We start from the raw sequence: 241785 nt of genomic DNA on the forward strand, positions 1-241785 counted from the left end.
TTTTTTTTCCTTTAAGTGAGGACAGCTGCAGAGTGTAAAAGAGCTCATTCCTCGCAGTCTGAACCCATCGGGCAGTAAAACCGCCGCATCTGGCTAATCATCAGAGTGAGAATGGATCTTCAGTGTGTGAATCAGACTGAGGCCCTATGGAGAAGGGCCATTGTAGACGCACACTGCACCACTTCTCGTGATAAATGAGCAATTGTCTCATTCACCATTAAAGACAGTAAATGACGCAGTGGGGAGCTCTCCATCCACTGTTCAAAATGAGGACACTGAGGAACAAACTACTGACCGCTGGACACAAGCAGACGACACAGACAGTGGCCCATTATGAGTCCCTCTCTGCAAGAAATGGGGGACACATAAAAGGAAATAGAGCGCCTGCTGGTAACGTTGGGCAGCTAAACAAGCTGTAAACACAATATTGTCATAGCATAACCTTAGCATAGCATAAAGTTGAAATGTCAATTCTCTGTGGGTTTTCGGAGCCGATCCCAGCTGACATTGGGCGAAGGCAGGTACAACCTGGACAGGTCGCCGGACTATCGCAGGGCTGACACCCAGAGACAGACAACCATTCACACTTAATTTAGAGTCATGTACAAATACAAAACAGTTTTTAAAAAAAAACACCAGGAGTTAAACGAACAAAACTAACACATCATCAAATTCCTACATGTCTTCATGACTATTTACGTAACCTAAAACATCACACTGAATAATCATCGGATGTTAAATGTGCTGCTCTGAGTGCTGCACTGGTGGCCTGCTCTCAACATTACCAAACCTACACTGCCCTCATGTGGCACCTGTGGACCTCCTCACTGTCAGGTGTGATAGTTGGAGCTGATTTGTTTGAACAGACACCAATTTGTTCTCTGTTATTTGTAGGAGTTTTTATACGGCTTCAATATTATTACGGCTGCAGTTTAACTTTTTCACTGGCTTTGAATTTGTGGTTGTTTAAGTTGGCCTTGGTTTTTAAAAAACAGTGCTAGTTGATGATTTATCACTAAGTCCTGCGCAATTCCCAACCTGAGAAGGTTATACAAGTGAGTTGCTCTAGGAAGGTGCGTTTTGAGTTATTGCAGGCTTACAATTACTTAATAAAGGAGAGACAAAATTCAAATAAATAGGGAAATAAGTCAAACTTAACAAGCATGACACCTGTTGTCACATACCGGGCTTCAAAAGTCTAGAAGAAGTGGCCGAAATGGTCATACAAAACTGTTACAAAACTTCACCAGCTGTTACCTGTAAAGCAGGACTGCAGGCTTGTTATACTTCATGACAGCACAGACGGGTGGTGTATTCCTTACAGCATCCAATGAGCCATGTTTGCCTTCTCTCCGCCAGTCGTCCAGGCTTCTCCTGATGAAGGAAATAAATAGATGCTTAGCTTTCAGTTAAAAGGATTTCACGTAAATTGAATACAGAATGAATGTAATTTAGTTTGCATCAATTGTGTTCTTTACTGTTTAAAAGCTCTTGTTGAAAAGCTGAAGTTCCACTGACTTTGGATGCTTTTAACAACTATTCCTTAAATATGTATTAAAACTCTTTAATTTCCCTTCAAACTGACATGTGTTCATTAAACGGATACAAATAAAGATAAAGAAAACATGTCTCACTATGGGAAGGTATATTTTGTATACAAGCAGCCCAAGAAAACTAGGTTACCCTGAGAAAAAACATGAGAAACACATTCAAGAGTATGATGCACACTGCTGTCTGCTTAGTGGGAGACAAACCTCTGCAACCACCTTGACCATAGTGGACTATTTGTCACACTTGTGGACACACTGGTAATTTCAGTCCAGAGGTAGTTTCCAGAACCTTCTGAAGTATATGCAGACATGTGCACAACTGCACACATGTAGTGGCCCAAGCAGCTTTCTCTTATTAGCTATACAGTATATATAATTATATATAATTTTATATATATATATAAACATAAACATGCTATTACTGTCATTGTGACTGTACGTTAGCATGCTGGCGTTGTCATTTAGCTCAAAGCACTGTAGAGATTTAGTAGTCTGTAGAGCAGTCTTGTGTTTTTATTTGCCTTGTTCATCGAAATGTACCCAGTTAACGTACGAGTTGAGTAAGGTTAAATATCCAGTTTTAAACAACCGTTAACGTTACTCAGAAGAAATCAATGTAGCAACAAGCTAACGTAAATGTACGTTAGTGTTACACACTGAGCCGGGGGATAATTATGACATAACTTAAAATACAATTCAGTGGACAAGATTAAAAGCGGTGTAATGTTAGCTTAGTGCAACGTTAGCTTGGTGCTCGAGAAGGTCGAGGCTAACGTTAGCATGGCTGCAAGCTACTCTACTTCTGATTGGCTACTTCCTGCTAAATGCTAACGTTAGCCTAGCTATGATGTGCGGTCTTTTTAATTGCAATTTCCACTTTCTCCGAGCTAGCTGCTAGCTCCTCTATCTTTAGCATATCTGCTAATGCCATAGATGCAAAGGTTTGAATCTCCGGGTGAGGCCCTCACGCGCTTCCCGTACAAAGAAGAAGCTCTAACACTGTGGGCAGCAGCAACATTTAAATAAAAAAAGTTAAAGCTGAAACTCAGCAGTGCATATCCCGGGGCCAACTTCAACCCAGCGCTGGACAACCATAACCAGATGTTCCGTTGTGAACAACCGTCCCGTGACATACCGATGCAGAGGGTGGTGTGGTGTCACGTGGACCGCCGTTGCAAACGCGGAGAGCAGAGAGGTTTTATAGACAGGAGCTGCACACAGACACTTTATCACAGCTCCACAGCAGCACACACACAGGTCGTTCACCTGAAGAGCAAGAGGATGGACGCTGCATACAAGATCGTGAATGGAGACCAGGAGCCAGAGGCAGAGCCAGAGGAACCAAACACAGGGGTAAATCTGATTTACCACCCGTTATGATACCTGCTATATAACATTTAACGTCCTTTGCATTTGTCTGGGGCACCACTTTATGTCCAAAAACCCATCAGCTTATTTGTTCTCTTCTTCTGTGATGAAATGGTCATTTTAAGATTTAAAAAAAGAGGTATTATATTGAACCTTCCACCTGCTAATTCAAATCAGCAACAACAGTGATAGAGCGAGTCATAGCTGGAATGTTCCCGGTACAGCAGACAAAGGAGGGAGAGTTGAAGTGAACAGAGGGCAAATACAAGCAAAACAAAAAGCAGCTGTTACTGAAAAAATGAAAACTATGTGATGACAAGGTCTTGCAAAAAAAAATCAAAATGATCGATGTATAAAGGTATTTGGGAACCTGGATTAAAAAAAAAAAATATATATATATATATATATATATATATATATATATATATATATATATATATATATATATATCCTGTCTGTTATGTTACAAAAGCTAGAGCTTTAGTCGCTCAACAAGAAAAATAATATGCAACTATTTAAAAGTTTTTTAAATAGTGTCAAAAATGTCAAACTCGTTCCAGCTTATCTAATATGATAATAATAATAATATTCTTTCTCATGTCAAATATAAATATGAATTTAGTAATGTGTAGATTAATCAAATGTAAAAATAATCGTTAGTTGCAGCACCAATATATGGCCTCTGTTTTAAAGATGCAGTCAAGACTATCTTTAACTAACTGTTAAATGTAACACTTCATTTAAAATGTACCATTTTGGTTCCTGAATAATCTGAAGTAAAGACTGCGTGCTGAAGCTCCATATGAAATGTTAGATTTAATAATTAACTATCTGGACTGTGCATGAATTTCTACATCTGAGATATTGTGATCCGCTGTGTGCTCTCGTTTGTTTAAAATCCTCTCATGTGTGGAGCATATGGTCAATCTCATGCAGTGGTGTAGAGTAGTTATGATGGGCCCTAGTGCACCCTATGAAACGCACACACACGCCACGTACACCAGTGCAACCACACTGCCTGCACTGCTTACATCTACGCCCCGCATCCCATGTGTCAAGACACCTTGACTGCAGACTTGTCACGACCTTCCACTTTCATGCACTTCCTCCTACACACGGGTGTGCTTAAACATATCGGCGCAGAATGAGGTCACAACGCAGATGAATCAGCAAAATAGTGACAAGAATATCTCTGAAAATCTGGGATTTACACATCCTCCTGATTTATAAAGTGCTGTGGTGTTGTGAATTTGTTATTAAGGTCAATTAGACAATCAAGCCCATTCAGCTGCCAGATTTAGATAGATCATAAGATCGAGATAAAACATACTCCAATGAGTCCTCCTCTTTCATTGACTGCTGCAGTTAAAGTTGTTTTGGCTGCTCCCCCCGTGATTCTGCTTGTGTAAAGAAAAGTGCCTAAAGCACATTCAAAAAACCTGTAAACCCCACATCAACGCCATGTGTCCTGCTGTGTCTTTCTCAGCAAAGGAGAAGGGGATCCATGTACCTGGAGGAGGAGACCAACAAGAAGTCCGAAGTGATCACCTGCATTTTCTCCCTGAAGGAGGAGGTCGGAGCTTTAGCCAGGGGCCTGCGACTCTTTGAGGTAAACGCCACCTCTCGACTGTTGACCCTCACGCTTCCCCAGCGCCGATATACAATAAAAGATCCATCCTTTCTCTCAGATCATGACATAAGTTACAAGCACCGAAGGGAACCTGGTCTGCATGGCCAGAGGTCTGAACTGCATTTGTTCAGGAGGCAAATTTGCATTCTGCAGTTTAACACCAACCGGAGCATGCAGGAATGTTGATTTACTACTGGGACCATACTTTGGGTGAAACGAACCCCTCCATGGTGTGGTTAAAAACAAGTCGCTGAGATGGACTTCTAATCATCTCTTTGTTTTAAAGGGCCAGTGTGTAGCGTTTAGGGGGATCTATTGGCATAAATGCAATATAATAAGTATAAGTCTGTCGCCATCTTCACAGTGACGACACCTTTATCTAACTTTATGCCTTAATATAATTTAAACAAATGAGTTTTATGGAAATTCAACCTCAGTCGTCATGAACGGGGACATTAGACATTCATATTTCAGCTGTAGAGTTGGGTATTTTTACATGGGGGTCTATGGGGATTGACCAACTTAAGCCGACTGCAGTTTTGGCACTTCTGCCAAAAAGTTCAGCTTCGGTGGTTTCCGATACAGCTTCCCAAGTGCAATTCCCAAATGTCAAACTACTCCTTTGTACCAATGACGGTCTGATCAGATGGACACGATGAGCTGATGACGAAGGTTCTTCAGGTCTTTTATCTTCATAAAGTTATTGATCAACATGAACAAAACATGCTGCGTGAACAGTTCGGTTCTTTCAAAATTGAGCCACTGATATATTACTTAATCTAGTTGACCAGTTCATGCAGTTACAACATTGAACAGTTTTGTGGGCAGAAGGAAGTAGCTTTTACATGTTATCTGTAGCTGCTGGTGTAGCTGAACCTTTAAAGAAGGGAACGAAACAAGCTGCGCTTATCTCACAGTTTGTGTATCAGTCGTGTGCAAACATGACGGGCAGCTCTTTGTTCCACTAACCAACCTCCTCCAGGCTTTCTCTATGCAACAGTCAAACATTGAACTGCTCAGAAATCTATGAACCAATCGTCTACTTGTAGTTGGCAGTGAAAGTGCATTCACTTATGGAGTCCACTTCGTCCAATTCTGAAAGATTTGTCATTTTTATTTACCACTGAATACTTCTACAGTTGAACACATTTTACTTCCCAACAATTATTAGCTACCTTTTAAATTTCGCTTTAACATACAAAATATATGACAACGGTATAAACCGACAGATTGTTACAGATTAAAGTTGGGACAGCTCCCTCCAGAGCAACATGGGACATTATACACCTGTTTTCAGGCTTGTGATGAACACACAGAACTTTATGTGTAAAATCATCAGTAATAATGCAATATAATAGTATCAACAACATAAAAAATAAGTATTTCCCAAAATATTTATGGTCTGATCCGGGATGATGAAATTTGATTTAGTTCATTCATAATCACAAAGTTACTAATTAACAGTAAACAAAACAAAAACATGTATTTGCGTGTGTGTACGTGACTGTGTGAGGCTCGAAGTAAACACAGACGGGCGGCGTCTTCGTTGTTTACTCTTCAACGCGGACGTCATTTCAAGGTTTTAGTTTACTCTGCTTGCAAACAAAACATTCAGCAGGAAAACAGTTCACATACGTGCTGATATCCCTCGACCCCGGGAGTATTTGTCATACGTCAAACACAAACGTAATCAGGGAGAAAATACGTTTTTGGTCAAATTTAATTGAGAATGCATTTTAGTTTTGGGGGAACGTCATTTTTAGGAGACAGTCGGTGCAGTGAGGTTCTGGCTGTCTGGGTCTACAAAACACGTTTGTTGTTCATCTACAGCTTGTTGCATGATTTCATGCATTGATATTATCAATAAGACATAATCTCTAAGCATTTACAATGTAGACTTGACTGGCACATCTTTTAAATCAAGTAAGTAGTCAGGTGTCCTAGGGGGTTGTGTGTGTGTGTGTGTGTGTGTGAGGGGATGGGGGCGGAAAGCTTCAGGGGCCTATAGATCATCACTTAATATGGTACCTGGAAAATCAGGAGGGAGCATGGAAATTTTTTTCAAGGCAAGCGTGGGAACCCTGCTCGAGAAAAATCTGTTTTATTTTGGAGAAAAACATTATTGGGGATATTCTTTTTCTTGTGGGGGTGGAGATTTGGTTTGATTGTTTAATATCAAGTATCTGCCAAATGCTGCTCTCCAAATGCAGCAGTAAACACATCAGGATCCTTTCTGGACCTATGAGCTCCCACTTTCCCGATCCTCCCCCTGCTCCACCCCCCTCCTCCCCCAGATCTCTTCTTCTTTCCAAACTTTTTCCAGGCCAACACATGTTGATTCCCCTAAAATGTTGAAGAGCACACGCTGCACGTCTTCCTTGCTTTGCTCTGACAAATTGAAAGCAACTGCCCTGTGCGAGCATTCAGCCGAGCAGCGGTGGCATCTCATCATGTGTTCGTTTCATTCTATCAACGTGTGAATGTTTAATCTGCATATTTCTGTGGCTACATGAAAACTGTCACACTGTTTATCCGCCTGGGACTCAAGCGCATGTGACACGGCAACGTGGCTTTGATGTGGCGAGCCGGAGCCTCGGGTCGGCCTTGAACTCAGCGAGGCTGACAGGAGGGTAAATGTCACCGGCGGAGGGACGGCCCGGAGGGGTACAGCAATCTGACGACCGCTGCATCGTGCTGGGTTTAGGATTTAGGGTGGACGATGTTAAACTGGACCAGCCCACCGACAGCACTGAAGTATTTCCCCTTTATGCACAGAAACAGCAATAGCGTAGGGCAGGGACAAATGAAACATATAAATGAAACAGACTTGACTTCAGAAATGTTTTTGAATCTAAGTGTTGTAATCCCAAAGCTTCACTCTTCTGTTCATTGCTGCTAAATGCAATGCATGAACAAATGGGCACATCTTCCAAATATTTAGATGCAGCCACGTTTGCACAATCCATATCTTATTTTTTTCAAAATCTGATTATTTGTCAGACTAGATGTCTTCTTTTATATCTATAATAGATTTAAAAGGGAAATCAATCATGTATAATAAGAGTTACTTGTACTCGCATCGGTTTTTCGAGATGAAGTATTCATAGTATATTCAGTTTATGCCATACAAACGGTTTTATATGTCATATTATTTCATAGGGATGATTGCGGTAATTATTGAATTGATAATTTGAATTGTTTTTCTTATCTGATGTGCTTAGAAGTGAATCTACAGTGAATCTGCTGACAGCGAACAGATAATCAAAACAGAGAGCTGGACTTAGTCTTTGGTCATTCCAGGGGGACGCAGGACCACATGCTCTTTAAAATAAGCAGTTGAGAGTAGAATAGGATCCAGATGGGATCTGCTGCGCCCGCCCTCCTCTTTACTTGGCCTATAGTCGACAGAGAACAACATACTCCCTCTCCCTCCCCAAACTTACATGAACCAAAATCCAACTTTGATGGTAATTACCACTTAGAGATAGTTACGCTCTCCGGCACGAGCTAGAGCCTCATTTTGGGCATGAAGAACTTTCATTCAAAAGACTTTGGAAACATCTCAATGGTTTTGTGTTCATGCTGCAGAGTGAGAAAAATCAAATATTGTTTATTCCACTAAACCACCACAACATGTGCTGAATGACTTCGCTGTGCAAGTCTAGTCTGTGTGGCTCTCTGTCAGTTTGCAGAGAGAGTTGATCTGAGGTCATGGTGAACGCCACGTCTGATCAATAGCTATCAATTTAATACCAACACACCGCCATCTAGTGGTGGAATAAAGGCAGTGCTGCTGCACCACAACTTTATCTTACATGCATTTTATAATTTTCCACTTTGTTTTCATGATGCAACTTTTGTCTTCAACAAATTGAAATGTACATTAAATGTAAAATAAACTAACAGGATCTTCAAAACAAAAACAAATCAGGTCTCACCTCTTTCTTCTCCTGCAAACCTCAGGAGAAGGGCATCAACCTGACGCACATCGAGTCCCGTCCGTCGCGGATGAACAAAGAACATTTCGAGTTCTTCATCAGCGTGGACGCCAGCTGCTCCCAGGCCCTGGACGAGGTCATCGACAGCCTGCGTACACAAATCAGCGGCCCCGTGTACGAGCTGTCCCGCAACAAACAGAAGGACACAGGTGAGTGAGTTCCTGCAACTGGAGAGAGCGGATGAGCACGCATCCTCAACATGATCGTGTGTGTTTTAACAACGTGCTCCACAAGTTGTGAGAGGAGAGCTTACGAATGAGTTCATCCACACTTCACGATAACAATAACATCTTCTCAATAAACAACTATTTTAGTCTAAATTGTTCTTTAACTCAAAGGAGTGTTTACTTTTGTGTGTCACATCTTATTAGATCCACAGAAGGGGCCATCAGTTTATTGAATTTTGCTAACATCCTGTGTTTTGTTGTCTTTTAATCATGCATTGTTGACTAAATTCTCCATATTACATAATGTTTTAGCATGCTAACATTTGCTTAGCACTAAACAAGAAGCACAGCTGAGGCTGTTTTTAGTTTAGCATGTTTTTGGTTTATGATTGATATTAGAAAACCTCATGGTGGTGCTAGAGAAAATATCAGGGCACTACCAAAGTCATTACGGTTCATCCCCTGGGGATCATGAATGTCTTTATTCGATTTTGTGCTCATCCATAGATGTAGAGATATTTTGCTACACAGGTGACTCTTTTGATCTTGAGTTGGTGCTTGACTTCCAAACCAAACCTCATGACGATCCATCCAATCGTTAGTGAGGCATTTTACTGAAAAACCAAAATGTCAATCTCATGGAGATAATTCAGGGAATGACTAAAGTGAGTAGGATTCATCCTTTGTGGACCATGAATAGATATCAGTCTGGGCCGATGTGGCCATCCCTGAGCCACACAGCTAGCGTGGCTAAAACAAATCTAATTCCACGGAGATCAAAACAACGGTCCATTTATCTGGTGTTGTTGTGCTGTTGGGTGGTGCCTCATGACCCTCCAGTCAGACGGGGTAATGGAGAGCCAGCGTCGCCGATGAGACTGATGGCCCATCGCCCACATCTAGACCTTCTTTATTAGTTGTTTCCAGAATGACATTAGTTTAGCTACTGAGGACCAACAGGCTCAGCAGGAACAAAGGGCTCTGTGTCCTGGTCCCGGACTAACACGGGGCAGCCAGAGACAGACGGGGCCACCACGGATCCTCCTTTGACCTCGGTGAAGACACTGTGGTCTGCTGGTCAGGGTCAAGTGGACGAGGGGATATTTATGGCCTGTTTTGGAGACTGCCTGTTTATAGAGGAGCCTAGCAGGGACATTGTCTTCTTGGGGCCTCAGGCTGGACCACACTGCACAAATGCAGATTAATGATTGGGCCCCCAGTGTCTTTGAGTGTCATAAATCCATATGAAGAAGCAGATGACCCTTGATTACTGTTCTGCTGAGTGTCAAAATGCCATGGCACTGAAAAAAAATGCTCTTTACTCATTCACATCAGTCAAGAATCACACGATTCTCAGGCTGCAACAAACAATCCAAGATGACGTCTTCAAATGTCTCGTTTTGTCCCTCCAACAGTCTCAAAGCCAAAAGCTCAGTTTAAAATCATATAAAACAAGAGATTACTTCTCATTGGGATTACACATTTGAATGATTCAGCATAAAAATTAAAATATACTGCGTCAAAATATCCAGAATATTAAAATGTTCTCCGCCTTGCGCAGTTTGTGGCATTAAATCTGAATTGATTTGACGTGTTGAATACAAACACAAACTATCAATGTTTAATAACTAATTATTCTCCAGTGCCGTGGTTCCCTAATGACATCCAGGACTTGGACCGCTTTGCCAACCAGATCCTCAGTTATGGCTCCGAGCTGGATTCTGATCACCCGGTACGGACTGACTCATCCATCACTGTCTGTGTGCCGCATCCTGCCTCCGCATGTGTGTGTGTGTGTGAATACGTGTCCACTCCCACCCACGCGTCTTATGAAAGACGGGGCTGTGGAGATGACAGGCTGCACTCTGCCGTCTATTCTAATGGAAACTACCTCGACACACAAATTGATGTCATTGCTTTAATTGAGCCCCTATAATTATAGATAATTGCTCCCTTTTGCCACCGCCATTAAAGCAAAATGTATTCATCATAAGCTGAAAAACCCTCTACAAAGGCTTGATTTGAATATGTATTTGCATGCTCTTATTAGAGACGGAGGGCATAATGCTGTCAAAGGCCACAGGGTTTAGCCTTAGCAGAGGATTTCCACTCTTTGATTTAGCTGTGAGTGGCCAGGCTGCGATCATGAGATCTAACATGGCTTTCCTTTGTGTGTGTGTGTGTGTGTGTGTGTGTGTGTGTGTGTGTGTGTGTGTGTAGGGCTTCACAGATTCAGTGTACAGAACCCGCAGGAAGGAGTTTGCTGACATCGCCTTCAACTACAGACAGTAACTACTCCTTTATTTTGAAAGTCCACCTCTTATTTTGTGTGTGTTTTGAAAAAGGGCCTTGGTGTTTGTGTGTATAATTGAAATGTGTTACACACAGGCACTACAAAGAGCTCCAAACCCCAGTGATATACCCACTGAGGTGGCTCGCATTTACATCCGTAATACTGTGATCATAATGAAGCGCTGCTGTGCTCACGTAGTCGATCGTCATGGGGATATTTGGGGAAACCTACAAATAAATAAAACTTACAAAACAGTATCTTTAGAAATGAATTCAGCTCATAGTGCAGTGATGAAGCAGGAGGATGTATTGACTGATAAAGGACAGAAACACTGATCATGTAACTTCCTTTGTAGTCGTAGGAGGGTCCTTACGAATGACGGCACTTTCAACTAAATGTCGTACAATTCAGCAAAAACAGAGAATACATTCATCATAAAAGATAATAAGTGAATATTTACGTGGATCTGTTCGTTTGCTTGCATACTGTCCTTATGCAACAAGTCTATCTGCAGTTAAACTGTAGACGTACCCTTTATTACTGCTTTACTGCAATGTTTGTTCCTAAATTGGACAAAACTCGACAAGAAACGGCACAAAGTGCATAAATGAACCTCACGTCTTCGTCCCAGTGGCCAAATGGTCCCTCGAGTGGAGTACACGGAGGAGGAAAAGGTCACATGGGGGACGGTGTTCAAGGAGCTGAAGACTCTGTACCCGACTCACGCCTGCCACGAACACAACCGGGTCTTCCCCCTGCTGGAGAAATACTGCGGCTACAGGCAGGACAACATCCCACAGATGGAGGACGTGTCCCGCTTCCTGCAGTGTAAGTCCTTCATTTCATCTTGGAAAGCCCGGGGTGTTTGGATGTGGGAGGCAGGACCTGTTCAAACGCCCTCCTTCCTGTCCCTCCCTCACTAACTGCTCTTATTCAACACACCCAAAGGCTCACCTCTCTCATGTCTCCGGCTCTGTCCTGCAGCGTGCACAGGCTTCCGGCTTCGCCCGGTGGCCGGCCTGCTCTCGTCCCGGGACTTCCTGGCCGGACTCGCCTTCCGCGTCTTTCATTCCACGCAGTACATTCGCCACAGCTCCAAGCCCACATACACACCTGAGCCGTGAGTGTTCCAAACGCTATTCATAAAAAGGAGGAAAGAAATACATGTTTTATGTGATTTTAAGGCGTGATTTTGGTTTCTAATGCAGGGATATCTGCCACGAGCTCCTGGGACACGTTCCTCTGTTCGCCAACTCCAGTTTCGCCCAATTCTCACAGGTAACCAAGTGTCCTGTCAGAGAAGAAATGATGAAAAGATACACCATAGGATCAATGCAGTTTTATTTGAACACACAAATCTCTGGAACATTTGTGATTCTGTAACTTTTTATCTTCAAATCTTTCTCTATTTTATTCTGTGCAGGAAATCGGTCTTGCCTCCCTCGGTGCCCCTGACGAGTTCATTGAGAAACTTGCTACTGTGAGTACTGTGTACATGAGCCCAACATATACATCGTCTATTGTATAATAATATACATGAACTGAACAAGAAACTAATTCTGGTAGGCTTCAGAACAGGTACTCCTGCACTTCTTCATGTCAATGAAACATTGCTCAAGGGAAACTATTTATCGTATTTCTACGTTTGTTCAACAGGGATAAGCAATGCAACAGATTGTGACTCTGTCAATCTTCTCTGAGTTCTGTGGGTTTGTGGAAAGACGTCGTCCTTCTTTGGTGAATTCCTGTCTGAGTTTGGAGTACAGATGATGTGTTTTTTGATGAATCGTGTGTCTTCAGGTCTACTGGTTCACCGTGGAGTTTGGCCTGTGTAAGCAGGGCTCGGAGATCAAAGCTTACGGAGCTGGCTTGCTTTCATCGTTTGGCGAGCTGCAGGTAAGAGAGGGGGAGGGGAGGGGAGGGTGCACGTGTTTGAGTCACATCACTTTTAGCAAACATGGAGGCAGCAGCACGACAAACACATGCACACCCAACCTTGTTGCAGTGGGTAAGTGGTCCACTCAGATTGCGGTTCTGTGTGTCACTACTCCCCCAGTGGGTAAAGTGATGCAGTGGGTAAATGGGGGGGGGGGGGGGGGGGGGGGGACGATCTAGGCCACCAGTGTCATAAGCTGCTGTCAGCAGAGGATGTGCACTCTGCCAAGTCACATCAACGGACAAAGCAGAGCCCGAATCATGCTGCACTTCCTGTTTACTGGAGTAGTGATGGGAGCAGACACACATATTGACAAACTGAAATACATACGGTAAAAAAACACAAAATAACATATTTTGTGACACTGTTTTCTTTCAGTACTGCCTGTCAGACGAGCCCAGAGTCCTGCCCTTTGACCCCGCCAAGACCAGCCTCCAGAAATACCCGATCACAGAGTACCAGCCCGTTTACTTTGTGGCTGACAGCTTTGAGGACGCCAAAGAGCAAGTCAGGTAAGTAAATGGGTTTTTTTCTGTCCATTTGATTTGAAGCGTTCCTGCATATATACAGTAGGATTAGGTTCCACATAAAAAACATTTACTTCTGCCTGCCTACAGGAAATTTGCAGCCACCATCCCCAGGCCTTTCACGGTGCGCTACAATCCCTACACTCAGAGCATCGAGGTGCTGGACAACACTCAGCAGCTCAGGAACCTGGCTGACTGCATCAACAGTATGTGGCATCTCTGCACCATTCTATCTTCTGCCCGCCGTTGTTGTGCACACTACAATATCTTCTCTCTTTTAATGTCATCATTTAAAGCAGGCTCCAAACCTTTTGTTGGGGGTTTGTGACTAAATTAAATGAAGCAATGTGCGATTGTGATCCTTCACCTTCAGTTCAAGATGTCACAGTATTACAGACAAGAGCAACATCAACTTCTGTAACAATAAATAAGCCAGTCTGAAGATGCAAGTCAATCTCTTTTTAGTTTTAGGTTCGTTTTGTTTTCCTCTAAATGTTTTCTCTTATTTCAGGTGAAGTGGGGAAACTGTGCGAAGCCCTGCAGAAGCTGGATGAAGTCCTCGTGTAATCTCAGCCCGAGCTCCCCGAGAGTCTCCTCATGCATTCAATGAAACCGTTTCTTATTGGTCCGCTTGGAGTTGTGCTCTGCAAACTTGCAAGTTAGCTTTCCTTGTCTAAAAACAAATAAATAACGGCAATATACTGTAATCCAATACGTGTTTTAGTTAAGTGACCAAAGTGGAGCCTGTTACTTCCGTGGGATAATAATGGGTTTGTAACAGCTCAAAAATGTTACCGTCAATTTGATCTCAGTGTAAGTTTTATTAAGAGGCATGCTTTTCAAAATAAGAGGGTTTTGTCGACTTTGATGAATTTAAAACCCATTATGTCAACATCTAATTTAATGTCTAATATGATGTAAAAACAGCTGAAATCATGAGTTTTTTGATGCATTTCAAACCAGCATACTGACAGAAACTGGCTTTCATTTTCTTTGGCTAAATGTAATGTTTTGTATATGCATGAAATGTTTTGTGTGGGAAATTATGTGTGGGACAACATATAATTATAGAAGCAAGGAGCCAGGACGCTGCACATTTTTAAACAATACTACACTAACTCAACATTAAAAGTGTCAAATAACAAACAAGACAGTCAGCGGCTGCTGCGCAACAGATAATGAATGACAATACAGTGACAAAAACTGTTATGTTATATTCATATCAGCATTCAGTTATAGTTGTTGCTAAATATTAAATTGTTTGTTATTGACCATTTGTTAAATGCTTATTATCTTCTTATGGGGTTTAAAGTGTAACTGGAATTATATTAATGTTTTTTGCAGTTAAAATATTTTGAGTTATTGATTTTTCAATGAAGAACAGAGTATAAAGTCTCTGATGTGCAACATAAAGCACTTTTAACCTCCAGAGATCCGGATAAACTGTATTTGACCTATAATAAGACATGGATGTGAGCTATGGGGACCTCTTCTGTTTGAATGCATCCGATTCATAACATGTAGGGGTGTTTTTGTTGTTATCTTTAGAGTGGGATATTCTCCCCTCCTAAAGAGATATGCCCCATAAAGAGATGCAATATATCATGACGCAAAACAGGCCTTAACAAAAACAGGCAAACGCACGCGCCGCTCTTGCGCAACTCATCTGCATAGAGCCCTCAGATGACGGGCTATTTAAACGCGGAGGTGTCGATGGCACACATCCAGTTGGCTCCGGTCCCACCGAGAAGCCTCCAGCGGAGCCATGAAGACGGAGAGCGGGGCGCAGACGGCGCCGTTCGGCGGGAGGAAGCAGAGCCTGATCGAGGACGCTCGCCGGGAGCGCGGCAGCGGCTCCGCGGGCTCCCCGGGGCCCCCGGGGCCCTCCAGGTACGGAGACGGCTTCGTGTTCGAGGAGAAGGACGGCCGGGTCACGCTGAACGTCCTGTTCGCCCTCAGCAACGAGAAAAACGCGGGCTTCTTCAAAACTGGGAAAATATTCGAGGTATATTAAAGTCAGATATTGTACTTGTGTACTGATGCCGTCATGTTATATGTATAGAAAGGGAGAGAAAGTAGAAAGTAGCATTAAGTACCTCGAAATTGTGCTTAAGGCCTTGACTAAATGTTTTTTTCCCAAAATGCATCACTTGAGCTTAAACTTCCAACAATCCAAGCTAATAAACATCTGACTGACTGGTGATATTATAAAGACATAAGACATTACTCGGCCGACTATTATTAAATGAAAGCAGAGTTGAAGTTGTAGCTCCTGCTTTTCTTCATAAGAATGACAAAAACTAAGCTACGAGGCCATTTTTGGGAGGCGAAAGCTTCTCCTCTGTGTCAAAGCATCGATAAGAAGGAACAACGTCGGTCTCCCTGTGTGTGTCACAGACGTTTGAGGCTAAACTTCTCCACATCGAAAGCCGGCCGGGGAGGAAGTCAAAGAACAGCACGACTGACCTGGAGTTCTTCATGAAGTGTGAAGTCCACAGCTCCGACCGGGACGTCTTCATCAACGCTCTGAAGAGAGTGGTGGACGACGTGCGCTCCATTCCAGAGGAAAAAGGTGCCCGACTTCATCATGACTCTCTTTTTTATCAGAGCTATATGTTGTGAGGTGCGTTGATGTTAGGACATCATATGAAATGTTGAATTAAATCAGTTGTTGCTCCTTTTAGGTTGTTGTCATATGACAATAAGGCCAATTACAAAAGCACTCATTAACTATTTCCCTCTCATCACAGTTCCCTGGTTTCCCCGACAGATAAAAGACCTCGACAGGTGCAACATGTTAATAACCAAGTTTGATCCAGACCTGGACCAGGATCACCCAGTGAGTGTGTTTACATACCTGCTGCACAATGTCACGGTTTGAAATAATATATGTGAAACCAAAAAGCTATTTACGGTGATTTAATGTCTTTCTTTTGCCGGCAGGGATACAGCGATCCAGAATACAGAAAGAGACGGGCTTTCATCTCGGAGCTGGCCTTCAGATACAAACAGTGAGTCGGGTATTGATCCATCATCATGAAACGCAGAGGGTCATTGAGACATTCTCTCTTAAGTTCATTGTCTTTGTCACAGCGGCGACCCGCTGCCCACGGTGGAGTACACAGCAGAAGAAATGTCCACATGGTGAGAAAGAAGTGCTCATGTCCTGCACGGTAGAAATGCAGAATGCATGCCGGAGGATGGTTAAAGTACAATGATGTGTGGTTGTGTTCAAAGGAGGGAGGTTTACCAGCAGCTGAGGAGCATCTATCCCGGTCTGGCCTGCAGACAGTTCCTGGACGGGCTGCAGCAGCTGGAGAAAGAGTCCGGCTACGGAGAGGACCGCATCCCTCAGCTCAGAGAGGTTTCTGCCTTCCTGAAAGGTGACACAGATCGGAACATTTAGAATGATGAGAGCTTAAAGTCTTCAAAATATAATAGCCATGAATTAAATCAATGAATGAATGCATCTGCTTTAGTCTCTCTACTCTAAAAAGGTTACAGAGATAAGAAACACTTAAAGTTAAGAAGCAGTGAAAGGAGGTGTTTTATCATAAAAGACGACAGAAATCATAAATTATAGGCGTCTGACATTCTAACAAAACAACACAGAAACTAAAACATAATCCAAAGAAGCATCGGCCTCGCTTAATGGAGACAGAGACGCAATTAAGAGTTTAAAAACTCCACAAAACACATTTAAGAGGCCATGAAAGAGGGAGGAAGTAAAAACAAGAAGTTTCAAATGAACAGGATAGAAAACACAATAGAAAACACAACTGATTTCATTCAATTTAAAGGAATACCTGCAAGCATATGAACTGTTATGTAGGTTACATATAAATGTAATCCAATATGAGTAAAAAGATCACACAAACTTTAATATCTGTTGTATAAACAGGAAACTAAATGCACAAAGTCACAATCATGAATGTCATTCTGTGCTGCATAGAAGACAAAGACACATGCCACGATACATACAAATCATTCAATAAGTAGTTATTAGAATGTGTGGTTGAGATATTTCATTTCATTTGACTTTCTGCTGGTTTCAGAGAGAACTGGTTTCCAGCTGCGTCCGGTAGCCGGCCTGCTGTCAGCCAGAGACTTCCTCAACAGTTTGGCCTTCAGGGTGTTCCAGTGCACGCAGTACATCCGGCACTCCTCGGCGCCCATGCACTCCCCCGAGCCGTGAGTCATCCTTTTCATGGGCCCTGAATTATTCATTCGTCTGATTTGTTTCTTTCATTGACTCGCTTCCGTCTGCTCCGACAGGGACTGCTGCCACGAACTACTCGGCCATATTCCCATGCTGGCAGACAAGGAATTCGCACAGTTCTCACAGGTAACTGCACCGTCGGCTCGTTGACATCACCAGAGTGTAATCGAGTTTTACTACCTTTCATTCTAATTCATTTGAACTGTTTCAGGAGATTGGACTTGCCTCGCTTGGCGCTTCAGATGAAGACATTGAGAAACTGTCAACGGTAGGTTGTTGTTGAGATTTGAACTTTTTGTAATTTTAACATATTCAGATGGACTGTTGTTTTGGCAGCGCTTCATCGTGAGAACAGGAGAATGACACAAGCTCAAGTATTTCTTATTATTTTGCACTTTAAACTGGCAACATTCTGACTTGTCTTTGTTTTTAAACACTATAGCTCTTTTTATTTCTACGGATATATCGAACACATGTTTAATCGTATATTTCTATTACAGTTGTATGATTATTGACTCTTTCATGATTACTTTTATGTGAGAACCTTCTGGGCAATAAACCTGTTGTCTGATTAAATCAGAAGCTTCTAATATCGGAGGAAACGCAGGCTCTCCTCATTTTGTGCAATGGCTCTTCACTGCCATCTAGTGGCTTAAATACATGACTAGCCACGCTCTCTTTCAGATAATGTCTTCACCTTCCTTCATGGTCACCTGTTCTCTCTTTAGTTGTATTGGTTCACGGTGGAGTTCGGCCTGTGCAAGCAGAACGGAGCGGTGAAAGCGTACGGCGCCGGACTGCTGTCGTCTTACGGAGAGCTCGTTGTGAGTTTGTTCTCCGACGTTCACGCACATATTTTGCTGCATATTCAGTTGTTTTTTTCTTGCCAGTCTCTGACCTTTGACCCGTCTTCTCCAGTACGCGCTGTCTAACGAGCCGGAGTACAAGCCGTTCAACCCCGAGGAGACGGCGACGCAGCCGTACCAGGACCAGACCTACCAGCCCGTTTACTTTGTTTCTGAGAGCTTCGAGGATGCAAAGACCAAGCTGAGGTATCCGCCTGTTACTTTACTGCTGTCTTTACTTTATTGTTAACCAACAGTGTTTTATGAGAGTCTTGCAACTTAGATGATATAATTACGCAGTTTCCCAATGGAATGAATAAATGGCTTGATCTATAGATGGCTGCAAATGAAGGTGAAATCTGAAGTCAGGGTATGGAGTTTTCTTGAGAATAAAGTTTCTGTTTACATTCAGTAAAACACATTGTGTGTGTATACCTTTAAATTGTGTTTTTTCTTGATATTTGACACACATCTGTATCACTGTTAATTCTCCTTCCACAGGAGATACTCTGCAACCATCAAGCGTCCCTTTGCGGTTCGCTACGACCCCTTTACCTGCAGCGTGGAGGTTCTGGATCAGCCCGGCAAGATCCAGAACAGTCTGAGCCAGATGAGAGAAGACCTGAAGACCCTTCACAGCGCCTTGGAGAAGTTCAGCTCATCTTCAGACCCGGGAACAGACTTCCTGCAGAGAGAGGAAAGTCCTGCAGGAAAAGAGGAGGAGGGACACTTGGCCTGTAAACATTGCATATGAGATCTACTATGATGAAGAACACAAAGAGAATCAGGACGTAGTCAGGTCTGTGTGGTTCCACATTGTGTGTATCATGCAAAAATAAATAAACGTCTATTTTCATGAAGAAGTCTTGAAAACGTTTTACATTACAGAGAGACAGAAAAGTAAAGTATTTCGGATCCTTTACTTCAGTAAAAGTCCCGTCTTCAAAACCTTACTTCAGTACAATTATGTATCATCAGCAATATTTACTTTAAATATGAAAAGTATTGATAGTGCAGTAAATCTTTCCCCGTCAGGGTTTTACTATTATATCTGATGTTTCTGCTGCATTCATGTTGCATTTTATCTCCTTTATATCCTGTTAATCTGTAAAAAGTACAATATGTACCTCTAAGATGTAGTACAGTAAAAAGTACACTATTTAACAATGTAGTTTTTATATATAAAGTAGTTCGTCTATATTTCAGTGCTGAGAGTAAAAGTACTTTACATTCCACCATTGAAGACAGTAAAGACAGCAGGAGGAACAAAAGAGAAAGAAAGAGATAAAGAGAGAGAGAACCACTACAATACAGAGCTTGTCGGACATTTTCTCGCTTTTTAATTCCAAACCGACTATTTCCATTTGGAAAATTCTTGGAACCCATTTATCTCCATGTGTTATTAAGCAAAGGGAAGGAGCTAATTATGAATGATTTAAGTATCATGTTCCCTGCGCTGGTCAAGGCCAGAGCCAGCACTGCGGCCCAGAACATTGGTCTGGGTCCAGGTCACCGGGACCTCACAGTCAACCACAGCACGGTCCGCGGGGCTGCACTGCTGACAGATGCTCTTCTCTCTTTATTTCTCTTGCGCTGCGCAGCTGCATAATTTGGCCTTCGGGGCTTTTTGACGGACGTCCAGCGTTTTGATCTCCACACGGGCGACAATGCATATCAGAGCTGCGCACGTCAAGGAGACAAATCGTCTCCATGTGCAGGACTCGTAAAGCATCGCCGGCATCATCACGGCGGCTGGCAAAACCCTCCCATCGGCCAGCTTGTGTTGGGAAGCTTCCCCTTCCCATGATTCCACTGTACAGTAAATCAAACCCGAGCAAACCCTGTGTTTGTGGAGAAAAGAAAATAGTGTGTAAAGAAAGAGAGAGGGGGATATTAAAGAAAATGGAGGGAAAGAGAGGTCTACAGGGACACACACACAGTCACACACTCTCATTCTACGTCCAGCACCCTCAAAATCCACAAATCCCCCATCGACACCACCGCCAGGAGGAGAATCTGCTGAGGTTGCTGAGGAAACAGGCTGACCTGTAAGGGATCCAGCGTGATTACTGCGCCTCCAACACTCGCCGCAAATCCCCAACGCTGTGTCATCCCGACTCCAACCATAAGTGTTTCTTGTTATTGATGTCGGGGCCATCCCATCGCTACGCTGGCTACGATGCCTCCTCCGCACTGGAAGCAGGGTCACGAGGGTCACGTTGTCCTCAGAAAGAGGGATCCTCCAGGAGTATGGGAGTGAATCATGTTAGTTGTAGGCACAAATGAGTAAGATTTTCCTAGAAAAGAATCTAACTGACAAAAATAATTCCTCTTAATCACACTTATGACTCACTGTGTGTGGTGGTGTCTGTATCGACAGAGACCCTTCCTTTCTTCTCATTTGACTGTGTTTACTCTGCCTCCATTAAAACACAGAAACCAGGTGCCGGATTGTAAGCACGCACCCAAGAGGAAGCTACGAAACTGGAGCACACAGGGCCGAAAAAGGAAAAATAAAGATTGCAAATGTAGTGAAGCCAAACAGCAAGCGACCGAAGCTCACTGCGAAACAAGAGTGAATCTGAGGTTGTCTTTCACCTGCTGGGGAGCACCCTGCTCATTGTGCCCTTTAGGCCCGATAAAGGTCTCATAGCTTTGTTCATAGTCAACTTATAGATCAGTTATAACCATTAAAGGGCCGCCCCTCTGCGTCTGCTACCGACTCACGGGGCAGCCTCTCGTGAGACGCTTTCATGTTACTACAAAGTAAACTAATCTACGTCATCGCTGGACGACCAACGACCAAAAGAGGGTCAATCCAACACGGGACCTTTAACCAAGAGACCAATGTTGAGTTGTTTTGAAGTTACTTTAGTGATGTTAGCGACATGTTTTCTGAACTTAAGTTTCCATTTTACTTAGTTTAAGTACTTCTTTTAAGCCCGACCATGACGTTTTTCCAACACCTAACAAAGTTATTTTGTTGACTAATTTGAAGTTGTTACTGTGGCCGCGCGCTGGGCTGCACGTGTGTTAGAATGTGGCGCTAAGGGGTTTGACAAAGTATGTGACGAGTGTTGCATTAAAGGGACATTTTGCCAAGGATAAGAAATAATGGAGGTTTATGTCCCACAGGAGAAATAACTAAATATGTAAATATGTGCGTTTCTCCACGTTGTACAAAGCGAGGCCAGCCGTTTGCCCCTTGTTCCCCGTATTTATGCTAAGCTAGGCTAAACAGGCCCTGACTCCAGCTCTGCACTGACTGCACAGACATAAAATTAATATATTCATCTCTCTGGGAAGCATATATCCTAAAATATTGATTTACTCCTTTGAAAAGAACACTTTCTGGGTTGCCAGGTCATGAAAACATCTGGTTGGCTGTTTCCTATTATTTTTAATGTCTTTCCCTGACAGTTGCTTTAAATTTCGAGTTAGCTTTTAGGTTCATTACGGTAACTCATTCAGTGACCCGAAATTAAATGCTGGTGTTTCTCACTTTCTAATTAACCATGAAGTGTGCGGTTATAAATCTTACTCAGACTACTCAGGAGTTGTGATGGAGCACTTTTCTGCTCATCACGATCAACGCAACGTCTTTGTTTCCCTTCATATCATGCTCATTATTTTTGCTCTCTTTTGTTGAGCCCAGGGCTTAAAGATGGCAGGGCGAGAGGGGGAGATTAGGGGAAAGGTGCTGAGGATTGTGGGGGGTTCGAGAGATCATATGTTGTAGAAAATCTCACAGGCAAGAATTGGATTTCGATGCGATTCTGCTCATCGGCCATCAGATGGTGTCCTCGAGTCACAGGGATCTGAGAAGCCACTGAGACTCATGACTCATGTTTCAGAGGAGAGCGGCTCCAGTGCCCTCTGATGGAGCTCGCATCCGTCGCTGACTTCTCCCGCGTTACACGCAGCTGCTCCGGCACCACTTGCGCCTCACGCACAGCAAACGTAGAGCGCGGAGACCACATTGGACTTGTTGAAACAAGAGCGCAGAGCACGAGAGCAGTAGCATGTTATGCTTTGCGGATAACGCGACCCGTCCAAGAAATATAGAAGGTTGACGAACCGCGGCCTCGAACTTGCTACGCTCTGTCGTGCAGAGGCGATGCTGTACAATCCAAACCTGGTGTTTCAGCTGAGAGAGAGAGAGAGAGCGAGAGAGAGAGAATATATATATATATATTTATTAGACACCCGGTTATGAACGGGCACACCTGTGGAAACAAGTGATCAGCTCACCTAGAATGATTCATGATCAAGTTAATTAAATGAGTGCCCTTTGCTGCTCAGCGAGCGTCTGAAAACAGAGACGTCGGGTTCTCACACAAGACGTTCCTGTGCGAGTACAATGAGTACCTTGTTTTACAGGAGGGCATTACAAGCTCCTGCCAAATGAGCCGTTGTCTGCATTGATAATTACTCACCAAGGTAAGGTGATGCACATCTCCTCCTCCTCCTCCATCCTCCTCCTCCTCCATCCTCATTAACCGCTCACATTCCATGCCATGGAGCTGACCTGAAATCGCTCCCTTACTTCTCAAAGCTCTTCCTATGATCTACGCTTACAACCCCGGCCTCCCCTTCAGGGTCTGTCTAACAGCTGGAGCGCGGCCAGGCCTCCTAGTTTTACCTCATCCCGACCTTCCTGTGGCTGTTCGGCGCTCCACAGTAGGTGGAACGGCCCGTACAAAAGAACATTTTATTGATCTGATTCAGTCGATCATTGATGGTAAAGAAAAGTGAGAAACAGCCAAGAGAGAGAGAACACCTGTAGTACGATGATCACGTTGAGTGGAGAGCTGGCGCTGGAGCCTCGGTGCATTCCTTTGAAGTAGTGTTCTTGGCAGGACTTAACAGAACGCTGACGTAACGTACTCTTAAGAGAAAAGAAGAACGAGCTCCTTCGCAGAAACCCGACCAGCCCGCCGTTTATCTGTAGCAGACCTGAAATGGTGGACAGATTTGAAAAAGAACAAAACTCAAGTGTGCAGCCAATATCCATCAAACGCCATAAAAGCCTCAGCAGATACTCAGAAAAATATTTATTTTATTAGACATTTATGAGAATAGAAACACTTCGTTCGACTGCGTCCACCATGGAAAGCGCTGTACAGACATCTACATTTCAGTCATCCAAAAGCAAAGCTTCCTGTCGCCGCCCATCACGCAGAGCGGGAGCGTCCGGTGCCAACTGAGACCCGATCCCACCGCGGCCGACCCGATCATCACCGGCTGTAACGACATCAGGGTGGGACGTGAGACTGGAGCCGCGGAGAACATTGAAGAAAACGGTGAAAAGCATCCCCGCTCACCTGTGGGTGGCCAAGATGGTGGATGAGTAGCTGACTGGAGATCTTTCCCGGACATCCAGTGGTGGCAAAGAGGTTTTCATTGGCTCGAGACCACCTGAAGGGAGGGGCAACATATAAATGTCATCGCACAATTAAACTACGTAAAAAAAAAAAAAAGGTGCAGTTTACATCCATGCCTGTCCAAAATGTAATCACTTCATTCTATATATTTATTTATAAGACATCTGTGTGAAATTTCAGTTATTAGCATATGAATTCTTGCGTGTGGCCAAAACATCATAGAGCATATGAGAAGTAGAAGAAGAAGCCTCGAGTTCGGCAATTTCATCGTCGCCATCTTTGCTTTTTGCCACCAGAAGTGAGAAGGACAACCGAACACTGAATAAGACAACTTTAGGCGAACAAGAACGTCATAATTAACTTTCATTAATTGAAAAAGTTAAAGCTGTGAAACAAAAACACGGACTGGACGACGCCGCGGTAGCAACCTGTCAATCACCGTGTAGCCCCGCCCTAAAGCATACCCTGCTTTATGGTCTATTTGACTCTAAATGGATCATAATTTACTCAAGGAACATCATGCTGTGTTGAAGAAGACTTGAAACTAGAGATTGAGACATAAACTCATGTTTACTGAGGTAATAAATCATGAGAGGAGTAGTCATTTCAGTGTTTTTTGGGCCATCCTGAGGTTGCCGCCTGCCAGAAATGTCTTTTGTGAGGTCCCAGTCACCAGCTGCGCAGAGGCATAGGAATGAGAAATATTTCTTACTTGAATAACCGGGCTTTATCTATGTGGGCTGGTCTTTTTTCCTGTGGGTAACTGCAAACAAACAAGAAGAAGGTTTAAAGCACATCCCATTCTAATGACCCAATACATCGTGCATCAATATTCGATGACCCCCCAGTTACCTGGAGCGAGTTATGTCCCAGATGAGCCAGTCGTTTCCCGCCACGGCGCCGACTTTGATCGTGTTCGCGAGGCACCAGTCGGCCGACATGAGCGGCGACTGACCGCAGTCCAGGGACAGAATGGCCTGCTGGGTCACCAGGTCGTAGAAGCGTATCGTTCCCTTCTTCTCTGCCACCATTAACTGGAGGGGACAGACGGGTCATTTGAAACAATATTTATAGTTCTGGGTGCGCCTCCAGGATCCATGCCAGGGAAAGTTGTACTCCATTATAGAGTCAGTATGCTTCAAGCCGAGAGCGAGAGCCGGATGGTTGAACAGCATCTGAAGCACGCTTCACCGTCTCAACTGGCCGACAATTTCTGTAACTTTTCCAGGTGTGCAGAGGTGAAAGAAGGCGGGGCTTGAACTTCGACAACACCATGACTGACTTTAAGACAGAATGACAGAATGACTGTTTAAAAAAGTGTGCCCCATTATCACGTCTCGACGTTCTCTACATGGAAGCAGGCGTTTGCCTTCAGACGCGGTTTGACTCGTTGACTATTTTGATTAATTTAGCAAGACATGCTAATTGTTGCTAAATGAAGCAAAACAAGTGACAAAAACAAGACATTACCGTGCTGTTAGTCGCAGCCCTAAACCTGAGAATCCCAGCATGCATCTGAAACAAAGCCCTCCTACCTTAAAGGCTTCCTCTGGGTGCCAGCACACACTGATGCCAGGAGAGCGAAGTCTGAGAGTAGAGCTTTGATTTCCCTCCAGGTCCCACACCCTGTAGAGATGAATGAAGACCAGCATTCAAATATGATTGACCAGCGCGTGCTTTTTCGTGTTTTTGCACAAACATCATATTTGCTAACTTTTACAAGTGTAGCTATTTTTTTAAACTGAAAGCGAGAATTCTTTGCAAAAACTCCAACAGTTCTCATGTTATTGTGAAGGAACTTTTAATCAGTCCTCATTAGTGATAATACGGTTTGATTGGATTTGATGTGTGAACCGCTCTTGGCCTCAAATCCAAAACAGAATCCACTACCTCCAAATTAACAACAAAGACGGGGCTTTAGAGCACTTCTAAAAAAAGCCTCGGCGTTTGAGCCACCCTGAGAGACTTACATAACACCTGAAGAGAGTTCACCTTCCCAAGATTCCCTTCTTTGTGGTGCTGGATCCACAACAAAGTGACACAGTTCATTGTCGAGGTGGCCTGAATGTTAACAGCCTCACAAACCAAAATATTCTTCTGTTTTTCTTTCTCCGTTGCTCTTTTGACCGAATTCAAGCTCAACTTTTCAACACAAGCCGCATTACTTTGAGGCTTTTATGGTGCACAACGTGGGCAAAGATGAACGTCACGTTTGCTCCTAAATGATCCAACTTCTGCGTGTTGTGCCAAAGGGATGTGCAGGGTTCTTTGTGCGTTTCCAGGGAAAGGGGCTCTTTTCTCAGATCTGGGGGGGGGATCACCCTCGCCTGAGTCGGCGTTACGCTCCACTCACATTACAGCAAATGTTTCGCTGTGGGCGGCCCGCTGCCATTCATTTTCTGCGGAGTACAGAGAGGACAGCGGGACGCAAGTGAGTTGAAGGAGAGCAGCGGAGGGAAGTCCAACAGCATCCTGCTTTGTGCAAATGAAAGAGCAAAAGGCCAACAAAGATTCAAAGCTCGTGTGAGGATTACCACCAATCGTCATTTAAGTAAAAGCTCATTCTAAAGCTTAATAAGACCCGTGATGGCAAAAGCAGCTGAGAGAGACCATGGCTGTAATGAAGCACTTGGATGGAGAGAATGCGGGTCCTGAGACCTGGATCTATGGTTAACCACATGAGACCGATCCCCGTACGAGAAGAAAAGGTGGGGATGGGGGGGTGCAAGTGTTTCTGGAAATATAAAGCAAACGCTTGTGAAGCATGGGAAGGCGCTGACTGATGAGGTCATGCAGAAGACATCATCTAATAAAACCCAAACAGTACCTCCAAAGACCATCTAAATGTCAAGTGTGTTGTTGGATAGATCGATGTCCTCGCGGTGCGGTGAAGAGGAGGATACGCCCCGTCTCAGATGAAGACCTCAGTAAACACTCAACTTTTCCTGCCTGATCTCCCCTGCAGCAGGACGGAGCCTCGGCGAAACTCTGGGCTTCTTTCCTTTGCCCATGTGCAGACGTAGCCATGAGTGAGGTTGAGGTGGGGGGGGGGGGAACCAGACCACACCAGGAAAACAACGACTAAACCCTATTCTTTCAGACCACTAGCCAAGCAGAGCTCAATTGCACGCTACACCACCAACGGCCAAACTGTGGTCAACCTCTCTGCCCTTCAAACGGAGAGCACCGGCTCCCCAAAACAACACAACCTCCGCCAAACGAGGTGAAAGACATGAGACGCGAAAACACGCGTGACCGCCTCTGATAAAACACTGTGTAATTGCATAACACTACATCGAGCAATAACACTCGGCTTCCATGTACAACAGAGTTGAAAAGGACATCCGAAGTCCTGTATTGTGTTATCTAAGTGAGAAAACAGTGCGCCGGAGCGTAACGCTTTGTCAATGTTTCCCATAAGTGGAGGAAACGGGAAATGCCGTTAGAGCTGCGTGATCTGATTTATTGTCGAGAGCAGAGTAAATAATCGGGGGTGACTCTCTGGAGGGGGAGAACTGGAAGAGTCAGACGGTATAATCCCATCACGGGGCGTCACAGGGTCGCTCTGCTCGAGGTGCACCGTGTTAGCTCAACATTTGATTTGGACAATCTAACATTATCTGCTTTTTTAAAAGTTGTTACAGCCAGTTTAGCAGCTGCTGTCCGCAGGGCTCGCCCTCAGTGCTGGACCAGAAATATTAAACCGGATGAAGAATATTCTTGAAATGCATAGAAATCTAATCATAGAAGCTGATCATAATGGACAGCGGCTGGAATAGATAATACGTGCTAAAATACCGTAAGAGTTGAAACATATCTGAGAGAAATGGCTGAAACATCCAGCTTCTCTCACACCAACCTAAACATTGACAACTTCATTTTGTGAGAAAGAATCTACTTTTCATAACCAACAGTGTAAAACAGCATGCAGTGTATAATCTAGTGACGGGGGACTGGAGTTCATCTGATGTGGCTGCAGGGTTTCGTCAGGTCGGAGGCGAGGCTGAGATATCAAGCTGTCGTAATATGTCTCCATTACACAACATAAAATAAACCTCCAGATTATCCCTGAGAACAGGACAACATGCTTTAAACCATATACATCATGCAGCAGCAGCAGCAGCAGGTGTGCTCGGTCCCGAGTTCATCCGCGAACTCGGTCAACCCCAAATCCCCTCAGGACCCTGCAGAGTGCCCCTGTCACCTCTAGGTGGCACATTTCCCCACAGACTCGGCTCCGTCCACACCGATACCGAGAGCCGTTTAGACTCCGTGAACCAAGCGCAAACTCCCCCGAGGGAGTGGAGTCCAGATCCCCGCCTAGACGCTGCAGCGTCAGGTTGCACGTTGGCAACGGCCGACTTCCCACAACTGCAGGGGACCGTGATGACAAAGCAAAGCAAACTTATAGTAGAGGCTCTGCTGCCAAACCCAACAGAGCGATGGAGAGGTCATGAGCATATATACATGCAGGCAAACACTCCCTCCCCGTCTGTCTGCAGGACCAGTTTCCTCCTCTCATATCGGAGCTCAGTTTGTGTGGGCTGACTGGAAGGTCCTCTCCCGTTAACTTGATCCATCCCTTGTTCCGCCCCGCTCTTCCTCCCGCGTCCCATATTTTCTCAACACGACAGAATTTAAATCTTTCAGCAGATGGAGCGCACTCACTGTTTTCTCTGGCCGGTCAGCGGAGGCAGGGGTAAGAGGAGAGTGGACGGGAGAGGAGGAGACTCAGGCGGCCTACTGTGGCGGCACAATCGTCAAGCCGGCGGCACCGATGTGGCCGCCTGGCTGTGGATGCAAGCCTCGTTTATGATTATGCATCATGTGCAAAGTCAGGAGGATTTTGGAATTAATTGTGCATTTTGTTTGGTTCACTAAGAATTGTTTTTGTTTTAAGCGACAGCCCAAAGAGATTAATTGTAAACTGAATATTTTGGACAGTTGATCAGACAGAAGAAGTAATTTGAAGAAGTCACCATTTCCCCACTATTTTCTAACATCTTTCTCTAACAACGATTAAATGGCAATGGAAATAGCCAAGTCTTCACTTTCAGTGCAACTTTTGGTTCAAGTCTAAAAGTATTTAAAAAGACTTACTGTACAAAAACAATATAACAGGGCCCAGAACTGCAAAACAGCTCTGCATGTTGCAGGAGAACTAGCCTGCTGATGAAGGGGGGGGGGGGGGGGGGGGGGGACCCTGGCTGCTGACACACATTTTCCCTTCTCTAGCATTAATTGAAAAGGAAAGTTTGGGGACTTTGTTATAGGTCCCCCTTAGAGAGGAAAATCTTTCTGCAGCTAATTGGATTTCCATATTTAACCAATTAGCTAGAAAAGCTACAAAGCAGCTCTGTGCATACGCACGGTCACACCGGAACATGTTGTGCTTAGCATCAAGTTTCACTGTGGAAACACAGTCAGGACTTTCTGCACCATTGGGAGAGAACAGAACTGAAAATCAGAAGCTGGGAACACGAACACACACACACACACACACACATATGGAAACAAAACGGTTTGGACCTGCAAGTGTGGTCATCACTGACGGAAGCAATTTGTTTCCCCGCCGTGGGCTCGAACACCAATTGGTTAATGTAGCTGGTGTGGCCCTCCATCACCTAGGAAACATCATAGAAGAACTAAATGTAAACAAAAGGAGCAGACACATGATCAATACTCAACGGTTCAGTGAGCATTTTCTTTACTACACTGGCTGCAGCTCTGCTTTCTGCGTGTGCGCCTACATTTCCTACATCGCTTAGCACCATATGTCAGTGCTAAGAGAACGTTTGATGCCAACTGACAAGCCCAATTCTGGCCAATGTGCTCCAGATGTTGCACTACCTTGACTTCATGCCTATCCTGGAGATCAGAAGTCAGCAGGCGCAGCTTTCTGTCAGCTGCAGCGGTGCAGAATCTGCAAAACGAGAGAGGAAGCGAAAGGGAGGGTATAAAAATAAACGAAAAGGGAGAACATCAAAACAGAGTCGGACTGTGCAGAAGCAGTGGCAGACGGCGTCTCTTCCTGCATTGCTCGCCTGCAGCCGCCTGGACTGACACCTCTGGATCAGAGCATGTGTGTGTGTGTGTGGTAGAAACGCTGCCAGGGAGATTCTAATTGCAAGCTAAGATAAACACGGAGCAAAACAGGATCCCTCACGCCATTTGCGCAGGTCTCTGTTGAAGAGCTTGTGCGAAACCGGGCAGAGGACTTTCCCCTCTAATCAGTCGCAGTATACACCAGCGCCTGCAATTATTCACACAATTACACTAACTCACTTATGACAAGAAAAACACACACATATCAGCAGAATAAACAGACGGCGGTTCACACATTTTCAGTCGCAGGCACAGATGGATTTGGCACGATGTCACTACAAACACCCTTAACGTGCTTTGGGGTATGACTGCTCCAGGAGATTAGATTATATTAGGATTGGCCTTCTAACCCTGCAAATTAGTGCTATTCTTTGGAGGAAAGCATGGAACTTTTTTTTGCTTTTTTTACTTTAAATGTCAAAGCCATTTTCTTTATTGATCTCCAACAATCTACAGTTAAAGTCGCTGTTACAAAGGGAAACAGCAGTGAATCTGAGCACCGGTTCATTTCAGCTGTACTGTGATTATTGTTTTAGCACGAGACACAAATGAGTTTATTCTTTCCTAGATGATGTCACCGCAGAGGACACCTGAACCCAGAGACCTGGATGTGAGGAGAGGAGCCATCTTTAAGTGTGGGACGTCTTCAGATGACTTCTCAATACTTCCACATCGTTTCCCCCCAAAACATCTCAAATTGAAGGTTACGTTGTGCGATGGGCTTCATGTTTCTTTCTTTTACAATAGTTTAGTTTTCAGCTACCCACATTGCAATATCAAATCGGAATCTTTCAGAATTATGGGAAATATGGTTATTCTGGAGAATATTGCTGCAGCCAGCAGCTAGTTAGCTTAGCATAAAGACTGGACACAGCTAGCCTGGCTTACCACAAGAGCTCTTCTTCACTCCTTGTTAGCTTGATTTATATATTGTACGCTGAGCAAATCTGCTCTGAGAGGGAATATTATGTGACCAAAATGTAATTATTAATAAAATAAGGCTGTTTCTTGTCAGATGGGGCAAACTGTTTGTCTTTGCGATCAGCCACGTGTTTTGTTCTTTAACGAGCAGTAAATGTGTATATTTAGAGCACAAATGGTGGGCGTAATCTGATTTATTGGATTGCTTCGAATGATATATAACAGTGCAGATCTGTAGATAGCAAATAAATGCTGAAGTTTTTGTCAATAAGTGCATCTTTCTGACTGTAAAGACTGAAAAATCTGCGTATTTGGTGGAAGTTAGTTGTTATGTGGTCTTCGTAGGAGTCATTCTTCACATCACAAGCCGCTGTGGTGGCAGCCCCCCCTCCCCCCTCTCTTCCCCTTGTCTCACTCTCACTCTCTGGGCCCCTGCTTGAGGCAAGTCCGTGAGAACGCTGTACTTTTCCTGGAAGGCACGGCTACGTGCAGATCGAAGGGAGGGATGGAACCCGAGTGGGCAGTCATCAGCGCAATAACATGTGCGCACGTCACAGCGCTGGCTCGAGGGCCCTGTGGAGTAAACCGCAGAAGGCCAGGAATTATCACTGCTTTTCCTTTTCAATTACAGAAAGCCTAAACCCCTCTGGGGGGATCGTGGGACCTCACCCATCCGACGTTCCAATTAGGAGGGAACTCTTGCTTTCTAACAATCTACAGTTCGGCTACTTCCCTCCTGTCCGAGGCCACCTGAAATAACTTTGCTCACATCCTGGCAGCGAGAGGTGGTGATGACTACTTTCACACAAGCGTGACCGCTGCTGTGCTCTCTCTACAACTGCCTCTTGTTCTGGTCAATAGACGAGTGTTTGTGACTATTCATACGGCTGTGTTTAAAGACACAGATGTCAGGGTGACACTTACACACCGAGAGACACTAGAGCCGCAGATATCCCACCATAAACATATGTTATATTAAAAGCAGCCATATGTGATAATAGCATCATTGCTTAAACGGATTAATGACTCAGCAAATGTGTCAGAACCACTTCACATCGTATATGGACGGCTTAGCTGGTGGAGGGCCGTGGCCATCGGATGTAGGGTTGGTGGTTTGATCCCAGACTCCTGTTTTTCCACATGTCAAAGTGTTCTTGAGTCAGACACTGAGCCCTCAAAATGATGCATGTGCACAGAAGGACAATGGAAGTTGCATTGGATAAAAGTAACCAGTCAGAGTGTCTGTAACCGCCGTATGTGTGCAGGGCAGCAGCAGCAGAAAATTAGGTTTTCTAAAGGGACTCTGGTGTTAGGAAACACTACCACTTCTGTCCACAGGGACCGCCAAACTCACCACAAAATGAAATGATCTACACGACAAACATCTTAACTTGCTTTCCTCGTTGTACACTAAATGACTGTGGTCATTCACCATTCACTAAACTGTGTTTACGATCAGTTAGGAGCGACCTTTGGTAGTATGTATTGTCCATCAAGTAGTGACGTGTTTTGTATCGTGTAACATACTGGAGTAATTTGCATATTGTACAGTGAATCCATTTAATGTGCATACAATGCAATTTTGATGCTGATACAATTTATGCAAGAAGGAATTCCAAAATCTACTCAAGACTAGTCTGACTCACCAGATGTAGTCTGTGTGGGTTTAAATCTGGCAATGGCCACGAACATCTCGGAGCAAGACGATTGTAATTGGTTGAAAGATATATAAGCCAGAGCGGTCTTTCCAGAATGATAATGTGTGGCGGCAGAGTTCTCTGGAGATAGGTCTGGCTATATGGGAAAGCAAGACAGACAGACACTGCCACCATACTGTTCTGCACCATGCAACGTGCTGGAAAGTTTGGAAACAAAGAAGCAGTACCTGATAGTGGGTATCCTGTCCAGCCGCGACTCTGGGCTCCAGGCGAGAGCGTCAACACGCAATTCGTGATGGAAAGCTCGAAGTACATTGAATTCAACTCCCTCGATCTCCATATCCTCCTCCTGTGGGAGCAAGTTTATATTCAGAAAAGAGCTGTGGACTATAGTTAGTGCACCAGGTTGTGTGAGGCTGCAACTCTAACCTGGAATAGGCAGGTGCCCACCACCACATACTGGTTTCCACCATAGGCCAGGAGAGAGACAGGGGTACCAGAGCTGAAGGGACTAAACTCGACCACATGCACGTAGTCCTCACATGGCACCGTGTAACTGGGACTGCGGCTAGAGTCCTCCTGCATGCTGGGTGTCCTGGTAGAGCTGGCTTCAGATCAGAGATTCAACTGTAATACCTCAGAACAAGAGAGGACAGAGAATCATTAACCTTAAGTTAGAAGATCACCGTTGTTGATACTAAACAACATTTGGCATTACATTGAGCTAACGTAGGCTGGTATGACTAAATCAGCTAAAGTCAGGGGTTATAATGATATTACCACAATACACATAACTGTCATGTGTCTCCGGGAAAAGAGCTAAACGTGACTGCTATCTGCATGTGCACCGCTAGCTAGCAAACAAAGATTTATATTGCCCGTTTTAACACTTTAACGCTCCCACCAAGAGCTTAATACTTACCCGGGGTTATGAGAGTGTATTCCGAGTCAAAACGCAGCACAGACTAATATACTTTACCACTTTATTTTCAAGAATTTCCTTGAATCAAATGGTGCGCGCGTTTGAGATGTTTTCAATCTGTTTCCGGGTACGTCATGGACTGTACCATTGAGTACAAATGTCAAGGGGGATTTCGCGCAACGTAAAGGAAAACATCTAAACCACCTCGCCAATATATTTGCATATTGTTGAGCTATAAAGAATTATTTATGCAAAATACCTCTTCACAGACTTCTGCCACGAAACTATAAAAGATGAATGCAGTCGAGAAATATTTTTTTAGTCAACCTCTCCCGTTGTTGTGTACTGAAAGCTGATTGGCCGAAGGCAATAAACGTCATCGTCAGTTTAAAAATTCAAAACAATTGCTTTATTCTCGTGGACGTGTGTTCGCCGGCGACTACTACAACATTAGAGGTTTGCACCTTTGAATTAACATTGCCTGTGATTTGATGTAGCCATAAACATATTATACTCTTAGTTATATTCACGCATCTTGTGGGCGCTGACAAAGATTTGGGAATAAACAGTAAGTTAAGTTTCCTTTAAGCCACCGGCACCGAGGTCAACGAATCTGAAGCTTTTCCTTTCAATGAAAATGGAAGGCTGTTCCATATAATCTGTTAATAAATGACTTTTTATGTTTAAAAAAAGTTGAATTTAAATGTTTTTTTTCATCTGTGTTTTTTTCAACATTATTTTTGTTTATTAACCAGATTTTCCTTTACTGTTGTTTAGGGGGGAATGGAGGCTTTCGGAGATCGTCTAAAAGTGATGGTTAAACTCTTCAGGCGAGAGTGCCACAGGGTTTTACCGTCTGAGAGGACCGCCATTCATGGAGCTGATGGCATGCTAATGTTGCTGCAGCTGGCCATGGCAGAAGTCAGCAAGCAGGTAACAGCTTTTATTCAAACTTTATTCATCCCTTCTGAACAATTTGTGTATGCGAACGCTCAGGAAACAGTCAAATATTACACATAATGTCAAAAAGTACATTTATCTGTACACAAAGCAAACCGACCACTTGTACTGTGGCCTCTGATGAATCCCTTTTTTGGGGAATTCTTCAGTATTGAGCTTTGTGAGTGATCTCTGCGCTCTGCTATTCATTTGAGAGCTGAGTCTAACATCACCTTGCCAGGGAATGTAAACCAACAAATAAAATAAAAAGTAAAAAATACTTTCGATGGAAGAGTAATAAAACAATGGGATTGTTCTCTGGCTTCCCGCTGTAAGTTATCCAGCGACCCCAAAAACAAAGCGAAACAAACACATTTTACATCATCTTCATCATCATCGTGGCATAATTCAATTGAACCATCAGGCTGACTGTCATCACGTCTATAACTGATGCCATTAACACAGATTTCCGGCCGAGAGCGCTCATGGCCCGTTGTCGGAGAAGGTCTTTTCTGCTTTTGAACTGATTGGTTCCAGGCCGTCGGTAATTATGGCTGCTGCTTTCACTGTTTTCTCTCTTCCTGTGGCAGCACGCTGGAGAGTTCAAAGTGGCTCTGAGTGATGTCCTGATGGCCTGGAAACACTTACTGCTAGACAAACTTCACCTGCCACCCCCCGACTTTGCACGCTTGGAGAACTATGATCTCATCCTGGAGGCATACGAATCCTCCCTGAAACGCTCCAACACCGTGGACCTGGTTGATATCCTCTCCATGTACGACCAGCTGAGGCTAGCGGACTCGGACCCAGGGGAACCCGTGAGCCCGGTGAGCAGGAGCCGGTTGAAATCAGACTGATGATCTAATAAGGCCAATCAATGCGTCGCTCTAATTACTTGTTTCATTCTTTTGCAAAGATCCAGCTCTTTGAGTTTTTATCAGGAAACATGGAGGTGTCAGAGTTGCCAGACTCTTCAGTCCCATCAACACCGTCTAGTAAAAGCAGACCCTGCAGCTCACAGGTAGGTCCAGTCCTGCTTTCACACACTTAATAAAAAGGTGCAACTTATTCCATAAACCACCATGAGAAACCCCTCTTTCCACTTTGCCCTCTACCCTCATCTAAAGTTTTCTTTCAGGAAAATAAAATGCTTTTTCTCCTGCTGGCAATAATCCACGCATTTACTTTCCCAGTCTTCAGCGTACTTAATTTCTCTCTGGGATCCATCCTGCTCTTATTGACGGGAACTCTATATCATATCTCTTCGATTTAAGAGCGCAATGTGAATTAAATTACCAGGCAGATGTTTAAAACAACACAGTGTGGGGCTGGACAAGTGCTTCTGTTGCAGAGTCTCTTTCCTCCACTCTTCTCTGTCACTTGTGAATTTATGAGTTTATTTTAGTGGAGGCTTGCTGCTGCATTACCAGCGAGAGTGATGTCATTTTTGGAGGTTAATATGCGTTGTCAGCTGCTGTTTTTAGGGGTTTCACTCCAGCAGTAAAGCTACTGTCTGTTTTTGGCAGTTTATAAACACAACCTGGACTTGCCAAAAGCTTTACTAAAGGAATAGTTTGACTTTTAGGGAAATGCATAGATTCACTTTCTGGTGACTTGGATGAGAAATCCTATTCCACTCTCATGTCTGTCAGTAGCTTAGTTTAGCTTGGATTATATTCCCTTTTGGGCGGAGTAAGGCTAGTTTTTTGAGCCGGTGTCCAGTCTTTGTGCTAAGCTAAGCTAACCACGTACAGCTTCATATTTAGCTGATATGGGCATGGTATCAAATTCCTCACCTAACACTCCGAAATAATGCAAATAAGCATTTTCTGATGTTACATGTAATAATGTTTAATCTGTTCGTTATCTTCAGGTGAAAATGGCAGTGAGAAGGGTTTTCTGCTCCTATCTGAATCTGCTGGTGAACGCCAAGAACGACATGGCCCTGGCGCTGACCCTTGATGTCCCCAGTCGCGCTCTTGGACGACAGGCATTTACCGACGTAAAGCATGCTGCACATAACAACAACACCTCTCTTTTCTTGGTAAGAAACATCCACACTCAGCATGTGCTCGGGCTTTACCGATGACGTATTCACACGTTGCCTCACGAGAAAAACCAAACCGATGACGGCAAAATTGGAGTGATCCTCTCTGGCACAACATTTGGGTGTCTTTCATGCTTTTGCAGGCTGTGACATCTTTTGTGAGGGCCATCCAGCTCGGAGGGAAGGGCTACGCTCCAACTGAGTCCCACCCACTGAGGAAACATGTCAAAGGCCTGTCTGACTTTGTCCAGTTTCTAGACAACCTGGAAGAAATACTGGGAGAGATCCCTGACCCAAGGTACACAATGCAGCCTAATCCAGGCTTCCCCTCGCTCCCTGTCTTACTGGTTCTCTTGAGGTCATGCCTCCTCTCTTGTGACAGAATCGGCTGTAAACGTAGTCCATTTAGGACTGAACTACAAATTCTTGCTCTATTCTTGATTTGCTTGCGGCCCTGGTGGTCCTACGGTACTTTGAAAGACCGGAACAGGTTATACGCTTAGCTTAGCACAAAGTCCGGAACCTGGGTGGAAACAGTTAGGTAAAAAAATTCTGCCTTCCAGCTCCTCCAAAGCTCACTAATTTACACGTTATATTGTTTGTTTAAAAGCATTGCTGCAAAATGCTGGCTTTACTTTGCCGTCGTCTAATAATCAGACACACAGATTCAATTTCCAGATAAATCACCCTGAGCTGATTGTGGGAACACGGAGGTTCCAAGAAGAGTTGCGAGTGCGTCGGTATCTGGCAGCGACTGAGGTCAAACACACTAAAACTCGTGATTCATGACTGTGTTGGGTTTTCTTTCAATTGCTTCACTTCTTCCTGCAGTTCAAGTTCATGTTAAATTACTTATTTTTTTCTCTCCGGTGTGGTCAATTAAATTCTCATGAATTGAATATAATCTTCTCAGCTCTGTGGGGGGGGGGGGTGCTGCTGCTGAGAGTAATAGCATGTGCACTGGAATCACACCTGTGATCGTTAAATCCACCTGTCCCCCCTCGCCATTATTTCCTTCAAATCCCTGTAATGGCCTCTCATCTACGCTTCTCGTGATAACAATTTTGGATTGCTAAAGCATGTTCATCTTTGCCACATCAAAGCCCATCTTTGTTAAATAACGTGTTCCCTGTTTCCTTCTTTGATGAATTATCATCAACCCTCGAGCTCCACAGATCATTCCCCAATCACCGGCTCAGATTGTTTTGGATGTCAAAGCATTTGGCACCACAACAGAAGCGGTTATCAGACAGGATTTAGCCGGTCAATCATGTGGAGGGTGGAGCTCTTTTTCTTTTCTTTTTTAAGTGAATCTGTTGAAGGCACCCTTTGTAGCCGTCCCAGTAGCGACATTCGCTCCTCTCGCCAGAGCCATAACAACACATTGCGATGTTTGTGCAGCAGTGGATTCGACTCCCGCTGCTCTGCGGAGGGTTTTCAGTTCATGCGGGGCTGATGAGAGCGCTCCATGTCTGACGAGACACTGATGAACTCGGCCAACATGTGTCTTTCAACAGGCAGTGCCGTTGCGCTCTCAGCGGAGGACTGTATTTCCGCACACAAACACCTTCTATGGAGAGTTCAGGGCCCCTTGTTCAACGAACATCTGTTTTCCCAAATGATTCTGTTCCTGAGCCCCGGGTCAGGGCTGGACCACCTCCTCTTCCCACCTTACTGCGATCTCCTCGAGCACGCTTTAGTGCAGCTCAAACTTACAGAAGTGATATGTTGCTATGATTGTTGGACATGCAGCGCAGAGCACGGAGCGAAAAATCCCCGAAAACGATAAAAAAAAAGAGGAAAATCCTGGAGTTTTGTCTGCTGACAGTCGGTGAGCGGCGTGCCGGTGCCCGGGGCGACTCGAACGGGGATTTGGAGAACGTTCTCTGCTTCACAACTGTTAACATTGGCAAAGCTGCGTTACAGTGAAATAAAGCTCAACTGGATGCTAACACCGAAACAGTTACTCTGAGCCCTTAAAGTCGGTGTCCAATTCATTGAAAGTGAAGCTGCAGTATATCTCTTGAAGACATTCAGACTGAGGCCTGGCTTTTCTGCGCTTTGCATGTTATAAGAGAGTTATTCATGTTGGCAAATATTGGCTGAACTCTTGAACTATTAATTCCAACCAGATGAAAACCTGGACGTGTGTTCTGCAGAAGAGTCTGTAGCTGGTTACCTACGTCACGGTCATTGAGACTGTCGTGTTGTTTGATTCTCAGTGTGTGCGGCGCCCGGCTGGTGAGCGCCATCAGGGCGGCGCTGGTGAAGGGACGCAGCAGTGGAGATGCGGTGTACGCTGCAGCCGAGGAGACGACAAGGGAGCTGCAGGAGAGGATCTGCCAGCTACACCAGATCCAGAAACAGACTGCGAATGGAAGCGGGACTGGGATAAGCCCCGCCAGGGTAATGCATAACCTCCGCTCTCCAGCCAGGCGGCTGCACTCTTGGCTTCCATACGTTCATGAGAAAACCCACTTCATCTTTCTGACAGTGCCCTGATTGTTGTTGTTGTTGCGTTGCTCTGCAGCCAAAGGCGTACGCAGTCAATCACTGCACTGCGTTCGGAGGTCGGGACACTGTGAAGGTGCTGATGGCTCTGCTGGATGAGGAGGCGCTGACTCCGCCGTGTCGGAACAAGGCAGCCCTGCTGTCTGAGGACCAGCCCGTCCTCAGTGGAGCGCAGGGGACATGCGTCCTCAGCCTGTTCAGGTTGGCACTGTGCAAACTGTGATTTTTCATATTTCTATTAGGGAGCATACACCGTGTTCTTAAGTTGTCATTGGTTTGTGGGCTGCCATCACAGTAGCTCCGCCCTAAAGCATCCCCTGCTTTATGGTCTGTGTGACTCTAAATGGACCATAATGTACTAAATGAACATCATGCTGTACTGAAGAAGACTTGAAACTAGAGATTGAGACATGAACTCATGTTTACAATGTTTACTGAGGTAATAAATCAAGAGAGAAGTAGAGTCATTTTCTCATAGACTTCTATACAATCTGACTTGTTTTAGCCAGTAGCTCAGTCAGTCCACCACTTTGGTAAGTTAATATTTCACTATGAAAAAAGTCAGACTTTTGAATTAGATTTGACTATTTTCACTACTGCGGGATTGAGTCAGAGTGGGAAAGCCCCTAAAACAGCAGTCAGACCAACATGAGACTCTCCACTAAAACCATATGGAGGAAAATCCTCCCACATCACACTGGAACAATTTCTCCGGTCAAACATCTGAAATAAAAATAATAATCTTTAAAAAGAAATGGCCACTGGCTGTGTTCGGGGGAACCTACATTATGTCGGGGGTGCATGACATCGAATGGCTGATATCCAATTTGTTGCAAAAGCCGAACATCAGCTCAGTCTGAGTGAAACCATCTTTATTCATGTCGAGAATATGATCACGTAAAGCTGCAATAAAGGGAGAACAGCAGAGGGTGCGACCGTTTAACCTTCTTGCTTTTCTCATTTATAAACCTCTCGTCTTTGCCTCTGGTTGTGGCTCGGCCCTCAGATCCCCTGAAGTGTCCACAGGATGTTCTCCAGAACCTCTAAAGAAGCGAGTCCAGAGCCGACTCGACCTGCTCAAACCCAAGGTAACGTGGGCCCCTTCACCCAAGAGCCCCAAAACCAAACCATCAGTTACTTCAAATTGAATCAGATGTACAAACATTGAAAATAATGTCTTTACATCCTGTAATTTCTCCCTGGTATTATATTATTTATTTGCTTAGCTGAAGCTCACATCTTAACTGACTTCCACCGTTCCCGTTTGCACAGCTGTGTTTTAGCTTTTAGTGTTGGTTTGAGGGCACCGTTCAAATCCATGGCATGAAACGACTTATTCGTGTGGGATTCAAACCATGAACCAGTCCTGATGATGAGTTATCCTATTGTCGGGGCTCGGGTCAATTTGCTCGCAGTGGCGCAATATAACGCACTGTGTCTCGGATATCAATATCTCTTCCTTCCTGGCTGTGAGCTCAACTGCTCTCTTTGTTCCTTTATGTGTTTCTGGGGTAAGTGTGACAAAAAGGTTTTGAGTGTACCGACTTTACTGTTTGTGTGCTTTTTGTTGTTGAAGTTGAATCTGTATTGAGTGAAGAGGATTATTTAATCAGACTCTTGATTTACATACACTCAGCGGTGGAAAGTAACTTAGCACATTTACTTAAGTGCCATTTGTTGTTGCTACTACTTGATACAGTCCAGGTAATTAGGGAACATTGTCGACGTTACAAAGTTTGTCCACCAGAGAGCACAGATGCATCTTGGCCACAAATGTTTTAAAAGGGAAACTTGTTTGCATAAAGTTGTATAAAGCCTTTTGTGGCTGCAGCAGGAGCTGCAAGAAGGCCGATAAATTGCCTCAAGTGATGTCACTCGAGTCGACGTCTGAAGACTAAAAGTTGACGGAAAAACTTCTGTTGGCGTAGAGCTAAAAATCTGTGAGTTTACCAAAACTCTGCAGCTACGCTGCTCCTCTCACAGCGCGACTAGCGCAAGACACCGCAATCTCCGCCCAATCTGTCAGTGGTTGGGTTGCATTGTGGGTAATGTAGGCACCGGGGTTTGACGAGGAAGAATTAAGCGCGGAATAAAAAAAAGGCGACGTCTTTGTTTCTGTTGCATCGATATTTTTATTTTATTTTTTTGACTGCACAGGAGTGCAACACTAAATCAGTTAAATTACTTTTTAAAAGATTGATATCATTAACGAACTACCAAATATCAACATAAGTATCGACCTCAGAAAACTAGTATTGACCGACGTACTAATCCATCTGTTTTATTCATCCAGTTCTATAATATTACTCTGAAAGCGGTCGTTCTGCACCAGGAGGATTCGCTTAATATCATCCATTGTGCTGATGATACTTTTACACATTTTGAAAGCAGAACTTTTCGTTGAGTGTTTTCACAGTGTGACACTGCAAACCTTGAAGAGGACTTCTTCCACCACTTGCAACCACACAATTGCAGAGTCACCCAAAAAGCACTGACAGACCAGCTTCAGATTGTAAAGGCAGGACTGCTCTTTTAAACACGAAGCAGCTCCGCTGTGTGAACTCCTTTTGAACATGTATGCTAAACACATTTTGTGAAATGGCCCCTTTATTTGATTGCGCTAGCAGATGTCATTTTAGCTCCCCACAATCTGGCTGCCTTCCTGTTTGAGTGCGCTGTAATGGTCCCTGGGCAGCTCACCGCTTCCTGAACTCGGCGAGCGGAAGCTTTCTGCATCAATTTCACTTTGAAGATGCCATATCAGTCGCGTAATTCGACTGGCAAGGGAAACGTGAAAGGTTATTGTTTCCTGTTGTCTGCCGAATGACTTTATGACGTCAACTGGCACACACACAGATGGACTGATTTGGGACGTTTCCAAGTCTTTGTCTCGGTGCCACAAACGCAGACATAACTCTGAAACGATTTTGTCTCTTCTGTGACGTCGGTAATGACGTTTGTGAAAAGATGCATCGACTTCATTTATTGTCTCTGGGGGTGATCATATAAATGGGGGCAGCTGCTCTCACTTCTATTTACCTGTGCGTGGAGACACAAAGCTGCAGGATTTGCTTGCACCTGTTTTTGGAAGTACTGTCAGGAATGTCTGGGTCAGGTGTCTCCGGGTCGGGCGGCGTGCAGAGGGTATTTCCGGACAGCCGTCTTCGGAGGAATGAGGGCTGTCTGACCCCGCGGTGCCATGTTGCGCTCCCACGTGTTGTAATTGGATTAGATGTTACCCGTCAGTCATAGTTTGGCCGTGTTCACTCTTCCGTCCCCTCCCGTTGTTTCACGGGCGGTTCAGATATGTTTTATTAGCATGCAACCAGGGCAGCATACATTTTCAGCTCCATTGTTGAAGTGTGCCTAGTTCTTCGGGTTGCTGTTGTTTTAGATGCTCTTTTAAGAAGTTATTTTGAAAAGCACAAAGGCTTTGATCCCTTTGTGCTTTACGGACCCACCCAGCTTTGCTCGCTGTATTTCTTTCCTCCCTACCTAGGCCCTCTGGCCTGAAGGGCGAAATCCTTGGATTGTGATAATCCCAAGCAGGCGTAGATCAAACAGATGTTGGAAAGCTGTGGATCTGTGTGCCCCGGGGGCCAGGATCGTAGTCTTCAGTCTCATTCACTTTGTTATATCTAGGCTCTCTAATGAGGTGCTGCTCTACTGTCTCAGCCTTGTAATTGTGATTGAAGAAAACTGTTGCTCTTGTTTAAAGTTGGACTAATGATTTGTCAACCTCCATCGATGATAAGGCGGCCTAAATAATGCTTTGCGAATTAAAGCAGAGAAGATTGATTTGAAACGCGACTAATAATGCCTCCCTCTTTCTCGTTTGATTTTAGGCGTGAAAAATAAACGTCTTGTGACATTTTGTGGTCCCTCCTCTCGTCTTGAGAGCACTTGAAATTCCAAAGAGAGACGATGTAAAACCCAGAAAGTGTGTTTTCGATGTGTTGATCCGACTATTTCAGTCTCGATATTACTACCTGGACTTTTGGTGTCGAGCGATACTGAAAACCGGTTCCCATACTAGTGTTGAGTTAATACGCTGTAGGCCTCACTGTGTGAGGGAGATGTGTAAGGCAACATCAGGCCTGACTTAAACGTTGCTTTACCAACAAAATGCAACAAATAGATTGAAATGCATTTATGTTATTATTATTGAAATAATAAATCCTGTCCCAGCAACTTGGTAAATAAATCTTTCAAAATTAACAGGATGAAAAATTGAAGTCTAAATCTTTTAAAAGTAGCAGCAAATTGGTCAAAACTTAAACAGGAATTCTCCAAAATATAATATATATGAACTGAATTTAATAGATCGACCCCATAGTCACCAATTCCCCGATCCAGCTATTTCAATGCATCCTTACCAGGAATCTTGGCCACTTGGTCTTTAGTCAGTGATACTGAAACTGTTTTTTAGTGAAATGTCTTGGAAACTCAAGCATTCTTATATTCATGGTTCCTTGAGGATGAATCATTTGGCCCCTATCTTTTCATGAGGTTGACGTTTGTAATTATTTTCAGTGAATCTTTCCATGGCTACAAACAAAGCCCTGGGCCAGCTGCCTGGAGTCATTGATACTGATCATCAACCGTGTCACGATGTAATATCCGCTGGATTAAAGTCGTTGTTTTCTCCTGTTCATTCCAGGCCAAAGACAGAGGAATTCGATCCCAGTTTGCGTGCACGTACAAAGATGAAGAAATGCCACTCAACCGTGTGCTGGAGTTCCCCAGCAGCAGCCAGGTCCCTACCTGTGTGCATCCAGCACCCAAACACCAAACCATCCCAGCTGTGGAGGAGACGACCACAGGTACACATTCAACCCTCGGTTTTTTGTGCTTTTCTGCATGTAGCGAAAAGCTCAAAATGTCAACAAGCGGTGCAGCGTTCTCTCTTTGCTGGGTTGGATTTCTTGTTTCCTCTGACGCCACACAGCTGGATTGAGGCCCAGGCACACCTTCTCAGCTCCAGCCTTGAACCCTTCGCGGCCCCTGCCCTGGGACTGGAACTTACCATCTGCCATTAAACCAATCCCCATTCTATAAAACCTGCTCACACCCACATCTGTAGTAAAAACCCCAAACACTCACTCACACAGTCTTTTTGCCCATTTCCCCTTCTGTCTTTTGTTCCGTGGGAATTCAGGCTCGGCTCCATCGGGTTACATGACAAATGTTAAATTTCAGCTTCATAGAATAAACACAGCCTGCTTCGAACAGCAGCTGACGTCAGCAATTTCGTCACACCATTTTTCCCTTTTCCCCTCCCCCTTACCAGGTGGTCACAGTTGCTTTTGCTTTGTTTCAGTCTTTCCAGCCAAGTCTACCTCTGAATGCCCGAATAAGGAGCAGAGTGGCGTGCAGCGGGGGGCTGCTCTCGGGCCAAGAAGTGGAAATGTCCAAAACGGAGATGCGGGCTCCGGCAATAGAAAGAGAACTGTCACTCAGGCGCAGCGAAAGGGCAACAAGAGGAAGCAGGTGGATTCTGACCAACACGGAGGCTCGGAGAACGAGCCTCCGGAGAAGAAGCGGCTCACTTGTGTCTCGGTCAAAATGCCTGGCAAGAATGTCGGCAAGGCCTCGAGTAAGAAGAAGCTGATAGCTGGACAGGGGAAGCTAACCAGCTTCTTCAGAGTCTAATGGTCGTTTGCACCAGTCATTTCCTTTAATCAACACCTTTTGGGATACGCTGTACGCTACATATGAAGCTAAAAGCTTCTTGGATTAGCTTATTCTCACATCAAGCACAGCTAAACAGCTAGCCTGGCTCTGCTTAACAATATATAAAAAGTGAATTAGTACAACTTTAAAAGGTGTTTAAGAGCAGATTTGTTTTAAACTTTGGACAGAGCCAGGGAAACAGTTGCTATGCTAAACTAAGCTATCTGGCTAGCAGTAGCATTTAGCATACATTCATTTTTATTGCATAGATTAAACGTGAATACATCTGATAACCGATCATTGGGACATTCGATCAGCACACTTATTCTATCAAGACAAGTCCGACTTGAAATGTATTGAATCGCTAGCTGTATAGTTTATCTATTGTAAATATGATGCCCTTTTCAATTTGAATAAACTTTTATTTTGTTTTACATGTTTGTGATCTCTCATTTTCAACAAGGAAATGCATTTCAGTGTAACACACACATTATGGGCCTTTTTACAATTTGTAAATAATGATGACGTACGTCGGCAGTTTGGCAACTGAAGTACGGCAGACTGCAATTGCTTGTCAAGCTTTGCAGGGGCATTAACCAGCAAAGACGGCTAATGCAACCTAAACAAATGGACTTTCCAGGTCTGTATGCTATTAGTAAGTGGGTACAATGCTTTAGCTAGTGGCCTAATATATAGTGGCCAGACATATACATGTATTTAGGGTAGAAACCTAGCGTGTAATGTTACACCAGTGAGCAATTAAGGGCACACAAGTCACTAGATGCTTACAACTATACATACAGAATGTAAAATACTGTGACATAGACTCAGGATCTAAACTGGGCGCCAACAACCCAACATGTAACTACCGGACATTTTGAAGCTGCTAACGGTTTTAATTGAATGTTTAAAGCGTGCTAATCGTCTGGGTGGCTGGGGCGAAACGACACTTCCGTTAACACGCGCACACATTTCTTGATGTCTGCTGTAAAAGGGTCCGTAAGGAAGAATTCTTTTGCAGCACATTCGGGGCTGGATGGCAGGGAAACATCTACACCTGCCAGCAGGGTCGGTACACTCTTCCTATCATGCACCGCAACACTAGGAGGAAAGAGAGTGAAGAATACATGCATTCATGAATATCAAGTAGTTTCATATCACAATACACTTTATTGGTTGGGTATGTTTATTTATATTAGAGAGGATACTCAACATTTTTTGGGGTTTGCATACTTACTGTCGATGTCGGTGTTTCTGCGTTCAATTCTGAAACTGTGCTCAGCCGGAGTGTAGCTCAAGCGTCGGTCTGTGAGCAGAGGAAGGCTCCGGCTGGCAGCCCGGTTCAGCCCACGGATACTGTGTCCTCTCAGCCCCACGTCCTGCAACACAGTATTGATCGGTGATTCCATGTGACACCATGAGACCACACAACTTTCCATACGGCACGAACTGAACTCTGGATCGTCCGCTTTCAAACATCTTTTCACTTGCAGCACAGGTGTTGGATCCGTCTTTACCAGCTGATCCAAGCCACAGGAACCCCAAATGGAAGAAATGTGTTTCCCCGCTTTTACGATCTCACAGTGGCCCGTTTTTCTTCCACCTTCGGTTCACCCAGATGGCTTTGTTCTCTCCAACATGGCCGCCTGTTTCCCATTACCGCAGAGATAACCACCATGTTCATGACACACAGGAGACGCAACCGCCAGATAAACTCAACGCATCGCAGCCAAATGTTTGAGTGAGCACAGATACATCATCATTCTTCCCACTGTGGTTCCAATAAATCTTTATGGGCTTGTGATCATATGACCTTTCAGCTAATAGTATTTCCCGGTTTTCCAGCGCTGCTGTGAAAGTTTTCAGATGTGTATCAAATATTGACTTAGCAGTCGACACAAGGACGGTGACCAATTGAAAAGGGTCAAACGTTCAGCCGCAGGATGGAGATAATGTGCTCTTTGTTGTTGTTGAACGATGGTTAACTGCGGTTGTTTATGGGAAGAGATCTCATACAATGAATAGTTATGGTGCATGACTGTTATTGGCAGAGTTCAACGACTGCAAACTGAGAATCACCGATATAGTACATTTATTTGGGATAACGTAACTAAGAGTAGTCCAAACAGCTGGTAACTTTAGATTGGATCAATATGTTGTTGAGCTCACTACTTTAAAGGGTTGCTTCCCCCAAATAACAAAAGAAAAAAAGTGCCCTGGGTGATACACACCACTAATCAGCAAATGATTTATTCATAAAGATATTTAAACAAACTTTGAAAACAACAATTGCAACGTGACACTTACTGAGACGATGATGATTTTCGGGCTCCCGTCTTCATCCCCCATGTCGTTGTCCAGCACGAGGTTTCGTCTATACGCGAGGGGGACCACAGCGGGCTCAGTCATGGGCTCACCCCCCAGGAAGAAGCCATCTTGCTCCGGTACGCCGTCTTCTACTTTAGATGCAGGCATGGCGACGGTGACCGAGTGGCTGCTCAGAGAAGAGAAGAGCACCAGAGTATACAGGACAGAGTACACGATCATGACGTCTGTAATAGCTCGGCCGTCTTTGACTGATCTTCTCTCACCTAGCGAGTGTTGTGACGGTGTTTTCACCCGTCTTATATATTCAGTGAGAGGAGCATTTTGAACCTAGAACTGTTCAATGTAAGAAAGCGTCATGTCTCCTGCATGGCTGCCCACAGCAGGTCAAAAGGGCGGGAATTAATTGTGACTCTTTTGCTTCAAAATCCACACGCTGAAATGAACCCAGCAGGCGAGCGGACAGAGACCGGCTGCGTCGCATGAAAGACGGCCGTAACAAAAGGTCAGCATGAACTGGTGACACTAATACGACCCACAACATCATGAGTCATGATGGGAAATCCACTTATTCGTTGTCATGCTGAGAAGAGTAAACACGCGAACACGCTTGTGATGGTGAACGTGTAACATTACACCCGCTTAACATCGGCATGTTAGCGTGCTGGCGTTAGCGTTGAGCTTAAAGCACTGCTGTGGCAGCCCGTCACCAGGTGTAGATGTACGTTTTTTCAAACCAGACACGTTGAATGACGACATAATGTCGTCCTGTTGCCTTAACCCAACCAATCGTTACACAACGTTGACAACGTGGCATTGTGTGTTTCTGCAAACGTGATCGGAGGCTGATATAAAACACATTCATGAAATGTATTTTTTGTAAAAGAAATGTTGACATTCAAACAATGCTGTATCGAAGAATAGACTTCACTGTGAAGTCCCCCATTGGTTTGTGGACTACCGTTTTGGAGTCTTGTGTTTGGCATTTTGCCTGTCGCCATCGTGAATTTTGCCCGTTGCCGTTTTGGCTTTTTGCAACCAGAATTTATACAAGAGGGTGGAGCGAAGTACAACCTCACGCTGACTAAGACATTTTTCAGTGACCAAAGAGGTTATAATGTGCTGTCATGACCTGAAGAAAGTGTTAAAGTTGTAAGATAAAAACACGGACAACTTCCAGAACGGACAACGCAGAGTAAGCGACATGTCAATCACAAAGTATTGCTGTATTGAAGAAGACTTGAAACTACAGATTGAGACCATAAACTCAAGTTTACAATGTTTACTGAGGTAATAAATAAGTGAGAAGTAGACTCATATTCTCATAGACTTCTATACAACCAGAGGAGTCGCCCCCTGATGGCCAGAAGAAATAATGCAAGTTAAGGGCACTTCTGCATTGGCTTCACTTTTCAGAAAACGGAGGATGCCATCAGAACGAGTCCTGTGGTTGGCAGAAACCAAACACTACAATGTCACCATTTATTCTTCCAATTGATATCAGACATGATGTGTTTATTGTTGAGCTTTGAGATGCTAAGAAAGCAAATAAACCTTTTTTTCGCCCCAAATGTCTTACTATTCATTTGAAGGAGAATTTGATCTGCCACAGCTCTGTGATCAAGCCTTGATCGTCAAGAACCCACACCATCATCAGCTGAGGATAAAAGGCGGAGGCAAGCATAAACCAAAGGGCCTTCATGTTGACATAGCTCTTCTCGGCTCAAAAGGCTTTATTAACATCACAGAAGCCGTGGCGCAGGAGATGGAGAGCCGGGACATGAATAATAGCTATTGAACTCAGCTGAAGTGATTTAACTTGGAGCGGTCAGCCTTGATTTTGTAAGTATTATTGTTGGAGGGCGAGGACTTCTACTGAAGGACTGAACTTGTCCACAGGGGCACAGCCGTTCCAGCAGAAGCACAACTGAACTTGTGAGCTTCATGCTCTGTTGTCGTAACCTTTCTTGCTCTCGCTGTCTTTCTGATGATCTCTCCTTCCCCTTTTTTTCCATATTTCTGTCTGCATTAATGCGCTCACATGGACAGTAGACAACCTGCAAACCGATGCCACCTGATCCGAAGCTTCAATGAACTCTGAGCTGTGGTGACGGTCTTTTTCTGGTAACTGTGATTTCTTTCCTCCTGATCTGAATTTCTAAGAAATCATTACCATAATTCTCTAATAAAGAACATTAGCAAAAAAAAGCCAACAGTCAAATAATCTTATGAGGACCAGATGTGATTCTGTGGGTATCCATGAACATTATTTACGAAATCTTTACGTTTCCACAACACAGCTCGTCATATCTTCAACCGATGCCAGTACAGTTTATTCCATACCGACGGTGCTGTCGCTGATTTCTGTTTGGTTTTGCTTTGTTGTATGCGTTCGTAATTGCATCCAGATTTGGTTTCGGCCTCACGCATGGTTTGAATTTTGAAGCTGAGGGAGCTGCGGAGTACTTTTTTTCATCACCTGTCAGCTGCAGTATTTCAATCACACCGCTCACAGCTTTGTGCATGAAGAGGCCTCAGAAGTCTGCGCCCTATGACATCAGAAGCATTGTTTTATAATCCCCCGGGGGCCAACACATTATTACAATCATGTATTATCACTCTGCCTTTCATCACGACACTCGTCTTCTAATGGAAGGAAATAAAAGTGTCGCAGCAGAGGGAGGGATGGGCTCGATGCTTGCATGATATCTGCATGTTTGTGCTGCAGTCTTGAGGGCGGCATGCTGCATAAATGCGGGTGCAAACCCACCACATTTCAGGCAGTTTTTTTTGTTTTTTTGTTGTTGTTGCCCAGAGAACAGACCATAGTTTCCTGGAACAATGCAGCTGATGAGAGTCTCTCCAAGGAAAATAAGGCTCTGACATCATGGGTTCTTAAAGCACACAGCTGAGCCAACACTCTCTCCCGCTATAATCAAGCCTCAGTGAATTTCCACTGTCGACTGAAACTGAGAAAGAGGGAGAATCTCCTCCAATGGTTTGGGCTTTTTTTTTCGAACACATGCTTTAATCCGACTGCTAACATTCCCGTTGTAGTTAAGCTCGCGGTGCACTTGTTGGGCTCCTGTGTCTCTATTTCCGTTTGCATCTGGCCTTGGCTTATGGCAAAAATAAGATGTGACACAAAGCTATTTGTGTATTTTTCATGATCAACTCATCGCTAACCAAGATGCTGGCCTTCGGATACGAGAATATTTGGGATTAGTGACAACGAATGCTGAGTTGACAACAGAAGGAGCAGAAGTTAAAGCCAGATAAGTGAAATCCTGTGCGTCCTACTGGAAAAAATAAATGAATGGCTGAAGACTGATGAAGCCTTACAGCCACTTTTCCTGTACAACCAGTAGAATAAGTAAAAATTGGTGAGTGTAGTTAAAAAAAAAGAAGAAAAAAAAGACCACGAGGTCATTCAAAAGACAATTGTGTGCTTAAAATGAGGAGTTGAAGAGTGTGGAGAGATTGTGTTTCAGGGCTCGGTCCAAAGCCTGTGTCCTCAGATGCCCTGGGTTGTGAGTGCACGCAGATCAATGGGAAAGGGATTGTGTTCTTTCCAGAAACATCCTCTTGAGGTTGTTCAAACATCTTTGTGTTGCACTCCATATAATCCAAAGTTAGCACATGAAAGAGGATAAACAGAGCATTTTTAAGACATCCTGGCTTTTGTGTGTTTTAGAATAATAACAGCATGATATTGTACGTCTGTATTCACTTTGATAATTGGCTTATTTGTGATGGCTTGGTTACCTGCCACTGCCCAGGCATCTCTGCGCACAATTTCTCTCGGATTTATTTGAACTCTAAATCTTGCAAGCTTGCAGCCGGCAATTGGACCACAATCGATTGTGTATTAGTCATAGAGACGGATGAAATAACATCCAGGATGGCCGCGATGACCGGGACCTCGCCGACCTCCCTGCTGCTCACGTTTCAATCTCTGGCGTTTGCTGCACGTCGGCCAGAGAAACAATATATATCCTGGTTTGATTGTTGTACCACATACATCCGTTTAAAAAAAAAAAAAGTGCTGACAGTGAGTGAGTTGGAGCTCAAGCAGTCATCCTCCAAAGAGCTGAACATGCATCTCTGGCCTCGGGGAGCACCACGCCCCAGCTATGTTTGCTTTGGCAGACCCCGCCACCTCTTAGGAAGTATCACTTTGTCATCCTGCACCATGCACAACGTTGCAGCTCCAGTTACGGCTTTATCTGGAGTCAAAATGTCTTAAGAGAGACTAACCTCTGCTTTGCAGGTGTCTGCGGTTTGTGTTCCTCATAAAAGCGGTTCACCAGTGCGATGTTTCATATTAGAGGGAGTTTTGTCTTTACAGGATGATGTTTCCCCAGAGGTTTTATGAGTGTTTGAATTTCAGAGAGTATTCAACCCTTTAACATTTTGTTATGTTGCAGCCTTATTGCTGGAATCCTTTGCAAATGTATTCAAAGGAATACATTTAAATAACCGACAGTATTCAGGCCCTTAACTCAGTAGAAGCACTTTCGACAGCTTTTTTGCAAACTGTTTGCAAACTTCAACTGCACTTTCTCTACAGAGAAGCGTCTGTCTGGCCTCTCTGCCATAAAGACCCAATCGGTAGAGTGTTGCATTGACGGTTGTCCTTCTGGAAGTTTCTAGAATCTCCACACAAGCTCAGCCAGAGTGGGTTCTTTGTCACCGCTCTTACTGATCGCCCTTCTCCCCCAATTGCTCAGTTTAACTTTTCTTCCGTTTAGGAATTATTGAGAACCTTCAATGCAGCAGAGTATTTGTTTTTCCCCAGAGCTCTGCCTCAACACAATCCTTTCTCCAGGCTCCGCCGGCCGGCTCTGAGGCCTTTATAAACAGCTGTGAGCCTTTCCAAATCACGTCCAATTAGTTGAATTCACCACAGGTGTCGTCCAATCAAGGTGTAGCAACATAGCAAAGATGATCAAGCGCACCTGAGTTCAAGTGTCATAGCAAAGTGTCTGAATGTGATGTTTCTGTTTTTTATTTTTAATAAATGAGCGAAATATATATGTTGTATGTGCATGCTGCATGACAAAAAAAACAACTCTCCAGACATTTATGTGATGTTGACAAGTGGTTTATTCAGCAGGAATGGTGAACAATTTGTCAGTATTTTTTTTCTACAGAAGGCAATCAAGCACCACAAATAACAGCGCTGTAATCAAACAGTTTCTTGCAGTGAGCTTCAGGGGAAAGTCTTTGGTTTGTACTGTAAATCTGAAAATCTGGGAGGACCAGAGTTGTTCCACAGCCAGCTTCTTTTTCATTTCAGCCGCCAGGTCGACTGATTATACAATTTGTAGACACCAAAGTATCGTCATACAAAAACATTTTTATTGAATGAAAATAGGTTTTAATTCGATAGGGTGGTAACAAATGTTTTGTTTAAAATAAATTTAACTCCTGGCTCATTCTTAAAGTGAGACTATGTAACGTTCTGAGGAAATAACACGTTCTTGCTCGAACAAATGAAAAGTGAAATTCATTAGCAACCAAACGCACCCTTGCTGTGACCAGTAGCTTCCGCAGGCTGTTGTTAGCAAACATTTATGCGGCATTTCCACAACTTAACTCGACTCACTCTTTTTGGGTTTTCCATTGGCAAAGGATGTCGATTGTACCTGGTGCGTTCTTAGTACCATTCGTCAAGGTTCCAAGCTAGTTGAGCCAAAACTAGAATTCATTAAAATAGCCAAGCTACCGTCAAAAGCAACTGCAATCTTTTTTTAATCACTGGAAACAGTCTTTTTTTTTTTTAAATGGCCGCTCGTAAACTATACCGTTTATTTCAGATGCGTCCAAATAGGCGGGGGTGGAGACAATAAAAAAAAAACTGGGATTATCGACAATCCTGTTTTTGACTTCAAAGGTCGAAATCAAAACCTCATTCCGATCGATTTATGACGTATAATCTAAATTGTGACGCCCCTACCGATAACACAAGAACTCTACACAGCTGGACACTATAGCCAACATAGACCGCTGGCCGAAAGCCTTCAAAAAAATGCACGTAAAAACCCTCACATCCTTTGAGTACAGGTTACATATTATTGTTTTTTTTACAATTCTCACAGATTTGTTTTTGTTTTTGTCTGAAAAGAGATGATGCACTAAATAGGATATGGAAACACCTTTGCCGAATAAGTTCTGACGTAGCAAATATTTAGCGGCAAATTCTGTAGTCGGGTTTACCCGCTGCACACCACTTGAGGGAGACGTGCCTTAATTCGCGTTTTATTTTGCGACGGTTCAAAAGTTCACTTGATAATTGAATAGAAACACAGCTGTTGGTAAAAAATGATGTTGTCCCAGTTCAGAGAATCTTGGCAAATTAAGGCAAATTCAATGTTGTATTTTCTTGTAATTACCACTCGTAGCCACAGTTGCCGCTGTTCAGCAATAGTTACGTAGTCTCGCATTTAGTGTTTTTAATCATCAATACCTTGGCTTCCAGCGAGTGCATGCACACACACATCTCAGGACAGACGAAAGCAAACCATGACTTTTAACAATCTCAATACAATTGGAATAATCACAGTTCACAGTACTTTTGTCAAGTTATTTGGCAAAAGGGATCTATATTGAGAAAATTATTCAAAAACAGTAGAAAAAATAGCGGTTTTGCCTTCTTGGGAACACAACTTGGTGTTATCTTCTTTTTTGTTTTTTATTAATCTCCATGCATTCACAGATTTCACACAGATACATTTACTCGCTTACGCTACTACCTTATTGAAACAGCTTACAAATAAAAACACGATTAAAATGGTGGCCACAAGGCTGTGCAAAAGGGAAGACCTCCAATTAAGCCCTGCCATCTGTCTGTCTCAGCCGTCTGTTGCAAGTAACAAACTACAAAATAGCACCATTATACAGTGGATAGGATTCTTAATACAGTTTTGTTATATGAAACCATCATGTACAATGAATGATAGTAATGCATAGGTTAACATAAATGGGAGTACTGTTTGATTATACACAGGCAGAGGCAAAGATGAGATGTCTTGGGTGGTTTGTGCGATAGAAAGACTGTAAATCTGCATGGAGGCTTGAATAAACAGCCGTGATCGTCAGTCCTCATGCAAGGACTTCTCAGAACTGTCTTTTTATGAATCGTGGTTGTGTGCGCTTCACCTTTGCTCACAGTTACATAGCTGTCATTTGTACTGTGGGTGCTTTGTATGTGTGTTTGTGTTCTGTTATATGTGTCCCGTATCTCCAGGAAGACTTGTCATTTTGGTTTGCAATATTTACCAAATCTGTCTAATCTGCATGTTTCCATGATGCCACGTGATGCAGTCCAAGCGACAACTGCAGTAGCAAAGTTCACAGCTTCCCTAAACTAACAAAAATACAACAATCGATGAATCAAATGTTAAACTTCCCATCTACGTGGCAACTCTTAGAGCCTCTCCCTTTGCTTCAAACTTTGGGAACATATTGTAAATTCTTTAAGAGAACAAGAAACATATTTGACTCTTTGCTGAGCGCTTGTTAACGTGTCGTGACTAGACTTTCACGACTTCGCTTAACCTTGAACACAGGCCTCCACTCAGACTCAAATGTTGGTCACCGGTTACTGGATTGTTGACAAACCGCTTTGCGACCTATTTGTTGCTGTTTGACTAATTCCACTGGTTTATGCCAAATGGACTTTGACTCTACCGGAATACCCATTTCTGACAACTAAACATGCACCATGAACTGAGGGGCCGAAAAAAAACTGAATTCAATTTAGCTTCTGGTTTATAAGTTTCTCTTGTTTTTGTACTTCCCACCTTCCTGAAAATCCCCTCTAATGGTGTTTGATCTGTTGTTGTGGAAGTGTTTCGATCGTGGACTCAATCCCCAGGCTCTCAATACTTCCTGAGGTTTAAGAGTGGTTTGGATTGGACTCAAACCTTTATGGGACTCCACTTCGGGAGTTAATGAAACTTAGGGATTTGACTTAAGCTCAAGGTAAAATAACTAAAACAATGTTTAAATCTGATAATGAACGGCCTGGTCCTTTAAAGCAAACCTTTATATTACAAATATCCTGGGTAATGCATGGTGCATAAAGACAAACTGGGGTGGTAACTGTGATCGGGGACCGGTGACAGAGTCTCCTGTCTTACCAAAGGAGTGAATGAATCCACTGTCTCAGAGTAAAAAGATTTACCCCCTGCAAAGTTCAGGGGACAGGACACTCATTCTCAACCACAGCCTGCCGCTCTCTGATTGGCTGGAGCCCAGATGCGTTTCCCACCTTTCCTGGGGCCAGGGGATGCTGCAGCTCACACATGGAGGTATAATAAGGTCTTGTTTGTGTCTCAGCAGCTAAACTAGTCTGTTACATCGCATTTACAAAGAATTCCTCCCGATATGGAATGGTGCAGTGTATAAAATAATCACAAGATCCCTCATCAAACCCTTAAACACCACTTAGCGCTCAGGTTTCAATCATTTTGAAGAGCTTTTAGAATATTTGCTAGCATCCTCTTTGTTTTGTTTTACAGTGAACCATTCCACAGGGGTACCAGGTAAGGCCACTCCCTTCTCTCTTCCCAAGTGGCTGGGCATTTGTCCATTCGCTCCTTCCCTACATTCGGTAATTTCTGCCCCCCGTGTTGCCTCGACTTGAGTTTTTCTGATGCACGTCCTGCAATAAAAGAAAAGCACATTTTAGCCATGTAGCGGAGACACAGATAGACATTTTGCAAGCTTTGGTAAATATTTTGGGGGAAAGAATTGCGTTGTTTGGATGGTGAAAGTGAAACTTGGTCACCGAGGTAATTGCTTCTGGAATTACAATTCCTGTTTGCCTAGTTTGAGTATCAAATATTTTTCAGCAGCTACGCTTTCGACATGCAATGAAAGTTAGCTGCAACGCTGTCTCTCAAATGTCAGTCACTGCGAAGCTAACCGTCCACCCGCAGGCTCAAAGCATTAGATACTGTTTCCTCAAAAACTGGTATGTCCAAAAATATCTTCTTTGGAGAAAAATGGAAATATATAAAACACACAGATTCCTAGTTCAGTTTTTACATAAAGAGAAACATGTGAGGAGGATTCCTATCAGTTAAAGGAGTTGAGTGGTGGAGAAGCCACTGCACACGGAGATAGAACGTGATACGCTCGCTTCATCTCCGGACCTTGCAAGTGTCTGTTATGGTGAGACGCCAGAATCTCAGCACATAATGTACAGCAGCAGAGTGGAGATTCTGCCTGGGGAGCGGGAGTGCCACTGGGTCGACCACAAAAACCACTTAGTTCCTTCTCTTGCTAATGGTTTTCTTTTTTGAGAGAAGGGTAAAAAGCACACGGTCGAATCTTAAAAGGATCACACTCTCCTGCAGGTCGGCAACTCGAGGATGGAACAGAGTCTCCATTTAGACCTCACGCTTTCTTTCGTTGGCCGAGATTTTAAGATCTCGGAACAAATTCAAATGAATCCCTCTCATTTCAAAATAACTACTCTTCTTTTGAAACTCTTGAGAATGTCAGAGTGGAGATTGAATGGTTTATAGAGGTTTAAATGACTAGACGAATCAAAAGTGAAGGAGTAAAGTGTCCAGTGGCATGCATACCTTGAAGGATGAATGACTATGTCCAGGTAAAGGTCTCTGTGGGAAGAAAATGAAGCCACTTAAGTTGGATGGATTCATTTGTCTTGTTATACAGTGATATACTGCTTGCAAACCCTATTATAGACTGGAAAGAGGGTTAAACTGCTAGCCTTGGTCTATCAGAAAGTGCCCAGCGTTTTTTCGTTTTATTAATTCGTGAGCTTTGGCTAGTAGTGGGCTGTTGAAACAATGTCATGGCACCAATCAGGCGGACTCTGTCCGCAACAAAACCAAACATAAAGCTCACAAATAAACACATTCTATCTTGTTTGTTTAATCCATATAAAACTGTATGTAAAAATGAAAAGTTAAAGTTAAATGTAGCTTAACGGGGGGTTATGTGACTATTTCTTGGCTGGGCACCTGTGGTCAAAGCTAGTCTACCTGATTGGTGCCATGACATTGTTTCAACAGCCCATTACTCCAAAACCCCAACCTTTGGACGGAAAGCCCATTGGTCCAACAGCTGGTTATCCTGAACGCAAACGCCCTGAAAATACAAACTCTTACAAGCACATGGCGAATTATTATGACATCAAGGGATCTTCCCTGAAACTAGCAACTGAGACCATAAACTCATGGTTAGAATGTTTACTGAGGTAGTAAATCAAGTGAGAAGTAGAGCAATTTTTTCATAGACTTCTATACAATCAGACTTGTTTTTGCAACCGGAGGAGTCGCCTCCTGCTGGTCAGTAGAGAGAATGCAAGTTCAAGACACTTCTGCATTGGTTTCGCTTGGCCGAACCGGAGGTTGCCACCTGGTTGCAACCTACTCTGGTTGGCGTACCCTAAACCGAACTAATCCCACTCCTCATACCTAAACCTCACCAGCCCAAGAGGCAACAAATCGGGAAGTCTCAATGATGTAATTCTGCTTAATAATTAGCCATGTGCTTCTGTTTGCTGCAGAGAGTTTGATTGTTTGGATCAATGGGCCTTCTGAACATTGAGCGTTTGTCCTCGGGATAAGGGGCTTTCGGTCCAATGGGACGCTTTTTGGACTGTTGGGGTTTTGGAACAATGGACGGTTTGAAAAATGGGCAATCCCCCAACTGATCCCCAACTGAATCTTCATGCTAAGCTAACATCTAACCCTTGGCAAGAAAACAAACGTCAACAATTTCTCAGGATAGTTTGTGTGCATGCTCTGACAAAAGCTACCAAAATATCAATCCTTTTCTCGTTACTCTTACATATTTCCTGATGAGTAAATCTTTTTTTTTTGAGAGTGTATCTGTTTGGTGCTGTGCTCACCTTCTTGTTTTTTGTCTTGTCTGGCTGCTGTGCTGTCCTACGCTCTGTGCTCTTGTCCGCTTTGTGCCCTGCGGTACTAACCTTAGGTGCCCTTGGCATGTCTGTGTGGCGCTGTGCACGCACAGAGCGAGCAGCCTTGCTAGTCTTGGGAGGTGCACAGTACATCTCCAGGCGGCGCAGCTCACAGCTTTGGAAGCAGCACTCGTCCACAATGCCGCGTGACCGCCGTGCATTGGGGCCATAGCCTGGTTTACCTGTTTTGGAGGAACAGCAAGAGGAGGGGTTAGTTTTGGCAACACGTCTGGAACAAAGTTCCTTTTCTCCGGATCTGCAGGAAAATGCCATTTCAGTGTCATAATGTTCGGAAGATCTGTGACTCGTCATAAGTGGGTCAAATATAAACTTAGTTGACAACGGAGTGAAAGTATCGTCTGTCTTCAAAGAATCTGTCTTCACATTCACTTCTCTCATTGGAGTTAACAGACTCAAGACTCAAGACTCAAGACAAAACCCACGTGAACTCTATTCAGCCAAGAGGCAATAAAATGTATGCAAATCAGATTTTTGATCAGACATTCTTTTCTACATTTGCTTTTAATCTGTTAGCAGTGCTAATCTGTTAGCAGTGATAACAGCCATGGTTATGGGTCTGATTCCAAAGATATACCAACAGCCTTAATGACATGGAGTACCTCGGTGTATACTTTACGATGTATCACATTGCACACTGTGGACCCTTTTTGGCAGCTGCTTCCATGTATAAAAGGGGGCCGCAGTCACCCAAACGCTGAGAATATCACACTCAGGTATCTTTTACACGGAGGCCCGTCCAGCGAGGCCAAACCACAAGCCCTCTGGGCCTCGATCAACCGGCAGGAGTTGAGGCTGCACCGATGTTAGCTCTGCCCCACTGTTCATTCACATTTTGTATTTGGCAGAAGCCGCGAGAACATAGACGCTCAAGACGGCGGCACGATTGCACCCAAGAAACGACCGTGACTACGACGCCAGTAGAGGTGAGGTGGAGATGTTGTAGTCTATGCTATCACTGAAAAAATGGGCAAAAGATGAGTTCAAGGTGTGAACACCCCAAGACCCACCCTCTTTTGGTGGCCTTTAGAAAAACGCACTCTTCATTAACAATTCCCTGCTCACCTTGAGCAATATAGCGTTGATGGGCTTTTCCCTGTTACCAAATAAAATAATAATAATTTAACATGGCATTTACAAGGAGGAAATGCCTTTCCCTCTCTGAGTTAATAGCTCTTGGCTCAGAAGCCTGCCAGTGCTGACAAAGTGCATTAACTTCTGCTCTCTGTCTGCCTTGTCCTGACAATGCTGTTCACAGAGAGCAGTTTTCATTCAGAAACAGCATCTTTCTCCTCTGACACCAAGCTAGAGTGGAAGATAATGGAGGTGTGAATGAGAGGGCGGAACAGGGGGGAGGCTTTCATGTTGCACATCAGGTAAGGATGATGCCTAAAATACACCGTGCACCTGCATTATTCAGGCAGCAGAAGAACAACATTCACCCAGATCTCAAACTGCCGAAAGGGGATGTGTTAAATAAAATGGGTAGATGAGAACAATCTTTTGGCATTTGCATATTTATTAATTCCAGCTGCACCTTTCATGGCCAGGTATTACACCTACTAATTATTTATTTTCAGTCATCTGAACAAACAAGCTTTTTCTTCCCTGCGGTGAGTATCATCAGTGGGCCCAGCCTTGGCTGCTGTACTACCACCTGATACCAAAGTAATGTAGAAAGAGAGAAATATGACGTTCGGCCCTGGCCGGCGATTATATAATGGCTGCTGAAAGCCAAAAGAGCCTGGCCTGTTTTTTTCAATCCCTCCCAATAAAGCCTTTACAAATTAACATCCGCTATTATTCTGAAAATAGCTTGCAACCCTGCTGCACAAACAGCTGGAAGGGAGAGAAAAATCAGCTGGTACCGGTTGTAACATGTAGGATAATCAGCTCGGGCAGGTTTGGGAAAAAACATGCATATAATAATCAGGTCTAAAAGCTTTGGAAGGTTTTAAATGCTTCGGTTCCATGGATAGCTGCTGTAATCTCTCATAAAGAGTTGTTTTCTGTGACTGTTGTTTAACAAATAAGGGTAAATAACTTTTTCTGCCAGTGCTTCCCGCCTCGCGGCCGCCTGGATGCTGCTAGGCCATGAGCGGCCTCTCTCACATTTTATACTACGTTCTTGTTCAGACGATTCATATTCACGCGGAATGCATTTACATTGCAGTCAGTTGAGACTACATGGCGTACAAATGACATGCAAAACGTAAGACCGCCTTGACGGTCTCATACCATGCAAAAGGACTTACACATTGTCTTGTCATTCATGCGCCAATTGACGAGAGCGGGCTGTTCGTTGCGGAGGACGTCAAAACGTCCATAGAAACCTGTCCAAGCTCTTTTGTAGCATATTCATTATCGCCACTCTTTATCTGCATGTCAGTATGTTTCAAACACTCATAGTTTCTCGGATACATAGTAAATGCACTGCTTCTTTTACTGTACAAAGTTACAAAGCACCACCACGAGTGGCATATTTAAGTGACAAAGACAAATCAAGAGTCCAACAAGGTTGCAGTTTCTATGTAGCTCTCCGTTGCCTTTCCGATAAATGCATATCTGCAGTGAATCCAAGCTGACTACAGCCGCCGTCCGAGCAGGAACTCCTCAGAACCATCTATCAAGTGCTTGATACTCCACCGAATATTCCTTTGGAGTGCAGTGCTAGCACCCTTCTTCACAGAAAACTAGTCTTCAACCTGTCAAATGAAGTGTCGACTAAGTGTTTCATCTGAGGCCACCGCGCTGCTCCACGTAGCATCTTCTGGTTTGGCGTTTGACAGCCTAGGCACACATAGCGTTCATTCCTCCAAGGAGCGGCAATGATGGCTGGATTCCCCCATTCCAGAGTGACACAGAAAGCATCTGAGTTTTACAGCTTGGTCATGGTCAATAAAAAGCAGTGGATTCTTGGAGCCTGCGCGCCGCTCTTACCGCAAAGTGTCAAGCAGTTTACGGCTGGGCAGGGACTGTAAGAGCTGCTAAAGTACTGGAAACTACCTCTTTATCACTGGTACCACAAAGAGTTTATGGCAGGAGTGAGGTGTTCCTCACTTTACGGCGCCACTGGAACACAATGAACTAGATTTAAGTGTCACACCATCAATGTCGAAACAAGAGTGATTGCAAAGGGTTTACACATGCCATGGTGTTCTTTAACTAAATGAATAAAGGAATGGAGCGGCGTTTTTATCTATTTTTCTTGGTGTTCGAAACATATAGTTTTGGGGTTTTATTGCCAGGTGAGTACCAAAAAATCCTTGCTGTGTACCTAATAAAGATCTGAGGTTAATAAAGTGCGAAACACCCCAGGGTGCCTGGATTCTTTGGTGGCCAATAGGTATCAATCATAAGATATGTTAGCCTGTGGTTAGACAGTGCTGCCTGCTGTCATCGTGTCTGTTTTTGCTGAATTATTGGTAATAGAGCGAGTACAAGTGATGAATAGTACGCAGGATTCTTTGGTTCCTTTAGAACTGGAATAACAAATGAAAGAAAATGTATGAGACTGCCTATGATGAAGAAGAAAGAACGCCAGAAAGGTCCATGATATCAACTGTAACCCTTGAAGATCTCTGCGCTAATGCACTCTTTGTGGGGGTCCTATGGATTAAACTGATGAAGGGTTTCAAAAGGTAAAGTACCGGTTGGTGTCCTCAAAATCCCTCGTGTCTCAGATTCAGCTGATGTGCAGATCGCCTGCCTGTCCTTTTCATGAGATGCCTCTTTGTTCCGCCGAGCAGCAATTTACAGAAGGGTCAGAGAGTTTTTTTAGTTCAGGTCTCAATGGGAAAACGACACCTTTTCTCAGCGATGAAGAGGACACAGGAGGGCTTTCTTCAGATCTCAGTGCCTTCCGCTGTGTGTTCAGGTCCAGTGTAAAACTAGGGAGGGAGGGGTGGGGGTGTCCTGATCATCCTGTAATCCACATAATCCCCTGCTGCTGAGGGACAATGCCAAGCTATGTGTGTGTTTGAGTGTGTGCATGTGTGCGTGCATGCCTGTGACGTGGTGTTTGGACATTCTACCTCCCTGCAGCTCCCGCGGCTTTGAATAAAATTGACAGGGACAAACACTGACGAGGAAGTCTCATCAATGGCGGCTAAAAGCAATTTTCCCTTTTCCTTTCCACCTCACATGCCATCAGCACAAGCACAAGCTCCTGGGCCAGAAATGACGGATTGTTCCATCTTGTCGTAATTCAGGAGAGTTTGCACATCATTCATTTCACAGAAATCAACAGTAATATTATACGCTCTCACTCTAGAATAAATGTGAATATTTCAGCAAGAACTGATCAAATATGAAGTGACTTAGGACTGGGAGCCACTTAGCACTCACACTTTGGCCAAAAAACTCCCATAACAGATCTGATTCATGGAATGAACATCGCAGTGAAATCACCCTACGGTGCTGCCTGCTAAAGCGCTACAAAGACAACTGAGGATTTCTAGGTCAGGCTAATAATTGGAAAAACTGACTACAGTGGTATTTCTTTCTGTTTCATAGAGTGCAGTTTGTTTCATTGCCAAAAAAAGATAAATTTCCACCAACTAGTATTTAGCATTTCTGTCAGGGTTGGAAACCTTCGGTCTTAAAATGCAAGTGCGCTACTTTACTGATGACATATGTAAGGTGGATTGGCAAAAGCACCGTAAGCACAGAAAGCCCACTGCCGTTGCAACACTTTTCTCCGGACACATTATCAATGAGAGGGCTGCCAAGTTCAACATTGCCAGACTGAAGGGGAAGAGTTCAGGGAAAGGAGCACGCCTCCTTTGGCCAAGCTATCTAGGCCACCGGGTCACATGGACGACAGAAACCAAATGAATTCTCCAGATATCGTCACGCAAACAGCCGCCGGTGACTGTGGCGACTGAAGGAGAGGAGACGGAAAAGGAATATGAGAGAGCGAAGGGAAACAGAAGGAAGACGGGGAGCAAGATATTTTCCAAGGCGCTGCACCCTGCTGCTCAAACCTCATCTTCTTTTCAGGAAAAAAAGGGATGGAGTGTTGGTGAAATACACCTCTTTTTCAACACAGGAAAATGTGGCATTGATCGATGGACGCTGTGCAGTTCAGTGACTGCACAGCGTAAGGTAATGCAGGAAAGACAAACATGTTCCACAGTACCACAAAAAGGTCTGTTCCTGTTTAAGAAGTCTGTCCTGCAGGAGGATTCATGAGTTACATTGGCCTCCATTCAACACTTTCTCATGAGATGAATATGGACAGTAGTGCCTCACTTCAATAGCCTGTGAGAAACATTTACAAAGCTGTAGTAAAACTCTGCTATGAGCAGCCAACTCTTTGTCACATTCTCACATCGTCCGATCTCTGGACACCCTCAAACCGTGTCAACATCTTGAACATTTTCATTGGCTTTCAGTTACGGCTGCAGACTGCTTGGGAACATTATACAAACTTTTAAACTGACGTACTAATCATAAACTAATTGCAATCACCACCTAAGAAGAGAATGTCTTGTTGGTGTTAAAGATTTGATCCGTGCATCACATGCTAAATGCGATGCATGATTTACTCAAAAGCTGTTGTGATCACGTAGTCCACGATCTTCCGCCGTCTCTCAGCCTAAATGAAGAGAACATGGTCATTTATGCAAGCGAAGTGCTGCACCAGAGGGAATCCAGAGACCAAAAAGTCTTAACTGGCAGAAAACTGGCAATGTAGCGGGCTGTCACGACCACTTCACAGCATGTGGGTGCTGCCAGCAGCATCTGGATGAACAAGACCCGCAGCTTTGCAGCAGCTTGGTGGCTCTCCAACAAACTCTCTGGCAAAACGCCGTACAAAGGGCCCGATGCAGAGAATGATGTTGACTGGTGCTGGAAAAGCTGCATGAAGGGGTGGAAGAATTTTGCAGTGGGGTGGTGGGGAGCAGCAGCAAGGTGCATGGTCACACGACCTCCAGACACAACATCGATATTGGATGATTCTGCAAAACACTTTGGATGACGCTCAATGACATTTTGGAATGGTTCATGCAAACCGTTTTACAGTATTTCTACAACGTCTGTGCATGAAAACCACAATAACGTAGGACATAGTTATGGTTAGGAAAGACTTGATGGCCAGGGAGAAGGTTCGGTGTTGGGGTTGGAGTGTGACTGGACACAAACTGGTAACATCGTTCCAATTCTCACACCCTTACTTTCCGTCACATGCCTGCAATTAATGTTCCTTTCCTTAAACATACCATACGTTGTCATGCAAAGAAATTTTTTTTTTAAACATAGACATTACATTTTTAAAAACTGTGTTTTGTTCGCTGTCTCGTAAAAGGATGCTGCCATGAGCAGGTGTTAAAGGCTGATGTTCAAATTCCCCCGAAATCTTTGCAGTGGCTTTTTCTTTCTTCAAACACCAGCAAACATTTTCTGTTTGAAACGCCAAGAAAGGTGGTGACGGCGCAAAGTGAACAGACGGTACAGAGGATGAATCCTAACGACTTGTTCTCTCTCTTCCATAAAGGCTACATGGGCCACTACTACATTATTCCACTGCTGTACTGAGGCTGGGATTCAAAGATAAAGTCCCCCTCCGGCCCCTATAATCCTCCATCCGTCACCGAGTTCTCAAGAAGGTGTATCTACAAACCACTCCAGGTTCAGGTTGAGACAAAAGCAATCAATTACTGGGAAAGAGAACACTATAGATCCTGCTGATTTCCCACAGAAATCTTATATCTTCTTTTCTTTTTGAAATTGGCAGCTGACAAAGTCCGCCACATGTGGAAAAGCTTTCATAACATTGGGACCAAAACCAAACCAATAATAATGGATTCTATGTCAAAACGGCACAGGAGTCACCGGGACAATCAATTCATCTAGAAATCTTCAATGGGGTTATAAACCTCAGGTCGGTTGTGTCGGAGCCGGCTATACTGTACAGTCACACTGCTCGTCTCTGACAGAAGGATCAGGATACATGTCCGGAGAACCACTGGCAGCCAATGGAGCATTGCACCTAACGTCTGTAGCTCCATATATCCTGTGCTGTTCTGGGCTGGTTTGTACCCTTAATGGAAAAATCTGAGCTTTAAATCCTGGATTGTTTGTGGAGGGTTTTCTTTGGGTCACTTTCCCTTCTCTGGTGGAAAAAAATTAAAAACCTTCACTGCAACATTTAGTTTCTGCCCCTCCTCTTTCGCAGAGATAGTGAGCCAATTTCCACTTAAAGCCCTTTGCCACCAGCAGAATAGTTCATTATCAGTATTCCATATTTCATTTAGGTTTGCTTGTTCAAAATCTGGGCTGCTGTCCGTCAATGAGAGTGGAGCATTAAAACAAATGTGCAGGGATGAATGTGAACTTAAAGAGAAGATGTAAGAGGAATGAATGGAAGAAGAAAGGGAACATTGATGCAGGAGAAAGTCAAGACGAGATGTCAAACAGACTGCTTTTTTATTGATGAGCTCGCTGGAGGTGGAGAGCTCTGGGACAGATACAGCCAACCTTTATGAATTAATAAAAAGGTGCACTTACTGAAATAAAAGCCTCTCTCTCCACACACAAACTGCAGCGTGTCGACCAGCTCCGCCCCGCACAGGGTCTCTGGACCCGCCCCTGTTGCCGTCGGAGTCAGGGTGAGGACGCACAGCAGTAGTGAGAGGGTGTGGCTACAGGAGATACAGCACATCGCACTCTGGAGCACAGGGAGGGAGAGGGAGAGGGAGGGAGGGAGGGAGGGAGAGAGAGAGAGGGAGAGGGAGAGAGAGAGAGGGAGAGGGAGAGGGAGAGAGAGAGAGAGAGAGAGTTTTTTTCATTTAATTCAAGCAAGGGAAGTCACACGTTTAAAGCCACTGCTCCCATATTAAACTGCTGGCCACTGAGCACATCTGCTGTGACAGTTGGTGGCTCAGTGCCTTGCTCAATGACACATCAGTGGTGGCAACACCAAACATTTTCCCACATAAACATTGAACCCATAACTTCCAGGCTTTCGCTCTGCTAAAAAAACGGGAAATTAAAGTAGAAATAAAAGTGGCCACAGATGGTAACTTTACAGGAGTTTGGAGATGTGGAGGAAAATGTATTAAATCCAAACTTCCACTGTGTGCCAGAGTCAAAGAGTCAAACAGGAGGCTGACCAGCTCTGATGCTCCGGAGCGCCGGTGCGCAACCGAGAAGAGCGCCACCAAAGTGAAAACACACGTTTCTCCTTATCATCTCTCAGCCGCTGCATGTCCTCACCAGTTCAGGACAATCCATATTAATCAATTCAAATAAAAAAATGTATATATAGTTAATCACCACTCGGTAATGATGCTTAATAAGCATTTCCCCCTCGTGCCAAAAAAGCAGCTATCAGCGCATTATTACGCACAGAACTAAACCAAAAGTGCTTAAAATTAAAAAACAAAAAGCAGAATAAGAGAATCAAAAAGCGCCAGGGATCTCTTTCCGATCCAAACTGAGAGTTGGAAAACGGCTCCCCCGCAAAAACCCAGCCGAGGAAGCTGAGTGTGCCAAATCTACATAATAAAAAGAATAAACACAGGACGCCATCCATCTACATCACAACCCCAACCGCGCATGGAGTATTTCATGTTAAGGCTCCCCTCTCTCTTAGCCCCGCAGCCTCAGGTTAGACATTTAGCACTTCATAATGCACACTCAGCAGTCATGACATTGAAAGTTGCAGAGCTGCATTCGGACTTTCTGGAGAAAAAGAGCGCAGGACGCACAGAAGCGCTGGGAATGAGAACCCATTCATCCGCGCAGAGAAACTCATGCACGATGTCAAGAAAAAAAAGTCAATTTAAGCCGTAGGTGGACAATCTCTTGTTATCTGTGGAAAAAAGCAAGTCATTAAAACACGCAGGACAGTTGCTCTCTAACTGCATAAAAAAAGGATAAAATCTGAATAAATCCACATTTGTCATGCATTTAAAATCAGTAAAACATTCAAACTGAAACAAGTGGTGTTGCAGTTTAATGAGGATGCTCTGTGCAAATGGTGAGCAAGTGAAGGTGATAATATATAGTGTCAAAGGAAAGCAGGTAAGTTACCTTGAAGACATCACATAAATGCCACTGAAAGGAAAGAGCGCTAGACATCCCCACGGGTCCCCGCAAGACAAAGCCCGGCGAAAAGGAACTTGTTTGAAGTCATTAAAAAACGGGGAGAAAGAGATGCGGGCAATGTCACATCTCAATATTCCGACTTTGTTCCATTGCGCAGGCTCGTTTTGGAGAAGTGAGATTTAGCGAACAGGAGACGGATTTAGAGAGAAAATCCTTCACATTTATCTACATTACACAGACATTTTCAACAGGAAACAGCTGGGGCAGCATTTGCCTCCTACTCGTCCTAAGTTATTCATTAAGGATTTTGGGCACATATTCAAATAACGTCATTTCTCTTTCTTTTTTTTTTTTTCTCAGAACGGGATTGAATTTTGATCTCTCTTAAGACGTGGTTCGTCGTTCAGATCAAGACAGAAAAAGCGGTGCTGCCCCACCAGCAGCAGCTCGCACTCACACAGCACACTATTGACTGCGCTGAGAGCTCGGGAAGGAGAAGTTAAAGGCGAGCTGGAGGTTTTGATGTAGCTGCTGGTTGTTGTGCGTAATTTGGCACCGCGTAATTCAACAGCCCTTCTATCCAAAGTCTGATTCGATTAAAGCTGAAATGTATCATTGAAAACAGTTTCCCACTCAGTCACCACTGTGCTACTGACTTGAATACCCAATAAAAACGAAATAAAAAAGCTAAATACATGTGAACTGAAGTGATCTTCTTTGAGCAAATACAAACCAGAGATAAGCAGAAAAAGCTTAATCGGAAGTCCTGCTCACTTTAGATTTTGATTTACTGCTTTTTCGCACTTTGTCTGTGATTTCATTTCAGAAGTCATTGCTCTGCTGTCCGTCTTGAAATTGAGTAAATGAATGGAGCTTTGTCTGTAAATGAGAACACATGATGCTTTCATGATCTGAGTGACTGATGTGAAAAAAACTGTGGGAAAAAAAGTGTGAATTTATGACGAAGAAGACATTGATTGCAGATATCAGATTTTTAACCCCCTCTTTGGAGCAAACAAAGACCGGATGCTTTACTGAGGGACTGGCTAGCACTTGGTGGCACCCATTGTGCAGAGCCACCTGTCAAAGTCAGGGCCCCAGCGTTCCCACTGTGCCACAGAAAAGCACTAATGCCATCCCTGCTGGCATTTCAACACTGATCCAAGCACTAAACATGGGATCCGTGCTGCGACCCAATCATGCAGGACACCAGCGTGTATCCCAGCATGCTCGGCCAGTGCGTGCAAGTGCATCACGAGCAAGGTCGGATCCAAAAGGGGGCCAAGGCCGAAAACACGCAACAGTTAAGGTGGTTGGAGTAAAGTGGGTCAAAACATGAGCACGATGTCCCCACCTTACACGGACCGCACTAAATCATCAAATCCAGTGCCACATGCCATGTCGCTATCTCCTAAGCTAGCTGTCATATTGGGCATCGCTGCGATGAGGATTGTTTTACACCGGAGATCAAACGATTCGTCAGTTTAGTTCAGTCAGGCTAATCACCAACTATTCTGGTAGATTGTGCAAGATTCAAGTTAGATGAAGGGAAAGATGGACTTTGTGTGAGCTGCTCACAGTCGTGTGCAACCCGCGATGAGGAGTCGAAGGTCGGCGATGGTTCATTTTTAAAAGTATTTCTTCAGTGAACGAAGAGCAATGAACGGTGCGGAAGGCTTTTTAAATAGAAAAGATGTTTTGCTCTTCCACTGACTGGTTTCAGCAAGAGTTTGATTGACAAATTGTTCACCCAATCACCGTCCTTTTTGTCAAACAAACACAGGACTTTCATTTGTTTTGGCAACCGGGTTGATCTGTTTACATTGCAGCCAAACAAACAAACGTTGTTTTAATAAAGAAGTCAGTCAATAACAATCGTGATCTGATCTCATGCTGCGCACCGCACTAGTAGTTTTCCACACAGCAGTAGAGGAGTGCAGCTTATCTCCTGCACAAATGAAAACGAATCGATTGATGAATTAATGCAGATAATGATCGCTGTCACATCTTTGATCAGTGACGTCGGTCTGCACTGAATGCAATGAATACATTCCCTTCTTCAGTGGCTGCTTCAGAATAAAAGACATGTTTCACCATAATGTGACGCAGCAGCAGATTAATCGATAATGAAAATGCAGCTCCACTTTACACTACAAACTGACTAAATCAATCATTTATTTTTTAAGCAAAAATGCCAAATGAATTGAATTCGTCATATATGATGTAAACCTGAATATCTTTGGGTTTTTGGGGTTTTTGGTCATTGTAAATTGAGCAAATAATTCACAGATGAATCGAGAGTAACTGTAGTTGCAGCCTTGCTTTACACCATCACATTTATACAAAACGCGGCGCACCAAATAACAAATCAGCAGTCAACATCTCAGCTCCTCGTCAATCTGTGAGCAGACTTATCTTCCTCTCAGTGCTGCTGGAGACCAGCGTCTCCATTTGCCTCCCCTGGCGGATTGCGTCACCGCTGAGAGCTGCTGATACAACGTGGAATACGATGATGGTGATGCTCCTCTGATTAGAGGGGCAAAGCTGCTTTGAGACCAGAGGGTGACCTTGTTAGCATCAGATCAGGGACGTATAGCCGGGCACTGATGCCCATAAGCCTCTCTGTCAGTAGCTCATCTTGGATGTGAAATGATCTCATCTTTCACTGACTCTTGACTGAAAGAAGAAGAAAAAAACAACACAATCTAGCATGTAAAAGCTTCATCACAGACTGTCCTGTTATCACTGTGGTTTGGCAGTATTGATGATGGGCTGCACATCTGCTGATGCAGTAGTAGGAGGAAGAGGAAGAAGAAGAAAAAGGGGGGTGGGGGGGCTGACCTTCCCTTGTTTGCCGTCTCTAATACCCAGTGCTCTGTACTGTCTTGGTGCCAGGTTTCTCTGCCTCCCTCCCTCCGTCTCTCTTTTCTCTTCGGTTGCAAGCCTTTTGAACCCCCCAACCCCCCCCCCCCCCCTGCAGCCTTGTCTAAGGAGACGTCCGCCCCTTTGAACTCATTGACCAGGGAAAGACTTGTTTTTACTCCGTTCTGGTGAAGGAAGGAGAAAGTGTTCACTGCAAAAAATGTGCCTCTTGATGAAGAGTGCGTTTCAAAAACCACACGCTTTCTCCTGAAAAAGTGTTTAAAAATGATGCCACCAGGATAGTGAAACAAACTTACAATGCTTTGCCCACTTTGTAAAGGTTGCTTTCTTGAATCTATGAATTGTATTAATAGCTGAGGGATCTGCCTTGTTAAGTTGAAAAGAAAAGAAAATGTATGCAACAGATTTGGCAACAAGCTGAGTTATTTCCCCCCGTTTGGAGGAATCTTTATACGTTAACGAAAAGCAATAGCCTTTGCAAAAAACAGAGACTTTTTACAGTGTCAACAGCATCCCGTCTGGTTCCTCCTGCCAAGCAAATGTCAGAGTCAGAGGGAGACACAGATACAGACAGCGGTGCAGAATGCAAATGAATGCGAGTCGTTGAAAGTGAGATGACGGAGGAAGAATTAGAGTGGATGAAAAACGAGATAAACATGGCGTGAACACGTCGAGGGAGGACGGAGGGCTGCGTGTGGGGGACTGGTACTCGAGATGGGAGGGAACGTGTGAGGCTGGGATGGGTCTGGGCACACACACGAGTTCACTTGAGGACACACTGCAAGCGCATGCACGTACACCCGCTTGATTAGTACAGCAATCCTCTATTCTCTATCCTCTATTAGTCTGCAGGGGGTTTTCCAGCTCAATGGGTTCTGTGTTATATTTCCTTTTTATCAATTGGCTAAAACAAAAGGAAAAAGCTTTGCAAAAGCAATGAAAGTATCTATTCCGAGTGATTGTCAGGGTATTTCCTCTGTGTGTGATACTTTACCAGGCTTGGTGGTTGAACACGGTGTAGCGCAGCCACTGCTGTACAATTCAAGTCAGATAATCAAAGCCCGCGGCTCTGCCATTCGCTGTTCATATGGAAGAAATAAAGGTGCGTCATGGAGCAAAAGCAAGAGATGGGGCGCTTGTTATTGATACGCTATGTTTCCGTAGTAACTCACAGGGGTCACAGTGTTTTGGCAAAGAAAAAAGCCAGGAAATTCCGTGGTGCCTGTTGGTGATCAAAAACTATTTTCAAAAATATCTCCGGGACAGTTTAATTGCTTGTGATCGCTGAACATGCTGGAATTGGCAGGATTTTCAATAAATCACATCAGTTTCTCAGGAAACCAAACGTGGAGGCTGCACTGGTTGTTCTTCACTGAACGTTTCTGTGATTGTGTCTTGTTCTGCGTAGCTGGAGGTCGACAAAATATGAATTTTAGTCTCCAGTAGCTGATTCATTGAAGTCTAGACAATGCCAATCAGTTGAAGCTGCATCGACCGATACCTTTGTACAAACAATGGATCAAATGACTGTAGTGCAACATAAAAGAAGTTGATTATCGTGACAAAACCACAGAGAATTATCGCTCAACAGGCAGCTGTTTTTAGCAAAGAAAACTCAGATAAACCGAGTGTACCTGCTCAGCACCAAGCAGCAAAGTTAGCGACTAGCTGGAGTAGTGGAGCATTTAACCGCTAAAGAGACAGATATTTCCCTCTGGAGATGGTGGAGCCCAAAAACAGAGCAAAAATGAGACAGAATATTACATTCTCCTGGTCCACCCAAACTTCATATGAATGATATCGTTCCTCCGTAACGGTTGGATGTGAGAACAAAGTTCACGGACCAACTTATAAGGTGTCAAAACAACAACGTATCCTCATACAGCGGTTCATATGATATCTTACGGAAAATGATTCCTCATTTTTTAAAGAAAGTCCAGCAAAACATGTAAATTTCTGCTTGTAACGAGCATACATGGTAACGTGCATACATGGTAAAGCGCATACATGGTAACGCGCATACATGGTGACGCGCATACATGGTGACGCGCATACATGGTAACGCGCATAGATGGTAAAGCGCATACATGGTAACGCGCATACATGGTGACGCTCATACATGGTGACGCGCAGACATGGTAACGCGCAGACATGGTAACGCGCAGACATGGTAACGCGCAGACATGGTAACGCGCATACATGGTAACGCGCATACATGGTAACGCGCATACATGGTAACGCGCAGACATGGTAACGCGCATACATGGTAACGCGCAGACATGGTAACGCGCAGACATGGTAACGCGCAGACATGGTAACGCGCATACATGGTAACGCGCATACATGGTAACGCGCATACATGGTAACGCGCAGACATGGTAACGCGCATACATGGTAACGCGCAGACATGGTAACGCGCATACATGGTAACGTGCAGACATGGTAAGGCGCATACATGGTAACGCGCATACATGGTAACGCGCATACATGGTAACGCGCATACATGGTAACGCGCATACATGGTAACGTGCAGACATGGTAACGTGCAGACATGGTAACGCGCAGACATGGTAACGCGCAGACATGGTAACGCGCAGACATGGTAACGCGCATACATGGTAACGCGCATACATGGTAACGTGCAGACATGGTAACGTGCATACATGGTAACGTGCAGACATGGTAAGGCGCATACATGGTAACGCGCATACATGGTAACGCGCATACATGGTAACGCGCAGACATGGTAACGCGCAGACATGGTAACGCGCATACATGGTAACGCGCATACATGGTAACGCGCAGACACTGTAACGCGCATACACGGTAACGCGCATACACGGTAACGCGCATACACGGTAACGCGCCGACACGGTAACGCGCATACACGGTAACGCGCAGACACGGTAACGCGCATACACGGTAACGCGCATACACGGCAACGCGCATACACGGTAACGCGCATACACGGTAACGTGCATACAGTCTTTTCAAAAAAATACTTTTGTTCACAGGAAACATCTTAGGTTCAGGTAACAAAACTACTTACTAAGGTTTAGGAAAAGGTCGTGGTTTGGGTCAAAGTTACTACGTAAGTGTCGTTACTGAAGTACACACTTCACTTCAAAACAACACTTTGGGACACGAACACCATGTGTCCACCACTAAAAACGATCCTAATTGACTTGTCATTGTGTTCGTGCCGCCGACACGTAACTCTAAGGTCATGACGATTTCAGGTATTTCTGAGTCCAGGCTGAATTAAATGACAGTGTTGTGTTTTCAGCTTGTTCCACTGCACCCAAGTCACCAAAAGGTAGGGGAGGTTGTTTTTTTTGGCCAAAGGGGGGCAGAAGAACTAAGCAAAAATAAAGTTTTTTCACTTTATATAGTTGTTACTGCTAATGTAATACCAATAAATGCCTATTTATTTATGTAGCAGACTTAATTTGGAGTCATATTTTGCTTTTTTTTGGCTCCTCGTTGACTCGAGGTAGCCTAAACTAAGTTGATCTGAGATGTTGTGACCCCTTCAAACAAACCGACGTATACGTGCGACCCCTCGTTACAAGTTATGGTCTTTGACTTTTTTGCTTCTCTGATTGTTTCACTTGAAGGACCGAAGGGGTAAAAGTATCCAAAACAAAAACAAAAAAAGAGAGAAAAATGAATTTTGTCCGACAGAAATATAGTTTTCCTTCTTATATATTTGATATCGAGACCAAATAAACTGCAGGTGCAACGTAAAGCACACAATGCAAAGACAAAGTAGTGTTTTCTAAAAGTGACTTCTTGGTGGAGTGTCTGCATTATTTGGTCTACCCCTCGTACTCGTGACACCGCGGTGATTTTCGAGACCTGTTGGTGCGTGCAAGCATTCTGTCTACAAAATCCAGGAATGTTCCACTGAGTCACGAACAACACCACCAAACAAATACTTGAACAATAGCCTTAATATATGGTTTCAGTAAACACGACTAATCCTGGAGAGAGAAACTGCAGACGAGTCAAATATTACAGAAAAAAGAAGCATATTCAGGACTTTTCAGTGTGAGGGATACTGCGGTGGGCTGTTTGGTTCCATCCAGCTTTACTCACAATGTGCTGCCTCATACAAGTAGAGCTGGAGGAGTGCCTGAGTGAGATACGTTGACGCATGCAGGGAAGCATACTGTTCGTGCCGTTTACTGACCCCCTGACCAGGAGTGGTTCTGGGGGGGTCAAGAGGCCACTGCTCCCTGGCTCTCTCCGGGTGGCTGGGGAGTCGGGAGCGGTGCTCCTCTCTGCCCCACCACCTGGCAGCGGGGAGGCTATGTCTAGGAAAGAGACCTCTGCCAGGCCTCAATTACTGGGGGAATAATCCCGGACACACTGAAGCAATTACAGCCCCATATAAATCAATATGCTTTGGGTTAAAAAGTGATCTGCTCCCAACACTCTGGAGAGGCTCTGACTCAGTCGGCCTTTGATTTTTTTCTTTTTGGGAGCAGTTTCTCTGGAATCGGGCCGCGATGCCGCCTCTAGCTGCTGCCGCTGTGGTCGTGAGCCGTCGCTCGTGCCGTCAGGTGGCACGGACAGCGAGGACGAGGCGAGGATAAATATTGACTCGCAGTCGCTGCGCTTGCGTAAACAGTCATTGGGAAATATATGTTGCGTAAAAGCTGCGTAAACAAACAAGCTCTTCCCTTGCACATCGCAAAACAGATGTCTCTGTGCATGCTGAGCATGAGGTATGGATGCTGATGTGAAAAGGTAAACACTGTTATGTTTGTATAAGGGAGCTTGCAGGGTCCAGAGCCTCCAACACAAGCTGTGGCAAATATTGTGAGTGAAGCACAGCTGAGCTCTGATGCTCATCATCACTACTAGACTGCCATCTTCTGGAGGAAGAAGACCACTGACTCAACACCCCCTGCTGTGTGAGGCTGCGGTGTTGTAGCCCTGAAATGCACTTTAAAGCCTCCCACTCAAACATGTTGATCTTTGTGTGTTGGAGGTTGGAGGTGTGTGGGCAGAGTTTGACACTCGAGCGTCTGATTCTAAACCATCTGCTGAAGAGCAAAAGGTTGAGCTCAAGAGTTTAACAGGTGCAAGTAGGAGATGAGTTCGTGACATCACAACTAGTCCGGGGAGCCAATCGTAGTAGAGTGTGAAACTTACACAGGTGTGACGTGGAGACGTGAAACCCACGGCCGCGTCAGTCGATCAGCACGCGCTCGTTGACCATCAGAAGACTCGTTCCTTTTTGTCCTGAAGTGAACTTTGTGAGATGGCAACGATGGTCACTCCCCATCACCCACAATGCACTGCAGTTATGCATTTGGTGGAAAACAGATTCATGGGTAGGTGACAGTAATTAGGTTAAACTGCGGTTGCTTGCTCAAGCTTCCACTGAAGGAGATTAATAAATAGTTGTGATCATCTTGAAACAGATCACTAATCATTCATATTAATTACCGAGAGCCCACGTAGTGCATTTATCCACAGAAGTTTTTTATTTTTTATATTTGTAAAAAGCAGTTTAGCTCTACAACTGGTACTCTGATAGTTTGGGTTGAAAGTGTACACGCGCAGGTGCGTTGCATTTAAATGCCCCGCCCACCTGAGGAGGAAGTGGAACAACCAATGAAATGCAGCCCTCCAGTTCACTCGCGCGCGCGCACACACACACACACACACACACACGAAATAAACTTCACGTGAACATTATTTGCATATTTTATGTTTATATTAATGGACTGTAATGTTCAGCGAGGTATTTGATCCATTTGAAAATGTCATTTTCATGTCACGTTTTAATCAGTATGTTACGTTGCACATTGAGCTTAATATTTATTTAGCTGAATTTAAAGTACGTCTCTTTACTCACTGTAATCTTGGATTTGTTTATTCTGAAATAACGACAAAATATGACTTATGTATTTTTTACGAGGGCTAAAACAAGCCAACAAGTCTTTTAGTAGTAATAGAATAACCAAAGAGCTGAAATGTCAGAAAACAGTTTTCGAAATGATTCTGTTTGATCAGTCCAAAACTCTGAAGATGATCAATGTGCACTCATATGTTGAAGGCTGGACCGAGCTCATCTTCAAATTAAACAAATCATTGGTCAAGCATTTGTTTAATTGTCACTCAACTATCATCGATTCATTGATAAACCTCTTCATCACCGTTTCATAAATGAACACGACGGCAGCAAGAATACATTCAAGGTACGTTTATTTCAAAAAGCAGAAACAAATCAGCGGCTTTCAACAAACAACAAACTGCTTTAAAGAACACGAGAAGTAACGAGGAGGGAAAAGAAGAACAGACACAAACTGGTCAAAATCAGATAAAAAAAAGAAAATGAATGAATGAAAACCTGCATGAATAAAAAAAAAGGAGGATTTCTATTGAAACTCTATCCTCACTTCGCCGGTGAACGACGGCTCTACTTTGACGTCGTGACAGAGCGAGTGTTCCCAGAGAGACTTCTTGTGGAGGAACGTCAGCCCGCACTCCTCACACACGTAGCTCTTGGTCTTGCCGGCGTGGGTCCGCTTGTGTTTCTTCATGTGATAAGACAACCGGAAGCCTTTGTCGCACACGTCGCATTTAAACGGCTTCTCGCCCGTGTGGATGCGCATGTGCGACTTCAGGTACCCCGACTGAATGAAGGCCTTGCCGCACTCCTCGCACTTGTACGGCCGCTCCCCGGTGTGGTAGCGGTTGTGGAGCCGCAGCTCGTTGGCGGTCAGGAAGGTCTTGCCGCACACCGTGCACTGGTGAGGCCTCTCGCCCGTGTGGATGAGCTCGTGCCTCTTCAGCGACGTCTCCTTCATGAACTGCTTCCCGCAGCTGCCGCAGGGGTACCGCACGCCGATGTGGATTTGCTCGACGTGGTTGGTCAGCTGCAGCTTGGTGCGGTAGGCCATGTCGCACTGCGCGCAGGCCCAGGGCCTCTCCTCCGAGTGGGTCCCCATGTGCACCGTGAGCTCCGAGGCCGAGCGGTAGCACTTCCCGCACTGCCAGCACAGGAAGGGCTTCTCCCCGGTGTGCTTCCTCTGGTGCACCGTCAGACAGTTGGAGGAGCGGAACTTCTCGGGGCACATGCTGCATACGTAGGGGAACTCGCCCTTGTGGATCCTCTGGTGGATGGCGAGGTAGGAGAGCTGCATGAAGGTTTTGTCGCACTGCGCGCAGGGATACGGCCCGGTGAACTCGTGCTGCTTCTCGTAGTGCTCCCTCAAGCGCCTCAGCAGAGTGAAAGCCTTGTCGCACATGGTGCACTGCATCGGCCGGTGCATGAGCTTGTGCCTCTCGAAGGCGGGCTCGTTGGCGAGGATCTTGCCGCACTCTTTGCAGTAGAGCGGATCGTGGATCCTCTGGTGCACCTTGAGCATCGTCATGCTCTTGAACTCCTTCCCGCAGTCGGCGCATCTCATGATTTCACTCACTTCCACTTTGCAGACGTTTTCCTGGTGCTCCTTCAGAGCGGACGGGTACTCAAAGTGCTTGCCGCAGTTGGAGCACCACACGGGGATCTTCAGCAGGTCGGCGCCGGTCACTTCGCTCTGGCCGGGCCCGGCTCTCTGCTCCTTCTTCCACGAGAAGCGGGTGATTTTCTTATGACAAATGGCATAAATCTGGTGTCTTTTCAGGCCGTGCATGTGTTTGAAGCGCTTCTTGCAGTGGATGCAGTGATACGGCCGGTCCTCCGTGTGACACTGCACGTGCCTGTTCAGTGTTTTGACGCTGTCGAACGCCCGAGAACAGACGGGGCAAACTTTGGGAGCTTTTCTCTTGACTCTGTGCGCGGGCGCCGACGGGGGTTCCTCGGAAGCGTCGGCGGGAGCATCCAGATTTTTACCTTTTCTATCGAGGTTGCCCGTATCGGCCTCGGCCAGAATCTCTTCCACCGTCTTGCTCTGCTCCTCTCTGATGCCCTCGTGGCCGTGAATGATCTGGTGCTTCTTCAACGTGTCCTTGTACTTGAAGCCCTTCTCGCAAGCGATGCATATGAAAGGCCGCTCCTCCGTGTGAGACCGGAGGTGCTTCGCGATGTCCGCAGTGCAGGGCAGGATCCTGCCGCAGATGGGACAGACTTTGCCCTCCGTCGAGCCCTCAGGCGGCGGCTGTGGATTGGAGCGCTGCGTCTCTCTCTTCCTCGGCCTCTTCAGCTCTCTGCTCTTACAAATCTCCAGCTGGTGTCTCTTTAAAACGTAAGGATTCTTAAATTTCTTCTCACAGAAGCAGCAGTTGTACGGCCGGTCCTCCGAGTGGGACCTCATGTGTCGCTCCATGTCCACCCGGCGGCCGAAATACTTCCCGCACAGCGCGCAGTTTTTGTTTTCCGACATCTCAGAAGTGCCGGCGTCTCCCGCGTCCTCCTCCTTGGCGCTGTGACCGAGCTCGTCCTTTTCGTGAACGCGCATGTTGTGCCGGTTCATGTCGTAATGGTCCCGGAATCGTTTGTCACAGTTGGCGCACTTGTACTTGAACTCCCTGTTAGCAGAGTGAGTTTCCTGGTGCCGCCTCATGGCTGCAGCCCGCAGGAAGATCTTATTGCACACAGGACATGTTTTGTCGTTGGAGTATTTCTTTCTTTGCCTCTTAGCCGCCGCTGAGTCTTTGTCTTTCAAAGCATTCCTCTTCACCTGCAGCCTCTTGCTTTGCTTCAGTGGCTGAAAAGCTGCCGGCTTCAGGGCGTTACCGATGTCCTCGCTAGCTTCCTCCTCGTTTAGTTCATTTTCCTCTTCTTCTTCTTCTTCTTCATCATCATCGGGGTCGACCAGACCCGACGGCTGTTCGATCTGGATGTAGTCCAGCAGAGTCACGGTTTCGCCCTCCACCTGGAGGGTCATGCAGCCCTGAATCTGGTCTGACGGAGGCTGCAGCTGCATCTGGTCTGCATCGATCACAACCTTCTCCAGCTGAGGGAGGGACAGCGACGACAGGATGCAGTTCCCGAAGGAGGAAGGAATGGTCGGAGTTTCATCTGTGGGGAAAATAAGGACGCCATTAGCTTGATGCTTCAGCTATAAACTACAAGGACATCAGAGAAGTAAACACATAATTCCTTTAATTAAACCGAAAGCACTAAGCCGTCAAAACAACAAAGGACTGAACTGAATGAAGGTTTTTAATACTATGCATGCGACCCACCAGATAGATCCAAATGTCCGAGTGTGGTGTGGTACAGCAGCACCGTTCTCAGGTGCTGAGGGTCGGGAACAGAGTGCACACACTCCTCCAGGGCGGACGGGACCGCACTGAGCATGGAGGCCGTCTAGTGAAGAAATACAATGTTGAATAAGCGATTAGCAGGTCCCGGTACCTATTGACGCACAGATAACCATCACTGGATTACTTTAAAAATGTTGTTTTCCAGGCAGGTTCTGGAGTTATAAGGAGCGTATTTGTCTGTGATTTCTGAGCAGATGTATGTTCCAGTACCTGCTGAATGTCGGGTACAGGAAGAAGCTTCTCCAGTCTGGAGAGAAAATCCAGCATCAGCACCTGGAGAGCGTCGTCGTATGCAGGCCCAAAATCTGTAGGAAAAACATCCTGGAAGAAATAGTCGCAGTTTAATGCTCAAGTACTCCACAACGAGTGAACATTAAAATGTGCTGCAGCCGAGACCGCTTCAGCGATATGATGAAATCCATCTTATAAATTCAAAGAGCCGAATCCCAAACCTGGAAGAACTTCTCCTTCTCGTCGGCGTCTTTCAACAGCAACTCGATTTGATCCACGAAGTTGGATTCTGGAAACTCGACTTCTGCAAAACACGGCTGGAACAAAAGACGGAGTTTGAGCAGGAGGAATTACAAATTGATGGTAAAACACGACGACGCCGCTGTTCTACACGTGGCAGTTAAAGAGGCTAACCTGCGCTGCCCAGGTGGAGACGAGGGCCCTGATCCGCTCCAGGTGCATCTCCATGGTTTCCGTGTCTCGGATCTGCTCGGCCTGACACAATTCAAGAACCACCTGCAACAAACGGTTCCACCTCAGGGTGAATAGGACGGGACGGCATGTTAAGCACCAACAGCAGGCTCACAGGATTCAGCACCGGGAAACTCTACAATAACTCGTCACGTTGACGTGTGGTGCCTCGCAGGTCTGTTTTTACGGTGTGTCAGGCGATAATTTAGCTTTTATTGTCGAGACGATGTCGTTACCAGCTGAGTCAAACGAGAGCGCTAGAATGAACAGTAATAAATCATGTTTATACTTTGTTTTGACACGGAAGAAAACAAACCGCTGCTGTTTGACATGAACTTTTAAAACCTTCGTACCCGCGCTCTGAGGCCCAGGAGGAGTTGAGCTTTCTGATCTGCGTTCAGGAGTTCGGGTACAATCTCTGACACCGTGGTGACGAACTCCTCCACCATCCCGTAGTCCTGCACGCTGCCCCGCTGGACCACCTGCCACATGGCTGCAGACACCAGGCGCAGAGGAGGGATGAAGAGGCGGAGAGACGGCAGCAGAAGAAGGGAATCTGGAAAACATTTGTCAGAACCGCAATTTGAATTATCACGTTATTCAGCTTTTCATGAAAAATCTAATATAGCTCCTCACTGCAATCACTCTCATGTGTCAACTTAGGTTTGGGATATCGTGACGGGTATTTTTCACCATTTGCTGACATTATATTGACTCATGAAGCAAATTAGCAGGTTGATCCATGATGAAGATACTTGGAAGCTTCAGCCTTAGTGTCCAGCAAGTACAGTAGCCACAGCTCATTATATAGGGCAGCTTAATTATTCTTGGCCTAAAACCACAATAACCAACCAGTGGTAACATTACTATGACCCCGGGTTTAATTATTGAGTGGTAATTCAAATAAACACATTTATCTAGGAATGTCAACCATTTAATTTCAATATAAGTTGAAAGAATGACTTTAAACATGTCCAAACAGACTATTCTTGACATTACAGTGAAGCTCTGGGGGTCTCTTGTAGCACCTCCTCTAAACTAGCCTTGGTTGCCTTCACGGACTGGCAACAGTGTCGGAATTACGACTATCCACACATGATCGCCACAACAAAGTCGTAAATATATAACTATGTTATATAAGTTGCTTAAATGGTTCGGGAAGTATTCTATTAAAGAAAAGTGCAATTACATTTATATTTAATGGTTTCTATTGGAACACTGGTTCGACTTTCAGACGTTTACGTTCGCTGAGCTAACGTGAAGCTCCTTCCGACAACTACCGCACACATCAGCTCGTAGCACAAAGCCACCGCCATCTCAAGAGCGGGGTACGCCATGTTCTAAATCGGGCGCACACAATCCAAAAGTACAGCCGATAACTCGCGATAGGTGGCACGCGTTCGTATAATCATTGGCTTACCGTTTTCGGCGCGATACGGGCTCTCCATTTCTATGCCGGCAAATATTCAACAAGACGAGCAAATGAACTCGGGGTTGTTGTGAGTCGACGTCCGTCCGACCCTGCGGTGCAAATTGGCGGAGAAGAAGGGCGGCTCGATATTCGGCTCGGAGTGCGCATGCGTAGTCGCGAACACACGTCCCCACTGGTTTCATTCAGCAGCCGCGGTTTGTTAGGGATCAATCGATATCTGCTAATACATTCATTGTGTTAACTTTAGTCACGAAAGCGACACCGTGGACTAAGTTGACCAACTTTGCGGTTGCCTGCAGAGGAAACAGGGTCATCTTCTTCTTCGCCTGAGAAATGTCAGGCTTACGTGAAGATGCTTTGGTCGTTGCTGCCCCCTAGAGGCCATTTGAGGAAATTAACCCAAACATGTTCTTTAAAACAAGCATCTTCTGTGGCAAAATACAGCAAATTCTTCCTATTTCAGAGGCGTTCAACAAGTACGTTATTATAGATTCAGAATAAGTATGTATTCAGTTATTTTCCGATAAAGTTATGGCAATGAGGATTAAATCATTTTCATTTTCGGGAGGGAAAATGAGCCCAATGTCCATGGAACTGGTGATTATTGTTGGCTGTGATTGACCACAAATAGAGTAGATGAAGATATTATATATAACAGTTATTTGCAATAAAAACAATCAACAAAAATTCAGAATTGTGGTGCTGAAACAAGTTAATTTTACTTTGTCGTTTTTGCTTATATGCTTACTTTTATTAGTTGCCCATGTTCGTGCTGGGAAAACTGCCTCCAAAAGCTACCATGGCATGTACTCATCAGGAAAGGGCAGACTAGATGTACTTAAGCAACACGATGTGTGGCCTGTTACAGTCTCCATTTACACCCAGGCTACGAGTACAACTGCCTCCATTCATATCAATAAATAACTTCTTGCATGGCGGTGGTTGAATTCCTTCGTTGGTGCAGTAAATTCCTATGGAGACAGAAAAAATAAAAAGAGGAATCGCAGCCAAATTGTCCTCCTGACTTTTTAAGACCTTGTATTTCTTCATCGGCCTGACGGCAGACAGGCCGCTGGCTCTGTGAGGGAGCTGTCACCACTTTTAGTGCCTTGAGTCATTTGCTCGGTAGAAGTAAAAAGGATCGATAAAACACGCTGCTGCTGGGCTGTGGCCACATTTGTCACGTTTTCATCCAGAGGATGCTGCAGAGTCCTTGTAGAGGAATAGTTATCCCAAACTGTTTGCTTCCATCTGTTATTGTTATTGTCCCTAACCTTGCTCTGCATGTTTGGCTCAGTTTCTTTGGAAGTTTTATAACAAAATAGCAACAAAAGAAACAGACCTTCACACTCTTTTAAACTCTGGTCTTTTATTCACTGTCAACAGAAACTGTAGCACGAGTGTAACATTCCTCTTTGTTGTTATACTCCACCACATCCCTGCTTCTCACACCATGTATAATTTATATTTCATATATATATATATATTTTGTACAATATACATGTTCTCATCAAAGGAAAAATAATAGCAAAAGTTCCCCCCCACCCCCCTATCTACTGAATATCCCATGCATGTTTCCACTGCGGCTCGGAGAAATGCTGTTTATTACCAGGAACAAACACAAGCAAATAAATGCTCAGACAAATTAAGGGGAGAGTGTTGTTCGACAAAGCTGGTGTACAAAGCACATTCTCAACAACATTAAACAAGAAGAGCCATGCGGACCGACTTTTACTCACTTTGACCGACTCCAGAATCAGAAGCTCGTCTTCTGCTAATTACAGAACATTAAGATGAATAAAAAGAACGCGGAGATAAAGTCTTTTGGTTTTCCTCTTGTTCTGAAGTCATCTTCAGCTGCTGTTTGATCACAATAAGACTTGAGCTCTCTGTTGAAATAATGTGTGTGTGAGCACGGGAAGTGCTTGACATCATTATGAACCTGTTCACCTCTGTGGAGACAAAACGGTTTGCATCTTTAAGTTACATTTCACCTTAAAAAAGCAGGTTTCATTAGAAATGTGGGCATGTATGATGATGATTCAATAAAAAGCTCAACCAGAGTTAATCTAAATCAATGATCAGCTTTGTTAAAGCCATCAGACCGGCAGCCTATAAGTTAGACATGTTGTGTTAAAATGAGTGAAACTATTAAAATAAAATACGTGGGATGTCACAAAAATGAGTAAATTTAAGCTTTTTCTCAGTCACTCATTTGTTGTTATGCTTTCAATTCACATTTACACTGCAGCTCCACACCGGTGGCATGTTCCTCATCGACACTCAGAGTAATACAGTCGCATGGAAATATTGCTTGATTTCAAAACTTTAAAGCATCCGTTTTACATAATCTTTTTCACTTTTGTAAAATAAAAGAGCTGTGGAATGTAAAATAAAATATATACATGCATGTAGGTAAGAAAATAAAGTCGTAGGATAATATCTATGTTTCATTTTCTGTAACTATTTACAGAACTTAAAACCAACTCTTGTATGCCTGTATGTTTCCGTTCAAATGTTGTTTTATGGCCCAAAACAAAATGTTGAAGTAATTGTGAGTGTGCTACAATATTTTGAAGAAATATCTGAAGGTACAGTCGGGTTCATGTAGAAACAACATCACAAAGTACGAGGACACTTCAGAGACACTGGAAACAGAGGGAAGCGTTTTTGTTTTTGGTTTGTTGCTGGACTGCAGATATTGCACATTATGGAAATATTAAACCGGTGTTGCATTGTTACATTCATAAAATGAACTGTAGGCTCGAGGATTTCCTCCCGTATCGAGTCAAACTGCTGCGGCTTCACATTTGGTCCTTTTAGACTTCACAAGTGTCATCTAATGCACACCCGGGGGCGACAGGCGTCCACAATGATGCCATCATGTGGAACTAAAGGTTCGAAAAATCAGACCCGGTTTATTAGAGACGCGGCCTTTTGGTCACGGATGTGAAACAACAGATGTTTCTACTAAAGCTGCAGGCTGAGAGAACCAATGAAAACCAAATCTCAAAACACCCGGAACCATTCCCACGTTAATTATTGATGTACACACCAGAATGTGACAAACAATATCTGTTAAATATGAAGAATACAAAGGAAACCTGGTTGTGAGACTTGTACTGGTCAGATCTGCCTCATGTATTCAGACATATATTGATATGTTTGTTATTTAATCAATAATTGGTGTGATAATTGTCAGAGGTGTTTGAGATTTGGTCGCTCTTCCTTGGGCTTTCGTATAAAGACGTGTTGCTGCACATTGTGAACTTGGCGACTGATCAAAGGATGACGAGCACACGAAGAGAACAAAACGCTGAATTCATCCAAAGCTTCCAGCAGCTGCAGTTACGCGAGTTAGTTCATTGAAATAAACAATTCGTGGCGCTAATTTTACAGTCGGGTGCCATTTCACCATCACAGAAGACAACAAGATGACGTCATTTGGAGTTTGAAGTGCCAGTCAAACCAACGTATACATGGCCGCCATTTTTTTTGTCTCTTTCTTTATTTAAGTCACAAACAGTTTTTCAAATGTACTCAAGTTTTTATGCTCAAATTGAAAATGTGCATAAAAAGAGTTCGGGACTTTGTGAGTCACGTAACGTTGTTGCGTCTCTAATAAACCGGCAGCGTGTGAGAATTCAACCTTTCTTTCACAGAATTGACGTGATTGATAAATTCAGCTGAGGCAAGGCCTTTAAGCTGCTTCTTGTTATCTACCCTGATCACTTGGAATGTATCAGAAGGAGCTCAATGATTGACGGGAACATCCTTTGATTGCACGTGGACTGGAACAATCAACACCCTGCTCAGCCCCAACGACCTGCACAGAAAGCACACCTAAAGCCAAAGCGCAGGGTTCAAAGGAACGGATCAAACATGCAACTTGTGCATCAACAGACACAAACGGCGGGAACAAACTGTTGGAGCACATTCAATGAGACTGGTGCCATCAGCCAAGCGAGTGGGAGAATACTGTACATCAGTTTACAAAAAAAAAAACAAGAACGACCAGCACGATGGCTTTAGGGAGGTATTTACACTTTGCTTTAAACGTCTTTAAAGAGAATCAGAATCCATCTCCAAATCCCGCTCAGTCACTTTTGCGGCGGATAGAAAGTTAGTAAGCAGCGGTTTCCCTTAACTTCCCCCTTTGCGAAAGTGGTCCGTGAAGTAAGCTCTCCATAAAAAGCAATATCACGGCAGCTCAGTTGTGGAGGTGTCATGCAAAAAAATCAAAAAAAAAGAAACGTCGCCGGCGTTTCATGGAGTTGTCGTCGTTCATTTCCCCGGTTGGACATCCATGGTTGAAGCGTACGTCAGCATAGATCTCACCACGAGTCTTTACTTCAGTCAGCGCTGCGGCGTCGGCCTCGGTGGAAGTGCCTGTGATCGGCTTGGCCTCTGCACACGCAGGAGATATAACACAGTGAAACGTGTCCAACGTAGAAGTGACAGGATGAAACGGAGATAAGTCCACCTAGAGTCTGTCTGCTGGCATTGCTACTGGTCACTTGTTATTGGTTGTATAGTACCATTATATTTTGGCATGTGACAAACTTTATACTGCAATGGCATCCACTGCCGTAAAGTTTGTAAACCTAAAGTCTCACATCGGAGATGATGAGAAAGCTAATTGTATTGAGTTCTACTCTACCTTAAAGGTGTACAGAATGTATTCCATGCATGTGTCCTATATGAAATACAATACCTTTTATGATCACGATTAGGTCTGAGTGATACTGCGGAGTCTGTTTCGTGTTTTTTCGACTGTAGGGGTGTGAAGAGGTCAGTGGGAGCCATTAGGACAACACGCCGGAAAGTTCTCTCTCTCTGATTTTGTCACGTGTGCCAACTTCAACAGAATCAAAGGGAATCCCTGACATCAAAACATCCGACAGCCCCTCTTCAGCAGTGGAGCCGAGACAGGTGGACGGGGGGGGGGGGGGGGGGGCTGTGCCTGGAGATCGGAGGGCTTTCGTGGGAGGACGGCGTCACACCACGGAGCCCTTAGAGGTGGAGAGGTGGATGGAGTGGATGCGCGTGGCCAGGGTTTTCTCCAGGTCCAGGAGGATGTCGGTGCAGATGCCGGGGCTGGACCCGGGGCTCTCGGCGGGAGGAGGTTCGTACAGCAGCTTCTTGAAGCCGTCGAGTTCGATCAGCAGCACCATGTTCTTCAGGATGTAGCCCTCGATGAAAGCTGTGAGCTCCGCCGCGCCGAGGAACTACATTGAGACAAGACGACGGAGAGACAAAAGCAGTTTTTGAGTGTTCATATGATGGCAGAAATATTATTCCTGGTCAATTCATCCGGTGTTGCTTTTAGTTTCGTTCGCAGCAGTCTGTCCTTTTCCCTCCTTTTCACCTTGTTTGCGTCTCACCTTGGCGTGCTTGTAGAGGTCCACGCAGGTTTCTGTGGTGATGTTCTTGGAGCAGATGATCTCACAGTGTCTCTGAAGGGCCTCTAGTTGGAAGAATTTGGCTGCAGACAGGAGCTGCGGGGAACAGAACAGCCACACAGAATGGAGGCACAGGACTCGGGGATTAGAAACGCTCACACTTTCGCTGTCGCTCGGCAGGCTTCGGTTGAGTCGCTCTTACCTCCATGACTTCAGTGTTGCGTATGTGCAAAGCCTCGGTGCCTCCGAAGTACAGATACTGCATGACCAACTGAAACACAGAACAGCATCGATTCCATTGTTCATTCATCTGGACACATCTGGACACATCTGGACACATCTGTCCGTCCTGGTCAGACATGCAATAGATGACGGTGCAAAACAATGATTTTGGATGAAAATGAAATTCTTACATGGAAAATATTGTACTTGACATGGCTTATCTCGATGCAGGTGTTCTCTGCTGCTGGTCGGTTCTGGAGAAGTGACTTGAACCTGGATGGACCAATGGAAATCACCGCATTTATTACAGCTGTGCGAGGCAAAAAGAAAATGCATCAATAAACGGCCAAATAGCTCCTTTACCTGGGTGAAGCTGTAAACAGCAGAACTTTGTGTGCATAAAACGGTTTCACCTCCACCAGGAAAGTAACGTCGGACATGTCCTTGTTGTTGAGGAAGTGGGGGTCTGAAGGAGACAATAAAAAGAGCCAGAAGATGCCTCATTACCAGTCTCCTACACTTCAGATGCACAACAGCAAACAACAAAAGACCACGCTGAGGTGGTCGTTACTTTGAGGGTGATTCGGATTGTCAAAATACAACAAGTCTCATTTCATTAGTATTCTAAAAGCCCGGCGGTTGGATTTATAGCCGGTGCTTTGAGCTGTTTCTTTAAGTGTATCCTTGAAGATCCTGATCAATCAATCAATCAATCAATCAATCAATCAATCAATCAATCAATCAGCTTTTTAAAGCATTCGTTGTCTCCGTCCAGAAAGTAAGAAGTAAACATGTTGTTGGTCAAACACTTGGTGGTGCTGCAGCTCAGTCGCTAAATGTTCCGGTGCCGCGATGAATCAGTCTGATCTGGTGTTTCATTGCAGACATGCTTCCAAAACACATCATGACGAATGTTCAAAGTGACTTTATGAAAGCGTAGCGTCTCCCGAAAACATTGCGTAACTAATCGCTGCCACAAAATATTTGGGACTTTTGGAAACAATAACCATGACATTTAAACACCGTCAAAGGCCTTGTTTTAGGAAAGTGAATTGAATGCTTTTAAAGACTTGTCATGACCTGCGGATACTCTGAGCTTGTGCCAAAAGCAACTAATACTTCATATCTTAGGAAGTCTGAGATCCAACGACTGCTTCTCTTGTGCAAATGTTAAGACGTTGAAACTAAACAGGTAATAACTCTGTGATCTGTTCTGTAATAAAGCAATAATCTCTGACATTTTGATCAGTGTCTATTTCTCTTTTTGCCATTACAAACTATAATAAACTCATATGAACAAAGCCCTCTACAGAGACGTCCTAAACTAAAAATCGGATGAAAAACCTCGTCTAGTCTTGTGATCTCTGACCTCAACAAAGTTGGAGACACATTCCCCCCAAAAACAAGTCTCAAGTCTCTCGTCTTGCCGCTTTAGCTGAAGCCCTGCTGCCGGTGCCTCGTCACTCAGCCTCATTTAATGCAGAAAGCAGAAGAAAGCGTCGAGCGGCGGCCCCTGTTTTTAACCGGCTCGCTTACCTAAGCGCGAGGTCTGCTTCTTCTTGATCTCTGTCAGCTTGGGGATGGGGAAGGGCCCGTAGCACTGGGTGAAAATGACTGACAGCTGCTGGCTTATCACCTCGTTCTGCAAACAGACACCAACACAAGTCAGGACAGAAACTTGAAACAGATCACAGAGTTTTCTGAGCTAAAATCGTATGCAAATGCATGTTAATATAGTGTGGAGCGCAACGAAATATATGCAAAATATGAGCGTTAATGTGCCCCTAGCACACCAGCTAGTATTTACTTTGTCTGATGTTTCTCTAACAGGCACTTTGTTTACATGCACATGAAAAGACCTTGCTGGTTCGGAGGATCTGGAACATGAGCGGCAGGCCGTGCGTGATCAGCTCCTCCGTGTACTCCTCCTCCTGGATGCAGCTGAAGTCTTTGAGCAGGCCCTGGATCAGCGGCCGGCGGTGCTGCATGAAGCAGGTGCGCAGGGACTCGAGCCAGGTGTGCAGCGTCCAGGGAACGCCTGGGAACAGCACCACACACCCACAGTGAGTACACACAAAGCTGAGTGGGAGCGACAGAACCGACCATGTTTCCATCACTTTGTGGCGTTTGTGTCGAGTTGACGCGCGATTGAATACAATTGAAGAATGTCCTGTTAAAAACAAATGGCTGTAATGTTCTGCAACAATAGGATGAGCGGCGGATGACGTGTGTGTGAGATTAACGTGAATAATGACATGACAGTGGAGGCTTTGTGTATCAGCAGCTCTGCTGAGATGAGTACTTGATTAATGGAGTCGAAAGTTCATCAATTTCTGTGAGAGATTAATCTTTCATCAAGCAAAAGTTGCTGATTCCAGCTTTTCAAATTTGAGTATTTGCTGCTTTTTTATGCTTCATAGCGGCATACATTTGTTATTTTTGAGTTTTGGGTTCTTGGTCGGACAACACAAGCTATTTAAAGATGTCCCCTCGGGCTCTGGGAGCTTGTGATGGGCATTTCTCTCTATTTTCTCTGATTGAAAGTTCATTCTTGATCTTGGAAACCGGAGTTCACAAAACAATCTCATCACAAATACCATCTAGAGGCTGCAGCCAGAAGCCGGTCAGCACGCAGCCCGGCAGCAGGGGGACACAGTCGAGCTTCGACCGTACTTCAGTGGAGACACGGACGCTGATATATTCATTACAGACATTCATACATTCACACGTTCTACACACGAGCAGGAAGACGAGTTGTCTGTTTCTTGTATTTGGCTGATGAAAATAGAAAATAGAAAAAAGAAGAGTGTCATGCAGTGTCGCACTGGTCTGGTCTTGGTCTCCATCCCTAAAAGTCCTGGTCTTGTCATGGTCTAGATACACTCTGGTCTTGTCATGGTCTAGATACACTCTGGTCTTGGTCATGACTTGGTCTCGGTTTCGGTAGTCTTAACTACAACTACTAAATGGCACTTGTGGTGAGATAGTTTTGTCAGTCAATTAATCCCAATAGAATCCTGATCAAATGCTACATTCGCCCAAATAAAGGTTCACAATGTTGAGGTGAAAGCTGATGATCTTGTACAGAGTGACCACTGCACCCGGCACGTTATCGGCATGTTTCATGGTTGGATGAGTGGCGGTGATTGCGGAGAGTGTGTACAGGACAGCACAGGACAGGCACACAGCATGAGCACATCTCCAGGACAGCTGGAAGCACCAGAGAGCGATGCACGTGTGCCAGTGAAGCATGTATTAGTAAATCTGACCTAAGCTGCGGATGTCTATGGTGATGTCCACATGGCCGTGCTCTGCACTATGGTACATGGCCTCTCTCAGGGCCCTCAGTTTGGCCTTTCCTGTTCGCAGCGTCCCTCCGCCGTTGGCCTGCGGCGCCAAACTCTTCTCCCCGGGATCCGTACTCTCGGCCAGGATCTCCTCCAGGGACAGCACGTCCCCCTTTTCCTGCTCCGACTGGGACATGAGCTTCCGAAACACGTTCCTGGAGTGGAAGAGGTAGGGAACAAAACCCAAACAGAGATTAAAGGAACGCAGAGTGGGATAAGACACAGTGACAGATTGTTTCATGGTCAGGGAAAGCTGCGGGGAGAGGATGAGAAAACTGCAAAACACCGAGCATGGCCTGAGGTCACAGACTGGAAAACGCTTCTAATTTAAGCTCACACGTCCTGTGTTAACTCCACATGAAGCCCATCCAGCTCTCGAGCTCTGACGGCACTCAAAATATCCTCATGGACTCATCATCAAGCACAATCGCTCCGTAGAGTCAAAACACATGAAGCTGAAGCTGATTACCTTCAGCAGACGGTGGAAAAAATAACATTTGTTCGAGTCGGCAGATTCAGCTACAAGATCATTCGTGAGGTCTCACAGTCACATTTCAGCTCATCACAAAAGGTGCGCAGATCAGTTCCTTTACACCCTGTTGTGAAAGCTACTTCTTTAAGGACCTGGCTTTTTGCACGTGGGGTATTCATTCATGGGGAACCAGGCAAGGGTTTCCCAAAAACAGTCGGCACATAGTTGGAAGCGCAGCATTGTTTCAAACAGCAGTGCTTAAAGGTGCACGATCCAAGATTGGGAGCATTCAGATTTCCTCTCGCTGCACGACTCGCTGCAGCATCATCATCTATAATTGATTGTCTTAATGATGCTGCATTGTGTTGTTGGCTTTCCACTCCACTTCCTGACAGCTCCCTCTGCTCCGGCTGTTGACGGGCTTTAGCTTACTCAGCTGCGGGGAAATGATGTCAAACTGGAGCCATAAGTGCCGCTGAATCGACTGCAGCAGCTTATCGTCGCCTGCTGTCTGACGGGGAGATACCTGCCTCTCGCATGCTGCAGGATTCCGTGAGAGGCAGGTAGACCAGGGCCCAGTGTGTCAACGGATCAATACTGTGGCAATGGATATATCTCTGCTGACTGGCACCTGTGTGTCCCTGTGTGTGTGTGTGTGTGTGCTTGCCTGTATTACCTGTGGCCGTGTGCTGCTGCCAGGCTGAATGAGTTCATGTCTCCCAGCGGGGCAGAGGAGATGCCGTTGCGACACATGGTCCCGATCATGGGGTCGGCCCCTCTCTCCAGCAGCAAACTCACCAGCTCAAAGTTACCTGACCAGGTGACACGCGAAGCACATGTTTAGAGGGCGAATGCACTGAACTACAGCTTACATCTCATGCTTTGCAACCATCTATATTGACGAGTGGTGGAATGTCACGAATTAATGAAAGTATTGTACTTAAAGAGCCATTTTAAAAGTTAAACAGTTACAAGTTCTTTGCAGGAACTTTAAGTACTCCCATGTTACTTTATACTTCTACTCAACCACGTCAGAGTGAAATATATATCTACTATATATACTATATATATATATATTCATCTGATAGCTACTTTGCTAATTAAGAATTCACCAGCGGTGAAATGTAACTAAATACATTGACTAGTATTGTACAATTTTTACTTGAATATTTACATTTGATGCTGCTTCATACATTTATTTGTCATTAATAGTTACTTTTTTAAATAAAGAAATAAATGATATGTGTCCCATATAGCCTACATTATAATGAGGGACTACTTTATGTTTAAGTGCATACACTACAAGGTGCGTATTGATCTGTATGTGTTGTAAAGTTGTGATTCAACAAGTAAAGAACGATACAAACTTAGCTTGTTGTTGTGTAAAAAAGGTAACGGAGTATTTCTACAGCGTGGATTCTTATATAAGTAACGGATCTGAATACCAGCACTAATGTTAAAGTGCACAACAACAAAACACAAAGCATCAAAATACCTTTTCACATTCACCGACAGCACAATAACAGTACAATAAAACACTCAGGAGCCTGAACCTGCATACACTTATTCTCTCATTGCTATTCAGGAACTACATTTGCTGTGGGATTGTAGTCTTTATTTAATCTGCATGATTTATTGTGGATGTTAATAGCATTCATTATCCGTGGCTGTGTGTTTTAAATCACTCGGCGACGCGGCTGCCGACACCTTCCTCGAGTTCACTCTTGGTAACGTGAAGATTCGCTGCTGCATGTTACGCGATGTTACTGCGGTTAATTAAAAAGAAGCAGCGTGGATATTTCCACAGTTAACACGAAGTCAATCATTCGGCAAATATGTGATGTATTCAAACAGTTGATACCGCTCTCATGTCTGTAAGTTAAGACATGTGCCTGGAAGTAGCAGCCAGTTAGCTTAGCTTAGCATAACGACTGAAAATAGGTCAAGACATTTAGCCCGGCTCTGTCCAAAGATATCAAACTATGCCTGCCAGCCCCTCTAAAGCTCATTAATACACATCTTCTATCCTTAAACAATACAAAAAATGAGGTAAAATCAACAATTTGCAGTATTACAAGGCTTTATTAAGTGTGAGACTAGAGTTTCCACTGGCTGCATTAAGCACTACATTGTTTAAAAAGTGTTTTATGTTTCCCCCGCTTCCAGTCTTTATGCTAAGCTAAGCTAACCAGCTGCTGGCTTTTAGCTTCATTTTTAAAATGTATTTAACCATTATTAAATATTTATTGAAGATCTATTTTTCAAGAGCGTCCTGGCCAACACAGCCAGCATGACATCTAGCAACGTTGCAGCCCCGGCTTTGGGGACAGGTCGGAGGAGTAAGTCCAGGGAGTGAAGACAACAACGTCCCATACAGAGGTCGATGGAAGCGCTCCCAGGATGACCTTATAAGGATATGGCCGTCTACCCGAGCACACAAAGAGTGGCATGAATCTTCTCTTCGAACTCTCGGGGGAAAAAAGCAAATGTTCCTCCCCAAATGTCAAACTATTCCTTGAAATGCACATTCAGTTCTGCTTTGACAGATGAGTCCAGTCAGTTTAAAGTCTGTTTTGACTGAATAAAAGGACATGCTGCAGGTTCTTTTATATGTGGCTGCACGACTACACGGCAACAACACAATCATGAGCAGCATTTAAAATATAGTGCATTCTCCGATCTCAGAGAGCAATTAAAAGTGATGAATTAATTCGATTAAAAGCAGAGTGCTTTCTGGTGAGCTTAAAATGAAGCTCGTCATGACTAATGTCCTTTATAGGAGTGAAATATGAACATCTGGACTCACATATCTGCTGCTTGTGTGTGTGATTACCTGCAGCAGAGGCCAGCTGAAGCGGGGTCTCCGTGTAGTTCTCCGCCCCATCCTGCAGGGCGCCCTCCACGTTCGCTCTGTTATCCAGCAGCAACTGTGGCGGAGATGGAGGGAGGTGGAAAAGGGAGGGAGGGAGGGGGAAAACAAACCGGGGGGGGGGGGAGTAGGGAGGAAGTAAACAGGCGAGGGGGAGACGGTGTGTTACACTCAGGTTTGGCAACAGGGGAAGCCTCAACTGTTGGAAACCTGAACCCCCTCAGTGAGAGATCCTCGCTCACACACTTCCTCATTATCTTCTAGTTGTTGCTGACGACTTGCCTGAGCTGGGAAATGTCTTCTTTTTCTATACCCCCCCCCCCCCCCCATCCCCATCCCCCATCCCAAAAAAAACCCTCTGATTGCGGCAGTGCAGATGAATAATTTAGAAAAATCCTGAGGGTGACGCTGTTCATCAGGCTTTCAGCCGGTGTCAGCTCATACAATAACTACCGCAACAGAATTCATTATATATTAGATGATGAACAAAACACTGAAATGTGGCATCCCTGCAGCAGTGTATCAGGCTGGCTGAGCTCTGTGTAGTTCGCCTCCCTGCTGCTGTCGGACAAATCCTTAAGTTGTGGAGGAAACCAGGAGGCTAGATCACTCATCTACACATCTCTTATGTATTATTAAAAACAGAGTTCTCCTTGACCAACTCCTCTCCAAATAATTACTGCACATATAAGATTAAGGAGGAGCAATTAAAACGACATATGGCATTATTATCATCATTATATCCTCATTTTGGTGCAAAGGTCAGGGGGCAAGGGCCACAGGTTAATGGTTACAGGTCAGAAACGTCACTACCTGCACGACAGGCACGTGTCCGTGTAACACGGCGAAAGTGAGTGGCGTCCCATGGCGCGTTTCAGGGTAAACTGAGGGGTGCTTGTTTACTGTGCTTGGCACCTGGGAAGTCATAGGTGAAGGTTCAGGGAGAGAGATATACAGCCATTAACATTCACAGCTCAGGGCGGGGAGATGAAGGTGGGGGGGGGGTGGGGGAGAAGCAGTATGCAGGAGGAGAAGTGTAAGCAAAGGGAGGGCGGGATGGCAGAAGGAGATTTTCCTCTTTGAGTTTCACAGAAAATGCTGAGCAGCTTGACTTCTATTCGTGGTGTTCAATCCTCAGCCTTTGGAGCGCGTGTCCGCCCGGGCACGGCGCTCTGCGCTACCTGCCTCGCTCCAACTCTTCGGCGGCGTTTCACTTCAAAGCGGAGTGAAACCGGAGAGAACGTACACCGCATTGGCAAAGACCACAAACGCAGTCGAGGCGGTTGCTAATGACTCGCCGGCGTCAGAGTGAAATGATGATGTCGTTCCGGGATCTCTAATAAAGTGGCTGCATCACAGAGGAAATTACAGAAATGATTCCTAAATGTCGCCTGGAGGAGGACCGTCTTTACGACAGACGTTTAATGTAATGTCACGTTTCAGTTGAGCGCTGATGCTTAACAACAGTGGGACTGTTGGTGTTCACACTCATGAATTATTAACTAGTTCATAATATAAGGCAGTTCAGCAACATCGTTTTACTTAACGGCTCACCCAAATTACAATCAAGAAGTTGTCTGTTCTCATGTACTTGCCCTGCAGGTAGTTTTATACGTTGAGCTTTTGAGATTTCAGTGGAGGTGATTGGAAATTCCTTTAAAGTAGCGTTTCATATCCCACAGACTTCACTCAGGCCAGTTTACACCAGAACTATTTTACAAAGTACGTACTGTTGAATGCAGTGTGCATTCAACTGGGACATACTACCTCGTAGGGCTGCCCCCTCTCAGTCGAATCGTCAGTGAATCAGTCGTTTTGGCCTTAGTTGACAAACATTAGTTATTCTTTTATGTGTTTTTCATGCGAAATGACTTATTGACCAGAAACTTCAGAACAAATCTCAGAAAAGCCAGAAACAGCCTTCTGCACAATGCGACCAGATGCAGTCCATTCTCTTCTTTTAAAGAGTTCAAAGTAGAACGTTGTCCACTTCTTATGACAGCTTGTAGAGACACTGTGACACTGGCACATAAAAGGATCCGCGTGAACAGACTCCATTAGAAAAACATGGGAAAATAGGTTTCTTTGTAATTTGGGTGAACTGATTAAAACACGTCACAGTGGACTCATCGATGATTTACACATTCAGAGTCAACGCAGTGAACACAGACACTCGACCGATGGAGCAATCACAACAACCACAACGGGGTCACGATGGTGGAGGAGAGTCCGTGAAACATTTCTACTCTTGACTACGATTAAAGCAGCTACTAACACACACACACACACACACACACACACACACACACACACACACACACACACACACACACACACACACACACACACACACACACACACACAGGACACACAGCGGAGACAAAATGAGATTTACAATATTAAAGTTCCACCGTTTGCTTTCATTGTTCTCAGTTAAACACAAGTGCAATGAAGTTCGTGCTTGGTGTACAGTCTATGGTAGCAGATTACACTAAGTGCACACACTTGTGCAACAGTGATGCGGTTTAAAGCAACTTGCTGCTGGAAGTCTACAATAACTCTCATGTCATGTAAAATGTCATGAAGTAACCGTCTGCGCTGAGGGAGCATCGGTGGATTATTATTCTATGTCACTGTTACTGTGCACATGATCGTCCTTTGTTGCTCATCAGTGCACTTCATGTAATAAGCTGCCAGGAGAACAGAGAGCATGCCGACAGACAGGTGAGACGATGAGGACAGGGGGGGGGGGGGGGGAGCAACACAAAGTGGGTTCATCGTTTCCACACAACAAATGTAAATGAACATTTTGGACAAAAGAACAACGACAAAAGTGTGGATTTAACGTGACATTTTGTCGGTGTCTGGTGAACACTGACCTCGCTGTTGATGTCGGCTCCGGCGTCGAGCAGCATCTGAACCATGGCCTCGTCACCGCGCACGCAGGCGTACATGAGAGGGGTCATTCCCTGTGGGAGGGAGGGAGGCAGGAGGTTACAGGGTTCCTACAATGCACTTTAGTACAGAGGAAAGGTGACGAGCTCTATGTCTCATTCAGCCATTCACAATCATTCAGCCTTTATTCAGCAGCTCTTTGGATTGTAACAGTTGCGTCGCGCCTCTAAATTGTGATTACGAATCCACTCTGACCATTTTATGCTGCAATACTTTAAACTACTCCAATTGATGTACTTGCACTTTTAACTTTTACTGTTAACACTGCATATATTTGGATTTACGTGCTACCTTACCGATTAACATCCACAAATACTATGAAATGTGTGAAGTATGAAGCATTTTTATCGGCAGCGACATGTCAATCACCTTGTAGCCCCGCCCTAAAGCATCCCCTGCTTTATGGTCTGTGTGACTCTAAATGGACCATAATGTACGAAATGAACATCATGCTGTATTGAAGAAGACTTGAAACTAGAGATTGAGACCATGAACTCATGTTTACAATGTTTACTGAGGTAATAAATCAAGAGAGAAGTAGAGTCATTTTCTCATAGACTTCTATACAACCAGAGGAGTCGCCCCCTGGTGGCCACCAGAGAGAATGCAGCTTTAACACATGAAGCTTTGGCTTCGCTTATCAGACCCGAAGATTGATAATTATGTCACACCTGGCAACACTGGCAGGTGTAGAAAATAGATGTTTTCTAGCGAGGAAGGATGTTTGCTTTTTGTATTTTCATGACCAAAAGACTTAATTGGAGTGCTCTGTTTTTAAGGATTGAACACCTAATTAATGAAGTGTACTCGCCTGTTGGAGTTGAGCATGTTGATTCATTATCGTGCCGAACAAACAGCCAAGATTCATTTCTCTTCTTCACTGCACCATGGAAAATGGATTTCAGTGCGATCAGCCAAGCCCTCAAGAGACCGTCAGCAGGTCTATAAGGAGCTCACCAACAGCTGTGCTCTTTAGCTCTATAGGATATTTATATGAAAAGCAGGCGGCGCGTTTATCACCCCGGACGAGCTTCCGTAACAGCTTGTTATTTAGGTGAGGAGTGAGGTGGAAAAGTGTCAGTCAACATCATTTGTTGTGCTCCTAAGTACCTGTAAATACGGAAAAGTATGAATGTGGTATGAATCAACCTGCCGGGAGCTGTGGATGAAATGAACTTTTTCTAAAATATAGGTTTATGCTAGAAACAAAAGTTTGCTTTGTACAAATCCTGAATATCGAGTATCTGAGCGGAGACTTGCCAGGCACAACTTTGTGACCAAGAAAAAAAACAGACTGCACTATTAGCTTCCACTTAGCAGAGCGAGGAATAACCAATATTTCCATTGACTGGAGAAGGTAGAAAATCCCGAATGACATGAACACTTGGATGCAGAAAGATATCGACCTAAACACCAGGAAAAGTGTTGCACTATCAAATGCACCATTAAGTCATTCCTTTCTTCTTCTGTATTTGGATAAATGCACAGCTACTACCAGCCTTTTAATTTAACAAAAAGATCAGTTTTCAGATCTGTATTTTGATTCATACTGCAAGTTGTATTTACTTTAGAGTAATCGTCAGTCTTTGTTCATGCGACAAATATTACAGTGAATACTCAGAGTGTGTCCATATCTGTGCATATTCACATTCTGTATTTGTACTCTTCTAAACATCCTTATACGCAGACACAAAGACAACATGTTCTTGTAAATCATGAGAATCAAGCACATTGCATGACTCATAGGAACAGCTTGTGCCCAGTATGAGAGAACTGGGACGGACTGCCAGGTTACACTTGTTAGGAATGAATTGTGTTCAACTATTTCTGTGTAGGTGTGTGACGTCAATGCTGCGTATACAGGTAGGAGCGCGATGTCATTATGAAGGTACCGTCACCTGTTCGCTCATGCTGTTGATGCCGTCGGGCCCCAGCAGGTTCACGGCCTGCTTGACGAGGTCCGTCCGTCCGCAGTTGAGCATCCTGAAGCCCAGGTCCTGCAGGAACTTGGCCTCTGTGGAGGCGGCGTCCAGCTTCCTGGTGGCACAGAAACAATCCTCCGCTCTGCAGGTGGACACAGCAGATCCATTACTGTGATTAAGTGGGAGCTTATCTGAGAAATGGATTTTGTGATCAGCGGATAAACATCTCTAAACAGAAGCAGAGCCACTCTGCTGTTCACAACGTTAACCCTTTCATTTATAATATTTACTGCGACTTTACGAGTTTATTACAAGCATTGGGGCTGTTTCAATTCAAAGTCTTTTCACTTTGCATTTGTCAACATGTCATTTTTCTCTGCTTGCGCCTAGTTCTCTAATTTCTTCCTTTCCTAAAGCAGCTTTCCTCCAGGTGAGGCTTTTGCTGCGACTCATTATTACTCTCTCATGTCTCCCGTAAAGCCTCTTAATCCAATCTGTGAGCCGCTGTCACGGCTGACGTTTCCACGAGGTGGCAGAGGAGCCGATTGATGATGTTTTGTCAAATGTTACGCGACAATTACAGCCGACATTACTTTGTCAGCTATATTTGCTTGTATCCTCCGGGACCGAGTTCGTGCTGACACACACTGTGCATGGCTACGTGATGGGTGTGTTTGTGAAGGAGGGAAGATAAAAGGGGAGAAACAGGGGAGAAACAGGGGAGACTACAGTGAGACAGAAACTAGAAAAGAGAAGATTCATCCCCAAGTCTTGAAGCTAGCAGACTAGTTGCTGCTGTCCATTAAAAGAGGGACAAACACACTTCATTAAGTCACTTTGAAGTTAGTTGTGCAGCTGTGTGGTCACAAACCAAAGCAGTGGATCTGATGGTGGTGCGAGATGAAAAGAGATTTGACTAAAAAACACAAATGTAGCTTTTATATCTCAAGGGGAATATCCTGTAAAATAAAGGTAACCACACTAAAAACGAAATCAAATGTCATGGCGACATGCCCTTCTATCGTCATGATCAAAGGACGGACTGATCTCAAATAGTGCCAGGAAGTGGCAATTTACTGATGACATACGACACACACACACACACACGCACACGCACACACGCACGCACGCACGCACGCACACACACACACACACACACAGTTTTATTATTGTTAATTTTTTTTTGTTTGCTTGTTTGTTTTGCTTTTTTTGTTGTTATTCCCTTTTACTTTAGACATTTAATTACATGTTGGTTTACATTACATATGTTGTAATGTAATGTTTAATGATGGGGACTGGAGGAAGAGTAGTTGCAAGCTTGGTAGTGGCTAATAGGGATCCAAAATAAAATAAAATAAAATGTAATACAATTAAATAATAAATTGAAAAAATGAGTTCCAGGTCAACAGAGGGCTTTATGGGGCTATAGGTACACACTATTATTGGACTATATTAAAGGGGGAATTTGTACAAAGCTGGACCTTTGAATGCCTTGAGAGATTTCTGAGTTACTGGTTTTAAGGGCAAAAGTTTATGATGATTAAAACTTCCAGAAGCAAGAAGGACTCACTCCTTCTTCACTCACTGAGGTTTATGTGAAACCAGTGAGATGATTTCCCTCAAGAGCAGCTTTCCTGCTGCAGTGAAACTCTGTCACAAGCATCTCATCCTTACTTTATTTGTCGAGGTTCACAGTCCACCCCGGGGAGCAGCAGCCTGGCGGCCTGCCTCACGTCGTCGCTGTCCACAGAGAAGCTTCGTCGATGCTCAGTGTGAGCCACCGCCACCCGGATCCACTCCATCAGCGGAGGCAGTACCAGGAACGGCCTGCAGGGGGCAAAAGTTTGTTTTGCTCACATGAAATGTGCATCATCTCACTCTGGACTCCTCACATAAGGATGATTGGTCAGGAGTCAGGACCCTTTAGCGTCACTTGTTAACACGCTGGGTATCAGTTTTCCACATGCAAGGTACTCCGATAAACACGCGGTTAACATTCAAACAAAACGACTTGTTGAAGTAAAGGTCGTTTTTTGGAATAAAATAAGTATGTTTGTCACATTCGTATTTTATCTATGTTACGTACATCGAGTAAGTTAACCTCCCTAAACGCTGGTATTACCTTCTTTAATCAAAATCAGTAATGAGTCCTTCCTGGCTGACATGTTCATGTTTCATAATTTATTTCCAGGACTAGTGTGTGTGTGTGTGTGTGTGTGTGTGGATATATTCTCCAATCACACAACGTCTAACACACACACATGCTTATGTTGTTCTGTCTGTTATTTATCTTTTCCCCCCACAATGCAACAGCAGCACAATTCAGGTCAGTCATTCATCAGACATTTGACCTCTTTACGTCACTTCACAGGCAGAATGAGCTGCTGTGTTTTACAGAAAAGAGAAATGTATGAAATTTTACATGCACAACTTTCTAACTTCTTCTTTTCTAAGAAAAAAAACACATGAAAGAAATAATTGAAGGGAAATACAGTTATTTGTTTCTTAATAGATTGATATGGCTGTGCGTCAAATGTAGTGTTATGAGGCGATTTTACATTATTTTATCCAGAAATTGTAAATAATTGTTTGCTAACGCCTTACTTGTTGCTGAGCTTGTCAAACTTTCTATTCTCGCACGCCACATTATGCTAATGCTAAAACTTTTCTTGTCTGTAACCGTACATTTTTTCGGCTGAAATAACAATTTGCTGTTGAGAACTAGCAACGAAGCTAACTCAGCTAACATGGGTTGATTAAAAACAGATAGCAGCGCGGTATCTCCAGAGCAACAGGACAGTTATTGAGCTGCCACAATCAAAACTGGGACATATTACGCTTGGGCAACGCTAATCGCACAATTTGACAAGCTTTCATGTTTTTATAAGAGAATAAATAACTCTGGGAGAAAAGGTGCAAGGTGACTGTTTCATCATTTCTCTTTGTAAGTGAAGTGCTTCAGTACGTTGTCGGTGTTCTCGGACATCCATTCAGTCACACTGACTTCATACCACAAAGGGAGGAGCACTCAGACAACGCAGAGAAAAACTAACTAGAAAGAAAACCCAGACAGTGAAAGTGGTCATCATTCTGCTGTCCTATTCATATGTCTTAACACAGATAACACCCGTCAGAAATCATTTCTTCATGTCCAAGAGGACTTGGTTCCCTGAGCTAAAGCGAATGCATTCTTCATTCAGCCTTGTATGCAGGAGCACGGGACTGAACACATTTATTCAAATACTCCTCGTACAATAACATAAAACACGTCTTATCAAATATATTTGATTTTCTTCATGATTTCACGTTAGCTGAAATTATTAATGCGGAATTTTTGTAACATTGTGAAAACTCAATGAACAACTGCAGGATGAGATTTAGGGGGAACATAAAATCATAAATGACCAATTTGTGTGCATGTATGTATATATAGTTATCTATCAAATACTTATTACAAAATCTATTCATCATCTTCTGTTTTCTTGTTAAAATTTATCACAAAACGGAAATGATGAACATGTTGTTTTCATGAACTTGATGGAGTTCATAGACCATAATTATTGCTACATTGAGTCCGTCCACTGGCAGTGTGCCTTCAGTACATCCTCCTCTATTATAATCATCGTCCTCATAAAGACTGCCCTTTCTCTACTCTGTAAAAGGGGACGAATGACAAAAAGAGCAGCCTTGGTATATCTGGCTTATACAGTCTTTTTGCGGTCCCTGGCACTTAAAGCACGTCATTGTTAGACAGGAAAATCCCTTTCACTCGCTTCAGCAGATACTAAGCACGATTATTTCCCCCATTTGTACTTAACCATCATGAATATGGCCTTTTTATGAACTATTAAAGTTACCTTTCGCAACAAATGTACTTATTATACAATAAATATGAATTATAGTAGCGCTATAGGAATAATTCTGTTTGGACGACTGTTTGGAGTTTCCTTTCAGGCTTTTAAAACCATCAAACAGTCTCAGATGTACATTAGAAAACCTTAAAACCTTAAATCAATTGGGTTAATTTCACATTATAGTCAGTTCAATTATATTATGAATCCATCAGTGAAGGCCCCAGTGGCGCTTTCTTCCCTCATGACCCCTCTGGCAACCGTAATCTCTCCAAAAATGATTCAAACCAGCACGTAGCCGAGTCAGCGAAACCATTTGGGACTGTTGTGTTTACCGTGTATGCAGCTGCTTCCTCCTTCTGTAGTCATTTAGCTGTAAGCACATGTTTAATAAAGGCAGCAGCGTTTCGATATTGACACACTCTGTTTGACTCGTCTTTTTTTTTTTGTGCCAGGAATTTGAACTCTGGCGAAGGTTTTTTTTAAAAAAAGAAAGAAAAGAAAAGGGAGCTGCTGTTCAGCATGTTGGCTGACTAATGTGACAAATCCGACCTCCTCCCTTTCCTCAGAGCTTGTGCTCCCCCGTAAGACATATCTACCGCTCTGGGTTTGCAGGAGAGGGAGGCCCAGTCTGGAATGAAAACAGCGAGGGTAATGTCGTCCATCGATTCAGACGGCAGGCCTGCAGCGACACCCAACACCCAGAGGTGTAAAAATGACACCTTGGAAGCAAACGTCTGGGCCAAAATACTGAATATATCATAATCCACTGCAGCTCTGTTGCTACTTTAAATTCCTCAAGGTTTTTCATCTTTCTTATTAACTCGGAGAAATTGGAGCGACAAACTAATTTTCTTCTTCTGATGTAACTCCAGGTAAAGTCATTTCAGTCATTTACTCCCCCTTCTATAATCGAAAGCGTCACAACACAGACACTAAAAGATTACTTCGTGTCATTTCATCATATTCTCCCGTCGTCTCTGTGTTATTCGGGCCCTTCCTGCTCGTCTTCAACCTTTCAGCAGAATGCTAAATAGAGGATCTTTCTCTCGGGGGATCCGAGAGCCTGCTGACATGTCACTCCGCCTGACATTCCTGATGCTCGTCACAATGGAGTTTTATCTCCTCAGAGTGGAGGAAAGACGTCGGGAAAAATCTGTCTCTCCGAGTGAAGTCCCTCTGGTTCCCATCAATGTGATTGACGCCCGGGGAAGTGTCAGCGCTGCCCAGACCACGGCAGCGTCTTACGGGATCGCTTGTGGGGGCGAAACACTTGTGCAAGAAAGTAGGATTGTCTGCAGCAACCTTTCAGACCAGTTGACATTATTCCAGCTCTGGAATGTGAGACAAACTGACAAGAGGCAATATGGCTGAAAGGATATATGTCCCCACCTATGAAGACGGAGAGCTTTTAAAGTGTGTGATGTGTGCCAGAGTAGTGGTGATGGACGTTTTGGGAGATTGGATTGTAGCTTACACACAGATTTCTCAGAGATAAAAATAAAATCATCTCGCTGCTTGATTTACAGCTCGACGAGCGGAGGCCAAGCACCACATATCGTACTGCGCAAGGTAGCTAATTGACACAATGTAATAACGAAGGCGGGATTATTTTTTTTTTGGCTCTTTGGGACACTTAAGTGTTCGCCGAGACTTGTGCCATGTGGACTTCTGCAAGAGCAGCCAAGAAAGGTTTTACATTTGCCCAGATTGAGCCAAAGTGGTTCAGTTGTTGTCAAGAGTTTAGGTGATCCTTCACGCGACCGTGTCACAGTTACCAGGTGTTTGTTTTTAGGCGGTCACAGTTACTGGTGAATCTGGTAAATCTATGCCAATGAAAAAGGAACCTCGGAGTCAATAACAGTCGCCAGACGAGCTGTAAAAGCCGCTGACTTCTCTCATTAGCAACCTGGATATAAATCAAAGGGCGTTCCAAAGAAACATCGTTGCTACGTGTCTGTCAAGCGCTGAAGTAAAACATCATCACTCATGTTCTAAAGTTGGGTATCATAGAACATTTAACGTTTGGCTGTTTGAAGGTAACTTTCTGGGGATATAAACTTCGACGTCATTGACTTTGAGTAACAATAAAGCGTCTGAACGCACCAGTATAGTATCGTCTCCGCGTGGGTGCAACTTCTCATTTTTGGGGAGGAGGCGTGGAACCCTCCATTCAGGCGTTGTGTCCTTTGGAGGAGCCAACAACTGCATTGTGACACCGCTCTCGTCTCCACCTCTATTGCACAATACAATTATGAAACTTGTGACTCAAACTGGTACAATTCTATATCTGTTTCTGTATTTGGACTGAAGTAAAAGTGTGTTAGCGGCATCATGTACCGGGTTGTATTCGACTCACCTCTCGGTCTGTAAGATGACTTTGGAGGGCTCCACGTTGGGGTTCTCCCACTCCATCTGCGGGCAGTGCATGAAGTAACACAGGGTGTAGAGGGCCTCGGGCTCCCAGTGCACTGTGCTGTTGGTGGTCTTCTGGTGGACTGGAGTCCCGTTGCTGGGGTTCTTGATGTGCAGGGGCTGGAGGTGGTGCATGGCCCGGGATACAAGATCACCTGGAGAATATTTTTACACATGAGCACGGTGCATGGACTTTTCCAACATGCAATAAAGAAAAGATGTCAGAAATAGAAATGCATTAAAGATAAGAACAATACCACTGTGTAGTATGCTGAGGGAAGATCCACTCATAAGGAAGTCCTACGCTTTACTCCCGGAGCACAGATCCATTTCTTTCACCACTGCTTTGTCATGGGAGTACTCGCTGCACGCACTGCTTCATTCACACACCCTCTGATTCACCGTACATTTAGTCATAGACATATGCCCACACAGTCCTCGCCGAGTGGGAAATTGCTGGCTTGAAATTAAATCTTACGCACATCGTGCCTCTCTCAGTAAATCGGTGAAGTGAGAGTCTGTCCTCATTCTACCTTCAGCTCTTACGTTTCTCTGTTCTTCTCCCAGTTTTCTGCCATGATCACCGAGAGCAGGGCTCTCAAACTCATCTTCACTCCGGGCCACATCAGCATCACGGTCGCCCGCAAAGGGCCGGTTGTAAATGTCACTACTCGTAACATATTGTTAAATAACTCTCTGCATTCACAGTTTAAAGCAGTCTTCAATGTACTCACAATACATTTCATGTTAAATGTACAGTAAGCCAAAGAGCTGCTTCTATGACTGTGTTTAAGTATCTCATAATTTTGACTTTCTATCTCATAATTTTGACTTTCAATCTCATAATTTTGACTTTCAATCTCATAATTTTGACTTTCTAGCATAGTTATGACTTTCTATCTCATAATTTCGACTATGGGGATATTTTTATTATCAAGTCTAACTTTAAAAAAAAAAAAAAAGAAAAAAAAAATTAACCGGATTCGCGGGCCACATAGAATGACGTAGCGGGCCGATTCGGCCCGCGGGCCGGGAGTTTGAGACCCCTGACCGAGAGAGTCGTGGGGAAAACTTTGTGCAAAATGAGGTGAACTTCACGATTCGCATTGTAGGAACAAGAGTATTTTCACATACTACGTTTTCAACCAAGGGGTAAAAATGCAATGTCATCTTAAGAAACAAAAACAAGTGTGTGTATAATGGTGAAGCCGTACTTAATCATGACTTATTCAGGATTGAGAACATCACGTAAATTTTTACTGGTACATTTACTGGCACATTTCCTGGTATCTTCTTTGATGAATGTGGTCCATTGTTTTTAATATCAACCCGTTTCCTGCCGTGCCTGTAGGCAGCAGGGAGCGAATGAAAGTCAGAGGAAATTTTACGATTCTAATAGATTTGAACACTGGAGGAGGTATGAACTTCAAGGTCTGAGACTCCAAGGAGGCAGATACTCAGCGCTGCCATTTAGAGAGTCATGATTCTCTGATGTAGGATTGTATCGATGAGGTCATTAGCGATGCATTTAAGAATAACGATATTGCTCTGAGGGAGGAAAATACTGCAGTGTGAGCATGCAGGGTCGATTTCTCAGACAGAACTAATAACCCCCTTTGATCTAATTATTTACTCTGCTTATCGGAACGCTGCTGGGTTGAGGCTTACAGGAAAACACGGCCGGAAAACACCACCACAGCCTGAATATGGTGAGTTGACGCGTTCTCTTTCTGGATACACGATGAGTATATGTGAATAAAACGACATGTGTGAAAGTCTGAAGCTCTGAGCTGCAGCACAACGCACACATCCGCGCTTCTGATTCTGTTTGTTCCAAAGATAGTCTGAGCAAAGTTGGCCTCGTCTTGAAACCTTATCGCTTCGACAGAACGACACGGTGAGTGTGCGCCCCGAGGTTCTCCATCTGTCAGACCGGAGGCCCCTGACAGGGTTCACAGGCAGTCAGACGTAAACAGAGCACGATGCGCACGGCACAGTTTGCTGTCCGGCTCCGGGGGAGCCTTACAGACGGTTATCTGGAAAGAATTAAATACATCAATAAATCACAGGAAACAAGGGAAATCACGCCTCGTTTCTTCAGGATGAAGTGATTAAAGCTGTGTGGCGAGAAAAAGGCTCCCATCTCCAGGTGTGACACATTAGACAAACACGATTAGGTAAGGTCACCCGGTGCGTTGAGTCAGAGGCAGCTCCTGAAGGTGCTCAGTGCAAACCAATGACATCACGTGCACGGCTCTTTTCAATCCTCAGTATGCACGTCCTCGATTCCTTTCCTCCTGAGATGCGAGGGGAGGAGGCGAGGAAGCGACACGAGGAGAGAGGAGTAGACGCAGCATCTGTGCTTCAACGTCAATTAAATATGACGTGTGTTACGCTGCTGTATTTTATGATCATGTGATCGTGAGAATTGATGAATTGCTTTTGTCTTTTAGCAAACAAAAAAGCCAAACACTGCTTCTTCACGGCGAGAGATTTAATTGATTGATTGAATTTACTGCAAAAAAAAGCAATTGCAGATTTCATCTTTGGCTCCGGGAACATGTCATCATGGGAATTTCCAGTATTTTGGAGCAACACACAAAAGAAAATCAATACATTATCATTAAATGCAACAATCCTCGCTTGCACCTCTCTGCTTGACTGCAGCTTGCAGACTGTTTGCTTGTTTGGTAGCGTTTACTGTAGCATGAAGCATCAATCCGGCAGATTCATTCAGCACAGAAAACCTTTCCACTCCAGGTACTCAGGAAGTCCCCGTGCTACTCAGGGTGAGTTTACCCAGGGTGCTTCTGGCCTGAATATGAAGAGGAAGTGAGGCATTAATACAGATTAAGATAAAGCAAAGAGGACAGAAGTATGCATTCACGTTACAAACGTTTTCTTCCAGCCAAGCTCCTCTCCTCTTGGAAGGACTCATTAAAGAGCAGAACTTTCTTCCCTATTCTCTGAGAGGAAAGTGGTGAAACGGCACAGAGCGACAAAAAAGCCGCAGCTTTAACGAAACGTCAACATTGTAAATTCTGTCACGCAGCAGCTACACACCCTGTAATTACCTCTTCTTTCTCCGTTTCCTCACGTAATTTAAGGGTTGAATGTTTTCATGGAGATTATGGTTTTCATGTCACATAAAGAAAGTAACTCTTTTCACCTCTGACTCTGATCTTTGAGAGGACTAAGAGCCTCAGCGAGGCTGTACTCACTGTGCTAACATGCACTCACGTCCTCATATGATAACATGCAGGTGAGATTATCCCCATGTTCACCCGCTCAGTGAAGCGTGGTAGCATGCTAACAATTAGCACTAAACACAAAGTGCATCTGAGGCTAATGTCAAAGTTATTATGAATCATTCAGAAGACAACGTGAATATATCTCAGCATCAAAAATGTTCACCTCACTTCTATATTTTAACACCTCAACTGAAGCTTTAAACGTCAGTTTTAATGTCTGTTTTGTCTTCTCAATGCCAGAATACGGAGGACAAGATTCCCTTTATGACATACTTCATTTCACAGTGTGTTCTTTTTCACAGGTACAATGAAGCACAGTGTAATAATGTTCTCATAACGAGAAGCCACAGGAAATGTGGTTTGAGGTATTAAAACTTGAACAGTGAACTTACTTTGATGCACAGTAATTAAACTGTAATAACTTCTTCTTGCAGTATATGAGCATAAAACCCCAAAGAACGAAGGCTTTGTAAAGTCATTAAATGTTTGATGGTATTTTTGCTATATGAGGGACTCAATAAAGCCAATATTGACAAAAAACACTGTATTTCAGGGATATATGTTTCATTTTCTCACCTTATATTTCAAATGTACTTTTCTGTAAATTTCATATTTGGGGTAATAATGTTGCATTATGTATTAGCGCCTCATTCATTTGTGGCTGTTTTTTAAAATTCTTTGTGTTTTGTATATTTGCAAGAATTAGATGGTTTTTTTTTTTTTTTTGCAAACTTGTTTCCTGATCAATTTGGTGCCATATTTGGGAGGAAGCAGTGAAAAGTTCTGGGTGCAAATTCAGGATAAGAACTACCGACGTACATGTATGACCGAATTGAACAGATGTGATTGTGACGTGTTTTCAGAGCATACTGCCCCCAACAGTCAGAAAGCAAGCTTGTAATTCAGGCAGGTAAAGTCAGGTGAGCCCGGTTATCACACGTGACCCGATATTATCACGGCGAGACAACTGTTGCGTTCCCTAATGGACGACTGAGAATGAAGATTCCTTTCGCTGTCCTCTGACACGCTGTCATGGCCTACAGCTCCCCGGGGACCGAACCGAGGACATTTAATCATCACTTAGTAATGCGACCGACGCGGAGCTCTGCCTTTGGGGCACATTCGCAATTCCGTGGCAACTATTAATCACAGTCAATTACAGGACATGTCATCGTCAACACAGGACTAGCAGATACTTTTTACCAGCGCTGCTCGAGGGGAAATTAATCACCAGCAGACCTATTTAACATTGGACATGTGGAGGGAGGTCAGTGATAACTTACGCGGTAACAATACAGAACAGGAGCTCCTTATTAGATTGTACATATATGCTCTCAGCTTGGTGGTTTTATGATCCTATAGGTCACACTTTCATAGTAACCTGGCCCGGATGCAATCAGAGGCTGAGTGACCATGTGGAGTTCTGGGAGCCGCCAAACAGGAATGAAACAAAATGGGTAAAATATATCCTAATGTGCTTTTTCTGGTAAACAGGCTCCATGGAGGGAAGAGAGGGAGGGTTGGTCATGAGCAAACGACTGATCCATCTTCTACTTGATATCTGTCTATCTATCTGATATTGCAGCAGGGCACCATCTGCAAAGGTGGGGCTGCAACCAAACAAAGTGCTGTGCAACAAATGCTCCAGCATGATTCATTCAGTCGGCAGCACCAGACGTCAGCGCAGCACGACTGATGTTCCAGCCATTGTGCAGCCTCGAACCGCTGCTGAAAACATCATACAATACTCACACGGCGTGCTCACACGAGGGACCAAACAACACAGTAACTGTAGCAACAGCAAAGATTGAGTTAAATACAGGAGCTTTTAGAGAATTCAATGGAGCTAAAAGGCTTTAAATCCTGTTACTATTTGACTCGACCCTGTTTTCGGCAGCAGCAGGTGACTGTTTTAACAAACTTAACGTTGGTTAACGTTGTAAAAAGGTTGCGTTAAAGGTTGTAGCACACCGTTAACGCGGTATGACGGTCACGGTAAAGCTAAAGCAACAAATCTACTTGGTTAGGGTGAGAAAAAACATCATGGTTGGGCTTAAAATATGTGCTCCTGTAACGCAACTTAAACTAACGTCATGTGACGCAGAGAAGTGAAGTTTGACGCCCTCGGAGTGAGATCAGAACATTTAGCAGCTAAACGACATTATATTTTTCTTGGAAGTTGGTGGAGATCAGAGCAGAGTGAATATTTTATTTCTTCAGGTGGCCAGAAAAGTGACCTCAAATATCAGCTCAAGTTGCTCCATGTCTGCTGGATGTGTAGATAGGCAGCTGTTTGCTCGCATTTCATCCATAACCACTTCATAAGGTGATAACTACTTCAAGATTCAAGGATTTATTTGTCACATATTCCTAAATATGTGCAGGTTAGCATACTTCAGAGGATGTGATAAAAGGAAAGTGTGCAGTGTAATTATATGAAGTTAGAATAGAGACGTTGAAGTTCAGGTGTCTTTCAGATACTGTAACTTTATTGAGAGACTAATTGAAACTTAGTTAATGTGCAGTTTCTAACCAGCCACTACACCACGAAATAGTGCATCTCTGGAGGCAGACGCTTAAAAGGGAACACTTGAAGGCAGCAGCAGCATGATACCATCTGTTCCACCCCGGGATCCTTCAGCAGAACAGTGGGGTATCAGAATAAGTCATTCAAATGTTTAGCTTTATAATTACAAATAAAAAAAGATTCATTTCAGATCTCTATTTTCATGTAAGTATCCGGGTCAGCCAGGCTCAAAGTCCTTCTTTTACCCCCCGTCCTCCGAGGAAGATATTCTGACTAAATATGGACTGAAGGTCCCATGATGCAAGATGCTGCAAATGTTGAGAAATCCCTGTTTAGGAAAGTCTCTGCTCGGCTTCTGTATGGAATCCGATTGATCTGGTGCTGCAGAAACCATCACGATTCCGTCTTTATGGCCATTACGCCGTCCAACAGAAAGTCTGCTGCAGCCGTCCACTCCTGGACTGAAGAACCGAGCACAGGGAAGGCCCAGCGCACGGAAACACAAGCTGCGATGGCTCATTTGTAAAATTAGCTTTTTTGTAAAATAGCTTTTTATTTTACAATAAATAATGCTACTATGCATAATGATTAACCAATAAACCATAATCACAGAAGTGTCCTATTACAGTCAATAAATGATGAGTCTGGCTGTGTATGAAGCCAGAGAATGATGCCCTTCTCAATGAGAAGTTCAGTTCAAATACCAACAGCTATTCGGCGCTTTAGTGACGAACCCTTTCATCAAACAGCTGCCCTGTCTTTCCTTTAAGGAACCAGTGAGGTGAGAACTAATTCACCGCCTTATTACCCCAAAACTTCCATTAGCCTTCTGGGCTCTCTCCAAAAAACACTCAATTAGTGGGTCTGCATTATCTCACAGCAGCACCGCGATGAGGACTAAAGTCCTTCATCTCATTGCAGCAGGACTTGAGTGAACAGTGGAAGTTAAACTAGTCCCGCCGTCACTAATAGAGCTGAGAGAGGCAAGCTCGAGTGTCAGGCATGTCAGGCTGATGGGTAATAATGATTTATTGATGAAGAACATCTGCCTGCGCGTGCTGTACCTCTCCGGAGAGGTGCAGCACACTCCAACGCTCGGGCGCACAAATCAGCTTCATTGGAAATGCCGTGTTCAATAGACTTTGATTAGAATACAACACTTGGGCTGCGCCGACAACATGGCAACGGCACGATCGAATAACAACACGAGGGACGTACACAGAGGCCGCTGACCTTATGCATGAACAGGAAACAGAGTATTCAGAGCTTATTCAGCAATAACAGCACGTCAGCGGTTATTAGCATCAGTCCTCTCAAGAACTCGACAAGAAGCGGCGTCTAACGCTTTCGAGTTGGTCCTGTGTTTGCTGTTGTATAATCTGTTCAGTGACGGGACGCTGCGGTTTTTCGGGGCTGTAAAAGGAAGCACGCGGTTGTTTGTGCGCGATGGGTCATTCTTTAAGTGAGTCCTTGGCTCTCCTTCGCTTCCTCTCTTACGCTGCTGCCGGCCAAGTCGCCATGTGATGCATTCTCAGTTGGCAGGTAAACCGCTGAGATCTTCATCCCTCGTCCGTCCTTGTTCTTCCGTTGTGGGATCCCAACAGAGAATAAAGAATAGAAACATGTCGCCTGCTTTAACCGAGAGCCTTTCGACCTTTAAACCAGCAGCACCATGCTGCTGAAGACACAAGAATGCAAACTGAGAACGTGTGTGAGTGCTTTAGCCCACAAAATGTGGCCTTCATCTTTCTTTTTGAAAAATGACTCGACGTTCCCCTCAAACCGCTCTTTAATCACTATTCCAATCTTTGCAGCGCCGAGCTGCGGTGAGTGAGTGGGATCCCTGTGGCAGGTATCGAGGGACATTAAACCATTACGCAATAATGAATCCAGCCTCACGTAATTACTGCAGCATGCAGCAACAGCCTACACCATTTTTCCAGTGTCCTTTGTGCGAGATAAAGAGACGAGTGTGTCTGGAGGATTGTGAGGACGGCTGTTTGTGTCCGCATACCCCCCCCCCCCCCCCCCCCCCCGTCCTCCTAAACAGGTGCTGGGAGACAGATAAGGGACCGAATGAGCCGGCCTCGTTTTAACAGCCAAGTCAACAATTCCTTTTTTTTTTGTTATTCCGTAAACTACCGTGTCTCCTATGACAGACAGACACGAGGAGGTAAATGGTGCTGCAGACCTCCGAGAGGATCGAGGAAAATGAAATGAAGAGGACTAAATGACAGCGGGGACCTTTCCCAGCGGCACATTGACATACTGTCCTGCCTTGACACGTCCATTAGAGAGAGATACTGGAAAGGACTTGAGGGTGACATTACCATCAGGAGCTGCAGTGGTCAAATGGGTAGAATGAAAAAAGAGAACCGCAACCTCGAACTGCAACTTGACTCCTGAAAGCAGCTTAATGAGCTTTTTAACTCAGAGAACGAGTCGGGCCGACTCATTTTTCACCTTCTTTTTTTCTTCTTCTCTGAGAAGTGGGTCAGATGTGAGATTAGGAGAGATGATGCATGGCGAAGCAGGAGACGTATTTTAACTCTAATATGATGAAAAATGAGGATGGCACGGACGGCCTCAAGATGAAATGTAACACCTCCTAGTGAATCTCAGTCAGTGTGTGTGTGTGTGAGAAGCGAACCCATTATCTCACATCCACTTAAGTGAGCGTGGGTTAATGGAGCAGCGACGGGAGGAAGTCCTTCTGTTGAAATGTAGGGTGCTACAAAAGAAGAAGAGAAAGCATGCTTTCAGATAATAATCTATCGTGAGAACATTGCTTGTCTATGGATAGAAATGTCAAGCAGGCGGTGACCATCCAAAGGTCTCCAGTAAGCAATCGCTTCCTGGAAGAAGATAAATAACATCTCATCTCGGTGCGATTCTCTGTAGCCTGTAAACCGGCGCACAACTCCTGCAGCTCTGCGGCGGGAGAGGGATCCCTCTCTCTGTGAAATCCACTCAGCCCTGAAGAAGAAGCACTTTTCCTCACTCCGCACAGGCACAGTACAATACACGGTGACTCATTTCTCAAGCTGGCCATTGCCAGCTGGGGGGAAAAAATACAGAGCGAGTGATGCCTGCATGCTTAAAGCTCACATAAAAAAGGTGCAAATTAGCCAAACCGGTGGTTTGCTCAACTGTGGTTACTGTGGTAACAGCGAGTGCAGTTTAATGCTGCAGCAAACAGCGGCAAAACATCCAACAGCTGGCTTCCATCACTCGCTCCAATATTTAACGCAGAGTCGCCGTCAGAAAGCACCGAAATTGAAACAATTGTCTTGTTTTGTTGACGCAGTTTAAATAATCGATCGCTGTCGTGACAAACCCGTTGCGTTTCCCGTCATTGCTCTACAATAAAAGCCAATGTTGCAAAATGTTGGATTGGCTTTGGCAGCATCTTAATCCAGCTGTGATACAGCTGCAGGGGAGTAAACAGTCAGGCTGTTATAATACACTTTCATTTGTATACAACCCACGTAATTGCGAGGCAGCCATGGTGCAGTAAAGTCCACGTGGGGAGGAGGTCAGGTGGACTTTCACCCAGGAGACTGCTGTTCGTGTCCGGTGTGAAATCAGAAGTCAATGCTGACTTATTTGTAACGCCACTTCCATACTTAAGAAAGTATCTTTTGCTTTACCTGAACAAGTAGTTTTGTTGCTGAATTAAACATTGCAGGTGCTCGCGCAGGCGCCGTGATCGCTCGTATTGCTGGACATCCGCAAAAAAAACATACAAAAAAAGGCCAAAACGGTTTGGTAAGATATACGAAGCGTTACGAGGGGATATGTTTTTGTTGTCAGAAAAAGGCTGAAATTAATGAGATAAGATTTTAAAGAAACTGGATTAAACGCGGCATCGTTCGTTTGAAGGCCATGTGAAACCAGGCCAGGAATGGCAGACTCCACCACGAGAAAATGCTGACCATAAACAGAATAAAATATGGGGTTTGGTTTCATAAACATCATAAGGTTTATAACTTTGACGAAGTCCATACTTTGAATATTTCCCCTGCGGTGGAGGCACACCCAGCTTGGGGAATGGAGGGCCCCTTTGTTGGAGGCCTGCACTGTATTACATTTCGCCGTTTATTTGCCCGGCGGCTGCTCGCTGACCCGCGGGTTCGGCCGCTGTGCTGACAGATGAACGGCCTTCCTCTGGCACACCTGGTCACAATATGTCAGCTCAGCACCTATAGATCCTATACGCCACACACACACACACAATGCGGCACATGGCGGAATACAGGGAAAGAACGTTATCCGTCATGGCAACGTGTCATGACAGATGAGGAAAGGTGCAAACACCCAAGGCGATCTGCCATCGGCGATCTGCTCTCCTCGCTCGGACAAAGACGTGAAATACGGTGAGCAGTGAGATAACGGCGACCTCAGAAATAAAAGACGTATTTATCCACCTCTAGAGAATGAAATGATGCAGATAGTGATGAATGTTGCTCTTTCACAGCCTCTTCTATCAACCATCAATGACCGAACAACTCGGGTGTGAAATTGCCCCTGAACGCCGGCTCCGCGTGGCCGCTCAACTTTCAAGTGATCTTGTTTATTGCTCAGATATTGAGCTAATAGATTAAAGATTGATTTCAATTTAAAATGTTAAAATGTGTTGATGCCGAGCAGCTTTTAAACGCTCTATGTGGGAACACCTGCTCCCTGTACGCCACTGGTTCCAGGTCTCTGCTGTGATATCAGAGGGCGTTCTTGCAGCATTTTTTACATCAACATCGCTGGCACGTTATCTGTTATTATGACTATTAGTGTAATTACTGTAAATACACCGGGCTGCCGCTGAGATGACTTAAGTACACGGAGGAAAACTGCATATCGATGGCCGAAGAGCAAAACCTCCTATCTGAAAAATGCCTGGATCATTTTGCAGATAGGATCTTTGCAATCTTTCCATCATTTGGTGCAAGTTGGAAGAGGTTCTACAAAATGATGCTCTAAATTAAGTTTCAATAAAGCGCGGGATTATTTTAAAACAGACTGAATATGAACAGCCTTCCTTGTTCTCATCATCCAAAATGAAATCCGCAATCAGAAAATTCTGCAGATTGGAGGTTTTGTGCTTTGGCCCTCGATATGTTCCTGTATTTATGCAGTTACCAGATTTCTGGACACCTGGTATCACTGGACTCTGCTGCATGGGATTTAAACACAAAGCGGCTCTGGGCTCGCTGGCAGCACGAAGGAGCTACTTGCAGGAACATCTCAGTGCATCGCGCTGCATCTTCCTTCCAAGTTGTTCTCACAAACAGTGCGAAAGCAAAGACTTGAATGCTTTTAACGTGGAGCGGCAGCAGCATTCCTGTTCCGCGTGCATTAGTTACTAAACACTGACCGAATCATTTCTAAACACACTTACAGTCTCAGTTTGATTTACTTAAATCGCTCTGAGCAACTTCCTCTTTGTGCACAGCGCCAATATCAAGACGAGAGAAGAGATAAAACTGTTGATGTGCTCTTTTAATTAAATTATCATTTATTACGACGCACTTACAGCATTAAGCTTGACGAGCAGCACTGAGTGCTTGCTTTCTTTGCCGCGGGTTTCGCCAATCATCGGTGGAGGTTGTACGCAGCCTCGGACATTTTTGGCAACTTTTTACTGGAAAAATGTTTTCAACTGGAGCACCTGGTTAAGCTGAAAAGAAATACACAAACAAGAAAAGCTGGAGCAGAATGCAAACGTCATCGATGCCCTACAGGCCCGTGCTACTGCACTTTGTCTTCTCAAAAGAGTGAAATCACCCCGGTGCATTAGCAGATTGAGTTCTTTTTTTAAACTACTTCATACTTTTTTCTTTCACAAAGAAATGATTACACTCCCCTTCTGCTTTTTGCAGCGACATGTTCATTATATTTTCTTTTAGACCCCAATATTTCTTTTTTAAATGTATTAATAGATGTGTAGGAGGAGGACACATTTCTACATAAAATCTGGCTGAGATGTAATAACCACTGGAATTTATGAATTTATGAATCTATGAAGCCCTTGTTGGAGCGTTGACATCTTATATTTTATTTTTGCTGCTTCTACCGGTGCACACTGGTGCACACTTCTACCGCACCAGTGGTTACTTCCTGTTTACTTAAAACCTTCTGTATGTGTCCTCTGCCTGGTCGTGACTGCTTTAGTTCAGCCGGTAACTTGTTGATTGACTTGTTATTCTGTTCTAATAATCACTTGTTCTTGTATTTCTGTCGTTCCACTCTAACTGTTAACAGGAAGTTGCTGTGAGAGGCAACGTGCCCTGCAAATGTCATGAAAAGACAAACAATATGTCCATCCCTCAATACTTTGGAACTACTTTGTCTGTTGCAGTCAATCCCACTGGTTCCTACTTAAGTTAGAGAAAAGAGTATATCATTTCCAGATGGCCACTGGTGTTTTCAGGACAACATAGTACTTTGATTGGGGACTTCTTTAAGCTACGGATGAATGCACATTTGTTGCTGTAGTGAGTATTTGAAGCAGCAGAACTGCGTATGTGTGATTGGTGTAAAATATAGAGAAGCAGATTACACACCAGCTGCACTGCAGATGAGAGAGAAGCTGCTCTTGTCGCACCTGTTTCTGATAAATAAGATGCACGAGTTCCAGCAGATCTGCTCCTTTAAGTTTGTTGCAAAAGCAGATGGTGGAACATGTAGAAAGTGGCACTCTTAATGCAATCAGCATGCACTTGATGAAGCAGATTCACACTCGTGGCTCGTGCTCTGCAGATCAATCTGTCCACATAACGCAACACGAGGTGGAAATCATGCCACAGAATGCAATGAAATCCACAAAATCAGTGATTCTCAACTGGTGGGTCGCGACCCAAAAGTGGGTCGCGGGCCTTTGCCTGACAAAAAAAATAAAAAAAATTTTTTTTTAAATTGTCATTTTATTTTGAAGGGCATTCTTTATGCAGCGGAATTATTCCAGCATTTACGGCACTTGTCGTGTGGGTTGTGAAAGTCAAATCATAGGACGATCTCCAAAAGAGAGAAACGTCCAGAGAGACCAGAGTCATCGGACTCTGACTGGACAGACTCATAGCGGTGAATTCTTCAAACACTAATTTCTCTTTTTGGAAGATGACAAAAATATAATATTGTGGATTTTTCACTTCACCCTGAATGAACTGAGTTTAAAGCTGCAGGGCAATTCAGTGAAAATATTTTTTCTAAATTGAATTTCATTACGTAATTCATGTTTTAATCCAGCTGTTATTTTACTTGAAATGAGAAGAACATGTATTCATGTATTTCTATGTATTTATAATCCATCCAGTTCAATTTGAAAAATGTGTGTGCTTTCTTTATTTGATTTGACAGTTGTTTACTACACAGAGACGTTACTACTAGATGTCTTGAACATAGATATGTATAATGATGTAAATGGTATACATATATATATACTATATATATTAAAATGATTATATATATATATATATAATTTGGGTCGTGGGTCCCGGCTTGTCATTAAGGGGTGATGGTGGGTCCCGCAGCCAGACCAGTTGAGAACCACTGCACTAAATGACTACAAGCAGCTGGCATCAACTGTATCACGAGCCACATGTCAACCTCTGGCAGCTTCGACTGGCCGACCCTGGAGGTAAGGAGGCCCAGCAGAGGCAGCGCGGCGGTGGGAGTCAAACGCACGGTGCATTAGACAGGAATCAAACAGCAGCATGTGCTGCTTTTTGGTCCGACTGGTGACAAGAAAAGACTGCAAATTGTTGCTTTAAGCGATGACGCGTAGAGAAGTGCTGGTGCGTAATGCGCCACGGGGACGAAAGAAACATCCATCCGGTACAAATGTGCACAGACACGAACTCGGTGGCGCAGATGTCTGCAGGGGACAGGGTGATCTAATGTGTGACTGTGGAGAGGGGCGAGGCAGCGGCGTGTCAGAGTTAAAGGTGGAGGAGCCCTTCCCTTTCAAGTTGAGGTTAAAAGCCTCTGAGGAGGCCACCTTGGATTTAAAGGTCCCCGGGTGTGACTCACAAACAGGTGTTAGAACAGCTGCAACAGAGCGGTTCCTGGCTGCGGAGCGTCAGAGGGTGAGGCAGGGGGAGAGGGGTGAGGGGACAGTGGAGAGGCGGTAGGTTTGGCCCTCAGATATCTTTTCAACGCTAGAATGGGGAAACCTGAAAAGCGTTGGTTTCTCTAAAACGTACATTTTGCATTGTGTAAACTGCTGGTAAAAGTGTACTCACTCAGCTCTGCGATGCTGCCCACCCGGGTAGCGAGCAGCGACTGCTCCAGCGTGCGGAGCTCGGCCTGACCCTCGCTCCCCCTCCCCGAGCGCTGCTGGTCCCGGTGCAGGTTCAAACTCTCCGGCAGGCTCAGTACACCTGCAAGACGGGGGGGGGGGGGGAAATATGTATTCAGTGAAAAGTGCCAAAAGTTTTTATCTGCAGCACATTTTTTTTTGCTGATGTCAGATTACTCAACAACTCAGGGGGAATGAAAACTGTGAAAAAAAGAGTCTACAACACACAAATCAGCACTTTCAGTTAAATATTCAAAACAGAGTTGTTAAGCGCTGATTCATTTAGTCTCCGGTGATGCGTTGCAGCTCTTCTGCACAAAGGTTTCTTTTTACCTTGAAAATGATACGACTCAAAGTGGATACTTATAGAAGAGTCGCTTGTCGTCTTTGATATAAATTGTCCCTGCAGTGATTTGTTGAGTCTTGGGAGTTTTGGTAAATTGTTGTTTTTTTCCCCCTTGTGATCACAGGTGTGCTCTGTGCAAGGTGCAGATAATGTTGGCTGGAGAGGATTAATCCATTTTGGTGGTGTTGCTGCAGCCAGGCTTTGTTTGACAGATGGGATATTGAGTTTTTTGCTGCAGGAGAATGGAAAGCAACACCCTGCCGAGTGCTAATCCTAATGACGCGGCTCAGGGGGACACGCCGTTTCTCAACAAACAGTAATTACAACATGGAAGCGCTCAGTCAATTTGTGTGTGTGTGTGTGTGTGCGATGCCAGAGCAGAAGACAAAAGAGCCACGCAGGCGGACACAAGTGCAGCATCGGGAGTCTGGACTTCTCCCCTCCAGCTCCAGATTCCTCCCGTCGTGTCCTCTTCCCACAGAGTCCAGCCCAAGAATTCCAGTGCAGTCAGAGTCCCGCTCCCTCTTCCTCCCACAGCCTTTCCGGGGAGGTCAGCTTTCTGATGATGATGATGATCACAACAGCTTTTTCTATGACTGCTTAACCTCTGACAGGTGTTGGTGGAGCAGCTGGTATATTAGGGTGCGTCTCTAATGACAGCCCATGAAACAAAAAAAGGATGTTTTTGGTCTGCAATGTTGAAGCGTTTCTATCTTTAAAAGAGAAGAACGATTCCTTTGTAAGCCCGTTGTTCTAAACCAAAGGGTCCTGAGATCATGTCCCGGGGGACCGCCAGATGTTTTTTGAGAAAAAAAACATATTTTCGACAGAGGGACGGTTTTAACATTGGGTGATATCATTTGCCTCAGGATAGATTTGTGAGAGTCAAAGTACACATGAGTCAGTGCTAGCTGCAACTAACCCAAGCTGATAGTCTGGAGCTACTTCTCACTGAAATATAGTAATTCTGTGCTTTTGAAATAGTTATATGTAACCAAGACTTCACCCACTTTAGCCGAGTTAATTCATCTCGACTATAAATGTCTTTTGACCTGCAAATCATGAGCATTAAAGTTAGGAAACAATGATATGAAGAAAGACATGACCCAATGAGCTCATGAAGCTAACTTGGGACTAATCCAAGTCAGAAATCAAGAACGACACATCGGAGTTTCCCTGCTGCAAACGTCGATCGGGAAGGTAAAGATTCTGAAAGAAGACTTCAGAGTGGCTGACGGCAAACAGAAACGCAGGGATTCCTCCGTCCTCGGGCCGCTCTCCGTCTCCTGTAACAGAGCGAAGCGGAGAAATCTCCTCGAATCACCAAAACCATATTGCTGTTCACGGATACCTCTGCTGGAGATTTAGCACTGTGTGTGTGTGTGTGTGTGTGTGTGTTTGAGGGGAAAACAAGTTTGAATAATTCACAGTGCCTTCCGTAATCAAGGCCTCCCATCTTGTCCGTCACCCCAACATTCCCCCCCCCCCACTGCCCTAACTATTCTTTTAATATAATTCAGCGAGCCCTTTGCTGAATTATTCATCCCATCAGATCAAGACATGTAAACAACTCCGCAGCTCTCTCTTCCCCCACCTCCCACTCCCTCTACATGTTATCGCTCACCAACACTTGGCTTCTCTGGATGAAAAGAAAGAAATAGAAAGTATGAATATTTGATCCGAGGTGCTGTTTGTGTAACAAACATCAGAGGTGAGAAAGAAGCCAGTCTGGCTCCTTGGAGACTTGGAAAAGAGAGGAAGAGGCGGGGATGGAGGGAAGAGGGGATGCTGACACAAACGCCTGATTAGAAAATGACAAGCAGCATGAGACTCCGAGGCGTTACAGGCGTGTTTTTATAAGCTCATATTTCTGAGTCACTTCCACCATCTTCATGTGACCTCCGAGGCAATTGGAAGAGCTCGGCGCATACTTGAGAAACACTAATCCCAGATAAACAGATGTGACCTGCATTCTCTATTCACGGGGCTCCCTTCATCTGTGCTGCTGTCGGGCAGATGAAGACGGAGACTGGGTCACCGGGACAAGACCACTTTACCGAACTCCCCCGAGGCATCGCCGCAGAAATACTGCTGATCGTCATAAATAATGCAGAGGACATCGAGCCGTGCAGGTATGTGCACACAACAGCTGTCTGCGTGGGAGCAGATCATCGGAGAGAAAGAAGAATGAGGAAGAGGAGAAGAAGAGGGACAGACTAAAAAAGCAAAACAAAAAAACAGAACAGAAGGCCCAGAACAAAGGAAGGAATATAAATCTCACAGCGTGAAACAAAGACGCTACGCTTTGATATTATCCAGCTTCAAAGCCGCTGCCGCGTTCATGAAGCGGCTTCTCTACCAGGTTGTTTGATGTTTACATGAGCCCGATGAGCTGGAACGTCTTTGAGGAAGAGGAGGCAACACAAATATGGTTCTTTTCATTTCTGTGCTGTTGTTTTACAGATATTAAGGATGTACGTACTTCAACAGCACAGACAGCGCAGGGTTCAGCTCAGCTCTCGCTTCCGGGTGCGTTTGTAATGGAGTCTCTCTTAGATGTAGCGCACACAGTCGGTTTGCTGGTTGCCAATGTGCACAAATGGACATCAACTATGGTGAATCTTGGCCTGCAGGTTTGACCGGTGCAAAAGCTCAAAGATATTGTGCCATCACGCTGTTAAAGACGTCGTTGGACGTTTGGAAGAGCATTCCTTTCTGAGAGAGCACTCTTCTGTTTGTGCGCTAAATATGAAGCTACTGCGGTTAGCTTAGCTGGGCATTAAGTCCCACTGTTTTCAGGCTTTATGCTAAGCTAAGCTAACTGTCTCCTGGCTGAAGCGTAATGATATGAGTGGTGTCGATCCGCTTGCAAGAAAGCGAATAAGCCGACTTCGCAAAAATGTCAGACTTTTCTTCTATCAGCTCTTAAACAGCCGATAGAACCTTGAACATAAGTGAAAGATATAAACAGAACACTGCTGCTGATATTGTTGCCCTTTCCGAAAGGGAAACTGCTGACAGCTCAAAACAATGCGAGATGCTCTGTGAGTTCAGTGGACCGAACTGGCTGCAATCCCTTCCAACAAATCATTCCTCAGTGTTTACTGAACCCTGATGGAGCTGGATGTGAGCTATTTGTTGCCTGAAACAAGAGGTTGAACAAATAAAAAATAGCCTCGTCACTGGTTCACCGGTTCAGAGGTGATGCATCATGCCTCCCTACATCTCTGCTCCTGACTTTACTGAAGTGTTTTATTCATTTATGAAGATTGTTTTTGGGCTTTTTGCCATTGTTGGATAGTGCAGCCGAAGAGAGACAGAAAAGGGAGAGAGAGAGAGAGAGAGAGTGAGAGAGAGAGAGAGAGAGGGGGGGGGGATGGGATGCTGCAAAGGGCCACAAGTTGGATTTGAGGTCACACAGATACTGGGATTGAAAAAATACGATAAGAGTCTGATTTTCTTTACCCGACATCTTAGATCATAATTGAATCGTGAGGCTAGCGTAGACTTACACCTCTGCTATGGAATAAAATGTGATACAAGCAGTGTGTGCATGTGTGTAATTAATAGCTCGTTGTTCAGACTTTCCTGCCGTCTGCGTGAGAAAAGAGCCATTTCAAAAAAGGTCTTTTGAGAAGAGAAACGGGAGGCGGGATTGTCTGGACTGTTGGATATTGAGCCCGGGGGCATAATGGGATTCGTGACAGACAGACAATCCTTTCTGAATGGCTTCACCACTCAAGAGCAAAGAAAGCTCAATTCCTTAATGCCCGACCTTTGAACATCTCCTCCTCGAGAAAAATCGCTTTAAAAAAGAAAATGACTGCCCAATAAGAACCAAAGCGTTACGATGACTAGGGTGACGTTTTGATTGGCTGTAAGCAAGCCACGAGCATCTCATCTGCTCTAAAAGGTCAATTAGGTCACTTTGAACCGTCGGCGCCGACGCGTGCCGGCGCTGCAGCACCAAACCCCCACATGGCTCGGCTCCCTTGTTCTCTGCAGGAATGCCCGATTGATTTTTTTTTCTGTTGTGAGAAAGCGGCGCTCTCTCTCTCCGCTCAGTCGGTGGGAAAACTCTGCCGGAATACTAACAGGTAGTTGCCGTGGCAACAGGCGACGGCTGCCTAACAGCGCGGCGATTGCCCGAGCTGGGAAGAGAGAGCAGCAGTTTCTTTTTCTGTCTTTTATTTATTTTTCACTGTAAGGAAAAAGCACATGAGCTTCATCCACACGGATGAGCCACCCAACACAAAGCATCTCATCATAGGGGGATGATGCAGTTGGGTAATTGCTGCATCTAGTGCACCAGAGACACATTCATTCTCTCATCAATAATGCATGAATGTACTTGGGACTCAGACCACATTAGCGGTGAAATGGCCAAAATGATTTAACGGCCGAACCCCAACTGGCTAACTGCAAAATGTCAGCCGCAGAGATCCACGAGCCAGCTGTTTGCAGGAGCCCACAGCAGCGAGAGAAAGAGTGGACACCGAGACAACAGTGGATTCAATGGAGTCCCGTCGTGCCTTCACGTGAGGGAAATGAAGGCAAGTCAATTCGTCAAGTTACATCGTCTCCCCATAAACCTTCTCTTGTGTAATTTGTGTCGTGACAACTGGAAAATATTTATAGAAGAATTAAATGTCTCATAATCATGCACACTAAATAAAATAAATAACTCTTAGAAGCATAACTTGTGTGGACAAGGTGATAAATTGTGCACACAAGATAAAATCTTATCAGCACAAGATAAAAAAAAATGTAATCCTCCCCTGCTGCAGGGGCTTCGTAAATCCGGAGCCTGAAATAATTCAATTGGTAAAATAAAATAATAAAGAAAGACACATTTCTGACTGTCTAGCATGAGAGTCAGGCCAGTTATCAGCGTGCAACGAAGGTGAAGATTGCTTGGTGCAATGACACCAAGCACTCTTGATACTAAAATAATCCATAAAACAGGTCGATAGCAGGTAAATAAGAAGCCTCCCGTGACCGTCAATGTTCTGTCAGGTCAGATAAAGGACCTTTATGTTGACGTACCCAAAGCTGTTCTTTGTTATTCATTGTTTCAGTCGTTTGGCTTGCAAGTGATGTCTCATCATGTCACTGAGAAGCACTTACTACGACATAATAGCTCAGTTTGGTGTGGATGGCGTATTCTGACATTGCCCTGATAAACGTTTTTGTTACCGGCTTTCAGCGCCTGTTCACGCTGCAGACAGACGACACGCAAGTTGTCAGGGAGAGCACTACAATTATCTTCCTCACAGAGTGTGAGAGCGGCTCTTCATGGAGGTTCCTACATGCTTGCACCTCACAGGGTGCCGTGAAGGTCCTTCAGTCACCATGAAGCAGAGCTCACTGGAGATCAACGATGAACAGGAATCGGCTGCCTCTGCTGTGCCCCATTCTCTCTCAGACACCAGAGTTATTTTACTCTCAATAATTCCATTCAGATGTCAGGGAAACGTTATGCAAGCAACACAGTGAAGTAGAGCCCTTTCAGTCAGTGTGAACGCTGGACTCGCCAACAAAAAAGCTATATTTTCGCTGCCTCAATCCCCCAAAAAACACAACTTCAAGGAGACGGGATGTGTTGAAACACTTGAAACGCCGTTCAAACGTTATCCCAAACGGTTAGCTAAACTACCGCCAGTCGTATAATTGAGCCTTGATTAGGCCTGTCATGATAACTGCTTTTGTTGGATATATTGTTCCAGAAATAATTACTTCTATTCTGTGCGAAATGTGAACTAAACAAATCTACCCGTGAGCTGGGATCAGTGGTGGAAGAAGTACTGAGATCTACCAAAGCCGTGGTATTTAATGGGAGAAATCCATGTGTTCTGCATCATAATTCACACACAAAAGAAGCGACATGAAGGCGGTGCGTCTGTTGTTGTTGCTTAATCTAGCCGCAGTCATCAGCATCACAAGGAGCCTAATCCCTCATCATTTGGGCACCTTTATCACGCCAAGTCAGATGGATTGCAGGTGGCGAGCCAGATGCTTGACTATATTTACAACCACCTAGAGCCCCATCTTGGCACGAATTAAATCAACACAAAGACAGCATTTGTGCCTCGAACCACACCGCTGTCTTGTCAGTCAGTCTGCATTGCATTGTGCGGCTATTATATGTTCAAAATGAGTGGTCTGAATTCCCCCAGAAGAAAAGAAAAACAGAGAAGAAAAACAGCGGGTGTCAAGGAGTAAGTGGTCTGAAAACGATAACGCAAACTTCTGTTGTTCACTGAAACTAAAAATACATTAAAAAAAATCATTGTTGTCGTCTGTGATCTGAGAGCAGGTTTACCCGACCATATTGCATTTTCATAAAACTTGAATACCACACAGTTAATTCTCCTTAATGGTATGAATAAAAGCCTTCAACTGAATATTCCGGTCCAATTTAAAGTCGTGCATCAGCTACAAAGTATGCAGAAGTCAGACATCAGCTACAAGACGTCCTTTCACTTTGATGAAGAAAAGATTTCACTCCATACCTGAAACGTTGTCCCCGTCTCTGACAGCTGCTTCCTCAGGTCATTTTGAACCATAACAATTGCCATTGATTAAATATAGCAGTTCTACAGGTTGTTATAAGTCGACTTGCAGAATAAAACCTCCTTAATCAGCATTACTCTTTAATAAACATAACAAACGTCAAATGAACCGCGACTAAAAACAGCTGACGCAGCTTCGGTGTTGCTTACAAATGATGCAGGAGGGACATCATACATACATCAGCTTGAAAAGAAAAACAGCTGGCATGAACGCCAATATTTAGGTGAAAACTTCAAAGCACCTCAGTGTCACTTATCATGCTGGATGTAAGAGTTGCAATGTGCATGAAGCCAAAACCGTCTTTGCAGCGTCACTCGGCCACCAGTCGCTCTGCAGACAGACCGTACCAGCGGCAGCTACACTTTGTTACCATTTGTATTCAATGTCAAGCTTGCACCGTTACCCAGAGGAAGAACAAAACAACATCTGCAAGGATGAAAAGGAAACACGGCGCTCCCTTCAAAACTACTTTAATTTACGGTCGCCTACAGTCCAGGCTGCAGTTTTCAAGGCCCCGAAAGCCCAAATTCTCAATTAGCAGTGAAGGAAGAGGTGCTTCTGAACAAGAGCAACAGGAGCGTTTCACATGAAAGGTTTGTGTGTGATCTTCTCACTGGTTTAAAGTGGCTGTGGCTCAACCAATTAGGATGAAGCAGCATTACCGGTATATTAAAATGTCGTGACAGCTGTGGGGTTTCTCTTCTTAAATAATACCTGGCTGGACTCATCTCACATGAAGCAACGCTGCTGAGAAGATTAACGGTGCATTTTTACACTGTACCCATCCAATATGGGTTTAATTACCTTGTATGACGAGGTGAGGCATCCGTGTTTGTTTTAGGATTTCACACACTTTTGTATTAACAAACACACCGCGCCGTGTTCCAGCTGTGTTTCGGCTCAAATGTTGACACAAAGGCTGAACTATAGTCAGAAGTACAGTCCGTACATTACCATCGCAGACGTCCGCCCACTCATTTACGCCTGATTAGAGCTCCTCTCATTGTGTCATTTCCAACCTGACCAGAGGTCTAATCAAGCAGAGGATTGATAGCACCTGTGTGTGGAGCAGCAGGTCTCTCATTAGTTCCTTTTAGATGTACAAATCATCACTTCAGCTCAACTGTTGAAGCAGTTTCTGTCTGAGAATGTTGCTGTAAGAAGGAATCTTTACAGCAGTGAATAAAAAAAGATGTTTCCTTTTTCGAAAATCATATTTACAGGTTTAACTGCCGCTGAGAAGAACGTACTACTCTCCTGGTTCTCCTCTGAGCCTCCATCCATGAAATGATGGTTGGATCACTTTATAGATATCGCTCTCGTAGAAGGATCGTAAGCTAATTCATGAATAAATATCACATGAAAGATATCATGCGATTCATAGAATGCAGGAAGACCTACACACACATAGCTTCAAGATTTTTATTTTTTATTTTAGCTTCGTTAATGTTCATCGAATGTAATTCCAATTTACCCTCAGGCTAAAAGCCCACCGTATAATCTGACTCCACATTAATTACATTTTGTATTGACTGATTTCATTATTTAATGACTTTTTTTGCATGGCAATGGAGATATGTGTATATTTCTGGGTTGAATACAGTTTGAATGTGCTAGAATCGGAAACGGCTTTCACGTAACAATTTTCAATGATGTTCAATGTTCCTTTATTATGCATTTTAAATTTGATGTCAATATTTATGGGCTTTTTGCAGGGAGGGCAATTCAAGCCCTCGACGCCACATTAAACACATTTAAAATATAGGGACGAGTAAAAGTTCAAAATACAATTTCTTACATTATTAACTTACATTATGTGGCACACTTCATGAACAGAGCTGCTGCTAAATGGGATCCACAATCCATTTATTTTTGTCTTCATACCCAGAAGAAATGCTGGATTATGAAACCAGCTCCAGGTTATAAAGGTTGTATACAACCTTTATAACCTGGAGCTGGTTATCATCTGTCAACCTCTCAACCGTCTGTGTGAGAGATGATAAGGTTCATCAATAGAAATGATTTCTATTGATGAACCTTATCATCTCTCACACAGACGGTCATTAACAAAAAACTTCCAAAAAGGTTTGGAAGTGGCCGAGGTTACACAGCCGTGACTGGCTGCAGCTCGGCGGAGCTCTGATCCCACAATGAAAGAACGAGAGCGCCACAGACGCGATCAAGAGAGTGTGAAAGAACAATGGGGACGAACTACAATCAACCTGAAGGATGCAGGGAGAATGTCCAACAAAGAAAATTGGAAAGTAAAAGTGATGTGCACGAAAAAACGAGGAATAGCTTTCCTAAGATATCATACGAACCGTTTGAAGAGGATACGTTGGTTTACTGCAGCCTGACATCAGCTGATCATCATATTTTATGTATATATTGATACAAAATAGCAATAAAGACAAGTGAAAGCTGAGGGGAGGCAAACATACAGCGCAAAGCACGGCTTAAACAAAGAAACATTATTCTTCAGCGTACCTCAGTTGGTTTATGTGTTTTTGTGAAGGAAGCACCATCTCATGGTGACACTCTGCAATTGAATTCATGGGCGTGCTTACAGCTGAATCTAAACAAGGCCTGTCAGCAGCAGAATGGGGGGGGGGGGGGGCGGCTGTGAGGGGGAGTCTGACAGGCGTTCATGAAAGCAGGTATACGATGGTGCACCTGTGGGGAGATGCTGCTCTTATCAACAAGCGCTCCCAGGTGAATGAAAGGGCGTAGAGTCACAAACAGTCATCATCGAAAATGTCAAAAACCTCTAAGGAAGCCTGGCTGCTTCTTAGAAGTGAAGGTGCAAAGTGAAATGTGTGTGTGTGTGTGTGTGTGTGAGGATGCATCTTCTCATGTGTGTGTAACACAGGGAGGCTGTGCGTCAGCCAGGCTGTTGCTCTCCTCCCAGATCCTGCTGCGTCAGCATTATTAACAGTCGACCGTCTGTCCTCTCCGCTGAGGGGGTTAACCCGACCTGCGGGCCACAATGTCCTGACGTCCCCGTGTTCGGCCCAGATGGTCACCATGTGTCCATCGCACCGCGTATACAGCGAGCCGGCAACACCGGAGAGCAGACAGGGCGCAGGAATGCTCACTTTGTTTACCCAGCGTGCCCCTCTGGTGTTTGTTATGGACATCTTATATTATGTGCAAATATCATATCTGTCGGGCTCATTACTCCCTGTAAAAAAGGAGTCGATTTTTCTCTTTCATTACACCCACAAAACTGTCAACCCCTTGAAAAAGCCAGGATAACACAGCTCTCTCCACTTTGAACGGATGAGTAACCAAATAGCTTGTTGGAGTAAATGCTGATTTCATCTTCTGCTTTTAGTGGGCGGTTTCCACCGGAGGGGAACTACTTTTTCTGCCAATGTTGGCATCATCAGGAGAGTAAAATAATCACTGTGTTGACGTCAGACTTATATTTTATGACCAATCGTTGCTATTAGTTATTACATTCACAAACAAACTTAGCCGCTGAGATATTGGCATGAAGAATATGAACACAAGTATAAAGACACCAGATGTCATTGTTGATAACAAATGCCCGGTTTATCCGCATTAACCAAACCACTTCTTTCAAAGAGAAACCAAAGTAGAGCACAATCGCGCCGTCTGTTCGAGTTGACCTTTGCATGGAGGATCTGCTGTTGTGCACAGCTACTGTACAAGCAGACAACATTTAAGGAAGTCACTCTGACAAATCTACTGAACATTACAAAGTATACTCTGGACAATAATTCAGATGTTTATCTTTGGTTCTTCTTCCAAAATAAGTCTGATGAAATTTGCTGTTTGTTTACATCGTGTCAGATAATAGGACGAACTAATTAAAACGTTATCTGATATAAATAATTGCCAACACTGCAAAACAACTACTGCTGTCAAAGATTTGTTTATAACTCTATTATTCAATCAATAGAAAAACAATCCTGAGCCATTTTAATCATTTATTAATCTTTAAGTCAGTTATCACGCAATAACTTCTCTTCCCTGTTTTTGCAAACTGAATATTTTGGTCTTTGTTTGTTTATTTGACAGAACAAACTCTTTGGAGATGTCCCCCTTGGGATTCTGGGAAGTTGTGATGGAGCATTTTCGCCTATTTGCTGACATTTGAGAGACGAAACAAAAAGGTCTTTTCCTGCGATCATCAAGCCGATTATTTATCTGCGATTGTCCTACTGTGACATTTTAAAATGTCTTATGTAAAAGAGCTGCTCATTGAAAAGCACACATTTACACTGATTCATGTTCACACACATCAGATCTACGGCTATTTCTACCCTCCAGTCAAGGCTAGCAAAGTTCAACGAGTCACTGTGGACGTAAGAGAGACGGGACAATTACTTTAATTGAGACAGGACTGTTTGAACTGAGCTGCACAGAAGCATCGTTAGGGGGGTGCCAGACGGAGGTGACGGAGCGTGCCTGGGTGCAGGAATATGAGCCGCATTCATCGCAATTACTGTCTCAGACACTCTGATTCAAACAGAAGAGACACCGACACCCGAGGAAGAGTCACAGCTGACAGGAGGTCCAATCATGTCTGACACACACACACGCACGCACACACACACGCACACACACACACGCACACACACACACACACACAGACACACACACACTCAGTGTTTTGTGAAAGAAACATCTATTACAATGAATGAAATATGCACGACATACAGTAAACTATTGTACCGCCAGATTACAAATGTTTTCTATGACTCATCTTGAAGACAATCAGCCTGCTTCATTTAATTAATCATCAATGAATCATCATCATCATCATCATCATCATCATCATCACAATCAAAATAAAAGCAAGCACATTAACATCTCATGTGCATTTTTGCATCTAAATGCAAAGAAATGAAACGATTCAATGAATGAAATAAACCATCAAATTGAATATTTTTGTGGAAAAGCTACATTTGCTCTTAGTAATACAGTGGAAACCACTTTTAATGATCACAGTTACAGCGATCAAGTAGTCTGCTTACAGTGTTCATTTTGGGTCTTTTAATACATAACATGTGAAAAAAACACATTTTAAAACGACGTTAATTCTATTGACTTTGCCTCGCGGTGAGAGAGACACCAATACTGATACCGGATGAGAGCCAGACACTGACTCCAACAGCTGGATCAGGTATCGTGACCATTATGTTCATAAATAACATTTATTTGTATCTATGTATAGATTTGTACAATTTTATTTTACAAAATTGGGAAAGCATTGTTCAACTCTAGCCTGATCTCTCGTAAAAAATACTAAATAAATCATCAGAACTATACAGCAGCACCTCCACAGCCATTACACGGTTTTGGCTGATGTGTGTTCGGGGACACAGGTGTGGTGGTATTATGAGGAACACAATGAGATTGCTAAACGTTTTAGACAGTCGCCGCGCTCCTGTTTTCCCCGGTTCAATTATGTTCAATTATTCTAGAGCCTGCAGATGCTGCACCGGTTGTGTGTTGTACTGCTGCTTTGGATCAGAACATGTGCAACAAGTCACCACTGTATTTCTTGGACTACAAACCCACTTTATTCTGTGTTTGATGTGCATGAATTACAGAAATCCTGAATAGAGTTGTAGTGCTCATTGTTGTAGTTGATCTCGCTGATATTTCGCATTTCAAACAAACTATGATCCATAATGGCAGATAACCAATTTAGCTCCTTCATTCAAGTCTGTTTCCTCCATAAACCTTTATATGAAACTAATTTCCTTTGCCAAATACATTTCAGGGGAAATATCATTGCTGTTTGGATAATTTTCCTTCTTATGCTGTTTGAGAAGTCGTATGGAGGAGGTTAAGCGAAAAAAGAACATGTTCCTGCACTTAGGTGCAGGAACATGTTCTTTTTTCTTCTGTCCCCAATGGGCTCATTGAACACTTTTATATTCGGTATTTAACTCTCAATATTAAGATATTTACTGCATGTTATAAGCTTTTATCCACTTGCTTGTTTTCTGTGTGTCAAGCACGTTTTCTTCGTCGGAGTATACATGTCTCATCTCACACGTCTCATCTCGCTTTTTGAGTCAACAGTTAAATATTTCAATATTCAAACGAGAACCACAACCTTCTTTTTAACCGAGTGCTTTAGTGAGTTAAACCTGACCCGACTCACTAGTCCACAAAAACAAAAATAAAAAGTCTCGAGTCGACAGGCTAACATCTCGTGGGATGAAGGTTTCAACCCCAGTTGTCTCCGGTGTCAAAGTCCTGCTTCGGAGTAATTACTGTCCACCTTCCACGTCCTTTTTCACTGAACTTAATCAAGAGCTTCGTAAATATATCCACAAAAGTGGTAACAAGGCTTTAGTTCAGGTGCAGATGAAGGAAAAATGAATTTAAGGTGCAGTAAACCGGATTCTAAACACGGTTCTGACAGTGGGCTCGTTATTTTCAGGGCAAGATCGGTTAGACTCCTGATGTTTCCCACAGCAAGTATAAAACTTTTATAAAGTGCCTTGAGGGGGTTATCTCCACAGCAGCAGCATGCTCATTTATTGATGTATTTATTGATATGAAGCCACAGATTCTTACTTTAAATTCGACTTTTTCTGCAAGTTAAAGTAAAAAGAAAGAAGTTGAACTTGTTGAAGCAGAGCAGTAAGTGAGTGGATCTGTTTATCCAAAGAACCCTCTTCACCCCCTTTCAGAGTGAGAAGCAGACACACGGATCAACCGGCTGCCACAGGAAGGAGTGTGTCTGGTCCATCCCCTCACAACCTCTCCTTGGAGGCGAATTAGCTGAGCATGCTCTCACCGTAGGAGGGAGGGCCTTCAGGAAGGTTTGGGAGTTTAGCGACCCCCCCCCCCCCCCCCCCCCCTTGTGTGTATCACATGTCAGATGAGCATAGAAAGCAGAGAGGAAGATGATTTGGCCGAGAATATTTTGCTTTGAAATCCGACTGTCCCGGCTCCCCGTTACTCCTCTGACAGTTGCCCTTGCGTGACTATGCAGCGCTGCGGTCTGTTAGAAAGGAGATAAGTCCTCGCTGGGTGGCAGAAGACGGGGAGATGAGGAGCTTAGCGTCTGGCTCTGAGCCTTGAAGCCGGGGATCGGCTCCTCGTGAACATGACGGGAGGAGTAGAGTTACATGGTCACAGCCAGTCTGCTCTCATCTGAAGGCTAATAAGACTCCTGGATGCCTGGTTCTCAGTAGAGGTGTTGTCAGAGAGACTATCAGGTTGCTATTGTAAGATAACAACTTGCTTATGATTACAAAAAAAGCTGCTAAGTCTAGTTTCGAGACTCACTGACAAAGTGTCTGCATGAAATCTGGATTATTTATCAACTTTAAAGCTGCACACGTCACTTTTTTTGTATTGACAAAAGATCAAATGTCTATGTTTGTAGTCACAGATCCACAGAGAATGAACCTGCTGGTTTAGCGTCTTTCAGCTTGTGTTTTGGGGTTTTCAGGCCCGCAAACTCGCCTCTCAGCCCCAACAGGCAATCGATATCTGCTGTAAAAAAACAATGTGCGGGCTATTCGCTGGAGGAGTTTTCGGTGAACCTGCATGATTCCGTCTGAATGCTTGGAATCCGACCCGGTAGCACCGACGACAAGCATCAACAATTCAATAAATCAATGCATTCTCATGCTTACTGGTCACAGCACTGCTTTGTCTCAAGGGGTGCCAAGCTGAAAGGGTTGGGGATCACTGCTCGGACACCTTCACCACGATGCCCTTTTGTTATCTGCAGTCCGCATGGCTGCATCATGACTCCGCAGTCAGATTTCGGCTCGAGGACCCCGAAGAGCAACAAGCAGCCAGCTCGCCTTGCGAGGCGCTCCGCTGACAGCAGATGGTGACGGCTGGTGCTGACTCGTGGAGAGGCCAGGGGCCACCCAAGAACCTGGGTCGGAGCACCAGCGGGTGTCACATCGGGGCACCGTCTCCGTCTGCCACTTACTGTCACCGCTGTGCCGCCCAGGGCGATTGTGGGTGACATGGCACGCTGTCAGCTGCGCCTTTTACGGCCCACAGAAAAGCTGACGCGTCACCTCCGACCTCCGCTGTCACCTTTTAATGCCGCCGTCAGGTAAGAAGGAGCCTTTGCTGCCTCTGAAGCTCTGAAGGGAGGGTGGGGAAGCTGAAGCTTCTCTCTGTGTCCTGCTGCTATCAGCTCGGATTATCTCGCTGGCATCATTGCAAAATGAGACAATTACTGTGCAGGAGCGTCAGATTATCGTGAGTGCACAGTAGCAGGTGCGTCGGCCGTCAACCGAGGAATCTCTAAATTGACAAAAGAGAAAACAATCACACAAAAAAAAAACGGGCACCGTGACTTAACGTGTCTTCATCTGTCGAGAGACTGTTTCCTACGATGGAGCATTGCTGCATGAGCAAAGACAGATGGACAAAACAGGTGCTAATGTGATTTCAGTGTAATATATTCATTTATTTCGTAATGTACCATCTAGACTGAATGGTTTTCATGGGGCTTTGAACCGATCGATGCATCGCGCCATCAAGCCTCGGTTGTATTCCCAAACAGACGTGTACACACACAGCTGCGGACACCGAGGATGCAACTTAGTTCTGATCATTGACAGGCAGATAAATGGAAGAAGTGACACGGTACCAAAGGTTTAAAACTCCAAAATGAAGTGTTTTTGTTGCAAAGATTTTTTTTCCTTTTCAAAAATACACCAAACCAATCAGCCCGAAATGACTTTCTGCTCTACTTCAAATGCCACGAATTTGCCTAATTTACCCAAATCTATTTCTGCTATAATCACTGCTTCAAAATCTCAAACAGCACTCTGCAGTGAAACCTGGACTCAACACTGTTTCTCACCTCCCATAAAAACTGTCAAACTTTAAAAAAGGAATCAAATCAGCTCTCTTGAGGCCACACAAATCCAAAGTTGTGTTTGTTGGTGCAACTTTGAGGCAGAACTCGAGCTTTGAAGCTGCACAAACATGTCATGAAGTGTCTATTTTTCACTTTCAGGACCGCCAGCTGTGATTGTCAGGTGGGTTTACTGTAAATCTTCACAAGCTGTTGGGGTTTGGAGGACGGTCTCGGATCGAACTGACCCGCCCGCTCACATTTCCTGCCGTGGCTTCGGCTCCAGACGGCCAACAGGAAGAGGAAGAGCCAACGTGACAAACACTGCCTGGTTTATACATGAACTCCAGTATGAATTAAACATGAAGACAATTGCAGGAACTCGGGAGCACACACCTTCTGAAAACACAAACACCGATGGAGCACACACGCTGAGCCGCTGAAAAGCAACTGTGCAGCAAAAGTAAAAAAGTGAGCTTGTCAACGCGCCGACGTGTGACGCAGCCCCACTGAGGGGCAACCCGAATATAAATAAAAGAGCTTCGGCAGGCTTTTTCGAGACGGTGAGACACGATGTACAGTACATCGATGATGCAGGAGGCGAATCTGCCGAGTAAAGACAGCTGTGCATGGAATCTCAGTTATTTCAGCGTGTGGGGGCAGCGTGGCTGCTTATTAAAATTCATAACTCTGACCTGTAGTTGTGACGCCCCCCCCTTTAAGCTAATCAGTAAATGCTACAACGTTGTGGTGGTATGAGTCATGCCCCTTACGTTTTGATTAAAAACGAACAAACAAACAGATGGATGGTCCCACCCTGACAGCATAACTGTGGGAAAACAACACACAGCTCGCACTGTAACAGCCGAGGTAAATATAAAGGTGAGCACTACGCCTACTCTGCAATCATCGTATGGTACATAATCCCCAGAGGAAACAAAAAAGATATTATTTATTCAAACAAACATTGATTTGTGCAGTTAGAAGCCCCTATCTGCATATTAAATAACATCACTGTAATGCTTCTTAATCTTATGGATTTACATCAGTCATCAAAGGGCTTAAAGAAGTTGAAAATATAAAAAGGTAAAAGTGAATTTCGTCGTGCCGGATCATAAGCCAGCAATCTTAGCGACCCAGTTCTGTGCAGAAACTCCCTCAGTGCACTTCTTTTTCCCGCCCGTGTCCCGCACCGTATGGCAGGCAGCCCGACAAGACCAGTAGATTTCTAGAACAACAGCAGGGAGCGGATACTCCTTCCTCACAAAAACTAAATATATATGTGTGTATTCTTGACCCGGCCGCGACCAAAAAAGCCCCCTCGTCGAGCGTCTCAGAGTACGAGAGTGACGCAATAGGAGGATCTCAAAAGTCACAGTCTTCCCGGCAGCATCCTCTGCAAACCCACCTCCGCCGACCGGCAGGGCTGTTGCCTAGTTACCTGGCTCTGCAGAAGTGCAGTGAAGCATCGTGGGCCAACGTGGGGGACCACGTCACTACCCACGTCCACTGTGTTACCAAGAGGGAGAGAAGAAGTGTGTCAAGTTGTGCTCCTTCTGACAGCAGATAGAAATGAAACGGGGAACATGCTGATGGACAAACTCAAGGTTTTATGAGTCATGATCAGCATCTTCATTTCATGTTTATTAGTCTGATACAATCCCGCAATAATGTTCAGGTGTTGATTCACCTTTATGATCACTTCAGAGGATGGTTTGCTGCGGAAGTGTTCGTTATAGAGAGAGGGGTTTCTGGTATTTATAATATAAACACCTGTCAGTATAATGCAATATATAACTCCTTTGTATACAGCCAACTTAAAGTTTTTTATGCACAAATTGCTGGCACAAAATCTGCTTAAAGCAGGTGGCTGTATTTTGTAGGCTGATCAAACATCTGAGAGTTTTTAAAAACCCTTTATTGGGGCATATCTGTCCATTTCACGATCCACAGATATGCTCGTCAGGAGTGGAGACCAAAAACAGAAGTAAAAGTAAAGCGACTAACGGACCTACATTCACCAGTTAAATATGTAATGACATATTTGGCAATATAATGCGTTTTCAACACATGCAGTGATGTAGATATACGAGCCACAGCAACAGTGTATTTACGCAACAGCGGGGTGCAGAAAGGCAGCTGATAACGTCTAACTGACACATGTGGTTAACCGAATGACCCAAAGTCATTCAGGAGCTCAGCGGGGGAACCGCTCAGGCAACCAGTCACACCAACGCCGCGGTGAATGGAATTGCTTTTAATAACAACACCGGCAAACGATACGAGCCACATTTTCATTAGATCTAATATGACACGTCTAGAGGGAGATTTCAATCCCACAGCACGGTTATTGTGCTCTGCCGTTATTATCGGGCCCGTTGTATTGTGCTCCCTGCTGTCGGAGGCTCACTCGTGTTTAAACTTGAAACCCTCGCTGTGATAACTTTCACAGGCGAATGCATCTCCCACTGTCTCTATTGGTTTTATCAACATGAAATAGGTTTGAATTGCTCTGAACATGGTTCCAAACGTGACTTGCAGCCAGCCAATGTGTCCAAAGATTGATTTCATGGTTCCTGTGAAATAAAGCAGGAGGATCGTAACGCCTCCTGTAGAATAGCCGGGTTGATTAGCATGTACATGGAGAGGGAGACGTTATAAAAACATGTCTCGTCTCCACTAGATACGGTCATCTCAGGTATGAGTGTGTCTGCTCGGCAACACATTCCCCATTAATTATCCGGCTTGCCACAGACTGTCAAGATTTGAAAATAATGACCATACTCGATCACTAAATTTGAAGGCAATGAGTGCTATTAATATTTATTTTTTAGCATAAGCAAGTACAGCATGAGCAGCCGATGTAACACCTGTTAGTGACACTTTTTAAGTGGTTTTGTTTCTCAGGAAAGTCGTGACGAAAAAGAGATCAAACTAACAAAATACAACTATTTCACCGGATTTATTCTGTCGACAAATATTACAAAACGATGCAGGGCGAGGTTGTGATGTTTGCAGTGCAATCTAATTAGTTTGACAGCAATTATCTGTGTAAAAGCAACAGTTTGATATTTTCGAAATATGTCATGTCTCCATTCTAAATATGAGGCCCGAGCTAGCAGCCAGTTAGCTTAGCACAAACACTGAAAGCAGAAGGAAACAGCTTGCCTGCCTCCAATCAAAGGCAACAAAAAATTGTATTTCTTTGGTCGCCGCAGGATGAAAAGAGTTTAGCAAGCATGAACATTGATGACCTATTTAATTCACTATAATTCCACAAGAAGTAGAGCTCTAATAAATGAGCCTGGCAGAGCTTTGTGCTCGAGTCCGTACTGTGGCGTACAATACTCTGTCTGTCTTTAATGCAGCAACTTGAGAGACCCAGCCTGCTGTTACCTTTCATGCTATAGGTGTACGGCGATGAGGCTGCACATGAATGATTTGAAAGTAAATCAGGGCAGCTTAGGCGGCTGACAGGAACAATTGGAGATAATCTCCCTTTCACTGGAGCCACCCTTCATTTCCAAGGCCTTTGCTTTCCCTTTGACTCGAGAAGGACGCTGCAGACCTTTGTTGTCATTTACTGAGTGTTTCTGTTCGCCTTCAAATCTGTGCCTCATCCAGGACAACATCTGAAATTTCTCTATTTTCTGTCGGCAGAGTCATGACTAAGAGCAGCGGTTCCCCACATGTTGGACCAGAGCCAGGAATTGTAAAAAAAACTCCCACATCAAAGCGATCAGTTACCTTTTTAATCGCAACCTCAATCTTTACTTTATAATCCTTCAGGCTGCTTTATTATATTGTTATCTCTTCATGACACCTTCAGCCTCCACGGACTTTCATCATCACACAGCTGATTGTACAGCGAGCGGAGACGACTTCAAAGCTCTGTGCGGGGTTAAGATGTTGCACGGGTGCCGCTGTAAACTCGAGCCTCCTGAAGTAACAAGCTGAGGGAGTAATTGAACATTGATGAGGCTCTATCACCGTCCCTCGGAGCCCTTTCAAAAGAAAGTATTTAAGTCACAAAAGAATAAAAAGCCTCTTATACTTATAAGTATAAGTAAATATATTTTTTCAAAGCCTGCCAGTTTGTTTTCCAAGACATTTCTGGAGCAACGTAGATTTCCCCTGCTGTGAGCAGCTCTTCCATTTCCTTTGTGTGTTGCATTGTGGGAGCAATACGGACAATCGATCATATGCTGTGGCTCAAGTAAGTATACTTGAAGTATACTTAATTTTGTCCCTTTTCCAGAACACTACGAACTCAAAACCTGCTTCGAATTAGTATTGTTGATGAGAATTCTTTGGTTATTTGCACAACAACTGTGTATTAACATATAACAATTTGAACAAACTTAACTATAGATTTCTCAAACTGCTTTATGCTAAACACAAGGAACTTTCCAGCCCACAAAACCCGCCACCTTATTGTAAGAGGAGCCCTGTGATGGCTCTCCTTATAGCTTCTTAACAGATGGAACAGAGAGCAGGGGATGCACTGTGCTCCGAGCAGACTGTAGCTGCAAGGCTGGTGAAGCTAATGAACTGGATTCAAACACAACATTAAGAATATTGAGCAGTGCTACTGAAGACGTTATCGTGAGTCTATCTGCTAAATAAATCTGAAATACTGGGAGCAAGAAAGCAGCTTGAAGCTGTGGGCGTTGGGACAACATCCACTGCCCACTGAGGGAATCACTGCTACCAATTAAAAGTCAGACGCAATCAGGCTCGACGCTTGAAGACAACAGAGGAAAGCTTTTGTATCGTCAGCTGCTTTACCTCTTCAATCATTAAGTGAAACCTCCGATCTGTCCCTGAAATCACACTGTACACAGATCAACGCACTCAAGGACTGGGCATCCTTACATGCACACTCGCTGTGTTTTTCTTCAAGTGCACTGGGGGAGTCTTATGTAAGACTGATAGAGCTGGAGGACCAGCCGTCCATATTCAGCCGCTCTCCTCTCAGGGCGCGCCCATTCTTTCCTCCCCTCCGAGCACTTTGGTGGCTGAATACGAATAGCACAAGTCAAACTTCCAGACGCAGGAGGGGCTGCTCTGGAGTCTCATGGCTGACCTCATCCACAGGGTGAGTGTTCGATATACACAGATGATCCGTAAATACACAGCATGGCAGCCGAGGATGTGGCTTCAGGAGAGGGGAAAGGAGGTCAGCAGAAATCTGCAGCGACCTCAGGAATGTTAATTTTTTTTCCACACTGATCTAATTTGGATGAAAACCAACTCAATCATCGGATCACTTTACCCAGTATGGACGAGTAGGAGGAAAAAACACTATTGTGTCATCAATGTTCACATAAATGCCAAAGATGTTCCAAATGAGCAAATGTGCAATATCTTAGGTCACATCAAACACACATTTTCTATTTGAAGAATATATTGTGTTCTTCTTTATATATGTGTATGCACTGTCAGGATTGCTACGTAATTTCGTGCAATGACAATAAAGGAATTCTATTCCAGTTCCCCCAATGTCAAATCAAATGTCGTTGGGTTTTGGACAGTTTGTTGTGGTAATTCAGTGACAAAATTATTTAATTCCAGCTTCTCAAAAGTGAGAATTTGCTGCTTTTCTCTGTTTTATATCATTATGAATTCAATATCTTTGGGCTTTGGACTGTTGGTCAAACTTTTTTTTTTTTTCACTACTTTCTGACATTTTATAGACCCAAGAATTCATCAAAGATCATCATCAGCAGGTTGGTAAATAATGACAATAATTGTTACTATGCAAGGGTGGCTAAATACAATTCACTAGCTTAGGCCCCCGCCTCCGCCGGAGCGAGCCTTCGTCGGTTGTTTGGAGTGTTGAGGACCGGTGCCAGGGATCTGCATAGGAAAAGCAGGCTAGGGGAGGGGGACGGAGGAGAGGGAACCTGGCAACCCGGTGCCAGGAATCTGCATAGGAAAAGCAGGCTAGGGGAGGGGGACAGAGGAGAGGGAACCTGGCAACCCGGTACCAGGAATCTGCATAGGAAAAGCAGGCTAGGGGAGGGGGACAGAGGAGAGGGAACCTGGCAACCCGGTACCAGGAATCTGCATAGGAAAAGCAGGCTAGGGGAGGCGGACAGAGGAGAGGGAACCTGGCAACCCGGTGCCAGGAATCTGCATAGGATAAGCAGGCTAGGGGAGGGGGACGGAGGAGAGGGAACCTGGCAACCCGGTGCCAGGAATCTGCATAGGATAAGCAGGCTAGGGGAGGGGGACGGAGGAAAGAAGACCTGGCAACCCGGTGCCTAGGTACGGCAGAAGAAAGGTGGTGTAAGAGAACAGTAAAGAGACAGCTTAGAGGGGGGGGACAGCTTAGAAAGGGGGACGGAGGAAAGAAGACCTGGCAACCCGGTGCCTAGGTACGGCAGAAGAAAGGTGGTGTAAGAGAACAGTAAAGAGACAGCTTAGAGGGGGGGGACAGCTTAGAAAGGGGGACGGAGGAAGGAAGACCTGGCAACCCGGTGCCTAGGTACGGGCAGAAGAAAGGTGGTGTAAGAGAACAGTGAAGGGACCACAGCTGGCACTAATAGAACAAATCCCTCAAATAATCCTGGTCATTTTGGTGACGAAAAACAAGGTGGTCTGGGTTTTTAGAGGGGCCATTAATCAGTCTGGAGGAAGAAGAAGCAGAAGCAGAAGAAGCTTGCAGTGTTCTATTCTCTACAGTATTTACAGGTGTTTTTATGTAAACCCATCCGTGAAGGTGAACCACAGTGTGTTGTTTAAATCTGTCCACATCAGAAATATGAAACAAGTGGAGAGCAGATACGGATCTTTCCCTCCAGGGAGGGAAGAATGGAGATGACAGAAAGGCATTGGCAGGCTTTGTTGTGCCGTTTGGGTGAGGTGTTTTATTCTCTAAATGCTTTGCTGATCCAATTTGTTGACATGCTGGTTCATGGCGCCGTAAGCCCTAATGATCAAAAGGCCCTCGAGGAATGCTGCATGTTCGTGTTCGTTCCCACAGAAACGGAAGATAACCTTTTGTTCCTTCGTTGTGACTCAAACTGTCTCTGTATATTTACCTCGCAGGTACGAATAATTAAAACAGCAACACCACCTGGATTCTGCTTTATTGATGCAAACGGTAATTCTTTCATAATTCTGCCCGTTGTGGCCTTCTGTTGTTGTGACTGACTTCCAGATATCATTGTTGAAAGATGGAACAACAAAGCAACAGTGGCACCTGGGATAACTCACTGCAGCAGTGTGAGGAAATCATAACATCAATAAATCACATATCAATGATTGTCTTGGTCAAACCTTTATTATTCTAAGATTATCAAAGTATTATTCCCAATGTATTATTATTAATAAAATATCGTACCCACTAACCATCTCATTTCCAGCAAATTATCAAAACCACTTAATTTGGAGGTAAAACTTAATCGCAATATGTGTGTGTGTGTGTGTGTGTGTGTGTGTGTGTGTGTGTGTGTGTGTGTGTGTGTGTGCGTAACAGCAAGTACGGTAGGTCTAAGTTGATCCAGGAAGTCGGTCTGTAAACTGTGATGGATGTTTACAAAATAATTTCACCTTTCACCTTTAGTCTCTCTTTTAGCTTTTGTCTGACAAACGTTTCCTGCTCCTCGCTGTTCTGTCCTTGATCAACTTGATTGCTGCATTGCCAGAACGACAAAACATCAAAACTTTGATATTTCTATCGTTAGGAATAAGCGCCAACACATTTTTGGGCGTTTTTGGTTTAATGTTAGAAAGTAGTGAAAAACGGACATCCCTGTTTCCTGGAAAAGAAGTGATGTCATCAAATTGCTTGTTTTTCCAAAATTCAAAGATATCAAATTTGCCAACACATTGACGAAGAGAGGCAAAATAAAAGGGGAAAAAATGCCCTTAAAAGCTCATCAACAAATAGAGCTGTGAGGAGCATCGTTCATCTGCATCTGTTGATGAAATATGACAGTCAGAGAAAGTGGAAGTGAGCAAACAGAGACCTTCAAGGTTCCCCTCTGATGAAAGATGGATTAATCAAGGCTAAAGTCAAAATCAATCCAGATTAGCATACGTGATTAAATCGTCCGGAGTAATTAAATGCCATCTCTCCTCGTTCAGAGGAAGACGGGGAGCAAAGTGAGAAAAATAAAAGCTTTGGCAATAAAAGCTTTCCACTTTGCCAGTGGAAAGCTTTTAATGTGAAACAGCAGCAGCAGGAAACGCTTGGTTTGCATCAGCAGTAACTGAACACAACTCCAATAGTAAACAGTAAAATGAGGTTGATCTCTGAAAGAACTACATTATTTGAGGTAGAAGTTACAAAAGTACTGAACACAGAGAGACTTATAAAACCAGATATTTCTCTTCGGCACAGCCACACATGAGTTTGGTCGCCGGACACGCAGCTAAGTGGAGGAGATCGTCACAGGTTGTCTGTAGTGGAAGCGTATTTCATCACGCTTTGGTTTGGCATGGTGCAGCTAAAAGCATGGGAGAAAAACCTTCAAGTCAACACTGAGACCAGAAAAGAAAGTCAGCACAGCCAAAACAGTCAATCAACTTTCTTTCCAAAAATAAGACGGAGTTTCCAAACATCTGCACGGCTCTACGTGCTAAACCCCCATAAACATCCCCATAACATAAATGGGGATGCCAAACATCCCCATAATATAAATGGGGATGCCAAACATCCCCATAACATAAATGGGGATGCCAAACATCCCCATAATATAAATGGGGATGCCAAACATCCCCATAATATAAATGGGGATGCCAAACATCCCCATAATATAAATGGGGATGCCAAACATCCCCATAACATAAATGGGGATGCCAAACATCCCCATAACATAAATGGGGATGCCAAACATCCCCATAATATAAATGGGGATGCCAAACATCCCCATAATATAAATGGGGATGCCAAACATCCCCATAATATAAATGGGCTGGACTCCAGCTGGAGCGACCAGTCGCCCCTCCCTCTGCTGCCTCACGGGGAGCTCAGCTTTGCCAAAAAAGTGTCTGATCACAGACTGGATGTCTTCCTTAGAAAGTGCTTGTTATCTCCCACCTCTGATCTGAGCGCCTTCCTGTCCAAACAGATAAGAGCGGCTCAAAATGGCGACTTCGTATCAGCACACCGGCTGCTCAGACACTGATGCAGTGACAAGCGCCTCTGTACATTTAGTGCACGGACCACGCATGGCAGACATGTGGCAAACATGATCATATCGGTGAAGGCAGTGAGGTCGAATGCAGCTCAATAACTTGGAAATTGCTTCCCATAATCCTGCAATGGATAGTTAATGGATAATTAAAGTTTTATTTTTAAGAACCTGCACCTGGGAATTGCTAAACTTTTCATCTCAAAATTGAGTACGGCCCCTCAATGCCAAATCTAAATGAGTCCGTGCAAAGTATTTGGCAGGTACTGATGCGTGTTATTACATTACAGGACAAGGACAACCTGGAATCGTGTATCAACTCATTCGCTAATTAAAAGAAATATTTCGTTTTTGGCTCTCGTTCAAGCAAAGACAAACGAGTGCTGTGTTGTTATGGTTAAAGAGATTCATTTTTGATGATATACATGATTGATTTCAGGTTCTTCCTCAATATTAGTGTCCTTCAAGTCACTTTAAGTGCTTTTTTTTTTTTTTGCAGCTTGATTCATAAGCAGTGGGCCACGCTGAGTTACAGCTTCCACTTTTACAGTAAAAGCACTGGGATGAGTGATATATATATGAGTTATATAATGCTGAGCGAGCTGCCAGGTGAATTAGAGGACGGCACTTGACGGGGAAAAGTTTATAGAACAGAGGAGCTCCGACAGAAAACCCCCAATGTCACCCAGAGAGAGAGAGAGAGAGAGAGAGAGAGAGAGAGAGAGAGAGAGAGAGAGAGAGAGAGAGAGAGAGAGAGAGAGAGAGAGAGACTGGCTCGCTGAAGCGTCCTCATCAGTAGATCTGGAGTGCTGCCATGGCCGGGCTGGGTCCCAACTCGAGAGGGAGCTTCCTTTAATCAGAGGCATGCTTCCTTCCTCACATCGTCCTCTCAAGCACTCAAGAGTGGATTGTTGTGTGCACGGGAAAAGGAAACGAGGTCGGCTTGGCTGTGGCAGAAGAAGCTCCGTGGGACTCGCATGGATTGGTCTGACACCGATGGAGACGTTTGTTCGGCTGTAATACTCGATATCGACGGCTGCTTGGCGAACAGAGGACGGGAAGAGAGAGGCCGCCGGTCCGCTACAGAGGAGTTCACTAACTCACTTGATGAGCAAAAGGATCAACGACAAAATAATCTCTGGCAGACATTTCTGTCTTTTAGATTTAATGAAACCATCAAAAGGTGATAAGCTTCATCAAAGGCCCTATTTTAATTTTGTGATATCACAATATCATAGTGTTACGTGATCTGGGGGGTGACCCCTCACGATTTTTAATTATTTTATTTGATAATAAAAATAAAATAATAATAAAAAATAAAATAAATTTTTTATTTTTTATTTTTTTTATTTGAGTTATTACAACTATATTCCTTATCAAAATGTTTTCAATTTATCAGGAAACAATTAGTAATAAACAAATAGGAGGCCTTTGTTTGAAACGAACAAAAGTTGAGCAGAAGGAAATCCGTTCAGTTATTGCTGCACGAACCGAAGCAGTTTCTGCCGGCGATAAGTCTCACATGTTCAAAGTTCAAAGTTCAAAGTTCACTTTATTGTCAAAGTTTCCACATGTGTTATGCATACAGAAATTTCGAAATGCCGTTTCTCGCAGTCCCACAGTGTAATATAGACATGAACATATAACATATAATAGAATAAAATAGAATAAAGTTAAGAACATAAGGGCCTAGATAAAGGATTAAACAAGTAGCAGCAGAGAATAAAAAGTGACTGGTGCTGATAAAAAGTGACTGGTGCTGATAAAAAGTGACTGGTGCTGATAAAAAGTGACTGGTGCTGGATGAGGGAAGGGGTGTGAGGGGGAGTAGATGTCCTGGTATGTTCCATTTGAGGCAGAGGGGAAAGGTGGGTGAGGGGGAGGGTAGAGAGGTCAGGGGAGAGATGGCAGGGGGGGAGAGAGGGGGAGCGAGAGGAGAGAGGGAGGGAGAGAGTTCAGCATCCTGACCGCCTGGTGGAAGAAGCTGTTCCTCAGCCGGGTAGAGCTCGAACGGAGACTGCGGAACCTTCTCCCTGAAGGCAGGAGGCTGAAGAGGCTGTTGGAGGGGTGGGTGGGGTCACCCGCAATGCCGAGTGCTTTGCGGGTGAGGCGGGTGTTGTAAATGTCCTGTAGTGTAGGGAGTGAGACTCCGATGATCCTCTGGGCAGAGTTCACAATGCGCTGCAGGCTCTTGCGGTTGGAGGCGGTGCAGCTTCCGAACCACAGCGTGATGCAGCTGCTGAGGATGCTCTCAGTGGCGCCTCGGTAGAATGAGAGCATGATGGGGGGGGGGGCTCCTGCTCGCTTGAGCTTCCTGATGAAGTACAGGCGTTGCTGGGCCTTCTTTGCCAGTGCAGTGGTGTTGCTGTTCCAGGTGAGGTCATCTGTGATTGTCACACCCAGGAATTTGGTGCTGCTCACCTGTTCCACAGCAGCACCATTGATGGTCAGAGGGAGGGGGGGTTGGGAGTGGGTTCTCCTCCTGAAGTCAACAACAATCTCCTTTGTTTTCCCCACATTGAGGAAGAGATTGTTATTTTGGCACCAACGGACCAGCTGGTTCACTTCCTTCCTGTAGTTAGTCTCATCGTTGTGGCTGATGAGACCTACCACGGTAGTGTCGTCAGCGAACTTCACGATGTGGTTGGAGCTGTAGTTGGGTTTACAGTCATGGGTCAGCAGGGTGAAGAGAAGGGGGCTGAGCACACAACCTTGGGGGGCCCCCGTACTCAGTGTTAGTGTGTTCGAAGTGTTGTTGTTGACCCGAACAGCTTGTGGTCTCTCTGTGAGGAAGTCCAACAACCAGTTGCAGAGAGAGGGGCTGAGGCCCAGGTCTGTAAGTTTACACACAAGCTGCTGGGGGATGATTGTATTGAATGCTGAGCTGAAATCTATGAACAGCATTCTGACGTAGGAGTTCTTAGTGTCCAGGTGTGTGAGGGCTGGGTGTAGAGCGGAGGAGATTGCATCCTCTGTGGACCGTTTAGTTCGGTAAGCAAACTGAAACGGGTCCAGGGAGGGAGGAAGGGTGGATTTGATCTGCTTCATGACCAGCCTTTCGAAACACTTCATGATGGTAGAAGTCAATGCGACGGGGCGGTAGTCGTTGAAGCAGGCTGGAGATGACTTCTTCGGCACAGGAATGATGGTGGTTTCCTTGAAGCACGTGGGAACAACAGCCTGGCTCAGGGAGGTGTTAAAGATGTCGGTGAGGACATCCGTGAGCTCCTCTGCGCAGTCCCTCAGCACACGACCAGGAATGTTGTCAGGTCCCGCAGCCTTGCGGGTATTTATCCTCAGCAGTGTGCTCCTCACACTGGCTGGGGACAGGCACAGAGCCTGGTCGTCGGTGGGGGGGGTGGTTTTCTGCGCAGGTGTGTTGTTCTGTGCTTCGAAGCGTGCAAAGAAGCCATTGAGGTTGTTAAGCAGGGAGGTGTGACTGTCACAGGTCTGTGGCGGTAGTTTGTAGTCCGTTATGGTCCTAATGCCCTGCCACAGGCTCCGTGAGTCCCTGCTGTCTTTGAAATGTCCTGTGATTTTCCTGGTGTACAGTCGTTTAGCTTTCCTGATGCCACGGCACAGGTCAGCCCTGGCTGCTCCCAGCCCAGCTGGGTCTCCAGCTCTGAAGGCGGTGTCGCGAGCCTTGAGCAGTGTGCGGACCTCCCCTGTCAGCCATGGCTTCTGGTTGGCTCGGATGGTGATGGCTCTGGTGGTAGTTACATCATCAATGCACTTGGTGATGTAACCTGTGACTGTCTCTGTGTATTCTTGAATGTTAATGTGATGGTTGTAGGTGGCTGCCTGCTTGAACGATGCTGCCATTGATCCACCATCATTCATCCACACACTTATATCCTGACTCGCTACAAAGAGAGCCTAAAAATGGCATTCCAATATAAAGAAACTGCATCGTGAATTACGCTTTGAGCCAAGCGTCGTGGATTACGTTAGCGTCAGGAGAACACGCGTTACGCTCGAAACGTAACCGAGTCTGCAGTTTAGCTTTACAGGAACGTAACACTGCTTCCTAGATCATGAACTTAAATCATGAGGAGGATAATCGTTCAATATGAACTGAAATTGTTTGGATGCTGGGCTGCATTTCAGGTGTCCTGATAAAAAAATCCAGTTCTGAAGTACTTTATTTATATTAAGCCACATGCAAATCTACAGTAGGTAGTAGCTGCTCCAGTCCAGTCATCTCTCACTGCAGTTCTGTTAGATATATGCCAGTCCTCTTAGATGTTGCATAAGTTGACCAAAGGGCCAAACAACCGAAAAGTTGGAGTTGACCTTGCAGTCGATTTTTCACACCGAGTCATACTTTCATCTTTTTGTCGTCTCCTCATCAGTACATCTGGGATCCAGATGATGAGCAGTCCATGTACGAAAACCGCCCTCAGCAGATTCACAAAATCGAGTCATTCATTGAGCAAATTCAGCAAAAAATGGCAAAAAGTTGCCAGTGTCAGCTTCTCAGGCGGGAGGATTTGCTGCTTTTATCTTATTTATATTGTTATAAATACAACATCTTTGCGTTTTGCACTGTTGGTCGGACAAAACAAGACGTTTGGAAAATAAAATGCTGAAAGAATACAAGCAGATATCTGTGTTTCTGTGTTTACGCGTCTGTTTGCATGTATTTTCACTCAGAGCCATTGTGCTCAGCGCACGAAGCGAGACGCCACTGCAATTTTAGACAATGAAAATAATTGTTACTTGAAGACTCAAAACGAATGAAATACACTTATTGGTCTGCTTACTAATCACGTGGTGCCATTTGCTTTCAGCTCTCTCTGGATGGCACACGGAGATACAACAGAAAGACCGAGGAGGATATTTAATAGACCGTTGAATTCTGCTAATTACGAGCTCTGTTTCCACCAGCGTGCTTTTGTATAATAATCCGATTAGGGGGGGGGGGGCTTTTCTCATCCCGCGATGCAACTACATCCACACACACACAGTGACCAGTAGAGCTCCCAATTCAGCCAAACAATCACTTGTGTGGGCTGTGATTCTTTTGACATTTCAAGGCTTAGTTTTAAGTTTCTCCTGACGTAAACAGGAAATCAAAAGGCTTTTGCAGCAAAAAGCGTCCACAATGCAGAGGAGACCGTTTGTGGCCATTTGTCCTGCATTTAGGGAGTACAGGGAACATTTAAAATGTATTTTGCTATTATTTTAGCCGTCTCATAAGCAGTAATACTCAGAAGCAGTGACAAGTGGACAACTGATTTCTTCCTTCTCAGAAGACTCAGTGACCGTCTCGCCTTCCCTCCCCCCCCCCCCCCCTCCCTCCTGAGCGGTGCGTCAGCAGTCAGAACTCACCCCCGAGCAGCAGCAGCAGGATTAGACAGCGGTGTTGCCATGCAGGGCTGGAGCGGTCGCTCCTGTTACAGTAATAGCTGCTGTGAGATTAAGGGAGGTAGACAGGGCAGAGACAGCTCATAACGGCCCAGGCTGATGTAAGGCGTGCAGGCGGGAGGGGAGCGGAGGGAGCTGGGGACCCAGCCAAGACACAGGGATCCCCCCATGAAGCTGGACCATGAGTCTGGCTGACAGGAGCCACTGATGCCAGGCCAGGATCAGACAGAGCATGCTTCCACCTCTGCCACTGCTCCGTTGGGGGATGGTATGTACCGAGGTGATGCTTCCTGGAGGAAAAACTCCATCGTATCAAGTCATTTCTGTCTATAACGAGGTCCTTAAAAATATAAAAATCTTCTTACAAAAGGTGAACGGACCTCATGTGCTGCAAACCACTGAAAAACTCTGCACTTTCCAAACAACGCGCCTTCAAACAATCCATAAGTCAGGTAAAAGGTGACGAGAAGCATTCTGATTCTATGATTGCCTTTTCTAAAAGGCCATCGTTCACTGTCACTGTCCTTCTCCTCTCGTCTGCAGATCAATACGAGAGCTTAACAGAGCACATTTCAAAAAGATCCAGAGAAATTCAAATGTCTTTGCAAAGCCTCAATTCTCCCGGCTACATCGCCGCAGCTTCCCTTCTCTAAATCCACGAGTCAAGCTGCTACGACTGACTGATCGCTACAATATGAGACCTCGTGAGACCTCGTGAGACCTCGTGAGTCACGGCGGATTCAATTGATCCCCTTCATGAGAGTCGATCCCGACTCGGTGGAGCCCACGGGGGCAGCCGCTCCCGATTAAAGCCTCTGCTGGACGGCTGTCTGATTTACGGCCACAGGAACACAGAAACATATCGGCGACGTCCAGCACACGACACACACAGAGAGGGGAGCAAAAGGAGATGAGCTGCTCTCCTTCTTCATGAACTTGTTCTCCTCTTTTTTCTCTTTCTCGATGTGTACGAGTATGTGTCTCTCTGCATGTGTGCTGTCGGCTGTGAAGTGCAAGCGACAAATTCTAATTCAGCCCCTGCAGCAGGGCTTTAGTCCAATCGATCAGCTGCCTTATCTGTTGGATCACTGGTCTGAAGAGTAAAAACAAAAGAAAAGAAAAGGCAAAAGCCGCCCTGGCAACAGAGGATAATTAAGCGATTGGACAAGCAAAGAGATAAAAGAAGTGGTTTATGTCATCGGGAGGAGGAAGGAGGGGACTTGTGAGGGCACAAAAGAAGTCTGGATATCACTGTGGATGATGCATTCGGTGCACTTATGAATGAAAAATCTGCAGGATACGTCTGTCCATCAGTGGGGCACATCTAAGAGGAATGAATGCACGATCTGGCACTTTACATTTGTTCAGTCATCTGTTGCCATGGGGCCAAAAGCATCTGTTGAGCACTTCTTTTTAAGTAATTCAGTCTCATTTCTGGCTTTAAAATGACATCTCTTCCTACAGATATGATATGATCTCTATATATATATATATATCGATCATATATATACATATATATCTAGATATGATATCAATGCTTTGTTTCTCACACTGCTGCATTTGTTGAGGGAACAAAAGGTCAGGTCAGGAACGCAAACATCAGAGCTGTAGATGTTACGCTCAAATGAGCCTTAAAGTCGCAAAAATGACGACTTCAGATTTGATTTGGACAGATTTGGCTGCTGTGAGACTTGACTTGCAGCGACTCCCGAAAGGCTTCGCTTGACCTGAAAACTGGAGCAGAAACATTCAAGTCTCAAGTTTTGACCGGATGAAGTCCCAGAACAAGACGGCGACGGGCAGATCTCGCAGAGCCACTGTAGACGGACACGGTTAACACAGATTTGAGAGCAAAATAATAAAAGACTGCGACATTATAATCGTCAGGCTTTAAACTACTGGAAGACAACAAAACAAGACTTTCAGGCTGTAAAGTTGCTCTTTACAAACAACATTTAGGACCACAGGCTCTTTGGCGATGTGGGAGTGTGTGGGAGGTTGAAGTCTAAGTTAAAACTCATACTTGCATCTCGTTGTTCTTGCTGTGAAAATGAAGGAAAGAGACACACATTGACATAAGGCCAATAAAACGTGAACAATAATGAGAGAATACCCCCGTGGCAGTGTCTCTGTGAGAAGGTACTCAGACACACCGGGGCTTTGAGCAAAATGCTGACAAACCTTCTCAACACTTGCTAATTGACACTAAACACCAACTACAGCCAAGGAGGACGGAAACAAGAGCCAGCAGTGGACAAATACAACTGTTAACCAGCTGGTGGCGCGAGAGGAAAAGTCAGATGAATGAACGTCGGTAGGATTCATCCTCTGGAAACCACGAATGCCTGTACAGGAATGTGAGCCAATCCTGTGGATGTGGAGATATCTTGGGTTGACACACCTCTTTATCCATTTCCCTGACAGTTAAGAATAAGAGCATGTAGACAGTAGATTGTCTCAGCTCGGCCCGCCTCCCCCCGCTGATGTGAGGGAGGCTGACATTTGTATTTAAGAATTGTAACTTACGAAACTTAAATCAAACCCTGTATTTTGAGCACCATTCATGGCTTATTTTAAGGATTCACCAGCTGCGATGGCGCATGGCTGGTATTGTTTCTTCACCTTGTGAGTGTGTGTATGATTCATGCTGGTAAGATCTGGTCCTGGTCCGCGCAAAAGTGCCCTAAACCTGCATTATGTCGAACGGCCATCGGGGGGGCGACTCCTCTGGTTGCAAAAAGAAGTCCGATTGAAAAATGACCTTCTGTCACACTTCCGTTTATTTCCTCAGTAAACATTGTAAACATGAGATTGTGGTCTTTGTCTGAAATGCTACAGTTTACAACTTGAAATCACATGAAGTCATTTAAATTTGTACCAGTTTCACTCATAACGGGCACCTGAATCAAACGACGAGGAGTGAACGTCTGAAAAACATACGATCTCTGCATTACCACTAGAAAGGATTGGATTAAATGATGCATGACAAACCTTATTAATACACTCCACAAAGCTCAGAGGGACCTGCAACAGCCTCTAGAAGACTTCTTAAACCCATTTTCATCAACTTTTTATTCATCTCTTGCATCTCTCAGTAGAGGTTGCTTTCATAACTTTGACCGCTGACCCTAAAACAGGCAGCCGTCCAACGACATCCAACCGATGAAGTCTGCTTGCGCTACAGCCAAAAGCCCCGTGGAAGCTTGGCATTGGGGGGGGGGGGGGTTTGTGGGTGAACCCCGGCTGGCCGCCGGCGAGGAACATGACAGCGAACACGTACGACGGCTTACGCATCTTCGCCGACGCAGCGCTGAATTATTCATCGAGCAAGCTTCAGAGATGCTTCTAAAATGCTCTGCGGAATTTTTTTTTGGCTCCCAATGTTGCGCCCGGACATGTAATGCAACTTTTATTCATTGTGCAAAGCATTCTGGTCTTTGGAGCTGCATTGCGAGAGAGAAACGCAGGTCACTCTTGAGATCAAAATAAGGTCAACAGGATAACAACACGATAAAGGCAGATCTGCAGCAATTAAAACAGGATGTCCAGGAGGATTTATTGGATATTTCCTGTCGAAAACAACACGGATTACATCTTCATTGTGTCATTTGAAGCAGTTTCTCCGCTGTGTGCTCTGGCAATCATTTATTCAGGGGGGCTCTTTAAAAGCAACAGCAGCCAACATCTATCAAGTGAAATCATTTTCCGGCTCAATGAAACCGAGGGGCTCGTTGAATCTCTGGACTCGAGCTCTGCCTCCGACTGACTGACCTGAGTCAGGCACACTGCATTAGCTTAATCATACCCCTCATAATGACAAATGCAGACGTCAGAGGGCCGCCGCCGCATGAATACTATAGCAGGATTTTTACCGCAGAGGATATAGCCAGAAGGGAGGAAGTGAGCAGAAGAAAGAGGCAAGGATGCCCGCTGCACCAATAAAACCAAGATCTACAGTCGCTGTTCGATTTGAATGTGATTAGGCTGGAAGGAAATAATGAGCGGTGGAAAGTGGGAGTGAGCTGAACAAAACCCAATCCTCTAATGTCGTTTCACATCGGCGGGGAAACGCTAACCCTACTTCTGTTCCTCTGGGGTGGAATAACACGTCACTTTTACTGTAATACACTGAGCGGTGAAACCGTTTCTCCAGCCGGCCGACGGTCACCGGTAAATGCCATTACACCTGGGATACAGGTGTAACGCTCAACGCCTCATGCACCATGCAAGAGCAAGCCAAAGCCGTTCGTCATTTGGACTGGAGCTTTTCTTTGCATCGAACAAATGTCAGACTGTATTTCTTCGGAACTGAAACGTCTTCAGTTTCTTTTGCGTTATGGATTTTTGCAAACGCAATTATTTCTTTAGCTTTCATCAGCCGTCCATATAAGCTAGAATTGATTTCTTAAGGCGTCTCCGGCGGTGGGTTGGAGGCGTCCGGTGTGCAATCATTGGTTTATTTATGGCGGCACAAGCGATGGTGTCGTTACAGGAAGTAGACGTGCGATTTATCGCCTCCTCGTGCTGAAGTATGGAGAGCAGACTTTTTCTCCCTCTCCTTATATTTTTACAATTGTACACCGAGCTGCATACTTACCTGGAACAGCTTGATAGGAATACAAAATACTGGGTGCTACATATGAAAAAGTCCCTGAGCAAGACACTGTACCCCTAACTGCTCCCCGGGCGCCTGTCACTGGCAGCCCACTGCTCCCTATATATACAGGGATGGGTCAAATGCAGAGAATAATTTCCCCACTGTGGGACAAATAAAGGAATCTTTCTTTCTTCTTTAATCTTGGAGGTTTGTAGCTGAATGTTACAGGAAATTCCACGTAACCGCAACGTCCACAGGTTTGATTCCAGCCGTGCTTTTACACTTTCGTCTGTCCAAGAAGTGCCAAAGAAGTAGAAGGTATATTCATCAAAATCTGGAGAAATAGCTGTTAGTAGGGCGGGGCGATATGGCCAAAATCTTCGATCTCAATATAAATAATTTCATATTGCATGTTTTCTGGTAATTCAATGAATAAATACTCTGTATGAAATAACCACACGGTAAAGCTTATTTTTGTATTCTCCTGTGTGAATTAAATACTTGACAAATTAAAAGTATTTTCTCATTTAATTCAGAGCTTTTGTCACGATCAGGCTTTGCTTTGTGTGTCTTTGTTTAGCTTCACCCTCCTCACTCCCTCAGCACCAGTCCAACTCCCTTCACCTGTCCCTGATCAGTAATCAGCACAACTCTCCTCACCTGTTCAAGTTACCTGATGAACCCCCGTCTCTCAGTCACTCACTACCTGGTCATTGATTGTGTTCTACCCGCCCGTTTGTCTTGTCCTGCTCTCGGTTTCCCACGTCTGCCTGCCCTGCCTCGTCTCTTGTCTCGTCCCTGGATTCCCTGCGTGTTCATGTTCTGATTTAAGTGTTTCTTAAATTCCCTCTACTTCTGGTCTGCGTTTGAGTCCACCATCATGCCTCGTGACAACTTCAGTGCAACATGAGCACGAAATGATAGAGAAAAAATAAATCAATGCCTCCCTCTACACACCAACTAAGTAATCATATTAAAATAAGTTTTATTTGGCAACACTGGGTAATTCCCATAAGTAGAGTTCTTATCAATTTTAACTTTTTCAGACATCTTTTTTTGTTGAGTCACAAGCTGAACAAGTTTCTTCATCCTTTAAAAAGCCAAAGAACACGAGTCAGACTGAAATATTAAAGTCAAAGGAAGACGAACGTGACGGCAAACATTTTACAGCATGAAGAGGAACTTCAAGGTTTCCTTTTCATCAGTGAGAGGAGCAATCGTTGGCAGAGTGGTAATTACACCGTGATAGAGAGCCTGCTGCGATGATGAATAGCCCTGCTGCATTCATCATGCTAATTCCAGGCTGCTCATGCTTAGACGCCTGTTGCCCAACAGCCGGAGCCAGCAACCAAGATCTACGTTCTGGCCCATCTGCCGGTGACAGGTAAACTGAGAAATTCACCATCCAGACGTATTTTTTTACCGACCGTTAAACTGCATCACGACACCACTCACAGAGACGGAAACATCCCCGTGAATCGTTCACGATGTGGTGTAAAAGGAAAATCGCAGCTATTGCCGGTTTGACTTTGAGATTTGTGAGTGTTTTTTCACTGGGTCATATAAGGGCCATATTATTGTTCCAACATCATCTCAGCTGGTCAGAGCACATAACAAACACAGTGTTTTCAGCTTGGCAGCAAAAGAAAATCCCAAATAAATCACCACCCAACCAGCCGGTGACCCCGTTTTATTTCCTCGCCAAAGCCAATTTCTGCCTCCATTTGGCGCTCGGTGGGCAATAATTTGGAACGGCAGCCAGAGCACAGTGTTGCTGCCGGATCAAAGCTTCAAATCCCTCCTGGAGGACATATTAAAGCAAATGCATGAAACACTCAGTAACAGCAGCATCCAAAACAGCTAAAAATCCTGACTGTGGACAAGAAATTGGCCGAGCAGGAGAAGGAACGTTTGAAACAGATTCGACGACATCGTAATCAACATACAGTCCTGAAATACGCTGCAGTTTCCTGTCAATAACTGTGCAATTTCTAACTAATTATAAGGAAGAAAGTGACAAAATTCTGAGAAACGTTTTTAGAATTTTGTTGTGTTGAGTTTGAGAGCAATTTGCAAAGGAATTCTCTTTTAAGAACTTCTCCATTTCAACCCAAAGTTGATATTCATTTATTACTACTTTTGATTAAGAATATATATGCTGGCTTGTATCCCTGTTTGTAGTCAAATTTCCCATTTAGACTAACAGGGTAACAACTAAAATATGCACTTGATGGCCATAATCAATGTAGCCGACATGGAATTAAAAATAAAGCGCTGTTCTTGTATTAGCTTAGCTTACATGCTTGGTAAAGCAGGAAAAATGTGCATTTTTCATCCTCAACTTTACAGGAGAAAATGTTTTTGCGATGAGGACGAACTAATGCCTTTGGACAATCTCTGAAGATGAGTTTGGCCGGAGTTGCTGGAATATAAACTTCCACAAATCCAGTGAAACGTGGGACACAGCAGCTGACGTTAACGTAAAATCCGTCACGTAACCTGCAGCCCCAGTGTGTGTGAAGGAGGTCATGCTGGGTTATCTTATTTTGGGCTTATAAAAGTGTCACCAAACAATGCCACCGACAAACGTGTCTTTTCCCTCCTTAACGGTGAAGCTGGTCGGCCCGCACTACAACACAGAAGTACTAATGCAGGAGGAGAACGCTTTGCATCAAAGCACTGATGGTTCGAGTCTGAACCAAAATGTGAAACGCCAGCTGTTTCCAATTAACTTCAACCTGCATGCTCTCTTGAAATGTATAATAATGTATAATAATAATAATGAAGTGCAGATATAGAGAGTAAGGTCTGAAAAGGATCCCAGCTGCTTTCTTTAAGCGATTTAAAGCAGGAACTAAAGTGTGCGGCGCTTCACTGAAGCATGAATTTGAGATAACAAAAAATTGAAAACCAGCAGCAGAGAAGCAGCCTGGTAATGAGATATCACACTTTCTAAACTGTTAAAAGAACAACGCATAATCAAAGGAATAATCAGCTACAGCCCAGTGAAGAGATGCCACACACACACAACTGTTAAGAGGAGACGATATAAAATACGATGCAAAATACTTATGCTGCCAACTTCAGAGCAATGAGAGAAAGCCGGCACATCCACTGGCTGTAATACAGTTGGAAAATGGACAGATTCCAATTTCACAACTTGTTAGGCTGCGCTTAATTGTTTTGATGCTTGGGAAGCCGCCTGAACCATTACACACTGCGAGTGAAGTGTGAGAGCACACTCAACCCGACGATAGAGCAACACAAAAGAGGCTTACCTGCAGTGGACAGCGGGGAGATGAGGTCCAGACACATGGAAGGAGAGAGAGAGAGAGAGAGAGAGAGAGAGAGAGAGAGAGAGAGAGAGAGAGAGAGAGAGAGAGAGAGAGAGAGAGAGAGAGAGAGAGAGAGAGAGAGAGAGAGAGAGAGAGAGAGAGAGAGAGAGAGAGAGAGAGAGAGAGAGAGAGAGAGATTTACACTCTTAACTCCAGCTGAGAATACACACTCACACGGCTGTGATTGTGGATCTTTCCGGTAATCGATAAGAGTAATTAAGCGCGTAGCTCAGGTGTGAACATATATTTTACCGGTGCATCACTTCACAGCATTCAGCTAAATTTGCTGAGCGATTGTTCCGAGTCGATGGCACATAAACGGCCTGGAGGTAATTATCTCTCCAATGATATCATAAGCATTAGGGGCTGATGGATGCCTCGCTTTTCTATTTAAGGCCCCTTCAGGAAGCTATTACTGTTCGTAATCGGGGGACAAAGAAATGCCCGAACCATATCAGTGAATTATTCCACTTTTTCTAATATCAGTGGTAATGATTTTTAAAGACGGCCACGCGTAGAGGAGATTCCAATGACACGCTTTCCTTCTTTTCTAACACTCTTTTTTTAACGGTTACTTTTTCAATTTATTTAATTATTTATTATATTTTTTGCTGAGAAAAAGTATCAGTAGACGTACAGCAACAAATGTAATATATAAAGAACAGTATACAGCAGAGGATGTTTTCGTGCGTGTGGCTGAAATGGATTCATGGATGTCCAAGGCAACGCAGGGCAATCATCCCTCCATCAACTCTCATAAGTAAAGCGCCACCCACTGAAATAAAAGCCCGGCTGTCAATCAAAGGGTGCGATGATGAGGGGGAGGAGAGGAGGAATGTGCTACAGAGACGGACACGCCGCCTGAGGTCCATTAACGAGCTTCTCCGTACGGTTATTATTCTGAGGATTCCTAATGATGTGACATCTAAGCTTCTAGAACGATAAACAGAGCGTCTATACTGACATCAAACCTGTTCATCGAGACACATTTTAGGAGCTGCAGTGTTGTCAAATGTTTGACCGCCAGATAAACGTATACCTCGGACAAATCAGGCTCCAATCTTAATGGGCAAAGTGACAGAAAAGGGTAAGTTGAGCACTAAGCGTAGGAATGGGGGGGAACCAGCAGAGACGTGTCAGATCGTCAGGCCAAGAGTTTGGTGGAGCAGCAGTGTGGATGTGAACAGACGTCAACCTGGATGTCAGACGGTCTCAGTAAAGCACGTAGAAAATCCCTTCCTGCAATGTTCCTGAGCCCACTTATCTCCCAGAGACAAAAATGACATACAGATAATACAGAGGAAGCACCTTAATTAACCGGCACACGGGAAAAGATTTGCTCGTAGAACGTGTGGTCAAGGAGGTCGAATGAACCGAGGCGCCGTCATGGACTGAGCTCAAACAGAGGTAGAATGTTGCGTCCGTCCGGAGAACTTTTCCCGTCTCAATTGAGTCAATGAGGCGTAAAAATATTCTGCTCTTTCTTCCGTATAATAGAAACTGAACCGGAGAGAAGGAGGAAGGACGAAATGATGGATATTTGAGCTGCTCGGATACTTTCAGAGAGAAAACCTTTGAATATCCGGCAGAGAACATTTCAGCGACGCTTCAGCAAATCCAAAAGTAAGATTTGAGTGAAGGAGGAAAGTTTGCCGAATCATGTGAGACTTCAAGCATCAAGGTGTGCTGAGTCGGTGAAACTGGACAGACTTTTTTTTTAACCGACACACGATATAATAAAATGATAACAACCAGCAAATATAATTTAATTCTAAATGAAGTAAGGACTATTATTCAGACCATTGATATCCTTGAATTGTTGGCCTTCACTCTTAGTATTTGTCTGCAACAATTCAAAGTTAAATGAGCGTCTTTCCAGGTTTGAATTGAACTCTTCTTCTCATTATTTGCTACAAAACTACAGTTCGATGGATGAAAACAATTAGACTCAGTTCGTGTCTTTGAAAATGGCTTCAAATGTGGTTTAAGTGAGAAATGCTTGGTAATGTTTTAACTTGATATTTGTAAATAATAAATCATTTTGTACAGATGTGCATGGCCCTTTCGTGTTGAATTGTAATCACTTTGGTGATCTCTTAACTTTTCATCCAGCCGCGTCGTTTATGGCCACCTGCCAAACTACTGACAATCCCATCAGCCTCAGCTGTAGTGTGTTTAATCCCAACACGCTACATGCTAAACACCAGCATGCAGTTAGCATCCTGACATTAGCATTCAGCTCAGAGCATCACTGTGTCAAAGCGGCTAGCATGACTGACGACCAAATCTTCAGCCAAATCGTTTTGCTTCCCTGTGGCTAAGGGACGCTTTGGTGGAGCGACACAATTAATAAAAACAACACTTGATCTCTTCTCACATAGTCTGATTTAAAAACATCCACAGAACTTATAAATAAAAAAAACACATTCTTGAAAACAACAGTTTATGAAGCACTCGCCCCTCCCCGAGTGCGTTTTGTCAAAAGACCGATGGATACGTTCGGTGGTTATTTTCGACATCGCACCCTGGTGAGGGCAGCTCAGCCGGCTGCTGACGTCACACCAACGCACCACGGGTTTCTTGCTTTCGGATGCTTATCATGTAACTGCAACGTCCAGAGCAGGGATCTAGCCAGGGAGCTTTCTCTGCCTCCGAATACGCCCCTCCTCTCTCTCTGCTGTGACTGGTTCATTAAAAAGGCACAAAAATAATCACAACATGACTGTAATTGGTGATAAACCGCCACTGTGAAACCAAACAGAAAGCAGAATTTGTCATCCGCTTGATTAAAAGCCGGGGCTCCTGAGAGTCTGCTGCCCTGCGGAGAGCGATAAGCGCCACTATGTCTGCCAGATACAGTACATGAAGGTCCTGTGTCTGTGTAGCCCCCGTGGCTTCATGCGGCTCTTTGTTTTCTTAAGACCAAACGAATGACGGCCTGACCTTACCGAACCCTACAAGCTGACAACATGAGTTCTACTCGCCGCTGATGAGTGAATTTGGCAGATTTCTCCCACAATTGTACAAATACCTTCAGACAGCCTCCGCTCTTCTAGTCGGGCACTGGAGCAGGAACGGTAACGCAGCCAACAGCCCTCTCTTTGAATCAGGGCGTTGATACGACGGGGGTTTCATCCCCGGGGAGCGCAGCGTTCACACTACATTAGATTTATGCTGATCAGCAGCAGTGGGACGAAGAGGTGGTGTTTACTCTGCATTTCTCTCTGCTGCACTGTAACTTTCAACATTCTCTCTGATGCGAGTGCCACAAACTACAAAACACTTTGGACTGTGAGCTGGCCCTGATGGTCTACTGGCAGTACACAAGCTTTACATATACATAATACTACTACTACTGCTCATATATCTGAATGTTGGATGTCATTATGCAATGTTTGTTTGTGCTGATTGGTGCGGTGATGTATTACTGCTGGCTGTGGAACAAATTGCCCCGAGAGGATAATTAATAATAACAAATTATTATAATCGTCACATTCATTACACACATGAAATTTGACCTCTGCATTTATCCCAGCCAAAGTATTTAAGACCTACTCACAGCACGGAGAAATACAAGTTATGAAATGTAACTCAACTTATTTCATAATCATCTGAACTACTTTTTAAAAAGAAAGAGCCCTATCTATGGAAACTCTTGTCGTTATGTCGTATTGATCTTTCAAAGTAGACCGTTTCTGGAGCGAGATGCTGGTGTTACTCCTGTGAGCACCACAAATTGAAATCCCCCCCCCCCCCTCCCTCCATGATATTGGGGAGGCTGCAGGAATCTCAAAGATAGATATTCCAATCTGCACATCTGCAGTAGACGCCACGAGAGACGTGGTTGTAAACCTTTTTGACTTTCGACCCCTTCAGAGCTGAAATAATATGTTTTATTGTCATAAATTACCTGCAAGGTAAACTATGTGTAGTAGTATTAAAAACGATGAAATTAGCAACACATGTGCTTTGAAAGTATGGCTGTTATTGCTGGCAAATATCAACAACAACGGGAGGGCTTGATTACCAGCGTGTCTGTCATTACTTCACCCAGACATGCCGTTATCTGTCTCTCGACTCTGCGTTAGAATTTACCCGCAGCGTTGCGGTGGTTAAACCAACTTGCACCAGTTTATCCACCTTGTTGGCTGAATTTCTCACTACATTCCAAAATAAGTCAGAGAGTTATCTCTCTGAGCGTTTGATGCATTACAACCAATCCCATCCGCTCTCCTCTGGACTTGTAAACAACCGCCTCCCTTCACTTGAAACCCGTCCAAGAGAAGAAATATTGACCTTCCTTGAAAGTAAAGCACGGAACATTCGCTGCTGGTAAAATCCGACAGGGTGAGACTGAAAGGAGATAAAAGATGTGGAGCGAGACAGAGGTTGAGAAGATGGAGAGAGCACAGAGAGCCAGGAAACATGAAGCTGACGGCATGAAACAGCTGCTCAAGAATCTCTCTGACCTCCACCTCTAAAAACCTCTTTTACGGTGAAAATAAATCTAAAAAAGAGAATAACTAATAGCTTGTTCGTCTCCAAAGCAGACTTCTTTCCTCCGCCTTTTAACTTCTTCCGAAAAATAAAGGTCACTTTGCAGCCAAACCTCCCAAAAGGCCACGCAAAGTTGAAGCAAGGAAGTGCAAACAATGCGTCGACCCGGCACCACCCGCCTTCTCAACATCCTCTCCCCTCCGGGGGTCTGCATGCTCAGCCAGCCGTCCTAATAAGTGAGAACTGGCCAAAGAGCCGTCCCCGGTGGGCGTCTTGCGCTGTCCGCTCCTGCATTATGCGGAGATGTGAGATTCTTTGTCCTTGTGCCGTTTGTGGCAGTAAGTGCTGTCTCGCTTCATTACAATGCAGCCGTATATGTATCTGAGCCACCATCTCGCCACGATAGATTCATGGTGTGTGAAGGGCTGATGAACGCAATGAGCCAGAATAAGAATTTCAATAAGAAAAAAAACGAAAGGTAAATGATGGATTTTTTTAAAATTGTATTCATGACCATGTCTGACCTTTTACGATTGTGGATATTCAGCTGAGCTCATACAGAGTTACAGTTATACCACATTGTGTGTATCCTTGGCGCAAATGTTTTTGAATGCATTTTTAAGCCATTTAAGAAAATAAAATTCAACCCTGCATTGCAAGCAGTCTCCTATTCGTCACTGCCTTTTGCTGGTGAATAGCTTTGTGTTTTAGTACGTCACTGTCACCAGCTGCCAGGAGGTGAAACAGTCTGAAACCATTTCATATGAGCTACAGAGAGACATAGAAAGATACAACATGCAAACCAAATTTTAGATCCACTCTTAAAAAACCTCCACAGGAACTACGGTGGCCTTCAGGGAACATAAGAATATGTTGAAGGCGCTCTCTCTCTTTTGTGTGCAGGTTCTCCTGAGAGTAAATCTCACTGGTTTCACATCAACTGTACTTTATTCGGTTCACCTACAGCTAAAAGTAATACAGTCGAAAACAACAACCCATACCTGCGCCACGGTTATAATGCAGTATGTGGTGCTGTTGAAGTGCGTCGCATTAAGGGAGAGACGCCGCTGTTATTCATCCTCATTGATATAAGAGAGGTGGACAGTGGACCGAACATTCTAATATTAGATTATTTGTTGAGTTGTTTATTGCGGTCTGTTCGCATTGAGCCAAAATGGGGAGTTAGTTGCAAGCAAAAGCATGCTGGATTATTGGAAGGTGTGTTTTATTCGTGGCCGGAGGTTTTTAAAGCATTTCTCTCTGGTATGTGGAGGGCTGGCTAAAGCTCCAGCTTTTATTATTGTGACGAGAGGAAATCAATTCTGAGCTACACCGTGTTTGGAAATAAGCCCAGCCAAAGTTCCTATGTTCAAGTGTAATTGCATGATGTAATGGTGAAGGAGTAGGGCTGCATGTGTGTGTGTGTAGACTTGTGCTTCTATATTTGGGAGGACCTTTTTTTTTCGATGTAGACAGAGAGAATATATTTTTGGAAAGAGGACATTTTGGCCGTTGCTCACTTCCCCCAAAGGAATAGTTCAACATTTTGCTTTCTTGTCGAGCGTTAGATGAGATCAACACCACTCTTATAACCGTACAGCTCGTCTGTAAGGTTAATATGAAGCTACAGCCAGTAGCCGCTTAGCTTATGTAAGTGGGAGTTGATGCTGCAGGCATCTCTCCTGGCACCGATCACCATATCCGTGATCAAGCGTCTAAAGCCTTGCTGTCAATTTAAGAAAAATGGAATTGGCCAAGAAAATTGGAATCGGTGCATCTCTAATTATATCCATAGCGAGTTAGCTGTTTCCGTTGTTTTCCAGCCTTTATGCTAAGCTACGCTAACCGAACGCTGGCTGTAGCATATTTAAAATGCAGACATCTTCTCATCTAACTCTCAGCAAGTACGCGAATCGGTGCATTTTCCCCAAATGTCCGGTTTATGGGAAGGATAAGGGTTAGTGTTTCATCTATCGGTGTTGGATAAAGTTAAGAAGGTCAGTTTTACAACGACGGTCCTCACAAGAGTAGGAGTACAGAAATGTGTGTGAACAGTGAAACACACATGGGGATATTATGAGGTTCTGCTGAGTTTAAATCCCCAATTTGACCACAGGGATTAAACCTGTTCCAGTGAGTCTATTCCCTAAAGCAGTGACAGATGACGACTGAGGAGAGCATAGAGTTTGATTTAGTGCAGCAATAATAGAAACCAAGCATTCAGACATATTGCTAAATGCTTCTTTGCAATCAGTTTTAACTGCAGCGTCCGTCTGTTCAGAACAATTTTAGAAGAATAATTATTCAGTAATATTGTCATATTTTTTTCCTATCTCCAACTGCTGCTGGGAAAGTTTTTATCTGCAAAGTTCCGGGCTCAACAAGCGTCCTTTTGAGAAGCAGTAATTCGGCTGAGATGAAAACGACGCCAGCAGCAGAGGAAGAAGACGCTCTGCCAGCTCTGCCACCTCGTTGCGGTGCCTGAGTGTGGAAGACTCTGGCGAGGGGGGAACGAGACTTTGTGATGTAATCCGTGACCCGGGTCATCTCCAAACCCGGAGCAGAGCCGTAATGGCCTCCTCCACAGGCACTGGCTGTGCCTCAAATTAAGGAGCCATAACCGGCCCGTACATTTAAAGCGAGGCGGCTGGGACGGGAATGAAAAGGGGACGGAGAGACACAGAGTATCGAGAGTTTCATGGAGTCATTAATGTGTTTTCTGTGGTCATTTTGCGAAGCCAAGACACTGGAGCGCGCTCCATAAACCACAATCTCATTAAAACTCTTCTTTACAATTTAGAAGAAAAAAAAGAAAAAGCAATGAACTCCGGACTATGAACATCTATCATACCAGCCGATTCATGATGCTTCCCTCAGTCCCCCTCTCTAAATTAAATGAATAGCAGTTTCATATCCTCACAACCCCGACCAACTATACTACACTCCCACACTCTGTAATGAAGCTGATGTTCACATAACTGCCCCGAATCTCTGCACTGGTTTTTACAAATAAGAAATACATTCAAATACATTTTAATTGCAATACTGATTCATAGTTCCCGCCCTTATTATTCATAATTAGTATAACGTCTTAAAACCTTCTTTAACTTTGAGGAAAGCTTTTAGTAAAAGTCTACAAATGACTGTAACTATATAGCCACAAGTCAATAGAGATGCTAGCAGATGATAATAGACTTGTAGAACGAATACAACTCTGAAACCACTGATTCTGTATTTCACAGGGTTTTTATGAGGTTACCAGTTGGTGCACGTGTGCTTGTGTGTGTGTGTGTGTGTGTGTGTAGCATATATTTTACATTTCTGTATGTAATAATGATTGTTATGAATAAAATAAATAAACAATTGAATGTAACATTACTTACTCACTTCAAACTACAACCAATCACACATTAGTTAGATTTTTCCACCATGCTGACATTGATTTGCCCAAAGACCCTGAACAAACATGATGTCCAGTGGACAAACAATAAACCTCTGCAGGAGATCCCCCCCCCCCCCCCCCAGGTCCCACACTTGGTCAGTGTGATTTTAGCTTATCAATTACACACACACACACACACACACACACAGTGTTTTGAGATACCGTTTACAGTAACTTGGCAGTCGGCGCACGAGGGGTTAAAGTGACTGCATGTGATCCGATGGTGAACTGAGAGCATGTGACACACAGAATGGAGCTGCTCATGTGTAAAACTGATACTAGCACAAGAGGAAATGTCCCCGCAGGGCTCAGTGTTTATGTGCCGCTCGATGTCGATAGTTTGCTTGGTCAGCTAAGTTTGTTTGTGTGTGTGTGTGTGTGGGCGTGTGTGTGTGTGTGTGTGTGTGAGGGTTGATCAGTGACTTCCTGATGAGGTTTGTATCCATCCTGCAGATTTAAGGTCGTGGCCCATTGACCTTTGAAGAGCTCGATTCAATTGGCTTTGATGTGTTGTTTGAGTTTTAGATGTCAAAAACTGCAAAGTGACCACATCATGACCTACCAATCCTGCCGATCCAATTTTAAATATGTATCAGACCTAAGACAACTTAAATGTATTTTTTGAGCTATGAACTAAGTGATGTAACTGTTCTGTGATGAAACACATCAATGCTGGTGTTAATATTGATATTTCTATCAATATTGGCATTTCATGGTTGAAAAAATGACTTTTGTGTAGCATTACAAGCGCAACAACATCCCTCGATCCACTACTTAGCTGACTTATTCTTCTAAACGCTGAAGTAATTGATGTCGTTGTCTTTAAGCAGAAGATATTATGCTCAAGCGTTTGTCTAAAACCATGAATAACAACACTTTGATTTAGAAGAACAACTTGAGACAGAAAGAGACGGGGTGGGACGATGTCCAACAAATATATTTGTTCTCGCATCTCTTGCTGTTTGAGTGCCAAAGGGTCGAGGGATTCGACAGTGCTCACTGAAGCGCTGGTTTACTTCAACACGCCATAATCACATTTAAAACCTCGACTGAATTAAAAAGCCATCAGATGCTGCAAACTCTGCTGCCAACATGGAAGTGCCAGGAAATGTCTGATCTGTTGAAAATCTGTGACGGAGCGTCAAAAACTCTTGTGTTCACGACGAGCGCCGTGTTGATTCAGCTTCCGAACAAGAAACTCAACACTTCTACCAACAGTCCGTAAAATGTGTCGTCCGCTGATAATCGCTGTGTCGGCTTTTGTTGTTCACAGAAAGAATCTTGAGTGTAAAAAAAAGATCAACAACGCTATTGTTAGCGGGTTGCCGGGTTAACCGCAGAGATGTGCTGAAATTGACCTTTCTCTTTCAACTTAATTGCTTCGCTTCTCCGTCACACCGGGGTCCTTTGTGGGGGTAATCGTTTCATTACAGCAGAATCCATTCTGCACATCGGCGGGCTGGTTCAGCGCGGCGCTTTGCCCTCACATGTCGCTCCGTGTGTCAGTCCAGCGACCTGCTTTTAAAATGAATTCCTCCACTTCCTCCTCTCTCTATAATTTCCTTTCTTCTAAGTGCCTTCCTCAATATTATCAACAAAACAAATGTATTTTTCTCTTTCCTTGCAAGTAGCCATATTATGAAAATGGGTTTTCTTGAGGTTGTGTTGCGATGGAGCCAAGTTTTGAGGTCTGATTTAAACCCGGATTTGAACCCCTCAATGCAACACTTGGAGGACATGCAAACGCCACATAAACTTACAGCTAATTGGTGGCGTACCAACATCACCTCTAGTGCATCTTTTAAACAATGTAACGTGTGATGCCATCGCACAAATACAGAATAATCAAGCGGAAGTAGAAGTGTGGGAGATATTTACGAAACGATTTAGCTCCTGCACAGCCGGCACACATCGAAAGGCCTCTTAAAAAACGAGTGCGGATGACTCAATTGGGCCGGGATTCAGTTTGGCGAGTCCTGTACAACGAGATGTGAGACAGACGGTGTCCTCTCGGGCCGAAGAGCACAATGACAGCCAGTCGATAAAAGACCAGCGGGGAGATTACAGTAGGGTACTGCGCAGGGCACCGAGGTCCATCACCATAACAAATGTCCACCACTTGCTCATCATTCTCCCTTACACATTGAGAGCCCCCTTTGCTCCTCGGTATACTTCCCTCCACACATTCATACTCTAGTACAGATAAAAAGCCGCTCTCGCGTGTTCCCAGAATCGCCGTGTGCCCGGGATGGATGGAGTCCACGTGGCGATACGGGCCGTGATTATTCATTTGTGTCAGAGATTTAGTGGCTGGAGATAAGATGGGGCCCCCCCTCGGCAACAATGGAGGGCCTCAGGGGGAGCAGATAATCGAGCCACTGACCCCTGTAGTGCGCTGGACTCAACCACCCGCCCGGCTTCCTCTCTGCTTTCTTTCACCGGGCTTATCTGCTGGGAGTAGCGCGGCGCTGTGTGCCTATCTTACTGTACCAGCCGACATCCGTCCCCACGGTACAGAAGCATCTGTACAGCTTAAGAGTTTGTGTGGAGGAAGCAAGCAAGCAAGGATGGAGGGGGGAAGGAAGGATGGAGGAGATAATCTGGCTCATGTTTAAGGCCCGTGGATGTGGAAATGAGAGGGAATTCAGATTTCCTTTCCAAATTCTGGTTTTCTGAGGCTGTTGAGTAAGAAGAAAAATATCTTCATGTCCCAAAAGGACGAAAAATGTTTTTTTCACGTGCACTGTGTATGTATACTGTACAATGTTCATTTCTATGAACTTGGCTTATACTTTAGTCAGTCAGAAATTGATACCGGCTCAGTGTTTCACAAATGGGGGGAAAGTGTTGCTCAGAGTTTAGCTTCTGATAACTGCAGCCAGCAGGTCTTGTGTAAAATGCAAAGACACCCTAACCCTAACCCAAAGTAGGGTTAGCGCTCAGTTGTTCTGCTCCACATATCTGGAACAAAGTCCCAGAAAGCTGCAGGTCTGCTGAGACCCTCAGCTCATTTAAATCAAGATTGAAGACCTTTCTGTTTGCTGCTGCCTTTAATTGAACCACATTCAATTCATATATTCATCAATTTCCTGCATTTCTGCATTTTACGACTGCATTTTATTTCTTGCACTGTTTTTTAATGTTTTAATGAATGTTCTTAATTGTTTTTAAATCTCCTTTTCTTTTGCCTTATGTTTTGATGCTTTTAATGGTTTTATGTGAAGCACTTTGAATTACCTTGCTGTTGAAATGTGCGATACAAATAAACTTGCCTTGCCTTGATGTGGCCCGGAGTGAAAATGAGTTTGAGACCCCTGCCTTAGACTCACCTGCTGAGCGATGTCTGATTTTAGTAAACATGAATATAAATCGAACCCACCTGGAGGCAGCGAGTCAGCGAAGCTTCTAAAGGAACCCAGCTGAGCGGCCTAATCACATGCTAGAGGAACTATTCCCAGCCAAGAAAAACAAGAGTCTTATAAATTACCTCACATGCACTTGTTGTGGCTGAAAGTGATCAACTTTTGCACCAACCTGCCATAGTGTCGATGCTCTCTGCTGCAAATCTCACAGATGACATGTCCAGCATACAGACAGCCTCATTAGGCTCTGATTGATGTCGGTGCAAGCTACCGCTAAAGCTAAAGGCTTCGTGTGGTGACGAGAACAGGGGAATGTGAAAGTGAACGTTGAGAAAAAGGAGCAAAACGTACAGTAGAAAAAAAGGGTATGAGCACATTTAACACACACACACACACACAAAGGGCATCATGCAGTACGCAGCATGCATAGCAGTGCCACCGTTGTGTTTGATAGAGGGTAGACGCTGCTGGGAGCAGGGTTATCTGCATGCAGCATACAAAATATCATCTGCACCGCTTTAGGCACCTTGAGGGGCATCCGTTGGTGGAGCTGCATGCCAGTTAGAGGTACTAATCTGCATGGGTGACCCTGCTGCCGTGGTATTTTTTTTATTTTCATAATTTATGCAAACCATGCACTCTGTGTATTTTAAGCTAATCTGCTTGCGTTTGCATTCCACCTGCATGATCATTTTTCACTTCCCAAAAAATAATGTAACCTAAGTATGTCATCCGTGTTATTCCCTAAAACCACACTGTGATTTTGTTCAACAAACGCAAATGTCAAGATCGGCTCGGAGTGACCCGGCTGAGGGCTGCGCTCGCCATTCACAGTAAAGATCACGCGCATGCTTAATCAGGTGTGATTATCACCGAACAATGAGGCAACATCATCCCAAGACCGGGCCCCGTGTTCCGGTCAATTAGAGAATTAGAAGTGTCAGATGGGATCAGCCATAAAAAATACAACACTTAGTGGTTGTCTGCCTAAAGCACCAGAAGCTCCAGAGACAGCGATCAGAGATGCGATCGTTGAACATCTCTGACAGCCAACTTAAAACAGTCCTTGAAAAAGATAAGTAGGAGCCGAAGCAGCTCCACAAACTATTCCTGGTGCATTCCCTGAAGGAGAGCAGTCTCCTCTCTCCATAATTCAAGACCGAACTTCTTTTTTTTTCTTTTTAAAGTGACACACAGGGATACACGTACGGGTGAAATCACACATGGTTAATGTGTGTTAACTTACATCAAAGATCCTCTATGATGTGGTCATGTGAGCGGCATGAACGACGTAGAAATCAAGCTTTTAGGACTCAATAATTGACGAAAAGTGACAAGATAGACATTTGCAGTGAATTAACAATTGAAGCTATCAGCTGTTCCATTGATAACAACGTGACTTCAGCAGAGAGTCTTATTTCTGAGAGGTAGAGCTTCACAGGGTCCGTCTGCCAACATGTTCTCTTTGTCAGATCATATATTCTTGACTCGATATGTGACATGAGCTGATGTACCGCTCCCTGCTGCTGAAACTTTGGATGGCTTCATTCATCAGCGTCTATTAAGCGATTTGAATTGGATGCACCGATACTTTTCATCAGCCCCGACATGTTTTCTTTGCCGTCGCCGACGCCCGTCGGCCGTGCGTTTCGGATGAGATGGGCGCGCTGCGGCCCTGTCGTCCTGACTGCAGTGTGACACACTTGTTTGGGCTACTTAGGGGTGGGCTGTAAACGCAACGCTGGTGGTGAGCAACAAGCAATATGGAGCCACATCAGCCTCCATTTGAGTGTCTTTCTCAGCACTTGTACATGCAGCGTGAAGCGTCGTCAGGCAGTAAGTCATCAACTACAAACATCTTTACATGTTGAAGTCCCGTTGGTCGGTTTTCATCTGCTTTGGAAAAACGTCCAGTGCCTCCTGCTGTTAACTGAAACCAACTCTGATCCACTGCACTGCTCCTCCACAACCCCGCTGCTGTCCTGCTGCCAAAATGCAGTTTGTTCAACCGTCTGGAAAGTAGACACACTACACTCCCTTGTCCTCCTCTCTTACACTTACCCCTATACAGAGAGCTCCACTGGGTCTCGGTGAAACATAATTTAGGAGACGACCGACTGGACTGTATCGGGGACTGTATCTGAGGCCGAGTTTCCAATTGGCTGGTGTGTCCCGGCCCTGAAGTGCACCTTGTGGGCTCATCGCTGGGAGATCAGCAGCCAAAGGAAATAAACAAGGCAGTAAACACAGTATAACTGCTGAGAGGGGGAGGCCACAGGGGAGAGCTCACTTTTCACTCTCTGCCTCATCAAAATATGTCCAACTCCCCACAAAATCACACCGATCACTTCACTGGAGGGTTGAAAGGGAAGGGTGACACACAGGGCTAGTTAGAGTGCTGTAGATGTCAGCTAAATCAGTTCTCCTATATCAGTCCCGTAACTTATCCACCAGAGACAATGCACTAATTGTTGTAAATATTTGTGAGCTGCAGCTTCTCAAAGGATTTTCTGGTTTTCTTTTGCGTGGTGCAAAATTAGCATTTTTTAAGGCGTTGCCTCGGGCTCTTGGAACGTGGACATTTTCCACTTTTTGAGGCTCAGAGATGCCTACAATCAATATTTTTATATTCAAGGTGGATCATGCCGCTTGGGCCTTCGTCGCTCTTCCTCCTCCTCCTCCTCCTCGTCTTCCTCTTCTCACTTCTCTTCTGTCTGCCTGTATTAGTTCCCCCTTCAGTCAGTGCAGTTATTGCACACCCCCATTTCGTACTGATCTCGTCACCTCTCCACTTGCCTTTCTCCTGCACAGTAATGATCAGCATGATGTAGGCCGATGCGTCTGCAGTGTGTTTACGCGTGAATGCATGAATGCAACGAGTCTCTCGTTGGGTTTCCCCAGACTGCAGGGAAGCGGGAGTTTCATCAAAAGAGCTTTTGTCCGACAGCATGGGACTCCCTGACTGTTTTAACAGCTCTTGCCATTTCATCATGGAAACTGTTAGAAGACTCTCCTGGTGGATTTTGACAGTTAAATTAAAGTGTGGAGGCACGGTCCTGCTGTGAGCGGAGGGGAAAAGTGTCCACCAAACCTTTATTTATGTGATGGCGGAGGTCTTAAAGAGAATAAGCCTCGGATAAGACTTCTGCATTTGAAATTCAGTAGAAGTTCAGTGTTTTATTGGAAGACTATGGAAATATGGAAGTTAGATTTGAAAGGATTGTGTGAAAGTTTGTGTTGAATGCTTTTTGCTTTACTTCCCAAACTTAACAATGAAAGTAATGGCTTTCCTCCCCAGCTTCCTGGCTTGCACAATATATTTTGAAAGTAACCAAAAGTTGCTGAGGTCAGGTAAATAATGGTGTTCAGTGAAGGAGGATTAGGAAAGTAAAAATCTGTGAAATTGTTTAGTTTAGTAGACAGAGTTAGGGGCTAGCTGGTGAACTCAGTTTAGCAGATGAAGAACCAGATGTTCTTCTCGGGAGATGGTGAAGGACAAACTAAAAGAGAATGAAAATGTGATATTCGTCGGCTCCAGATGCCGATGTTGCTCCGTGTCCACTGGATGTGCTTAAATCAACTGTTTACTGACAAGCTTGCACACTAACAAGCTTGTTTATGCAGCCAGATGGCCATACATATTGTTATGCAAGTTGAAGTACAGTGCTGAAGAACTTTGAGAAAACATCAGTTGGCCAATTGTTCAGGAAATCGCTTTAAATATTTCTTTGAGCTTCTCCAGTCAGAGTGTTTTCTCCAGCTCATATCATCTAAAACTGTAATGCCTTTCATGGGTGACCTTCTGCTATTTCTTCGAATTCTAATCTTCTCTTTCACATCCGCTACTCAAACCAAGCTCCTGCGTTGTTGTCATCATATCTGACCAGGATCTTTCCTCGGATGCTGCTCTCTAAATATCACTGCATCTCTGCCAATCCGGTCTCTCAAAGCCACTCCTGCTTCAACCACCACTTCCACAATGACCAGTGAGGTCAAACTGAGAGGTTCCATCAGTCACCTGCCGGCTTTCCTCCGACACCAACATCAGCTTCTAGACTCCTCCTATTGAACACAATTTTAAGTGAAAAACAGTTGCAGTCGTACACTAAATATGAAGCTTCCTGCGCTGTTAACAGAACTGTTGGCGAGTGTACTTTTAGCTTCACATTGCCTTGACAGCGCCGGCTCCCTGGAGGCTCCTCCACAAAACCGCCGCCTCACAAGGCGACCAAGGAAGTTAATTTGGCACGGGCTGCTCCCAGGCATGAGCTGGCCTACTTTAAAGCCCAGTCTGCGTAACCAACAGGCTGAACTAGTCTGGCCTTTCTTCACCTCCCGTCCCGCTGGCCACCATATTTTCTGAAGAGGGTTGGGAGGATCCACTGAGCATGTCCTCGCCGTCTGCTGGTCCATTTACACTCGGGTGAGGTCATGACCCCATCTGTGGCTGAATCACAGGCCTCCCGAACACATGCATGGGCACAGCAGGCGACAGTGGTCATTTGGGGCACTTGGATTGATGTAGCCTGTCCATGGCCCAAATAGGCATTGAGGGGAAACATGCATCAGTGCCTTAAATTACCGACTGCAAGCAGACTTTCGGTTGTAAAACAGACACACAGTATAGTTACTTCCCCTCAAAATCATGCGGTAAAATATGATTTGCAGGAGGGTAAGAAATGACACAAAGTTCTATTTGTAATTTGCGTCTTGTGTTGGTACTGTTTTTGTCGTTTGAGCTGAGATCATCCCCTTCCAATCCAAAACAATCAGACAAATCATGCCCATCTCATGCAGCTGTTTGCTAGCTGTGCAGCAGTGAGAGAGGAAGCATCCCTCTCCAGCTCTCTTTCAATAGTTTCTGTCATTGCATCTCGCCCCGCTCTATGCTGGCTGGCTATTTGAGACTTGACCGCATGTGTATTTGTCCTAAACTGTCCAGTAAGACCGTTGGCAGCAAATGCTTTGGCAGATTTGTAACGTGGCATCCTTTGATGCACATCAATCTAATTACCAATATGACGCAAGGTCGTGGTAGCCGGGATGTACCAATCCGCTAAATGCGCCCGGAGGAGTTGACCGACATGCATCAATGCTGGGAAATAGGACTGTCTTTTTTTGTTTACTTTAAAAACATACTATTGCTCATTTTAGACAAAATAAGGCAATGCTCCTGCATGGATGCTTATGTTAAGACATTTCACACATCTTATTTTGTTGAATAAACACTAAAAAAGTGAAATATTGTTCACAGTAATGTGTCAAAAAACAAGTGTTTTGGTGTTGGTACTGAAACTCCAGACTTTTTCATGATTATTTATATTCCATTCATGACCGACACAAACTTTGGGCATAATGCAACTAGATTATTACGTACAGACAAATAAGAGAATAAAAGAATAGTCTTAGCAAGCCAAGGTTGCTAATATAAACCTTCAGCAAGTGGCGTCTCACCCAGGACACGATGCAATGCTGGGAAACGAAGCAGCCGCAGCTATAGCAACTGCAGCCGGCTTGTTCAGCTCCGACATGTGGGTTTGATGAGGGTGACTGAGTGGGTGTACGACAGCAAAGTCGGTGCAACTCAAAAAAATGAGATTGTTTCCTAAAACCTCCTGTGTGGGCACGTGGCTCCATCAGAAAATGCTGAAATGTGTTTTTCAGGGTCCAGCTGCTACTGTATGTTATGTCTGCAGCTGTAAATCGTCTCTGAAAAACATTTGGTTGGCAAAAGGTGAACTTAAAAAAAAGAGATGATTAGTGTAAATAAGACGAAGCTTCTTGATTTTGCTTTTTTTTGTTCCCTCTAGTCGCTCTCATTAGCGGCGTGTTCGGCTGCAGCAGGCAGCTGTTTTCTGAAGAAGAAATACTCTGAAACACGAGTACTTTATCTGCCCCGGCACGAAGCAGCAGGCAGACAAAGTTAGTGACGAGCTGGTGAACAAAGGTGAGGATTTAGCAGCTAAAGAGACAGATGCTTCTCTTATAGAGACCAAAAACAGAGCTGAAGGAGACTGAATATTGGACTTACAATCACCACGCAACTCCAAATAAATGCTTCTGTTGCTTTGTGTCCAATAAATAAGTAAATAGGCAACACATACTGTCCAGCAACACGTACTGTAAATCAAAGCAGTATTTCTTTGACAGCACACCCGACAATCTCAGAATTTCAGATCTTCTGTTGGTAAAATCACGAGGACTATTTGTAAGAAGTGCTTCACGATCAAAACTATCGCTTGACCGGATCACTGGAGAGTTTTATCCCGAAAGGCGGGGAATAAAACACCACCGTGTGTTTCGTCTGTGGGAGGAAACTACAGCACCGAGAGAGAGAAAAAAACCCACATGAACATAAGCAGGCATGCAAACCCATCAGTGGTAAAAAAAGATGCTCTGGCCTTTCATTTGACTGACTCACTCGCACACCAATCAGCTTGTTGTACATGCATGAACATGGATTCGCATAATTAGGAGGGCAGTGATTCAATATATAGTGTAGATATAAATATAAGTGTCATAAGGGGACCATCAATTTAATAGCAAGCTATCCAATAGTTCATGAATTCAGTCGGGGCCGACATTGCCATGCCAAGAATCCCTTCCTCTGATAAAGATGGGACAGTGAACCTTCAATGTAATAAATGTTTGCACAAGCCTAAAAATAATTTAGATTGAAAAAGATCTGCAGCCTCTTAGGAGAAGTATGATCCCTGTACAACCACAACTTTTAAACATTTTGAAAAGAAAAGAAAGCAGCAGTGGTGATGAAGCCCTGAGTCAATGTTTAAAAATCAATATCAGGAGCAAAAACAAAACCTGGATTTGTTTACCCCCGCGTTGATGTCTCACAATTCTGTTGCATATTAAAGTTTGCAGTGAGCATATAAACCCAATAATGCCCTGACAGTTACACTGAAAAGTTTATTTTCTGATCAGGATCAGCATATTAAGTTGCACAACCCTCACTGACCTGAGTGCCTGCAGCAGTGGTTCAGTGGTGTTCAGAAGGAAAGTGCAGCGCTCTGTCTCAGTAAACAAACTGCTCCACCCCCACAGTCCACATGACGGGCTGCACCAGTGACGATACCGCGAGGTCAGGGGTCACGGTGGACGTGAATCATGAGATGTTGTGTCATCCTGGCAGCTGTGATTGGGTGCGTGTGTTGATGTTTGACATGAGAATTCGATAAAGTCATTCCGCAACCGCACACAATAACACCACACGGTGTGCACATCCTAAAAAATCAGGTGACACAACATTTGTCAAGTCTGTTCTACTCTGTTGACGAAAACTGTATCTGTAAAATGTCCCAAAAAAATGCTCATGTGACATCTTTAAACACATTCAAAAATATTCAAAAATATTCAGAAAAGCTGCCAATCCCCAAAAGCTAAAACCATCAAATGTTTGATATGTTTGCCTGAGAACACTTACGCACAAACAAAAGTTAAATGCCGAAATGAATCCAACGCGATATTTCAAACAGTCACGCCGACACAGACAACTCTTTTCTGTTTCTGATCGGCCTTCGGCAGGAAAACCTTCGAATGCGCAGAGTGTGAACAATCTGACATGTGTCAGAAGCGTGTTTTTTAATGAATCCCGTTCTGCAGATTTCTCCACAGACAAAGAGAAAAAGAAAACTCCAGCAGAACATTTCAGACTTCAAAGTTCTGATTTCTGAGCGGCGGATTGAGAGTCTTTGTCCTTTTTCTAAAACGTGTTTATTCCCCCTAAAGCACTGGCTGTGTGAACGCACATCAGGCTGTTTGTGTATCCGTGCGTGTACTTCAGTGATTAACGGTGTCAGCCGCAAAATGTCTGACGGAGCAGTATCTGCATGGCACAGATGAACACACGCAATAACAGCAGCAAAGAGCGGCTGGCAATGAAGGCAGAACTTGGTCTTCCAGCACATCTGACTTGTTGTCGTGTTTCGCACACACACACAAAATGATGGCCAACGTAAAAAAGTTGTATAAGTTGAGCGGTGATGTGAAAGGACACGGGAGGAACAACATATTAACATCAAAGCCGTACAATATCATCAGCGAGCAGCGTTTTCCTCCATCTATCTCACAGTAAACTCCCCTCTGCATATGATTTACTCTGTCGGGTCACATGTCTCCTAGATAGCTCGCTATAAGCACTGGGATCATTGAGGGCTGGTCAGCTCGCTGTCTGATCTCCCCAGTGATGAAACTAAGAGAGACAGATCTTTATCTGTTCTGCAGGAAGAGGGGAGAATGCAAACAGACAGTTTTATGGCTCATTTACTCATATTTATTCAATATTTTTTCACATTTTTATTTATATTTTGAAATTGGTTTGTCTTTATTTTCATGATTTTTTTTGTTTTATCGATGGGAAATTATTTCTCTATTTAATTTAATTCATTCATTTATTTAATTTAATTAAATTTTTATATGACACAATTTTCTTCTTTTTATTTTAATCATTTGTATTTAATATGTATTTATTATATTTTATTTATAATATGTGTTACTATGTAACCTGTTATGATTATTATTCATGAATTACTGATTTGTATATATTTTTTATTAAATATTTTGTAATATTTCTTTACATCATTTTTTGAACCATTTTTCTCACTTCATTTTTTAAGATTTCTTTTGAATAGGATTTAGAAAAATACATGATTTAATTAACATTTATTGGTATTTTTGATTCAGCTACATAATAAAATAAACATTCCAAACATTCTGAATGAACATATATTAAAATATTAAAAAGCTAAATATAGAATAAAATGAAATCTAAACAATGTGAATGATGAGTGATATAAATAATAAAAGATGCAATACTAGTTTAGATATATTACCTCTGTTGGACAAATTAAAATGTAGAGGCTGACTGGAAAAGGGGGGACGGTGGGGGGGCTAAACGAAAGGTCAACAAAGGTCTCGTTGCTGGAATCAAAGCCGTTTCTCATCACATACTACAGCATTATAGGCTGACTGCGTACTTCCCAAGGATTTTCCCAAACGTGGGCTTCAAGATTATCAAATAAATAAAATCCTGACATTCAATCCATCAGCCAGCAGAGGAAGTCTCTGTTATCTGCCACATCTCTCTCCTTTGTAACACTGGCTAACCTCTGAGACGAGCTTTCTAAACACATAAATACATCAACACCTTGTAGCGCGAGAACTTACAGCAGGGCACTCGATCAACCCCGCCCTCCCCTCCCATGACGACGCAGGGACAATTTCACAGCCCTCTACTTCCAGCAGAGAGGGGAAGAGAAGAAAGTAAAGGGCCGCTGTCATGGTGCCAAATTCAAACAAAAATAGAATACTAAAGGAAATGATCTGGAGTCACCTTGACATGTGAGAATCAGCCAGTTACTGATGTAAATAGCTGACAGTGGGAGTTAAACAGGTTATTAAATAACATTTCCAGTTTCTGCTCCGTTGATCAAACCGGAAATTCTGAAAAATATCCATCCCAGTTTCTCAAAGAGCAAGGTGATGTCTCTAAACGTCTTGTTTAGTCAGACCAAAAATAACAAGATATTCAGTTTAATATGAAGTAAAACAGAACATCTTCATATTTGAGAGGCTGACAACAGCATTTTCTGCCAGTTTTGCATGAAATATGACAATAAAACAGCAATGAATGGAAGCCAACTGATGCAACAATAGACTGAGACGGTATTCACAGCAGCATGAGACCACTTTTATCATACATTCAGACCCCAAGCTAAACATTAAGCACACTGATGCATTTTGAGCCTAATTTCATTCACAATAATCACAACACAGTTGATGGAGATAAACAGAAGCAGACAAGATGGAGAAGCTTCAACTCAATATCAGGAATTACTTTTGCTGAAACCATTCGTGGATTAATTGATCAGTCAACAGAAAAATACCAAATATCGTGTGCTGAACATGTCTCAAATTCAGTGTGAACTCAATATCTTTATGTTTTAGGCTGCTAGTCAGACAAAACACACACTTTGAAGACATGTCTCGCTATTTCCTGATGCTTTATAGACTAAAGAAAAACATCCCTGGTGTTTTTCTAGTTCAGTGTGCATTTTATGCAAACTCGTATTGACTCAGTCTGAATCATACATTTAAACCAAAGCTTTCACAGAGCACACATGCAGGTCAGGGACAGAGACGCTACCGCCCCCCTGATGATACATTCACTGGCGAACACAAGCCAGAACACCGAGCAGTATTTCCGATGACGGTACCAGGCAGCCTCTGGGACATTCTGATGGATTGTGGGTATACTGTTGAGAGTGAGTGTCTGCTGCCGTGAAGCCTGAGGATTATCTACTTTAAAATGAGCGGAAGCAGAGCGGCATCATGCTGCTGCCTTGTGTAGGTGTGATTTGGCATAGGTGAATGAGTCCTTGGGTGAGTAACCTTGGCATTGCATGAATGCATGAATACCTACATCTCTGCACCGAATGACGGCCGCACTCAGATATTAAAGCTGTTTTTACAGCATTGAGGAGAGCTTTTTTTTATCCCATTGACATGAACATGTTATGAAATGACGATGATGTTCTGAGACTGCTTTGTGAGGAAAACAGGAAAGGTAAGTTACACAAGCTTTTTTTCAGCGGCAGCAACAGGTGACTGACACTGACAATGCAGCATTGTTCACCTGCAGCCATGCCTCTGGTATATTCTGTCTTTGTGAGGAGAGTGAGGACTATCACCTGTCTGATACTGGAGACACAATGTCTGGATATCATCCATTCATGAGTTAGCTGGTGTAGGTTTAGATTTGTGGTCCAGCATCGGATGTGCACCACTGCGACACCAGACAGATGTATCTACAGTCGGACCGTGTCCATTTCCTCTTTTCAAAATAAACCTCCATCTTCACAGGAAACTACTCAGTTGGGTTTTGGCAACAAAACTACTTGAATAGATCGTGAAATCCTCGTTCATGATTACGTGGATTATTTCATGTGATATCACATTGTTTTTTTCCGTACAGGTACAGAATGCTGGATAACGTGCATGCGTGAAGCACAGAGGTTTGCCACTGTAGTCACCAAACACTCCCACAGGAGCAGCAACACAAACACGTGAGCGTCCAGACACCTGCGCGTGTGTCACCGGCAGTGAATCAGGGCTTTGATAAGAGAGGAGCTGTGATGCAACCTGTCTGCAGCCTCAATGTGCCTCCACTTGTCACGTCGGCCAAAAGGCCACGAGATGACACAAAGCAGGTGCAACCGATGAGGCGTCGCAGCCGAGAAAATACACAGGGGAAACCTCGGCGGGGTTCTCATTACGCAACACTGTGTTCAGGTACACACATGTTGTAAGAGACACGATGGAAACGGAGAAACAAGTTTCGCAACAAGCTGAAGAGGAAACGATCAGTGGGAAAATACTTCTGTCACACACACACAGAGATTAATGTTCTATCCACTCAAATTGTTCATTTTTCATTTCAACTCCACGAAACAAAAACGCTCTCTTGAACTCCTTGGAGCTCAGTGGGGGTGGAGAGGCACTTGTTGTTTGAGATTTGTCTCAGAGAATCCTGCTGCCTATTGATTTCATAATCATCTCTCTCCCTCATAAGTTCCCCCTGCTTTCTTAACACGCAACCGATTTGGACCCGATTAATAAACTGAACACAAACACCAAAATGATCCATTTATCACCTTCAGTGCTTGAGCTCAATATGTCGAGGGTCAGAAGCGCAATTTAAAACGCTGACATTAGCGTTTTCCTCATTATATGCCCTGTAGATTCTTATGTATTTTCTTAAATGTCATTGCCTCGGGGCAGCTAAAGCAGCCAGGTGTATTTTTGGGGCCATTTCATGCTAGTAACCATGAGCAGCATAGTGATTAGCTGTATACTACAGTCACTTTCTCAAAAAACAGAGAAACATGGAAATCCAAACCAATCTCCCACACAAACATGCTCAATTTAGCTCGATTTTACTGTACCTGCTGTCATTTTCTCACTTTAAAATACAAATACAGCTTCCCTCATTAAGAAATAAAACAGGACAAGAGATCAGGCTGAGATGGCATCAGATGTCTCATATCCTATCAAGTACAGGTTTGAGGAGAAAAGTCATCAAGAGAAGCTGGTGAGCAGCAACCATGCACTGATTGCACCGCGCCGAGCAGAACTTCTCCTTGTAGCTTTCTTTTCCACGTCTATCTTGCAGCCGTTATGAAATGCTGCATGTCAGTGGGAGGAAGCCATGCTGCCTACACAATGGCAGCGAATTAAATTGCTGCATCTTCTACATGAGTCAAGCTGTGAACAACTCAGAATGTCCAGAAACGCTGTAGTGGGGGACCGTGTCGCTGTCGCCGTTTCTCAATGAGCAGTCGTCAAGAAACAGCTTATGTAACTGTGGGCTTTAAGACAACACACACACACACACACAAAATGGAGTTCCTTTTGTGATTGCGGGCAATGGGAGTTGGCGTTTGCACTTGTCATGTGTCAGGATTAGTGACGCTGACAAACAAAGCAGAACAGAGGAGGGAGGATGTGTTCAAGTCCAAGATTAGTCGAAGTGTGGGTCTTCATCACGACAGGGTCTTCCCCCGACACGGCATTACCCAGAATGCTAAGAAGCCCCGTCTTTTGGCCTATTTTGTGTCACTGTGGCACCAGATGGCTCTCCCCAGAGCAAGGAGCGCAATTTCCCATCACCACCTGGGAACAGCCAGAAACCGATCCCGCACTCATTCCTCATTAATTAAATGCTGAGACGGCACGCGGTGGTAGAGCTGCCTGTCCTGAGCTGAGAGATTTGTCTGAAATTACTTTCACAACAGCAATCACAGTATAGGTTTTTGTTGCGAGGTGTTTTAATTAAGCAACACACTTTGTCAGAACAATAACACATTATAAATCACTTTCTCCAAATTAATTTCTACAGAGAGTCGAAAGATAATAATATTCAGCCCAGCCCACGATTAGTTAAGGAATCGATCAGTCCATCGACAGAACAATAATGGTAATTAACGCAATTTTTCATGCAGAAATGGCACAAAATGCTGTTTTCAGCCTCTCGAATAGCTTTTTTGCTTTTCTCTGTTTTATATCATATTAAACTGAATATATTTAGGTTTTGGACGGACAAAACAACATATTTAAAGCCTTGGGCTGGGAAACTAGGATGGACATATTCCACCATTTTCAAACTTTTACAGACCAAACTATGAATCGAGAAAAATTCGGCAGACTAATGGTTAATGTAAGTAATCGTTGGTTGCAGCCCCACTGGTGTCCAGATTTGAATTTCCATGTGGAAGCCTGTAGACCAGTTTGCCCCTGTGTGGACCTGGAGACCTGATTCCACAGTGGGTGATCTTGCTGTCGGTAAATGAATCATAAAGTTGTTTCACTCAGCAGTACTGCCTATCAACAGTGTAACATCCCATTTATTCAAACAGCTGGAATCCCTGCTTTCAGTCTGCAAGCTTGACGAGGAGACTTGCTGTGTTCAGAAGCTCTTCTTGGTACATAACTTACAAGAATTACACGAGCATTACACAATTCAATGCAGGCTGACAAATGATGGGTTTTTAGTAAGCCCGTGGATAAAACTGTACGCCGGGGATCCACCACCACAGGCGTCCAGCTGAAAGACTTTTTGTCAAATCACCAAACTGGTAGAAATGCTAACGATCAGCTGTTAATCTCTTTATGATCCTTTAAAACCAAACTTATTGAGCTCCTCAACAAGGAAACAAAAAAGGTTGCTGCCCTGTGGTTTGAAAGTGCAGTTCATCTCTGGATTGGATCCTGTCTGAATACAGACAAGTATTAAAAGAAATGAGAAAAACCTTTCTTGTTGGTTCTTGCAAAGCCTTTAATCACTCCTGCTCGAACACGAGGGACACACTAGTGGAAGCCAAGTAATCATGTTATAGTTTGTAGTAATCTGTGCTTACCGAGGCTGCCGGGAGACGTTAGCTATAACTGTCAGCGTTCACATTGAACACAGATGTGACCCACGACGTTCAGCCGGACAGGAAGGCGTCAACGCAAAGCCACAAACCGGCTCCGGTTAACTGAAGACACTCTGAGCCACCGCGAGAGAAAACAGACAAGATTTTGTACACGGGGTAAAGGAGAGAGACACTAAAGAACTTCTACATCAAGTTCTGACACCACATTTATTCGTGGTGTCATGCCCTGACTTCCCACTGATCATGGCATATTTATTCCTAAATACAGTTTCTCTCTGTCACATTTAAATTCCTTGCCTGAAATGTTCGGGGGAGGAATGCTCGCCGTATCACCATCTCGGCTTTTTTTTTTTTTTAAAAGCTATAAAGTTCTTCAGTCATGAAAGCAACGAACAAAGTCAATCTCTGCCATGGGAAACGCCCACGAGAGGCCTGAAGCTGAGACGCTGTCTCCACAAATATACATTAACAAAAGGGCTTTAAAAATGTAAAATTATGCACCACGGTATTATTATAGATGTTATGTCCTCACCAGAAAAGAATGTACACACAGGAACTGTCAGATTTCGGTTTGACTTAAAGGGGAAGTGTGAGGGTTGACGGGTAAGCGGGAAAATAGTCTGGACAGAAGTCAGTGGAGAGATAAGCATCTGTCACTTTCATTCATTCTGAAGTGCAGTCTGCAGAGAGGACGGTGTCGACAACCGCATAGTGAACGCGACGGAGCACACAAATAAACAGGAAAGAAATTCTCTTCTTTCTGATTCCAATGTATTTTTCTTCACACATGAATAATGTAAACTCCAGGAATCTCCAATAGCAGCGTTAAATAATAGCAGGGGGAGGATAATAAGCACGAGGGGGAGTTCTGATTGAGGCCTGCTGCTTTTTTTTTTTAAAGGGAGTGTTTGGTGGTTGAAGTGATATGTCTGCATCTTAAATTCATATTTGTTCTCCAACAATTAATTTGATGAAGCATTAAACTCCAGAGGCCAATCAGTCGGTCGCCAGTTTTATTTTCCCTCTGACCAACTCTTTTGATGAGCGCCCACATAAAGCTGCTGTTCTGCTATTTCTTTCTTATTCCTAGAGCTAGAAATTCCCCTCTGTCGAGAGCATGGGACACCGCATGAGCGACTCAAACTGTTTGAAGTGACACCGTTTCAAAAAAGCAATCATGAAAAGTCCCAGAAAGACAAAAAAAACATCTCTGACTCAGTGTCAGAGGATGTGACTTCTTTTTTTTTTTTCAGACCAACATCCTCATTCGCTGTCTAAGAATGACATCCGTATTACAGAAAACAAAACATTTCACAACTATTCAATGGACTCCTATAATAAGTCTCAAAACCGGTCAATGGATTTCGTCACAGAACTGTTTTCTCAGAAGTTGCTGACTGTAAATTCCAGAATTCCAGCAACTGCTTAAGTCCAGTTAGGTTGTATTGTGCAAACAAATATCATACTAATACGTACTATACTTGGTGAGTGTACATTGTGATACCGGGGTTGAAATTTGGGTGAACTGAACCTTTGAGGCATTTTGTGAAGCCGTTCATATTATCCTCGCGCATTAACACGACTCTTTACAGAACAAAAAACTAAGATGCAATTCCCTTTTCAGGAAATACAGCCCAAAAAAAGTACAAATTAAAACAAAAGTAGCATCACAATCTTCTCGAGTCCCTGAAGGATATAACTGTTGAATTATGTTTGCTGACAGATTACATCAAATAACACAGTGTGCCCTGACAGACGCTGTCACACGTTGTGTCGAGATCAAAGACACCGAGTGAATCTCCAGACTTTCAAGACGTTCGGCATCTAATCTCACCGAGGCGTCACTCGGCTGTTGTGTATTTGCTCAACTCGGGGACCGTACAATTAGGTCATCTCGACTTTGCAGCATTTCTCTCCGTTGATTTTCCTCCTCGCCCGCCGATGTGTGTGTGTGTGTGTGTGCAGGATGAACCTCATCAAACACGGCTAACTCCCAACACCCGTCGGCCACCTGTTGTACAGACTTCTCCCGTTTGCTGCCGCCTTTAATTTAACCACATTCAATTAATATATTCATCAATTTCCTGCATTTCTGCATTTTACTACTGTATTTTATTTCTTACACTGTTCTTAATTGCTGTTAAATCTCCTTTTCTTTTGCCTTATGTTTTGATGCTTTCAATGGTTTTAAAAGGACTGCACAATATATCGCCATTTCCTCCGGGACCGAGTTTGTGCAACGCGTACACTATAGAACGCAGATCGGCAGAGATCTCTTCCAGACGTGGTTTGTGTGCGAGTAATTGCAGAATTGCGGCAGTGTATGGTTGATTGCGTGCAGCGTAATGTCTCAGGGAGACATCGATTATTGTTTCAATGTATGTTTTAAATCTCCTTTACTTTTGCCTTCATGCTTTTAATGGTTTCATGTGAAGCACTTTGAATTACCTTGTTGTTGAAATGTGCTGTACAAATAAACTTGCCTTGCCTTTGCACGGGGCCGAGGGATCGACAGATGGAGCTGGTTACACGCAGGAGCGCCGAAAGGGTAACGACACGAGAGCGATGATGATACTGCACATCCTGGAACTTCTCTCTCACAGATCGCTACCAGAGAACCAGCACGCTCAGACAAGAGGAATACACCCAATGCACTGTTGTCTTATTACAGCTATGATTCAGTTATGATTCAACAGTCACAATATTGATAACACACACAGTAGCAGATAGACACAGAAGCGTGCTTAAGCTCCAGTTTGACTGTGCAACAAAGATGTTAGCCTGAAGAACATATAACCTAAACTAAAGTGTATATTATCTATGTTATTAATAACCGCTATGTGTTTTAAGCAATATGTCTCCATGGCTAACATACAGTATTTGCATTGTACAGTCCAAGTGGAGCCCACACACGACATTTAAAGTCTGAGTTTTGGAAAAAGCTGGTGCTAAAGCTAGCGCTGTCTTTAATGTGATGCTAGTACCTGTGAGGCACAAACTGGAGCTAATGTATGCCTGTGCCTTGTTGACAAATCATTATCAGATTTCATCCACCAGTATCAGTTGGGATGTGATTTATAACTTATTGGTGAAATAAACAGCCAAAAGCTGCGTTGCATTCAGAAGCATGCAGTCTTGTAGGAATCTGTGTTTCATGCTGTCTTCCTGATCAACCACACAGGCCTCCATTGTTGCGGGTGCAAGTTTCTTTGTCGCACTGTTCAGGAAGGAACCGTGGAAAAGGGGGATCCACGCTGCAATGACATGGAAGTAATAAAACCACAACATTTAGGTCCCATTGGCCCGGAGCAGAGTTATAGGTGTTTGTGGAAATCACAGAGAAGCATATGAAATAAATGTGAATATTTACGAAAGCCAAGAACATGGAGGGGAAAACTGGCAATGGATGCAGCTCGTAAGACACACCTTGGCCCCCGAAAAACAACTTCACATAACTTCACAATCATTGATCACAGCTGAAAATGAAGCGTGGCGGAGGGGTGTGGGTGCAGCCATTGGTCTTATGAAATTATCGTGACATCAAAATCCATCACAACCAGCTTGCCTGCCCGGGTGCTCGCGTCCCCACCAGAGCAACGGCAATCTGTCAGCTCATCTGCGAGTCCACCCCGAGGAGGGGAAGGACAGACGGAAAAATAATAACACAATTGACAACAAAAGGCTTTGCCAGGATCATGCGGTTATGAGTTGAGCTTATTAAAAAACCACAGCGGAAAATAAATATGCAAACACCGAGCCCGCCCTGTAGCAGGGAACACAATCAAATATGGTGTGAAAGACGGAGAGTCAAGGAGGGAGAGCAGACACCCCGCTGCTAATTTAATAGACTGACTATACAGCAGGCTATGCAATTCCATTATGTCGTGTCATCTGTCCCGCGGAGCTCGGATCGGTTCTTTGGGGGAAGGTCCCGGAAAATGACAGACACTATCAGATACAACCAAGTCATCAGGGATCCCAAATTGAAACCCGGCAGGTTTGGAAGCTGATGACCACGCTGTCTGTCTCTGACGTCAGTCGGTTTGACACGACGGACAAGAGGGACTCAAACATGGTGAACAAGTCGAATCCACCTGCAGCCTTTTCACACACAATATTCAGGGATAAGTCATGGACAACTGATTTACGTTTTGTTGCTTTTGTAAGGTTTAAGTGCAACACGTGTCAGTGGAGCATCATGGCTTTCGGCAATTAGTGCATTTTACAACTTTGAAGACCCAATTAACTAATAAGTGTGCGTACTAGGAGGTTGACTTACCTCAAATAAAATGACCCAGTGAATTGCACATGGCTCTTTCCCAATGTGAGTCTATGTTAAAAGTCCTTTTGGGGCTGTTTGGCATCACATGACCGATCAGGAAGTTGTGATTCCACCGTTTTGTCGTGATGTTAAATTTGCCTCAAAGCCCTGCGCTCTTCCTGTGGGCTTCGTTCAAACTCATATGAGCCAAATGGACATTTTCCTAACATTGTGTTCTTGTCAATAGCGACATCTTTTTCTCCGAATCAAAGGCCGAAGTAACAAGGCATTGTTAGAGGCTGAGACCAAAACCCCTTATTAAGGAAGTCAGGGCGGATTGTTGGATTGATGAAACGTGAATATGACGTTGGAAAACCGCCGTCAGCGTCTCCCATTTGTTTCTTTTACGGGCCTAAACCTAACTAGACCTAAACCACAGACTAGAGGTCGACCGACAGACAATCATAGTTGTAAAGGCCCAAAACTACACCGAAAAATAGGAGAACGCACAGACACACGAGTGACAAATACTGCTTCTTTCAATGTTTCACAATAAATGGTGCACTTTTTTGAATCCTCACATTTTTTCCTGACTGTCATGCTGTGTTGCGCGGGAGCAAATTGTAGCCTCCTCTGCACCATCAGGAAATGATGCGTTCCACATAGAAGTGGGGGTGGGGGTTTGCATGATGCTCGGCTCTGCAGCCTGTCTGCAGAGATACCTGTTTCTCCACTGCAATTTCAAGACAAAGCAGCAGTCGTGTGCAGAATCTTCTCCCCAATGCGGATTCGATGGTGAGAAGAAACGTCTCACATCCGGTTTATACCAATCAGCAATTAGTTGGCAAATCAAGAAAATGAATCATCACATGTTTTTATAATCAGTTAATCATTTCAGGTGTTTCCCAAGAAGATAAATTACAAACATGTTCTGGTTTTTGCAGCTCAAATCTGCTGTTTGTAATATTATTGTAGATTGAATTGAACTGTTTTGAACTGTTGGTCACCTTGGCCTCCGGGAAACTGTGATCAGCATTTTCTTTCCCTGTTCTCTGACATTTAAAGTCCATTTCATGAAAGTAATTGTCAGTAATTAATTTTCTATGTTAGTCCTGTCCTTTCTTTAGGGCTGAAACATGCATCATTTCAGCCGTGACACTTTCAGATCAAGGCATTTTTTTTAACAATGTCTAATTCTTACTGCCATTCTCGTGTATTAAGGATTATTGTCCTGCTGGTTGAACGTGAGACATAAATGCTCTGTATTATAGAAAAGATCTTATAGAAAAAGCCTGCATCCATGACAAGAACGCATGAGAGCCAATGCTTCTGGAACAATCTGAGCAACAGCTCATCCACAGGTTTCCCCCAACAGCCTCTTGGTTTATCACCTCGATTCATTTGTCGCACCAGTGCTGAGAAAGAAAAACACAATCACGCTGAAAACACTTCGCAAGGGAGCTGCAGTATGATTCTTTCGGTCAATATTGCACGGCCCCTGTTTTTGGCTGGAGAATAACATTTCAAGTCCCTTCTGCTTTTGTAGTTCCAGCCAGCTCATTCAGGGCTGTGGATGAGAGGGCCAGCCCACACTGACAGCTTACACCTTCTGGAGTGAGACAGTAATAGCATTTACCAACCAGGCCAGGAAGCACACACAACATCAACACAAAGCCTGTTTCTGCAAAATAAACATGAAAAAAAAATGACGACTCGCATGTCTTACACACACACGAAGCAAAAACAACCATTAACATCAACGTTCGTGACTCTATTGAGAGTCTGGGAGCACATACAGCTTGTTTGATCCTTCTCGACCATAAATACCCATTCTGACTGCAGTTGCTTTGATAACCAAGATAGGCAGTTCGTGTTTCAGAGGTGGGCCTTGAGGTCTCAGCTGAGGGTGATGAATATTCAAGGACCTGTCAAGTCCTTTTGTTTGGGAATACCATTACACCCGTTGGATAAGCAGTGGTTATTACCCAGCATAATGACACACTTTGTACACATATTACTTTTCCAACTGGGCTACACTGAGCAGATTATCACTTTGTTCACTGCGAAAAGTATTTTCTCAAACAAATCAATCATAAATAATCATATTTCTCTTCAAAGAAATGAATACAACTTGTTTGTTGTTTGTTTTTTCAAAGGAAATTCCGCTTTCCTCAGTCAAGAAAGACTCATCTCTCCCACTGAAGACACAGCCACTGGTTTCTAGACATTTCTTGGAACACCTGGACAATTTAAATCATATTTAAATCAATTTGAATCATATGGTGGATTTTTACAGTGAGTGTTGACTGGAGACACACAGCCGAGCACCAAAGGTGACAAAAGCCTGTCAAATGAATCATATTTCAGCAGATCACCTCTAATTGGCATGTTTTCTTTCTGTTAAACTTGTCTTACCACTTGAATTCTTCCCACAGATGAGGTGCTGGTAGGGCTGCAGCAGACCCCAGATCTCCGAGTCGCTGTTGATGGCTTGCTCCAGTGACTCCAGCGTGAACTTGGGGATCCCGTTGTCCCTCTCCACCAGCGCGCTGCGCAGGACGCGGCTGAACACCTCTCTGAACAGACTCTCCATGCACGCGGTGAGGTATATGGCAGCGTGTTCGTGGATCCTGAGGGCCACCCGGCTATCCACCATCCACCTGAAGAACTTCCCCACGGAGAACACCAGCCCGCAGCGCGCCGACTTGCCCCGGCTGAACTTGTCCCCGGTGCTCATGTTGTACAGGGACAGGGCGCTGAGAGCCGCCGCGATGCAGTTGACGGAGATGGTCCACGAGAGCACCACCTTGATTGCACTCTGGATCTCGTGCTTGGTGCACCTGGCGTAGCGCAGGCTGAGCCGCTGCGCCTCCCGGGCCACCCTCACCAACGCGCGGCTGATGAGCGCCGACAGCCGCGCCAGGACCTCCGGTGGAGGGTCGCCCACCATCAGATCCTCGTCTTTCCTCAGTGCGCCCTCCACCTCGCCGAGGCTCCATGGCACGTCCTCCAGCTCGGTCAGCTTGGCGCACTGACCCGAGCACTCCAGTATCTCCGTGTCCTCCGCCAGGACGGTGTTGACTGTGTCCAAACTGTTCTGTCGGCTGTGCATGGATTCCGTCAGATGCCAGCAGTTGGCCCCATGCGCGATGGACTGATTCGTGTCGGAGCAGCACAGCGACACGCTGGACGACCTGACCGAGTCCGCGGCTCCACCATAACCAGAATCAAGCGTTAAATCCTCCAGCGTCCTCACGACTGTCTTACCCTTGCCTGCCATAACTGCACCGCATACTGTTGGGTATGCTTGGTCTCTCAATTAAATGCCACAAACTCGTTTATACCTGTTTATTCTTGTCTGTCTCTCTCAGCCGCTGTCCGAGGGTTTCATTTGTATTTCCCAGCGACAGAAGGCAGCCTCTACTTTCCTCCTCCTCTAAGTGACTGGGTGTCTTCGATGTCCAGAACTTAACGCGCGTAACCTGAGAGCGCACAAACCCTCCGCGCTCACTGCAACAAGCACAGCGCAGGCAGGACTCCGAAGGAGAGGTGGAGCCTGGAGCCCCGCGGGCTGAAAGGAGCCAATCCGCGTCTCCATCAGCTTTGACCGACGCCGACAACGGACAACCCCTACCTGCTGCGGCCGCCTTCGAGCACAGCAGCAGAGGCTACCTGGTGGAACGGAACTGCACGACCTCAGATGACACGCGCAATTTTCTGCGGTGCCAACCAATCTGGCATTTTGTGATCGAGGATAAAGGAGGTGGACTCCCGCTGAGGACACATATGGGGGAGACATTCACGATGGTGTGGAGAAATGTGCACCAATGACATATAACAACAGCAGAGGGACAGCATAAGCACACTGACATGAACAGTGCGTTTTTTTGTTAGTGTAAGTCATTCTTCAGAGGTCAAAGGTCATGCAGTTGTTTACTCTCCTACATCCTGATTCTAATCTGATGGGATAACTTCAAGGTACTTGCCTGCAAAAGCAGCTCGCTGTGCTATTTATTTCCTCAATTAAAGAAGAAATTTAATTAAAATTATGACATTATAATGAAATCGACACATTTTGACCACATGGTCAGGGGCCTCTAATGGAAATTCACTCTTGTTCCATTCTGCTCTGCTAATAGTCCCGTTTGACTTCTTTGGAATCTGGATAAAACACAACATTCCTGAATAAAAAATAAAAATAAGCGTATTTTCTTGAATCACATGAAGACGTGACACGTAGTCGTGCTGCAGTGAAAAGCAGCGTCTTTAGCATTCTGCCCACCACTAGTGAGGATCTTTACTAAATAAGTGGGTGGGTCTGCAGCAAAAGTCGTTTTCTTGAGGAACTCCACAGACTTTAATGCCAGATCATAAATACTTTACTGTTCAACACACTGGTCGACATCCAGTGATAACACAGACCTGCAGTCCCGCTGCGTCGAGGCTCAGCATCCCTCAATCGTGACGTTTGAGAGATTTATTCTCCACAAAATAATTATTTATTTTTTTCATTGTTTGCCCTGCCGTGAAAACAATGAGTGGGTGATTTGAATTCAGAGGACATGGAGGAGCAGTTGGTGGATCGATGATTCATCCGTTCTGCTGGGGCTTCTCCTTTATACGTCTGAGCTGGACCCAACCATCTGTCCACACTGCCTGTCGTGCCAGAGGCCCTTTTCATATTTTCTTAGCATGACACTGCAGAAGCCATACCAGAACTGATAAGAAAAGAAAAACTAAATTCTGGAGTTGTGAGAAATTATGTGACGCCCACTCTCGCAGAGTGATTGACAGGAAAAGTGTAAAAACAATCCAAGAGTCTTGTTTTCGAGCAATTATTGACCCTCCACGTGGGAACACATCAGGCCTGAATGCTATAAGACATTTTTGGATACGATTTCTATTGACTGAATATTGAATTATTTACCTGTCAACATAAGGGATATTCTGATTGTTGCAGGACCTCCATAGATAATATGATCATTTCAACTTCTTGATTAAGTGACAACAATGCATTTCGCATAAAGAACCCTTCCTATAAATATAAAGAGTTTCTGAAGATGTCGCCATCAGCACATCCCGTCTCCCGGTCTGTGACATCAGCTCCTCTCCTGCAGTCTGCCATGAGCTCTTGATGCAATGCAGCACATCTTGCTGACTAACTCAGGTGAGAGCGGTGGAGGTGGGCAGCTGTCAGCTGCTTCTTTAACATGCGCTGTGGTCCTCACGAATCAAGCCTCGGTTGCCTGGTAACAGCAAAACGATGAGATGATGATTTTCCTGCCAGGATGATAGATTGTTAGCATTTTGCTGGCAGAATGAGTGCATCGTGTAAACATGCTTCCCTCAGTCTTGCTGCACAGTCACGTTTTTTATTGGTTCATTTATTCATCAATGTTTTTTTTCCCATGTGTTTGAATGCGTATAACTCTATATATTATAGAGCATTTTGCTTGTTTTAAAATGTTATGCGCGCTGTGTATTTTGTTCTTAAGTGACTGTACATTTGGCACTTCAGAATTATGACTTATATTGAATTTTGTACAGTTTGTTGCACTTTTTTCAACATGTTTATTGCCATAATACCGTCATTCTGTGGAAATATTGGCCCATAATGTGTAAAAGACTAAGAAACAAAAGTGCAGCATCCACCATCACAACTTCGTATTATCATTTACATTAAGTTATCACGTGACATAGGAGGGCGTTAATGGCACGAGGTGATACTGCCGCTCAGTGGCCAAAAGATGGTACTACTTCCACAATCCCAAAACTGCATTTTATGTCTCGCACAATTACAAAATATTTTATGTAAGAGAATAATATGACGCATTTCCTAGACACTGAAAACATGAAATATAAAGAAAATTAAATAGTTTGGTACAGATATCGACTACAACTTCTTATAAAAATGATCAGAATATAAATGTAACCTATTAACACTGAAGTATGATATGATAGGCAGGTAAAGTATAGGTAATATTACTCTTATAACATATTGGCTCCAACAACAAGTTCATTTAAAAAGCACCTTTTAAGGCCATTCAAAGTGTTTTACATAAGACATTTATTAAAACATGAAATAAAAAGACAAATAATGATTCATGAATAGTTCCGAATGTAAATTTACAGTGCTGCGATGACACACACAGACACACGCGCACACAGACGCGTGACCGCCCCCGGCCACCTCCCAGCGCATGCCCGACTTCATGTGCTGATCCGGGTTCTTTTATGGTAAACAAGCCAGTCGACTCTGGAGGCTGGAGGATTCCACAGCGTTCTGTTGGTACTTTTAAACTCTTATATCAAATATATGTATTTTAAATGTGCACATCTTTCACAGCTATTTATTTTAAAAAAATAATGAAGTTATTGTACTTGTCGTGCACCAAAAAAAAAAAAGTCAGAGCAGTCCACACTTCCAGCTAAACTCCCATTAGAGTTCAGATGTGTTTTCCAGTTTGCCATGTTTACCGTAAGAGGTCACAAGTATATTGAATAGTTTTTCCACAGGGAAAGCACGCTGCAGAAACGTGACAACCATGAGAAAACGCACGCAGCGCGCTGGACAAATCACGGAGCTCATAGCCCGTGCGCGTCCTCGTGTGTGGGCGGAGTCAGAGGGTTTTGTAGGTGCGGTGATGAGCTTGAGCAGCGATTCGTGGACGTTGAGGACAGCTGCACCGTTATTGCGTCTCAAAAACATCGGGCCGACAGTTACGAAGACGGACAAGGATTTATAACAGCTGCGTGCTCGTGCAGGTTTAGGACTCATCCAGTTGCGTAATGGTCATCAACACGATCCACTGGTTCAGGAAGGGCTTGCGGCTCCACGACAACCCGTCGCTCGAGGAATCTCTGCTGGGAGCGGATACGGTCCGCTGCGTCTACATCCTCGACCCCTGGTTCGCTGGATCCTCCAACGTCGGGATCAACAGGTGGCGGTGAGAAAACCCCCCAAAAAACAACTGAGCATCCAACCACGTGCAGACACATGGAGACCTTTTCAAACTTAAAGGTGATGAAAATAATAATCATAAACAAAATTGTCCCCTTTGTATTTTATGTGTTTGTAGCTGACAAGGCAAGGCAAGTTTATTTGCATAGCACATTTCAACAACAAGGTAATTCAAAGTGCTTCACATAAAACCATTGAAAGCATCAAAACATAAGGCAAAAGAAAAGGAGATTTCAAAACAATTAAAGAAACAGTGTAAGAAATAAAATCCAGTAGTAAAATGCAGAAATGCAGGAAATTGATTAATATATGAATTGAATGTGGTTCAATTAAAGGCAGCAGCAAACAGAAAGGTCTTCAATCTTGATTTAAATGAGCTGAGGGTCTCAGCAGACCTGCAGCTTTCTGGGACTTGTTCCAGATATGTGGAGCAGAAAAACTGAACGCTGCTTCTCCATGTTTAGTTCTGACTCTGGGAACAGGAAGTAGACCGGTCCCAGACGACCTGAGGGGTCGGGATGGTTCGTAAGGTAGCAGCAGATCAGAGATGTATTTTGGTCCCAAACCATTCAATGCTTTGTAAACCAACAGCAGGATTTTAAAGTCAATTCTTTGTAGGACAGGAAGCCAGTGCAAAGACCTCAGAACTGGAGTGATGTGATCCACCCTCCTGGTCTTAGTGAGGACTCGAGCTGCAGCGTTCTGAATCAGCTGCAGCTTTCTGACGGCCTTTTTACAGAGACCTGTAAACACACCGTTACAGTAGTCCAGTCTGCTGAAGATAAATGCGTGGACAAGTTTTTCCAAATCCTGTTGAGACATAAGTCCTCTAATCCTTGATATATTCTTCAGGTGATAGTAGGCTGATTTTGTAATTGTCTTGATATGGCTGTTCAGGTTGAGGTCTGAATCCATAACTACACCTAGATTTCTGGCTTGGTTTGTGGGTTTTAACATCAGTGACTGAAGCTGAGCGGTGATTTTCAATTGTTCGTCCTTGGTACCAAAAACAATTACTTCTGTTTTATCTTTGTTTAATTGAAGAAAATTCTGGCACATCCAGTTGTTGGTTTGTTCAATGCAGTTACCCAGCCCTTGTATGGGATTATAGTCCCCTGGTGACATAGTTATGTAGATTTGTGCAGTTACAGGAGATATGTGCACAGTTGTAGGGGATAGATGGAGAGACCATCCATTGACAATTATAAATACAAGGATATATACTGTATGCATGTGATTCATGCACATCTGGATGCTTTGATGTAATTTAACAATAACATTTTAAATCCCTGCCCCAGATGCATGTTATGTGACATCGGCATAAACCTTTTTTATTTATTTTTTTTGCTATTATGATAAGTCTGCACTGAGTTGACCTTTCTGTGTTACACTGAAAGTCTTCCTCCTCTGCTACAAACGGTGGCCATCATTTGTACCCAGCTCTGTCTGTGACCCAGATGTTTATTCATTGGGCACATGTGTGCTGCAGGACGGCCTCCTGTGTGGCAGAGCTGCAGTGTTTTGTAGACGTGCAGCTGCAGAATGAAAGAGCTGCTGAGGTTCGTGGTACAGCCGGGCGTCTCGCTGGATATGGTTCCCCCTCCGTCCTGCTGTGTTTGCATTTTTGCTCCCGCGCCGTCACTGGAAGAGTTCGGCCCGGGCAGCACCGAAGGCTGTTGTGGAGCCTCCACGGTTATGCAACAGAAGCCTTTGGGAGACGCAGAGCTCACACGCAGACCGCTCAATATTCCCCGATTCATTCCCTTTATGGTTCTTTTTAAACCATAAACCCTTCGTCTCTAAAAGCATTCGGAGTGCACAAGCAAGTATCTAATCATGCGATGCACTTGTATCTACACTTACACCCTTTTGTGTGATTCGACAATATGAAAGAAAGAGATTCATGATGTCATTCTGATGACATTTAGTGTCCTTAAATACTTCATTGATGTCTGAAATGGCTGGATTGATGTGCTTGTGAACCCCAAATCTATAATGTATGGTTATAAAATCTTCTTCTTAGTTTGCATTTTTCAGAAGTGATGAGTTTCTGCATTTTGATGAGACGTGACTCTCAGCTGACGTGTGTCCTCTCTGTCCTCTCTCAGGAGTGTGTGAGACGAACCGAGTACACAGAAGACACTAAGTGGACGTTGAGGTGTTTTTGGTGACAGCGCCACATGCTGCATGGACACAACTCCAAGAGGAGCCTCATTAAACACACACACACACACACACACACACACGCCTCAGTCACAGGACTGCATGTGGACTTCACCGCCCGGCTGACGTCACTGGAGCGGCGTTTACACTCTGCTCATCTTTGGGTGAATATTTATGGGACAAAGAAGAAGAAAAAAGTCCTCGTGTATATAATGAATTTGCTAATTTCACATCCGTGTACATATTTGAATATTGTATGTCTTCTCTCTCTTTGTGTAGCCATAGACCCATTGATATATGTTTGATATGAGAAATCATTGTGGAAGGCTCGTTTTTTTTTGTGGACAATTTTCATAAAAATGAAAACATTTGTCGACTGGCCATTAAAATAATGAGATGAAATCTTACATCTGTTCCAACACAGCTGCCTCTCATTTATTCTACTTCCGTACCACTTGAGAGAACTGCTTCCCTTGCGTCTTCTTCTCAATGTGCTTGTTTCATTAAAACTGGGTTTAAATATACAAAATTCTTTCAGTCGTATTCTTTTAAGATGTTTCGTTTCATCGTAATACACTTCAACTTTGGAGAAGACGTCCAATAAAAAAGAAAGCTCTGGTTTGATTCTAAAAAACAAAGCATTTAAATGTAAGTTATGATTATGAATCAGTAGTGAAGAAAAGCAGCTATTTCATACAAATACATGTAGAAGTGCATTTATTGCTTATCAAACACAGTGATTCTCCATAATTCAAGTACTGTATTGCTGGGAGTCCCTCTTTCAACCTGTGAACGTTCACTCCTCAGCACATCTGAGGGGAGCGACCGGGTTTTATTTCTAATCATGTCTTATACTGTTGGCCTGCGTTTGTCACGCACCAGACACCGAGTCAAATTCCTTGTGTGTGCGAACATACTTGGCAAAAAAAACGTTTTCTGATTAAGGACGTCAACCTCTGGAAGAAGTTATTTGATCACGAACCATGTTGGATTTAGTTTCCCTTCATCGTTTGTTCATTGTGGACTGTGTTAAACAGCAGCTATTTACAGCCTTTGTTGTCTTTCTTCGCTGATGGACACAGTTGTCCCTCGCCACCAGCAACTAAGATTATACTGGGACCGCCTGCTGTTGTGCGCAGGCATGTTTTGGGTTCAGTCCACTCTGGGATGAGTCAGGGCACATGCTCATCAGCAGATCAATTTGTTTTTCTCAAGGCCACAATTAGCCTATCCTCACTCCAGAGGACTTATATTAAGACTGAAACTGAAGCCCCTGGAGATAACGTGTCATCTTCCGCAGCAGAACGACGTTTATTCCAAGGAGGGCCAATGCAACAGTTTCATTTGAATTCTCAGACGCAGCGGAGCACCTGTCTCCTCCCCCGTCAGTCCTCTCATCCTCTGCGTTCGTCCCTTTCCACTTCACAACTCAAGACTTGGGAACATAAATTCTTGACGCCGGCGTTGCAGCTTGGGAGCAATTAGAATGTAATCCAACGCCGTGCTCAGAGCAGACTCTGATAGCAAGAATGTTTTAATGACATTCCAACGTGGAGACACGGCCGCAGCAGTGACGCTCATCTTTTCTGTCCTTTGTTCTTACTGGTGATCCTCTGCGATGCTGGAGCTTTTTAAAGTGCTTTTCTTTACAGAAATAATAACTGTTGGGATACAAATGCCAATATTTAAAATGCACTGACTGACTGCTAAAACAATACATTTACAAATATATCGGCATATAAAACAGACAAACATTTCAGAGGGATGTCCTCTTTATACAGTTATTTCTTTAAACCCCCAAAATAAAATGTTAGTTTGAGAATAGGACATTCAAGGTGGAGGCTGATTTTGGAGAATGTGACAGCTGTAACTTCCCCTCATTTAATGAGTTGCATTGTGGGACTGGAGAGCACAAGTGTGTGCATCTGTTGTGTATCTGAAATAGTCTCTCATCTTGTCCTTACAAAGGAATGAGGAGGCACTGCAGGGTCAGAGAGGAGAAAATAGACGACTCCATCTGTCTCAAAATCCGCTCTGCTGCTGACCCCCCACTCTGGAGACGTTGGTGGTCACATGGTAAAAAAGGCAAACCCCTTAAAACCCCCCAAGCAGCAGGTCCAGAGACCCCAGTCATCTCTTCCGAGCGAGACACCAGCTGGTCTCCGTGTTCATCCTGCTGTCTGTCCCCTAAAAAGCCTCCATCATGTCAGGCACCGAGGAAACAGTGGAGGAGTGCGAGCAGGAGGAAGAAGAAGTTGAAGAAGAGGAGCAGGAGACAGAAAAGCAGGCCGAGGAGAATGAGCACGAGGACTCCAAGTGGCGGCCCAAGACGACCTATGTGCCAAATATCGCTCCTCCGAAGCTCCCTGATGGCGAGAAGGTGGATTTTGACGACCTGCACCGCAAGCGACTGGAAAAGGATTTCAACGACCTGCAGACGCTGATCGAGTCGCATTTCTCCACGCGCCAGAAAGAGGAGGAAGAGCTGCTCGCGCTGCGCAGCCGCATGGAGCACCGGCGCTCCGACAGAGCGGAGCAGCAACGCGTGCGCGCCGAGCTGGATCGCGAGCGCCAAACGCGTCTGACCGAGGAGAGGACGAGGCGCGAGGACGAGGCGGCCAAGCTGCGCGCCGACGAGGAGGCGAAGAAGAAGATGATATTCACCAACAAGTCATTCGGCGGCTACCTGCAGAAGGTGGACCAGAAGAAGGGCAAGAAGCTGACCGCGCGGGAGGAGAAGAAGAAGGCGCTGACAGACCGCCGGAAGCCGCTCAACATCGACCACCTGAGCCAGGAGAAGCTGGCGGACAAGGCGCAGGACCTGTGGCAGTGGCTCCACCAGCTGCACGCGGAGAAGTTTGAGCTGGCCGAGAAGCTCAAGAGGCAGAAGTACGAGATCTACCTGCTGCGAAACCGAGTCAGCGACCACCAGAGGGGCTCCAAAGCGCCCAAGACCACCCGCGGGGCCAAGGGCAAGTCCGGCTCCTGGAAGTGAGGGGTCCCTCAACCAGCAACGGGACTGCCAAGTTGTTCCTGGACTGTGTCATGTGCCAGGGATTGTGTGTGGATTTGATGGGGGACTGAAGTCCATGAAGTTAATCAAGCTATAACATCTTGACATATCTGATTGTTCAACTTAATGTTGCTGGTATTCACTTTATTAATTAAACCTGATGTGTGGTGGTGTTGATTTCACTCAGCGCTTTGTGGTTGTTTTATCTTCGTAAACCAACACTTGTCCCACTTGTACAGTTGTTACATTTGTTTTGGTTTATCTGTCCACAGATGTTTTCCCCACGTGTGTTCTAAAAAGTGCGCTCAAGAGTTTAAAAGTCTTCAAAACACGATTTAATCTCTTTGACAGTATTTTCATGATTGTGAAATAATCTCTTCGAACTCAAACTCTCTTGGGAAATGCAGTTTCCTCTGCTGTTACATTTATAGCCAATAAACCTCTTCAGATGTCATTGTTTTTGAAAAAAGAGTGTCTCAAGTTCTCTCAAGGCAGAAACGTTAACTTGTGTGTGTTGTTGGTACTTAACTGATAGGGGATGTCTCTCTGCTTGTGTTAAGATCGAACAGGTGTTGCACAGCTGACTTTGTAAGGAGACTCATTTAGAAGGCCTGCAGTATTTCTAGCAAAAAAAACCCAACTGTTGACCGACAGGTCGCGACCCAAAGAGTCTGCAGAGTGGACGAAGCTTTGCAAAGTGGAATCCAACTGCAATCAGCAAGACCCGGGTCTTCATTTTTCTCTCTTGTCCTTTTGCAATGAAAGACACAGACAAACCTCACATATTTTGAACAGAATAATTATCAGATAATTCTAATCACTGATCTCTAACGCAACATCAGTCGGAGAGTTCATGTTAAATTGGCGTGTAAAGGGTTAATTTAACACTCTTCTGCACAAACTATTCTCTCGCTGGCAAAAGTACAGATCAAATCAAACTTCCATATCTGCTTTTATTCACTTTCTGTTTTCATGAATTAAATAAGGACTCTGCAGCAAATTACATGCCATTTGATTTATATGTTTCCAGCATCCTCGCATCCCCCATCAAAAATTCTTTATATTATTTTTTTATTTATAAAGTGTTTCATGTATCTAAAGCTATTCTGCACTTAATTTCTGTCCGAATTTTTGGCTTCAAAATGATCTTAATCTTTGAAAAACATTTAAAGTTCATTACAATTTGAATAAATGCATGCACCGATGTTATAAAAGCCCAATTTATATGTTGAATTTGATAATTTAATTCAATTTCCTTTGTAGTTCTAAAATAGCATCCTGCTCAAATGAAAGTGAACGTGTGCAGCACTGAGATGTTATTTCCACTAGGTGGCACCAGAGCGCCAGTTTATAGCAAACACTTTCAACACACACTTGTGGAAAAAAAAGTGCATTATATAACTGAATGTGTACGCATGCAAAACATATTTACACAATAAATGAAAATAAATGAACTCAGGAAGCTAGATTTCTGTACATTTTGTCGTTATATTTGATTTTGCACTAATTGGAAAGCCCTTAATTCCAGAAAGTCAGACTTTAATGTAACTGCAGCCAAAGATTAGTGTATTTGTCCATCACAATCAGCCATTTGAATACGTTCAGACTGACTTGTTCAACGCAACAGACTCACTTTACCGACAGTGAGTCAGTGAACTGCAGTGACACTCATGTGTGTGATTGTCACTCAGACTTGGACGAGATGCCCAAGCGCTGTTTTGCTCTTATGGCCGTGAAAAGCCATTAAAAGGCTTCCAGGCACGGCAGTACGCCAACAGGTTACCATAGAGACTGGGGGAAACGCCATCAGGTCTCCATACCCCCCCCCCCCCCACCACCCCCCTTTCCTCCAGCCGCATCACGCCCACTGTAATGATGTTGTTGTGAACAAAACGCCCGACTTGACAGCGTCCTGACATACCGGCGCATCAATCGACCACGCGTGTTGCGCCGGGAACAAGATGTTCCCAAAACTCTCAAGTTGATTTGGAAACAAGCTGCTGCTGGATGTTGATTCAAGTTCTCTACACCTACTGCTGCTCTGTTGAGATCAATCCCATTTGGGATTGAAATGCAGTAATTGATGCACATGTTGAGTTGGAACCGTGTGCGTGTTTGCGCCTTTAGAGCAGCTGCTGCAGACTCACAGAGGGGGGGGGGGGGGGGGCTTCGTTCCCAGCAGAGACTAGAGGACTATGTAAGCCCTGTATGATTGACAGTTTCCAGGGCCAAACTCATGTGGCTCTGTTATCCAAAGGCTGTTTGTATTTGAATTAGAGTCATGCAGGTCTTTTGCAAAACATGTGCGTCGAAAAGGAAATGGCATGACATTACACTAGAATGCATTACGACTTGTTCAGGGCTCGAAACTCAAAGATCAGGACCTGATTTGTGACTTGCCTCTTGACCTGGGTCTTGACCTGGGACTTGATTGTCTTGACTTTAGACTTGACTTGAGACTTGACTTGGGACTTGTCTGTCTCAACTTGAGAATTTCAGTCTCAACTTGGGACTTGTCAGTTTTGATTTAGGAATAATCAGTTTTCCCCTAGGACTAGACTTGGGACTTGACTTAAGACTCGTCAGTCTTGACTTGGGACTTGGCTCTGAATTTGTGTGCAAAGACTTGAGACTTGCACACAATAGCTTGGTCCTCTGGTGGCACCTATAAAGAAAACACACTGAGCACTTTCAAAGCACAATATTAGTTATTATATACATTTCCATTCATCTCAGTACAGTTCAACAATCACCTTGCAGAGACTTGAAAGATGTAAAGAAGTTGTGAAACATTTGTCAATGAGAGCATCTCTGACTGCACCAAGAAAACTTGTTTCTGCATCACGTTTCACCCATGCAACCTCAACTGCAATGGATTAATTACATGTTTCATGCATTTAAAAAAAACAAACATACCCGACATGACGACACACTCGCAGATCATCAACAACCAGTTGTGAAACCCCATAATCCACAACTTCACGGCACTTGTGCTTTCTTTAGATCTGGCAAGTGGACTTGTTTGTTCTTTGTTCAGCGGTTCACATGAATCAAAGGTGGCTGGAAGAGGATGATGTAACTCACAAGTCTTCACAGTGTGCAGCAGTGACCTCCAAGTCTTTCCTGATCAGGAGTCCTCCACATCCACAACCGAGGCCACATACAGCATCGGCTATGGCCCCCGTCGATGATTTCCCTCCCATCCACCAAAAGAAGTAAACAAATCAAAATCATGTTCGTCGGCTGGAGTATGATAATCAGATTTGGTAATCTTAGAGTTCTGTGTGAGATATGTTTAAAAGCAGTCATTTGTGCAGAGCATGTCTGAAGCCAGGAAGACAACTCGTGTCTTTTTGTCTTGAGTCACGTGGTACTTTTACAGTACAGCGTCTTGTGATTATCACCTGTGTTATCCGGACTTCTGACCACATCCACATGGACTGCAGTGTGATGTCATCTTTGCGATATCTTGTCTGTTTATGTTAACTGATGGAATCGTGAACACCTTTACGATCCGTTTGTGATAAACTGAACAGCCACATTATTTTTCACTGTCATTAATCATTCACGTTTATATGCGGGACAATTTTTAGTCTCTTGGTTTATTTGAGCTCACTGCCACATTTGTCCCATTAATACAATAATAACAATCAGATTTGACAATTTTACCAATTTGCGCTGAGTGTCAGAACATTTAAGAGACATTTGGGCAGGACATTTGTAACAGCTGGAGCTCTCTCCTATTGGTTCCACCCCACCTTGCAATCACGCCAATGGAGATCAGGTGACATTTGTTTACTTCCGGGTTTAGCCGACCCTTCACAGGAGCCGGTCACATGGTGACTAAACCTGTCTCTGCGTAAACCTTTTTACAGTTAATAAATAATGATACATATAAAGGTGTGCGCACGCATTTTGGCAACGGAAGTTCCATATTAAGCTATGCAAGGGCTTTAACCACCAAAGATTGTGAATGCAACCTCAAAAAAACGGACTTTTCAGATCTGTGTGCTGTTATTGAGTGAGTACAATACATTATAGCACGTGACCCAATATTAATGGCATTATTATACATGCATGTATTTGGTGCAGAAACCGAGCGTTGTAACATTACACCAGGGAGAAAGTGTGTGCATACAAGTCACTAGATTATTACAACTGTTTGCAAGTGACTTTATGAAGCCGTAATATGTTTTGTATATATTTTGTATATTAGTATTTCCTGCCCACAAGTGGCCAAACCACCCAGTAAATCCTGTTTATTGTGTTTATTTAAATTCCTTCAACAATTTAGAATAAAATGTTTTCTGAGTTGAACCTGCTGAAAAGCATTTATCTCTGTTCTGTGTCCGACACGGATCATTTATTTGTATTACAGAAGAAACGAGCAAGGTTGCTCATGAAGGAAGGAAGGAAGCTGGCATCCGACTCCTCGTAAGTTCCTTTTTATTTATTTCCCATCTGTGGTTTAATTAGTTGATTCTCACCCAGCGGATGGTTCATAAATAAATGAACACGTTTACAGCTCTAACCAGACAATAAACAGCTGATCGAGTGGAATGCCTGCATGTAAATGCAGCCATTGGAGGCTGAAAGACAATAAGTCTTGATTCCACCATGATGTCTGAATTTCCAAAATGTCCTCGTGCCCCAGTGTGTGTTCAACTCCAGTATCCAACATAATGGCTGTCATGAGCCTGTGTGATGTCGTCACTCATGGATCCTTTTAATTATTTACGGTTTTCTTTAACGAGAAGTAAATTACATTATGTCTGTTGGTAAGTACCATGAGAGATAAAAACACATTTCCTCTCTGCCTTTGAGATACAACAAACTCCTTTGTGCTTCATGTTTTGTCCACGTTGATCAAATTCTAAACATTTCTGTTTTTTATCTTGTTTAAGTGCAAATAATCGTCTTTCACATCCAGTGACGGCAACGAGAAAGATCTGTTTTATGATACGATGAGATGAGTAAAAACGACAACAGCTTGTCACACTATCAGTTGGGCAGTGGGTTGTTTTGAAATACTTGTCAATATTTGTATATTACACAAAGACAATATAGTAGATACCAGATAGAGTAGACAATAGAGTCTGTTTTTCTGGGGCAAACTGCAAATGAAGCCGTACAGTTCAGTGAAGAGAGGTGGGAAGTAAGTACATTTACTCAAGTACTGAAATACAACTTTGAAGTACATTATTTGACTCTTTATTTCTCTCGATTTTCTTGACAGCTGTGCTTTGCAGATTACGATCTTACGTGAAAAACACATGATGAGATTTATGAAATACAACCGTTATTAAAGATGAAACTCGGGCTCAAACTAATCGTATTTCCGTGATCCATTCGTTTATTGATTATTCTTTGGATTGACCGGCAATCAATTTCTGGCAAACAGACTTCGATGTGTTGTACTATAAACACACACATGCACACAGGATACCAGTGAGGGAACCAGCTCAGGGAAATGCTCCTCCTCCAGCTCTCTGGGAGCCTTTAGCTCGCCCCGGAGACAGCCATGTTTGTTTCCAACCTCCTGCAAATTGAGGTGGGAGTTGGTGGCAGCCTGAGGTATGAAGGAGCTTTGGCATAGCCGACAGGGCATCAATCTCCTGCAAGTATTCAAGCCCAGATCCCTCTGGCCATATAAAGAGTTGACGCCGCCATGCATCCTGTCAGCGCCTCATTGCAACCCGTTGAGGGTGAGTTCCCGAGTCCATCGCTTCAGTGCTGGAATGAAGCATCAGTCTGGTACATATGATACTAACAGAGGATCATGAATCACTGTGATACTTACCCTGACCCTCATCTACCAAGTGACTTCATCTGAAGATGTCTGTGCTCCGATCACTGCTGCTTCATTAAAAATAGTTTAATGACAAATTGGTAAGACTACTCACGAGTGACGAATGTTTGTTTGTTTTAATTGAGTGATTAAGGTTCTGGGTATATATTCATATCCTCCAACACAACGAATCGAACTTCCCAATTTCACCGTTTGTATTGCTCATTCCCAAATTCCATACAATACAGTTGTACTCCCACACAAACATATAAATACCGGTACTTATCACCCTCAAACCCCCCCTCCCAGACCCCTACCCTCTCCTCTTATCTCTCTCACACACACACACACACACACACACACACACACACACACACACACACACACACACACACACACACACACCCCTCCTATCAAGATGGAAATGGCTGCTCTTGGATCATGTTCCTGCTTGTATTTAGTAAAATGACTCACACTTATTTAAAGTGAGGGGAATGCAGATGTATTGTACTAAATGATGGTCGACTCACAGGGCCAGCGAGTGAGTCATTTCGAGTTAGAGTGTGTGTGTGTGTGTGTGTGTGTGTGTGCGTCACTCTTGTTTCGTCACGTACCGCGGGGAAACACCATGAATATAAAGCCATGCAGCTGCCAAACACCTTCATTGTAAGAACGCAGGTCGGATCCATGACTCATCACTGGAGTGTAGGAGCTCAGGCTGTTCATTCATGAAAGAGAACGATTCAAATGCTGACATCACATTAGGTGGCTGCGGAGGCTTCAGACGAAGTCACTGACGTGGTGATTTGATGCATCTGCAAGAGCTCTGGGGCTGATTACGTGTTAAAATCACGACTATACCACGAGTTGTGAGGGAGTCTTGAGCGTACAGTGTCAATATCAGGTTAGGAAAAAACAGAACCAGATGATCCGTCATTGAGATTCACTCTTGATACTAAATGCTTTTACGTGCGTCAACAATTTCTGCTTTTGTTAAAAAGTTAATTTGCTGTTTCAAGCTTTGGGTTGCACTCTAAAAGCACTATCAGATAAATGCTGGTAGTTTGAGTTGTGGACATCAGAGGGTTCTACTAAAAAAAACGGAAATGTGAGACAGACGAGCTGAAAACCAGCCGCTTTCAATCGGCCGCCAATCGACCGCTGCATCTCTGGCGATCACTCAGTTTGTTAATGTCTTAAGTTTGGTTGCAGCGAGGCTCTATTGATTCCAGCTTTGTGAGTTGGGAATGTACCAACGATGTCTTTGCAAGATGGTTGCAAATGATGAGCCTGACCGTGATTAAACTGTCATGTATTTGCATGTATGCACTTGTGTAGTCAGTGGAAGAGATCTGCAATCTGTCGGTGTATATTCATGTGTTGTCCTCTACGTCCAGGCCCACCTGTTTGTTTATTTGGACGTCGGATGTGTCACCGGTTATGAATCGTGCCGCTGCTGGATGAGCCACACCTGTGACGGCATGAGAGGCATTTTGATAAACGGCTGCATTTAGATTCAAGCTCACATCCTGTCTGTCGGGTGATTCATGCCAACTCCCTCCACCTCTGCTCACCATGTAAATCAGTCTTCCCCGCCACCGTGACGGCGCTCACACCTGTTGGAGCCACAGTGAAGCCTCTTGTTTACACGCGACGGCCTTCCTGGACGACAAGAGACCTCTAGAGTTCTCGGCCATTTGCTTTCTTCTATCTGATATCAGCGACATGCCACTAATGGTGGTCACAAGCTAAAGATTACACTGCTAAAAAAACTAACAATAGAGCGCTGCACGGATGACGTATTTGTGTCGGCCAATCCCCGGAACGTTAGCGTCGCATTGGCCCCCTTGATAAAACGTAACAGGATTTTTCTATGTGTTTTGGATTATTGCAGAAAGAAAAACTCTGTGGCAAACACAAGTTTCTGATACTTACACGTTGTGTTCAGCAAGTGTTGTGTTGAACACTGCCTTTGAATCCAAAATCCCATTTCCGACCAGAAGTGAAAAGTTGCTGACTTATTTCAGGGTTTAAGGACTATTTCAGGGCAAATCTTAATGAATAATTTGATTAAATGAAAAGCTCCAATCACACTGGCATTACTGAGGCTCTTTGATACACTAATTAAAGGTGTCATTATTCAAAACAAGACGTGTTTTCAAAGCGTAGAATTTGAAAGAAGCTCTCATCTTTATGTTACATCTTCTGTGTTGACAATCTGAAACTGGGATGATCTCACTTTCCCCCAAATTGTCCTGCAAGTGCATTGTTGAGCCACGGGGCCCGTCCAATCTCCCTCTGAGTCTCCATAGAGCAGTGGTGTTAAATACCCAGCTCACACAAGCATTCAGGAAAGGACAAAGCTTTAATTACATGCATCACCACGCGGAGCTATTAGCCCTTTCTAAGTAAAGATACAACTCCACTCTAAGTAGGGGTTTAGTGCACGGAGAGTGAGCCGCTTTCATTGCCAGGGAAACGAATGCAACATCCCCCTTTGGTCTGATTATATCCAATATCGCGGATCAAAAGGAAGTTGTGTCACGCTGCACGAGCGATCAGAATTCTCTCTTCGTGTTTTACCATCAAACGGATGCAAGATGAGAAGGAGGGAACCATCTATCATCTTAAAAGCATTCGGGGCCTTGTATCGCCCGATGGAGTGCTCATGTAGCCTTAATTATTTGCTTTAGCTTCAGTGTTACTTGTAAATGCCAATATTTGGAATGACTATAAAATAAAACATTGTTCTGCCTTTTTGGAAAAAGCTGACAAGAAATGTTCTCTTTCTACTGTTCTATTTCATGCAGTTCAGCACTCTGAGAAGTCTCTCTTGTCTAGTCGGGTAATTGTGCCATTTTGAACGCAGACAACACTTAAGAAATTATTCAAATGATTGTATTGACAGCATGTTGACAGCTACTCACAATAGGCTGCATCAGACAAAAGCAGCACAAGAAAAAGAGTTCAACTGATTGTATTGCCAATGCAGCAACAATACTGCACACACTCCCTGTGTGTGGAGGGGCATGTGTGCTATAATTGTGGCCAATTTCAAAGCTTACCACAAACTTTGCATATTGTAGACCCTTCTGTCTGCTTCTCTCTGAAATAGCTTTTTTTGTTTTTCCAAAACATCGATAATTTTTCAGGGAGTGCAGTTAGTGACAGTGTGGGCTCCATGATGACGTTAGTAGAATTCTGATCAAATGTATAATTCTGCCATACCAGACAAAGAGACTGCTGTGACTCTTCATTTTTTATTTATTTAGTTAAAATACATATGAAACAGATACAATAAATCATATTCCAAATATTTACTTTGAAGTGTTACAAAAGTTATCACAAACTGTACACATCATGACAGCAGTTGTTCTTGCTCGATATATAGAATCAACCAATATGCAAACAATTACAGATCAAAGCTCTAAGCTGCTAAACATGGAATAATAAGGTGGCGTTGGTGTCACTGGGTCTCCAGTTTGATTAATTGTTCACAACTATTACAGAACGTGTTACAAGTCTGAGCTGTTCAAATTATCACCAAACAATAGAAATACATTGTGATGTTTCTATCGCCATAAGTTCACGACAACTTCTTAAATTTCACGTTTGAATACAAACAGTGCCATTGACAAGTATGCTATTTACAAATGTTTTAAATTAGAATACTATAACATATTAATGTCTTACGTTTTCCCTCGATAGGTGTGCTTTTAAAGAGGTGAGAGGCATGCTACATGAAAAAATATTTATTTTTAATATTAAGGGAAAAGAAAGCATTATATCCATGTGCAAGTAAGATAACAGTACACAGCCTTGTTTTCTATTTGCTATGTTGTCTTTTTATTACCGTAGTTTCTTATTACTCACATATGAGGAGCTGAGTCAATGTTCCGATGCATTGAACATGGCTTCGTGTAAACAAACGCATGTAACAGTTGCAAATATTTTATGGATTATAATTCCCTGAATTTGTATCTGGTGAGGAAAAGTTGTGCAATAAATTTTGTGTTCAAAATTGCATACTTGCGCATTGATACTACATACTTGATCAATATGTACTCCAGACTGCCCACTAAATTGACAATTAGCATAAACAACTCCACTCAATTTAATATTTTTCAGTATAAATGCAAATTATTTCATTTTTGGTGTTAAACATGTTTTCAACAGTACATTATATATGTGAGCTACCATGCTGTTTTCCCCTCAACTGTACTTAAACGTCACTCGCCGTCATTTTCTGATTATTTTTCCATCATATTCAGTATGAAAAGCAGGTTAGTATGCGATTTCGAACACCTGTGTTACTCTACGTTATGTTTTGGTGCTGTTTGGCCAATTAAGCGTACAAGCTAAGCTCCACCCCCTTCGTTACTGTTGCGCCGCCTGTCAAGCTTTCCTTTTTCACACGGCACATCATGCAGTTTACGATGACAATGGTGGCCGATTCAACAATCAAAATACATTGTCATTTTGGAAACAATAGGCCTTTTAGTTCAGTCACAGGTCGACAAAAGCAGCCTTTCGTTTCCAGCTGGCGACTTTCAATTTCCTCGCTGTCGCTAGCAGATTTTATCAGCTAGCTAACCAATTAGGCTAAAGTTAGCTTCATAATTTGACTTCTTAACTTTTTACCTTGTTTCAAACAGATAACCTGATCTCTACATACATAATCATGTTAAAAGGCCGAGGCTAAAGAAGCATGTCCCAGGCAAAAAGTCAGCATAGTTTTCTTCTTGTTCTTCAGTGTAAAAGTAGCAGTCCTGGTACTATTAAGTATGATAAGGAAACATCTATGATGACATTCTACTATTTCATTCAAGTATAACCCCGTTTAGCTGCTTAGTTTACAGAGATAGATAGATTATGCTTCTACTTTTAACGTTAAAAAAGAGGACAAACCAAGATGTTTGGTGAATGTAATGCCGTCTCAGGTAACAAATGTAAACTTCCACAGTCGGTGTGCTGATTGTGAACAGGCTTCTCTCTTTTCATTTTCTTACCGATAACCTCATTAAATGAAGCTGGATGTAAGGATGGGTTTCTACTCTAGGTGTTACGCTAGTTAGCCAAGCATGCTAACGTTTGCAGCTTAGGTTAGAGCAGATAAACACAGTTTCATCCATTCTTTACATTGTTGGTCTTGTTATTATTTTGGGGAGGGTAAAAACCAAAGCTGGACAGGCTTGCTGTGCTTGGTTATGGTTATTAAGCTATGATTATCCGAATCATTGGCACATGCATTATTTAGAGGGACATTTGCAGTTCAAACAACGGTTTAATTATATTTAATAAATGTTATAGGCGTAATACAAGAGTCAAATGAAACAAATTTCTACGTGCTGTTATTTCAATTTGCAATTATATGCGGAAAATGATCTGCTGTGTACAAAAATAAGTATGAAATTGTCATACTTAAAGTTATTAAAGTATTTCAAACGCATTTAATGTTTTGTTTATCTCTCTGTATACGTTTGCTATTAAGCCTCTCCGGGGTCACATGGTAGAAAACAAAAAAAAGGATAAAGTCAGCGGGATTGGTAAGAAGTGAGTCGAGTAAGTTCATCTGCTGTACTGACAAACTCATTTTACTGCAATCAAAGTGAAAACAGGTAAAATACTGCAATAGTCGCATATCGCACAATGTTTAGGATTGTATCCTTACTTAAGTATCGTCACAATATTGTATCGTAGGATCGTAGGGCCTCCCTTAGTAGCTAGCACCTAGTTGTAACAGCAAGGCTAGCTGCCAATAATCCGCACCTTAAATATACTAACTTGACGTACTTGTTCTTCTTTGCTAGCATCGAGGACACGGATTACAAAACCGTCTGCACGGATTTACACTTTGTTTTTTTGTTTTGTTAACCATGTGACCACAGATGGACTTTAGTAGTTTGCTACATTTATCTGCTACACTTTCTTTAGGTCTGAGAGTCCTGTCGACTTTTCTAATACGTGCCGGTTGATTGACGGCTGGTTTTGTACAGCGGTGACATTTGTGACCGAAGAATTTCAAGAGAGATTTACGCAGCCCTTGTAGATGCGCGATTACCTGCATTCTTCAGCCAAGACCTGGATTGAGACTCACTGGATTTAATGAATGTTCGTCATCAAGTAAATGTTTTCGTGGCATTGAGCAGCGTAGCCCTTTAACTTTCTGCCATTTCAAAGGGAAGTCCTACCTCACTACAGAGCTCTGGGGCCAGAGGAAAACGCTGTTGCTCAAAATCTTAAAACAGGTTGACGCAGCTTGCAAGAGAATCCTAGGTGACTTGTTGCAGTGAGTCCTACCATTCATGTGGTCCGTGTAAATGTAAAGCCTTTTGGGGAATTTCAAAGCCGATGTATGAAAAAACATTCATCAAATCAAATGACAGTGAGGGCTGTGCATAACCAGCTCTGTAGAGAACTTGAAGGACGCGAGTTATTTTAACTATTTTAAGACTACTTTTTATTTTTTAGGAACATATATAAGAAACGCGTCGGAATGATTTTTCATACAACGTGCTCACAAGAGACTCGCAGTCGACACAACTTGTCTGCAACTCTAAACAGACACCTGGTCTTGTACAGGGTTGGCGTCACCGCGCCACCAGCGATCATCAGGGCGTCTGCGGAGGTTTGGGGGAGGGACACGAACCTTGACTCTCAAAGCTTGCTGCTCTTCCAGGCCACTGCAAGGGAAAATATCACAAAGCACAACACATTATAGAGGCTTTGCCGCCCATTTAGCGGTGTCTAACCAGGTTATTTCTACTAGTCCTCAGGATGTACTGTGATCATAGGCAAAAAAACCCCCAAAATAGAAGTTTCATTGACTCAGCTGGGTCACGTCACATTTAGCAGCAGAGCCAGATCGTGGCTTTGTCTCAGCCACAGCAAGTGGTGAAAACACTTTGAAACCATTGAAGTGATTTGCACATCATCCACATCGCTTATAAACTTACTTGAGGATTTATTTTGTGTGCGTGCAGGCTGGTGTTTGTGCATATGTCGTGATTCAATATGTGGTCTTAAATCTTCCCCTTGTGGACCTGAAAATTGGCTGTAAAAAAAATTACCTCCCTTCAGGAGTGCAGTTTTTTTTTTTATTTTATTCTGTGTATGTAATTTATTGACCCGAGGGTCACATTGAAGTTTGTTATGCTTTTAAATTTCTGCTGTTAAGCACTTTGTGATGTCATGTCTGTGAAAAGCGCTCTATAAATAAATTTCATTTAATTTCAGTCTGTTTGGCTGTTGTGACAGATTCCAGCATTTTGCACAACGGGGAAAAAAGGACTTTATTGATCCACTAATGGGAGTTCACAAACTTTGGGATTGTTAAATACCTGTGAAAGCACTCTTGCAGCAAAATCCTCTTCTGTTTGCGTGCTTCTTAGCGTCGCACCAAAATATAGCATAACACACAGCTTCCAATTTAAACTTGCTGTTGAGCTTGTGAGCAGCTGTTAAAAGCTCTTCCACTGGTCTGGACATCAGACCAGATGAGTGCTTTGGATGTCCTGGAGTGTCGTTGCAGGATTATTTCTAATGCTTTCTGCATGATTTAATAATGTTAATTTTGTATGTTTAGCACACTGTTTAATCTTTAACAGAATTAAACAAATAAAACAAGATTTATAAATATATAACAAACACAAACCAAGTTGACTGTATTCCCATATCCTCATGCAGTTAGTGTTTATTACAGAACAATGTTTTGACATGAGCTAGGACACGATTTTTGCTTATGATCACAGTTTTTTTTTTTTTGTACCAAAGCTTATGAAGTAGATTTACCACTGAAAACGGGAAATCACCTGTGTTTTCCTATTCGTCGGATGGGGAGGGGGTGGGGCAAAAGAGGAAGAAACATTGATAACATGTAAAATACGAAATACAATACAGGGGGTGGGGTTGGGGGGCACAGTTGGCCTTCCAGCAACTGTAAATCTGTCTTACTAGACATCCAAAGCACCTTCAGTGTTGTTTTGTTGTTTGCTTAGGCACTTGGTCCTGCTGCTGTTGGTCCAGAAAAAAGCTCCATTGTCCTCATTCAACAACGTCGTATCTCTTTTTAGCTACATGAGTTAAATACACATGAAACATGCAAGTAAGACAGTGTTGGAGTTGTTGGAAAGCACCTTTAACCAAACTAGGCCAGCTGGATGCAGGGAGATTGAGTTGATGTCGATCTTTTCACTGACTTTGTGTTACAGACAGTGAATATATTTCCAAAAATCACAAATAAATCCTTTCAAGCTCATTATTTACATATATTTTTTTGTGATTTTCACAGGTAAATACCCCGATTTAGTAGATTGGACTAAAATCCTATTCACCCAGATTTGCACGTCCCCATGTACCGCTTGTACACTTGTTCCTCCTGCTGGAAGGAGGACTGTTCAGAATATAATTTCAGTATTCGTAAATCGGGAGAACATCAGGGATAAAAGACGTGTCTGTACCTCTCCCAGAGCGTGCCAGTGAGTGATGGGCTTCCGCGGGTAAGCCAACATTTCGTTCCAGTGATCTCGTCCAAGACCCTCTGCATCTGGCCCGGTGCGACACACGCCGATCACCTCATTGTGTCCAACTCTGTAAGTAGTAAAACACACGTGAAGACACATTTTGGATGCACATCTTCCAGTAGAACAGACACAAAAAAAATCAATGATCGATGTCGGTGTTCGAGAGCTTTTGTTGATCAAAGTTACACTCCAAAAAAAACCCCAATTCTTTTTCTATCAAATGATCCTGCGGCGTATAAAAAGTATCTGGTGACTGCTGCACTCACCGATCATAATCCATCACCATGATGGACAGGCTGACTTGTTCCACGTTCTCCGGGGGAATGTCGAAGATGATGGCCTCGTTGTACACCGGGTTGAGCGTGCTCTTCTTGGTGGTTGTTTTTCGCTTCTTTAACCTCCGTCCATCACATATCAGGTACACCTTCACGTAAGGGTCTGGGAGACATGTTCACGGTCACATGATGATGATTTCAATCAAAACTTACAATGCAAAGGGAAATGAGGGACATTTTTCTGAATGTTCTATGCACATGTCATTTCACACTCGGGTGTTCAGAAGCTCCACAAAATACAAACCGTTTCCTTTTTCGCAGTTTAAAGTACGGCTGACAGACGTATTCTGACAGATTGTAATATTATATAATTGCATTATATCTATTATAATATTCTATAATTTGTCCTCTCTGGCCCCATTACTTCTCTTCTCCATTTCCACTCTTCACGTTTCAGCGGAGTTTGATTTATGGCTCAGTATGTGCTTTTGATGTGAGCCACATCTTATTCGCTGTCTGGTTACCTGAAGAGCCTGTGATGTCCATGGCTTTGAGGTTTCTGCACTTGATGACCGTTAGGGTCATTCTCCCTGCTGTGGGGAGGTAGCACAGCGAGTACATGATCTCTCCCAGGTCAATACTCTCCTAGAGGAAAAAGACAAATCAAAATGCCAACGTTAAGCAGTAAACAGGTCCGTAAATAAAGGAGGCTGTATGCTGTCAGCTGGTACCTATCACTATTAGTCATTCTTAATCGTCACTATTTATCTCATCTCACGGTTGTTAAACACCAGCTTCTTAACAGTTGTAATTAATGATTTGGTTTTTAGCCACACCTAGCAGCAGCGTCAGGTGGTTTACTACTTTGGTCCAAACAGAAATATCTCAACGATAGACATTTTGTACTGACATTCATGACCGCGAGGGGATGAATCCTACTTTGTTCGTTGTCCCCTGAACTAGCGCCACCGTGAGCTTTCGTGATCTCCTGACTGTCCATCCAGCGGCATTACCAGGTACCAACATTTTAATTTGTCCAAAACTTTGCTTTATGATCAAATACCTGCAAAAAATAGACTGCATATAAGAAGTGGACGTAGTCACCGTGACGCAACCCGTTGGTTTGTGTACAACAGTTGTGAAGCTTCGAGTTAGGCATTTTGGCCATTGCCCTCTTGGTTTTTTTCGCCGCCGCCGTCGAGTACGGCCGAACGAACTGAAAATACAGGGCGTAAAGGCCCGTGATCACATCGCGTCTTTTTCTGAGCGCCATCATCTTTCTTTTAATTGTTCCCAGTGAGGAGATGCGCCCGAGAAAAAGTGCTGCACCCAGCGTCACTTTTCTGAGCTGCGCCATGCGATTCAAGATGAAAATCTCTTAACTTTTCAGTGGAGCGCCGGCGACGTCACAGTAGAAAATGAAGAAGCTTGTTTTGGTGTTGTCTATCTTCTCCTGAGCTTTATGTCAAACAGACACGATCATAACAAAGACCAAGAATTGGCCGGGTGGACACTAAATGTTACGACTGAATGTACTTTGATCACCGAACACATTGTCTTCGAAGGATCGTCCTCCTTGCTCTGATGTTACGGCTGTTGGTTTGAGCTGTGATATATAAATAGTAGCTAAGATAATACGAAGCAAAGGGGCGAAAGAGGCAAAGGCCCTAAAGCATACTCTGCTTTATCGTCTGTTTGAATCTAAGTGGGACCATAATTTACCAAACACTTTAAGAGTAATACATCCAACCCTTAAATCTCAGGTATAAATCCACTAAGTAACTGACGCTGCCCTCAGGTCTATCCACACGGGAGGAAGTTGTCAGGTTCATCGATGGCCTGCAGTTGTGAGTTAAATGTAATCTTAGTTTTCGACTGCACATGCCAATAAATGGCTCAATGAATCCCCCTAAATGTTACACACTGTTCCTTTTGAGAAACAGCCTCGTCAAGAAACTATATTTCTCATTGAAGCCAATAAATAAACACAGTTAAACTTGAGAACACAGAGAATCATCTGCAGTCAGTCTGGATGCAAAACTGAATGTAAAGCTCTTCTGTTTGCTGTTAATATAGTCGACAGAAGCTATTGTCAACCTCACAACAATGGCTCAGTGTTGCTCACAATGAAAACATTGACTAAAGCAGAGGCTCTAGAGTAAACTGTGATAATGTGGAAGTGAAATGCATTCTGGGCTGAATACCCACTTCATACCGTACAAGGGCAAACTCTACCGTGCGCAATACCGTGTTTGTGTAAATACCTAAACGCTTGAGAGTATATTGCTGCGGTTCATATGACTTGTGATCGCATCCTTTACTTCTGTATTTATATCTGAGGAACAACCAGCAGTTTCTGGAAAATGTGTGTGGGTGTTTGGCTGACCAAATGCATTTCCCAAAGCCTTTTAATTATGCAGTGTGTTCCACCTGCCATGTTCCTGGAACGTTGTTGATGATGAATTCTGGTTATTAGAAGTGATTCAGTGCAATACTTCATGTTTGGACCTTTCCTAAAAATAGTACAAGTTCCCGGTTGACTCGGTCATGGCAAAGATGTGCAACATTTCTTACGTAGCAACAATGGCCACACACGTGAGGGTTTGGCAGTGTGTAAGTGTGAACGCCAACTCACTGTAGTCGCTGCATGAATATCCTTCCACACCACGGCCTCCCTGGAAAGATCAGAGAGTTCAAAGAGGTTGTCCACCACCACCTCGCCGATCATATCGTGGCTGGTGAAGCGGTCGAAGTCGTAGACGCTGAAGTGCAGCTTGCGGTTGCAGATCTCATCGTACACCACGGGGAAGCAGAAGGTCTCGTCAAACATGGGGTTCAGATTCTTGCGGTGGACTCGCGTCTGGTACTTCTTCTTCCTCTCCGGCAGCAGGTAGATCTTCACGTACGGGTCGGAGGTGCCCGAGAAGTCTTTGGCGGGCAGGTCCAAGGCCTTGAGGATTGTCACCACCAACGCTTGCTCCTCGTAGTCGTAACACAGCGAGAAGCTGAGCTTTCCGCAAGTCTCCACCGGCTCTTTGGCTCCATCCTCCGAGTCCACGGATTTCTGCTTGTAAAGTTCGGGTTTTATTCTTCCAATGCTCACCGTAGAAGACTGGCGGAGGGGCACCGTGTCCATGCTGAAGTCAAAGCTGGTGACATTCATCTGACGAGGCAGGTGGCGCCGGAATGAATTGTGCCTGTTGGAAAGGTTAAAGGGCATCTGGTAAATGTCTCAAGTGTCTCGTGTGTTACGCATGAGTGGGTTTGTTATGATGAGAGCTAATGGTTTGTCAGGAGAGAGCTACTATCTGATAAGCTTCATGCATAATAATGAGGTGTGCTCATGGAACAAGCATTGAGACATTACCGTCTGGTAGAATAGCTCAAACAATGGTTTTGTTTTGTTCTTTAGTCTTCAGGACAGAAGCACAGAAATCTGTCCAAGACAACACTTACTTTGAGGCATAACTTTCAAAATGCTGGACGCACATTAGCAAGTAGTAGCTTAAAATGCTCTGTGAATCAGCCAATCATATGCCATGCACATATTGTCCCTTTTGAGCTTGGTAAAGTGGCTTAATTTACCTAAAATCAGTGCATTCAACATCCTTTCTCTTTCTTTGTCAACACATCTGTAGCATTCAGGCAAATTACCTGAATGCTGTAAATTACTGCGATGTTGCAAACTAATAAAATAAAACGACGGCTGTTTGACTCGCCAATCTTGTCACCTAGCAACTGGCCCTCCTCCTTTCTGACGGTGAGACGATCACAGCGATCCGACAGCCGTGCACCGGAAGCACAGCTGAAGATTTAATACTCTGCACTTGAGTACTGTAAACAACATAGAAGGCTGCATGCTGTCTGAGGGCCAGAACAAACCTGAAGGTAAAAGGGGAAATAAATGCTTGAAGTGCAACCTAAACACAATAAATACGAACTGGACAGAGAATACTAGGAGTTATTTGCCTTTCAATCCACTAGGGGTTACACCACATCCTCTACTAACACCAGAGATAATACCCTTGTTTTTTTGCTCTCAAAGTTATAAATATCATGAACATAAACAAAGAAGTTGATGAAACAATAGGGAACGAATCTCCATCCTGACAATCACGCCCCCCCCCCCACTGTGTATTTTCAGGCTGTCCAAGATTTAGAGCTGAAACAATGAGATGATCAAAACATGTTAAAAGCATTTTGATAGTCGGTTATAGTTCACATAAAGTGACAAATACCTGCTGGTTCCAGCTTCTCAACCGGAAAGATTTACATTCGTCTATAGTAATGAAAATAATCCTTAATTTTAGCCCAATCATTGTCCTGTCTGTATTTTAAGCCAACAAAACGGTTTGGGCTTGAGCTCAGAGGATGAAGGCGTTGTTGACATTCAAAAAGGAAACAATCAGTTATAATAAGGCATGAACGGCAAAGGAGTAGGCAGGAGGATTAAGACGGTAGGCGTTGTAATCTTTAACCTGGCCTTTCTGCATCCCCTGTGGGCGTATGATTCATGAAGACCGTGGGCTCAATGTAACTGAATTAACAATCCTAACAACAAAGCGAAGCAACTGTCAATAACGGCTTCCTCTGAGAAACTGAGCGCGGCTGACTGGTGCTCCTCACCAGAAACCAACCTTCCACCATGACAGCACCCCCCCCCCCCCCGGCTGGTTGTTTTAATTACTGTGGTTGCTTCCCGCCGTCAACACATCAGCTCCACTCGCATGTAGAAAAGGAGATTACAGGGTTCGAACTGAAGCGAGGAGAATTTACTGGCTGGCTGATGAGGAGGAGATTGATTTTCTCTTTCTTCGAGTCAGACAGTGCGAGAGACACACAATTCAATATGTGCCAGTGTTTCAAGGTTACAGGATACAGCCCATGCTGTGCTCCATGACACGTGCCAAACCTCCTCAAGGAACGTGGCTGCACTGCCACGAACTGTCAAGACATTTTTTTTGCATTGTGCTGGGGGACAAACAAGCCGTTGTGTGTTCAAAAATGCTACCATTCTACCGTAACAGGGTGTCCTTATCATGTCCTCGATGCAGGCAGACAGGGTGGGGTTGTGACTGCAGTGGTTCATGTAAGGTACCTGGAGGAGGAGGTTGGCTCTGTGGTCTGCCTCTGGATCTTAGCCTGCTGGCAGAGCTTCTCCCTCAGGGCTGTCTGCACCTCGGCGGGGATGTCCGGAGACGTCTGGCTGATCTTCATGGCCGCCTCCAGCAGCTTGACAGTGCTCCGTCCGTTGGCCTTCACTTCCAGCGGGTACTTCTTCTCCAACTCCGGCGCTTTGCACTCGGTGACCGGCGGGGAGCCGGCCGGAGGCGCCACGGGGAAACCAACGTGGAGGCCATTTTCGGCGTGGGCCGACAGAGCCTTGCTCCTCCAAATGGGCCAGCACAGCTTCCAAAAGACAAAGAGAGAGACTACCAACAGGGCGAGTCCACAGAAACCCACGACCACAGCAAGGAGACTAATAGAGATGTCTACATGTAACCATGAAGAGACCCGTAGAGGAAGACACAGACACGTAAGAAGGAAAGGACAAGCAAGCGAGGGAGACAAAATATGACGGACAAACATGCAAGGGAGAAAAAGGAGAGAAAGCCAGCTGTAAGAAAGAGGGGGCAGCATATGCACCTGTTTGATAAAGCATGACAATATTACGTCATAAAAAAACCTTATTTCAGGAGCCACAGCATCAGGAAAATCACATGATCAGGGACATAAGTGGAAAAAATATCTCCCATTTGCTCCTGACATTTCCTTTTCTTGTTGACATTTAAAGTTTATGCTGACTGTGCATCATATGCAATGAAGTTTAATGCAGCTTACTGCAACTTTTCAAAACGTGAGGATCAAACTGACACTCGGTAAAATAGCCAGATTGCAAAGCCTCTCGGATGTCTGTCTGTTTTCCACCTGTTGCTATTTCACCCGTCTGGACTGAGCTGCAGCAAGATGCGTAACAGGTGGAGAAATGCTTTCATTGCAGTTCAATGCCATTCAACACATGCAGCTAAGTGATGTAATAAAGTTTTCACAAGTGAGACCTGTGTTTTTTTTTTGTTTTTTTTTTCAAACGCTGCAACAAGTCAATTTCTCTCTAAGACCGGAACAAACGAAAGTGACTAATTAGGGGAATAAGGAGGAGAAGAAGAAAATGACTTTATTGCATTTACCTGTGTGTCCTTGACCTGGTATGCTGCTCTCCAGGGAAAATATATCCGAACATTTCTCCTGGTTTACGTGTCCCGTGAGACAAAGTTCCGTAATGATTTGGAGAGCTCTTTGGCACAAGGTGATGCCGTTCTCCGTCCGGACACTCATGTCTCTCCTGTTAAGCCATTGCACGCCGGGGGAGCCGGGAGGGCGGTGGTTCATTTGGGCTTTTTTTTATTTTTATGCGCAGCAGAGTGCAGCCTGTCCGCGGGAGAGAGCAGGGAGGCGCGCTGCGTCCTGATCCATATCCAGCGCGCAACGAGAAGCAACTGTCCAAACGCGCTCCCTGCGTTAGATGAACACGCGGCGGGCTGCTGGAGTCCAACCCGTGGCTGCGTCCAATAGCGATGCGCATCAACGTGTGAGTGAGTCCTGTTGGTTGGTGGCAGTAACGGAACTACTTTTTCTGGTAACGAGAGTTCTCCGTGTTTGTGTCCCCGCCTTTCGTCCGCCACATGGTGTGTAGACTCCAGTCCTCCCACCCCCAACTGCTCTCTGTCCCGTGTGACCCTGGACAGTGTACACCAGATGATACATAAGGGATAACATGAAGACATTATGTTCCCGTACTTTTCTTATTCCCTCCTGTGACTCACATTGTGTTTCATCGACCATCAGATCCCTATTAATACGTCAATTTGTATAGATTTTTGCATGTATTCAGACTAATTTAAAATCTTAGATATTGTAGTGAGTATAACATGGCTTTTGAATTCAAACGTCTTTAATTTCTCCCTTTCTTCATTAAAATGATTTATATCTGGGAAGACAGGACAGTTGCAACATCTTTCTCAAGTATAAGACGGAAATTCAAAAAGTTCAAGGATCTTGCGTCACTGTCAGTACAAAGGTGACATTGTTGTCTCCACTGCAGGAGATCAATCTTCATCCTATTTTCACTGGGTGCTTCTATTATTTACCTTGCTCTCAATGCCAATGGGGGGCACGCAACTGTAGCCAAGGGAAACTGGAAATTGCGTTGAAAATGAGAAAATAACAGCCGCATTGAAAGAGTGACAAAGATTGCCATTAACCCGTCCTGAAGGAAGTGACCCAGAAACAGGAAAGAAAACCCCTCCTCACAACCCAACCACAGCATGTGATCATCTGTGTTTCCACTAATGAAATTGTTATTCATGTCCTCATATTTGAGCAGCTCATGATTTTGCATTTTTAATGCCAATGTAAAACGAAACATTGGATACTTCAACCTCATGAATGCACAAAAATGGAAATCCCATGCAGTATTCCCATGCATATAAAGTGATATACATATTTATGTGAAACATTTTAAATAAGTTCAAACAGACTTGGATCAAGAGAGTCTTTCTGCAGCACATTCACCTCATGTGAACTCATTTGTCATACATTACACGTCTGTCTTCTTCTTTTAAATATTCTTACAATACATGTATGGAATCTTGGACATTACAAGATGAATGAATAAAAATGAATTAAAAAAAAAGCAAATGTCATCATTTTCTCCAAATTGCTTGGTTTGTACGACCAACGTTCCAAAACCTACAACATTGTGAAATAGGGAAACGTATTGGTTGGCATTTTGATTTAACAAATGATTAATTAATCACCAAAATTTACCAATAATAGTTTTAGCTTGAATTCTTTTCCCATTGTTCTAACAATACAACAGTTGGGTTTTGGCTGCTTGCTCGGCTGCAGACTCTTGTTTCTGTCGCCGTTTGTTTCTGATTCGATTATCATCCCAATGTTCAAAATGGTTCCCACTCTCCCAATAAAATGACGTTTCCCATTTTCTGAGCACCGTTCCCACATCACGAAGCCAAAACCAGAAGGCTGTTTGGCAGACCTACAGATTTGGGAATTAACCGAACAGAGGGGCAAAAATAATTAACTGCCGCACTGAATTGGAGTTGGCTAAGCAGACTTGTTTCAATACCATGCAACTGATATGAGCCACATGAGCATACAGCCAGCAGTTTGGCTGTGTGGACGGTAATGTTATCATTTAATAGGACGGTGCTCTTTAGGACGCAGAAGGACAATTAAAACATTGGAAGCCACTTGTGGCATTTTGCAGTCATGGATAACTTAAATATCCAAAACAGACCACGCAAAACTTTACTTCAAACTTTTGTCCGGCACTTTTGTGCGTCTCTGGACGCGAGGGACGTGAATCCATAAGGGGCCGTCTCCTCGACACCACTACGTATATTGTCAACAAACTGTCTGGGGGATTGGCTTTGTGTCCGAGTTAATGTCCTGAGTAGCATTGTGAAGACAAATAACCAGCATGTGTGCTGTTGGTGGAGCCCACTGGGCATATTGTTAAAGGTTACTAATTTGAAGGCTGAAAGCAGGGAGTGCCGATGATGAGGGGTTAGTCTGTGATTATGTTAATGCCAACTTGTAAACACAAAAGCAATCACTGCCCACTCTGTCTGTATTGCGCTGTTGCTTTTTTCTCCCAAACAAAAAGGAAAAAGCAGAAAATGTAAAACACCAACTGTGCCTCTTGTTGAATTTGAATTATCCCGTCTGGAGTGATTTTAATCACGTCTGTATTGTAGTGTTCTCAAAACCAGTTGGGTAAAGATGAATTATGGTAAAATGTTCTTATTTATTCTGTGCTAAGAGCAACGAGTCCTCATACATTGAGGACATAAATATCATGAGTGTGGTCTGATCAGCAATGTTCATGGTTCATGTCGCTTTGAGTTAAGACTGAAACTACCTGCTGAAGTCTATAGGGAAATGTTGTGATCATTTTAAAAGTGACTGACAGGAGATGGACTGTTTCTTGAAGAATCGATTGAACGCAATCGTTCCTTAAACTTAACTAAGTACTTATTTCCACCCAAACCGTAATATTTCCCGAACAAAGTTGTTTTTTTGGGTCCAAACCAGCTTCAGTTTAGAAAACACTTTTGTAACGGCAAAGCTGGTTGAGAATAGTTTCAGAGAGGGAAATAGAAATCAGGAAACCCCCAATAAAAAATGACATATTTTGTCGTTGTGATTTGGAGGATTTGTTGCTAACACCACATGTTGATGCTAACACCACATGTTGATGCTAACACCACATGTTGACGCTAACACCACCTGTTGACGCTAACACCACATGTTGATGCTAACACCACCTGTTGATGCTAACACCACATGTTGATGCTAACACCACCTGTTGACGCTAACACCACATGTTGACGCTAACACCACATGTTGACGCTAACACCACCTGTTGACGCTAACACCACATGTTGACGCTAACACCACATGTTGACGCTAACACCACATGTTGACGGTAACACCACATGTTGACGCTAACACCACATGTTGACGCTAACACCACATGTTGACGCTAACACCACATGTTGATGCTAACACCACCTGTTGATGCTAACACCACATGTTGATGCTAACACCACCTGAGACTTCTGCAACAGAGAAAGTGTCTCTGGGAGTCATGGCAGATAATTGTATTGTTAATCATCCTGCTGTAATCAAATATGTTGATGAGAGTTTATTTTAGGCTAATCAGTCGATTGATTGAAAGTAACACCGGCACTCTTCCACGTCTCACTAAATCATTTGTCTCTGAATCTGAAATAATTTCCTTTGAATCCTTTCTCCTCCCAGAGGCAGATGACTGATTAGATAGATGAACATACTTGTTTGATAATTGGTCCCTGGGAGACTAAATTATCTTGTACAGATGTTCACAGAGATAACATCAATCAAGCACCACTGAGTTTTAATTGTATTATTTAGTATTGGTATTGATTTTTATTATCAGTGAGTATATGTATCATTCATTTTCTATATGTAAAAATTTTAATTGATTTCCGATCTACACAATTCTCGAATTTGGCACCTACAAAGAGTACGTTTTGGCAAATTACTTTCCGCACATTGTCGATGATTTCAATCAGGCCAAACTTCAAAATCCATCCCAGGACTGAACACACTAGAGGATAACTCACACAGTGATGCTGCCAGTAGAGACACGTGTATTCTGTGAGTAAAACGGTAGAAGAAAAGGTTATATCTCTATTTCTAAACTTTGGTTACGTTTCTGTCTGTTGGGTTGCGCGAGAACAGAATCTGAGAATGTCAAATGTCATGGTAAATATCAGGGGAGTTGGCCACCAAGATGGCAGTGAGAAAGTGTCGGTGGGTACTGCATGTTCCGAGTCTTCTACTTGCACAAGAGGTAAATAGTAAACAGTGGAGAGTCTCCAAGTTACACCAAGCTGAGCAAATGTGAGAGGAGATATTGTTTGGCTTTAAAACGTGAAGATTGATTGGTCTTGTCGCTGTTTGCTTGAGAACCGCTTATCCAATCACCCACAATGCACTGCCTCAGGTCCTCAGGAAAAACGCCCGCCAAGCAGTGGATGTCGAGAAAAATACGAACACATCTGTCCCGTACATCCCCGGTTACTCAGGGCTGTCTTTCGCAGATACACATGTTAAATAAAAGACTATGGAAGAAATTCAGCTCATTTAATTGGCGACCTTAATAAAATCGAACCCGCCTGTGCCGACCCAAGTCTTTGGGAATGACTCCACTCATGACCACACACTGTGTACATAATGCACTACTAATAAACATGTCCCGTATTTCCTCAGCAATACACCCGCCAAGCGTGCAGTCGATCAGGATAACTGTTGTTGAGAATAACGAAGGACAGACACAAAGAATCCTTCTGAATCAGTTCGATAACATCAGCAGATGTTTTTGTTGTTGTTTTTGGCGTTAACAGGCAAACTAACATCGCATCAAACAAAAGCTGTCATCTTTAGTGCCACGATGTCGTGATATTCCAGTGAACGCAGGCAGCCGAGGAGCCTCACGGCGACGGACATGTTTTTAAGACATCGGCTGACATTAAGGCAGCCTGCCAGTGAGAAGTGATTTCATCATTAACATTCATGAGCGGGAACATGGGTGGCTTTCCAGCACGCTGCGCCGCTGCCGAAAACAAAACAGCAGCCAGCACAACACCGAAATAGCAGCTGCAATTGATTCATTTTGGAGACAGTGAGGGCGTAAGCACGAATCTGAATGCATCAGCACAACTTGGCGAAGAGAGACGGGCCCTCCTGTGAACGTCGAGCACCGCGATTGAAAGCACAAAAACACGTCCAGGGTTTTTACAAGGTCTACCAGTTGTGTTGCTTCAGTGGGATGTTTGTTGTTGAGCGTGTTGACATCATGGCTGAATTGTCGTGCCCATGCTGTTTGTTGCTATGCTCCTTTATGGTTATACATTTCATACAGAAGGTTGATGTTCCAGCATCCTGCTAGCCCAATGTTTAATGCACAGATTACATAACGGTTGAGTTAAGTCGTACACTAAAGACTGACTCGGTCTTACAGTTCTTCAGTCGATCGATGGACAATTTCCTTCATGAAAAAAATAATGAAATGAAAATAATACATTTTCAAACTTTGTAGAGCTCCAGTCTATCATGAACCCCAGTATGAATTCTTTATGTGTCAATCTTGCCCTCTCTTTAGCTCTGTTTCACACTGGAGTACACACACACACACACACACACACACACACACACTCTCACCACAGACACACCCCCCGAGGGGTTAGCGGTGACTGATCACGCTGAGAGCGCCTCACTGGGATGTTCGGAACAATTATCTCAGCCTCTCTGCCACTCAGGACCCCTCAGGTGAAGTCATTATCTTAACCAGAGGCTGCTCGCTACAGTCACAGTTAATTCACATTAACAGAGGAGCCGGGGCCACCTGGATGCATGGCTCCAATTAGACTCATTACCGGACAAGGAATTTATTATTTCTGTAGCACAGCGGCTGTGAAGCAAAACGGCACTTTTTTGGGAGGCTGTATTACAAAAGGAAAGGTGATGTGGGTGGTGAACTGTTTGAAGGAATCTTCTAATTCAAAGGCGTAATTTTATTCATTTGCGACTTCATAACATTTTAAGACAGGGGGGGGGGGGGGGGGGGGGATCTAGGTTCCACAGATTAGTTTCAGTATTTCATACAAGACTGTAAATACAACTTTCAGCTTCGAGAAGACTATTCTCTTGCAACAAGAACATGCAAACAATTCAAACAGCCAATTATTTCCTCGTGTTTTTTTTTTTTTTTTTTTTTTGCTGGAGATAAAAAAGACGCAACCACTGAATTAATTTGACAATATGGCCATTCATTTAAAAGTACTTTCCAGTTGCTCCAAAATCTGTACTCTTGTGTGTTTACTCCATATGAGACACATCCTCAGCTTGCATCTATTATTAATAACCTTTAAGAAATTAGCAAAGAGTCTGCAGCCATGATATCAGGTCTCCGGGGCTGTTTAACTCTTTCCTTTGACATTAAATATCCTGCTGCTACAACGTTGGGCTGAGAATCTGTTTCCCTTATTTTAACGTGACTTGTCCCACAGTGTGTGTGCTGGACTTCACAGCAGGCAGATATGTTGGAGTGACTCTACAGTCCAGGCAATAGATTCATTTAGAGCAATATATGAATTAGCTGACCGTTTCAAGGGGCCGATGATAAACTACATTCACAATTTTCTTGACGTTACCAGGCGGCAACCTCTCATGCTGAAAAGTGAAGCCAATGCAAAAGTGCCTTAAACTTGCATTCTATCTTATGTCCACCAGGGGGCGACTCCTCTGGTTGTATAGAAGTCTATGAGAAAATGACTCTACTTCTCTCTTGATTTATTACCTCAGTAAATATTGTAAACATGAGTTTATGTCTCAATCTCTAGTTTCAAGTCTTCTTCAATACAGCATGATGTTCATTTAGTACATTATGGTCCATTTAGAGTCACACAGACCATAAAGCAGAGTGTGCTTTAGGGCGGGGCTACCTTGTGATTGACAGGTCACTACCACAGAGTTGTCCGTGTTTTCGTCTTACAACTTTAACGTTTCCAATATAGAACTAATGATTAAGAGGATATAATATGTACTGTATAAACAGGCACTAAATGCAGCAGTGTAATACTGTAGCATGTTTGTTTAGTCTATCCAGTAATTTTATTGGGAAGCTGGTCTATTCCACGTACTATGAGTTTTGTTTTTATGTTCAGATCCAGAGAGTTACAAGGACACACTGAACGATGAGAAATGATTGCAGCCCTTTCTTTGCTTTTAATCGTCTCTGACTGATTTTCCCTTTTACTGTACGTTCAGTTAGAAGTGGCAAAGTCTGACCAGAGGACACTCTAATCATGATAATCAATGTGCCGTCTGCAGTCACATATCTCTGATTAACGGCTCTGCAGCGAGGATGGTGTCTGCGAGGCGAAGCTCAAGTTTGCGGCGTTTTTCACTTAACCTGATTGGCAGAAAAAATTAGCCTTTGTCTTCACTGCAGCTTCCTGAGTTTTGAAAGGAAAAATAATGCGATGGCTTGATGCACTTTAGCTTGTTTCATCAGTATATTTATCATAAAAAGGGAACAAATGAAAACTGACATCTTCATCAGAAGTGATTTGTAATAAAACCATGTTCTCCCCTCCCAGACAGACGTGTGCGCTTTGCATCTAATGTATTGAAGCTGCCTTGAAACATCTGGCCGGGGACAGCAGATGGAAATTAGCCTCTCTGGCTAACTCTGGCTCACTTACAGTGTAACTGTTGATTCGTGTGCATTGTCCCTGAAAAAATAACTAAATTCTTTCAAATTCAAAAATCAATCGTTATGTACTCCTATCAGGAGACGGGAATGAAATATGTTGCTGTATAATTCATGGCATTCATTTATTTTCTCTTCTTTACATTAATGATTCAATTGTCAATCACTCCCAGCTACTCTTTCCCCCTCAACCTTCTCCCAAATCTTACTTCTGAGGAAAACAAGAGCTGCATTTGAATTGAATTAGATTACTGTGCAACATTGATAGTAAAAGGTGCAAAAGCAGAAAGTGTCCCCCAGAAAGTACTTCCTGTGTTCATGGGGGGAAACCAGGGGGCTGCTCATCTCCACTCCTCTGTCAAGATTGTACTCCAGTGCAGACATCCACGATTCAGTGGTGTTGTTCTTTGATTGAGCTGTTGTCATGGTTACCTGGATGTTCAATAGATACTGGGATGGACCCCCCCACACACACACACGCACTTTCTCGCAGGGCTATACTTAAACACAATTTAGCAAGCCTCGTCGTTAGTCTCTGGTGGGCGGAGAGGTTGTGGATACTGCAGCGATGTGAGGATGTGAAGAGGAGCGCGAGTCGACCAAGTCTCAGCGTGATCCTCTGGAGAATAAACCGATGGCATGCTAAGATGAATAGCGTGCAAATGACCTCACATCAACCTAAACAGCGGCAGTAATTGTTGCATCTCAGCACACCGTTTGTTTATGTCTCATGTACACCATGTGGAACACATTTGTATCAGCTCGGTTCAACATTGATGCTCTGAGCTGCGAAATCTCAATAACTCTGGAGATGACACAAGAATGTGATGGATTTTCTCTTTTTTTTCAATTATGATGGAAGTCACATTGCAGACATTTCAGAAGATAAACGACTTGATCAGATAATCCCCTAAAGAGAGAGCGAGAGAGAGAGAAAAGGAGAAATTGACAATATGTTTCAATGTGCTTCTTCCCCAAATAGCTGAGAACAAATCTCATGAGAGGAGAGCAGGCGAGACAGGAACACATAATCCCCGATAAAGTCACAAGGCCTCGCCGCCTTTATTATAATCCTGAGGTACAGTTGACAGAAATCGACAGCGCAGACACTCAAACAAACAGGGCTGGAGAGCTACCTGCACCTCATCGTCTCTCTACTCTGACAACCCGCCACGAACACCGGATGACCTGTTCTTAAACCCTCGCCCACGCACAAGATAGAACTGTGAATGAAGCTTCCTCTGACATACCCTTCGTCTTCTTTAGCACCGGGCTTTTTTTGCTTCCCAAAGGTTATTAAAGGAGATTTTGAGTTGGCTGTGTTGGGGTCTGACCATATGGCGTCAACATGTGCTGTAAACAAAGAGAGTCAGGCCTTCCCTTTTGCAAGCAAAGGTTTCATCCTGATTGTGGTTTGATGAGAGCAAACCTCCTTTGTGATCCTGCCAAAAATTATTTTTAGTTTTGTGTATTGTTACCAGATTTTTTTTTGTGGTGAAAACAGTCCTGCATTTGTCTGAAAACTCTTTATTTCCATCACTTGTTGACTCAAACAGTGAAACAACCCGATAAAGGTGCACACCTGATTAAACCAGCAACCTGTCCTTCCTCTGGCTCGGGCGTCCTGCAGGCCGGCGTTGATCCTATCGGGCCGTCTGTTCGCGGTGTGTTGGAAGCCTGCAGAGATAACGCGCCTTTAGGGAGAAGCGGCTCATCAGCACATCACCTTGGGGACAAAAGGCCGACTCAGGAGGAAGGGATAACGCTGTTGTGCAATCACAACTAACAGAGACCCGCTTCAGTCTTGGTCTGTCTCCTTTGCGTTATCGTACTGCGTTATCGGACTCGGGTTAATGGTTCTGGAGAATGGACGAGGCAGGTATGTGAAACCAAGCGATCTGGGTTGTTCTTTAAGGTCATTTTTTGCCGTTTTGAAAGTAAAACCGGTGTCTGTTGGAGGATCTGGGTCTGTCCACGGTGGACCGGTCTCTGCTGGAGGATCTGGGTCTGTCCACGGTGGACTGGTCTCTGCTAGAGGATCTGGGTCCGTCCACGGTGGACCGGTCTCTGCTGGAGTCTGAACTGAAGAAGTTTCTGGTGAAACTGCATGATTTTGCCGCAGAATCCGACCCTGTGGCACCGATGGCGAGCACGAACAGTAACTACACAGCCAATCTTGTCGAGAAGACCGATCCTTTCTCACCATAACCCGAAAAATATCTTGCTTGAAAAGAAAGAATGATAGATCAAGAAGGTTCACCTCCGTCGTTGGTGCAAATGATATGAGATTCCAGTCCAGCCCACGAGCCATCGAGTGCGATCTCCATGTCAGAGCTCTATTATGCTTTTGAGAGCATTGCTAACCAGTGGAATGCCTCGACCCTGCACAGAAATTCATCTGCAGAGAAAAATACCCACTTTACTTCACTTTCTCACTCTCTGAAATCAAACGCGTTCGCCTCAAATGTACACGGGTCCCATCAAGAGCCACTTTGCAGATCTGTGCTTGTGTGCTGATGACTTGATGGCAGCCGAGGCTCCTCTGAGGCTCCTGTGGAGAGGGTGAGCACTTTGAGAGATTTTCCGTTTCAGTAGTGACACGTGTTGTTGAAGAGAGGCTTCAACGACTGAGGGGGTTTCCGTGTTCGCCTGAGCCCTGAGAGACTTACATTCATTACCCTCTTGGAACTGAATAAACCATTAGAAACACTGCACACAGCAAAGTTTACTGACAGTCCGATTTTTCGGCTGACTGTTGTTATCATTGTATTGAAATTAACTGTGAACATATTTCCACATCCTACAAACTCATGTGTGTGTAGATTCTGGTTTTTACTTGTGAAGTAAAAGTATTTTTTTTACCTGAATATTAATGTTTCTGTCTGTCTGGCTCTGAATGCAGCTGTCACTTTGCGACCCCGACTGAATGCTTTCTGTGAATTTTACCTCAATTCCGCTAAGTGCTCCTCGCTTCTAAAACCCGCAATGCCTTTCTGTGCGGTTATTAACTGAAATTACGTTTTTCAAAATGGCCTTTCTGATTACCTTTCCGCCGTCAGTGGTCGGTAACGCGAGCAGTTTTACACTCCGCTGCACACAGTGTGTCATAAAACGGGAAGAAATGCCATTTGAAGCCTTGCCGGCACGTGTGAGAGATCATGCCTTCTTGTCAGATAGCTATGCAGAGCCATCAATTAAATATCTCATTAAATGTTTAATACAGCCCAGGGCAGGGATCCACAGAGGATCGTGGCATTTACTCTCCTCGTTAGACATTCAAAATGACGTCGTTGGACCTAAAAAGAATTGGGTTTTTGAGAAGAGAATTCTCTTATTGTAATGTACAGCACACGAATAGAACTTAACTTTTCCTCTATTCCTGACTTTGAACAGATGTACCTTTACTTACTCAGACGTACAGAAGCCGAGGGATTGAAGACCAGTATCAGTTTCCATTTTAAGCAATTCATTCAAACCATTACGTTACTCTGCCCGCACACACTGGTGGATTACTACAAACATGTAGCTGTCGGCTGTCCCTTTCTCCTATTTATTTTTTTAACTCTTGTTACGATCCAGGACTCTGCGGAAATGTGGGCTCGACAGTCACCGACCTCCCGTTGCTGGGTTCGGACATCAGACAGTAGTCTGGGTAGTGGAGTATCCTCAGGTCCTAGCGGGGTTAGCTTAGCTTCCATCTCGGCTCTCCTCCCTGAGAGACTTTTCTTTCAAACGTAGCTCCGACATGTAACAGCTCACAACAAGCTCCGTGGATTGTTGAGTAACCGGGTCAGCATTCCAGGAAAAAAACATTGCCGTTGAATTTTGAAAACGTATTTTTTTGGCGAGAGACGTATAATTATATGATAATGAAGAGAAGGTTGATTGTATATCTGTGCTTCATTCCTCCACATCTCCCCTAACCTTTACACACAGATGCATTGCTCCCCTCCCGGCTAGCTGGGTGCTTCTCCTGCCGCCTTAAAGGTTAATCGATTTCCCGCCCGCCTCGTGCAGCGAGGCGCGCCGGAATGGGAGTCATGGTCGTCGCATGCACATCAAATTTGTCCAGTCGAGACGTGCGGCGACAAAGCCGGCTGGCGTGTGTTTGACAGGAGTTTGATTGTGGCCGTCTCTTAGCGTGACCTGTAAATGCTTTTTCTTGTGTGTCAACATTTTTGACAGAATTCACACGGTGGACTGCACACAGGCTCACTTCATTTGCTAAATGTTGTGCAAAATGCTGTTTAAACGCAGAAGCGCCATCCAAGCTGCTTCGGCGTGTTTTGTCGGCGTGTTTCACAACGAGTAAGCTTCAAACTGTGCGTTTCGGTTGGTGGGCAGGGTGACAGCTAGTTAGTAACCATGAAGGGACTCACACCGCTGACCCGTGCAGGCAGGAGAACAAGCGCCACGGAGAGAAGAAAGAAAAAGGGTTGAGCTGTTGGAAAAGGGCAAGGCGAGAAGCCATGGGGGCAAATTGATTCCTCTCAGGGAGACAGCAGCGCTGATGATCATGCATCGCATGTTGCGTTACATAAGCTTCTCGCCGCAGCTAAAGGGAATGACAGAAGTAAACAGCGCGCAATTCTGAATGCAGGGAATCTGTCCATTTGGTGATTTGGACATGAATTTTGGTTTAAGAGAGATTGAGATTTCCATCCTATGCAGTACGGCCTCATACATCACTAATACCTACAGAATAAAAATGAATGAATCAGTTTGAATTCCGGGTTTTTGGTCTGGTTCATGTCCAATTTAGAAAGAAACAACAGAAAAGTATAAAGGTCAAATTAGTTATTTTGTATGGAAATGAGATTTTTTGTTTTTTTGTGCAATCATATCTTGAGCTTGTTCTACAGCAGAAGTATTGATTTATGTAAGTGCCAACCGCTCTGATGGGAATAATGCACTGATCATATTTGAACACAGCCAGAACCCCGTTCATCAGCCGCGGAGTCGTGATTATTCAACCAAACATACTTCAGCATTTACAATTCTTTATATTTCACAGTCCCGGCTGATTGCATTCATAGCTCTTCACTCTCTTAACATCGGGTTTCGTGCTCATGAATCTCAGTCACCAAACTGTTGAGTACACTTTATGTTTTATGTTTAAATGCTGTTTTTCTTGTGTCGGGAGCATTCGCATCACGGTTTGACCATTTGGCTGTGACAAAGTTGGCGATGAAGACAGGAAGTGCACTGCGTCTCTGAAAGGCTTTTCTCTGCTGGTTATCAGAATTGCTCACTGGGTGGACAAGTTCTCATTGTACCCGTGTGCAGCGTTACTCGCGCTTGATGTTATTTTTGTTTGGTGCTGGAAAATTACTGTTTACCGCCGTGTTTTACTCTGTCTGATTGCAGCTTATAAAGGAACCATCAAAAAAAGGCATCACTAGCGTCATCCGGTCAGTGTCGGATTCCTTTTCATGTCCAGCTGATAAGAGGCGGGTTGCAAAATTATTCATATTGGATTTTAAAACGCATCGTAAGAGCTCATCTTCTGAAAGTCTAGCAAACTCGCACTTGCTTGTGAATATTTCTGCTGATTGCAGTGACGATGAAAAGTTAGGTAAACTGTTATTTTCTCATTGTTGCCTTCCTTTTATTTTGGGAATTATTATTTAGGTTTGTGTGTGTGTGTGTGTGTGTGTTTCTCTCCAGCTCTATCTGACCTTTAAATACCTGACCTTTTAATACAACTGGATCCTCGCGAGAATCGCTGGATCACATATCACACGCAAATTCATCTCGTCAGGCTTTAAATAATGCGTCCGGTAAGACATGAGTACGGACCAATCGGGGTCCTCTGAGGAGCTACCGGCAGCTAGGGGCGTGGCTTAGGTGTGTGTGACCTAAAGAGGTTGGTATGCGATAGCGTTAGTTTGTATCAGAGCTGGAGAGTATTTCTTCATTGAAAGAAGAGCAAAGAACAGCACTGAAGGCTTTTCTTTCACTCTTCCCCAAACTACAGATGGCCTTAAATGTACTGAGCTACCGTCCATGACTCATTTTATGATATAACTTTAATTCTAAGACAAAAGGTGGAAGAGGAGCTGCACGCCTTGCCTCTTAAACAAGTCAAGCGTGATGCCAACAGGTCTGAGCGCGCCGTCGATACAATCACTGGATGTCCGCTCACTTCCCCTTTTTGTCCTTCCCAAAATCCATCAGGGCCTCCGCAGCCCCGACCCTTTCATCGCACTCGAGAGCACATTGTGATGGACACGCAGCCGGTTGTCAAGCTAATCAAGGTGTCTGAGAGGCTCCGCTGCTCTCGGTGTGGCGCTGAGCCAGCATCCTGTCTGCGACCCACAGCTAATGCTGCACTCTGCAATCCCTCCTGCCCTTCTCTGCCACAAGCATCAATGTCGACAAACAAGAACTTCCCACAACACAACCCTGACCGTCGCAAGTTCTCCTGCATGTATAATTGCTGATGAAGTGTCTTTGGCGATGACTCGTCGGCCTGGTAAACCCACTAGGCCGATACATTATCGAGGTTAGGGGGTAATTGCAAGCAAGCATGCTGCAGAATCCCATTAACGGAAGCGAGGCGCACATATCTGTGTTGACATGTCTGAGACATTCTGTAGCTTCGGTGAGATATGAAACTGTATTCATGTCCTACAGTTAGTGGCATACATCCACAAGCAAATGAAGTGAATTAGTGCAGAAGAAGAAAAGGAAAAACCTGCATTTTTCTGAGCACTTCAAGCATTTTCTCATCCATGCATGGCTTTAAAAATGTAGAAGTTGAAGGCTCATTCTTGACTTTGGAACCACAAGATGTATTTGGTGTTTGTTCTGGAGTTTTCAATAGTAATTTTGGTTGTATAAATTATTTTTCAAGCATTTTTTTTAATGGCATTCTGCATTTATTTGATTTTGTCAGTAGAGCGGCAGACGGCAAATGCAGGGAGAGAAGGAGGACGTGTTGTCCGGATCAGAAAACGCACATAAGTGTCTATTTTGGAAAGAAATAAGGAACAATTTTGTCGTTTTGCTACGAGAACTTGTTGCTTGTTTTGGAAAATAGAGCTCAGAGAGCTCAGAGAAAGAAACACCTCAAACAAAGTCGAGACAAAAAACAGGCAGCTGAATACTTGAGTTCCTCAATCAAAAGTGGTGCAGGATGCAGAAACGTCTGCAGATCGAATCCTGCTAGACGAGGAGCTTCTTCACGTGTGTGTGTGTGTGTGTGTGTGTGTGTGTGTGTGTGTGTGTGTGTGTAAGTTACTGTCAGATGCGCCAGACCTTAGGAAATGGGATGCTAGAGCTGAACTTCAAAGGTGTCTGCTGTGTCCCTGGATTCAAAGTACAGCGCGTTGCGTTTCATTCACAGCTCAGACACACAAAGAGAGTCGGAAAGAACAGCGGATATCAGGATATTTAGGCACTCTCCTCTGTAGTCATGTGTCGGTAAGATCACGTGCACCAAGCTCACAGTAACTGTCAAAATAGTTACGCTTTAAAAAAGCAAGACGTTCCCATGTTTTCACGTCAAAACTCTTTTGAACCACCAAGAAGGCTGGATCAGTAACCACTGCGATTGTGACGAGAAACGATCAATAAATCCAGGTGTGGAAGCTTCTTCAACATGTGGGGAAGGGGAAAAGTCAACAGGGAAATAAAGTGGCAAAAGCTATTTTCAAAATACCACGAGGTGTCTTTTTTTTCCACATGTCAGAATGTTGCTCGCCCTGCTGTATCTGCTGTCTCAGCACTGAAGCTGCTTTAAAGGGAAAAGCCAAAGGGAACATCAGCGGGGAATTGACAGGCTGTCCCCGAACTGACGCAGTAAACCGGAGGCCGATTCCTCTGAAGCGTTGCAGAGCGAAAGTGTTGCCAACCTCCGGGTCTATGTGTCAGATGCTACCGCTGCAAATGACAACAGAAAATAGACACAATACGACCAAAAACAAACAATGAACGATTACAAACAACTCAACTGTATGACAAAGACACGCAAAACGACTAAAAATGGGTATTAAACCACCATAAATAGACACAAAATGAGCAAAAATAGATGCAAATCGGCTACAAAGGACTCAGTGACTACAAAGACATGCAATAAACATGATGCATAAGGGAGGCAAGATGTCCAGCAGCATACTCTCTGTGACTCCTTGAGTTCGGCGCCTACGTGTCTGTGCCGTCCACGGCAATAACACAGGCGTTATATATCAAGCCATGGCGGTAAAGACGTGCTGTTTAGCCACTGGGATCAGACTTCTAGAGACCCATTTGTCCTCAGAGGGACGTTTGTGTCGCTCCGCACATATCGGTGACAAGCTACAGTACAAGAGGGACTTCTGAGTGTTGCTGCTGCAACAAAACCACGAAGAAATCCTTTCAGTTTAACAGGCGGCCATTCAAATCTTGAACAGCACGTTCAACTTGACGGGTGTTTGAATGGTTTGACGGAGGGTTTCACAGCTTTACAGGGGAAAGAAAGAAACACCGGCGCAGGGCCGATAACCTATAGAAACCACAGCGGCTACACGAGGACATCAGCGGGAATCGGGCAGCTGTTCTCTCAACACAGCGAGACGGCGGCTGACCTGTTGTGATCAGTGTTTCGCTGGATCTCAAGGCTTTTCTTTTGCTGCTCGGTGGAGCTGAGGAACGGCAGAGTCAGGTGATTCTGTGGGTTTGTCACAATGACAGACCACTTTTACAAACAAAGTCATCTATTGTTAATATCAAAATATTGATTCGCTGTCCAACATATTTCTTACGTCTATCGTGAGCCATGAAGGTGCGGTGGCTTGAACGACATTTGTTTTCTATGTGTGATACAATATATAATGGTTGCCACCAGCAGAGTCAAGGGGGGGCTGAGTTTCATCGATTCCTCCGTCGCTAAACGTGACTTTCACCTTCAAGTACCCGTCCAAACTGTGTAACTACGTGCACACAAAATATGAAGTGTCTCATGTCTGCAGGACAAGTCTTCCAGGATGAGACAGTAATGTGATCTCCTGTAGTCAGACAGACAGCGGAGTGGAGGCTCGATACCAACATAATTACATTTATGTATTTAAAATTGCCACATCTCATGAGTCAGAGCAGGAGAGAGAGGCTGCGCCGGTGTCTTGTGCGTCCAGAGAGCGAAGTGAAGATATCACTTCATCCACTTGTAGCATATTAGGCTACAGCTTACTGAGTGAATTGGATTAGGCTCAAACCACACCAAGAGTCTCCCCTCCTCATCGCCCACTCACAGACTCGTCTCAAATCACATCATTCACACATTTGATTTTCCTATTAATTGTTTTGGCGTCTTTGATCGCATCGTCGTACATCTCGAGACTATTTAGCTCCTCAGAGACTTCTTTAAGGAACCAAATTACCAGTCATCCTTCACAGTTACAGTGTCGGAGCCTTCGTTTGCTTCCTCTGCGGAAAATAGAAGTAAGCTGCAGAATTTAATCATTTGCTTCGTGATCGAGATGGTTAATAGTCCCTGTGTGTGATTGCTGTTCGTACTTTACTGAGCCCAACACCGTTCTGGCAAAGACACTGACAACATCCGACGTCTTCGTTCTTGATTCTTGTCCAAATCCATTATTCGCACCGTGTCTTGTGGGTGTAGATTAACTGGTACCAGTATGCAAACAAGCAGAAATAGAACAGCATATGTACATTTTGATTCACATTGATGACTCAGAGATACTGGAGGTTTGCTCACCAAACTGTGCTCACACTTAAAGACATACTTCACCCACAAAATGACAATTTGTTTATAAACCACTCACCCCCATGTTACCTTGAATTCTGGAAGGAACGTTGGATCCAGAACCTGGACTGAGCGGGGCAGACTGTCCGAAGGGACTCTGATGCTCGGGAACACTACCACGTGTGTCCACAGGGGCCGCCAAACTCAACACTCAATGAAAGTTCCTTTTAGTAGCTTTAACAACAGCAAATCTAAACTAAAAACATGGTAACCAAGTCAGCAAAGTTTAAAAGAGATGACGTAGCATTGCATTGTGGGAAACATATTTTCCAGTGTTTTTGGAGCTTGTACTATACTACTATGGTGAAAAATCAGGATTTGTCGCCCCTCTTTCCCTTGATTTTGACTACACTTCTCTCCCATGCATCTCTATGGAGGTGCAACACTAAATTGTTGGCTTGCCTCTTTAAATAATATTCCTTAAAGTAGATGTGTTAGCAGACATTCAGGGTGTTTTAAATGCATCTTAAAGACCATTATTCATCTTACTTTTTGAAATGTGTTTTTGGTCTATATTGGGATTTCTATTCTGTCTCATAGTAAATCCATATGAGGAGAATAAATGTGAATCTGTGTCTTGGAATTGATACCACCAGCTCCTGCAGAATCATTTTGTTATTGCAGAGAATAAAAAGCGTTTTGAAGCACAGTGAGGACAAAATAGCATCGCATTTCTCATCTTCTCTTCCTTCAAAACCGCCGTCAAAACATTTCCGGTGATCCCTCCAAAACCGTGCTGTGCTGTCTTTGCCAAGAAGCAACAATCAAAGATCATTTTTTATCTGTCTCCGTCCAGGATGTGATTTCTAAGAAGGGACTGCAGCGATAAACGCTTCACACCATAAACAAACAAAATGGCTTTGGAAAGTGCATATTGATAGTGCACGCACAATAGCACACAGTTTAACAGATGAATCATTTGCTTGTGTGCCTTTCGATTAAATGCGGTTGGCTTTGCCAGGCACCTCCGACCCACACGGTCTCATAGAAAATTGGGTCGATTTAGAAACATTAAAATTGCCAAAATATGCTGGTTGTGGTTTTATTGGAAGGATCAACAAGGTGGGGTTGTGCTCAGGTCAACGTGGTGTGTGTGATGTGTGATGTGCTTCCCATGGCACACTGTGTCCTGTCTACCCAACCGAGAGTGGCATGTGATGCTCATGTGTGCGTGTGTTCACATGTATGTGAGTGTGACGATGTCTGTTCCTCGATCATCTGAGAGCGGCGGAGACGAGCTCGGTCTGTTGCTAGGTTTCCCTGCGCTCCACCTGGCAGGAGATAAACCAAGCGGATGCTTTTGTCTCAGGAAACTGCGCAATTAGTGAGTGACTGAAGCAGGTAGAACAGATATTACCATTGTCTGAATGTCTTTAGATAGAAGAAAGAAAAAAAAGATTTGTGTACACATATTCTTTGAACCCTAACCCTTCTCTGTGTGCTGCTTATTGTTTACAGTCTAATTAGCAACCTGAGATGTGAGACTGGAGTTGAGAGACGACGTGTAAGAGCGGATTGTTTCACAAGTAGCCAGTTCACCAGATCATTTTAAACCAATAAAAAGCTAAATCACTGTCAGACGATATCCTTAATTAACATGACTCAACGTAAGGTCAAGAACTCTTTAAAATATTACCTCGTCCGTGAACAACAACTCCCAGGAACACACGCTACTTCACGACATCATGGAAGTCCGTCTTTTGTCATTGTTCTGATTGAGAGACTCGTAGAGGCTTGAATGTCATTCTGTGCTTTTAAGAAGGTAATTGGCTCTTAATCTGCCTTCCAACATGGCGACCAGTGACACCACATCAAAGTGCTGAGTGTTCTACCAACAGTTGTTATTCTGTCCTCCTCTTTGTCCTCTCGATCTAAATGCCGTTGAGACAACGTCAAGCGAAACCTGCAGCTCCGTGTCCCTCCGCCTCTCCGTGTTGCCGTGGCTTCTCTCCACACCAGAGTAACATTTAAATTGGCTCTCCACAGCCGCAGCTTTATTATTAGCCTTCCTAACAATCGGGGTAATTATGGGACGTCAGGAGGCTCTCCGTGGCTGATGGACAAAGCTATTTGTGGTGTGTTCCGTTCTACAACTTCAACTTAAGAGGAAGAGGTGACGCGCGGGGCTGGTCTCTTGTCACATAATGTAAATCAGTTGTCACATGAGATTAACTTGTAAATACACTTTGTGAATCTCCATGAAGACAACATGTAACGGACGCTGAGTGAGTGCTAAGTGTGCAGAGAGAGAATAGTCTTCAGACTATGATAAAGATCACAGCTGTGTGATCTTTATATGTGATGAATACCGCTGTACCGTGAATACCGCTGTACCAAACAGGCGTGCATGAGGCCATGGGGTTGAACCTGCCCCTCGGGGACCCTGCCACCTGAGCTCCCATCGCATTAATGATCACCCTGTCAGCTGTGTTTCATAAGAAATAACGTAGTAACAAAGGAATGTGATCTCCCAGCCCTCATCAGCAGGGAGCCGAACGATGGGAGAATACCGTCTCAGCGTCTCTTCCCTCAGCTCTCGGCTAATGAAGGGATCAGTCATCCATTCAAAAGTGATCTCGGGAAATCCTGCCGGCTCGACGACAAGAGTTTGAATCTCTTCACTTTCGGCTGCACTTCAGTTTCTGCATTGTCACTCCAGACTGAAAGAAGCTCTTCTGGCGTGAGAGTCTGAGCAGAGCGTCGGCATTTGTTGGTCTTCAGTCGGCATTGATTGTGTTTTTGAAAGGAATCATGAGCTGGTCAGAATCAATCACTGGCATAGAGCGCATCTGATGCCGAGAAGTAGACAAATGAGGTTGGTACCTGACTCATATTGCTTATTTTGCCCAATTGGTAAGTTACAGTTGCTCTTATATATTAGTAAAGGGAAATACAAGAAAAATAGAAATAAAGGACGATGTCAAATGTAAGTGATGTACATAATGCTACGATATATAACCGGGCGGCATGCTCCGGTTCTGAAAAGTGAAGCCAATCCTGAAGTGCTTTAAACTTGCATTCTCGCTAGTGTCCACCAGGGGGCGACTCCTCTAGTTGTATAGAAGTCTATGAGAAAATGACTCTACTTCTCTCTTGATTTATTCCCTCAGTAAACATTGTGAACATGAGTTTATGGTCTCAATCTCTAGCTTCAAGTCTTCTTCAACACAGCATGATGTTCATTGAGTGAATGAAGGTCCATTTAGAGTCAAACAGACCATAAAGCAGAGTATGCTTTAGGGCGGGGCTACACGGTGATTCGTAACTCCTCTGCAGTCCAAATATAGTCACTTCTATTCACCGGTTCCAAAAAACCAAGATGGCGACGGCCAAAATGCTCAACTCAAGGCCTCAAAACGTCCACAAACCAATGGGTAACGTCACAACGACTATATCCACTTCCTGTGCACAGTTTTTGTATAAAACACAATATATGTAGAACATATAAGTAAATTATGAAAAACAATTTTTTTAAGTGTGTTTCATATAAATATATGAATAGTATAAAGAAGAATTAAAGAGGAAGATTCCTTGAAACATACAGTATAAATGCAGTATTAATGGCAGAGTAAAGCACGAAGCAGAACTAACGGGGGTACGGTTACCAAAGGACTCAGCTGTTCATCTTATAAATGATGATTCTCATCTTTCCCCTTTGGGGACCAAACACGCTCAGTCTGGCTGGCAGGGTTGAGGAGTGGCTGTGTTAAATAATCAAAATGTAATTGGAAACGTGCTGTATTATCGACAATTCGTTGGCGTTGCAATAAAGAACAAGTGATAAAAAAAAGAAATTGCGGTTTTAAACTGTTGCGCGCAACAAGGTGACAAGACAGATAGCTTTTGTTTCATTCCATTTTACTCCAGAGAGAAGAGGCAGCAGCTGTAAGGCGTCACATAAACAGCGAGAGCAGCAGCAGCAGCCAACGACAGAGAGGAATAAGAGGCAATTATCTGGATTTACAGTTTGTGACCTCATGCAGCCCTTTCATGCGTTATTCAACTTCCTACTCCTGCTGACAACAGCAGCACAGTGAAGGGTCAAACGCAGATTGTCTCTCTGCAGCTGTCCTTCACAATTCTCACGCTGGAATTCTCACGCTGTGAAAAGAATTGGCCAAAGCGAATGGTTGTTTTCAGTGTTGATCATTGGACACCTGTGGATGTTTGTCTTCACTGTGTGTACTGAGAGTAAAAAAAGAAACTCACCATGCGGAGGTTTCAATGCAGCGTTCAGCACCGGCAGGTGACTCAGCTGTGAGTTATGATTTGCCCTGCTGGATATTTCTGTAACCTGAGTGCTTCCACATCCATTAACGTGCTCCAACAAGAGCACCTGACATCGCCACGGTGCCCAACGCCCCCGCTTCAACCAGACCAACTTGACTTCAATTCAGCCGCGTTGAGTCGCTTCTGGCTCTCTGACCCACGCAAAGAAATGAAACATATTTCACAGGGTTGTATAGCTGTACTTCCAAGCAGCAAGGTTGCCATGGCCACTAAAATCATGCCGTGCGATAGGATGCTCTGGGACGTTTGTCTCCGGAGATGGTTCTTGATAAAAGACTCCATGAAGCCAGAATAACACCAAGTTCAAGCTTTCAGCAGCATTCATTTCCCCTCAAATGGAAAGTAATGCGTCAGGACTTCAATCAACTTGAGGATTTCATCAGCAGTAAGTGCTGTAATATGTCACATCGTCCCATTATATTGGAGAGAAGGCAGACATCTCTACGGCCGAAATCTCCAAAACAAGGCAACTCGCACCCAAACAAACGAGATGGATAAATAGGTAAGAGGGGAAAGTAGTATTTTTGATTTTGGGGTGAACTTGTGATATTTACTCAGAGATTTCCTTTGAGGTTTGCGAGATCTGGAAAAGTATGGATGCAATAATGTTATTGGGACCCAAGCTGACATTATAAAGTGGATTTGGTTTCAGACAGCAGCAAACAATCCACGTA

General features: G+C 44.1%; 10 protein-coding genes across 13 annotated transcripts; 4 read left to right on the forward strand and 6 right to left on the reverse strand.

The window, feature by feature from the left end:
* The first annotated feature begins 2754 nt into the window (after positions 1-2754).
* On the forward strand, positions 2755-14740 carry pah (phenylalanine hydroxylase). Its single transcript, XM_079294103.1, has 13 exons — positions 2755-2903; positions 4405-4527; positions 8512-8695; positions 10357-10445; positions 10934-11001; positions 11638-11834; positions 11991-12126; positions 12215-12284; positions 12430-12486; positions 12807-12902; positions 13321-13454; positions 13560-13675; positions 13981-14740. The coding sequence occupies exons 1-13, from the start codon at positions 2832-2834 to the stop codon at positions 14034-14036; spliced, it is 1398 nt and encodes a 465-aa protein (XP_079150229.1). The 5' UTR covers positions 2755-2831; the 3' UTR covers positions 14037-14740.
* Positions 14741-15130: 390 nt separating this feature from the next.
* Positions 15131-19287, forward strand: th2 (tyrosine hydroxylase 2; the record flags this gene model as incomplete). The annotated part of the gene is made up of 12 exons (XM_079294848.1): positions 15131-15474; positions 15867-16041; positions 16220-16308; positions 16413-16480; positions 16563-16613; positions 16707-16852; positions 17525-17660; positions 17745-17814; positions 17900-17956; positions 18417-18512; positions 18607-18740; positions 19035-19287. Exons 1-12 carry the CDS (start codon positions 15235-15237, stop codon positions 19285-19287), a joined length of 1515 nt encoding a protein of 504 aa, XP_079150974.1. The 5' UTR covers positions 15131-15234.
* A 4345-nt stretch (positions 19288-23632) lies between these two features.
* Positions 23633-33644, reverse strand: nup37 (nucleoporin 37). Its single transcript, XM_079294928.1, has 10 exons — positions 33524-33644; positions 33031-33237; positions 32829-32950; positions 29768-29840; positions 29447-29541; positions 25453-25543; positions 24770-24951; positions 24630-24680; positions 23858-23951; positions 23633-23777 (listed from the first exon to the last, which is right to left on the reverse strand). Exons 2-10 carry the CDS (start codon positions 33184-33186, stop codon positions 23664-23666), a joined length of 978 nt encoding a protein of 325 aa, XP_079151054.1. The 5' UTR covers positions 33187-33237; positions 33524-33644; the 3' UTR covers positions 23633-23663.
* Positions 33645-33934: 290 nt separating this feature from the next.
* Positions 33935-45084, forward strand: parpbp (PARP1 binding protein). 2 transcript variants are annotated; one of them, XM_079294987.1, is made up of 11 exons: positions 33935-33979; positions 34301-34456; positions 35053-35289; positions 35379-35483; positions 36336-36506; positions 36653-36807; positions 38732-38915; positions 39040-39221; positions 40027-40108; positions 43681-43843; positions 44341-45084. In XM_079294987.1, the coding sequence occupies exons 2-11, from the start codon at positions 34307-34309 to the stop codon at positions 44670-44672; spliced, it is 1761 nt and encodes a 586-aa protein (XP_079151113.1). In that variant the 5' UTR covers positions 33935-33979; positions 34301-34306; the 3' UTR covers positions 44673-45084. The 2 variants fall into 2 exon arrangements, with proteins under 2 accessions (XP_079151113.1, XP_079151112.1); XM_079294986.1 differs by lacking the exon at positions 33935-33979 and adding an exon at positions 33988-34091.
* Positions 45085-45744: 660 nt separating this feature from the next.
* On the reverse strand, positions 45745-47240 carry pmch (pro-melanin-concentrating hormone; the record flags this gene model as incomplete). The annotated part of the gene is made up of 3 exons (XM_079294850.1): positions 45745-45794; positions 45931-46072; positions 47001-47240. 3 exons carry the CDS (start codon positions 47238-47240, stop codon positions 45745-45747), a joined length of 432 nt encoding a protein of 143 aa, XP_079150976.1.
* Positions 47241-52124: 4884 nt separating this feature from the next.
* igf1 (insulin-like growth factor 1) lies at positions 52125-67311 on the reverse strand. Of its 2 annotated transcripts, none has more exons than XM_079294353.1 (5): positions 67039-67311; positions 65512-65671; positions 57991-58163; positions 56615-56650; positions 52125-55686 (listed from the first exon to the last, which is right to left on the reverse strand). In XM_079294353.1, exons 1-5 carry the CDS (start codon positions 67084-67086, stop codon positions 55627-55629), a joined length of 477 nt encoding a protein of 158 aa, XP_079150479.1. In that variant the 5' UTR covers positions 67087-67311; the 3' UTR covers positions 52125-55626. The 2 variants fall into 2 exon arrangements, with proteins under 2 accessions (XP_079150479.1, XP_079150478.1); XM_079294352.1 differs by having other exon boundaries at positions 57910-58163.
* Positions 67312-76147: 8836 nt separating this feature from the next.
* Positions 76148-81588, reverse strand: LOC306795685 (uncharacterized protein). Its single transcript, XM_079294268.1, has 7 exons — positions 81287-81588; positions 80220-80422; positions 79810-79911; positions 79617-79712; positions 79375-79485; positions 79084-79207; positions 76148-78916 (listed from the first exon to the last, which is right to left on the reverse strand). The coding sequence occupies exons 1-7, from the start codon at positions 81312-81314 to the stop codon at positions 76329-76331; spliced, it is 3252 nt and encodes a 1083-aa protein (XP_079150394.1). The 5' UTR covers positions 81315-81588; the 3' UTR covers positions 76148-76328.
* Positions 81589-86295: 4707 nt separating this feature from the next.
* LOC306796172 (ankyrin repeat and BTB/POZ domain-containing protein 3-A) lies at positions 86296-189794 on the reverse strand (the record flags this gene model as incomplete). The annotated part of the gene is made up of 17 exons (XM_079294982.1): positions 86296-86526; positions 86683-86796; positions 86903-86971; positions 87114-87195; positions 87286-87388; positions 88459-88564; positions 88782-88960; positions 90192-90424; positions 91418-91553; positions 93575-93668; positions 94424-94525; positions 96490-96579; positions 98464-98629; positions 100162-100314; positions 104698-104908; positions 118769-118906; positions 188930-189794. The coding sequence occupies 17 exons, from the start codon at positions 189792-189794 to the stop codon at positions 86296-86298; spliced, it is 3072 nt and encodes a 1023-aa protein (XP_079151108.1).
* Positions 189795-197813: 8019 nt separating this feature from the next.
* tnnt2c (troponin T2c, cardiac) lies at positions 197814-198948 on the forward strand. The gene has a single exon (XM_079294592.1). It carries the CDS (start codon positions 197842-197844, stop codon positions 198631-198633), a length of 792 nt encoding a protein of 263 aa, XP_079150718.1. The 5' UTR covers positions 197814-197841; the 3' UTR covers positions 198634-198948.
* Positions 198949-211050: 12102 nt separating this feature from the next.
* On the reverse strand, positions 211051-219626 carry syt10 (synaptotagmin X; the record flags this gene model as incomplete). 2 transcript variants are annotated; one of them, XM_079294707.1, is made up of 7 exons in its annotated part: positions 211051-211122; positions 212899-213028; positions 213228-213399; positions 213761-213881; positions 215872-216433; positions 218335-218728; positions 219440-219626. In XM_079294707.1, 7 exons carry the CDS (start codon positions 219624-219626, stop codon positions 211051-211053), a joined length of 1638 nt encoding a protein of 545 aa, XP_079150833.1. The 2 variants fall into 2 exon arrangements, with proteins under 2 accessions (XP_079150833.1, XP_079150832.1); XM_079294706.1 differs by having other exon boundaries at positions 219425-219626.
* Between the last annotated feature and the right edge of the window lie 22159 nt (positions 219627-241785).

Source organism: Melanostigma gelatinosum (genome assembly GCF_949748355.1).
Source record: "Melanostigma gelatinosum genome assembly, chromosome: 22".
Lineage (NCBI taxonomy): Eukaryota > Metazoa > Chordata > Actinopteri > Perciformes > Zoarcidae > Melanostigma > Melanostigma gelatinosum.

Excerpts from the sequence above, each read along its gene's own strand:
- parpbp (XM_079294987.1), top strand. The coding sequence starts at position 34,307 with ATGGAGGCTTTCGGAGATCGTCTAAAAGTGATGGTTAAACTCTTCAGG. Across the intron at positions 34,457-35,052 it reads TGGCAGAAGTCAGCAAGCAG|CACGCTGGAGAGTTCAAAGT; the intron begins GTAACAGCTTTT and ends TTCCTGTGGCAG. Across the intron at positions 38,916-39,039 it reads CTGGGATAAGCCCCGCCAGG|CCAAAGGCGTACGCAGTCAA; the intron begins GTAATGCATAAC and ends GTTGCTCTGCAG.
- LOC306795685 (XM_079294268.1), bottom strand. The coding sequence starts at position 81,314 with ATGGAGAGCCCGTATCGCGCCGAAAACG. Across the intron at positions 79,912-80,219 it reads TCCTGGGCCTCAGAGCGCGG|GTGGTTCTTGAATTGTGTCA; the intron begins GTACGAAGGTTT and ends CGTTTGTTGCAG. Across the intron at positions 79,713-79,809 it reads TCTCCACCTGGGCAGCGCAG|CCGTGTTTTGCAGAAGTCGA; the intron begins GTTAGCCTCTTT and ends CTTTTGTTCCAG.
- igf1 (XM_079294352.1), bottom strand. The coding sequence starts at position 67,086 with ATGTCTAGCGCTCTTTCCTTTCAGTGGCATTTATGTGATGTCTTCAAG. Across the intron at positions 65,672-67,038 it reads ATTTATGTGATGTCTTCAAG|AGTGCGATGTGCTGTATCTC; the intron begins GTAACTTACCTG and ends CCTGTGCTCCAG. Across the intron at positions 56,651-57,909 it reads ACAAGACAAAAAACAAGAAG|AGACCTTTACCTGGACATAG; the intron begins GTGAGCACAGCA and ends TTCTTCCCACAG.
- pah (XM_079294103.1), top strand. The coding sequence starts at position 2,832 with ATGGACGCTGCATACAAGATCGTGAATGGAGACCAGGAGCCAGAGGCA. Across the intron at positions 4,528-8,511 it reads GGGGCCTGCGACTCTTTGAG|GAGAAGGGCATCAACCTGAC; the intron begins GTAAACGCCACC and ends TGCAAACCTCAG. Across the intron at positions 12,903-13,320 it reads CATCGTTTGGCGAGCTGCAG|TACTGCCTGTCAGACGAGCC; the intron begins GTAAGAGAGGGG and ends GTTTTCTTTCAG.
- nup37 (XM_079294928.1), bottom strand. The coding sequence starts at position 33,186 with ATGCAGGAGGACTCTAGCCGCAGTCCCAGTTACACGGTGCCATGTGAG. Across the intron at positions 29,542-29,767 it reads AGGATAGGCATGAAGTCAAG|GTGATGGAGGGCCACACCAG; the intron begins GTAGTGCAACAT and ends GATGTTTCCTAG. Across the intron at positions 23,778-23,857 it reads ACCATCTTGGCCACCCACAG|CCGGTGATGATCGGGTCGGC; the intron begins GTGAGCGGGGAT and ends ATGTCGTTACAG.
- tnnt2c (XM_079294592.1), top strand. The coding sequence starts at position 197,842 with ATGTCAGGCACCGAGGAAACAGTGGAGGAGTGCGAGCAGGAGGAAGAA.